The sequence below is a fragment of the Canis lupus genome, chromosome 8, assembly GCF_003254725.2.
Source record: "Canis lupus dingo isolate Sandy chromosome 8, ASM325472v2, whole genome shotgun sequence".
Classification (NCBI taxonomy): domain Eukaryota; kingdom Metazoa; phylum Chordata; class Mammalia; order Carnivora; family Canidae; genus Canis; species Canis lupus.
In genome coordinates, this window is record NC_064250.1 from 17,236,655 (window position 1) to 17,525,012 (window position 288,358).

At 36.6% G+C, this 288,358-nt stretch overlaps 5 protein-coding genes and 3 long non-coding RNA genes across 39 annotated transcripts; 4 read left to right on the forward strand and 4 right to left on the reverse strand.

Annotated features, from left to right (window-relative positions):
• Nucleotides 1-2,753: 2,753 nt before the first annotated feature.
• SEC23A (SEC23 homolog A, COPII coat complex component) lies at nucleotides 2,754-87,952 on the reverse strand. Of its 7 annotated transcripts, XR_004818291.2 has the most exons (21): nucleotides 87,762-87,952; nucleotides 80,926-81,167; nucleotides 78,922-78,979; nucleotides 78,635-78,721; nucleotides 77,486-77,722; nucleotides 74,000-74,079; nucleotides 72,930-73,074; nucleotides 70,580-70,738; nucleotides 69,176-69,291; nucleotides 64,806-64,929; nucleotides 62,505-62,585; nucleotides 61,110-61,199; nucleotides 59,841-59,947; nucleotides 58,483-58,636; nucleotides 49,866-49,943; nucleotides 47,459-47,620; nucleotides 45,436-45,522; nucleotides 43,273-43,397; nucleotides 41,298-41,363; nucleotides 10,048-10,191; nucleotides 3,664-3,780 (listed from the first exon to the last, which is right to left on the reverse strand). XR_004818291.2 is itself a non-coding variant. In XM_035720175.2 (20 exons), the coding sequence occupies exons 2-20, from the start codon at nucleotides 81,144-81,146 to the stop codon at nucleotides 3,720-3,722; spliced, it is 2,238 nt and encodes a 745-aa protein (XP_035576068.1). In that variant the 5' UTR covers nucleotides 81,147-81,167; nucleotides 87,762-87,952; the 3' UTR covers nucleotides 2,754-3,719. The 7 variants fall into 7 exon arrangements, 6 of the variants coding, with proteins under 6 accessions (XP_035576068.1, XP_035576064.1, XP_035576065.1 ...); XM_035720175.2 differs by lacking the exon at nucleotides 10,048-10,191 and having other exon boundaries at nucleotides 2,754-3,780; XM_035720171.2 differs by lacking the exon at nucleotides 10,048-10,191 and having other exon boundaries at nucleotides 2,754-3,780; nucleotides 43,242-43,397.
• Nucleotides 87,953-88,247: 295 nt separating this feature from the next.
• LOC118355572 (uncharacterized) lies at nucleotides 88,248-101,823 on the reverse strand. The gene is made up of 3 exons (XR_004818295.2): nucleotides 101,633-101,823; nucleotides 100,661-100,776; nucleotides 88,248-88,504 (listed from the first exon to the last, which is right to left on the reverse strand). It is a non-coding gene; the product is annotated as an uncharacterized LOC118355572 (long non-coding RNA).
• Nucleotides 88,271-92,153, forward strand: LOC118355571 (uncharacterized). The gene is made up of 3 exons (XR_004818294.2): nucleotides 88,271-88,440; nucleotides 89,003-89,053; nucleotides 92,032-92,153. It is a non-coding gene; the product is annotated as an uncharacterized LOC118355571 (long non-coding RNA).
• On the forward strand, nucleotides 101,807-124,603 carry GEMIN2 (gem nuclear organelle associated protein 2). Of its 10 annotated transcripts, none has more exons than XM_035720177.2 (11): nucleotides 101,825-102,016; nucleotides 102,411-102,495; nucleotides 104,054-104,143; nucleotides 105,186-105,245; nucleotides 108,296-108,409; nucleotides 110,287-110,331; nucleotides 111,660-111,728; nucleotides 115,686-115,796; nucleotides 118,036-118,094; nucleotides 122,633-122,861; nucleotides 124,189-124,603. In XM_035720177.2, the coding sequence occupies exons 1-10, from the start codon at nucleotides 101,880-101,882 to the stop codon at nucleotides 122,841-122,843; spliced, it is 981 nt and encodes a 326-aa protein (XP_035576070.1). In that variant the 5' UTR covers nucleotides 101,825-101,879; the 3' UTR covers nucleotides 122,844-122,861; nucleotides 124,189-124,603. The 10 variants fall into 10 exon arrangements, 9 of the variants coding, with proteins under 9 accessions (XP_025298716.1, XP_035576073.1, XP_035576071.1 ...); XR_003134871.3 differs by lacking the exon at nucleotides 122,633-122,861 and adding an exon at nucleotides 119,742-119,847 and having other exon boundaries at nucleotides 101,827-102,016; XM_049113074.1 differs by lacking the exon at nucleotides 122,633-122,861 and adding an exon at nucleotides 123,586-123,668 and having other exon boundaries at nucleotides 101,827-102,016.
• Nucleotides 124,604-130,980: 6,377 nt separating this feature from the next.
• On the reverse strand, nucleotides 130,981-146,057 carry TRAPPC6B (trafficking protein particle complex subunit 6B). 2 transcript variants are annotated; one of them, XM_025442531.3, is made up of 6 exons: nucleotides 145,587-146,057; nucleotides 137,022-137,089; nucleotides 136,156-136,273; nucleotides 134,899-134,982; nucleotides 133,274-133,367; nucleotides 130,981-132,153 (listed from the first exon to the last, which is right to left on the reverse strand). In XM_025442531.3, exons 1-6 carry the CDS (start codon nucleotides 145,665-145,667, stop codon nucleotides 132,122-132,124), a joined length of 477 nt encoding a protein of 158 aa, XP_025298316.1. In that variant the 5' UTR covers nucleotides 145,668-146,057; the 3' UTR covers nucleotides 130,981-132,121. The 2 variants fall into 2 exon arrangements, with proteins under 2 accessions (XP_025298316.1, XP_025298317.1); XM_025442532.3 differs by lacking the exon at nucleotides 145,587-146,057 and adding an exon at nucleotides 139,592-141,711.
• A 3,449-nt stretch (nucleotides 146,058-149,506) lies between these two features.
• PNN (pinin, desmosome associated protein) lies at nucleotides 149,507-157,390 on the forward strand. Its single transcript, XM_025442530.3, has 9 exons — nucleotides 149,507-150,045; nucleotides 150,732-150,803; nucleotides 151,198-151,266; nucleotides 151,759-151,831; nucleotides 151,949-152,043; nucleotides 152,269-152,344; nucleotides 153,708-153,863; nucleotides 153,946-154,084; nucleotides 154,779-157,390. Exons 1-9 carry the CDS (start codon nucleotides 149,933-149,935, stop codon nucleotides 156,293-156,295), a joined length of 2,310 nt encoding a protein of 769 aa, XP_025298315.1. The 5' UTR covers nucleotides 149,507-149,932; the 3' UTR covers nucleotides 156,296-157,390.
• A 29,356-nt stretch (nucleotides 157,391-186,746) lies between these two features.
• MIA2 (MIA SH3 domain ER export factor 2) lies at nucleotides 186,747-278,265 on the forward strand. 15 transcript variants are annotated; one of them, XM_025442611.2, is made up of 30 exons: nucleotides 186,747-187,054; nucleotides 189,693-189,826; nucleotides 192,242-192,328; nucleotides 195,137-196,325; nucleotides 205,254-205,472; nucleotides 205,570-205,670; nucleotides 218,428-218,559; nucleotides 220,521-220,542; nucleotides 220,638-220,726; nucleotides 229,255-229,326; nucleotides 230,889-230,915; nucleotides 232,370-232,480; nucleotides 233,252-233,323; nucleotides 233,856-233,960; nucleotides 237,052-237,174; nucleotides 238,413-238,518; nucleotides 240,713-240,759; nucleotides 241,510-241,600; nucleotides 243,863-244,001; nucleotides 248,692-248,793; nucleotides 249,737-249,797; nucleotides 250,535-250,570; nucleotides 254,644-254,711; nucleotides 256,224-256,306; nucleotides 257,911-258,039; nucleotides 261,737-261,895; nucleotides 272,459-272,581; nucleotides 275,676-275,734; nucleotides 276,392-276,626; nucleotides 277,698-278,265. In XM_025442611.2, the coding sequence occupies exons 1-30, from the start codon at nucleotides 186,940-186,942 to the stop codon at nucleotides 277,862-277,864; spliced, it is 4,203 nt and encodes a 1,400-aa protein (XP_025298396.1). In that variant the 5' UTR covers nucleotides 186,747-186,939; the 3' UTR covers nucleotides 277,865-278,265. The 15 variants fall into 15 exon arrangements, with proteins under 15 accessions (XP_025298396.1, XP_048969045.1, XP_048969034.1 ...); XM_049113088.1 differs by lacking the exon at nucleotides 230,889-230,915; XM_049113077.1 differs by lacking the exons at nucleotides 186,747-187,054; nucleotides 257,911-258,039.
• Nucleotides 188,831-194,705, reverse strand: LOC112656973 (uncharacterized). Of its 2 annotated transcripts, none has more exons than XR_003134769.3 (4): nucleotides 194,640-194,705; nucleotides 191,657-191,844; nucleotides 190,669-190,735; nucleotides 188,831-189,067 (listed from the first exon to the last, which is right to left on the reverse strand). It is a non-coding gene; the product is annotated as an uncharacterized LOC112656973 (long non-coding RNA). The 2 variants fall into 2 exon arrangements; XR_003134768.3 differs by lacking the exon at nucleotides 194,640-194,705 and adding an exon at nucleotides 193,829-194,092.
• Nucleotides 278,266-288,358: the final 10,093 nt, after the last annotated feature.

The following is a 288,358-nucleotide window of genomic DNA, read 5'->3' on the forward strand; positions in this document are numbered from 1 at the left end:
CCAAACCTGCCCTGGCACCTCACTGTCTGTGACAGTCTCATTCCTCTGTGATCTTGGCTCACGGAAACTGTGACTTAATTGAGAAAGCCTGGAGCCTCGATGCAACTCACACATGTATAAAACACCACCGTGAAAGAGCAGAAGGAAAGCTACAACAGCATGCCTATCTTTCTCAAAGTAAGGAAGCCCTTATCGCCAAAATCTTGTCTGCTTCCCCTGCTTCAGAACATACAAAACATGCAAAGGCTGAACCAAAGATGATGTCTGTGAGTTCAGCGTCTTAATTCTGTGAATTAATTTGGTTTTCACATATGGGTTGTTTTTCTAGAATACAGGATTACTACATTATGAAATGCTAATTGTTTTTGCTATCCTGCATGACCTGCCTGGAAGATGAGATGCAAATTAAGACATAATGTAATTATGGCTGCTCTCACCCTATTCAAATGTATTCTTCTTCTCCAACAGGTTCAGGTATGTGACTTTTTTTGTTTAGCTTCCAGCCTCCTACTCTATCTCCTACCTTTTGTCACCCATGGACTCTACCCTGTTGAAATGCCTAACATCATCATAAGATAGGAAGGCATTTGGATTTAAACAAACATTCAGAACTTCTGCATCCAAATAAAGTCTTGTCTTTCTAAAGAAGCACCTTGGAAGGCTAAATAGTCCACACAGCAGCATTTTGATACCAGTGAACTCTCATTAAAATATTATATAAGAAAAACCACTATATCAAACACTGTATCAAAAATACTATATGGGAGAGACGCCTAGGTAGTTCAGTGGTGGAGCCACATGATCCTGGAGTCCCGGGATTGAGTCCCACATCAGGCTTCCCCAGGGAGCCTGTTTCTCCCTCTGCCTGTGTCTCTGCCTCTCTCTGTGTGTCTCTCATGAATAAATAAATAAAATCTAAAAACAAAAAACAAAACAAAGCAAAACAAAATACTATATGGAAGGCATGTGCTGACAGGGCTGAATGGTGCCTTATTGCTCATGGAAAGTTTACAGAGGCAGAAACCTCTCTTCTCTTCCACCAGCTGTTAAAGCTTTCTCTTAGACTCTTTGCCAGCTGCCCACTCTGATTTCAGCCCATTATCTTACCAGGACAGAACTAAATACCTCACTGATGGAAACTTTCCCCTCTCCCACCACCCCAATCAAAAAGAAAGAAAGACACAGAGTGGGGGAGGGAAGAAAATGAAAGAAAAGAAATCTAAGAATGATAAACGTCTTCAGCAAAGTATCTGAAAATCTCTCAATAAGGCATGAGGCAGGGAAAAATGTTACAGAGTGTGAGTCATTTACGATAGCAAATACTTGAAGTTGGTGAAGTGTTCAACCACAGGGGATTGGTTAAATATTTTATAGACTATCCACACAATGAAATAGTTTGCTGTGACTTAAACCTATGGTATATAGACCTGTTTTCACTGACATGGAAACTTGTTAGGTAAGAAGAAAAGCAGGTTACAGAACTAGAAGTATAATGTGATCTCATTTTTAAAATATTATATCTGCATGTATCTTTGAATATGTGTGTATGTGTACACAGAGAAAAAGACAAAGAGGAGAAAGGAAAGATTTGATTAAACACCAAGATGTAAATGGATATTTTTGAGAGATAACAATTATGGATGATTTATTTCTTTTTGCTTATTTCTATTTTCTGATGTTTCTACAAGAACTATGACTTACATGGATAAAAAGTAAAGAGAACTGCCAAGAAGAAAACTGAATAGCTGTGGCTGAAGATCATTTAAGTAGTGACCCAGCATTTACCTTTTTTTTTTTTTTTTTTTTTACTTCATCACTTATTAAAAGCAGGTGATAGGGGCACTTTGGTGGCTCAATCAAAAATCTGCCTTCTGTTCAGGTCATGATCCCAGGAGCTTGGGACCCAGCCCAAGTCAAGCTCCCTGCTCCATCCTCCCTCTCTTTCTCTCTATTTCTCTCTCTCTCTGTGTCTCCCTCAAATAAATTTTTTTAAAAATCTTTAAAACAATAAATAGGTAAAAAATATAAGCAGGCAATAATATTATTATGCTATAAATAAACACAGTAATAAGATTTAGATACAATTCTCCAGAGTCCACATCTAGTGCTCTTTTAAAGTCATCAGTCTTTCCATCTCCAACATGTATTAAATGAAAAAGCAAAATCAAGAGGCAGAAGATGTAGAGTATGCAACCAATTGTTCACAAAAGAACAGCAAATAAAGAAGATACATTTGATTAGCGCATGTGTGCCTTCAAGTTATCTGAAGGGTAAATAGGAGAGCTGTGACAGTGTCACCTGTGAAGAATCCAACTGAGCTGAGGGAGCACAGAGATAAACCTCCTCATATTTTTTGTTTGAAACCTGTGAGTGGATTACCCTAGTCCAAAATGAAATTTTTAGTTAGTCTTTTATAGTTCTCTTTTTCTTTCTCTTTTTTTTTTGGGTGACTTATCTTTTTCATAGTGTATTCTCAGAATTATACCTAAGTGATTTGTTTGAGGGCTTAGTCTTGATTTAATATCAATTCTATTCAAACCTCCATCTGCATGATTTTTTTTTTTTTTTTTTTTTTGCCATATCTACTTGGTCTCTTTTCAAATGTGAAAAGGAAAATGACCTGGGTAGAAGGAGACAGCCATATATTTCACATACTTTCACCCCATCCTCCTTAATGATAGGTTTACCAAGGTCAAATAGAAAATAAACCACAGTTGAGAGTTTGAAGCTAACAGGCATGTACGAGGCACATGTTCTCATTCATCGCTTTATTTTGGATTCAATATTAACTTCTCTTGGATGACAATGCTGCCTCCATTATTTCCCCATTAACACGGTGCACCCAAGGGGAACATCTGCCCAACACTAATGAGCTATTCACAGGAGCAACAAGAACAGAGTACGCTGGAGCCAAGGTAAAACAATTAGAGGGAAAGGAAGACTGTTGGCTCCTGACCTAAATTGAATTGCTTTTAAGAGACAGAAGCAGATTTTTAATTATGTAATCCCTTTGTTTCTCATTTCCTTTCAAACTTAAAGGTCAAATTCCCCTTTCAAATGCTCAGGGCCAGATCTGATATTATTGTGTCTGAGACGGGCTGCACTGAAGCCACAAGAGGTGCCCTGTTTAACCCAGATGGAGGCAAAGTGCTTTTGTTTTCTCTTTGCTATCGTCTGAACTACTCTTTGGAAGAATTAGTAACTGCTGTCTTTCTCCCTTTGCATTTCATTTTTCTCTCCAAAGAGTATTCTAAGAGAAATCGAACCTACCTTTACCAAGAAAAAGAACCGAAGACATGAAGATCTAGGATTAAGAGGAAGTCTAGTTAACTTCCACTTTTGCAAGACTTGACTTGACTTTGAAATTGCTTTAATCTATGCCTCCGTTGCTCACATCTGATTGTTTGCATTTCAAAAATGGAAGAGACTTTTCTTCTCTCACTCTTTCCCTGGGCCCTTCTTACTCTCCCTTCGCCAGGGCCTCTCCTCCTCCATCCTCCTAAGCCCAGGTAGGTCCATCACATCCACATCTTCCAGTTGCATCAACTATCTCTAATCTTGCTGTTCTCCAACTTCCTGCATCTTACTGTCTGTCCACCACCCTGGCCTACATCAGCTTGTCTTTCACTGGCAAGAAATCTAATAAGTGGGTAGCACTGGTTCCTGTGAAAGGAAAAAGAAGGAATTGAGGGCCAGCTGTGTCCAGAGGTTCAGTGTCATCAGGATCTCTGCATCTCTCCATCTCTTGGGCTCTGCTGTCCCTCTGTGCAGTTTCTTTCCCTGGCAAAAAAAAAAAAAAAAAAAAAAAAATTGTTTAAAGATAAAAAGGAAATTTGGCGATTTTAACATTTTCACTTGAAGATTGACTTTTTAAGAGGTATAACCAGTTGAGGTTACAATGTTATGGTACTTGAGTGTACTAAAGTCTTTCAAATCTGTTCTCTCTGGGGTGCCTGGGTGGCTCATTGGGTTAAGCATCTGACTCTTGGTGTCAGCTCAGGTCATGATCTCAGGGTTGTGGGATCAAGCCCCACCTTGGGCTCTGCACTCAGTGCAGAGTCTGCTTCAGATTCTCTCTCCCTCTGTGTCCCACTCATTCTCTTTGTCTCCCTCCCTTTCTTTATTTATTTATAAATAAATAAAATCTTTTTTTAAAAATCTGTTCTCTCAATTTGAGGGCTTACAAAAACCGTTTAACGATGTTTACTGGAGCTTTCTATAATTGTAGCCATGGAGGCTCCATACCAGCAAACAACCTTCTACAGATTTAAAAGCCATGTCTCTAAGCATACTGTCAAGTTACTAATGAACATATGGTTAATTTAGCTAACAGTCACATTACCATGTATTCAGCCTCAAATTGATAAATATGCAGTTAACCCAGGGGGGCTTTTCTAAATCATGTATTAATTCAGTCAACGTTTGAGTATTTACTATGTTCAACTTTGGATAACAATAACAATGAATATTTTACTTATTCCACAAAGGAATTAAAGTAGCTTAAAAAAATTATATGATATTCTAAAATGCTTATTTTGTTTTAAGAATGGTCATTTTTGTGTCATTAGGTCATTTAATTCTCCCAACTTGGTGAGTTAGTTAGGAAAATTTTTATTATTGTGGAAACTTCACTACAAGGAAACAGAGAGGTTTGAAGAATCAGAACTTAAATCTAAATCCTTTGGCTCTAATTGCTTGTTTTCTTTCCAGGACACTTACTCAAAGTCAGAGTACCAGATATCTAATGATATGCCTGACATTTTTAAACACACACGAAGACAATTATAGAATAGTGAGACTATCGATAGCTTGGCAAGAACAGAATTTTAACCTGAAAATCCTATCTGGTGAGGATTTTAAGAAGAGAAGATGACCTTAGTTGCTATGCCTTTGGCAAACACCAATAACAGAAATGCAGGCATCAGCCCTGCAGAAGATACAAATGCATGTACCCTAAAGGCAGACCAGTCCTAAGGTAACACATTGTCTTATCTCTGCTCTGTTTGCCTAGCTTTGTCCTCTTTGCTCTTGCTGTACATGTCCATGTTTCTTTTCCTCCTGAGCCTAACAAACCATAAAGTATCTGAGGAATGGTGGTATCCTAGAAAGATTCTAAAGTGAAGTACTCATTCAGAAAGGACATCAAATATCCTAGGTGTGGAGTATGAGCCATCACAGAGTTTAATGACTGTTGAAACACACAGCCCACCATGTTGCTTCTAGGGAAACTTTTACCCATCTCTCAAGAATCCACCTCATTCACCATGCATCCATAACTTTGCCTCAGCACTCTATCCCCACATAGAATTCTCTTAGCACAGATTTAACAATTATATAAGGACCTAATATCTGTAATTCAGTGTTATTTATCAGTAATTGTATATTAACCCTATCTCCAACTAGAATGTAACCACCTTTTTTAAGATTTATTATTGAGGGAAGGAGGGATAAAGGGAGAGAGTCTTCAAGCTCACTCCCCATTGAGTGCAGACTCCTATGCCAGGCTTCATTTCATGACCCATGAGATCATGACCTGAGCTGAAACCAACAGTAAGATGCTTAACCAAGTGAGCCACCTGGGTGTCCTAGAATGTAACATTTTGACATCATTTTGCTTCCTTGAAACCTGGCCCCTTTGTCAATATCTACCACAGCAATAGTCATAGTGACAGTCTATTACATCAGTGGTTTACAGTGAACCACAACATCCAATATTCAGACATTTGTGTGCTTCCCTCCCCACTTAGTTAGGGTATACTATGTGACTGATTTTAATCATAGAATCAGAAGACTGTCAATCCGCAGTCTAAGCCTTGACAAGATCTGAAACTTCTGCTTTTGAACCTGTGGGAGTTCTAAGTTACTGTATAAGAAGTTGGGGGATCCCTGGGTGGCGCAGTGGTTTGGCGCCTGCCTTTGGCCCGGGGCGCGATCCTGAAGACCCGGGATCGAATCCCACGTCAGGCTCCCTGCATGGAGCCTGCTTCTCCCTCTGCCTGTGTCTCTGCCTCTCTGTCTCTCTCTCTGTGTGACTATCATGAATAAATAAATAAAATCTTAAAAAAAAAAAAAAAAAGAAGTTGGGCTGCTCTGCTGAAGGGAAGAAGGCCCTGTCATTCCAGTGTCCCAATTTAGTTCAGCTCCCAGCTGCTCCAAAGGTTGAATGAGCCACAGGAGTGACTATCAGCAAAATCAACAGAACTTTACAGCTGAGCCCACAACACAGAACTATAAGAAAATTAAGGTGATTTTTTTAAGCCACTATGTTTTGGGATTTATTATGCTATAATGGATAACTAACACAGGAATTTGTAAAATATTTGTTGAATGAATGAATTGAACTCATTATTTTTTATTGCTTTTGCTAAAAAGCTGCCATAGCAACAAATGTGACATTAAAAACTCATAAAGAAACAAAATAAATGAAAAAAAAAAAAAACTCATGGATACAGAGAACAGATTGGTGGTTGCCAGAGAGGAGGGGGGGTTAAGGGTAAAATGGGTGAAGAAGGTCAAGAGGCACATACATTTGTTACAAAATAAAGAAGTCACAGTGATGTAATGTACACCATTGTGACTATAGTTAACAATATTGTATTTCATATTTGAAAGTTGCCAAGAGAGTAAATCTTAGAAATTCTCATCACAACAAAAACATTTAAATTTAAATTTTATAAATTTTACGGGGACTGATGGTAACAAATTATTGTGGTGATCATTTCACAGCATGTACAAATACTGAGTCATTATGTTGTGCACTTGAAACTAATGTTATATGTCAATTATACCTCAATTAAAAATTTTTTTAAATACTATTCAGTCCATCTGAAAAAAGTTTTAAAAACAATAATGAGTGGATTGAAAAGAAGAATGCATGGAGAAAGAGAAAAAAACAACATTTCTTAAGAACATTCTATGTCCCAGGCCCTGTACCAAGGCATTTTCACATTCACATGTCATTTTCTCAACAACAAACCAATGAGGTAGATACTATTTTCCTGTGTTTTCTACTGATGAGAAAACTGAAGCTTTGACAAGTAGATCAACTTGGTCAAACACTTATAAAGTATAAAAACTTGGATTCAAATACTAAACTTTGTGCTGACAATGACCTTGTTGTTCCCACTCCATCATACTGCCCTCTTAGACACTGGTAGCCAGGGAGGTGTAATCATCAGCCCCAGTTTCAACAGCAGTTTTCCACGGCATCTTGAGCTGCTTTCATGACCCCATACACTCAAATTTCAGCTCCCTATGCATGATACCCTGAACTGACACTGCCTCCTCTTTCCTAAAATCCATCCCAACTCCCAGAATCATTACAAAGTTTCAACAACTCCTTAAAAGACAGCTGATTTCCCTTCAGGACACTCTGGATCACACTTGGGACCAGGAGACCAGACCCAATGATCTCTCTGGGCCAGATGTAGCTGTAAGGACAATATCTCCAAATCTTAGAAAAACAAGAAGAGAAACTATATGCCCCAGTTCAATGCATTAAAATGTATATCATTTCCTGGCACACCCATGGATACACAGGCTCGGTTAAGTCTGGGTGTGACAGTGAATAAGCATGCATTTTTTACAAGCTCTCCAAATAACTTTGGTACACAATCATATTTGAAAATCACTGTCCTGATCCATTTAAAAATATAACTAATTCAGGAAAAACTGGTAGTTTTTACTCTTCAAGACACATGTCATATAATAGTATGTGATAAATGATACATTTTTAATTATGTGGACTGTCTATCTTGACATCTTTAATTCACTAGATGTCATCAACTATCTTCTTTAATGTTGAGGCATAAAACCAGTTTAATATCCCAAAAGGTGAGTTTTAATAATCTCAGTAGTCATCCTAAAAATGGTACTGTTACCCCATAAAATGACAAGGTAGGTTTAGATTTGATTCTTTGAACACGTATTATTGCATCCTCACTATGTTTCCAGCTGATACAGTTAAGTAGGTTTAAGAATTTACATCTTGCCCTCATATTTCTCTAGTTTGCTAATTAAATGTAATGTTATGGCTTCCAGGTCAAAGTGGAATCTAGTTAACATTTTCCCATAAAGCTGCTCCTATGTTTGCACTGAAATAGCCATGAAAATATAAGACAAAACCTACCACACATATAACTTAGTGATCAATAACCTCATGGCTGGATCTTAGTGGGATCAAACAAAGCCCAAGGCATGTGAAAATGCACAAATAGAAAAATCTATTTGTTGTTCATCACGCCACATACTCTTTGCATCATAAGAAAGAAGCTGCTTGAGGAGAAAAACAATACAGATTTTTTACTGAAACAAACAAGACTTTTTATTGACTTATAATATAATACAAAAAATCTCATGTATCATAAGTGATACATCGGATTTTCACAAACTAAACTCATCTGTGTAACTAGCAGCCAGATCAACAGATTACTGGATGCCCAAAGGGTCCCTCAGGCTCTTTCCCATTACTACCCCAAACCCCCAACACCAGCATTTGAGCTTCACCTAAAAATCAAAAAAGATATTTCTATTCCCACCACCTTCAGTTCACTGACTCAGAGTCCACAAGAATGTAATAACCACTTTCCCATCTTCCCTTCTTGCTCTTGCTGTGAGTGTCTCCCCTGGAAGTGCCGGCTGCTTCCTTCCCTATGCCCACCACCATCCTTCCACTCCCCCCCCCATCTCCCCTCCCCCCACCCCTGTAGCCACGCCTTGCAAAATTGAAGAAATCAAGGACTCTCTGCTCACAGCCAGGCAAAAGGATGCCGAATACATCAAGATCAAGAAAAATAGGGATAATGTGAAGTTTAAAGTTCAATGCAGCAGATACCTTTATACCATAGTCATCATATACAAGGAGAAGGCAGAGAAACTGAAACAGTCCTTGTCCCCAAGTGAAGGAGCTGAAATGAACCTGGCACAATAATTTGAACTGTATTAAAAATTTTTTAATTCTTTTTTTAAAAAATGTAACAACCAGAGAAAAATGCAGCTGCCCTTTATGCTCCCTTGGGAACTTCTCTATGTGCCAAACACATTATCACACAAGACTCCCCTTCCAGTCCCCCAAAGCTCTGTACCCAGGCAGAGACTACAAATGCCCGAAAGAGGTGGGTGATAAGTATGTGTACAGAGCTGCAAGAAGATGCAGTGAGGAACTGGTGACAGCTGGTGGCTTCTGCTGTAGAACCTTGACTGCTGGGGACTGTAGTTTTTTGTATTATGATGCTTCATACATCACAGAATCAAGCATTAGAGATAGATGGAGTGTCAGTTAAACAAAAGCCTACTTAGAAATGGGAAGTTAGGTTGAAGGCTCAGTGCATTAACCCACCCTTCTCTGAAAAGAGACCATAAAAAACATTAATCGCCTCTGAAAAGAGACCATATCAAAACACCTTTGGACCATATCAATACATCAGTACATTTTTGTGGAACATGTGCATGAGACAGAAATAACAAAAGGCTTCCTCACCTTTCCTCATGACAAATACATAGTCTGGATTCATCTCCCCTTGTTCAAGGAAAAGAAGGAAAACCAACATGAGTCTATGGGAAGAAAGTAGGATAAGGAAGAGAACAGTCTGGGAGAAACCAGGAACAAAAGACCTAACCTCTGAAAATAAACATTTTTATACTCCAGAAGAAAATTTCCAAACTCTAGCCTTTTAAGGACAATATAAAAAGACACAGGATTTAACAAAGAAAAGTGGGACAAGGAAGGAGCAGGTTGAAATGAGATGGCAAATGGTGAAATGATTTCAAGGTGATTGAAAGAAAGCACTCTAGCACACAGAGGTGTTTTGGCGAACAGTTTAATAATATCTACTAGGCTGATTACATGCATGCCCTATTACCCAACAAACCATCTCACTGATATAATATTTACCCAGGGAAATGTCACAGAGGTTCCAGGATACACATTTCAAGTTAATAGTACTGTATTGAATACTGGACAATTGCTAAGAGAGTAGATTTTAGCTGCTATAATCATATATAAAAAATGGTAAGTCTGTGAGAAGAAGATATATTAATTATGGGTACCTGGGTGGCTCAGTCAGTTGGGCATCCAACTCAGATTAGGATCGTGGGGTCATGGATCAAGCTCATGGGGGCTCTGTGCTCAGCGGGGAGTCTGCTGCTTTCTCCTCCCTTGGTCCCTCTTCCCAGTCATTCTCTCTCTCTCTCCTTCAAATAAGTAAATAAATCTTTTTTAAAAAAAGATATGTTAATTAGCTTGACTATAGTAATCGTTTCACTACGTATATGTATAGCCAATCACCATGTTGTACAACTTAAATATATACAGCTTTATTTTTAAAAAGCTTTCAAAGAATGTTTATAGCAGCATTGCTTGTAGTAGCAAAACCAGACAACCCAACTGTCCAACTGTAGATAGGATAACATGGTAGTATTCACAAACAATAGAATACTCTTCAGAAATAAAAATGAGTAACCTAAAATTATTCACAACATACATGTATGTCACAAATATCATGCCTTGTGGAAGAAGTCAGACAAAACATTCATATTGATTGATTTCATATAAAGTTCAAAAGCTAAACTACAATATTTAGGAATGCATACATAGGTAGTCAACTATTTTTAAAAAATGAAAAAAAAAGAAAATAAAAGAAAATGAAGAAGTAAGGCAGTGTTTACCATCAAAGTCAGAAATGCATGACCTCTGAGAGGAGCACAGCTTTCATGCTTGGAATGAGGCATGTGAGGAGCCCCTGGCATGCTGCAGTGTACCTGAGCTGGTACACAGTTTGTTTTCTTTTATAATTTCTCAAGCTGTACATTCAGAATCTAGACACTTTTCTGTATGTGCCTCATATTCCACAACTTTAACAAGTATTAGAAACATATTAGCAGAGTTAAATCTAGTTGAGGAAAAAGGTAGGCTTGATAAAAGAAAGAAATGAAGACACACTTGTATACTTATAAAATACAGAGGTAGAGACCAAAGATGAAGGCAATGAGAGGGGAGATGATGACCATGGAGATAAAAGAAAGGGGAGGTTGAAGTTTAGACAACTGATATCCCTAGGGAAAAAAGTCCAAAATAAAACAGAAGGGGAAATCCAATAAATGATAACTGAGTAACACAACAGGTACTAGGCCAAGTACTTTATGAGTTAACCCACTGAATCCTTTTAATAATTCTAGCAGGTAAAATATCAACATCAGTTTCCTTCTTTACTCTGGTGAGAAAACCAAGACCTAAATTACCCAAAATTTTATGATTGTTAGGCAATAGGAAGGTAAGTAGTATGTAGAAGCCTAGAATCCCCATCTGTGAGGTACTAGTCAGTCTTCTGAACCATTACACCATGCTACCACTTATTTTTCCCTGCTCTGGATTAAAACACAATGTACAGTAACATTCAAGGCCCAAGTTCTGTGGAGAAAATCTTCTAAAGATTTAAGGAGAAACTTGTCTTGATCCAAGAATTTTATTTACTTTTTAAGAAAGAGCATGTGCATGTTTGTACAAGTAGGGGAAGGGATGGGGGGACAGAGGAAGAGAATCTCAAACAGACTCTTTGCTGAGCACGGAGCCCATGGGGCTTCCTCTGAGGATGGGAGATCATGACTTGAGTCAAAATCAAGAGTCACATTCTTAACAGACTGAGCCACCCAGGTGGCTCAAGAATTTTATATGCAACCAGGTTCTCTCACACTTGTGAAAGTAATAAGACAAAATTAGATATTTCAGAAAATACTCCCACTCATATATAATTCTTTTTAAAAAATATATGTTTGAAGACAAATTTCAATTGACAAGAGAAGAGGCCTAGAAGGAGGTAAAAATGAGGGAATCATAAAACAGAAGACTTTTTCCAGAGATCTAAAAATAACTGAAACAAATTTAAGCTTCGCAGAAATAGATTTAAAAAGAAAAACTAATGTCACACATATTTTGGGGGCACCTGAGTGGCTCAGTCGGCCTCTGCCTTCAGCTTTGCAGAGGTGATCAAGCCCTGTTTTGGACTCCCTGCTCAGCAGGCAGTCTGCTTCTCCCTCTCCTTCTGCTACTCCTCTTGCATGTGCTCTTGCACTCAGTATCTCTCCCTGTCAAATACACAAATAAAATCTTTTTAAAAAAAAAAACATATTTTTAAAATGTTTACAATAATCTATATTTAAAAACCCAGATTCCATTAACAAAGACTGTGTGGGTGAGGGACAATAAGCAATGATAAGGTGGAAAGTACGTGAATCTGCCCTGCCATGATCAAAGCTGTGGTCTTACTCTCTTATGGTAGAGAAATGTAAGTTAAAGAACGCTTTTGAAAGACTTGGAAAACTAAGTACCACGAGCAGAATTTAAATATGTAGTGTATCTCCAAAGGAAGATAAAAGTAAAGAAAATGAGATCCATGGTTCAAAACAATGAAAATAAAGGGGGAAAAAGGGAAAATAAAACACGAAACAAGATGAAAAGTAAAACCAAATGTCTTATAGTCAATTGGGTTGCAGATTGTGTTTAAGAGCCCCATCTAATATAAAGTGACATAAAGGGATAAAAGTTAGAGGGAAGGAAAATGTATGAAAGACAAAGGCAAGTATAAAAGAAGGAGCAATGAAAATACTAATATCAAGTTAAGAGAGGAAGTTAAGACCAAAAGCCTTACATAGGGTTTAATAGGATTATTTTGTATCAATAAGTGATATGGTCCTTAGTACCCTCATAGCAGTCAAATGTTTATATGCTGCCTAGGATTGTATTGAAACACATACAGAAAATGTGTTCAGAAATAGAAGACATTTTCAGCAACTCAATAGTAGCAGGAGACTTTGATACAATCTCCAGCTTGACAAATCAAGTAGGTAAAAAATAAACAAGGATGATATTTCATGAAATACATAATTAGATCAAGTGAAGGGATACGTCTATCAAATTACATATCCCACAAACCAAACACCACCTCCTAAAAATCCAGAAAAAAAATTGGCAGTATAATTAGAATCAACTTTTAGATAACCAAAATGAGAACAGTACATATAAAAGGATATGATATCACCAATGAGACACTCAGATGAAAATATTAATAAACACTTTAAATAGTAAGCAATAAAAAAATTAAAAAATAAATAAATAAATAAATAGTAAGCAAGAAAGCATTAAAATAAATGAGCTGCACACTTATAAGAAAGCAATAAAGCAAGTCAAGGATAAACACAAAGAAGTAATTAATAGAAGAAAGTAATGAATAAGAAAATGGAATTGATAAATAACCCCAAAGATGGTTCCTTTTTTTTTTTTTTAAGATGTATTTACTTATTTGAGAGGGAAAGGGTGTGAGTGGGAGAAGGGCAGAGGAAGAGAGTCTTGAGCAGACTCCCCACTGAGCAAGGAGTCCTATGCAGGGCTTGATCTCACACCCCTGAGATCAGGACCTGAACCAAAACAAAGAGTCAGACCTTTAACCTACTGAGCCACCCAGGTATCCCCCAAAGACAGTTCTTTGAAAAAAAGAAATGGACATAAAATGAAAAAAATAAATGTCCATAAAATGGACAAAATTCTGTTGACTCTAATCAGCAAGCAAAGACAGAAAGTAGTTACAAAGGATCAGGAATTGAGATACGAGAACGTCTTTAAAATACAAGGTTAAAAGTTTTGAAAATCTGAATCAAACAATAAAACACAGTTTCATACTAGTTAGTTTGGCTAAAATCATAAAAATCAAGGTGCCTGGGTGGCTCAGTCAGTTAAGCATCTGCCTTGGGCTCAATGATCTCAGGGTCCTGGGATGGAGCCCCACAGGGGGCTCTCTGGTCAGCGGGGAGCCTGCTTCTCCCTCTGCCTATGTCTCTGCCTTTGTCTCTGTGTCTCTCACGGATAAATAAAATCTTAAAAAAAATAAATAAATAAAAGTCTAATAGCCAATGCTGCTCATGTGATGTGTGGTGGATGCACCAGGCTGGACTACTGACAGCTGCTTTCATTTTGAGGTTAAACAAAACTGAAGACTTCAGGTAGTTTAAGTTACTTTTCTTTTGGTCTAGTCCTGTCAGGGCAAAAGCATACAGGGTATCTATCTAAGATACAGGTGGCTAGATGCAGCTCCACATTACATCCCTTGCTTCTCATGGTGGCACACTAGAATTTTAGCTACCAGGTCAGAGAAGCATAGAATGGAAGGCTCCCTGATTTGTTAATATCCCAGATACATTAAAATCCAGAAACAGCTTTTGCTACTCAGGAAGCCAAGTTGCCTGTCCCTAATGGTTAGGTTCCATTCCTTGGCATTCTTGTTGTGCCAGCTCTAGAGCAAACCCTGTCTGCACTGCAGGATCCAGGGGTTTTTCATTTATGTGTTTCGGGGAATTTGTGTGCCAAGTGTAGGCCATAGTCTTTTACAATGTAATACCTACTACCCTGACAAATCTATTCATTTGTTCATGCATTCATTCAACAAATATTTGATAACCATGTTTGAGCCAAGCAATCTAATAAGCTCTGGGAATACAGAAACTGGGCAAAAATAACTGCTTTCAATAGGGACAGTGTGTTCTAGTGGGAAAGACAGAGTAAAAAAAAAAAAAAAGTATAGTATCAACGGTGTACTGGTACAAGCCATGGGAAGTCAGGGAAGACTTCACTGGGAAAGTATCTTTAAGTATAAGTATGCAGGAGCGTCCGGGTGGCTCAGTGGTTGAGCATCTGCCTTTGGCTCAGGGTGTGATTCCAGAGTCCTGAGATCAAGTCCCATGTTGGGCTCCCTACAGGGAGCCTGCTTCTCCCTCTGTTTATGTCTCTGCCTCTCTCTCTGTATCTTTCATGAATAAATAAAATATTTTTAAAAAAAAGAATAAGTATGCAGTATCTGTCTTTCTGGCTCTAGCTTATTTCACTTAAAGAAATATCTTCTAGGTTCATCTATGTTGTTGAAAATGGCAGGATTTCCTTGTTTTTTAAGGCTGAATAATAGTTCATTTTGTGTGTGTGTGTGCATATAATATATATAACATTGAACTATTATTCATCCTTAAAAAAGAAGGAAATTGCAACAATACTGCATTGCATACATGAAATTCACCAAGATGGTAGATCTCAATTTAAATCTTTTACCACACGGGGATCCCTGGGTGGCTCAGTGGTTTGGCACCTGCCTTTGGCCCAGGGCGCGATCCTGGAGTCCCAGGATTGAGTCCCGCATCGGGCTCCCTGCATGGAGCCTGCTTCTCCCTCTGCCTGTGTCTCTGCCTCTCTCTCTCTCTCTCTCTCTCTCTCTGTCTATCATAAATAAATAAATAAATCTTTTAAAAAATAATAAATCTTTTACCACACACGCAGATACAAAATGGTAACTATCTAGAGACGGTGGATAAATTACTTAGCTAGATGGTGATGATCTTTTCACAATGTATACAGATATCAAAACATCATGTTGCACACCTTAAAAACATTCAATTTTTATATATCAAACACACTCAATAAAGTTCTTAAAAAATAAAGAATGTGAATTTCCTAACTACAGTAAGATACCTCTGAGCACAGGCCACTTGTCTCCTGTCCCTTCCACAAGCAATCTCCAGGTAGTCCCACCACTTCCACTACCCTCCTCCAAGCATCAGTCATCTTTCCTGAATGAGCACAAGTCCTTCCCATCTATCCTTCCCCATTGATTACATCCAGCCTTACCACCCTTCAGACTTTTCTGCTCAGATCAAACCGTGCCCTTCAAAATCTGACTCCCATCCATCTTACTAGCTTTATCTACTGTATTTTCCCAGTGTATTAATTGGAAGAAGAAATTACCCAATTGAAATGACCCCCCCCCCCCCCTACACTCTTGCCAGAGAATTTCTCATAAGAGTTTCTTGCAGGTCCCAATGTTCTCTTTGCTACACATGTCTGACATAGTACCAGAGCCTGGGAATGTGATGTACACTCTCAGTGGTCATGACAGTGCTGATGGCAACAATAGTGGGGGAAATGGACTATATCTCCATTAAAAAATAAGGAAATCAGGAGCCTGGGAAGAGAGGAGAGTAGGGGATGGGTAGTAGTAAAAGAGGGAGATTTAGGACATGAGTGTGAGGCCTTGTGTCTCAACCCAGCATCATCAAAGTGCTTAGTGAGGGGATAAGTCATAGAGATCCAAGTAAGTGTAAATGCCCAGCCAAAAGAGGCTTGTTTGGGGGCGCCTGGGTGGCTCAGTCAGTTAAGCATCTGACTCAGCTCAGGTCATGATCTCAGGGTCCTGGGATTGAGCCCTATGTCTGGCTCTGTACTCAGCAGGGAATCCACTCATCTCTCTCCCTCTGTCTCCCTCACCCATTCTCTTTCTCTCTCTCAAATAAAAACTTTTTTTAAACCCTCAAAAAAATAAAATAAATAAAAAACAAAAGAGGCTTGATGGAGTCTTTGTTCCTGCCTGGAGTTCTGTTCTACAGATGACTACAGTAAAGTAGATAGTGGTGTGGAGAAGGCCTGAGAGAACAGAGCCTCACCCCAGCTCAGGTGTACCTGGATACAGGGAGGGAGCTGGAAAGAGTCACAAGAGGTTTCAAACTCCTTAAAGGTGCAGAAGGTACTTGAAAATTGGCACACTGAGCAAGAGGTCATCTCAGTTTAGAGAGGCCATGGCCCAAAGCCAGTGGTCAATGGGGACAAGCTGACTTTGGGAAGGTCAGGAGGACCAGGGTGAGCACATGTGGGAGCCTGATCAGCAAGGGATCATAGCTGGGCTCTCCCGGAGCATCACCAAGAGAAACAGCCCAGAAGTTACAGAAGCGATGCACAGTGAGGAGAGACCAAGTGGGATTGCCTTCCAGCCAGAAGTCAGTGATGACCAAATGACCCTTTGCGGATTTTTTTTGTATATTTTTTTATTGGAGTTCAATTTGCCAACATATAGCATAACACCCGGTGCTCATCCCATCCAGTGCCCCCCTCAGTGCCCATCACCCAGTCACCCCAACCCCCCACCCACCTCCCTTTCCACCACCCCTTGTTTGTTTCCCAGAGTTAGGAGTCTCTCATGTTCTGTCTCCCTCACTGATATTTCCCATTCATTTTCCTCCTTTCCCCTTTAATCCCTTTCACTATTTTTTACATTCCCCGAATGAATGAAACCATATAATGTTTGTCCTTCTCCGATTGACTTAAAACTAGTAGTAGTAGTTTGATACTAGTAGTATCAAACTCAACACCCAAGAAACAAAAAATCCAATCATGAAATGGGCAGAAGACATGAACAGAAATCTCACCAAAGAAGACATACACATGGCCAACAAGCACATGAGAAAATGCTCCGCATCACTTGCCATCAGGGAAATACAAATCAAAACCACAAAGAGATACCACCTCACACCAGTGAGAATGGGGAAAATTAACAAGGCAGGAAACAAATGTGGAGAAAGGGGAACCCTCTCAAGCTGTTGATGGGAATGCGAACTGGTACAGCCACCCTGGAAAACAGTGTGGAGGTTCCTCAAGAAGTTAATTGAGCTACCTGATGACCCAGGAATTGCACTGCTAGGGATTTACCCCAAAGACACAGATGCAGTGAAACACCGGGACTCCTACACCCCGATGTTCATAGCAGCAATGTCCACAATAGCCAAACTGTGGAAGGAACCATGATGTCCTTCGACAGATGAATGGGTAAAGATGTGGTCTATGTATACAATGGAATATTACTCAGCCATCAGAAAGGATGAATACCCACCATTTGCTTCAAAGTGGATGGAACTAGAGGGTATTATGCTGAGTGAAGTAAGTCAATTGGAGAAGGACAAGGATCATATGGTTTCACTCATATGGGGAGTATAAGAAATAATGAGAGGAATTACAAGGGAAAGGAGGGGAACTGAGTGGGAAAAATTAGGGAAGGAAATAAACCATGAGAGACTCCTAACTCTGGGAAACAAACAAAGGGTAGCGGAAGGGGAGGTGGGCAGGGGGATGGGGTGACTGGGTGATGGGTACTGAGGGGGGCACTTGATGGGATGAGCACTGGGTGTTACACTATATGCTAGCAAATTGAACTTTAAGACAAATGTAAAAAATAAAAGTTTCTGCACGCCCTTAACTGGGTTCAGTTAGCACCTACTGCCACTGTGTTACAGAAACAGGTCCTCAAGAGGAAATGATGGGTGAAATCTACATAGAAAGACAAGGAGGGGTGAGGAGCCTCCAACTGCTTGGGGCCCTCTCACCGGTCAACTGGAGGTCACGTCCTCTCAGTGACCTCCACCAGCTCACTTCCCTGATCTGGACCACTAAAAGCTCCACAGGAATTTTAATCACCCTCAGGGAAAGGAGCACAAAGAAAGCAGGGATTCTGGAAGCAAACCACCTGGACTTAACATCTCGTCTAGCACTAAGTAGCTGTGTGATCTTGAGTAGGTTGTTTAACCACCCTGTGCCTTAGTTTCCTCATTGGCAAACTGGGAATGATAATAGTGCCTCTCTTAGAGGTTATTCTTAGCACTTAGAGCGCTGCCTGGGGGGCTTAGTCAGTTAAGTGCTGGACTTCCTTTGGGTCTGGTCATGATCTCAGGGTCCTGGGATGGAGACCCAGAGAGCTCTGAGCTTAGTGGGAAGTCTGTTTCTTCCTCTGCTTTTGTCCCTCCCCAGGCTCATGTTATCACACATGCAGTTTCTCTCTCTTTCTCTCTCTCTCTCTCTCTCATAAATAAATAAATAAATAAATAAATAAATAAATAAATAAATAAAATCTTTAAAAAAAAAAATGCCTGGCACTTATTAAATGTCCTGCAAGTGTTGGCTGTCATGCTTGTCATGGAAGGCCTGACCCTGCATATTAGAAGCACTCAATCATTTCATACCCATATAACCCTAGAGGTGGTTATTATGATTGTTTCCATCTTACAATTAAGGAAGCAGGCCCAGAGAGGTTGAACAATGTGCCCAAAGTGTTTCAGCTAGAGAATGACAAAACTGGGACTTAAACCCATGCAGTGTCCGTGCCCCCTAAATACCTTACTCTGACACCCTTGCTGTCTACATTTGTGCTTAAAGTCAACATCAGTGGGGGGAAAAAAATGTCATCAGTGGATTTTTTTCCTTAAAAGATATGAATTACATCTGTTTTCTTCTCCTTGCTAGATGAAAATCTATTTGACTACTATTTCTAAAAAATAATACAAGAAAAAAATCTCTGAATCTAAATTCTCTGGGATTACCCCACCTGGATATAATAGCAAATACTCAAACCTAGATACTTTAAAATAGCTGAACCACCCACTATTTGTAACATTTACCAAAGCTGTTTCTCCTCATGAAAGATGATCACCACTCACATGATGAGTAATTCATAATTCACTCAAGTGCAGAAATGAACAAGAGTGAGAGAGTTCTTAACTTTTTAGGATCTTCTACTAAATTTAACTTTCTGTTACCAATTCCCCTGATTATGGTTGCTGTGCTTTTGCTGAAGAAAAGGTATCATAATACTTAAATCTATATTCAGGTTGTGACCAAGATGGAAATACAGACAAAATATTAAGTATTCTACAAGAAATTATAGATAAAAAATGTGGTCATATCTAGGAGTACCTGGGTGGCATAGTTGGTTAAGTGCCCAACTCTTGGTTTCAGCTTAGGTCATGATCTTAGGATTGTGAGACTGAGTCCTGCACTGGGCTCTGCACTCAGTATGGAGTCTGCTTAAGACTCTCTCTTCCTCTCCCTCTGCCCCTCCCCAGGCTCCCCTCTGAGTGTTTTCTCTCTCTAAAATAAATCTTTTCCAAAAAACGTGGTCACATCTGGAGATGCTAGGATGATATGTGACCTCAAAATCCCAACCCACCTCTCTTATTGTGCCACAATTGCTGCTTTTAAAAGAATTGATTTACAGAACAAATAAAAATTTTCATGTATTTATAATTTTCTTCTGGGAATTCAGATTTTGAAAGCTTGTCATGCATGATGTGGAACTAAACTCATACTCTCCAATTTTGTACCCTTTCAACAACTACTTTTTACTTTTGGGGTCCAATTATTTCAGATAGGTATAGGGATTAGTTTTCAAAAAACAAACACTAAAATATGAGTTTTGATAGAAAAAAAATCACATAAAAAATTAGAGAAGTTCAGAATTTAAATTGGAGGAGAAAGATCTTAAAACATCATTTGAGTTTTCAGTTTTGTAGTAGCTACTGCCCCCCTGAGGTGAAAAAGTGCTAGGGCCTTCGGGCTGTAGTCCCCTGGATTGAAATTTATCCTACACATTTTCTAATCTGTTTCTCTGAAATGCTCTCCTTGCAATTTTTATTATATTATTTATTTCTTCCTTTAGTGATTCTCTCCTTCGTTCACTGAAGGCTTAGCATAAAAACTCAGAGTGAATTCAAATGTTCACTCAATTCAAGAGCTAGTTCAGCAATTCCATAAATAAGTAGAAAGTGAAAATAATAGTGAAATGTAACGACACATTCCTCAACAGAAAAAAAAAAAGAGGGGATACCTGGGTGGCTCAGTGGTTGAGCATCTGCCTTCAGCTCAGGTTGTGATCCCAGGGGGTCCTGGGATCGAGTCCCACATCAGGCTCTGCCCGGGAACCTGCTTATCCCTCTGCCTATGTCTCTGCCTCTCTCTGTCTCTCATGAATAAACAAATAAAATCTTTAAAAAAGATTATAGGATAATTGTCTCTTGACAAGTTTTTTTAAAGAATTTATTTATTTATTTATTTATTTATTTATTTATTTATTTATTTATTATAGAGAGAGATGGAGAAAGAGATAGTACAAACAGGGGGAGGAGCAGAGGGAGAGAGAGACTCTCACAAGTAGACTTCCCACTGAGGGCAGAGCCCAACACAGGGCTCGATCTGAGAACCCCAAGATCATGACCTGAGCCAAAACCAAGAGGTGGACACTAAACCAACTGAGCCACCCAGGTGGCCCATCTCGTCACAAGTTTTGTTTCACATCCTTCTAAAATGTAATAATAAAGAATTGGATAGAAATAGAAGTTTATTAATTTTGTGAAATCATAAGATTCAGAAATAATGAGAAATACACGCAGCTGTGTGAGTCATCTAACACACAGCAAATCTTTCAGATAGGATAAATGATTAAATATGCCTCCTTCCCTGCAGATATGTGACTGGTAGGTGAGTTCTATTTCTAACTTTTTAGAATCATCAGCAACCGATATTTTTAGCACAAAGCACTGCTCTATAAATCATTTTTATCTCTAGTCTCTGAACACTTAGGTAACCTACATACTATTGCATAAAAGTGATTGAATAGTAATATCGCTGAGCTATTTTTTTAGCTACAACTACAAAGAAACACTTACTGGTACTACACAAGGTGTCATCGAGTTGTGAAAAGGAGTGTCCATGTTTAGCCCTGACTCCAGGCAGGAAAGGTTTCTCATCACCAAACACACTTCCCATGCCTATAGCCCACAGAGAATGCCCACCGAGCAGAACTGACCCAGCAGCAGAGAAGAACATAACCACACAACGTTCTGCAGAAAGCTGCTGCATCGTGTCACCACCATTCTCATTAATAAGAAAAGCAGACAAATGGCCTTGTCCAGTGTTTTAGAGGCAAGCATAGCTTTTTATTAGAATTGATTGATGAAGATTCAGTTCTTAAGGTTTACTTCAAACAGTTTACAAGCAAATCTTGTAAACAAGGAATAAAGGTCCTACAATATGAACTATACATCACAAACAGACTGTGGAGAAGGATTTGAGTGGGTGGGACCCCAGAGAAAGTCTGAGCAAAGAAAAAGAACAGCACTTTTCCCAAGATATGCTGATTAAGAAGTATCTGTGAGAGAACTGGAGACTAACAATGGGATTGTCTGTGTGTATACCATTCATACTCTTCCTATGGATAAGTGTGCAACAAGTGGCTTGGACTAAGATGTCAAGATAACATAGATAGCAGGTTCCAAAGTGAGCTCTAAGCTAGGCCATCAGGCAGAAATATAAATGAGGTGGTGCATATTTCCCACCTAGCACAGTGGGGCTATGTCCGTGATTTGGAGTGATCTTCAAATCGATTTGGTTAAGAGTCACCCAAAAATGATCAGCCTGCTACCGTCTCCATCAAGTGGCTGAGGGGTGGGAAAGTACACACATGGAACAAGTTTCAAGGGACAGAGACAAAATACAATAGCTTTCATAATTATGGCTCACAATCCTACTCATTCAATATATGATTTACAAAGATGTGGAGTGAATCATAAGTAACTGCCATTAAGACTTTTGTTGTCTTCAGAAAGCTGTAAGTTAGTAATCCTGATGGATACTGTTAGAAAGACACCTAAACCAGATGGACAGATAAAATACTGCATCTTCTGGGACTAGGTCCCAATGTGCCATGCTTTTGCTTCATCTGATTAGTTTTGTGAGTACTGAATCCCTATTCTTTGCAATATCAGGTCAAAAGGTAAATCATCATGGTCACTGTGATCTTTGTTTCACCAATAAGTTTAATTCTTCTTGAGAGGTGTTGTAAGGGCACATTTGGGAATCAGAGTGAAAGGATTCCAGAAATAGCTGTTTTACAAAATTCAAGGCAATATGGGAACCATTTCCCTGCCAGAGTTCATGAATCTTCGCCCTAATGTTCCACCAATAGGCCTCTTCCACTTCTTGTTTCTTCTTTGTCATTTTTCGACTGTTTACAGAATGGCTGCTGCTCTCTGGATTATCCTATTCAACTTTTAAAGGACGAGAGGATAATTGGTCTTGTTAGTTACCATTATCCTTACAAGGGTAAGTTTTTCATGCCAACTTATTTTGTAGCTCACCAGCCAGTCTGTGGATTAGGTGCCTTTAGAAAATGTGACCCCAATCTCTTTGCTTAGGAAAGAGACTGGGCTGGCTGCTTAGCTCAGCAGAGGGTGGCGAGCAGGAGGAATGTAGCAGGTGCAATGATTGACAGGTCTCATATACTACGGTAAGAATTTGGTTTTCTTCCTCTGTAGTGGTAATGTTAGGTTTTATTTATAAATGAGTTTTACCTATGACAAAAACAGAGCCTTATATGACACATATCACAGCTACATCATTGTTAAACACATTTTGTGATTATATCCGTAATAAAAGTATTCTTTGGGCATGTTTAAATGTATCTGTTGGAAAATCATAGCTTCATAATCTACTTAATCATAAGAAATCCCCACATCATTCCACAGAACTATTATTTTGTGGCAGGTCCTGCAGAAAGGTGGAGATTTTTTTCAACCCAGTTAGTCCTCCTTCTTTAGATACAGCCAGATTCTTCAGTTTTACAGACAGCTAATGATAGCGACTTCAAACTGCAAGGTGCAGATGGAGAAGCAGATGTAGCTGTCACAGGTATAGGCTGAGTAAGCACAGTGGGCGCCATGAATGTTCCTGCCAGAGAATCTGCAATAATAAAACATTAGTTCCCTGAAAACATGCTGGACTTTAGACTCCAAATGGAAGGTAATCATTAGAGTCATTTATAACATGCCATGTCAAAAGTGTATATGAAACTCAATAAGTAAACAATTGAAAAGTTTCACTGTAAATATATGAGCAGATGAGAAGGCACAACACACACAAATCAGAAGTCTGTTGGTCTAAAGTCTGCTCAGACTGTCAAATTTATTTTTCTAACCCCAGGAAGATCCATGTGTACCCCAGTCCATAATGCTTACCTAAGCAGCTAATAAACATACCTAATTAAGAACATTTAACAACATGCCTTGGCAGGCAGCCCCGATAGGCCAGCGGTTTGATGCCACCTTCAGCCCAGAGTGTGATCCTGGAGACCAGGGATCAAGTCCCACATCAGGCTCCCTGCATGGAGCCTGCTTCTCCCTCTGCTTGTGTCTCTGCCTCCTCTCTCTCTCTCTCTTTCTCTCTCTCTCTCTCCTTTCATGAATAAATAAAATCTTTAAAAAAAAAACATGCCTTGGAAACATATTTCATGGTCTTAAGAAAATGGGACATGTCTTCTTAAAATAATTAAAGGCAGTTGTTAATTAAGCCATTTCATAGTTTATTAGTTAGGATCTTATTTTTTTAAAACCCCTATTAAAATACAAAACCTAATTCTGAGTATTATGAAAACCCAAGATTCAATGAAAACATTCTCTTTTGTCACATGATATTGTACTACTATTAATATTTCAATAACTTGATAGCCTTTTTAATAGAAATACTTCCTTGCTGAAAAAGATATATTTGATAAATCAGTTGGCTTAACGTTCTCATTAAAAATAGAAGTTTAGAATTAAACACAAGAAACCATACATGATGGCCTAATCTGTGCTCAACAGAGGAAGACCGTCTGTGCTTCCTACATGTCTTGTTAGCACTTAGTAAATAATTAATAAAAGCAACTTCATCTAATCTCATAGATTTAGCTATCAATTCTAGGCTTATTGTTCCCAAACCTGAGACTCCTGATTCCAGATTGCACATTTCCAACTGGCTGTTGGACTTCTTTGTGTGGAAGTCCCAACACATAGTGAAAATGTTGCTTTTAGCAGAATTTGCTATTAAAATTGTGGTCCAGAAAGCAGCACTGGTATCACCTGGGGAACTTGTTAGAAATGCAAAATATCAGACTCAGTTTCAGACCTACTTCAACATCTGCATTTAATGATTATCTGTAGGTGATTCCTATGCATGTTCAAGTTTGAGAAGTACTGCTCTATGATTCATCTCTGTTGAATTTTACTTCTTCACCAGTGTTTTCAAACATGCAAAATATTTGACCTATCAGCATCTCACAAGGATTTTATGAAGATTAATTTTTAAACCTTTGCAGATTAAGTTATTTTTAAATTGCCTTGAAGACAGGAACTATCTGCTCTAACACATTAGATAAAGTGAGATGTGATCCTTCAGTTTTGGAGGCTCTTTAATCAGTATACTTATCACTTCAAAATGATATCCTTACTGTAACTCTAAAGTAATCTCCAGATTTGTTTCTCTTAGAGAAATCTCTAACCCCTACAAAAATTGTTGATTTTATGGATCTCCCTACTTTGCCAAAACAAATAGTGCAGTCCCCAGAACAGGTTAAACACATACCTACAGATCATTCTGTGGCTGCTTCACCCTGTTAGAGCAGCTGAGCAAGATCTTGACACAGATCAGAAAACAGCATTTTCTCCAGCAGAGCAAGCCACATTTCTCATAGGAAATAGATTCACACCACTTGGCTCTGCGATGCACTTTACTCTACATAAATACTCTGGTTATTGCAGTTGGAAAATACACAGTGCTCTGTTAGAAAAGTGGGTGCATGATGTCCTGCTTAGAAACGTTTTTCTAAATTGGCAAACACCTGCATTATGGGCTGCCCTGCTCTCTTTTAATGACAATATCCGAGTGCCAGATGGCTTTGTAGGGCAATGATTATCGTCCCTCAGAAAGTGTTGTGTAAAACAGATTTAAATTTTCTCCATCAAATTCTGGTCAAGACTTATTTTGATATGTGGCATTGTAATTCCTTCCCAATTCACTATCTTTTCTCTAGAAGTGTCGTCATCTGTCGCATTCAGTAATTTACAGTTATCTTGTCACTGAAAGTGCTCTGTATACAGAAGTCAGATGACCAACATCTGAGATACTGACAAGGAATTCCTGAATTGGACAGATAGGGCTTGACCTCAATGGACTCTTTGAACTTCAAAACTACACAAATTCTGAAGTTTGAAACTACTTCTACACTCTTCAGTGGTAAATGTATAACATCTAATCTTCTCTGAAATTCATTGGAGGAAAAATTTTAGATGGTTGATCATTAAACAATTATGCTTCTTAATTGACCTGAACAAAAATTTTAAATTACTCATTTAAGACTTCCATTTGAAAAAACACCATTTTACTATTCAGAAGATGAGCTGATACTCAATTTCCTTCTTAGCTTTAAAAATGGCTTTAAGACTTTCAAGTTCTTTTTTGTTTTATGGAACATCTCCATTGATTCTTATTTTGTTTTCTCATTAAAAATCTGATTTTAGGGATGCCTGCATGGGTCAGTGGTTGGGCGTCTGCCTTTGGCTCAGGGCATGATCCCAGGGTCCCAGGATTATGTCCCAGGGTCCCAGGATCATGTCTCACAACATGCTCCCTGCATGGAGCCTGCTTCTCCCTCTGCCTGTGTCTCTGCCTCTCTCTGTGTGTCTCTCATGAATAAATAAAATCTTTTTTCAAAAATCTGATTTTATTATTATTATTTCCTTTCTTTAGATTTTTTTTTTCTTGACTTGAATGCAAAGTTTATTTCTAATCCTTTTTCTCCGGCTGCATTTAAAATAACACATATCCCTCTAGTAACCCTTTTTCCCATACCACAACTTTTGATACATAGCACTTTCTCTGTTCAGTACTAAATATTTTATAATCTTCACTGAAATTTATTTAATTCATGAGTAAATCAAACCTTACAGTTTAGTTTCCAAACAATGGTGTAACAAAGAGCAGTTTTATCACTCTATGCCAGCAATTACAAATAATGTCAGTGACAAAATACTTCAAACTGAAAAACAAGACTTTCATTGGTCTAACCCCTAAAAACATGAAAGAAAAAAAAATAATAATCTATACAATAGCTATGGCTACTAAGTTTTAATATGTTTAGTACATTTTTATTACTTATCCTTTAATAAACATTCCATTCTGTATAGAACTTAATTCAGAGAACTCCCAGTTAGAGTCCAGTCCCAACATACAGAGACACCTTTCAATTTGGAGGGTAAGTTAGTAACACATTTTGAATCATTTCAGCTCCCTTGGTGGAGTGGGGAGAGCTTGTTTCTTCAATATCCCTGGTACTAAATATCCTGCTCTTTAAACAGTAGGTTCAAGTAAATCACACTAGGCTAGTAATCACAAAGATGAAGAAACAATTCTCTCAATCTAAACTTGGGAGTTTTTGTTGGTGGATAATGTTAAAACAGCAAAACAGAGTGTGAACTTTTAAGTGTAATTTTCCCAAGTGCACATTTTAGTGCCTAAATGGAACCTTTCACTGAATTTGAATATCTTTATGAATAAAATTTGTCTTTAACTGCTGTTTGTTTTAAAACTAAAAGACTCACCAAGAAAATAAATCATTACATCAGTGGCAAAATTTCAGGGGGTTTTTTTGGTGTAAAGTTTTAGACGAGGTTAATCAAAACTCAAAGTAGCTGTAGTCTAAATCAGGCTTGAACAATGTACATTATTAAGACAGTAAGCTTTAGATCAGCACACAGAAACTGCAGAGAAGGCAATTAAATATGCAATAACAAAATCTAAGAAAATAGAATTTACACTGAAGAATCAAATTTCAAAGAACACCCATAATGTAACAGATGTTCTACTTACATGGCCAGAAAAAATTAAAACACCAATATCCAAACACCTTGATCTGTAACTGGACATTTGTTTGAAACCAATGGATCAAATAATGTCAGTGTGCACCATCATTCAGCCATTTGTGCTCATTTTTGCAAAAGAACTTTTTTTTTTTTTTTTTTTTTTTTTTTTTAAGATTTTATTTATTTATTCATGAGACATACACACACACACACAGACACAGGCAGAGGGAGAAGCAGGATCCATGCAAGGAGCCTGATGTGGGACTCGATCCCAGGTCTCCAGGATCACACCCTGAGCTGCAGGCAGCACTAAACCGCTGCGCCACCTGGGCTGCCCCTGCAAAAGAACTTTGGAGGGTTTTAGCAAATGTAATAGGAATTTATCTTGAATTTTCTAGTTTATGTATTACAGTGGAAATCTTTATACCAAGAAGCTTTTTGAAAGCCGTTAGCATCAATCCTGAAGAAACAGTTTTAAGAATTTAGGAATTTATGAAATTTGTAAAATGGATTTTTTTATTAATCTCTATCAAACTTACCTTTGAGTTTTCCTATTTGTGTCTCTTTTGCTTCAAATAAAAAAAACACTTTTGAAATTAATGTCTCTTCACAATCAACTATGAAAAAGATTGATGAGTCTGACTATACTCAGTAAAGCATGGATACATGAAAAGATTTTTATGAAGTCTTAAGACAAATTTACAGAAGGTTCAAAATACTACATATGATTTTGTTCATTACAACAGAAGCCCATTAAGTATTTTTAATTTTCATAAAATACATGAAAAAGTACTGATCGTTATTTTTTCTTTTGTCTCTTATTTACCATACTTTCCCCCTTTGCTGCCTTTTTCATCTTTGTTGCCTTCCCTTTCATCAGATTGCTTTTATTGCTTCTTTTCCTCCACTGGTTTGGAAGTTACATATTCTGGTTTGAAATTTTTATATCCTGGTTTGAACTTTGTTATCCTTAACTTTTAAAAATACATAGCGAAGTCTATGTTTATTTAACAAACCCTAAAATTAGCATTTCTATCTGCCAAATGTTTAGACATTTTACTGTTTTGGGTTTTTTTAAATGTTTCTTTAGGGGGAAAAATCCCCAATTTCCCAGTTATCACATCCTCAACCCAAATAATTGGGCTTTATGTCAGTACAATCCATAGATGGGGAAGAAAAAAAAATCTGAATTTATTTAGTAATGCAACTTCATTATTCCATATCTAGTATTGCATACAATACTAGATTATTATTATTACATTGACCAGATAATAATACACTAAACCTAGACCAGTATTTGTTTCTCTATTTTTTTTCAAGATTTTATTTATTTATTTGAGAGAGAGGGAGAAAGCACCCAAACGGGGAGGGGGAGGAGCAGACTACCAGCTGAGCAGGGAGCCCAACACTGGGCTCAATCCCAGAACCCTGGGCAGATGCTTAACCGACTGAGCCACCCAGGCACCTGTTTCTCTATTAAAGAAAGGAAGAATGAACATAAGGAAAATGTTTTAATTTCATAAGGTAAACTATTAAAAAGCAAACAAGAGGGGATCCCTGGGTGGCACAGCGGTTTAGCGCCTGCCTTTGGCCCAGGGCTCGACCCTGGAGACCCGGGATCGAATCCCACGTCGGGCTTCCAGTGCATGGAGTCTGCCTCTCGCTCTCTTTCTGTGTGTCTATCATAAATAAATAAAAATTAAAAAAGAAAAAAAATAAAATAAAAAAATAAAAAGCAAACAAGAGAAACATCTGATACTTGACAAAATGCTCAAGATGAATATAAATCAAACACATAAAAGCACAAAAAGTATGCATGCATGGATATTGGAAAAATGGAAAATGAAAAAAATGTAAATTATAGGCATTAGAAAGCAAATAATCCTAATTTGTTGGTAGTGTTTGGAAAATAACTGATTATTTTCATTTGAAATAAAACCAAATGCAGTAAGCCACTTACTTTGTAACAGCCAGTGAAGAATGCATCTGCTTTGTCACTATTTAAGTCCCAAATAGCACACCTAAGACTGATGCTTAGGTAGAACTAGGGACCTCTCTCCAATAGTACACCTTTCCAACTGTGTTCTTTGTGCTATTTTTCAAAGGAGATCTAAGATCTGATTGTTGTGCAATATCCAATGTTACCAGGTCAAAGTGTTTGGATTATATTATGAGGGCAAAGAGAATGACATAATCAGATTTGTATTTCAGTGAATTGAAGAATGGAGGAGACTGGGGAAAGCAGACAGGTTAGGAGGCTGCTGCACCAACCACATGAGACATGATGAAGGCAGAACAACAGTAAAATGGAAAACAGTAAAGAGACTAGGGAGATATTAGAAAGGCAGAAATGGTAGAAATGGTTACTAAAGATGTTGTGGAGAGTAAGAATCAAAAAATGCTGCTTCACTGGTTTCTGGCCTGGATTGGACAACAAGCACATTCAACACATGCAGGCCACGGGCTAGGAAATATAGAGGTAAGTTTATCAAGTGGGGAACTGGATGGAGAAAATGTCAGCTCACTTTTCGAATCAGCCCATAAAAGAATAAATGTATCTTCTTACAACAAAATAAAAATGCACAGAAATGAGGTCTAAAGCTGTTTTTAGAGATAAAGGCACTAGGGGTAGTGGATTCTACAGTAAATTTCAAATAGTTCTGGACATATCAAAGCTTCTCAATGCTGCTAACAATTTAGCAGATACACTATCTGCTCTGAATTTTATTAAAAGGGTTAAACATTTCTTTCTTCAACAATCTATTTAAATATCTAGCAATTGAGTAACAGCTAAATTAGACACAAACAGATCCCAGGTGCTTTCTTTCAAATGGTAAGTTAAAAAAGTATGATGATATATTTGTTCCTCCGTATGCCTTACTTTAGCACCTTCAGCTGTAATTGATTTAGAAAAGTAAAGGACAGTTGGGGGTAAGTACTGACTTACCACTCAAGAACAACAATGCACTCTTAAAGAGTGTAAGTTAAGGGCCCATGCAAATTAAATATGTATCATCACAGGGGCTTAACTCAATTCAAAATATGTTAATCCAAAACTCAATTTCCTTATGGCAAAAACGACTACTTTGGGGAGGATGTAAGTGCTCTAAAATTGATTGTGGTGATGATTACACAACTCTGAATATTCTAAAAACCACTGAGCTGTACACTTTAAATGGGTGAACTGTGTGGTATGTGAATTATATCCAATAAAGCTGCCATTTAAAAAAATGAACACTTTTTAATCTACTCATAGCAGATTTTATAATTGCTCAAATTTTATATGAGGCTTCTCAGGCTTTATCAGACTTCGAAACAAGCAGGAAAACACAGAAAAAGTATATTTTATTGGTATTTAGGCCTAGCACAGTTCAATTCAAATAAAATGGAACAGAGCAATTTATTTAATTGAATATAACATATAAACAATTTTTTTAAGTTTGTTTTATCATATGATTGTGTTCATGCAAGTACAATCATCAAACTGTCCTTCTAAGCATTTATCATAGCACCACCTTTTTATTTGCAGTACTCGATATAAATTTCATTGTCAAACATCTGGCTTTAGCAATGTAAACATTTGCTACAAGTAAACTTTAAAAGGTGAATGATACTAATGAATAAATCAAAATAAAACTGAGCATCACCACATGATATCATTCAACAAAATATTATATAATACTGTTTGAATAAGAACTTAATACATTTCATAAAATGGAAGCAAAAATAAAAAGCAATATGTAAACTCCCAAAATAGTGTTAAAATACTGAAGGACATAAAGTAAAATTTACCTCTGAAAAATAAGGGGAAAAAACATAACCATGCAGTAAAAAACAATTTTGGTTTAGTAGTGATGACAGTTACTTTACTGCAGACTTCCTAAAATGCACTATAACAAAATGGCTTATTTTCTATCACTCTTTTAAAAAAAAAATTATCCTGTTTAATCATGTAAGTTGGGTACTTTATGGGAATTTCACATTTTTTTGTCAGTTGTGGAACTGTTACCCCAAAAACTTTTCATCTCTAAACTATTTTTCCAAATGACCAAAACCATTAAGTTATCTTTGTGAAAATTACCTTATATAAAGCCAACTAATTCCTAAACAAATCATCATAAAAATAAATCTTCCTTAACAGAATAAGTACAGAAAAAGTATATGCATAAGTGCTTGAAAATCACAGATATATTTTAATGAACAGGCAAAAATGTTCACATTTATCATTACTGTTGATGATTTTGTTTACTTTCTGGCTAAAATCAAGTTTTCAAAAAGTCAGCAAGGACATATTCAGTGCCACTTTAGATTTTGCTACAATATACAAATGAGTTATATCTCTGTAGTACAAGGCCAACTCTATTTTTTACTCTTTAACATAATTAAGTTATAAAGGCCTCAGGTTTCTAAAACCAGTCATAATACTGTGGGAAGCAAAATAAATTTGTTCTTATTGCTCTCATATTCCAGCTTAATCTACAAATGTGAACATTTTTCGACATGTTATCTCAAACCATACTAATACAAAGCCTAGAGAGATACTTCTGTTGATTTCCACAGATAAAATGAAAAAAATGAAATTGAAATATTATTTCCTCTTAAGTGTCCTTAATATGTTTAGCTCTTCAAGCAGCACTTGACACAGCAAGTTTCTTCAAGTGATCCATAAACACTTGTAAACTAACATCATCTGTGAGAATAGGTGCTCCAGACTCCTAGAAGAAAGATGTTTGCTATGATTAAAACAGAGTAATACCTTAAAATGTATAAGCAAATGTTTAAAACAGACAAGGAATCATTGTAAGCAGAATAACACCGATATTCCTGTTGTAGAATAAAGAATCTGACTGGCCCTTGTCCCAGGTTCCTCAGAGGGAGACTCTATACCCTTGAAATTTCCTAATAGTAATGTCTTTGTTATTCATAAGCCCCTCCACTTACAACTGAATTCATGAGCTCAACTGAGATGAGATGACTCAGGATGGGGGCCAGTCATCAGAAAGATCAACATGTGATTAGAGGGCTGGATATTTCAGACAACCTGACCTCTAGGGAAGGGAAGTGAGGAAAAGGGAGGGAAAAAGGGGAGCTGGAGATTCAATAAATCAGGCCTGGTAGTAAAGAAACAAATCTTGATACCAAAGCTCAGTGGAGCTTCCTGTCTAAAAAATTTATCAATATGCTAGGAGGTAACACATCCTGATTCTATGGGGAAAGAGCACAGAAGCTCTGTATCTGGAACCCTCCCAAACCTCACTCTGAGGGGGTCTCTTCGCTGGTCCTTATTTGTATTCTTTATAATAAAACTGTAATCATAAATATAGTGCTTTTCTGAGTTGTGTGTGTTCTTCTAGAGTAATCAAACTGAGAGGGGGAAGCACCACCACCACCAACTCCCCTACCCTCTCACCCCTACAGATTGGAAGTACAGGAATCCCACTAGCAGCTGGCACCTGAAGTTGGGGGCAGGCCTGCTGTGAACTACGTCATTTAACTTGCCGAGTCTGCACTGCCCCCAAGTGGTCGGCATCAGATTTGCACTGCAGAATCCGGGCAACTACATACCCAACCTAATCTCTACAGTAGTAAAGTGTTCATTTGTCTTTTATGTATTGGTGCTTTATCACTACCAATCACAGTGATAGCATCAAGAGTACTGATCACAGTAAAGCATCAAGAGAACTAATTAATATACCCTGCTAATAATTAGTCATATTCAACTGAATTCTCATTATTTTTAGTTCTCAGTTTAGCCCTTAGAGAGAAGTTATATGTACCTATCCATATCTCCCTCTATGGATAGACATATATAACTTATGAAGAGATAAGTTACATTTATCTCCGTATCTCCACATAGATGTAGAGATAGATGTGGAGGAGGGCTAAGAATCTAGCCCTGAATCTATTGTACATTCAGTTAACAGGAATAAATCTGCCTTGGTAATATTACTGCTGCCTGTCTACTAAATAAAATTGAAATTGCACATATTTTGGGGCACCTGGGTGGCTTAGTTGATTGAGCATTTGACTCCTGGTTTCTACTCAGGTCATGGTCTTGGGGTCCTGGCATTAAGCCCCATGTTGGGGTCTGTGTTCAGTGAGAAATCTGCTTTAGAGATTCTTTCTCCCCCTCTCCCCCAATGCACCTCCTACTGCTCGTGCTCTCCTCTCTCTCAAATAAACACATAAAATCTGGGGGGTGGGGGGGAAGAATGAAAGAAATTGTACATATTTTAACAGACACGCCAGCTGGAAGGAGGTATATTTACAATTTTTTTAAAGATTTTATTTATTTATTTATTCATGAGAAACATAGAGAGAGAGGCAGAGACATAGGCAGAGGGAGAAGCAGGCTCCCCACGGAGAGCCTGATATGGGACTGGATGCAAGGACCCCAGGTTCACAACCTGAGCCAAAGGCAAACACTCAATCACTGAGCCACCCAGGTGTCCCTACAATATTTTTAAAATAAACCATGCTTATCATTTTCATTCAAGTCATTTTAATTGATCTCTGTGGGTCCTAAGTAATTATCAAGAGTTAAGGAAAATCCCTAACTTCAATTTTAATAAAAACTGTGTTGACAGAATGACTTTGGTAATCCAAACCACTAACAGTGAAATTCTATTGTAGCAAGAAAAAGGTTTCCTGAAAGATTTTATATCTTAATTTTTACATTTTTCACCTGATACTCAAGTTCTCATTTATAAGTAAATATAAAAAATCTAAACCAAGTAATTTTCAGAGATCAGCAAGTGAATAACAAATAGGAGATGGGCATTTTTAGCTCTTGCAAATTCCAGTCTGGCATAGCCACAGACATGCCATGACCTCTCCTCAATAAAGGACAATCAATTTTACTATGTGTTTTCATACATTAATCATAAAAACTTGATAATGGAGACAATAGCACTGAGAATAAGAGTTTGGAGTCTGAAGCCAGACAGCATGGACTCGATTCCTCCTCAGCCACTTGCCTGCATGACTTTGAGGAAGAGAAATTACTTAACCTCTCTGTGTCTTAGTTTCCTCATCTGTAAAATAAAGGTAACAAAAGGACCTATTTCATATGGTTGTTATGATTAAATGAGTTCAACTGTGTAAAGAAACAGAACAATACCTGACACACACAGCAGGAATACAACATGTCTGAGCTATTATTAGCTCTTTTGAAAAATCTACTCTTATAACACCAAAAATATTTTTCCTTATTGTACATTCAGTTAACAGAGAAGCAAAGGTCTCAAAACTATGACTTAGACTAATAATAATCTGGTAGCTCTTGCTTTTTTTGTTTTCTGTGAATATTCCTGATTTACACATTTTCCACTTCAATTCACCCAATCCCAGATGTATTTCACCCGGTCAAGACAAAAATATACATCAATTTTCTAATTTATATATGTAAAGATTTTATTTGAAATTATAAATACTAATGCTCAATGCAAACATCAAAAATTTGCAGCTGATTGACCTTAATTTTTCAACTGTGCCTGTTTTCTCCTTAAAATATATCCAGGATTAGACAGAAAGATCCAAGCTATTACTTAGTATATGAAACTACAGCAGTGGGGAAGCAGTGTTGCAGTGGTGCCCTCTTCAGGCCATCTGTGGATAAAACTTATCACTGGTACTTGATTTCTGACAAAAAGAAAACTAAATTGTAAGATTGTATAATTTTTAGTAAAGTACTTGGCTACCAAGTTAACTCTCTAAACTGCAATCATTGATTTAGCTTAATGATTAAACATTTGGATTCTCCAGTCAGAGTAGCACAGGGTCAAATCCAGACCCTAACACAAGTTAGCTATGTGATCTTAGATAGGTTACTTAAGCTATTTAAGCCTAATTTCCTCTTCTGCAAAATAGAGTTAATAGTAAGTACCTCATAAGAATGTTTTAATAATTAAGTATTAGTGCATAAGAAGCTTAGCACAGGAACTAAAACAGTATAGATTCAGCTTATTAGTTATTATTATGATTATTATCTATAAAAATATTAACAATTTTTCTTACAAAAAAGCACAGGTCAAGAAAGACCTTAGGGCTCTCGTTTATGCCTCTACTTCCAGGTCATAATAAACTTCAAAGTTTATTTATTTATAAGATTTTATCTATTTATTCATGAGAGACACAAAGACAAAGACAGAGACATAGGCAGAGGGAAAAGCAGGCTTCCTCTGGGAAGCCTGATGCAGGACTCGATCTCAGGACCCCAGGATCACACCCTGAGTCAAAAGCAGATGCTCAACCACTGAGCCACCCAGGCATCCCTAAACTTCAAAGTTTAAAACAGATTTTCTTTCCTATTTAAAGTATCTTTGGGGCACGTGGGTGGCTCAGTCAGTTAGGCATCTGACTTTTGATTTCAGCTCAGGTTGTGACCTCAGTGGTCATGGAATCAAGCCCTGTATCAGGCTCCACACTCAGTGGGGAGTCTGCTTGAGATTCATTTTCCTTCTACCCCTCCCCCTGCTCAGGAACAGGCATGCTCTTTCTCTCTCTCTCAAATAAATAAATAAATCTTTAAAAATAAAATAAAATAGGGGAACCTGGGTAGCTCAGCCAGTTAAGCATTTGCCTTCAGCTCAGGTCATCATCCCAGGGTCGTAAGATCAAGCACTGTAGTGGGCACCCTGCTCAGTGAGGAGTCTGTTTCTCCTTCTCCCCCCTGCCCCTCTACCAGCTTATACACTCTCTCTCAAATAAATAAAATCTTTTATAAATAAATAAATAAATCATTAACGAGACTTATTATTTCCCCACTGAGAACAAGGAAGACTAATGACTAATATTTACTGAGTCTTACTGTGCATATCAAGTACATATTCTTAAACTTTGTTAACAAAGTCAAAGATAAGTAACACAGTTTTCAACTACCAGCCCAGAATGATGCCTTTCCATGCTTAACAGCTCAACACGTTCTTTATAAGCCTACTACTAACTACATCTCCATGTTGTAACTTATTATTTTTTTTAAGTAGATTTCACGCACAATGTGGGGCTTGAATTCACAACCCTGAGATCAAGAGTCTCATGCTCTACTGACTGAGCCAACCAGGTGCCCCCATATTGTAATTTAAATCCAGAAAAGCAAGAAGCAAGTTATTATTTCCATGAACTAAACCATACTTTTTTTTTTTAAGGTTTTTTATTTATTCATGAGACACAGAGAGAGAGAGAGAGAGAGAGAGAGAGTGAACATGAGCAGAGACATAGGCAGAGGGAGAAGCAGGCTCCATGCAGGGAACTTGATGTGGGACTCGATCCCGGGACTCCAGGATCATGCCCAGGGCCGAAGGCAGGGGGCTAAACCACTGAGCCACCCAGGGACCCCCAACCATACTTTTTAATGTGGAAATTCAGCCACGAAGATTTATTTTATTTAGTCTGCATTAATGTAGGCTCACAACATTTTGTTAAATAAATTATATAAATGGCAACAATCAGCTAGAGGGGAAGAACAGCTACCCTCTTTAGAAAAGGACTTCTGTATTCTTCCCACAAACCCTAGTTCACCAGAGCCCCTTGCCCACAGGTATTGCCCCTTCACTCAGAGAGTATCAGATTTTCTCGTAAGAGCTTCATTCATTTGTTACTTACCTGCCCCTAAGGGCATTTGCTAGGGGACCCCTGACAAATACTATTTTAAGGTATCCATTAACCTCTCCTTCTCCATGAGTAATCACCATTTCCATGAACTTTATTAATTGGTACTACTTTCTTATCCTCTTGCAATTTTCTTAAGTTTCTCTGAAGTTGTGAGATCCAGACTAGATCCAATACTCAGATGACTCAAGCATAATGGAAAGGCTGATTTATGGTACATTCTGTATTCCAAACTTCCACGTCATAGTAGTATACTTAGCTTTTTGTTCCACAGCAAGTGAAATGGTGAGGGTGATATTGATAATCATATGTATATGCATTATACAGGCATAAATTTTTTTCTTTCATGTGCTATATACCCCTTCCACACTTTCCAAGAGTAAGCTCCTTTCCTTGCTCTAAAAAATCTTACCTTTCAGAACTTTTAGACCATGGATTCAATTTATTTATCTATATCATAAAGTCTCTAACTCTTAAATACCTCCACAAAGCTCTCATACTCTAATCTCTGTTCTTCTGCCCAAATCTATTATACTCAATACATGCTATGTTTAAGGTACTGTGGACAGTCAAAAATTAAAATAACATAGTTATTATTCTCAAGTAATTTATAACCTAACACGAGAGATAAGAGCCATCAGAAATGGATGAAAAAAAGGAATGAAGGGGGAAAAACATATTAAACAAGTCATGCAATCATAGAAAAATTTTCATGGATACCATAAACTTCGAACTCAGCCTTGAGGGATGGCTTCATGTGTACAAGTGGTAATAGGGACAAGTTACAAAGATGGTAACATGCTTAATGTAGTCAAAGTAGAATAAGAAATCCAGTTGGCTAAAAAAACAGTAGCTGAAAGTGGGAAAACTTTGGATTATGCAATAAAGGACCCTCAAAAGCAATATAAAGAGTTTATTTATAATTCTATAGGGCATTATTAAAGATTTTTTTAAAAACTTATTTATTTGAGAGAGAGAGCATGTGGGCTAGGGGAGGGAAGAGGAAGAGAGCAAATCTCCAGCAGACTTTGCACAGAGCCCAATGCAGGGCTTAATCTCATGACCTGAGCCGAAACCAAGAGTCCCTTAACTGACTGAGCCACCCAGGTACCCCAAAGATTAAAGATTTCTAGCAGTGCTCTTAACTTAAAACTGCTTCAGGGAGACCACTCTGGCCACTGTCAAAATGGAAGAAAAAGGTCTGAAGCACTGACACTCTATATGAATAGTAACAAGGGCCTGACCTCAGTTAGTGACATGGAAAGGAGGGAATGGATAGGGGAAAGTGATCAAACCATTTATGAATAATTAGGGGCAGAACGGAAAAATAAAATGCAAATGACTAAAGTTCCAAGCCTTGGGAACTGAGAAAATGGTGGGGTCCTCTGTAAAAATAGGAGAGTCAAACAGAACAAGATAGTAAAAAAGAGGTAATTTCAAGTTGGGACATGTTGCTTATGCAATGTCTACAGGAAGCTCCTCCAGTGACGTATATATAACAGGCAGTTATGGAAATTCCAGTCTACAGCTCAATGTGAAGTCAAACTAAAGGTAGAGACTTGCCAGTTAGCCTCAGATGAAAGCTGAAGCCTTATGGGTGTATGCAATCACCCGTATGCAAAAAATAAACAGTGTATGCCGGGAAATCAGGGAAAAATTTTGAGGTACCTCTAAATTTAAAGAGAAGAGGCTTTAATCCTAATACTACTTCTTCTACCCAGCCTGGACCTCACATAGAAATTACTGTACTCCCTTTAATGTGTCCATCTTTCTTATTTCCAGTGCTAATATCACCCCCAAAATCTGTCATCTTTGATGTAATGCCTGAACTACAAAGCATGGTTAAAAAACATAATGGAAGCAAGCTCTAGAAATTGTTAGTAAATAAAATGAGCGTTCCAATATGAGCGTTCTGTCCTCAACATCTTTCTCTCTCATTATCCTTCCTACCAATTTGCTTTTGCAGAAGGAAATGTCCTGCCTCCTTAGCAATGCATCAGCTGCATATCGTGCTTGTGATCACACTTTCTGCTTTTGAGGATCTTAAACATCTGTAAGCTTTTTTCAGCATCTTACAGTTGATCTACAAATAAGTTCTATGCCCTTACCCTAATAAGTATCATCCTTTTATCCTACTATTCAAAATCAGATTAAATTTGCAGAAAAACCATTTATACTTAACAATCTCCACTTCTTTACCACCCTAGTACTAACTCCTTACAATCTATCTTGTATTCAATCAATATTTAAAACTGCTTACCAAGGCCACAAATGACCTACCTCCTAGTCTTCAAATTCCACCTTTTTGTAGTCTTTACCCCCCTTCAAATGTCTACAGCATCTCATATTTTGAGATGCTCAGAACCCCCTTCCTTCTTTCTATAAAGCCCTCCTTCACCTATTATAACATGGTACAATATTCTTTTCATTTTCCTCTCACCTCTCTATTTGTAAACTACTCCTACCAATTGTACTTCCTCAAGAGTTTATCTCATCCTTCTTTTGCTTCTCTACTCTCTCCTTGGACAAGTATCCACTGTGATGACTTTAAATATCACTTGTCCATGATCAACTTTCACATCATTGCCCTGATCATCAACCCAAATTTCTAAAAGCCTGCTAGATGTTATCTGGCCATCTAGATGTTATCTCAAATTCAGTGTGCCTAAAATCAAACGTTTTCTCTCTGCCTCCCACTTGCTGGTACATGTTCTCCTAGTTATACTAGCTGAAAACCCTCCTTACCTTGTTTTCCCTCAGCTATTTATTTTTTAAAAACTCAAACCTATAGAAAAGTTGAGAAAAAAGTACAATGAACACCCACATACTCTATACGTAAATTCATTAACATTTTGCCACATTTGCTTTATGTTTCTTTATGTTTCCTTTTTTCCTTTTCTTTCTTTTGTGAATCACTTCTGTAAATTGAAGATATCATGATGTTTTACCCCCAAATGCTTTAGGACGTATCTCCCAGGGTCACGGACAATATCCTATATAACCACAACAGTAGTATCACCATCAAGAAATTTAGTAATATTATACTAGTAGCTGATAAATAGTACATATTCAAATTTCGCAAATATCCGAATTATGTTCTTTATACTTCTTTCCTCTGTAAAATCCAGAGTTCAATCAGAATTCAGATTTTGCATTTAGCTGTCTTGCCCTAGAATAACTTTTACTTTTCTGGAACATCTAATCAAATCTCATGGGTTCCACTTTTAAAATATCACTAAAATCTATTCCTTTTCACCATCTTGCCTTCATTCTCCCTCACTTGGATTACTTCAAAACATAGTTTCAACCTGCAGAATGTTCTCAATTTTAAGATTCAACTTTACTTTCTAAGACCCAAATTTACCCTGTTCAAAAACCTTCAGTAACATTTTATTACTTACTAAATAAAGACTCAGCTCCTCAGAACTCAACCTGGCATTTAAGATCCTCCACAATTTAGTCACACAATACACTTCCAATTTTTTGTTCTATTCATCCTATGTGTGCTCTGTACCTTACTTAGTCCATACTGTCCTCTACTTGGAAGTCCTTTCCGCATACAATTTCTACTTCTTAAAAACTGTGACCATTCTAAAAGGAAATGTTCCCTTTTGTGAGCTCTTTTCTATTCACACAGTCTCCTACTGCTATCATGTGCTGTTTCCCCCCTTCCTCTTCTAACCCCTATAATATTTTATACTTTTCTAAAAGAACATATCTCATACTGACTTATATTTTAATTAGATATGTATTGTATCTCCAGTACTAGATTACAAGCTCTTTAAAAGCAGGGACGATCAAAGTGATGAATCACTAAATCCTATTCCTGAAAATATTATACTATATGTTAACAAACTAGAATTTAAATAAAAACTTGAAACATTAAAAAAAAAAAGCAAGGATGATCACTATGTATCCTAAAGTGCCAATACAAAGTCCTATACATTGGATACTTGATAAATGTTGTACCAATAGGTAGGACTTCTTACAAATCAAAATATATTAACAATGATTTCCAGGCTCCTGCCTATCTTGTTCAACTACAATCCCTGATCTCTTTCAACTTATTATGTGTGGCCTTTTGTAGTTCATGTCCTAGCATTAAGCTTAAATCATCACTTCCTATCTTATATTATACACTATATTGCTTTTTTGTCTCAAGGGTGTAGTATTAACCTTGGAATATGAAGGAATTCTACCTATTTGATACGATCACTTTTTATTTTCTATGGTGCCACCAAATGCGAATTCTATTTTCTACTCATTTTTTCATTAATTTTACAACAGAAATCACTAGCAAATACACAGGAAAAAATGTAGTTCTCACTAAAATAACAAACTATAAATACACTAAAGAAATAATTCCAAGTTCCACTATTTACACTTACCTGTCCCCAGGCATACATATTGTTATGAGTCTGGGAAGGGTTGACTTTTGAAAGCAGGAAACGAGCCTTACAAGGGGAGAAGAAATAACATTATCCATTAAAAACAGATTTAGTCAATATGAGCTGAACAAACACAGTATGTAACTTAAAATCAACTTTATTTAATATGTTTTAATAAAACTAATTTTATTAAAAAGCAACTTTTAAAAAATAAACTAATTTTGGAAATATGTGGGCCACAGCATGTTACAAATAAATGTACCCTCTTCTCTCCAAGCTAAACACTCATAACAAATAATAAACTGCTGAATCCAAAATTCAGCATATAAAATTTATGTGTGCAACAAGTATAAGAGTTGTGTGAAATTTACTAAACACTTGGTCTGAAACATCAGAGATTAGAAGTACCAAAAAGTGACCTATATATTCTTTTACTTTAAACAATGACTCTCAGGGATCCCTGGGTGGCGCAGCGATTTGGCGCCTGCCTTTGGCCCAGGGCGCGATCCTGAAGACCTGGGATCGAATCCCACATGGTGCTCCCGGTGCATGGAGCCTGCTTCTACCTCTGCCTATGTCTCTGCCTCTCTCTCTCTCTCTCTCTCTCTCTGTGACTATCATAAATAAATAAAAATTTAAAAAAATAAAATAAAAATAAACAATGACTCTCAAAAAAAAATAAATAAATAAATAAAAAATAAACGATGACTCTCAAACTTTCTTAAACTGTAGGTTTTTCCATAAGACAATTTACTCAACACTTTAACCATCTATCCACTAAATCTAATCAACAGAAAAACCAGAATAAAAGGAAAATAGCACTACACATGACAACACATCAATGAGAAAACTAGGCATAAATTATCATGTCATATAGGCAGTCAATCTTTTGAAATTTAGTACCACACAAAATCTTTTTCTACTCTATGAGTAAGCATTTTAATACAAGAGCACTGGCTCTAGAGTCAGAACACCCAGATCTGAATCTCAGTTTCTCCCCTACTGTGTTTCCTTGGCCACAATAACCTAAGTTTCACTTTTATTATCTGTAAAATGGAGATAACAATATGACTGTTTTGAGGATCAAATGAGATAAGGTGTGTAAAGTACTATCAGCTTTACAAATTCTCCATACATGGTAGCTCTTATTACAAATATAATAAAACCCGAAAAATAACCGCTATCATTTCTGAGTAACAGTTGCTGATATTTATCACATAATTTATAACACTGTGCTAGGCACTAGAGATATAATAATGAATGAAGCAAGGTCCCTGCCTTTAGCAAGTGAAACAAACTTGTAATAACCTATAGTTAATTTATTATAACTCTAACAAAATTACAAGGGAGAAGTAAGAAGTATTTTAAGAGTATATGTTAAGGGATCTTAAACCAAGCTTTCTGAAAGGTCCTGAAGAGCCATGTATATTTGTAACGTAGTTAATCCTTGTAATTCTAAAAACCACAAAGCCTTTTGTAATACAATGCTTTGTAATACATGACATTTTCTAAAAACTGAACTGACAGAATGAGGAAAACAGAAAAAATTATGTTACCACAAACTTCATATTCATTGACTTTTTCATTAAATAAGCAGATTTAAAACAATTATGCCAAAAAAGGTACACTAAATTATTTTCCAAATTGTTCTTCTTGCTCAACTAAAGCTGACATAGCACCATAACATCATTCTGGCTCTGTTACTAAATCTGGGCTGGTGGCAGAAGGTGGGAGAAACTGCTAGCTTTAGGCAACTGGCCCATAATAACTACTTTGCTCTCAATGCTGAGGCAAAAACAAGCATATTTTCCCTTGTAAACTTTCTTTCTACCTATCTCCTTTCTCTTTTACTTGCCTTATGAAGTAGTCTTTTCATATTAAAGTCAGAAGCAAGTGAGAACAACTCATTACAAGACTAACAACAAACAAATTAACTGTACTTACCTGGCTACCTCCATGTTCAGTGTCAATGTACCTTGGCATTGGAAATCTGGAATGAAGAATCTCTTGTGCATCATCCACTGGGGCTTGTAGAAGATGGCGGAAATTTTCATATTCTGGCATGTCCTGGTATCCTGACTTGCGCCACTGTGCGATGGTCTAATTTTAAAACAATGAAAGGAATTATTACTTTCAATTTCTTGCCTTTCCAAAAACTTTAAGAGGTTTTTTTTTTTTTTCAAAAGAATTGATCCTCAGAAAATAAGAAAATTATAAATTATTATTTCATTTATCAGTTTTTAAATCAAGACATTTGGGATGCCTGGGTGGCTCAGCAGTTGAGGATCTGCCTTTGGCTCAGGGCATGATCCCAGAGTCCCAGGATGAGGCCCACATTGGGCTCCTTGCATGGAACCTGTTTCTCCTGTCTATGCCTCTCTCTCTGTGTCTCTCATGAATAAATAAATAAAATCTTTAAAAAAAAAATAAAAATAAATCAAGACATTGATTTTGGTATTCTTGTGTACATAGATGCAAAAGTAGAATATTTCTTCTCCTTTAAAAGTAAAAAGAAATAATAAACCAGAAATAATTTTAAACACTATGTTTATATTATTAGCTGAAAGCTATCTACTTAAGTTTATGATAAACAAGGGGGATTTTTGTCAACAGAAGATTTCCCAGAGACTTGAAAATTAACTGCCTACTATATAAAATCTTTATCAATGGAGTAACATTCTGGCAAGATATATAAACATATAAACTTGAGGAATGATAGCAGTAACATTATAAAGATAATATATGTGTAGAAGAGCATCTGAATCAATTCTTTTATTAAAGGAAATGGCTCCAAAAGCCATGTAATTAAATCATCCAAAAATTTAAACTTGGCTTGGTTTCTAACTTAATTGCATCAGTCAAAATATATACTCTATATAGCTTTATATTCTGTATTTAACAGAGAAACAGTCATGTGCATTTCCAATTTCTCTGTTAAGTACATTAACAAGCTATTTTTTTTAATTACAAAAAAAAGCAGCAAACTACCTTACTGTCATTAGGATAGAATAGACATTATTCTTAAAAATTAAAGGACATTAGTATTGGTAGCAATTAAAAATAATAATCAATATATCTTTTAAAAGGCCTAGATAATGTTACTTAAAAGGATATTTTGAGTAACACCTCTACTATTATAGTGCAAATCTTTTTTTTTATAGTGCAAATCTAAAATCATTTACAATTAAAACAATTTGAAAAATAAATCTGCATGTTACTAGACTAACTAGAATATAAATTTGAGTGTGGGTCTGTGAAAAAAGAAACTCAGTATTTCTCAAGGCATCCAGAATATAATGCTTTCTTATACAGAGGAAGCATTTAATTATTGGCTAAATGAATAAATGCAGGAATGGAGAAAGTTCTGCTAAATACCTGGATTAAAGCTTAATGGCGGGGCACCTGGGTGGCTCAGTGGTTGAGCGTCTGCCTTTGGCTCAGGTCATGATCCCAGAGTTTGGGGATCGAATCCCATATCAGGATCCCCATAAGGAGCCTGCTTCTCCCTCTGCCTATATCTCTGCCACTGTCTCCGTGTTTCTCATGAATAAATAAAAATCTTTAAGTAAGTAAGTAAATAAATAAATAAATAAATAAATAAATCTTAATAGCTACTCAAATATTCTGCTCTTTTCAAGTATGTACCATTCCAATCAAATAAAGGTATAAGTTTTAACTCACTTATGCTTTAAATAAGTTTTCAGCTCATGTGGAATATTTTTTTAAATACTTTAAATACATTAAATGGAATACTTTTTAAATGACTAACATGAAACAATGAGAGAACCTGCCTACTAACAAAGGCTTTTCTCTTCTCAATATCTCAGGTAAAACCCCAAAGTATGGTACACCTATGTATACATCAATGCTCTTACTTTCACAACACTATGCTTTATGTAAAATGCATTTATCCAATAGTACGTGGACAAATGGACAAAATAATCACAGGTAGATCAACTCCAAGTGCCATCTAAAAACCTGTGGTAGAAAGAATTGTATTTTATACCTATTTTATAAAAATAGAAATAAAAGTTTATCCTGAAGGAAGCACTAGCTATATAGTAAGGAGGGGAAAGCTTCCATGAATAAAAACTTTATGACACATATATGCATAGCTTTAAATGCTATGGAATCTTACCTCACCATGATAGATCAAAATCTGGAAGAACGTGTCCATGAGAAGAATGCGATCTGCAAGAATGCTGCTGCTATCAAGAAGAACCGGCTAACAGCAGAAAACAGAGAGAGAAGAAGAAGATGGAAAAATAAATTACTTAAAGTTACAAAATCGATCTTTCCAGAATATTTTAAAAATTTTAAGTTTATATCTTATAACTTAAAAACATCTTGCTATCATGAATTCTTGCAGTATATTTTTTCTGAGAAATCACAAAAAATGGAGGTAACAATGGAAAAAGTAGAGCCAAGAGGAAATCAGTGTTAACTCCTAAGGCTGATGATGGCTCCATTTAGTGAGAGTGGAAAGGCTTGGGAAAGAGCAAATTTGGAGACGGAATAGTTCTGAATAGGAAATGTAATGAGCTAATATACATTAATAGGAAATATAATGAAGCCCGAGCTAATGACATAAATTTGGGTATCACACACATTAAGATGGTATATGCATCACAGTATATGTCTACACTACAGAGAGAGAGGACAGAGCAAAAGCCAGAGATGGAGCCCTGGAACCTGCCAACACTTAGGAGATCTGAAAGGGAGAAGTCAGCAAAAGGAGACTGAAAAGGAACAAGTGGTGATTAGGTGGAAAACCAGTAGGTACTGCGGGTGTAAGAGAAATTAAAAAAAAAAAAAAAAAGGTTTTCAAGGAGAATCCTCATTAGGTAAATGCTACTGAGAGTTCTGGCAAGATGTAGGACATTGGTGGCCTGGTAAGAGTTGTTTCAATGTAATGTCAAGGACAAGAATCTGAATAATGTTGGTTGAGGAGAAAATGTGAGGTGAGATCATCATACAGACAAGTAACTTTCTGAGTTTAGCTACAACTGAGACCAGAGAAATGGGTGCTAATTAGAGAAAATGTGAAGTCAAGGGTGGTTTTGTCTGTTGGTTTTTAATGTAAATATTACTCAGGTTTCTGTGTTAATGAAAATGATCCAGAAGAAGAATAAGTCATGATTGAGGAAAGAGGACTCCAAAAGCAAATTAAGTAAATGAAGCTAATGGGATTCATGAATGAAATGGAAAGACTGGAATTTAAAAGAGGCAGACAGGAGGGATTGTGGGATTCCAAACTTCTTCTAAACACTAATCTACATTTTCCAGACACCTACAATTTACATGTATTACTCTGAAATCAGAAAAATCTCTAAAACTTTCTTTCCTGATTCAAAGAAAGAAAGACCAAAACTATACGACCAAAATACATAGCTAGATCATCACATTAACAATATATATTTTCTAGAAAAGCAGACACTATGACAAACTACTAAAAACAATTATAGTAACAAAATGTTTTATACACTATTTTTTACAAAACAATAAATAAAGGCATCATGAGAGATCATTCATCAAGAGATATTATATTCTCTTTATGCTGACCATCCTTAAATATTATTTTCAAATATAGTCACTAATACTTTTAAGTGGCCAGACAATTTGAAGCACAAAATAGAAAAACTGTTTGACAACTGGTTAAAGTGGGACAGTTTGCTAAGAAATCTAAATGGATGACATTAGATTTCTAACCTTTCTAACTATACATCTTTATAATCAACTGTATCCTATGTTCAAAAGGGTTATAAGAGAATGAGATTATATTTAAGCAAGAAGCTTTGTTTAGACAGAATGTCCTAATTATCAGACAATATACTCTGAATAAGTTACAGGTTCTAGATTCATCATTACATCTGGACCCTGTTAAAGACATAATAATTACAAGCCCTAGAGGATTTGATCAACCAAATAACTAGATGATTTGATCTTAAGTCTCTTCCACCTCACTTTTTATGTTTTTTAAATGATTTTCTAGTGCAACCTGGCATATAGTAAGCACTCATAAATTTTTTAAGTGAATATATAACAACTTCTTGAACTAAATTCTTATATTTAGTAACCATCTTCCAAGAAAAATTTGTTTTCACTTTTTAATGACACACATCACAGCAACAAAACAAATTGTTGTCTTCTGTCTCTCTTACCTCTGGGGGTCCACTAAAAGAATATGCATACAGAATGGGCTGAATCATGATTAAGGACTGGGTCAAATCTTGACGCATAAAATGGTGACGATAATATGAACTCTCATCGGGACTATTGTTAAAAACTTGTAAGAAAGGAGATCTTCTTAAATGAAACATAAACTACAAGAAAAAAATGTGAGATAGCTTTTACTTATTTTATTGCAAAAAAAGTTTACTATTATAAAAGCATTTGATTAGAACTATTAAGATAATAAAAACAAGTTATAAGGACATTCTAAATTGTATTCTTAAGAATCTCATTAATGGTCTTTATCAGTTACTTAAAAATATAATTCAACAACAATTACAAAAATGAAAGTAAAAGAGATGACTCAAAAGGAAAACAAGACTAGGAACAAAAAACTCCTTGCTTGGAACTAAGTTATTCAGATGCTGATGCTACATGGTACATTATCAGCATTCTTTGTTTTTATTCCTCATCTCTCTGGCCACTATCTCTGAATCTTTTTTATTACTATTCCTTACCACCATCAAAAGAGTCTAAAAGAACGTAAAAATAGATTAATAGATTTTCTATTTTATGAGAGTTCCCAAAAAATGCATGGGGAAGGGTCTGCATTGATTTAAAAAAAAGAAAAAAAAAGCACCTACATACATTCACTTGTTTCTCAATATTTAAGTTCTTTCTCATTCCTAAGAAACATTCTTTAGACTTTGTTTCATTACTTCTTTCTCTTTTCAATTTCCTTCTATCCACTCCTCAATATGAAAGAGATCAAAAAGGGGAAGAGTTTGGCCTAAACAAAGGACAGCTACATTGTGCTTTGATACAATCAAAGGGTCTCAGATACAATCAATAGAATCAGCTTTCCAAAGAACTCTCATTTGTCTTTCAGTTACTTTTCTACACTTCCCTCAGCACTCAGGGCTCAAGTGCTTACATGATGCTCCTGTCTGGGACTCATCCACAGGTCTCTCCCAGCACATGTCACTCAATGACATTATCATTCCTTTTCTTTCTTCTGTGATCAGAATTCATGGAGAGGCTGTCTCATCCCTTACCACTTTAGCTATTCCTGTTTATTCACAGCAATATGTAATTGGTAAATTTGGGGGTAAATATTTTAGAAATAAAAACCTTCCTTAAATTTAGTCTATGTTACCTTTTATAAGAGTGTTTAGAAACCACAAAGAAAAAAAATTTTTGTGGGTCCTCTGCTATTTCCAATAGAGGGGGAAAGATGAAAAGCCCCAATCTCTTGGGAGATCTATTAACTATTAAAAGCCTAAAAAGAAGGCATAGAGTTGGAAGAGAAAAGAAAGAAAGGAAAGTGTTCAGCATTCAGTCAAATACTAAGGCTAATGCCCTCAATCTCTTTCCTTTAAGTTTCTGCTACTAATATGAGTCCTAAGAAACGTTTTTGCTTGACTTAAGGCAAATAGACTTTGCTCTTTCCTACTTCTCCAAAATTGTAACCAGAGATTTAGGGACATCTCCCTGTATAAACATGAAGTTTCTACAATACAGATCACTGAAAGATTTTCAAAAAAAATAATAGTAGTCCTGAAAAGAGAGTTAAAGCCTTAAGCAAAGTGTTCACGGGCAAAAATTTGAATTTCCATGTCTCAATATAATCCTCCTTCCAGACTAAGCTAAAATGCCCTCTTCTAAAAAGATGTATCACACCACTTACTTGGAAGGATTCCTGTAAGTTTCCCTTAAATTTTGTGTATATTTTACAGCATTTCTCCCCTTCTGTTCTGTTAGGTATATTTCAGTTCTCACCCTTCAGACTGAAAGCTCCTTGAAAATGAGATCCGTGCCAGTCATCTTTATTCTCTTAAAGTTCCCTGCATATAGACCTCAGCTGAATAAATGTTCTGTTAGTCATCACATAAATAACCTAAGCTTTTAAAAATATCAACCAAAATAAGACAGGTAGATTCCACTGCCCAAGAGGCAAAAGTTCTCTAAGATAAATCAAATTAGCTTCTTTTCTATTTATTTGGTATATCCCCATAAAATTGTTCTCAGGTAATGGTACCATGCTGTAAAAATAGCTGGTTGGTCAAGTTACTTCCTTTCAGTACTACTGTAATTAGATTCCTTATATCAAATGGAAAGCTAATCGGCCTCACACCTACTTCTACCCCAGAGTAGGGTTCCAATGTAAATTTCTTTCACCAGAAATAAATGATTCTTTTGAAGGCAATCATAAAAATACTATACACCTTTCAATGACTACTCAAGCACAGTATCAATTTCTTAGCTATCCCAAAACTTAAAACATTACCAAAAAAATAACCTAATATAACAGGTCCTATATTCTTATACAACAGGAAAAGTGAGACTCAATACTATTGTCAACACTAAGAAAAGAACATGGACCTTTTACCTACTCACCTGTGGATAAAGGGAGAAAGTTTCTGAAAATCTGAAGGAACTTGGATCATCTTTGTGATACTCTCCAAATTTCTGACACTAAATAAAATAAAATGTGTTAGTAATATATTCCCTGGCATACTACTAACCCTCCTACCTATACATATTCTATTTTTTAAAAGTTATTATTCTTGGGGCGCCTGGGTGGCTCAGATGGTTAAAGCATCTGCCTTCAGCTCTGCTCATGATCCCAGAGTCCTGGGATTCTCCCTCTCCCTCTGCCCCCTTCACATTCATGCACATGTGCTCCCTCTCTGTCTCTCTCTCTCTCAAATAAATTTTTTAAAAATTTTTTAAGATTTTATTTATTTATTAATGAGAGACACACAGAGAGACTCAGAGAGAGAAGCAGGCTCCATGCAGGGAGCCTGACGCGGGACTCGGTCCCGGGTCTCCAGGATCATGCCCTTGGCTGAAGGCGGCACTAAACCGCTGGGCCACTGGGGCTGCCCATCTCAAATAAATAAAAAATATTTTTTAAAAAAGTTATTACTCTTTAGAAAGTAGATACTTGATATGGGATAAAACTGGAATTTATTTATATACTTATCGAGAAGAATTACACCCAACAAAATACACTTGAATTTAGAAACAAACAATACATTGGCTCCAATGCAGTAATAACTCATTTTCAAATATTTGGATTTTTTAAAACTGTCTCTGATAGCAAACAGAGTTCTTAGATAATGGCCAGAGAGTTCAACATGTGCCCTTTAAGACTCTGCCTGAAAAGGACAACAGCCTACTAACTGGAAGATGCAACTATCAAACTACCATAGTGGTTACAAAAGCAAGCTGATGGTATAAAACTCTACAACAGAAACAATGCAAAGAAAAAAAAAAAAAAAAAGCTGAGGAAAAGAAAGTATGAGACCAACAGTAAACTGGTAAACAAAGAATAAACACCACGGCAGAAATTAGAAGGATATTAAGGTAAATGGAGGCACATACACTGGTGAACGAGAAATAAGCCCTCCACAATAATGTGACAAAATGCAACTAAATAACTGAGATAAAACTTAGGAGAAAGTGCTTAGCACAATGACTAACAGTAAGCATTCAACAAACATTAGCTTTCTCACCTTGTTCTTGAGCAGAGTCTCGAATATGAAAAAATTTTTATAGTACTTATGCAATTGGTCTATATCCTGGCAATGTTCAGCTTAGTACTCACATATGGTCAAGGGTACAAAAAACAAGTTAAAAATAGCAAAGGATTCACTGCTATACTTAGTGCAGTTGCATTTGCTTCCTAAAATGTTTAACTATATGATTTATGTAATTATCTGTGCTGTATAGAGCACATAAAAAGGCATAATTGGCTTGATCACGTTTTTGGCTTCCAAGAAAAATCGTATCAGAACCACTGTCATGCAAAGAATAGCAAAGCTATTGTTGTAGAGCTAATCCTCAGAAAACAGATCTTGGTATTTGGAAATAAGAGTATTGTTGTCCTTAATGCCCTCTAATAATACTTCACTGATGAACTTTGATTAAGAGAGTAATCTTGGGCAGCCTGGGTGGCTCCGCGGTTTAGCACCGCCTTCAGTCCAGGGAGTGACCCGGAGACCCAGGATCAGGTCCCACATCCGGCTCCCTGCATGGAGCCTGCTTCTTCCTCTGCCTGTGTCTCTGCCTCTCTCTCTCTCCCTCTGTCTCTCATGAGTAAATAAATAAAATCTTTAAAAAAAAAATAAGAGAGTAATCTTCATTGGACAATATAACCACTAGCTTTATGTGGCAATTTAAATAAATTGAAATTAAATAGAAATCCAGTTCCTCAATTGCACTAGCCGTATTTCAAGTGCTCAACAGCTATATATGAGTAGTAAGTACTTCCATAACAGTGCAGATTATACAACATTTCCATCATTGCAGAAAATTCTCCTGAATTGTTGATCTGAATAGCAAATACACCTGAAATCTAAAATGTCAAATACACTGAAAAGACTCTGTGAGCAAAACCAGTAGTCATACATTATTCAGAACTATTGATCACATAACATTAAATATACACATTTTAAATTGTGCCTGGAATTCTGTTAAAATAAAGCATTAGGAAAATCTTACGTTATGGTTAATGAGGGTAATGAAAACATTGTTCACTTTTATGCTTGGCTAACCAGGGATGTCCAAAAGGCTAATAATTTTTAGAGTGAGATGTATTCAAACTTATGTCCAAAACTTTTGCTTGTATAATGAACATTTATTTTCATATCACTATCTAATCCCTCATTATTAGCATTTATCCTGTTATAACCTTAGATTAAATTCTTAGAGAGAGAATTTCTAGGTAAAAGGCAGTTTTTAAGCTTCTGATATATATCATCAACTGCCTTCTCAATATAAGGTAATATAGATGTTTATAGAACTTGTACAGTTCATACTCCAAACCTTCAAGCTATGAAGCTGTCCATTTCCCTGAATACTAACCAACTCTTAAGCATTATTATGTTTTTCTAATTCTTACCCATTTGATAAATAAAAATTATCTTGCTCTATTTTCTAACTTTGATTATAAATAAGATTGTTAATTTTTTCATATGTTTACTGGTTTCTTGGATTCCTTCTTTGGCTAATACCTTGTTCAAGACATTTGCTCATTTTTCCCCAAATCTTACTCATTTGTGAAAGCACATATATATAAAAATTTCCATATTCCATTATATGTATAAAAATATACATATATAAGTCATACATACAAGTTGACATTAAATTTTTGTAATGGTACTTTTGCCAAATAGATCTTTTTCATTTTAATGTAATAAAATCTTTCTAAGTTTTTAAAGATTTATTTTAGAGACAGAAAGAGAGAGAGAGAGCAGAGGTAGAGGGAAAAGTAAAGAATCTGAAGCAGACTCCCCACCAAGTGCAGAACCCAACATGTGACTAGATTTCACAACCCCGAGATCATAACCTGAGCCAAAATCAAGAGTCAGATGCTTAACTAACTGAGCCACCTGGCTGCCCCCATAATAAAATCGTTGAATATTTTTATTTAATGGCTCCTGCTTTTTATTTCGTGTTAAAAATCCTTCTGTATCCAGGGGTGCCTGGGTGGCTCAGTCAGTTAGGCATCAGCTCAGGTCATGATCTCAGGGTTGTGAGATCGAGCCCTGTATCAGGCTCCACACGGGGTGTGGAGCTTAAGATTTTCTCTCTCCCTCTGCGCCTCCCACCATCCCTCCTAAAAAATAATAATAATCAATTAAAAAAAAAAACATTCTTTTATATCCAGAAGTTAAATGTGTATAACTTGTTTTTTGAAAATACAGCCAAACTTTACCACAGTTAACAATACAAAATTTGCATAATATGTACATACATATATTTCTAATCTTTGAATTACTTAAAAATTTTGAACACTTATCAAGTGCCCTAGCACTGATTACTGGAATCTTGAGAAATAGTCCTTATTTACAATCTAACCAAAACACTAATACAGATGGGAAGAAAAAGTCTGAAGTATAAAGGAGGTGTCTCAAAGATCCATGGTTGGAGTTATTCAGAAGGAGTAAGATTGGGCAGATAAAGCAACAATAATACAATTTTCTTGGTGAAAATATCAACACAAAAAATCTAGTCCTGTCTTTAATTCAGTAACTATATACACATAAAGGCAGATACATATATGAGTCCTAAAGGTCAAAGCACAATCTCTATAAGAAAATGGTAATGGCAAATATGATCATCGTTATAAACAGTACAACAGGAGAGCCTGGTTGGCTCAGTCAGGATCTCAGGGTTGTAAGATCTAGCCCCCCATCAGGCTCTGTCCTAGGCATGGAGCCAGCTTAAGATTCTCTCTCTGTTCCCCTACTCCCACGCTCTCTCTCTCTTTCTCTAAGAAAACACAGAAAACAAGAAACAGCACAACTTAAGTGCCTGGTTTCACTGGTATAATAAGGAAAAACCTAGCTGGGGTAGGATTTGCTGGAAAGTTCCAAAGGTTTTAAACAAAAGAGATTTCCTGGACCAGATAAACTGTTTATCCACTGTAGCTAGCAGTACAGCTAAAAGGAAAACACAATTTGTGGTTAGTGGGTAAACCAAAGGTCAAAGATGAAAAAACAAAATCCAATATCAAGTTTAAGTTGTGAAAAAGGTGTCATTCAATAGAAAAAGTCAAGAGTCAAAAAAGTAAAGAACAAAAATGAAAAAAGGTAAGGAATAGGTCCATGAAGATGAAGGTGGGCACAAGATGGACCCAAACAAGAGACTCTGGATGAGGGGACAAAGCATATGTTGAAACCAATAGCTTAAATGATTATGACCAAGGGGAGCGAGGGCTTACATTAAAAGTGTCAGAAGCAAATGTGGCACAGCACCAATCTGGCCGTACATTGCCCATTACCTACAAAAGAGTTTTTAAAAAGATGTTTGGATTTTTTTTAAAAGATGTCGTTATTTTAGAGAGAGACAGAGACAGAGCATGAATGGGAAGGGCAGAGGAAGAGGGAGAGAGAATCTTAAGTAGACTCCACGCTGAGCACAGAGGCCAATGCAGGTGACTCCGAGGGTGATTTCTACTCACTTCTTACCACCATGACCTTGGACAGAACCTTTTAACCTCTAGACGCCCTGGTCTCCCTCTGGACTGTTGGGGTGCGTAAGATCTCCTTTACAGAGCTTTTAAATGACAGGCACACCTACAAAACCATTAATGCCATATCTGGCTGCAAAGTAAAAAAATAAAGTGTAGCTCTTGATATTACTTGTGTAGACATATTTCATTGCCTTTATTTGCCTATCTTCAGAAGAGCACAACATGTCACAATGCGGGCTTGCTGATCACTGGAATCAAACAATGGTTCATTTGGTGACCCAAAGGTCCTTTAGGAGGAAACAAAACGACCCACAGGTGCTGTACTGAGGATCTGTGATCCATGCAACACCGTGTTAGGTTTCGGCTGGAGGATGCAATGGGAATATAAAAACAGCCTACAAGTGTGACTGAGCTTTTGTGTATGCAAGCTTTATTCCTGATAATAAAAAAACATTAAATATATATATATATATTTAAAAAAAAAAAAACGAGTCCCACATCGTTGGGACTTTCATGATTCTGAAATCATGATCTGAGCTGAAACCATGGTCAGACACTTAACTGACTGCACCACCCAGGTGCCCCAAAAAGAGGTTTATTTTTAATGAAAATAAGCCTGAGTCATCAAGAAAAAAGAAAATAATTACATTCACTATACCAAATTGAGGAAAGAAGTTTGTTAGTATAATTTCATAGATTTTTTTCCATTGGGAAAAAACTATAAATAGTACCTACAAGGTACTATTAATCCCTTCTCTATTTGTGTTATCACTGTTACAGCTGAAATTTTAGCAGTGCACAATCAGTACAAAAAATGAGTCTTAGAACAGCTTTTATAACTAAGGTTCATTGGTCATCACCTAGAGTTTCACTTCAACTGTATGTTAATGTGATTCCATCAATTAGAAAAATGTAAAGATTACATTCTCACCACTTTTACTATATATGAGGGTTTCTTAGTCACTAGGAGTTCTTTAAAATCTATAAAAATGTGTTTTTTGAACTTTGCATACCATATGATGTCAGCCACAGTGATAGATGGTTTCCAAGTTACCTGTTAGCAATTTCTTTTATTTTTATTTATTTTTTAATTTTTTAAAAGATTTTATTTCTTTATTCATGAGAAACACACAGAGAGAGGCAGAAACATAGCAGAGGGAGAAGTAGGCTCCCTATGGGGAGCCCAATGTGGGACCGGATCCTAGGACTCCAGGATCAAAGATGCTCAACCACCAAGCCACCCACGTGCCCCAGCAATTTCTTTTGGCCATTTTTCATTCCCATGTGGCAGTATGCAGTAGTACTATGCTCATTTGGAAAACTCCAATCTCAGTTTTTGACATATGACAAGGGAAGCCACCAATAACTGGTGTAAACAAACTATTTTGCACAGAAAGCAGAACAATAGTCTGACGATATCAGCCCCTCCCTCAAATTACCTCCACCAACTTCCTCTTACCCACATTTGCCAAGTGACTTATAGGAACAGACAAACTATATTGGTGTGGCAGAAAATAATAGTAAAATTTTCATCGTGCTATGACTCTTCTATTCTCTATTCGCAAAACCCTTGCACTGCTGTTTAATACTACAAAATTGCAGAATGTGTAGAAGTGAATTATAGTGTATGTTTTTGTAATTTTGTACTTTTTGTAACTCATTTAGTTCTTTACAAGGCCATTCTGTTTTATACGTTAATAGTGTTTGTGTTTTACAAGCATGTCAAACAATATGGCAAATTTTGAAGTTCAAGTGTGAGACAGAATATTCTAGACATTACCCCACAGAGAATTCTGAAGAATTACAATCTTCTGAGTCATTTCACCACATTTAAGCAACAAGGGACACAGAAAAGATCAATCTTTACAATGAAAGCTACTAATCAGTGGGGTTTTTTTTTTAAGATTTTATTTATTTATTCATGAGAGACAAAGAGAGAGAGAGAGAGAGAGAGAGAGAGAGGCAGAGACACAGACAAAGGGAGAAGCAGGCTCCATGCAGGGAGACCGACGCGGGACTCAGTCCTGGGACTCCAGAATCACGCCCTGGGCCAAAGTCAGGCACTTAACCACTGAGCCACCCAGGGATCCCCATCAGTGGGTTTTTATGTGAGCTGATAACCCAAGTTGTACTTTGTTTTGTGTCACATGAGATAACCTACAAATGTAGTAGTAGTTCTCACAAAATGGCAAAAGCACTCTACTACAAATCACAGTCATTTGGCAAATAAAGGTGCTGATCACTTCAAACACTTTCTTCTCGAAAGAACAAGGCATTTAGTAAAACAAAGTCACATCCATTGAAAAGGCTCAGGAAGCAAACTATGTCAGATTACTAACTTATTACCCTGAAAGGAAAAGTCAGGGCACCTGAGTGGCTCAGTTCATTCAGCAACTTTGGCTCAGGTAATGATTCTGGGGTCCTAGGATGGAGCCCTATGTGGGACTCCTTGCTCAGCTTCTTCCTCTCCCTCTGCCTCTGCCCTTCTCCCAACTCGTTCACACGCTCTCTCAAAATAAATAAAATCTTAAAAAAAAAGAGAGAAAAAGTCACAGAACTATAATAGAACCTAATAATACCAACATGTAAAATTAAAGTAAGTAAAATGCTAGGATAAGATGCAGTCTGAGGGGTGTCTGGGTGGCTCAGTTGGTTAAACTTCTGACTCTTGGTTTTGGCTCAGGTCATGATCTCATGGCTTGTGAGATGGAGCTCCATGTCAGGCTCCACGCTTAGTGGGGAGTCTGCTTAAGATTCTCTCTCTCTGCCCCTCCCCCAACTCATGTACTGGCATACTCTCTATAAAATAAATACTTAAAAAAAAAGATGCAGTCTGATAAACTGAAAATGTTCCATTTTAAAGTAATACAATAAATGAATGCATTGATAACATATCATATGATGCTGAAGAAGTTTATGCAATCAGCTAAAAAATAACAGCTTCTCTATTTAGGTTGACGAGCCAACAGATTTCACTAATGTCATGTCAAACTGCTAAATGATAGTGCAATTCAAGAATATATTTCCACAGTCCTAAACTAGCAAAGTCAAAATATATTTAATACTTTATATTCCTATCTAGAAACAATGGTTCATCTTGGAAGAACTGGGTTGGCATTTGTACTTATGGTGTTCAAGCAGTGGTTGATTTGATGAGAAGTTTTATGACTCTTCTTGTAAAAAGACATGCTGATGTTAAAACACTCCTTTCACCACAGACAGGTGTTAGTATAAAAACACCCGTGAAAGTAAAGTAAAAGAAAAAAGTCCTGGATGATGCTACAAAAATGAGTAATTTTATTAAACAAAGATTAGTTCATTGAAGAATACTTTTAAAACTACATGAAAATCTAAACAAAGAATGCAAATCTTCCTGCTACAAACAGAAATCTGATAGATTAGCAGAGAGTTCTTAACAGTTCTCTTTAGCCTATTTGACTAAAATAATAGGCAAGAGTTTGCTGAGTAAAAAATGGAACATTAAGAATAGAACTTAATTAAGCATTCTAGGTTAAAACGTTAAGTAGTGGGTTCCTGCCATACTAAAAACCCAAGTAAATCAGCATTATCAATAATTTTACTAACACACATTTTGCTAATAGAGATCCAGATAATCAAGGCCCACCTATATTTTTGTATGTTAACGTGCATAATTTTTAAATCACAGTTAACTTCTCAATAAAATTAGAAAACTAAAACAATAGCAATGAAGAAAAATATGCAAAAAAAAAAGCAATAAAAAAATTTACAATAATTTAGGATTAAATTTGAAACTAATGTGGTAACAGCCCCAAAACAAGAAAGAAAGAAAAAAAGTTACTTAAGTGTCACTCTTTTAAGGAAAAAAGGTATTTTAGTTTACTGGAAGAGAGAAATGTACCATTCATTACTATGCCTTTCTCAGCAACTTGAATCAAAATTCCTCATACAGTCTTTCAGTTAAACTGCTAAGTATGTTGAAAGAAATCATAAGCAACAAATATGACAAACGAAAGTATATATATTGAGAAAAGTACATTGTTTACTTCTTACCAGTCGAATGAGCTGTCTGTCTAGCCATCTAAGTACATCTGGTCCTTCCTCTGTTTCTGCTCTATAGATTGCCAGCCGGGCCATAAGAATGGCAGCTGCTTCCTGGTCAAAAGACGCAGCAATGTTTTGGATTTGAGTTTGGGCATCTGCCCAGCTAAAGGCAAGAAGAAAGCAGAGAGATGCTGCTGAATTATTAAAGTCACAATACCACAGTTGGCTACTACACAGACGTAAATTAAAATGATGCAGAAAATTATTTCATATTTGAAAATTCCAACATTATCTAAAAAGTCAGCATTATTTAAAATCACTAATAGTTTCAGTATAGCATTATTTTTCAGAAAAATATATCCAAACCTAATAAAGTCTTCTAAAGTAATTGCAAAGATAGATCTCCAAACACATTCCTTAAGACATTAAGATTTTTACAAGTATAAAAAGAGCACACATATATGTATAGGTTTACATGTGCACAGAAATACACAAGTCTATGTCAGACTTTTCAATCTTATTGCTCCAATTTTCTAAAGGCAGAAACATGGAAATACAACAAAATAAGAGTTTTCCTCCAGCCTAAATAATTCTCATTTACTAAGCTGGAAAATGAACAAAATTATCAAAAAATGTTTTCTCATTTTGTCTTTAATTCAATTATTAATGATAAAATGATATAATTAAAGTTTCTATATATTCTTTTTCCCTCCATGCCCATCACCAATTTTAGCCCATTACCCATCCACCTCTCTTCCAGTAACCCTGTTTGTACTCTTTAGTTAAGAGTCTGTTTTAGGACTAAGAACTTTTTCATTGAAAAGTAATGCTATTAATTATTGTGCTATATTATGATGTATGTATATATATGTACATATTGTTAATGCCTATGAAAGGATAATGTTTATTAGTTTTGCTCCTCCTCTCAGAAGAATATGGTAAATAAAAGAATATTTCAAAGAATGTGTCTTAGGAGTCATTTTTTAAATGGCTATACATTTCCTAACAATGAACATCCAATAAGCTGGATTAAAAAGAAATAAAATGCAGAACGCCTGGGTGGCTCAGTGGTTGAGCGTCTGCCTTTGGCTCAGGGCGTGATCCTGGAATCCCGGGATCAAGTCCCACATCGGGCTCTCTGCATGGAGCCTACTTCTCCTCCCTCTGCCTATGTCTCTGCCTCTCTCTGTGTGTCTCTCATGAATAAATAAATAAATCTTAAAAAAAAAAAAAAAAGAAATAAAATACTATTATTATAAATGTTCATTTCCTAGTTACAGATGTTTCTCAAAACAGAAACCCAGTTTGGAAACATGACTCAGAATACTTTTGATATGATAATTTAATCTCTAATTAATACAACCTACTTCCTAGCGATGGTGGTCACTCGGATGCGTCTCTGCCCACTTGAATGCTGATACTGAGTCACAAACTGGATTGCACCACGCCCTCCTTGAGGAATTGGAGCATTATGCTATGTAAAAATAAAAGTAAAAAATAAGCAAAATCTATTACAGTGTTTTTATAGTTACCCTATTTAATGAAATTCATTCTAAAATCAATAGAAGGATGATTGTTTCCAGTGCAGACCAAAGAGTTGTGTTTTGCCACATAAAAGAGAAATGGATCTGGGAAAGGGGAAAAATGATGAAGCATAAGAGAAGTGAGTCCAGCTAGAATATCAATTTCAAGTAATAGATAATTCAGAAGGATGTGAAAGGACGAAATAAAGGGAGAAGTATAAAGAAATTAACAGATACACAAATGCATAAGTAAGGCAATTTTGCAAAATAGTAGCTGGATAAAGAGAAATTGAACCAAGTCCTTCACCTTTCAGTATACGAGATGAAAACAGAACTTTTAGGAAGATAAATCATATGATGAACAGATGACCAATAGAAAACTATTAATGAGAAGACCCCAATAGTAACATATAATAATGATCCTCAGAAATAGCAAGTGGTCAATAAGAGAAACTTTCCTTATGATCTTTGACAAGAAGCATTCTTGATTTACTTATTTTTTTGGTCAATAAAAGCTACTACTTTTCACAAATTTGGATGGTTAAACAAAAAAATTCCTGTACCTATCTTATGAAGGTTGATCATCAATACTTTGTGATTCATTTTATGCCTCATAACTATTGGTATGAAAGTCAGTAAGTTATACATTATATCGTCTTTAATATAACTTCCTCTTATACCAGAAAAAAAACTTTTCAAATATAGGAATCTTTACCTTACAATCTTTTTCTATGAATTTTGATATATTAAACATTCTTGTAGGGGTTTCATATATCATTATAATACACCTTGTGACAACTAGGAGGAGCCTGATGCCTAATTACAAAAATGCATATCTAGAACAGAATTTTTATTTATGCTTCAATTTTATATTAAAATAGAAAAAAAGGAAAACTGAGAATAAAAGTTGGGTTGCCCAATATTGTGCATTTGCAGGTTTCCTTAACATCTGTTTCGGTTACAGTTTATCCTCTCACCAAGTAGTTTAGCTTGAGAAAAAGAATATGACAAACAAAAATTCCAAACATAATAAGCTTCGGGTCTAATTACTATTGGAAAAAAATATGAAATATCTATGGCCTAAATTGAGTATTTCAAATATAAAAGTCATACCTGATTGACAACCTCAAAATATATAGCTAAGGTTGTAGTGGGGCTGAGCCCACATATCTTCCATTGACATGTGCCACCCGTTCCTATCTCCTGTAAAAATAAAATATAGTATGTTTGAAAAATAGAGAATACAATTTTTTTTAAAGATTTTACTTTCAGTAACCTCTACAACCAATGTGGGGCTCAAACTCACAACCCCAAGATCAACAGTCGCATGCTCCACCAATTAAGCCAGTTAGACACCCCCAATTTATTACTATAATATATATTAAGGTAAAAAGGGAAGGAAAAAACTGCAATAAGAAAATTGCTTCACATTTCTAACTAATTTAATGACTGTTAAAAGCTTAAGATTTTTAAGTCATAGAAATATGTCATGAAATAATATTAAGCAATTCTTACAAAATAAAATTATAAGATAATTCAAATTCTTGCTAAGTATTTTTTTTAAGATTTTATTCATTTATTCATGAGAGACATAGAGAGAGAGGCAGAGACAGAGGCAGAGGGAGAAACAGGCCCCCCACAGAGAACCCAATGTGGGACTCAATCCCAGGACCCCGGGGATCACAATCTGAGCCGAAAGCAGATGCACAACCACTGAGCCACACAGGTGCCCCCAAATTCTTGCTAAATATTGATACAAGTTCTTCAATATTAAAGATTTTAAAAGTATATACCATTTAATGAAGTAATTACAATTAACGCTATCTTTCTATCCAACTATTTGACCTGTGTAAAGAGGTACCGATTTAACACATAATATGGGCACATATGATAAAGGTTCTCAGAACAGAATTCCATAATTTAAGCAGTCTGATTCCCCAAAACACTATTCTTAGATATTAATTTTTACCATGCAATCTGCTTAAAATTAATTTTTAAACACTGTAATTTTAGAGATGATTACCATCACCCTCTCTATAGCTACACAATTCTACCACTTTAAAGTACATTATTTGACCACTAGATGGGATAACAAAAAAAAGAAAGGAATTAAAATGAAAATCTGGCTCATTTGCTTACTTTGTTGGAAATCCTAACAGACAAAAAAATTCAGATTTCACTTTTAGAAGTCTCCAAATTTCCAAATCACAATTGTTGGGGTTTTTTAGGCATACTGGGGCAAGTAATAACTTAGGCATAAAAAATACAGAAGACTGGTAACAATACAAAGGTTTAAATTTGCGGGTAGATGGTAAAAAGGACATGCAAAAAAAAAAAAAAAAAGAAACCACAAATAGATTATACCAGTGAAAACTGAACCACATTCTACTGAAAACTTAGCCCACACAAACAATTTTGAAAGAAATGCTATAGGCTGCCACTCCAAGTCTCTTGTTGGCCTGCCCTTTAAATTAACTGTATTTTCTTTTTAGACTAAAGGTCTCTTACATTTTCAGATACACAAGGTCCTTTAGAATTGAGAGACACACACGGTCCAATAGCTCCTGAAATCTTTATTTCCCTTGAGGTCTGCAATGTAAGAATACAGAGAAAACTTCAGTATACCCAAAGATAAGCTCAAACATATACTCAAGTATATAAAAATAAAGACATTTTTCCATATTTAAAACTCAAGTCAATGAAAACATACTAATTTAGAAATAATGAATCATTGGGCACTTCTAGATTGATAACTCCCAAATATAAAATCTAGCCCTGACCTAACTTTAATACTCTATTTCTACCTGCTCATAAGAAATCTCCATTTTGAAACCTCACTCTGAATTCAAAATAATATCATATCCCAAAATCATTATCTTCTATTTTTCTTTTTTTTTTTTTAAGATTTCATTTATTTATTCATGATAGTCACAGAGAGAGAGAGAGAGAGAGAGACAGAGAGAGAAGCAGAGCGAGAAGCAGGCTCCATGCACCGGGAGCCCGACGTGGGATTCGATCCCGGGTCTCCAGGATCGCGCCCTGGGCCAAAGGCAGGCGCCAAACCGCTGCGCCACCCAGGGATCCCTATTTTTCTTCCCTTAGAAAATGTGTCACCAAGACTGGTTTCTTTCCAATCTCTACTGACACCAAAATTTAAGCTATTGTTTCTATCAAAAGATTTTAAAAGCCTAATTCACTTTTCCTGATATTCTTTTTCCTGACAAAGTGATTAACATTGTCAGATGAATTTTACCCGAAACATTGTTCATTAATTTACAATGGCTTCTTCTGCCTGGACATGCATCGCCAAACTACATCCAACCACACAATTAAAACTATTTCCCTTACATTGCAATAAAAGCCATCCACTCTCACTGGGAAGTTTCCCCAAATATATCATGCTGGTTCTCACTTTTTTACCTCTCCTCATATGGGATCCTAACTAAAATGTGTTGTCCTCAACCAATTTAAATTCGTCCCTCTTTCAAAACCACTGTAAGACACTAAAAAACCATTTATTGTCAAGAATAAATTGTGTCCTGCAAACATTCAGGTTTCTTCCCTAAACCTTTCTATGACTTCTATAATCTACTGTTATTTCACTCTATCACAAGTGTTAATCTTATCTTTCTATCAAAACTAAGTTTCAGGGCACCAGGATGGCTCAGTAGTTTTTGTTTTTTAAGTAGGCTTCACGCCCAAGGTGGGGCTTGAATTCATGACCCTGAGATCAAGAGTCACACACTCTACTGAGTCAACGTGGTGCCCCAAGTTTCTTTTTAAGGCAATCTGTGCCTTGTATATCCCTTGAGATCTCTATAATTTCCTTGGTTAATGCTGGAGATAGAGCAAGCATTCAATAAAATAAAAAGATTAACAAGATTTTATTTAATGGAAATTCAAAATCAATGTGTTTATAATATACTAGTAGCTAACACTAATCCTTTGGGTTTTCTTTTTTGTTTAAAGATTCATTTATGTTTTTTTTTTTTTTTAAGATTTTACTTATATATTCATGAGAGACCCAGAGAGAGAGGCAGAGACACAGGCAGAGGGAGAAGCAGGCTCCCTGTGGTGAGCCCGATGCAAGACTCGAGCCTAGGACCCCAGGATCACAACCTAAACCAGAGGTAGATGCTCAACCACTGAGCCACCCATGTGCCCCTATTTATCTATTTTAGAGAGAGAGTGTGGAGAGGGGAGGGACAGTGGGAGAGAAAAATCTCAAGTAGACTCCCCTCTGAGTACTGAGGCCAACACAGGGCTCAATCCCACGACCTAAGCTGAAACCAAGCGTCAGATGCCCAATTGACTGCACCACCAAGGTGCCCCAAGCCTTTGGATTTTCTAAATCCAAATTTGAAATGAATGACAGAAGTGAGTAATATCAATAACCTACCAACCATTAAACAATTACTAATTATCCAAATGGAATAGAACGGGTTTCTCTTAAATTAGATACTAATTCCTACAATTAAAAAAAAATCTAGTACTAACGTAAGCAAATTAAAAAGATAAAGCACACTTTAAAAGTTTAACCCTATATAAAGGGAAAAAAGTAGTTAAATGAAATTTTACCTATCCAGTATCTTCTTCTCTAACAATCACTTGGAAATGCTCAAGTAAACATTTCAGGTACATTTAACAATAATACATTTTCTGGTAAAATCTCTAATTCTGGTTTTCAATATAAAACCACCACAACTTTTAAAGCACATATTGAATTTGATTAATGATATTTTAAAATTGTGGTGAAGCCTACAAACTTCTCTTGATAACATACCATACATGTCAAGTTTTGGCTCTTACCTTTATTTCTAATGTGCCACCAAAGCCCATTTTAAACTGTCCATGCATATCTTTGGTAAAGACTCTTTGAAAAGTCTGCTTGAATAAGGAAGTGTTGAAAGAGTCACCCATTACCATGTATCCTCTGCATGTAAAGAACAAAAAATAATGTATGTGACACAAGTATTGGGTCCATGTGTTAAAACCAGAAAAGTATTTTACTTCTCAATACTACGAACAGATTTTATTTTATTATTTTTTTGTTAAAGATTCTATCTATTCATTCATGAGAGACACAGAGAGAGAAAGGCAAAGAGAGAAGCAGGCTCCATGGAGGGAGCCCAACATGGGACTCAATCCCAGAACTCCAGCATCACACACTGAGCCAAAGGCAGACGCTTAACCACTGAGCCACCCAGGCATCCCACTACCAACAGATTTTAGAGATACTTTCCAAAATGTGCTAGATTACCATTATTTTTAAAAACTCAAATATATGAAAATATCTTCATTCCACACTCCACAAATAATCTCAATCCTGAGGGTATCTGAGTTCTCCTAACACTTTCATTTATCATCAGTAGTTCTTTTACAGATAGATAATACATCCACACAATACAAAATTCAAAAGGTACAAAGTGGTACACAATAGCAAGTATGCCTCTTCCTTCCCAGCCACCCAGTTCTCCTGGTGAAGATGTGTGACAATTACAGCACATGTTCTCATTCTTAAAAACAAATACATACTTGTGTATGTATATATTTGCATATACTGTCTATGTATCATATCAAACTTAACAGGATCAAAACCAGTGAATGAAAATAAGAGGAGCCTGAGGAATCATTTTCATTTTAAGCACTTATGTACTGCTTGATTCTTTCCAGTAAGCATATACCTATTTTAATTTTTTTTTAAGTTTTAAAAAAATTAACTATCAAATAAAAACAATTCTGAGATACCATTTTGCTCTAATAGATCAGCAAAAATCACAATTTGACAACATACTCTGTTGATGAGACTGTGGAAACTCAGATGGGAATGCAAAATGATGCAACCTGAATGCACAGGAATTTGACAATATCTATCAAAATTATCCATGTGTTTTCTCTTTAATCTAGTCAAGCCACTATTGGGAATCTGTCCCAAAAATATTCTGGAAAACAAAAACAAAAAGCAGAATATATGCACAGGGGTATTCACCACTGCTAGTAATAAAATAGAATGGAAATAATCCAGATGATCATCTGTTAGAGACTAGTTGAATAAAATATGGTATATACACAAAATGAGGTAATATACTGCTAAAGACCACTTTCCAGGGTATGAGTGAAAATGCAAAGTAGAGAAAGGTATGTATAATTTTCTGCTGCTCATAACCCATATACTCACATGCATACAAATATTTACATATATTTGCTCAGATTTTTAAAATACTTTTAGTAGATTCTAAACAATAAAATACAATAAAAAATTAAAATAGGGGGGATCCCTGGGTGGCTCAGCAGTTTGGCGCCTGCCTTTGGCCCAGGGCGCGATCCTGGAGTCCCGGGATGAGTCCCACGTCGGGCTCCTGGTATGGAGCCTGCTTCTCCCTCCTCCTGTGTCTCTGCCTCGCTCTCTCTCTGTGTTCTATCATGAATAATAAATAAATCTTTTAAAAAAAATTAAAATAGGCAAAAGAATAAAATTTATATGGCATAATTAATTAATGGTAATTTTATTTTTGATATTGTGAAACTCCTGAGTTTATCTTGGATGTTATTATTTTTTTTATTTTGTTTTCTCTATGTTTGTCACCAGTATACAAAAATACAGTTGAATTCTGTATGCTGACCTTGATCTAGAAGTCTTGACAACTTAACATACTAATTCCGACAGTAGTATATAAAATCTTTCAGACTTTCTACTTTTACAAACATGTCATCCATGATGATCTGTCATCACTAAACCTGACAATGTATCCTACTTCAAGACAATTTACACCACCCTAATTACCTGTTCCCTTTTTACAGCAAACCTCTTTGTAAGAGCTGTCTATACCCTTACTACTCAGTGGTCCAGCAACATTAGCAACACCAAGGATCCTGTTTGAAAAACAGAATTCCAAGTCCCATCCTATGCACAGTAAATCCAGAATCTGTACTTTAACAAGATACCCAGCTGATCTGCATATGGGAAAGTTTGAAAAGTTGTAATCTTTACCAGCTGTTTCCAATCCCCTCTTCCTATTCTTCTTCTAGTTCACTCTAAGTCAACTTTCACTGCTCTCAGGAAGGTCCTGGCAGTGTTCAACTGCAAAATCTTACAATCTCATCCATTTTTATTGCTATTTAAAAAAACGTCAATGTTCTTTCAGCTCCCACATTTTTTTTTTCAGCTCCCACATTTTTATCTCCAGCCCGGACCTATCTCTGCTCTATGTTGTAATACCCAACTGCCTACTCCAAACCTCCTCATGAATGTCAAATGGCATCTTAAACCAAACGTTCAGAACTGAACTCCCAATTTCTCCACTAATACTCTTCTTTCCACAGTCTTACCCATTTCAATAAAGGGCAGGCTTCCAGTAGATGCCCTTTCGTTTTCCCAAACCCCAGTTCCAAACTATCAGCAAATCTTCCACCTTGTAAATATACCCCAAATCTAAACATTTCTCAGCCACCACTTGGAATTCCTGTATCCTTATATAGACTACTGTAGACAATAAAGTCAGATGGTCTCTTTAAAACATTACAACAGATCATATCACTCCTTTACTGAAAACTCTCCTCCAATGACTTTCCATTTCACTCAAAGTAAACTTATCTGAAACCCTTACTATAGTCAAAAGACTGTCACAATCTGTTCCTCTCACTTACCTCCACTCCAGCTACTTTGGCCTTGTTGCAACTTCTCAAACACCCCAGGTATGTTCTCAACTTTCCAGTCACTTTTCTCTCTGCTTGAAACACTCTTCCTTCATATATATAGATGTCTCACTCCCTCTCTTTCTTAGGTCTTTGTTAAACCTCATCTTCAATGAGGCTTTCCCTTCTTGCCCTATTTAGTACTGCAAACCCCTGTCCTCATTTCCTGAATTATTCTCCCTAACATTTACTATCTTCTGACATGCTATTTACTTTACTTGTCTCATCTCTCACTAGAACTGTGCATCCAACATGTGGCTATTTAAATTTAAATGGAACTCAATTTAAAATTACAATTTTAAATTTTAAATGTGAGTCACACTCATATTTCAGTGGGACAACACCAAACATTTTCAATAGAAAATTACACTGAACATTCCTGCACTAAAAGAAGCCCCATGAGGGCAGATTTTTATATTTGGTTCACTGCCTTATATCCAGTACCTTGAACAGTTTGATATACAGTAGGTGCTCATTAATAGCCATTAGATGAATAAAATAAAATAAACTTGAGAAAAGAGTTGACCTACTTGAGTTTATTAAAGCCTAATTAAATTATCCCCAAAATAATTAGACTGCCAATGAAAGAGGAACACTTTGCAATTCATTCTGAGTCCAGTATTATCCTGATATCAATTCCAAAGATATCACAAGGAGAAAAAAAAAAAAACTACAAAGTCCCTTATGACGATGGATGCAAAAATTCTCAACAAAATATTAACAAATCAAATCCAGCAATATCTAAAAAGGATCATTCACAAATGATATTCATCCCAGGAATGCAAGGGTGGTTTAATACACAAAAATCACTATAACACACCACATTAATAATGAATAAAAATCATGTGATCATCTCGGTAGATGTAAAAAATACATTTGACCAAATCCAATACCCTTTAATGAAAAAATCTTCACTAAGGAGAGAAAATTCTTCAACCTGATAAAGGCATCTACAAAAACCCATACCTAACATCATACTTAATGATGAAAGATGAAATGGTTTCCCCCTAAGATCAAGAACAGGCAAATCTATAGACAGAAAGGAGATTAGTGATCTACACTGAAAGAGCGGGAGAGGGAGAAGAAGGAAGCAGGTAAGGGGAATGACTGCTTTCTGGGGTAATGTAAATGTTCTAAAACTAAATTTGGTGATGGTTGCTCCACCTGTGAATATACCAAAAACAAACCATTAATTGTGGTAAGCTTTAAAAGGGAAATTTTATGGTGGGAATTATATATCAAAAGCTACTACAATAATAAAACAACAACTGCAAAATATCAAGACAGGCTTTTCAAACAGAACTTGTGCCTTTGTAACTCAATTTTAGAAAAAAACTTAAAGTAAACTTTACTGAAAGGAGTATCAAAAACTGTTAACAGTTGTCCTGGATGATAAGATGATGACCATTTTTCCTAAGTTATTATTATTGGTTTATATAAACTGTAATTATCAGTCTATAATTGCAAAAACTATAAATACATACCCAGTAAGGTTGGGACAGCACTTCATCTCCAAGAGACCTGTCTGATCTAATGCACATGCATAGATATCAATAACATGACCAGTCGTAGCAGCTCGATTAGCCAATGCTTCAAAATGCTACAAAAGATTTTTTAAAATCAAATCAAACTAATGCACAAACTTAACCATCCTATAAATCATTTTTCCCATAGAGATCAAAATAACCTAAAAAATACTAAAAGAATAATGCATAATAATTTAAATGCGATATGTTCTAATTTAATTTTCTATAATAAAAAATTTCTCATAAGGTGATACAATAACTTCTATAAGCCTGACACTTTCACATATTTAAGATGTTCTTTCTAAATTAACTCCTAAATTAAGCTAGCTTGGAGGAAAGGCATATCATACGTTTTGCTCTTCATACATGAACATAGTGGAGGAATAAGAACTGTTTTTCCTAGCTAAATCCACATCCAAGTAACAAAAATATCAAATATAAAAAGACAGTAATAAAAGCTATTCTATTAACAAACCAAAAAATATTTTTTGAAGCTCTAACTAGAAAAATTCCAAGCTCAAAAGGGAAATTAGGTAGCAGGAAAAAAAGCATCCAGTAATAGTAACAAAAACTGTTATTAATTACACTTTTAAAAATACTATAAATAATGACTACCAAAAAAAAAAAAATAGAGCTAATACAACAACACAACTAAACTAAAATTGTGAACTCCAGAGAATATATTTAAAAAAGAGAGAGAGAGAGAGAGACAATAACAGCAAAACCAACTCAAGGGAGTCAATAGTCAAAAGTGAAAATGTACTGGTACAAACCCAAATAAAATTGAAGTTACATGAACAGAAAACAACTCACCAGAAAATGATGGGCTATTCATACTATGAAAAATATACCTATCTAAAGGCAGCCTCTTGGAAATGAAAAATTAGAAAATGCAAGAAATTTCTCCTGAGGCAGGAAAGATACTTTTTCTTTTTTACTTATTTGAGAGTAAACAAGAAAGCATGGGCAGAGGAAGAGCAGAGGGAGAAGTAGGCTCTCCATGGAGCAGGGAGTCAGATGTGAAGCTCAATCCCAGAACCCTGAGATCATGACCTGAGCCAAAGACGGATGCTTAACCAGACTGAGCTACCAATGTGCCCCGAAAAAAAGACATTCTTTAAAATGATTATCTAAAAAGCCACACAGAGTTTCTCTCAGGAATTATCTTTTAAAGAGATACATATTAGTGCTATTATACTTTTAAATATTTAAAACCAGAAAAATTACCAAGAAAAAAAAGACTATTTCTCCAATTCTGAATAGCAGTTACAACATCAGATTCTTACCATAAAGTACTTGTATTCCCTCTGTCATCAAGTGAATTTTTCTACTAAAACAACAAGGCTTAAAAGCCAAAATTACCTTAGTTCCCTTTTTAACATATTTAGCGTTGTCTTTTTCAATGTCGTGCCATGATCTTATAGGCGTCTTCAGTTCATCTCCAACCACCATTCCAGGTCCCTGAGTTGCTGGACCGCCAATGAACATCATGATACGAGCACCAGTGTTGGGAAAAGTACACTATAAGAAAAAAGTAACTTGTCAAAAGAGTTTAAAGGAAAATACAAGTTATACATTTCTAGAAGTGAATTTTGATATACATTTTCCAGAAAACACAAAAGTATACATTTCCCAAGAAATAATCAAATGTTTAAAATGAATTTAAAGACAAGGTATTTGTTTAAATACCTTTCTTTTGAAATCCTATTAATAGTGCCCTCCTAACTTTAAAATACTCTATAAACTTGATTCCTATAAACAAGGATGCTTCTCCTGCTTAACTAATCCTAGACTGGAAGGAGTAAAGAAAGAGTGAAAAGAGTGCATCTTCTGTTTTGTTGTTGTTTTATTTTTGTTTTTTATGTTTAAAACAAGCATAGCTTATATTTCAAATTCAAGATGATAGACTGAGTGCTCCAATCTACCTCTCCTTCCTCCTAAGGTACCAGTGACTTGAGAAAAAATGGTATTATTTTGAAAATAAATAAGTAAATAAATAAAAAATAAGAGTGCTATAAGTAGAACAGAAATTTTGAGGAATCCAAATACACTGGATTACAAAAGTTATACCATCTATTCTTTTCTGAAGCTATAACATAACATAAAAAAAGTGCTATGTTTTTTGTCCAGTAACTAAGAAAATTGCAAATAAAAGCATTTCTTCTTTTTTTTTTAAAGATTTTATTTATTTATTCATGAAAGACACAGAGAAACAGAGGCATAGGCAGAGAGAGAAGCAGACTCCCCCAAAAAGCATTTCTAATATGATTATATAAATTTTTCTAATTATGGGGATGCCTGGGTGGCTCAGTGGTTGAGCGTCTGCCTTCGGCTCAGGGTGTGATTCCGGAGTCCCAGGATCGAGTTCCACATCGGGCTCCCTAGAGGGAGCCTGCTTCTCCCTCTGCCTACGTCTGTCTCTCTTTCTGTGTCTCTCATGAATAAATAAATAAAATCTTAAAAAAAAAAAGTTTCTAATTATGGAACAAAGTAGAGTAACTATACACATAGAAAAGATGTAAACTCTATAATGATATTAATAAATAAATTTAAATTTTGATGAGGAAGGGGATATTTGTATGATTTCAAAGACCCTCACCATCTAATGCTTTTCAATTACAAAAGGAGGGAAAATAAAAGTATGTTTACAGTGGAGAAATCTACAGATACAATCTTAAGAAGTGATCACGGTGGGATGCCTGGGTGGCTCAGCAGTTGAGCATCTTCCTTTGGCTCAGGGCATGATCCCGGTTCTGGGATCGAGTCCCACATCAGGCTCCATGCAGGAGCCTGCCTCTCCCTCCCTCTGTGTCTCTGCCTCTCTCTGTCTCTCATGAATAAATAAATAAAATCTTAAAAAAAAAAAAAAAAAAAAAGAAGTGATCATGGTGACTGTATCATCTTGAATGGCAAATGAAAATCACAGGCCATGTGATAGGGTGTAATGAGAACACAGAATTATTTCTACAATATTCTTACCAATGATGTAAGACCTGAATCTAACTGTGTGGATACATCAAAACAAACCTACTTTGAGAGAGCCTATAAAATAACTGGCCTGAATCTTCCAAGCATCAGGTTCATGAAAGCAGAAGTTGAGGAACTGTACCTGACTGCAGGAAACTAAAAAAAACATGCTGCTAAATACATGTCTCTGAATTAAATCTTTTTAGTAAAAGAAATTGAAATAACCAGCAAAAGTTGAATGAGTTCTGAAAATTAGGTGGTAGTAACATGTCAGTGTTAATACTCTGATTGTAATAATTGTATTGTGGTTTTATAGAAAATATCCTGATTTATAGGAAATACAACTCAAGTTTTCAAGGGGTTGGAAAGGTGTCAACAATGTAAATAGTTCAAAGGGAAAAAAGTTCTTTACAACTTCTCTGTAAATTTGATAGCATCTCACATTTTTAAAAAGCATTTTTTTAAACTCTCTTTTCTAATTATAAAGCTTAAGATCTGTGTAGTGTAAAATTTTCAAACTCTACTTAAAAGCAAAATTCCCCTTATCCTACCACTGCTAACAGCTGGACGAACACCCTTCCAGGTGCCTCTCTATACACAAAAGGATATACCATAGGTCAAACTTTAAATGTAATTAGATACTTGTCTTAATGACCTGGTTTTCTCACTCAACAACATTACCTTGTACATATCATTGATACACACATACACATTTACATTTCCAAAACAAAGCTATCGTCACTACCTCAAGTAGTCCTACAGCTATGGAAAGTGCCACTCCAGAGGAACGCAAAGGTCTCTTCCCCTGTGGTACAGGCCAAGGGTCTCGCTGCAGTTCTCCCAGAAGATCTGTGAGATTCATGTCTATTTTCTGTACTGGCTGCAAGAATCTGCAAAGCAAAGTTAAATAAAAAGTCATTTATAAATGTTTGTAAGAGTTCAAGAAACAAACTGTTCACTTTTTTAGAAAGAAAGAAAAGTATGGGACACTTGGGTGGCTCAGTAGGTTAAGCATCTCCCTTAAGTTCATCATGATCCCAGGGTCCTGGGATTGAGCCTCCCTCTCCCTCATGTGCTCACTCACTCTAATAAATAAAATCCTAAAAAAAAAAAATTAAAAATAGAGAAAAGTAACTTCAATACATGGCAGACCAATGGCTCTCTAACTTTTGTGTACATCAGAACTAGTAGAAGAACTTATTTTAACAGATTGCTGATTGCAGAGTTTCGTTTCAGTAGGTCTGGGGTAGGGCCCAAGAACTGCATTTCAAACAAGTTCCCAGGTGATGTTATCTACTGGTCCAGAACCAGTCTTAGCACAACAACTATAAGTAAAACACTCACACCAAGTATTACTTCAGGACTGCGCCTTTTATTTACCGGCCTGGTAAGTTTTAAGGCTACTGAAGTAATTATGAGAAGATACATCAACTCAATTTTAGTAATACCACCTCTAATTAGTAAGTTTAGGAGGAAAAAACTACCTGTAAGGCTAAGAAGGCAAAATGAAAAGCTTTTGCAGAACCTAGTTTTGTTTGGCTGCCTTCAACCACAAAAGTTTTTATGAACTTAAAAATAGATCAGGAACATATCAAAACTAAAGTAACTCAACATTGTAATGATGAGAAACCAACCATTTTGGTGATATGATTCTGCCTCAAATCTTTAGAAGGTATACTAATGCAATATATTCACATTCTTAAAAATATTTAACAACATAGTATCACTGAATGTCTATGTTCAAGTTAAGGGTACAGGATGCTTAAAAGAGCTTCACAAATTGTAAAAATTATCTTTGCCATATTTCATTATTACCTATTGGAAGGAGGTGGCTGCTGTACCTGAGGACCACGTGTTGCTTGAGTAACAGGTACTTTAGAGAGTCCCAGCATTTCCTGTAAAGAGATTTTTTCTGTGATATCCGTTCAATTACTCCAAAGATGTATCAACTACTTACCATGCGCCAGATACTGTGCTAGGTATTAGGAACCCAAAAATAAAGAGCATAAAGTCTTTTTCTCAGAAAGCAAAAAGTTCAGTTGTGGAGACAGTCAGATAAACAGTAACAAGACAATGAAATAATCACCATGAGAGAGCAAAATACAAGGTACTATAGAAGCAAAGAGGAATATTAGCTCAAAAATACTTTATTTCTAATTAATAGTCAAGTTACTACATAACTTGAATGTATTTCTTAAATTATATTCATCCATCCCTTTGAGCAACTTCACTTGAGAAGTACCTGCTATGTGTCAGGCATCTAATGGTAAATATATATATATATATATATATATATATAGTCCTTGACCTTATGAAATTAAAATCTGATGAAACAAATAGCAGTTAATAAAATTGTTAGCTAAAAAAGTATAAAATTGCAATTGTAATAAATGTTATAAAGGAGAGGTACATGGAATCATATAAGAGTTATAATGTACACACACCTTTATGCCTATACTTCTTAATTTTTTAGTTACTACCTAACCAAATCACCAGTTTTGTTTTGAATTTTAAATGTGTAAAAAATTCCTCTCTAAACACATCACTATTTTACTAAATAGTTTTACTAAATATTATATTTACTAAAGTTTTCTTGAATTTAGAAATTTTTTACTAAAGTTTTACTTTAGTAAATATTATTTTACTAAATATTATTTTACTAAAGTTTTCTTGAATTTAGAAATTCTACTTAGTCGTGTAGTAATCAACTAAAAGTATATAACAGAAAATCAGAAAATCTAAAAATTTGCAAAGAAAAAAATACCGAGCTAATCCTATAGTATTTTCTATACTCCCAGCAGGAAAAGAAAGTTTTTACTAAGACTTACTATATGTTAGATTCTGTGCTACACTCTTTATATATACTATTTTTTTTTAAGATTTTATTTATTTATTCATGAGAAACACAGAGAGGAGAGAGAGAAAGGCAGAGACACAGGCAGAGGGAGAAGCAGGCTCCATACAGGGAGCCTGACGCGGGACTCAATCCCAGGTCTCCAGGATCACGCCCTGGACTGAAGGTGGCGCTAAACCGCTGAGCCACCGGGGCTGCCCATATATGCTATTTCTTCACAAAACAAAATGAAATAAATTTCTTAATCCCTACTTTATAAATGAAAACTGACACTCAGAAAGTCTACGTTAACTTGCCAAAGGTTATACAACTAGTAAGTGGCAAAGTAAGATATTAACCCAGGTTTTGCCACAAAGCCTTGTAAGAGATTCCACTGTCCCAAGAGTATTCTCACATTATTTCAGGCAGTACTAATAATAGTCTTATAAAATAGGTAATATCCCTTTCTACGGAGGCTAAAACAACAAGCAAAGAGATCAACCCAAGATGGCACAACTGGAAGAATTTAAGAATTAATAATTCAGGACTATTTGGGGAGCAAATATCAAGTTCTTTTTGACCAGAGACAGAAAGTAAAAACATTTTAATGGAGAAAAAAATTTAGTCCATAGCCATTTATTGCCTGCTACCAAAAAAAAAAAAAAAAAAGTATTTTATGTGATACATATCTATTACATAATATAAATAAAATGTATTCCACCATCAGAGGTAACATTAAACAAATTTTTAGTTTAAAAATAACAACTGCAAACACTTAACAGGCACAATCCATTTAATGTTCATGACAACACTGTAAGGTAAATATTATTATTACTTCTCTTCTACAAATGAAAAAAACTAAGGCACAGAAAGACTAAAATGTGCCTAATTTCTCTCCTGTCTCATAGAAACAGATGCTCTTCTTCTCCAAGGCACTCTGGCTTCCTGTGCCCCTGAAAGAATCCCTATCATGTCTTCTGAAACCTCACCTCACTCCTGATTTCATTCACCCTCTTTAGTTTCTCTCTCTTTCCTGTGTATAAACACATTCAAGTGTCCTTCCTAAAGTAAACCTGTTAACTCAGTTCTCTCTCTCAAATTCCCACACTATTGCCTTCCATACCTTCAACAAACCTCTTGTAAGAATGCTGACTCTAATTTTCCTCACTTCCTCAAATCTAATGATCTTATTCATTGTTCATTATCCTCCCCACCCAAATCTGCAAACTCCTCCACTATTTTCTGTCTCAATTAACTGTAGCACCACTATCTCAGTCTGCCAGCCTCAAATTAGAATCATTTAAAACCATTCTCAAAATCTTTTCTTTTTCATTTTGGGCTACCTGGATGCTCCGAAGTCTGACTTCATGTCTGTCTACTTTAACAAGGCTTACCTATCCTCTTCTAGGGTAACTATTCTTAGCTCGGGGTCGTGTCAGATCACAAAGTTTTTCACAATTCTTACATGAACAATCTTACCCTCTCAACAACCTTCCAATACAAGCACATGTTCACTCACTCTCTCATGGTCTAGCGAAATCGCTAAGTAAAAAAAAAAAATATATATATATATATTGAAAAAATATCCCCAGATGAACCTAATAAGCCACAAATAACTCCCTGTCTTGGAAGATAAAGCTTCAATTTTGCCCCAAAATAAAAATTTGGTCCTGATGTATGAAAAAATATATTCTCGTGGTTCATACATGAATAACTCTCAAGCCTTAAAACACCTCCCTTGCCAAACATAATAAAAGTGTTTCAATCCAAATGAGGTATCAAGAAACAAGAGCTACTATTCTGTGGTTGCTTTCCCTCAGTCTTCAGTATGACTTCTATAAGCTCTTCAAATCTCTAGCAAAATACCTTCAGTTTTACCATTCAAAGTGAGGGGTCTTTGGGACGTCTGGGTGGCTCAGTGGTTGAGCATCTGCCTTTGACTCAGGTCATGATCCCGAGGTCTTGGGATCGAGTCCCACATCAGGCTCCCCACAGGGAAGCCTGCTTCTCCCTCTGCCTATGTATTCTGCCTCTCTCTGTGTCTCTCTCTCATGAATAAATTTTTTTTTTTTTTTTAAAGTGAGAGGTTTTGGGCAGCCCCAGTGGCCCAGCAGTTTAGCGCTGCCTTTGACCCGGGGTGTGATCCTAGAGACCCGGGATCGAGTCCCGCACTGGGCTCCCTGCGTGGAGCCTGCTTCTCCCTCTGCCTGTATCTCTGCCTCTCTCTCTCTCTCTGTGTCTCTCATTAATAAATAAATAAATAAAATATTTTTTTAAGTCTTCATTCTGTATAATAACAATTTAAGGCAAATGCAAAAAATTGGTATCAACCCTAAATTTAAAGCCTTTATTATAATTAGCCATTCATCATAAAAATATTTTCTATAAACTTATATCCAGAATGCATTTATAGATAAATTTTGGAGTATGCTCGCAGATAAAATTGAAACCACCACTCTTGTTGTTACCTGCAGTTGTTTAGCAGACAGATCTTTTGTTCCTCTGAACACGTAGCTTTTTGAAATGCCCTCACATCCAAGTTCATGAACCTGTACCATTCTCCCAAAAGTAATAAGTCCAACCAAAGCTGTCGGTGGTAAAAGACTTAATGACATCTGCATAGATTCTTTCAGGGCTTGTAAATCTTCATCTTCCATGCAAGTATCAACCACATAGAGGAATATCAAAGGCATCTGAGGACCACGCTTTTAAAATTAAAAATGAGGGAATAATAAGAAAATGTTAATGTATTAACACTCAGCACAATACAAGGATAATTAGTAGAGAACTAATTAAATAATTTATAGTACATTCATACAATGAAATCTTAAATCATTTCATAATATTAAACATATTATGCATAGAAAGAGATATCTAAGGCATTTTAAGATAAAAATTAAATTTAAAACCATTATTTATAGTTTCAAAAGCTTTTGATTTTGTTTAGCTGCATAAGGCTTCATTTCCTGTAACAAGCATTTATTTCTCTTAAAACAAGAAAACACTAGCTGTAACGCTTTAAAACAAAATAAGATCATTTTTATAAAATAATTATGTAAACCTGAATCAGACTGCAAGAGAACTAAAAACTAGGTAGGCTGGACATATTACTTACTGGCTCAAGTTAACCATATTCTGCTTTCTTTACAACATTCATAAAGGATATTATTACCTTAACACTTAAATATGTAAACAATTATGTAAAGCCATTCAAAAAGGGAAGAAAAATTACTTTCTTAACAGGACTATTGCAAGAGTAACTTTATTAATTAGACTTGGGGATATACCATCAGGTTCTAGCATCATATTGATTTAAGTATTTCTGAACTGACCTTCCAACTACACAACAATATTGACACTATACTGCTCATTGACCTACTTAGTATGGCAAATCAAGACACCACCCAATATCCTGGCCACTCATTAAATAACTACAACAGAAAAATTACCTTGTTCAAACTGACCAGGACAGTTCTTACCTCTTAAATGCTCCATCAATTCAATGCGAGAATCAAGAATGATGCTCTTTAAGTTATCTCAAATTAACAATTATTTTGGTATAAAGTAAATTACTGGATAGTTAAAACTTTCTTCAGGATTTACTCTTATGTTCTTACCAGAACTACATATTCAATGCTAGAAAACTGAGGTAAAAGTTCAGCAGGTTGATTCAGTTCAGATATACCAGCATAAGTAGGTGGAAACTATGGAGAAAAAAAAAAATTTTTAACAAATTATTTTCCAGAAAGAGTAATGAAATTCTAAACTGCAAATAATTTTATCATTTAGTTACTAAAAAGTATTTATTGTATGAAAAATTATTTCACCTTTATTTTAATGTGCATTTTTTTATATATTTACACTAGTATCAAAGCATTAACATATGCATTAGGGGTTTTCTTACCTGATTCCTTTGATAACAAAAGTTGCAAGCCCAGAGTTTTGCTCGATAATCCACCTGACTGTTTTAAGAAAAGATACAAAAGAGCTCATGTTTCAGTTCAAGTGTACAATGATCCTAATTTCAATAAAATTAATTTCTTTATGAAATATGAACACATTCAAACTAATACTTAAAGTGACCTTTAAAAGCCATTACCTTTAGATGTTGTCAACATCTAATTCATGCTTTTAACATAACAAGTTACTTAAATGAACACGACTTCTAATATATAGTAAATACTAATAAAATTAAGACAATACTTTTTTCTTCAAATGATTTAGTAATTCTACACTCAAATCTAGAAAACATTTAATTCTAGAGATCCCTGGGTGGCTCAGCGGTTGAGCGCCTGCCTTCATGCCCAGGGCATGATCCTGGAGTCCTGGGATCAAGTCCCACATCAGGCTCTTGCATGGAGCCTGCTTCTCCCTCTGCCTGTGTCTCTGCCTCTGTGTGTGTGTGTGTGTGTGTGTGTGTGTGTGTGTGTGTCAAGAATGAATAAATAAAACGTTTAAGAAAAAGAAAACATTTAATTCAAAAAACATATTTACTGAATGCTTAGTATGTACAAGCCATTATTCCAGGTACTGGTGATACAGCAATAAACAAGAAATCAAAGATCCCTGTTACTATGAAGTTTATATTATAGAACAGAAAGACATACAATACGAAAGTAGATGCACAAACACAGAAAATACTTTCAGATAGTGATACTAAGAGATTAAAGATAACAAAGCAGGGTGTGAGAATGTGTTTGGGAGGGCTACTTTAAAAGAAAGCCTTCTTAAATAAACAACTGAAATGTGATCTAAATTAAAAGGAACTAGTCAATCCAGGCAGAGTAATCCAGGCAGAATATATAGCTATTGCACAAGTTTCAATGTAGGAATAAATTTGGTATGTTCAAGGATCAGAAAGAGGGTAAGATATAATGTAGTTATTAACAATAAAGAAAATGGGTAATTTAAGATGAAAGCAGAAACATTACAAAGGCTGAGTGAAGTAAGTCAGTCGGAGAAGGACAAACATTATATGTTCTCATTCATTTGGGGAATATAAATAATAGTGAAAGGGAATATAAGGGAAGGGAGAAGAAATGTGTGGGAAATATCAGAAAGGGAGACAGAACGTAAAGACTGCTAACTCTGGGAAACGAACTAGGGTGGTAGAAGGGGAGGAGGGCGGGGGGTGGGAGTGAATGGGTGATGGGCACTGGGGGTTATTCTGTATGTTAGTAAATTGAACACCAATAAAAAATAAATTAAAAAAAAAAGAAACATTACAAAGGCTAGATGATGTATGGTTTAGGAGTCTTGACAAGAAGTTTGGATTTTTCATTCCAAGTATAATAAAACACTGTTGAAATGTTTTAATAATCTGATATCCATTTGTAACACTCTAGCTTCTGGATAAACTGCTGAAAGACAAGAATGGAAACAGGGTGACCATATAAGAGGATAATTAAATTGTCCAGAAAAAAATATGGTATATCTTAAAGTAGAGTGTACTAGTAGAGAAGAGACTAAATATAAGAGAATCAGTAACATTCTAGAGGCAGAATCAGAGTTGTTAGTGGATTGGTTGGGGAGAAAGTGTAGAAAGAGGAATAAAAGAGGATTCTTGAAATTCTGGTTTATGCATTAAGAAATCATAACATTCTCAAACACCATACCACTCAATTATGACTTTTCTAAGGACACAACATGGGTCTAATGACACACAGCCAGCACCAGTATCTAGAGATATTAGTGATAGGATTAACAGTTAATAAAGTGACAACTTTACCTTTGGTCTCTTATCAACTCACTACAAATAGAATATCCTTCAATTTTACAGCTTTTTGGATTTGACTATATCCTACTTTGAAAAAATAACTATAACAAAAACAAAGAAATTTTTATATAAATAAGAAACTATATTTTTAAATCATATTGCCACGTTACTTTTTAAATGTATTTTAATTACCATAAAGGATTCAAAACTGCACGGCAAGTGGTCCTACTACACAGAACAGGTTCATATTGAATAGGTGGTAAATCAGGTCTCTCCTTCAGTGGTGTAAATAGGGCTGCTACTGGAACAACCATTCTTGTAGCTTCCAGTCGACTTGATGGCCAAACATTCCAACTAAATCGGACTCCATCTCGTTCTTCATTTTGTTGAATGAATTCCAAATAGGTCGTCATTGTAGAGTCTGATGATTATTTCTGCAACAAAATTAAAGATGTTTAAAAATCCTCTTAAGGAAAACTAAACTAAGCATGTTTTTCCCACTTTCAGCAATATTAATCCATGAAAAATCATAACCAAAAAAAAGTATTTATCTCAGAAAAAAAATTAGCAAGCAACAATAACCTGACTCACAACAAAATAATGACTCTACTGAACCCAGTGCTCATTATGCCTTATAAGAGGTATTTTATCCTTTTTTTATTAAAAACTCTTGAAAAAAAGACTACAGGAAAAAAAAAGGCAAAATAAGTGTCCTATTTATGTAAGGGTGCATAGGAAAGAAACTCAAAGATGGGGGAAAATTTAGATCCTGTGTTTTCCCTACCAGCCCTGTAAATTACATTATTCTAATAAACAGATTACCAAAAACAAATTCTAAAGCTCATTTGGTTTTCTATCCAGAAGATGACAAATTTCCACTAACCTTGCTAGAAGAGAATACTTAATAGTGCATAACAAAAACATTTTTCTGAAACCAGGTACTTCTATTTTAGACAGGTAATTTTTTTATTGTGCAAATATAAGACCATTTGTGGCATCCATAAATAAAATGCCTGACAAGTGGTAATCCCTATGCCATTTGACTTTTGCAGAAACTTAATTCAGAATATTTTTATCATTCCAACTTAGGAGAGCATTTTAAACTCTAATTTGAAACATATGATTTCAATATAATCATTTAAATTTATTAGGGGGAGGAGGATGCAGCTCTGGTTAGGGCCCAATATCAACAGACATCTCCATCTTGTTTCTCTCCTACTGCCTTTCTAGAATGCCAGCTCTCCTGCCTAGGCAACAGTTCTATCCAACATTCTCAAACTAAAACTACAACAGTGATTAGTGAAGAAAAGAAATTGTAAAATTTAATGTTTTGAGGGGATCCCTGGGTGGCGCAGTGGTTTGGCGCCTGCCTTTGGCCCAGGGCGCGATCCTGGAGACCCGGGATCGAATCCCACGTCGGGCTCCCGGTGCATGGGGCCTGCTTCTCCCTCTGCCTGTGTCTCTGCCTCTCTCTCTCTCTCTCTGTGACTATCATAAATAAATAAAAATTTAAAAAAAACAAATAAACAAATAAAATTTAATGTTTTGAGAGGATAGAATTTGAAGTACTTTTGTGGCTGGCCAAAAGATTTGTAGGAGAAATAAAAGATATCAAGAACTAAAGAATTACAGGGCAGCCCAGGTGGCTCAGCAGTTTAGCGCCACCTTCAGCCCAGGGCCTGATCCTGGAGACCTGGGATCGAGTCCCGCGTCAGGCTCCCTGTGTTGAGCCTGCTTCTCCTTCTGCCTGTGTCCTTGTCCCCCCACCCTCCATGTCTCTCATGAATAAATAAAAATCTTAAAAAAAAAAAAAAAAAGAAAAAAAGAACTGAAGAATTATGAAGGTAGGGTGCCAAAAGAGCCAACATAGACCCTGAAGTAACGAAGAATGACAATAGGATTAAATAAATAAAATCTTTTAAAAGAGGGGGAGGGGCGCCCCCCTCAGTTGGTTAAGTGCAACTGCCTTCAGCTCAGGTCATGATCTCAGGGTCCTGTGATCAAGCCCCACTACAGGCTCTCTGCTCAGTGGGGAGCCTGTCTCTCCCTCTCCTCTGCTGCCACTCCCCCTTTTGTGTGCACACTCTCTCTCTGTCAAATAAATAAAATCTTAAAAAAAAAAAAAAAGAATGAATGACAATATAGGATGAGGAACTGATTCTAAAATGTAACTGAAGAGGCCAGCCCCGGTGGCCCAGTGGTTTGGCACCACCTTCAGCCCAGGGCGTGATCCTGGAGACCTGGGATGGAGTCCCATGTCGGGCTCCCTGCGTGGAGCCTGCTTCTCCCTCTGCCTGTGTCTCTGCCTCTCCCTATCTCTCTCTCTCTCTCTCTCTGTGCCTCTCATGAATAAATAAATAAAATCTTTAAAAAAAAAAAGTAACTGAAGAAAGGGTATTATTTGAAAAAAAAAAGCATTTGAATATAATCATTTTAATTTTAGAAACATTTTCAAGGGATCCCTGGGTGGCGCAGCGGTTTAGTGCCTGCCTTTGGCCCAGGGCACGATCCTGGAGACCCAGGATCGAGTCCCACGTCGGGCTCCCGGTGCATGGAGCCTGCTTCTCCCTCTGCCTGTGTCTCTGCCTCTCTCTCTCTCTCTCTCTCTGTTTGACTATCATAAAAAAAAAAAATTTTTTTCAAATAGACTTTGATAATAAAAATTACAGAAAGCGAAGCTTAACATATCTATGTATTTCTCTTCTTTAGCAGCTAAGAATTTTCTTTTCTTTAAAAGAAGTAAGAATGTTGGGACGCCTGGGTGGCTCAGCAGTTGAGCTGCTGCCTTCGGCTCAAGGGGCTCAAAGTGTGATCTCGGGGTGTTAGGATCGAGTTCCCACATTGGACTCCCCATGGTGAACCTGCTTCTCCTTCTTCCTATGTCTCTGCCTCCCTCTTTGTGTCTCTCGTGAATAAATAAATAAAATCTTTAAGAAAAAGAGAAAGAAAAATTAAGTATATCTGTTAAAAATAATAAAAGAAAAATTAAACACTGTATTTCCTATCAGAATCTCAGAGACAACAAGAGAATTGTATGCTAATCAAAAGCGAACACATATTTTTCAAAGGTTGATGAGAGAAAAAAGAGGAACCCTAAGATAACTAAACTTGTTTAGAAAAGATGATCTTCAGGATGCCTGGGTGGCTCAGTGGTTGAGAGTCTGCCTTCGGCTCAGGGCATGATCCTGGTCCCAGGATCCAGTCCCGCCATCAGGCTCCCCTCAAGGAGCCTGCTTCTCCCTGTCTGTGTCTCTGCCTCTTTCTCTCTGTCTCTCATGAATAAATAAATAAAATCTTTAAAAAAAAAAAAGAACAGATGATCTTCAAGACAAATTATAGAAGCCAGATTTGAAAAGGATAGTACGAGTTTTCAAAAAAAAAGTGTGTGCTGAAACATAATGATAAAACAAAGGTCTGGAATAGTCAGAGGGCAGTTAGATGCCAACCTCAGTTTTAAAGGAGAAACAACCTTTCTGGGAGAAAAATCCAGTTTTTAGCCAACAGCTTCCATGCTACAGATGTGAATACAAACTCCAGGACTATGCAATCCCTCCTATTATTTCTACAGAACAAAAAAACAGGGGCAGCCCGGGTGGCTCAGCGGTTTAGCGCCACCTTCAGCCCAGGGCCTGATCCTAGAGACCCTGGATCCAGTCCCAGGTCAGGCTCCCTGCATGGAGCCTACTTCTCCTTCTGTTGTGTCTCTATCTCTGCCTCTCTCTCTCTCTCTCCGTCTTTCATGAATAAATAAAATCTTTTTTAAAAAATGAAGTTTTCCCATTTTTGCATGTATAATCTAACCTATATAACCTAAAATGCATCACCAAAAAAAAAACTTTTTGAAAGATTTTATTTATTTATTCATGAGACATACAGAGGCAGACACACAGGCAGAGGGAGAAGCAGGCTCCTCGCGACGAGCCTGCGACGAGCTCGATGTGGGACTCAATCCCAGGACCCCAGGATCACGACCGAGCCAAAGGCAGATGTTCAACCACTGAGCCACCCAGGTGCCCCCCCAAAAAAATTTTTAATTAAAAGTTTAAAAAATATGCATCACCAAAAAGCATTAAAATATTAGACCAATCAAGGTTTTTCATCTAAACCACAAAAACACAAAAAATGTTTTGACTCTTTTCTCAATTCTTCAAAAATGGTACATAACTAGTACTTAAGTATGTGGCATACATTTCCTCTGTAATCAATGAAGTGAACCTGTTACCTGGAAAATAACTGACAGTAGTTAACAACAAAGATAAAATCCCAGCTTCCAAGAAAATATCAAAATTTTTGAAAACCTGTATCCATGACTATGAGCTTCACACCTTGCTAATATTTAAAGATTTTTCTGGTAAGATCGGTGGTGATATTAATGTGAGTTTTCTACTGTATAATGAAACATGTCAACATTTGGAAAATATACTTTGTTCAGAGAAGCAAAGTTTCCCAAATGATCAATTCATGATGTTACCAAATCATGCATGGATAAAGATCCACTCACAGTGCAAGACAGAAAAATGGGAATTTTAATGCAACAGAGTACAAAAAGTTCATTCCTAAGATTTCAGATTTCACATAGCTATTAACCCTTGGCTTCTGAATCAACTAACAGGTTGTAATGTAATATGAAAGAAGAATATGCACAATTATCTGAAAAAGCGATTAGAATATTCCTCCTTTTTCCAACTACATATCTATATGAGGCCAGATTTCTTTCATACAATTCAAGCAGAATAATGTATCACAAAACACTGAATGCAGAAGTAAATATGAAAATCCATCTGTCCTTTGAGCATCTGCCTTTGGCTCAGGTCGTGGCCCAGGGTCCTAGGATCAAGTCCCACATCAGGCTCTCCATAGGGAGCCTGCTTCTCTTTCTACCTAAGTCTCTGTCTCTCTCTGTGTCTCTTATGAATAAATAAGATTAGAAAAGAAAAGAAAAGAAAAGAAAAGAAAAGAAAAGAAAAGAAAAGAAAAGAAAAGAAAGGAAAGGAAAGGAAAGGAAAGGAAAGGAAAGGAAAGGAAAGGAAAGGAAAGGAAAGAAAGAAAAGAAAAGAAAAAAAGAAGAAAAGAAAAGAAAAGAAAAGAAAAGAAAGAAAAGAAAAGAAAAGAAAAGAAAAGAAAAGAAAAGAAAATCCACCGGTCTTCTATTAAGGCAGGCATGGGATTTGGGGAGGAGGAGGGGGAGTTTGGAGCGGATCCTCAATAATATTTAAGAGTCTAAAAGGATTCTAAGAACCAAGGTCATAGAACAGTAGGTCTTAATTCAGAAAGCCTAGTAAAGAAAGGCTCTATGAGACAAAGCATAAAGACATCTACACACAATAGCCAGGTTTCAGTTTCTACAAGTAACAAGGCTGGGTTGTAACATCCTTACTTTTTATAGTACAAAACACAAAATATATCATGACATATTAAATATAACCTGTGTATTTTGAACACAATTACCATCCTTTTCCACTTTCTTTTCAACCTCTCTGCTCTAAGATTGTATTTGTTCACTAAATCACATCTATTTTATTTTGCATATTCTCACTTTCCAGGAGTATTTTGAAAAAGTCCCACCTATTTAATTTTAAATAGTCCAATTACATGTCCATCCACAATACCTCCCCCACCTCTCCAAGGTAGGAATTGCTCAATTTCAAAATTACTAATTCTAGTATGAAACTTTCCATGTAGGGCCCCATATCCAATAATGGTATATCTGAAATAAATTCCTTTTACAAATAGCTTTTTATAAAATGTCATTATTTGATCAGCAGTCTGTCCTCTAATCTTATGTTAAAACCGAATAAATATGATTCAGACACTATAGGATGGAGACTTAAAATACTAGTCGTAATATATTTTTTAAGTGGTACAAAACACAAAAGACTATACTAAAGAAATCTTATTTCCCCACAGTTTATAACCAGTGAGACTTACTTTAAATAATTTCTCATGGTAGAACTAAAAGCAAAGAAGCAAAGTATTATGTCTCTTTAATCTAGCATATCAAATACATGCCCACAGTATTTTTAAAGCTTTTCCTAATCAATAATAATTGTAAGTTTTCCATATTTCAATTTTAGCACTTTTATAGATCCTAAGTGAAAAATATCCTAAATTACAAGTAGAATTTGAGTTTCTTCCAAATCAGATGTATTTAACAATTAACTGTGCCTCTCTACTTTTCAGTTGTAAAGACTTCCGAAACGATGTTAATTAGACTACTGGAAAAGAGAGAGAAGACTTAACATTTGTATTTAAATCCATATTTAAATCTAAAACCTTTTAAACCAAATTAATTTGGCTAGTTATACACGGCTTTGCGGGGTGGAGGTTGAGGAAATTCACGTGAATTCAACATACACTAAAGATGACACGTACGTAGGTCGACTAATGCTTTTCCTTTCCCACCAAAACGGGAAAACGGTACAACAGAAAAGACTGGTCCCATCTGAAAACTGCACCCTGCTAGTAATCGAGGCCTAAGGCGTTAGCTTTACCTAGCACTTAATTCTCCTTATCCCCTTTGACTCCCAAGGCCGAACTACCGGTGACGAAGTCACCTGGGTTCAAAGTCTAGGGCACTTCAGATCAGGCAAGGTAAGAACCAAGAAGCCCGAGTGTCCAGGAGCGGTGAGGCTGGGGCGAGGAAGGCGGATCGCCCCGCAGGCGAGGGTGGGTGCTGGGCGGGATACTGAACTGCCGTTTTCCACTCGACTCCTGTCTTTCCTACCTTATTCAGGGTAGCGTGGGGAGGGCTCGAGGGCTCGAGGGCTCCCGGGCCCCCAGGCCCCAGGCCCCGAAACAACGAAGCACGGAGGTGAGTAAGAGGTGGAAGGGGTCAGGATTCATAGGTCGCTGCCGCCGGCGCGCCCGCCTGCTCCGGAGCACCAAGGGGGCAGAGCGGGCACGACCCCAGGGCCCCCGGCCCACCCCCGCCCGCCCGCGGCCGCACAGCTTCCCCTCCCCCGCTTTCCGCTGAAGGCCCGCGGCCCCTCCAGGGAGCTGGGGGGAGGCAGCCCGAAGTCAGTCCTTACCAACTGCCCCCGACGAGACCCGCGCCAGCCGCGGCCACCGACTTGCAAAATCGGTCCTTTCTGCCGACCTGGAGCAGCCGTGTTACTGCAATCAGGGCCGGCGCCGCCCCGCCCCCGACCGCCGCGCAGAACTCCGCTGGGCCAACATGGCTGGGGCCGCCTCTGCCACGTCAAGGGGAAGGGGGGCGGGGCGACCGCGCCAGGGAACTGAAGGAGAGCCCGCGGGACCCGCCGGGGCGGAGCCGGGAGAGGGCCCCGGGACGGGGGAGGGCGGGGAGGGGGCGGGGACAGGGCTGGGGGCGGGGCTACCGGATGAGGGGACTAAAGGGAAGGGTGGGCAGCGGGGCGGAGCCGAGGGAGTGGGGACGAGGAGGGAGGGGGCGGGGACAGAGCTGGGGGCGGGGCTACCGGATGAGGGGACTAAAGGGAAGGGTGGGCAGCGGGGCAGGCCGAGGGAGAGGAGACGAGGAGGGAGGGAGGGGCGGGGAAGGGGCGTGCACCGACCTGGGGCGGGGCTAACCTAGGTGGGGACCGCTCGGAGGGAAAAGGACCCCTGGGGAATTGGAGCGCCTTAACCGGTTCCCCGGAGCCACGTCAGATCCCAATCCCTAAGGGCTGCAGGCCAGGGTGGGAACTTCTGTTCCCTTTCAGACTCAACTCTCAGAGAGAAGCGCGTCGGGTAAGAGGACGTTCTCTCCTGTAGGGCCCCAATTGACTCCTAGAACCACAAAATCACATCTCCCCTAAAAAAAAAAAAAAAAAAAAAAAAAGTTAAAAGTTCGTTTTTTCACATAGTACAACAACTATTTACAGAACACGCCCATGTGCCAGGTACAGTAGCAATGCTGGTGATATGACATAGGCAGAGCCGGCCAAAATCCCTGGCCTGTACGTTGGATTTTTGTATTCCTAGACAGTCCACCTCTTTTCTCCTACACTGCATGTGCCATCCCTCCTCCTCACCACTACAATCTCTCGCTGATTAATCTTTTTTTTTTTTAATTTTGGGTTCAAGTTTTAGTTTTCAAATTTTTATTTATTTATGATAGTCACAGAGAAAGAGGAGGCAGAGACACAGGCAGAGGGAGAAGCAGGCTCCATGCACCGGGAACCCAACATGGGATTCGATCCCGGGTATCCGGGATCGCGCCCTGGGCCAAAGGCAGGCGCCAAACCGCTGCGCCACCCAGGGATCCCTCTCGCTGATTAATCTTAACGCCTTTTCTGCTTCTCTTGCAAAGAAAACAGCTGAGCAAACTGGGAGAACTAGAAACAGGTTGGAGCTGAGTGAAGTAAGTCAGTCGGAGAAGGACAAACATTATATGTTCTCATTCATTTGGGGAATATAAATAATAGTGAAAGGGAAAATAAGGGAAGGGAGAAGAAATGTGTGGGAAATATCAGAAAGGGAGACAGAACGTAAAGACTGCTAACTCTGGGAAACGAACTAGGGGTGGTAGAAGGGGAGGAGGGCGTGGGGTGGGAGTGAATGGGTGACGGGCACTGGGGGTTATTCTGTATGTTAGTAAATTGAACACCAATAATAAATTTAAAAAAATAATACATGATTAATAAACATGAAATTAATGCCCAGCCTAATAATCAGAATTGCCAAATAAAGTAATTATGAGAGAAAAATCCTACATAATTAAACAGTTTTGTTTTTTTTTAAATATAACATCTAGCACTAATTACAGTGTAGTAGAGAGTACATATCCCTACAGGTGGGAGTGTGAATCTGTATAATGTTTAGTAGAGCAATTTGGCAATTTAAATTTCAAAATTCAGAAGGACTCGACACCTTAGAGATGGTGATTTCTTTGGGAATCTGGAAATAAACATTTTTAAAAATTTGAAAAAAAAAATAGAAACAGGTTGGAAAGACATTAGAGCTTGGCGGTCTCAGGCACCCCATCCTTAAGTGAGGGGTTGCTCATGGAATTAACTCCAGATATGACAACACCAAAACTCTTGTCAAGTTTAGCTTTATAAGCATTTTAAGGAGTAGGAAAAAAGATCAAATCCTTGTTCTCCATTATAGTTGAGAAATAAGATGTGCACAAAATATATATTCTCTACCTATAATATGTATGCTAAGGCTGTTTGTAAGGTAGAAGAGGATGCTTTCTGCTTGTCAAATTTGAATACAATCCTGAAGAGGAAATGGGAATCAAACATCAAAATTCAGTGTAGGCCTGCAAATAAAGTGAGTTCAGGATGCTACCTTAATGAGGATTCTTGACTGAAAGCGCAGCAAGTAAACAGCTGTGGGCAATGGTAAAAAGGTAAAATAAGGACATTCACAAAAAGAAGCAAGATCCAAGAATGAGTAGGGTCAATAGACATAGGTGAGAGGACCCACACGGTACCTGGAATTCAGTAAAGAATAAACCAAAGTATAGCACCTTTGATAATTGCATTCATTTTATGGTCCCCCCAGAAATGCATCTTTGCCTTGCAGCTCAATGAAGCCTAAGAAGTCCTAAATCCCTTGTTCCTAACTGAAGAAAGCCTTCCTTCCCTATAACAATGAAATAGATGTTAGGATGGGCAATATATTTATTTATGTCTGTCTATGAACTTTAAGATGAACGAGTTTGAGATTAACCCTCAGATATAGCATCAAGATCTATTGGACCCAACTTTAGTTTTCTAGAGTTTTCTCTTTTTGGAGTTCTATATGTAAGAATCCATATTTCATGACCATGACTTTTATTCTTTCTTAGAGTTCTTCCAAAGAATAGAGAAATCATTTTTTAAAATAGAATGAAACTTATTTTTTTTGCAATTGCCTTATGGGTCCATTGGACTCTTGTAATTTTAGAATATATGATGGGACCTTAGTAATATTATTTTTCTCTATCTTGAAACATTCTGGGACACCTGGGTGGCTCAGTGGTTGAGCATCTGCCTTTGGCTCAGGGCGTGATCCTAGTTGGGGGATCAAATCCTACATGGGGCTCCCTATGGGGGGCCTGCTTCTCCCTCTCCCTCTGCCTATGTCTCTGCCTCTCTCTCTCTCTCTCTCTCTCTCTGTCTCTCATGAATAAATAAACAAAATCTTAAAAAAAACATTCTGCTAATTCTTCATCCATGGAATTTTTTACTCATAAATTACTCAAGCTCTTCTTTAAAAAAACTAAAATAACAAGAAAATTGAAGAACAATAGAATTATCAAAGAGGACTCAATAGTGAAATAGGTCATTACTATTGCATTTTCTTCTTGCAATGCCCAAAATACTACAGCATCTTTCAAGTTCTCTGTACTATGTTTTTAGTTTTCAATAAATATAGGTAAGAATTCAGAATTTGGAAGATGAATGCAGAGATACAGAGAACAGCAGTCTAGACCCTGATAATGATAGTGAAATCTTAAACTGTGAATCTTTAGATTACTATGTCCTAGAAGAATTTCTCAAACTCAAGTATCAATGAGTTAATATTATTTCTTTTTTGATAGTTTTTTTAGATTTTTTATTTAAATTTTAGTTAATTAAAAAAATAAAAATAAAAATAAAAAAATAAATTTTAGTTAATTAACATAGAGTGCAGTAAATTCACTGATTTTATGTGAAAATATGAATAAAATTCAGTGATTTATCACTTATATACAATACCCAGTGCTTTTCACAGTGCCCTCTTTAATACCCATCACCCATGTAGCCCACCCCCACCCACCTCCCTCTGTCAACATTCTGTTCTGTATTGTTAAAAGTCTCTTATGGGGGCAGCCCTGGTGGCTCAGCGGTTTAGCGCCGCCTTCAGCCCAGGCTGTGATCCCTGGAGACCTGGAATCAAGTCCCACATTGGGCTCCCTGCATGGGGCCTGCTTCTCCCTCTGCCTGTGTCTCTGCCTCTTTCTCTCTCTGTCTCTGTCATGAACAAATAAAATAAAATCTTAAAAACAAAAGTCTCTTATGGTTTGTATCCCTCCTTTTTTTAAAAGCTAATATTATTTCTAAGGACACAAAAGAAACATGTTATTGTCATCCAGTTATTCATTCAAAAGGAACAACTTGATTACACAATATTTTGCAAAAATAATCTGGATAATCTCATTTTCTTATGAGCACATATAACAGTATTCTTTTATCTTTTATGATGTTTATATGGATAAATTGATATGACACCTATGTGGACAAATTCTAATAATGGCAGTCATGTATACAAAGATGATAGGAAGAATATAGATAACCTAGAAATTAAAAATTCTTTGGGTTGGGGTGCCTGGGTGGCTCAGTCGATTGAGTATGTGACTTTTTATTTCAGCTCAGGTTGTGACTGCAGGGTCATGGGATCAAGCCCTGTCAGGATCTGCACTCAGTGGGGCATCTACATGAGGATTCTCTCGCTCCCTCTATCCCTCCCATTTTGCATGCTCTCTCCCTCTCTCTAAAATAAATAAATAAAATATTTCTTAAAATGTTTTTTTTAAATTCTTTGGGTTGCTTGCTTATTTATAAAACTAAAAATACAAAAGTTATGCATTTAGGGAGCAAAGAAGATGGTTATCCTCTCTTCAACAAAATTATGAGCCTTTAAAGTTCTCAAAAAACTCTTCAAGTTCTGTGTTTTGATGATACAAATGCATGAAGAACCAGAAATAACAATTAGCTAGGATATAGTAGTGATGTATTTGAAATCTGCAATCATTATTCGTAAGATAGGTATGTTCCAGACTCATGCATCACAGTTGCATTCAGAGGACATCACCCATTTTGGGTATGTCTTCAAAACCAGGAAATGTGGAATAAAAATTGGGATTTGATATATTTAGATACTTATTTAAATTTCTAATAAAATTGTTTTCCATTATGTCTTTACTCATTTCATAACAGCTTTATTGAATATCCCTTTAATCTGTATAAATCACTCATGAAATTATATAAAGTTATAAAAATTTAAGAGGCCATTGGACTCAAATTATAAATGGTGAAGACTATTTTTCTTGGGATACTGGAAATTAGGAGGTTTTGATTTGAGGAAGAGAAGAGACAGAATGGAAAACATCTTGAATGCCTGGGAAAGGAGAGTTAGACTAGGAATTGGAGAAAGGGAAGATTCTCCTAAAGCAAACTTCTCTGGCTTTCTAACTTAATTTATACACATCCTTGGCCCAAGGCATTTGATATTAGTATGTGAATCTTAAGGCTATTTATTAAACATTTACCAACATGCAACTGATTATAATTGTTTGCTTTAATTACTCCACCTTGAATAGATCCTGACATAAAATAATTGTTCCTTAAATGTTCTTGAATGAGCATGAAAACCTAAACAATCATTTATTATTATTATTATTATTATTATTATTATTATCATTATTATTATTAGGAGCACCTGGGTGGCACAGTCGGTTAAGCATCTGACTTGATTTCAGCTCAGGTTATGATCTCAGGATGGTGAGATCAAGCCCCACATTATTGTTGGGCTATGCACTCAGCAGCAGAGTCTGCTTGAGACTCTTCCTCCCTCTCCTTCTGCCCCTTCCACGATTCTCAAATAAACAAATAAATCTTTTTAAAAAACTATTATCATTACCCCATACAGCCAGAGGAATGTTGAAAAAGAAAACCAAAGCTGGTGGCATCACAATGCCAGGCTTAAACTATATTACAAAGCTATAATCATCCAGACAGTATGGTATTATCACACAAAACAGACACATAAATCAAAGGAACAAAATAGAGAACTCAGAAATGGATTCTCATACAGTCAACTGTATGGTCAACTAATCTTCAACAAAGCAGGAAAGAATATCCAATGGAAAAGGAACAATGCCTTCAATAAATGGTGCTGGAAAATCGGACAGCGACATGTAGAATGAAACTGAACCATTTTCTTATACCATACACAAAGATAAACTCAAAATGGATGAAAAGACCTAAATGTGAGACAGGAATCCATAGAAATCTTAGAGGAAAACATGGTCAGCTACCTCTTCGACCTTCGACCTTGGTCACAGCAACTTCTTGCTAGACACATTCCCAAAGGAAAGGGAAACAAGCAAAAAGGAATTTTGGGGACTTTATCAAGATAAAAAGCTTCTGCATAGCAAAGGGAGCAGTCAATACAACTTAAAGGCAACCTACGAACTGGAGAAGATATTTGCAAATGACATATCAGATAAACGGCTAGTATTCAAGATCTATAAAGAACTTCTCAAACTCAACACCAAAAAAACAAACAATCCAGTCAAGAAATGGACAGAAGTCATGAACATATCACCAAAGAAGACATACAAATGGCCGACAGACACATGAAAAAATGCTCCACATCACTTGGCGTCAGGAAAATACAAATCAAAACCACAATGAGATACCACCTTACATCAATCAGAATGGTTAAAATTAACAAGTTAGGAAACAACAAATGTTGGCGAGAATGTGGAGAAAGAGGAACCCTCTTACACTGCTGGTGGGAAAGCAAGCTGGCGCAGCCACTCTAGAAAACAGTTTTTTCTTTAACAGTTCCTCAAGTTAAAGAAGTTAAAAATAGAGCTTTCTAGGACCCAGCAACTATACTACTAGGAATTTACCCCCAAAGACACAAATATAGTGATCCAAAGGCACACCTGCACCCCAATGTTTACAGCAGCAATGTCCACAATAGCCAAACTGTGGAAAGAGCCGAGATGTCCATTGACAGATGAATGGATAAAGATGATGTGGTAATTTATACAATGGAATATTTTTCAGCCATCAGAAAGGATAAATACTTACCATTTACATTGCCAAGGATAGATGGTATTACACGGAGCAATATAAGTCAATCAGAGAAAAACAATTATCATATAGTTTTATTTGCCTGGAATATAAGAAACCATGTGAAGGATTATAGAGGAAGGGAGGGAAACTAAATGCGAAGTCATCAGAGAGGGAGAAAAACCATGAAAGACTCTTAATTATAGGAAACAAACTGAGGGTTGCTGAAGGGGTGGTGGGTGGGAAGATGGGGTAACTGGGTGATGGGCATTAAGGAGGGCACGTGATGTGATGAACACTGGGTATTATACACAACTGACAAATTCTTCAACACTACATTTGAAACTAATGATCTATATGTTGGCTAATTGATTTAAATAAGTAATAAATAAATATTTGATCATTTTTCTGTTTTGACATTAACTATAAAAATATAAAATCTGACATAAGTTCCCCCCCAAAATTCTTTATAATTCTAATTATTTAAAAATTTTTTAATTCAAGTATAGTTAACATACAGGATCATATTAGTTTCAGGTGTACAATTTAGTGATTCAACAATTCCATACGATACTTGGTGCTCATCAGAATAAGTGTACTCTTAATACCTTTTACCATTTTACCCATCCCCTCAACTACTACCCTTCTGATAACCCTGTTTGTTTTCTTTAGTTAAGAGTCTAGTTTTTGGTTTGTCTCTTTTTTTCTTTGTTTTGTTTCTTGATTTCATATGAATATGAGTAAAATCATATGAGTGAAATATGAATAAAATGAGTGAAATAGTATGGTATTTGTTTTTCTCTGACTTATTTCACTTAACATTATACTCTCTAGATCCATCCATTTTGTTTCAAATGGCAAGATTTTGTTCCTTTTTATGGCCATGTAATATTCCATTGTATATACATACACACACACACACACACACATATGTCATCTTCTTTACCCATTCATCTATCAATGGACACTTGGGCTTCTTTCACAATTTGGCTATTGCAGATAATGCTATAATAAACAAAATTCTTTTTTAAAAAGCCAATACTCTAAGGTCATTACTTTCTCAAATTGGCATTTCTCAAAATGCCAGAGAATATTAAATAGAGAGACAGGCAGACAGCCTCTTCTCTGCTGTCCTACCCACCGCTCCTTGCAGTGTATTAAATAAACTTCTATCTCCTTTTAAAAAAAAGAGGGGAATGGGGTGGGGTGCCTGGATGGCACAGTTGGTTAAGCATTCAACTCTTGATTTTAGCTCAGGTCTTGACCTCAGGGTCATAAGATCCAGTCCTGCATTCGGTTCCACAATCAGTGGGGAGTCTGCTTGAGATTCTCTCTCCCTCTCTCATTGTCTCTCCTTACCCCCACAAAATAAATAAATGAATCTTTAAAAAGAGAGACAGCAAGAGAGAAGGAAAGGTTCTATAATCAAAGTCTGGAAATACCAGTTAAATTGTATAAAATAGGTCTCTTGACTTGTCAGAGGTTTTAATGTGCTAATCTTCACTGTGGATCTTTAAGTGCAGGATTTAAATACATTTCCCAAAGATATTTGACCTTGGAACTTTTTTCCGGGGATTATCTGGGATCAAGTATTCTAAATACCCTATGACTTTGTTTCCAGTCATTAATTACCTTAAATACTAGTTAATGTGTAACAACCAATATTTTCCTGCCTGCTTCTGAACCCACAAATGTTTCTAAACTGAAGATTCCAGAACTTTGAAGATAGTCAAGGAAAATATAGTAATGTAAATTTCTTGGAATTTTATACAGCCACCACCAGATGGAGCTTTCCCCAGTACTTTTTCTTTTTGGTTTAACCTATTTTCTAGTATAAATAAAGTGCTTGTAGGTTTTTTTCTAACATGGATTCTCTTTCATTTGTTCAGATGGTGACATTGTATGTCACCACCTGTCTTTGTAGTACTCACTAGAAAAAGCAATAATCCAGATTGTTCTAACTTTAAATTTTCAACATCAGTAGTGTGTCAAGTCCATTTATATAGGATATTATGTGTCAGATGCTGTAGTCTGCACACACAATTACTATAATCTCATTAGACAGAGTAATAACAAATAAGACTAACTTATAAATTACACATGAGAGTTACAGAATCCAAATTTAAACAGACCTTAGTGATAATTGGTCTAATCCTTGTATATGACAATGAATGTAAAGATAAGAGAGGTTAAATAGTATATCCAAGGACAAAGCGCTGATGCCCATTTAAAACCTACAACACTGAGTTTCCATTTCATGCTTGTCTTTTCCCCTTTAAATGCTGAGAAGACTTGCCTTTAAACTTTCTAACTCTTGTTCAAACAGCAAGCATTTCTATTCCATAGAGCACCCCATCAGTATTATTCTCCAACATCACTTCATCCTGCCACTCTGCCCAATGCCAGAATGATTGCTAAGAGTTTATTTAATCAAACTAAACAAATGAAATATTTTGATCTACTCTTAAACCATTTATAGTGACCCAAAGAAACAAATCATAGTTATCTACCGACAGATTTTTTTCCTTTTTATACACACAGGGTTTTTATTTTATTTTTTAAGTAGGTTCCATGCTCAACATGGGGTTCGAACTCACAACCCTGAGATCAAGAGTCACATGCTCTATCAACTGAAACAGAGAGGTGCCCCTTCTTTTTAATTAATATTTCATTTGATTTGTAAAGAACATAAGAATTATTAAAACTCATGTAGGAGAGAAGGGAACTTCTACCTTAAAAGGAAGGAACTAGGCAGCAGGGTGGCTCAGCGGTTTAGCGCTGCCTTCAGCCTGGAGCCTGATCCTGGAGACCCGGGATCGGGATTGAGTCCCACGTCGGGCTCCCTGTGTGGAGCCTGCTTCTCCCTCTGCCTGTCTCTTACGCCTGCTCTCTCTCTCTCTCTCTCTCTGTCTCTCTGCCTCTCATTAATAGATAAATGAAGTCTTAAAAAAGGAAAGAAGTATAAAAACATTAAAAAATAAAAAATAAAAATAAAATAAAAAAAGAAAGAAGTAATCAAAAGGAGGAACTAGATTTGTGTTTTTGCTTTAAAAGAGGGATAAAGTTTTAGTTTTGTTTCGTGTCCTATAATTAAACTAGCCCTCATCTTGATTTACTGGTATCAAGTCAGCTTTGTAGTCTTCTTTGTGGATCTGGACCCCAAAGTTGGAGGAAAGCAGTCTCAGATAAAGAGATGGAGACATAGAGACACAGAGATTAAAGAGACTGCTCCTGCCCACAGGGTGTGTACTAAGACTAGAATCTCTGGGCACCTGGGTGGCTCAGTCAGTTAAGCATCTGCCTTCAGCTCATGTCATAATCTTAGGATCCTGGGATTAAGCCCTGCACAGGGTTCCCTGCTCAGAGGGAGTCTGCTTCTCCCTCTCCCTCTACCACTCTCTGCCCCATGTGCTCTCTTTCTTAAATAAATAAATAAAATCTTAAAAAAAAAGACTACATTCTCCTTGTATCTATCTTTTTATTGCCTCTCTCTACCCTGTGACCAATAGGTCTTAAAGGCTCTATTTAGCTACTTATTTTTATTGAGCTGTACCTTGTGACACAGTGATTTACAACAATGGCTCATTAAGTCTGACCACCCAGGACAGAATCTCAACTCCATCCACTTCCTAGTTGTGTGAGCTAGGCATGTCCCGTTACATTTTCTGAGCCACAGTTTTGTCATCTGAAAGTGAAGATATTGTAAGCCTACCACTTAGGGTAACAATACATTGTAAGGATTAAATGAAATAATCTAGATAAAATGTTTAGCCCTGAGAAAGAAAAGCAGATTCTAAGAGCCTGAAATGGGCCTCACTCTATCAACTGTGCCTAGCTGTTGTCAGGAGCTGTATGGCTGGCATTTACAGCAAGGCCCGCCATTCTCCTATTGAATATAAACCATTTCACAGCACACCAACATCATACAAGGCCACTTAGTGTCCCTGAAGGATCAAGATGAAAACAAGACAACTCTGTATTAGTGTCTGAACTCAGACAAATCAAGAAAATTGTCCAAGACACAAAATGACCAAATATCTTCCTGACCTATTTTGAGTACTGCTTCTTCTTTACCAATTATACCATTAGTTTCCCTTTTACCTCCTATATAAGAAGTATTAAGATATATAATCACAGAATTTGTATGCTCAAATGAGCTAGAGAAATAATTGAGCAGCTAAATGTCAAAGTAGGCAATTAAAGCAACAATGAGCCAAAACAGAATTAACAGTGAAGCTTCTAATCACTCCCACTGTTTGAGGGTCAGGTGGATCAGTGCAAACTTGGGGATCATCTCACTTTTGAGGAAGTCCCTAACCAGTGTTTTCTGCAGATTTATGGAACTAAGGCTGTTGTGATGGGTTGGGAGGAAAGGGTGGTAATAGTAGTAAAGTATTGGGTACTGGGAGAGTGGGTAAATTTCCCAATAAGGAGATCTCCAAATGAAGACATCTGGCTAGGAATGCAACTATGCATAAGAGCATGGCCAGCCAGGAGGGACTGAATCTAATTGCAACTCCCTTCAGAGACTGCAATGCACGGGGTGTGCACCAAGTCTGTATGAGGAGGGCAGTTTCCCCCTGTGAAGCCTTCCCAGGGAAAGCCTTTTTAACTGCTATGGTCAAGCATGAAAAATCACCCATAGGTTTTTAACCAGCAGTCAGACTCAGAATTATACCCAATTCCTGACAGTAAAGCTCCACCATCCGCAAATCACCAAGGCCCAAATCCTATGATAAGTTATAGTATCCTTCTTCTGAGACATACCCTAGTGTCAATAATCATGTGACTCTAGGAGTGTTCTGGTAGTCTTTGGTTGGAGGGCATTGACAGCCCCCAGCACACAGTAAGAAGGTTCTCTAGACATAACTATATACAGCTACATTTCTCACAACCCTGTCCAGCACCATTCATTCCTTATACTTTTTATGCATCAGCCATATTGACCTCCTTCCAATTTTTCCAGCATGACCTATTTCTTCTAGTAATAACTCCCTGAACAAACTCTTTCCTCTACCTGCTGAGATTGAATATACAAATGGACAATGGCATATATATATGGCATATATATATATAGTCATATATATGTATGTGTATGTATGTATATATATATGACCTAAAATAAAATCTTTTTTAAAAAAGAAAGAAAGACTAAAGAAAATTTGCATGCTTTTCTCCTATTAAGGAGTCTTATGTCAGTTTAATTATTAGGCCTAGCCAGAGACCCTAAGAGTGTGGAGGAGAAATTATGCCTCTCCTACAATATCTAACCTACAGCTTTCCCATGCCACAGCCTCCAAATAGGGCATATCTGAAGCCTTCCCTTTTTGTCTCCCAGTACAAAGCTTTCTTACTCCACTACACTAGCAGAAAGCAACCCTTAACAAAAAAAAAATTTAGGATTTTATTTATTTATTCATGAGAGAATAGAAAGGCAGAGACACAGGCAGAGGGAGAAGCAGGATCTATGCAGGGAGCCCGATGCGGGACTTAATCCCAGGACCCCAGGATCGCAACATGAGCCAAAGGCAAATGTTCAACCACTGAGCCACCTAAGTGCCCCAACCCTTGCAAATTTTTAACTTACTTTCCTCTTTCCTGAATGAATTTGTTCCTGTGTATTCAAAATTTTAGAACCATTTCAAATCATTCATGTACTTTATTACTCTCCTCTTCTTTTGGAAAATAATTATTTCCAAGGACAACCTTTGTTCCATCCCACTGTTCTTCTCCTTTTTTTTCTTCATCTATGTGTAATTCTGCCACCTACTTATACACGAAATCCAGTATTAAGCATTGTTCCTTTGGTAGGTAGTCTTCTAGGTCTTTTATCCAAAAAATAGGTGGAAATTGCTAACAAATTAGTTTCCCCTCCTCCACAAAAATTGTAAGAAAATCCAGAAATGAAGTCATCACTTACGTTTTCTAATCTTTTCTTTATTATTACCAAAATGTTTGGGGGCAAGAGTTTCCATATTTCTCTTTAACTTTGTTTCTTCCAAAATCAGTTAAACACACACACACACACACACACACATACACACAAACTTTTAATGCTCACCTCCATAAGTGTAGTTTCCACCTCTGTCACCATACAAAGTTATTACTAAATCAGTAACATTTTTAACCAAATAACCTTCTAGTTTGACTGCAGTCAAGTAGTGTGTTTCTGAATCTCCCAATTGTTTACTTACAGTTCATAAGCACAAATTCCTTTAGGTCTTAACCCAGGAACTGTCCTCACTTTATCTTCAAATGAGAAAGTTACATTCTGGTTTTGAAATCAATTACTTGCAAGCTAAAGGCAGTGCTTTAAAAAAAAAAAAAAGCTTTAAAAATAAGCATAATCTTAGGAAATAAAAGTCAATTATATTTACTCAGAGCTTCTTTAGAAAGAATCAGATATAACCTTCATTGTTCCTTGGAATGTCGCTCAGCACAAGTTACTTAATCCATTTCTGACATGTTTCCTCACCTGTAAAATGGAGATAATAGTACCTACCTCACAAGATTGGCCCTAAGATTAATCATGGTAACTTTTGGGTATTGGCATTAGCTTTATCCTTTCACTACTCATTTAAACAAAGAGATCTCTCAAGAAAAAGGAGGAGGAGGAGGAAGAAGAGGAAGAAGAGGAAGAAGAAGAAGAAGAAGAAGAAGAAGAAGAAGAAGAAGAAGAAGAAGAAGAAGAAGAAGAAGAAAGCGATGTCTACTCAACGACTAATATTCATTTCCAGCAAATACAAAGGGATCTTTCAAGTAGCCAAGCGCAAGAAATTTCTCTGGAAAATTAATATTTCATTCATTTGGCATCAGATAAATCTGGGTTGGAAATGGCTCTTCTACCCTCTGTCTCACTGTGGGAGTGAAAGTCACAGTTGTAGTACTTAACCCTTCTTTATATCGATTTGCTCCCCTACAGAACCAGGATAATACCACTTACTTCAAAGAGTTGGTGTAAAAACTAAACGAGGAAACATACGTGACATGTCTACCAGGGGTTTAAGAGCTCAACTAAATGAAGTGGATTTCTTGTAGACAATTAAAAATATATAGAGAGAGCTCAATAAATGGTAATTACAATAACACTGTTCATTAATTCAAAAGATATCCAAGGATCCCTTACTACTGCAGATGCATAAAGCTTAATAATCCTCAGTGTTTACCCTGGCCTTAGGAGAGAGAACAGAGGGAAACACGCAGAAACACTTCAGGACCACTTCTGCAAGGAACTAAACTTCACCGTCTCCTTACACCACCCGAGCCTTAAGTCTGGGACAACCGGCCGGCTTCCTCAAGCGCAATTACACTGCCTAAGCTCCGCCCCCTTAGACTCGGCACTTAAGGTCTGCGCCTGCGCCGTGACCTGCACTTGGCGCATGCGCCAAAGGGGGACTGGCGGGATTAAAAACCATGGCGTGGATGCCAGCAGAATCCGCAGTGGAAGAGTTGATGCCCAGGCTGTTGCCAGTGGAACCGTGCGACTTGACAGAGAGTTTTGATCCCTCCGTCCCACCGAGGACGCCTCAGGAATACCTGAGGCGGGTCCAGTGAGTGATTTGGCCCCGTGCGGGTGGGCTGGTCGTCCGCTCTGCCCCCGGGCACAGCTCGACCCCTACCTACGTGTGATAAAGCCCCGCCTCAGTGGCCGTTCCCTCTTTCACGCGAGGTAGGGTCGAATCAAGATCACTTGATGACATCTTTACCTGGGCGAGTTTTTATGAATGTAATTCTGTTTACCTGTGTCAAGATGTGTGCTTTTGGATTTCCTTGCTTTCCAGTTAGTTTCGGAAATAACCTTGTGTAGTACGTGCATTGCGCTTCCTTTTTTTTTTTTTTTTTTTTCTGATTTCGTGAAGAACTGTAGAATGGATCGCTCGTTTTACTGCACAGGAACAAAGCACAGCCGTAATCACATTTCTTGCATTTATTACTTATTTGTAGGATCGAAGCAGCTCAATGTCCAGATGTTGTGGTAGCTCAGATTGACCCAAAGAAGTTGAAAAGGAAGCAAAGTGTGAATGTTTCTGTGAGTTTTATTACCCAGCAGGGGATTCTCCCCTTCCTCCCCCTCTCCCCTCGACCAAATGGAAAGCTCAGTGGCCTTCCTGTGGTATCCTGTAGTATCTTTATGATTTATGTAAGATTGGACTACTTCCTGAGACATTGAACATTAGCTTGGACTTTTAACCCTCAAAAGGACAGTTGGCATTTACTGCCCCCAGAGCAGTTTCCAGTAACCCTGGCATTCGTGGAGACTCCTCATACTTCAGGGCTGTGATCCAATTCTAAAGAACTCTAAATAGGTTACTTACGTTATTCTTTATTTTTAAGGAACCTTTTTCCAGTCTTGTTCATAATTATTCTTGGATTGGTGTTTAATGCTATTTAGTGCAATATTGCATGTTCTGAATTTGGGCTTTGTTTTTTTAAGAATAGAAACTCAGGTGTCTTACATTTTTCTAGTTACTTGCACACACACCTTGAATATTTTTGTGAAGTGACTAGGTTGTGCCAGGCCCTGGGATTACAATAGAAAATGAGGCACAAAAATCCCTACCCTGGCAGAGTTTACATTCTCCTGAGGAATACAGAGTAAACAAGCAAACAAAGTAATTATATATTATGACTTTTTTTTTTTTGAGATTTTCTTCATTTATTCATGAGAGACACAGAGAAGAGAGGTAGAGACGCAGGCAGAGGGAGAAGCTGGCTCCTTACAGGGAGCCAGATGTAGGACTTGATCCCAGGACCCCAGGATCAAGACCTGAATGAAAGGCAGACACTCAACCACTGAGCCACCTAAGCACACCTATATTGACTTGATATGAAGAAAATTAACCTGTATATGACCAATAAGTAACAAGGTTACTTGTTTACAATTGTACTGTTGACAATTAAAATTGTCACAGAAAGTCTCTCTAAGGACATATTATTTAACCTAGGGTCAAAGGAGAGCAGCAGTTTTTAAATTGTGATAGGTCCTTTTCCTCTTATGAAATTTTAATTCAGATGCTATAATGTTTCACATATTTTCAGAAATTTTTAGTTGATGGATGAGAATATCTTATCTACCTAGCTTTTAAAAAACACACTATTATTTCAAGGCAATATGTATTTCAAGGCAGTATTTTGACCTATTGTGCTGTCTTAGGAAGCTGAAGTAGCCTTTGTAAAGTCAAATGTCTTAGATTATTTGAGTACATTCTGCCAATACCAAATTCTTTATGTGGGTTATGTCTCCTCATTTCAAATAATTGTCTTCTTATAGAAAGGTAGGACTAAATTATGTCTTCAGGGCTCATATAATTTAGATTTCTTAGTTTAGAAACTCCAAATATGAACCATTCCAGATTGCTCTTATTGAAGTGACCCCACAAGGATCTTTTCCTAATGTTCAAACTTGGACATAAATAGTAAAGTGAAAGGCCTACTTTTTGGCATCTGCAGAGTACAGTATCTTTCTTAGATAGCCTTAATCATTTACTTTATTACTCTTCATCTTGGTTGTGCTTTTACTTTGCAGAGGAATGACGTTCTAGTTATAACACTAACATCGATTCTAATATTTATGAACTGATCTCTAGCTTTCAGGATGCCAACCTGCTCCTGAAGGATATTCTCCCACACTTCAGTGGCAACAACAACAAGTGGCACAGTTTTCATCTGTTCGACAGGTGAGCGTACTTTAATCATTTTATCAAATTAAACCCCTTCCATTAGAAAGACAGTTCTAATTTTACTCATATGGAATATAAGAAACAGTGCAGAGGATCATAGGGGAAGGGAGGGAAAACTGATTGGGAAGTAATCAGAAAGGGAAACAAGCCATGAGAGATTCTTAACTATAGGAAACAAACGGAGGGTTGCTGAAGGGGAGGGGGAGGATGAGGTAATAGGGTGGTGGGCTTTAAACAGGGCCTATGATGTGATGAGCACTGGGTATTGTATGCAGCTAATGAATTCCTGAACTCTACATCTGAAACTAATGATGTAATATATGTTGACTAATTGAATTTTAAATAAAAATTAAACCCCTCTCTCCCTCAAGAATTATTTCTGTTCTTAGACTGTAGTTGGAAAAATAAGATTCATTATACTTTTTTTTAGATTTATTTATTTGAGAGAGCGAAAGTGCATGCAAGCAGGCAGGCATATGAGTGGGGGGAGGTACAGAGGGAGAGAATCCTTAGGCAGATTTCCTGCTGAGTGCTGAGCTGCAGTCTGGAGGAGCCCCGCCTTGGGACTCAGGGCTCCATCCCATGACCCAAGAGATCATGACCTGAGTCAAAACCTAAAATCAGTCGCTTAACCAACTGAGCCACCTAGGCTCCCTAAGATTCCTTATTCTGAAGGATAAAGTTAAAATATCTATGAATCAGTTAACCAAATTATAATCATGAGACATAATATAGTTGGAAACATGTTTTCCAAGGTTTTTTTTTTTTTTTTTTTTTAAGATTTTATTTATTTATTCATGAAAGATACAGAGAGAGAGGCAGAGACACAGGCAGAGGGAGAAGCAGGCTCCATGCAGGGAGCCTGACATGGGACTCGATCCCTGGTCTCCAGGATCAGGCCCTGGGCGGAAGGTGGCGCTAAAACGCTGAGCCACCCGGGCTGCCCCCCAAGTTTCAAGATTACTAGGATATTGCACAATTTATTTCTTTTCAGTTATCCATTCTCTGAAGATCACTTGCCTAACTTTTCTTCCTTTAGAGTGTGATCAGACATAGAAGTCACTGGAAATCACAACAGTTAGACAGTAACGTGACCATGGTATGTAAGTTTCTTTGTTTAAGTTGTACAGAGTGTACCCATTTGAAATAGTCCATATTTACTACCAGTCTTTAAAGATTCACTTAGTCTATGTTGTTTTTGTTCTTTTTCATTGACCTAAATTAATAAAAACAATTCCATCATGTAAACCTTTAAAGTATAGAATCAATAATGCAAGTTTTTTTTTTTTTAAAGATTTTATTTATTTATTCATGAGAGAGAGAGAAGCAGAGATACAGGCAGAGAGAGAAGCAGGCTCCATGCAGGGAGCCTGACGTGGGACTCCATCCTGGGTCTCCAGGATCACACCCTGGACTGAAGGCGGCGCTAAACCGCTGAGCCACCAGGGCTGCCCTGCAAGTTATTTTTATGGCAGTTTTAATTCATAGCATCTTGAGAGACTTTGGATAGGTAATTGTTACATCTCTATAAACTTTTAAGGGTTCTAGACATTGCTTTTTTTATAAAATAAATGCATTTTCAGTACTTACAAAAAGCTCAAATAAAGGCTTATTGGGTTTTCCTCGTGAGGTAATGGTGCCAAAACCAGTGACATCCTAGTAAAGTTTGTCATGCATACTTAAAAGTAGTATTTTCTGTGCCTTATCAGCTTAAATATATTTTCAACTTAAGGAAATATGTTATATCTGGACTACTGAATTAAAAAAGGGAGTTGGAGAGGAGATGTATACATTTTTCCAGAACAATACTTTTAACTTTTTGGGGAGTCTCATAATCTTCCTGAAAATCAAATAAAAGCTATTTATCTTCAAAGGAAAAAATTGTGTGCAACAGGGCACACAGTTTTGTTCATACTTTCAGGTAGTTCATAGATTTCAGATTTTAGAAGCTTCCTCTAAAAAAAAAAAAAATAGAAGCTTCCTCTAGGCAGTGCTTCCTAATATCTTTTACATGGTGACACATTAGGATAAATGGAGGAGGCTGCTTGCATAGCCCTAGACTACAAGTTGAAAGCTGTGAGATTCAGTATATGGACTCTACTTGCTTCTCCATACCATTTGAAAACTCTGCTCTAGGGAGAGTGTGAAACGAACTAACATCACTTGCCCAGGATCATTTAACTCATATAAGGTATAGTTAAGATTCAAACCAAAGTTTGGTTGTAAAGCTTTTCATTGTGCTGTGAGGCCTCCTGGGAAAAGGGGGCAGAGGGAAGGAGGGTAGGTAAGTAGATACATTTTTTTCTTGCTCAGTATAAGGACTTTTGGGGAAATGCTTACTAATTCAAAAAGAAGCTGGATCAATAACATTATAACAATATAATTTTGTCAAAAATGTAAATGACCTAATGATTGAATAAATTATGATCCATCAAAACAGTGGAGTATTAAAAGCAATAGCATGTTCATCATGGCAAAAGTTAACATTATGTAAATAATAAAATGAAAAAAAATGTTTTTAAAGATTTTTATTTATTCATGAGAGACACACAGAGAGAGAGAGGCATAGGCAGAGAGAAGCAGGCTCCCTGTGGGGAGCCCGATGAGGGACTCAATCCCAAGACCCTGGGATCACGACCTGAGCCAAAGGCAGACGCTCAACCACTGAGCCACCCAGGCATCCCTAAAATGAAAAATTTTTAAAGTACTCTGACATTTTATTTAAAGCAACCATGTAAATATAAACACTTATTTATTCAATCAATTTATTATGAATAAATCATTAAGCACCTGCTATATTTAATAATCAGGGTATTCAGTGTTACCTAAAATAGAAATAGTCTCTGACCTAATAGAGTAAAGGAAAAGGGCATATACAGTGCTCTAGTACATAGGTTTTACACTTTCAGAGGTCTCATGTTTGTCCTGAGAATCTAATGAAAGCTATTTTTCCTCAGAGGGAAAAACTACATCTATACAAAGTAATGTGCGAGGTGTTGTGTACAAATAAAAATTGTTTTGTTAATGCTTCTCCCCACTGGTCCTGAATTTAGAAGTATAGAATAAATCTTTTCTTTCTTTGACTGGACTGCCTTTCCAAGTATGTGAAGGATGTAATCCCATCTCCTTCCCTGGTATAAACGTCCTTCATTTTTGTAAGCATTTTTAGTGCATTTTTTTCCCTACCAGTTTCCATCTTTATCACCCTCTTGAACAAACCCTTGTTTGTCAGTGTCCATTAAAGGGTGATCCAAACTAAACACGTCCCACAAAATGTGTAACACTTGAGCACTGTATCAGTTTGCTAGGGCTGCCAGAACAAAACAGACTGGGTGTTTTAGCAAAGAGTAATTTATTTTCTCTCAGTTCTATAGGCTAGGAGTCTAAGATCAAGGTATTAGTTGGTTTGTAGGTTTGGTTCCTCTTGAGGCCTCTTTGACTTGCAGGTAGCCATCTTCTTGCTGTGTCCTCACATGGTCTTTCATCTATGTGCACAAGCATCTCTACTGCCTCTTGTTATATCTAAATTTCCTCTTTAAAAAAAAAAATTATTTATTTTAGAGAGAGACAGTGTGCCCATGCTAAGGGGTGGGGCGGGGAGGGGCAGAAGCCCAACTTGGGGCCTGAAGTCACCACCACCGGAGCCTAAACCAAAGAGTCAGACGTTTAACTGACCACCCTGGTGCCCCTAAGTTTCCTTTTCTCATAATGACATCGGTCAGATTGGAAGAAAACCCACCCTAAAAGCCTGATTTTAACATCTATTATAAAGGCCCTATTCAAATATAGTCACATTCTAAGATACTGGAGGTTAGGACTTTAACATAAGAGTTTTGAGGGGACAAAATTCAGCCCATAGCAGGTACTATATTTCTGTTGAAGTGGTGGGAATATGGAGGACTTTACTTCTTTTTCATGATTCAATAAAGTGTAAAAAAAGAAAGGACACGCATGGGTGGCTCAGCGGTTTGGCACCTTTGGCCCAGGGCGTGATCCTGGGGTCCCTGGATCAAGTCTCACATTGGGCTCCCAGTGTGGCTGCTTCTCCCTCTGCCTGTGTCTCCAACTCTCTCTCTCTGTCTCTCATGAATAAATAAATAAAATATTTTAAAAAGAAAGAAGTAAATTCTTTTTTTTTTTTTCTTTTAGCCAAAATCCGAAGATGAAGAAGGCTGGAAAAAATTTTGTTTGGGTGAAAGGTTATGCGCTGAAGGGGCTGTTGGACCAGCTACAAGTGAAGGTCCTGGAATCGATTATGTGCAGGTATATGATAATATGGATAAACAAAACAAAAAGGGTTCTACTTTTAGTGTATGATTTAATACAAAGATTCTGCAAACTACAGCCTAGGCCAAATCTAGACTGCAGCCTATTTTTGTATAGAGCTAAGAGTGTTTTTTAAAACAATACTAGGTGAGTAAGGCAATGTATGGCCTGCAGAGCCAAAAATACTGTCTGGTTCTTTACAGAAAATGTTTGCCAACCTATGACCTAGCTAATTGGCTCTTTAACTTAAAAATTTGCAGCCTGGTTTCTGAAACAATGCACTGTGACTTCTTAGGTGGGCTTCATATCTTTTAGATTTTAGTTATGTGATAATTTTTTGAGTTAGATAGAATTCAGGGTTTTGTTTTATGGTTTTTTTTTTTTTTTAATGATTAAGCATGGGTTATGACTTTTGAGTAGTCAGGAAAACATGACAATTAGATGCTTAAAAATGCTTAGTAGAATTCGTATTCTGGGGATGAAGTGTTGAAGATATATATTTAAATTTCCCATGGCTTTATTCTAATCATAAATTATGTGGCCAGCGGCTTTTTATCCTCACCATGTGTGTTTTTCTCATTTAAAAGTAATTCATCCAAAAAATGTAAAAGCTCTAAAAATCAGGACACGTAGGTGGCTCAGTAGGTTGAACATCCAGCTCTTGTTTTTGGCTCAGGTCTTGATCTCAGGGTCATGAGTTCAAGCCACACATTGGGCATGGACCCTACTTAAAAAAACAAAAAACGATTCCAAAAGTCACTAAAAGACCAAGAACCTAATTAAAACAGAAAAGGCAAAGAATGTAAATAGCTCACAGAAAGAAAAATATGAATTCTTGTTATATCAGAAGATGCCCAAGTTAAGTCATAACTCCATTGAGCTGTTACATTTCAGATAACATTGGCAAAAGAGATTTGATACACTTTGTTAACAAGGTCTGGGAAAATAGGCGCTCTTACACATGGTGGTGTGGTATAAATAGATTCAGATCTATAAGTGAACTAATTTGGCCCCATTTCTTTTAAAATCTGTTGTTTTTTTGGGTAATACCCTTAATGGATGTTACATTTCAAAATGTGTTTTAATTTGACAAAGAATCAAAACTTATTTAGCTTGTTATTACAAAATATATAGACGTCAAATACATCATGTGGAAGAACAATTTAAGGAGGCAGAGTTAATGCATGTCCTCTTAATTTTCTCTGCGTCAGTGCTATTTTCATAATGAGTGCTCCCAGCACTGAACTTTAAAGTACTTTTTTAATTGAATCAGATTAGGCTTGAAAAAAAAAATCACTGTTAAGTACCCTTAATTCCTGAAAATACTAGCTTTAGCTGAAGATTTTGAAAAAGTGTATACAACATGTTAATGTCATAATATCAATGGTATCATAGTGTCAGTTTAAGAAATTTCATACTTTAACATTTTTATTACTAAAGTCTTTTTTTTAAAGATTTTATTTATTTATTTGACAGAGAGCACAAGCAGGGGGAGCAGCAGGCAGAGGGAAAGGGAGAAGCAGGCTCCTTGCAGAGCAGGGAGCCCAACGCGGAGCTGTATCCCAGGACCCTGGGATCATTACTTGAGCCGAAGGCAGACGCTTAACCATCTGAGTCACCCAGGCACCCCCCGTCATTATTTTTAAATTTATATATTCAAATTGCAAAATACTTTTTGATATAACATATTTTTGATATAATAATCAACATAATAGTTGATGGAATGTTTTTATTATAATGGGTAATGAAGGAATTTCCTATTATTCATTTTTTTGTTTTTAAATAACGGTGTGGTAAGAAATTCACCGGTTTGAAAACAATGAAGCACCCTTTATAATACCATTTAGTAAATTTCAGTCTCATTTTTCTTTCAGATTGGTTTTCCTCCCTTGCTTAGTATCGTTAGCAGAATGAATCAGGTAAAATCCATCTAATAATAAGGGTCTATGTATACTTTTGTTTTCAATGTGCATGAGAGTTTATGAATACATTTATTGAATACTTCAGTATGTAAGACCCTGTCCTAACCTCTTTAACAGTTATTATTTAATACCCAGTACCACCGTATATGGAGAATTATTATTAACATCCAATTTTTATAGATTAGGAAACAAAATTGAAGGTTAAGTGACTTACAGGTGGTTTTTCAGCAAGTTCTAACAGCAACACTGGGCTTTAATCCCAATTTGATGTAATTCCAGAGCTCATACTAAATTATGTTGCTAAACTATTCAGTTGTATACATTTCAGTTTTAAGTCTTACATTCTGGAGTTTGAAGTAAAACTAAAGTTAGATTGCTATTTCTAGTGCCAGATGTCCTATACATCCCATTAAGAATTTCTTGGATCAAAAGCTTCTTTACTCCTTTAGGATGAAGAATTGTGTTATCCATTTATTATTATTTTTTAAAGATTTTATTTATTTATTCATGAGAAACACGGAGAGGAGAGAGGCAGAGACACAGGCAGAGGGAGAAGCAGGCTCCTTGCAGGGAGCCTGATGTGGGACTGGATCCCGGGTCTCCAGGATCACGCCTGGGCTGAAGGTAGCACTAAACTGCTGAGCCACCCGGGCTGCCCTTCTGTTACCCATTTAAAGAGCAAATGAAAAATTTGATTGTTTTGCCTTCACATAGCATTGGGTGCTCTTGGAAGATAAATTTTTTAAGGGTCATACTCTGTTGTAAATCATATATTGGCTAATAGTTTCACTTACTTGATTATTTGCATTAAAAATACTATAGTAGGCATACTAAATTCAGTGAGTGATTTTTCTAAGTGTCCAACTATACTTGAAGAAGTGAGAGAATATTTTTAACAGTTTAATAAATTCTATCTATATAGTTTTAAAACGGATCTTTCTCCAGCTAACTTGCTTTTTAGAGTTTTTACCTTGACTCAATGAAAATAATTTAAAGGTATTTATGCAAAGACATTTTTAAGAGCATGTGGAATTTTTCAGGCATTTATAAACTAAATTAGTAGTACAGACTAAATCCTTGGATTTAAACCAGTATATTGATACTTGAAAGTACATAAAAATATTTGTCCTAAAAGCCTTTTCTCACTGAGTGAGCCACCTAACCAAATTACTAAATACAGTCACAGTTTTCTCTGGAAGTCTAAAGAATGGGACCATCTTAAATATTAGAGTTGCTTTCTAACTAAACAATGAAACCTATGTTGAACTTGTCTTTGTTTTATTATTAATACATTTCTTCCACCTCCCTTTCCCCTTTTTCTTTAGGCAACAGTAACTAGTGTCTTGGAATATTTGAGTAATTGGTTTGGAGAAAGAGACTTTACTCCAGAATTGGTAGTATTGCATCTTTTTATTTTCATAATGTAAACAAAATTATATGTACTTATTTTATATATGAAGTATACCTCTAAGGTAATTATATATGTATATTATATCTGTTATATCTGTATGCATAACTATGTGTACAATGCAAACTATGCTTGTTTGCAGTGAAATAAAGAATTGACAGTAGAATGCATATCAACTTACTACTTCCTTCATTGAGAAAGATTTTCCTTGGAAAAAAGTCAACTAAAGATTTATATTCTGGCAGATGCAACTTATCTCATTGTAGTCCACTAACAAATAGGTCACCAACTGATATCTGGTCTGGAGATCCCATTTTGAGTAGTACTGGCTTAAAGAAATTTGAAATGCATTTTCTGTGTGTGTGTGTGTGTTGTGTTTGTTTGTTTTTTAAGTAGGCTCCATGCCCAGCATGGAGCCCAACATGTGGCTTGAACTCCTGACCCTGAGATCAGTCAAGGCCTGAGCTAAATCAAGAGTTGTATGCTCAACCTACTGAACCACCCAGGTGCCCCAGAAACAGTGATTTTAAACATTCATTTTTTCCACTTAAATATATATGTTATATAGTAGAGATTTAAAAGAATAAAATATAAAACCAAGAAATGAAAATTTAGTGATAATATGAACATTATACTTATGAAGAGACTTTTCTAAGCCTCTTGGCTGAGTGGCAGGCAGGCTTAAAAACTTGTGCATTATATTGCAGTGTTGGTGTATTTATTTTTCCCAGCAGACTCTTAAGTTTCTGGAGGGCAAAGATTATATCTTAGGCTTTCACAGGGAGCTTTGGAGAATCAGGTACACTCTTGGAAATATCCTTAACTGTAAAAAATACATGTTTCTAAAAATTAAATCTAACTTCAAAGAATAATAAAATTTCTTACTAGGGGACTAAGCAGATACTTCATTTATGTAATGCCCACCAAACTGACCCATTGTTGAAGGAGAAAAATGAGCTGTGAATATAAAACTATAGAGGGGCAGTATAGCTGGATTGCTGGGGTGAAAATCTCAGTTCCACCAGTTAGGATTATGTGTCCCCCTTCAGCAAGTACTGAATCTTTATGTGCTCCAGTTTCCTTATCTGTAAAATGCAAATAACAGCTCGTAGGTTATTGGAGGATTCAAAGAGTTACTATATACAAAATCCTTAGAGTAATGCCTGGCACACAGTGCTTGCTGTTACTGGTATTTGATAATCTTTTGTGAATTGGATTTCAAAGCCATGGTTAAGCATCCAGCCATTGAGCTCAGCTCAGTTCTTGATCTCAGGGTTGTAAGTTCAAGCTCTGAATGATGGCTTAAATTCACAAGTTGGGTGTGGAGCCTACCTAAAAAGTAAATAAATAAAAATAAATAAATAGGTAGATAAAGTCAGTGTTTCTGATTCAGTTGATCAAACATGTCTTTAAATAGTATAACTCATTCTGGGTTTTTTTAGCTCACATTTCATATATATATATATATATTTCTATATGATAATGTAATTCATTCACATAATTTCCATTGTCTTAATGTCTCATAGTTTACTTAATTATTTTCTCAGGATATTATTAGAATAGAATTACTGGATCAAGATTTTGTAAACTTTTATTACATTCTGCTAGATTGCTTTCCAAAAGGAATGAACCAGTTAATAATGCCATTGGCAAAGGATTTTTACTTTTCCCTGCAACTCCACTTTAAGTTAAACCATGTGCATTTGCCATTTTTGTAGGTTAAAAACATTTGATCATCAGTCTTCCATATGGTTCAATCTAACATTTATAATTTCTGTTTGTTTTCAGATTTAGTGATTTTATAGTAGTACTCCAAAGTAAACGTACTTTGTATTTCCTTGAATATCAGTAAAACTGAATATTTTTCCCACTGTTGGTATATTCGTGATACCTCCAATAGATAACTTTGTTCATATTCATATTACTTATTCATTGGCATCTGGATATTGAACTTTAAATTCTATATTCGTTCTTTCTCTCTGATAATGATCTTTTAGCAATATTACCTAACCTGTTCTACTTCTCTTCCTTTAATTTTTATCTTTTTAGCTCTTTGTGTTATAAGATTTTTTTGAATTTATTTTTTTAATCATCTGAGGATTACCCATTGAAGACGGTGATGATTGGGCTTTCCTGTTAATTAGAGAGAGTTTATTACCAAAAAGTGTCTATATTTGCCAGAGGAACCATTGAAGTGTTTCTGAACCAATGACAACTGATTCACTAAATTTTAACCTAGTTAATTTTTTGAGTCTAACATTGAATCAACAGTGTTCATTTCCTCTATCCAATTAACCATACTACCAGAACTCTACTATTGAGAATATCAGTGTATAAAGTAAAAACCTGTATCACAAAGTTTGCCTGTCATAAACTGGCAAAAGGAAAATGGATCTCTTTTTTTAAATGTCTTTACTTGGGATTACTTAATTTTTGTTTTTGAGAAATAAAAGCATATTTTTCATCCAGATGTGAAGGTATTAAGTAATACCTTCAGCTATTTTGAGTTTTTTTTACATATTAGTATTGCCTCATTGTGCTCACTGACTTTGAGAAAAGGAGCCTCTCAGTATAAATACATCTTAGTCAGTAGAGGTTTAAGCACCATTTGAATACCTGTATGCCAGCTATATATAGTAAATGTAGCCTCAAAAATTTGAGCCAAGTTTAAATGTAAAATAGCTTTTTTGATGTAGAAGAGAATTCCACTTACTATTTATAAAAGAAACCTAGATGTGAATCTTTTGTTTAAGGAAAAGTCTTACTGATTTGAGGTAGCTTGAGGAGCTAATTTAGTTTGTTGCGTGAATTGCTATGTAAACATTGTTTTAATATTCTTTAGGTTTCTCCAAAGTGATGTGTTGCTCAGAATAAACTCAGTCATCTACACTGCTGGTGGAAATACAATTTGATACAACTTTTCTGGGGTACAATTTACTGATTATATCTCAGAAATATTATGTGTGCATATACATACATACCTTTTGATACCACCATTTTATTTCTAAGAATTTAGCCCAAGAAATCAGAGATGCTCTAAAACTTACATTCAAGGATATTTATCATACTACTTTTTATATAACAGCAATAAATTAAACATAAGTGCTCAACAATAGGAAATTGGTTAAATAAATTATGGTGCATCGAAAATGGAACATTCATTCCACAAATATTTTAATTAAGCTCCTATTGAGTTCCAACTCTAGACTGGGTCCTGGGGGTTTATCTATAATTATACTCTCACAGAGTTTCAGGAAAGAAAGAATAAACCAGCAGTGACAGGGTCGTGAGTTCAAGCTCTGCATTGGGCTCTACATTGGGCATGGAGCCTACTAAAAAAAAAAAAAAAGAGGATAGGGTTAGATTTAGTTTGCCATGGTACTTACAGAAGTATCAAAACATGTTTTCATAATTTTTTAAAGATTTTTTTTTAACGTAATCTCTCCACCCAGCATGGGGCTTGAACTCACAACCCTGAGATCAAGAGTCCCATGCTCCACTGACTGGGCCATCCAAGTGCCCCTCAGAACATTATTTCATCTAGAGTATAGTTCCTTTGTATAAACACAGGGACAAAGTATAGCATTATAAAATTACTTGTGTATTGCCTAAAGGACAAAGGAAAAAAATGTATCTTAATTTTTGTAAGGATTTATTCACATCCTAATGTAGTTTTCTACCTATGAGTTAGGACTTCAGTTATGGTAAGAATCTCTGAAATGAACTCTTTGGGACTAAAGGTATTGTGAAGTGTCCAATGATCTGTGTCTGTAGTAAAAAGAAAACACATCAGCTGGCTATCTAAATGATCCAAACATAATACAGTTAATGTTACATGAATTTGTTTATAGCAAATAAGCAGAGCAACTTTGGACATTTTAAAAAATAAGTTAAACTTATGGTACAGTATTTGCTACTTACTACTTTTTAAAATCCTATTTAGGGAAGGTGGCTTTATGCTTTATTGGCTTGTCTTGAAAAACCTTTATTACCTGAGGCTCATTCACTGATTCGGCAGCTTGCAAGAAGGTGCTCTGAAGTAAGGCTCCTAGTGGTAAGTTACAACTTACTATTTCACATTGAAAGCGCTCATCAATTTATGTGGTGATAAAAAAGGATTCCATTGAAATAGGAAAATGTGGAATATTTTATTAGTCAAGATTAGATTTGATTTGGCCACATAATTTCAAAAAATTTTTTAAAAAATTTTAAAAGCCCAAAATAACAGTAGCTTAAATAAAACGGAAATGTTTTTCTTAGATAAAGGAAGTCTGTAGGTGGACAGAACAAACCAAGATGGCAGTAACCCAGGCCTTTGAGTTCTGTCTTACGTGGCTTCTGTTGTCAAGCTCATGTCATGGTCCATGGGGGCTGCTGGAGTTTCAGCCATTATATTTGAGAACTAGAAAGAAGAGAAAGTTATCCTCTAACAGAGCTTCCCAGAGTTTCTGCAAGCACATCTGGCTATATCTATAGCTCATTTAGCCAGAATTTAGTCACAGGGCCATAAGGAACTATGAGAAATGTTTGCTTTTAGCTGGGTGGCAGTGTGCCTAGGTAAAAGTGAGCTTCCTTTGCTAAAGAGTAAGGGAAAACAAGAAGCTAGACTGGTCAACTAAGTCTCTGGCATGATGACTGTTTTGAATTTCTCCAGACGCTTCACTAACTCATGCTTGCAGCATCACAATACAAATTTTATGCCAGATTAAGTCCACTTGGGATTCTTTTTTTCTTTCATCACTCCTATCCCATCCACAGAATGTATACTCGTTCTCAATTGACTACTCAAAAATGTCTTTGTTAAACAGCCCTGATATAGACCAAACTAGCTTCTAAGGCCTGCACTCCAAGCAAAATGTACTTGCTACTCAGTAAATATTTCCCATGTTCTGTTCCTAGACTTTATTTCGTCTATAGAAGTGCCTCTTCATTCTGCCACTCTGCATCTAAATACCATTTACTTTTCATAATCTGGCTCATATCCCATCACTTTCTATGATATCCCCCAATCCTGACAATTAACAAGAATTTCTGCATCCTCTGTTTTTCTTTGTTTATGAGCACTTAAAACATTTTCCGGGATCCCTGGGTGGCGCAGCGGTTTGGCGCCTGCCTTTGGCCCAGGGCGCGATCCTGGAGACCCGGGATCGAATCCCACATCGGGCTCCCGGTGCATGGAGCCTGCTTCTCCCTCTGCCTGTGTCTCTGCCTCTCTCTCTCTCTCTGTGACTATCATAAAATAAAAAATAAATTAAAAAAAAAAAAAACATTTTCCCTTTCATTAAAGTTAATACAGATATTTCATCTTCTCTGCTATTAGCAGGTAATATGTTTTATTCAGCTTTGCTCCATATAGTGTTTGACACAGAGTTGAGTACACTAATGTCATAGAAGTGTGTCCCAGGTTTGAATTAATATGTGACATCTGTGTCATAACATTACTCAGTAGTTTATTGTGGCTATACCTTGAGATGTATAAAAATAAATTTCAAAACATAAAAAACAAAAAATAAATTTCATACTCTGTAAGACCATTTATAAAATGTATAGTTCAGCCACTACCTCCATCATAATTGAGAACCCTGATCTGCTGGAGTATTTTCTGATATGTCTTATGCTAGAAGCCAGGATTTTACTCATCAATTGTTAAGTTCTTTAAAATATTTTTATAGGGCAGCCCCCATGGCTCAGTGGTTTGGCGCTGCCGCCTTCAGTCCAGGGCCTGGAGACCTGGGAAACTATAAATAAATGAAATCTTAAAATAAAATAAAAAATATTTTTATATAGTTTTCATTACTATGCAGTTAGGACATAGGGATTTTTTCTTGCTCCCTGCTTGGAGCCAGGAAAAACCTCTCCCCCACGTTATTCTCTTTGAACCTTCAACTCTTTCTTTCTTTTCCTTGTTGAGGACCTTTCTTTAAAAGATCATGTCAGATGTTTCTCAAGTGTTGTTAATTTTATAGTTTTCTACTTTTTCTTAAGGTTTTCTACTTCCATGTGATTATTATTATCTAATAAAATTTTCGTGGTTTTTTTTTTTTTTTAAAGATTTTATTTATTTATTCATGAGAGACACAGAGAGAGGCAGAGACACAGGCAGAGGGAGAAGCAGACTCCCTGCAGGGAGCCTGATGTGGGACTCATTCCGGAATCCCGGGATCACGCCCTGAGCTGAAGGCAGACACTCAACCACGTCCCAAATTTTCATGTTTTACATCTTAAAAGGAAATTTGTTTCAAAAATATTAAGGAGGACACTGTACATTTTTCTTTTCTTTTTTTTTCCTTTAGGACAGCAAAGATGATGAGCGTGTTCCTGCTTTGAATTTATTAATTTGCTTGGTTAGCAGGTAAGTAGTCCTTGGCTCCTTGCTTTATAATAGTGTTATTAATGGAAAGTACTGTTTTTATTTTCAAGCAGAGGAAATTGAGTTGTAAGAAAACAATATTATATGTGTTACAATTCCATATATTTCTAGTTTTTCTCTATAAGTAATGCTGCAGTATAGATTCTTATAAATTACAGCTCTATTATTTCCTAGGGCAAACTCCTAGAAATAAGTTGAAGGGCATGCATGTACATTTATTTATTTATTTATTTATTTATTTATTTATTTATTAAAATTTCATTTATTTATTCATGAGAGATACAGAGAGAGAGAGAGGCAGAGACACAGACAGAGGGAGAAGCAGGCTCCATGCAGGGAACCCAACGTGGGACTCAATCTCGGGTCTCTAGGACCACGACCTGGGCCAAAGCCGGCGCTAAACCGGCTAAGCCACTCGGGCTGCCCCATGCATGTACTTTTATTTTTTTTTTTATTTTTTTCATGCATGTACTTTTAAAACTGAAATATTTATTAACAGTTTGCCTTCCAGAAATACCTACTTTTCTGTATTCATGAAAGTGTCAGTGAGACAGCCCACCTCCCATTCAACACTGGGTATTTTCAGTTGATATAAATATTTCCAATCTAATAATAAAAATTACAAATTATTTTTATTTGCATTTGTTTAATTACCCATGAGGGTAGAGAACATTTCATTTTGTTTAAATTTTTTTTTTAATTGTCTGTGTTCTTTACTCATTTTCAGTTAGGACATTATTTTCATTTAGTATGTATTTGATTTCCTTTGATTTCATTTCTTACATTGAAATTCCACCTGAACTTATCTGAAAATGTTCTCATATTCTGAATTCATATGTATGTATTATACTTACACATATACATGCACATATGTTTATTTTAGGTCTCTTTCTGGACTTGATATTTTTTGTACAGTGTTTTTATTCTAATGCCAATATCTTTCTAAAGCTTTATAATATATTTAAATATTGAGAAGGTAAATAATCTATGTCCATTGTCCTTCCTCAAACAAGATACTTTTTCAGGGGCAGCCCCAGTGGCGCAGCAGTTTAGCACTGCCTGCAGCCCAGGGCGTGATCCTGGAGACCAGGGATCGAGTCCCACGTCAGGCTCCTTGCATGGAGCCTGCTTCCCACTGCCTGTGTCTTTGCCTCTCTCTCTCTAGCTGTGTCTTTATGAATAAATAAATAAAATCTTTAAAAAAAAAAAAAAAAAAAAACAAGATACTTTTTCAGAGTACACACGTGTTCAACATACAGTTTCTCAATCTACAATAATTATGCTACTGGTGATAATTAATGCCTTAACTAGGCATTTTGTGTCAATCATTTTTCTTAGTGCTTCATAATAGAAACTCATTTAATTCTTAGGAGATAGGTACTATTATCAATTACAGATGAGGAAACTATGACAGGAAGAGATAAAATAATTTTCCTGCCATCACAAAGCTAGTAAATTGTAGGGTTAGGTTCCAAAACCAGGCAGCATTGCTCCAGAGCTGAGCTATGGACTATGCTGATACCAAACTATCAGATCTCTTGGTAATAAGGATTAAATGAGAACCCTAAGTGCTATGTTTACTGGGTCTTTATCCTTGCAACTCCCAAGTTTTTTCTTTTACTTTCACAGATGAAAACACAGGTTCAGAAACATGAAGTAATTAAGGTTCAGTAAACTAGTACTGAGTGGAACCAGAGACTTTTATCATCTGACTGATATTTTATAATGTGCAATGGTGAGAAAAAAATATCTAAATGTATTGGTCATGGTTCTTTTTTTTCCTCAAAACATTACATAAAAATGGAAGAAAAGTTCTAGGCTAGAAAATTTTCTTAGACTATAGACTTCACTTAAGAAAATTTGCAGAAGAGGGGCACCTGAGTGGCTCAGTTGGTTAAGCATGTGACTCTTGATTTTGGCTCAGGTCATGATCCCAGGGCCATGAGATGGAGCCCTGGGTCAGGCTCCACACCAGGCATGGAGCCTGCTTAAGATTCTCTCTCCCTCTCCCTCTTCCACCCCCCACTGCCCCTGCTCATGCAGCATGCACTCTCATAAAGAAAGAGAGAGAGAGAGAGAGAGAGAGAGAGAAAGAGAAAGAAAGGAAGGAAGGAAGGAAGGAAAGAAAAAAGAAAGAAGAAAGAAAAAGAAAGAAAAGACTTGCAGAAGATTCCAGCAAGTTTGAAAAAAGATAACATAGGCTTTGACTCTTTGCAGTAGTCATTTTTTTTTTTTTTTTTTTTTTTTTTATTTATGATAGTCACACAGAGAGAGAGAGGCAGAGACACAGGCAGAGGGAGAAGCAGGCTCCATGCACCAGGAGCCCGATGTGGGATTCGATCCCGGGTCTCCAGGATTGCACCCTGGGCCAAAGGCAGGCGCCAAACCGCTGCGCCACCCAGGGATCCCCTGCAGTAGTCATTTTAATATAAGTATCAGATATTATTATAAGTCTCTTGTATTTTTGGTTATTGGTATTGTTTTGATAGCTTAAAAGCAAAAACTACTAATTGATAGAAATACCTACTCAAATGATTAGAATTCCATGCAATGGGATCTAATAGCCATTATCTATCTAATAGCTTAATTATTTTACCAATGAAAAATGTTTTAAGCTTCTTATGGAGATTTTCAAGTACTTATGAATGTAGTAGAATAACATTTCCCCCTCTCCTGCCCCAAGCAATCCATTACCCAAGTTTGACATTTATTAACTTTACCAGAATGTTTCATTTGTCTCATCTTTTTTATGTATTTTAAACAAATCTCAGACATGTCATTTCTCCTGTTTGAGTATATCTAAATGACAAGGACCTTTTAAAAACGTGACTCTGATAGTGGTATCACACCTAATAAATTTAATAACAACTCCACAATATTATCTGATACCCAGTTCATGTTTCATATTCCTCTATTGTCCCCAACATGTCTTTTTACATTTAAATTGTTCAAATTGGGGTCCAACCCTTTCCCTTTCCACACTACCCAAGGAAGGGGTCCATCCATATGCTGTGGTTCTGCATTTCCATAGTAACTTAGAGAAACTTTCACAATGTCCAGAGCCCTTGATGTCCTGCAAATGGAGGAGGAGGATGTCCTCAAATTCCTTACAGCAGGAACCCACTAAGGTGTCACCAACTGTGACCTCCAAATGGAACAGTACATCTACAAAGAGAAAAGTGATAGGATCTACATCATAAACCAGAAGCAGGGCACCTAGGTAGCTTAGTCGGTTAAGTGTCCAACTCTTGATCTCAGCTTAGCTCTTGGTCTCAGGGTCGGAAGTTCACACCCCATGTTGGGCTCCACACTGGGTATGGAGCCTACTTTAAAAAAAAAAAAATTGGAAGAGAAGCTGGGAGAAGCTTCGGCTGGCAGCTCATGTCATTGTTGCCAGTGAAAACTCAGCTGATGTCAGTGTCAAATCAGACAGAAATACTAGCAAGTGAGTTGTGCTGAAGTTTGCTGCTGCTACTGGAGCCACTCCTTACTGCTGGCCCTTTCACCCCTGGAACCTTCACTGACCAGATCCAGACAGCCTTCCTGGAGCCAAGACTTCTGGTGGTTACTGATCCTAGGGCTGACCACAGCCTCTCACAGAACTGTCTTATGTTAACCTCTGTGTAACACACTCACCTCTGCACTAATATGGACAGTGCCATCCCTTGCAACAGCAAGGGAGCTCACTCACTTGGTCTGATGTGGCGGATACTGGCCTGGGTAGTTCTGTGCATGTGTGGCACCATTTCCCGGGAACACCCATGCGAAGTCATGCCTGATCTCTACTTCTACAGAGAACCTGAAACATTGAAAAGGAATAGCAGGCTACTGCTAAAAAGGCTGTGACCAAGAAGAACTTGCAGGGTGAATGGACTGCTCCAGCTCCTGAGTTCGGGGCTACTCAACCTGAAGTCACAGACTGGTCACAGGACAGTGCTCAGCCTGTCCCTGAAGACTGGTCTGCGGCTCCCACTGCTCAGGCCACTGAATGCATAAGAACAACCACTGAGCATTCTTAAGCTGCTCTTTCACAAAGGCAAAGTGGAAGTAAAGTTGACGGAAAATAAAGTTGCTGAAAAAAAAAACAAAAACCAAAAAAAACCCAAAAACAAAACAAAAAAAATGAAATTGAGATCCAAATAAAATACATTCATTACTTTAGTTTGATATGTCTCCTGAATGTCCCCTTCAATTTCCTGGGTTTATCTCTTTGCCATTTATTTGTTGAAACAGTCCTTTGACTTGTGAAATTTCCCACATTTTGGTTTTGACAGCTATATCTTATCTTCATGCTGGTGTTTGATATGTTCATCTATCCCCCATATTTTCTGTAAGCTGGTAGGTTGGTCTGAAGGCTTGATTATTATATATAGTGTCTTTTTGTTTGACAAGACTATGGGTGCTGTTACGCACATCAGGAGGCACGTAATGCTAGGTGTCCCACTTTTATTGTGATGTTGATCACTGCATTCATTTAAAAGGATATTGCAGTCATTATTCCTTTTTTTTTTTTTTTTAAGATTTTATTTATTCATGATAGTCACAGAGAGAGAGAGAGAGGCAGAGACACAGGCAGAGGGAGAAGCAGGCTCCATGCACCGGGAGCCCGACATGGGATTCGATCCCGGGTCTCCAGGATCGCGCCCTGGGCCAAAGGCAGGCGCCAAACCGCTGCGCCACCCAGGGATCCCAGTCATTATTCCTTTTGATGCTCAGATTGTTCATCTTTGACTAGTAGGAACCCATCAGGTTAGTTCCTATGCTTTTTGTTTTATATAACCCTGGTGGTCTTTTATAGCTTTCTTACTTTCAGATATGTTGGGATCGTAGACATTTCTGGCCCCAGATCTGGAATCAGTCTTTTTTCCAGGAGTGCTGATTCCTCTTTTAAAGTAGGAAATGGGGATCCCTGGGTGGCGCAGCGGTTTAGCGCCTGTCTTTGGCCCAGGGCGTGATCCTGGAGACCCAGGATCGAATCCCACATCGGGCTCCCAGTGCATGGAGCCTGTTTCTCCCTCTGCCTGTGTCTCTGCCTCTCTCTCTCTCTTTCTCTCTCTCTGTGTGACTATCATAAATAAATAAAAATTAAAAAAAAAAATAAAGTAGGAAATGGTATTTAGAGCCCACAGTTTGGACATTGAGGAAGCTAGCTATTATTAAGTTGGTTATTGCCTTTAGGCCTTTTCAATAATCAGAGCTAGGAAGTATGTATTTTTTTTAGAATGAGAAAAATGAAATCATGAGTTCAAATCGATATTTCAGTCCTAATTTAAGATTACACCATTTTTCTTTAATGTTATGTTTCTTTCCTCCTCTGCTGAAAATTTTGGTTTCTAACATTAACAATTACTGGCTTTATCCTACAGTATGTACATAATTATTTCAGAATAAATACACTAACACTATTTCTTATAGTAAAACATCAGTTTAAGAATTCTTTGCAGTTCTTTTTGTCTCTCGTATATCTCACTAGGAACATATACCAGAACATCACATTTAAGATCACTTAAATGGTTATGCCAGCAACTTGACATATGAGAAGATTCATTTGGTCAGGTTTGGTGATTTTCTTTTTTTTTTTAATCTTCTTTTGTAATTATGTAAAATACATTGTTCCAAAGTTAAAATTTTAATTCAGGGTACATTTAAAATATTTTAGAACCTATCTTTATCCTCTCTAGCCTTTTTCCCTTCTGTAGTTTTCCATTTTATTATTAATTTTTGGTTTATCCTTCTAGTCACTGTTTCTTTCTAAAAGGATAAGCAAGTATATATAAATATATCTGCATTTCCACACATCTTTACAAAAGGTAGCATACTAAAATACGGTTCTGTACCTTTTTTTTTTTCACTTAATAAATCCAGAAGTCACACTATAGCAGTGTATTTTCCTCATTCCTTTTTATTAAAAAAATGCTTTTATAAAAAGCTTCAGTCTTCCACTGGATAGATGTACCATAGTTTATTCAACCAGTGTTCTTATTGATGGGTGTTTGGGTTATTTGTGGTGTTTTGCTATGATAAGTAGAATTGCTATTAATATTTTTAAGCATATACTAAATTCTTTTTTTGCTAGGTATTTTGACCAACGTGATTTAGCCGATGAACCATCTTGAAGTAGCTGGTCTCTCAGGGGTAGAAGATACTTGTGATGAAGTATCAGCCAGAGTCTGAAGATGCACAGTGACAACAAAGTGAGAATTGCATCACATCTTCAACTTATTTGAAGGTTCTTCATCTTAACCTGTGCATCTCAAGTTGACATTCAGAAGATAAATTGTAATGATTTGAGTATCTGAAGTATCTTTGGAAAATCCCAACCAGCCAGTTTTTAATGAAGAGTTTAAACCGTTTTCTGTAATCACATGCTTTTAAGACAAATTGAGTGCCATTTATTGGTGAAACATCCTGTACAGAAACTGTATGATGAAATTTTACTTAGATCCTTGGTGCTGTTTCATTGTTAATAATAAACTCTTATTGAGAATGTGTTTTGGTTATTAAAATCTTGTTTGACTCTTGAACAAAACAAAAGACAGTGCATAAATGTCCTTAGTATTTAGACAATAATCTTGATTAAACAACAAATGTTTTCATAGCAACAAAATTAATCCAGTGGTTTTTTTTTTAAGATTTATTTATTTATTCACGAGAGACACAGGTTGAGAGAGAGGCAGAGACATAGGCAGGGGGAGAAGCAGGCTCCTCACAGGGAGCCTGATGCGGGACTCGATCCTGGATCCCAGGATCCCATCCGAAGGCAGGCGCGCAACTGCTGAGCCACCCAGGCATCCAATCCAGTGTTTTCCACTTAAGCTCAGTACGTTTCTTTTTAAATGCTTTATTACACAAAACTTTTTCTTAAATCATTTTCTTTTTTTTTTTAAGATTTTATTTATTTATTTGAGAGAGAGAACATGAGTGGGGTAAGGGGCAGAGGGAGAAGCAGACTCCCCACTGAGCAGGAAGCCCTATGTGGAACTCTATCCCTAGACTCTGGAATCATGAGCCAAGCCAAAGGCAGATGTTAAACCAACTGAGCCACCCCAGCACCCCCTAACTGAAGTTTTAAAAATTAGGGATTTATTTTTGTTTCTCATAAAAATTGTGATTTAAGTAGTTCAGGACTTGGTGCAGCAGCTCTACAATATCTTAAATGCCCTGGGCTACATCCAGATTTTCAATTTTAGTATGTAGCTTTCATCTTTTTAGTCATGATATGGTTGTTCTATCTCTTGCCTCATTCCAGAAGGGATAACTCCTTTTTGTTGTCTATATCAGGGGAGCAAAATATTACAAGAAATCCCCAATGTATATATCATTTGCCAGTGTTATATAACACTAATTGTAAAGAGAGCTAGAAAGTATAATTTTTTTAGCTGAGTACCTTGCCACTGCTGCCAAAAATGGGGTTCTGTTAGAAAAGGGGAAAGTGGATATTGACTAAGCAGCCAGCATTGTCTTAGATTTCCAGCCTGTACCCCAACTAGCTGTGTCAAAACCTCACATTTTTTGCTGATTTGATGCTTGGGGGTTAAGAAGTTGGGGGCTGATTTAATAAAGTTGAAATGTCATTTATTGTTTTAATTTACATTTCTTTTGTAACCAGTGGCTGAACATGTAGTTACACACACTACTCACACAAGAAAAGAATTCCTATGGACGAAATAACATAAAAAAAAAGAAGGCAATTTTGCATGTGCAGAAGACAAGTGGTATAAATTACTATAAGATAGTTACTCCTCTTTTCCAGCAAGCCATAGGATCTCTAATAGTTAATTGAGAAATTCATGTTTATAATGACTCATCTGGCATAGGCTATTTTTCAGGATTGTAGAGACAAATGAAAGACATTTTAAGCCACTGAGGATATAGTATGCAGACTACCAATATTTAGGGTTTATCAAGCCTTTCACAAAAGTATCTTCTGATTTTAATGAGCAACTGAAGGGAAAATTTCTCCAATTCTTAACAGGTAGAAAGCCTTAAGTTCATTGAGAAATTACATATTTTGCTTTAAAGATTTTATTGATTCATGAGAGCTACACAAAGAGGTAGAGACACAGGCAGAGAGAGAAGCAGGCTCCCTGCAGGGAGACCAATGTGGGAATAGATCCCAGGACCCTAGGATCAGGCCCTGAGCCAACTCAACCACTGAGCCACCCAGCTGCCCCAAGAAACTACACATTGTATTCTTTTTTTTAAAAGATTTTATTTATTCATGAGAGACACAGAGAGAGAGAGAGGCAGAGACACAGGCAGAGGGAGAAGCAGGCTCCATGCAGGGAGCCCGATGTGGGACTCGATCCTAGGTCTCCAGGATCACACCCCAGGCTGCAGGCGGCGCTAAACCGCTGCGCCACCAGGGCTGCCCAAAACTACACATTTTAAATGTAAAATTTGGAGGTAGTTATTTTTGTTCTTTTTAAGATTTTATTTTTTATTTATTCATGAGAGATACAGAGAGAGAGAGACATGGGCAGAGGGAGAAGCAGGCTCCATCCTGGGACTCCGGGATCATGCCCTGAGCCAAAGGCAGATGCTCACCTGCTGAGCCACCCAGGCGTCCCTGGAGGTAATTATTTTGAAAATAACTGCTACCAAATGGTAGTGTAATCATGTCAGTGGGAGCAGTGAGAAAATAGATGTGCACCTGTATTTTTTTCAACATAAAAAATCAATTCTTTTGTTTAGGGGGACATTATATATTTACAAAGTTGGGATGTTTTTAAGTTTATATTTCTATGAATTTTTAAAAATAAGATTATTTCATCAGGTATCTTAGCAAAATAAGCCTAGTTACAGGCTGAATTAGATTAAAAGTGGTTCAGTTTATCAGTTCTAGCATCTGAGAACAAAGAGAAAAAATGTTTTAGAAATTATGGAGAAAGTTCAAGTTGACCTGTGTTTATGCCAAGATTATTTTTTGCTATACATATTACCAAATTTCAAAAAAAAAAAAAAAAAAGTTTCCCAGAGGTACCCTAGATTATTGATTATGTGTGCTGTATTTCTGGGGAAAAAAGAATCTTGTGATCAAATTCTAGGTTAAGGGCAGCCCAGGTGGCTCAGCACACCCAGGATAGAGTCCCATGTCAGGCTCCCTGAGTGGAGCCTGCTTCTCCCTCTGCCTGTGTCTCTGCCCCTGCCCCCCCGTATGTGTCTCATTAATAAATAAATCTTTAAAAAAATACTAGGTTAAACAAAATTAGGCTGATCTGATCGTTGTTTTTTTTTTTTTTTTTTCAGAACCTGTAACATGCCCTTAATGTGCATTAAAAATCTATAAAAGTGGGGGACCTGTGTGGCTCAGTCAGGTTAAGTGTCTGCCTTTGGCTCAGGTCATGATCTTAGGGTCCTAAGATCAAGCCCTTCTCTTTCCCCTTCTCACTTGTGCATGCACTCTTTCTTTTCTCCCTCTAAAATAAATCTTTAAAAACAAATCTACAAAAAAGGATGGATTTCCAAAATATATTTGATCACAATATTCATTTTTCAAAGAGTACTTTGAAGGGCACCTGGGTGGCTCAGTTGGTTAAGCATCCGACTCTTGGTTGTAGCTCGGATCATGATCTCTGGGACCTGAGATCGAGCCCCGAGTTGGGCTCCACACTGAGCCTTGGATCCTACTTAAGATTCTCTCTCTCTCTCTCTGTCCCCCTCTCCCTCATGCCACCCCCCACCCAACGCAGGTGTGCCTGAGCATGCTCACTCTCTCTTCCCTCTGATTAGAAAAGCTTTTATAGATTCTGCTTGGTTTCTTTAACTCTGATGACCCCCAAAATTGTGCCAATCCCAGTTTCTGCAATTAGTTTGAGGGCCTGAGTGAACTCCCATTCTACAGCCATATTCTTGTGGGACTTTGAAACAATTCACCAGGGAAACTTGGATCTAGCATTTTGTTTCCTTTCATCATTGCAGTTGGATCCTGCTGTGGACTATTTATGTCCCCACAGAATGCATATATTCAAGTCATAACCCCCAAGGTGATAGTATTAGGAGGCAGGGTCTTTGGGAAATGATTATTAGATCATAAGAGCTCGGTCCTCATGAATTAGTGCCCTTATAAAGGAGACCCCAGTTAGCTAGTCCCCTTCTGCCAAGTGAGGACACAATCAAAAACTGAACCAGAAAGCAAGCACTCACCAGACTGAATCTTCTCATAGTTTGTCATTCATATAGGTTTTTGGGGGTTATTTTTTTTGGGGGGGTGCAGGGCAGAGGAAGAGAGAGAATCTTAAGCAGGTTCCACACCCAGCATGGCTCACTCTCACAACTCTGAAATCACGACCTGAACCGAAATCAAGTCGGACGCCTAACCGACTGAGCTACTCAGGCACCCCTATATGGTAGTTCTCTACTTTTGAAACATATATATGCTTTTAAAACAGGTATGCAGGGCACCTGGGTTGAGTGCCTGTGGTGCAGGTCGTGATTCTGGGGTCCTGGGATAGAGTCCCACAAGGGGCTCCTGGCCAGAGCCTGCCTCTCTCTCTGTCTCATGAATAAATAAAATCTTTTGAAATAATAAGTAAATAAATAAAACAGGTGTGCTATTCAGTAAGGGCCCTTTATGACTATAATTAATGAAATAATGCAAAAGGATACTGAACTCTAAACTACCTTCCAATTGCAAAAGGGTTATAAGCCAGAATATCCTATGTGGTATTTTTCTCCTTTATTTCCATATATACACACAACAGACACTGTGTTTATAGATTATCTCAATATTTACATCAATTTTATAATTTTATCCCTTTTAATAGGTTTTTAACCTGGAGTCCATGAACTTGTTTGGGAAAAAAAATTACATCTCTATTTTTACTATCTTCTGTTACTTAGCATTTCCTTCAGTTATAAATATAGGCAACAGGGGCACCTGGGTGGCCCAGTGGTTGAGCATCTGCCTTTGGCTCAGGTCGTGATCCCGGAGTTCCAGGATCAAGTCCTGCATGAGGCTCCCTGCAGGGAGCCTGCTTCTCCCTCTGCCTGTGTCTCCACCTGTCTCTGTGTGTCTCTCATGAATTGAAAAATAAAATCTGGACAGCCCGGGCACATTGTGCGGAGTTCATAACATCAATACACTGCCAATAGTAGTCCATGGCCCCCAAAAGATTAAAACAAACACACAAACCCTATACCATGAGGAAATGAGCCTTCATCACTGTCCTGTTGCATCCCAGGTATGAGTCCTGAGCATTTTCTCCAACATTCCTCCCAAGAACTCCTGCTTCAAAGAAGGGGTTATTATCCAAAGGGTGTAGTTCGGTGAGGCTCGATACAACTTTGTGTGATAAGGGAGAAGCATTCCTTCTGCTAGGAGATCTATAGCTGATGACCCACAGATTTCCCCTTTTGGACGAAAAAACAATGGCTCACACGGTTCCTCAGCACAAGTGGCTTAAATACTTGATGATCTGCATCACTGGCTTGTCTTTCACATATTAAACAATCTCTTCTCTGTGCACTGCGCATCTTGATGTACACTAAATCCTCTCTCCAGATGGCACTCTCTATAATGCCTTTCTTCCTAACCCAAGGCCTCTGCTAGGTGACCCTCCTAACTTCTGCTAGCTTTAGGCCTATGCCCTGCCCCGACCCAACTCTCAGTCAAGGTCACTCTGTGAACCCTAGGACTCAAAAAAAAAAAACAAAAAACAAAAAACAAAAGCTTAAAAATCACTGGTTTATCATGATTTCTCACCTCAAATAGAAAAAGAAATATCCTTATTGTGGGGATGATTATTTAAAAACCCAAATGATATAAAGCTAAAAGTAAAAAATGTCCATCTACTACTGTACAATTTACTTGCAACTTTTCAGTCTTGAGATTCACAATCATGTATATTTATACACTGTATGTGCAGTAAGTATCCTATAACAAATTTTTTCTCTTAACACCAATTAATATCATTCCATGTACATAAAAACATGGAAAAACATGTAGATTTCATCCTTTTCACCAGCTGTACAGTATTTCCTTATGCCAGTACCATAATTTAATCAAGCACTATCAATGAACACTTAACTAGTGAAAATCCTTATACATACAAGTTTGTATACTCATTTTTCCCAGTTTGAGATATACTTGATATATAACACAGTTTTCTAAGGTGTACACCATGATGAACTGATACACATTTCTATTGTTAAAATGATTACAGCAGTGAATGCATCCATCACCTCAGTTATATTTTGTGTGCTGAGAACTTTTAAGATCCACTCTCTTAGCAACTTTCAAATATACAATACTGTCAACTATAAGTCACTATGTTGTACATTACATGCCTGGAACTTACTCATCTTATAAGAAGGTTGTACCCTTTGACCACCTTCATCCTCATTTATTTTCTTAGGTTAAATTTATAGAAATGGAGTTGCTGAATTAAAGGATATGTGTGCTTCAAATTGATAAGTGCTCTTTTAAAGTGCAGATATTCACTTATGGAGAATATGGTATGCATTACAAATATTTTTCTCTATTTTAACATTTTCATAGTATTCTCTACCATGCAAATGGTTTTAAAATTTTTTGTCAAGTTTTGTGTATATATGGCAAAAAAAAAAACATGTAACATGAAATCTACTTTCTTACATTTGTATACAGTATTGTTAACTATATGTACATTGTCATACTATCATAAGATCATAAAACTTATCTATATTCTTTAGTACTCTATAGTTTTATCATTTCACATGCAAACCTTTAAGTTCTTCTCTTCCCTCCTCTTCCTCCTCCTGAGAAAAAAAGTTCAATTCTCCCATACTATTTCTTATATAACCTAACTCTCCCCTTGTCTCAACTACAAGAGATTTCTTTTTGGCTATAAGTAACAAAATACAGAACCAAAAGTATATTGAACAAGAAAATTTATTTTCTCATGTAACAAAAAGTCCAAAGGAAAAGCAGTTCCAGGATTGGTTAATTCGGAATCACAATTAAGGTGCTTTCTATCTGTGCACCCTGCTATCCTCAGTATGATGGCTTTCATCTTTATGCTTGTTCTCTCTCAGTTATCATCAGATGGAAGAGGAGATGACAAATGTACTATATGAGCACTGACCCTAACCCACTGAGAAGATATGGTCTAATGAAAGTTGGTGTGCCTAATCCAATTACCCACCCCTCTGCTCTAGGGAAATAGTAATTAGGGAAAAAAGATAAGGAACCTTCAACCAGCTCTTCTACACATGGGGAGAGAAGCTGAAAGTCAAGACTGTAACAGAAGTATAAAATTCCTTCCTCAAATACCTAATATTCTTTGGCCTTGGAGTCACTGAATTCACATTTAAATTAATCTATATTTCACTTTTATTACATCGATGGAGCTCTCAAGGACTGAATTCTAATAAAATTAAGGACTAAGTTCTGTTAAAGTAAAATGAACTTTTTAAGCAATTTAGGCAGATAGGATGTATATATCACACACACATAATATACAATGTATATAATAAAATCCTTATAGGCATAAAAATTCTTAATAGAAATAAATTATAATAAAATAAAAATTGTTTTAGTGTATTGTTTGCTTTTCTTAAATAACTAAAATTCATAAAGCAAAACCAAAATTTGTTCATTCTTACAAATGAATCATACAAAAATGATTCTGATTGGTGCATACTTTTCTTAATGCTAATTTATCAAACCCTGAGTTTTGCTTCTCTGTCTGTGGTTATATACACACCACTATAAGCAAATAAGAATGTTTAAAATAAGGGTCCTACATCTTAGGGTTTAGATATTTGAAATCAGGTTTTTCATTCTGAATAGTTTCAGTAAAATCTGTTATTTAGACTGTGTATCTGCTTTAAGTAGGTTTGTGTTAAATTAATAAAATACAACCTTACTCCTGCTTAAGAGTGCATCTTTCATTACATAAGTTAGCAAATAGCTTATATCAATACAAATGTCCAATATTGTAATTAAATCATTGCTACTTGATATACTTTATACATGAATAATTTATCTCTTTACACTGTTGAAGCTTTGCCTTGCATTTCAGTATGTTTTATAGCTTCTGGATCATCACCTGAAATTTACCTAAAAAAAGAAAAATGAAAATCATTCCTTGATTTTAGGTGCAAGGAAAACAAGCCTAAACATCAATTTTTCTGTCCTATTAGAAAGTGATTTCAATGAAGAAACTTGCTGTGTCAAACAACTTTTCACACTTTTCACAATGCTCAACAAAGTCCATTTCATTTTTGAGATGATTATCTGTTTTGTGAATAGGTGTCTTTGCTTCTCTTTGTGATTCCTACCTGTGTAGTTAACCGCTGACTATCAGTGTAAACAGAAAGGTAATATAGCGATGCTCAAGTCAATTTTATTTTTGGTTGGTAGCTTTGGTAAAAAGATCTTTGGAAAGGACTTTAGCGATAAAAGATTAGTTGGTTTTATCTAGCTTTATTCTAGAAAATTGTTTTTAAAAAGACATTTCAATGGTATAGGAAAATTTGCTATCTTAAAGAGTAATGCAGAAATATTTCCTTTAAAAGTTAAGAATCACCAGGGTGCCTGGGTGGGGCAGTCAGTTGAGTATCTGAGTCTTGGTTTTGGTTCAGGTCGTGATCTCAGGGTTGTGGGATGAGCCCTATTTTGGGCTCTGCACTGAGCACCACTGAGCACAGAGTCAACCTGGGACTCTCTCTCTCTCTCTCTCTGCCCTTCCCCCACCTCTTAGAAATAAATCTTTAAAACTAAATACCTACATAAAAGAATCACTAAATTGTCTTATACATTTGGATTATGTTAGCACACTTTCTTAAATCATTGTCCATTATGAATTTAAAAGTCTGAATATGAATATAAGCATACTACATATTATATTAAATGTTAAAATTGATAAAAGTTAAAACAAAATGGCTTTAGCTTTCTAAATTTTTTCTATGTTAATAAAAACAAACACCAGACTTGAAAAATAATCACTAAAAACATTTTTTTTTTTAAGATTTTACCCATTTATTCATGAGAGACACAGAGAGAAAGAGAGGCAGAGGCACAGATAGAGGGAGAAGCAGGCTCCATGCAAGGAGTCTGATGTGGGACTCGATCCCGGAACTCTAGGATCACACCCTGGGCTTAAGGCAGGCACTAAACTGCTGAGCCACCCAGGGATCCCCCGTTAAAAACATTTTTAAGAAATGTGAATTCAACTTACAAGCAGGCATTGAAGATACTTCAGCTGTGACAATACTTTTTATTCCCAAGTTTGATAAGCCACCTCTGATTAAGCCACATGTAAATGCTAAATACTGAAAGGAACAAAAATGTAAAGAATATTAAGGATCTACTAAGATAGCAATGCTATTGAAAAATATGACATTTAGTTAAACCTTGGTATTAATAAGTCATTGCTGCTTAAAAAGGGACTGTGGAAGAATTTCTCAAAGTACTGAAAATTCTGATTGTTAAAACAATTTCCCAGCTTAATGACAACTAAAACATGGACACATGACTTAAGGTGCTCCAGCCCTGGACTCTGAATCTAGAAAGAGTGAAAAAACAAACTAGAAACAGATTAGAATTAGTTGTAGAGGCAGCAAAGGTGGCTGTCATCAGTGCTATGCAAAGAATTCTAACCCTCCCTCCCTAAGGGTCTACTTCTATAGTTCTTGCCTGCTTTCTGAGGCTTCCCATCAATTCTGTAAGTTTATCTCCCTAAACAGAGTTGGTTTCTGTTTTCTACAATCAAGAATAATGATTTCTTCAGACTTATAGCCAATCTGCTACAACAAAGAATCATCCAGTTCAGAATATCAACAGTGCAAGTGTTGAGAAACCCTATCAAATGGAAACCAGGAAAGAGAATGGGACTAAACTATAGCAGAGAAAGCCAGCCAAGAACAGGAATCAAAAATTAAGTAATCCAAGGAATTTTTGATTATGTACATTTTTGTATTAGATGATATTCAATATGATAAATCTATGAAAAACAAATTATCCGTTTATAATTAATTTACATAAATGAGTACTGATCAGTAAGTAGATCTGGAGTCATGAAATTTTGACCTGGAAGAGACTTTAGTGATTACTTATAATATAGGTGCTATGATAACCAATCTTATTAAGGTCTAGAGGGGATTATGTAACTTATCCAATGTCAAACAAACCTGTAAATTGTGTAGTTTAAAATATAGATTTATTTGGTTTGAAGCCCATGCTCTTCCCACTATACTTATAATGCTTTTGTTAGATAATTTAGGTATGGATAAATTTTTACAGATAACTAATAGGTTATACTGACCCAGATATTTTAATCACCTCAAAGAAACCCTTGCATTAAAACCTCAGCTTTCTTTAATACATCTGATCTACTTATGGATTCCTACCTGAAAATAAAAACAAAAACCACACAATATCCAGAAGCACAAAACATGTGTTATACTTAAAACATGTATTAGAAAAAAAATGTTGATGATATTAAAAAATTGTTTTTTAATTAACTAAAGGAGATTGTAAATATACTGTGAGGTGAATATTTTCACACAACGCCAGTTTTGTAAGCTTAACTATCTTTTCTGATATATCTATGCTGTATATTCAAGAATCTAACATTAATTTACATTTCAGTGGCATTTGGTTGTAATATCATAAACCTACTCAGCTATAGGTTAATACAGTTTATTTTAATATGATGAACACATGAACACCCGTCTCCTATTTCATAAAAAAGTACTTAAACAAAAGAGAACAACTTTAAAACCTATTCCAAATTCAAAAGTCTGTTGTTGTTGGCATTGTACTTTCCCTAAGAAAACTCCAATCTTCTATTCCATTAAATACCTTAGATGCATGTTCTAAATACTGTTTTCCTGCAGACATCTGAGTAAGCAGACGAAATTTGTTGTCCTGAAGTACATAGATGCCCTATTTGAAAAATAGAAAACATATCCAAAGTCAGTGTAGTCTGTAGTCTTTAAAAATGATCTCTTCCCTTCAAAACAATTCAATTTTTTTTTAAGTTATTAAAACTCTCTGATGGTCAAATTTCTTTAAATGAAGGAATTTCACAATTTTCAAGCTGAAAAATTGTTCAGAACTTTATAACACTAATATTTATTGAATGCTTCAAGATACTAAAGATATAAAGATGCCTAAGATAGTTCCTACCCTTAGAGAACCCACAGACTAGTGGCAAAGGAATCAGAAATACACGTCCAGGTGGAATTAGCAGTTATATATTATTAGCTCATATCTACAAAGCTAATAATCAGTCACTTCCATTAGCATTTCAATACTTACAAAGACTGATATTGTTATGTTAAAAGATGAAACTACTGGTAGCTACTAATACATCTTTTTCATTTTCTAATACTTAATCAAAATGCCAAATCCATTCTAAATATTTCCTTGAGTTTTATAAAACAAATTAAATTTATTTAAATGCACAATTTTCCATGTAATCTATTAAATCTTGTATCAACAAATTATTTTAAGAGAAAAATGACAGCAACTAAATAATGCAAAAGTTGCTTAAAAGTTAAATATACTTTATAAACTTTAGAAATTACTCTAAAAACAAATGTGACATACTTGTATTTCTGCGAAAAGAACCATTAATAACTAAGGAACCAAATCCTAGACGTTTATCATTCTACATTTGCTACTTTTTTTTTTAAGATTTTATTTCTTTATTCATGAGACACACCCAGAGAGAGACAGAGAGAGGCAGAGACACAGGCAGAGAGAGAAGCAGGCTCTATGCAGGGAGCCTGACGTGGGACTCAATCCCAGATCTCCAGGATCATGCCCTGGGCTGATGGCAGCGCTAAACCACTGAGCCACCCAGGCTACCCAACTTTTTAAAACTTAAGATAGTTATTTAATTGGGAGAAAGAAACAGCTATCATTACTGATAAATGTCTCTTAGTTCTTATTCACTATATCCTATTACAGAAAAAAGGTAATGATGTATTAACACATAAAAGAAACATTTCAAAGGTGACTAAAAATTTTTAGTTAAATATAATAAATGACTAAAATAGAACATTTATATTAAGTTAAAGGACCTAAAAACTAAGCCTTAATTTGTTTAAGTACCTGATGATTTGTCCTTAGATTGTCGATCTGTTTCTTGAATACTGTAGTCCAAAAATCTTTGCAAATGAACTTCATGATATCTAACTCATCCTTGAACCTTGCAGTATCTTTTGTAAACCTACAAAGACCAACTAAAAGTAATCAGTATTCTTCCTCCAAAGAAAGCAGGAGGGTCACATTATTCACTAATTTTGAAATGCCATTACAGCACTGAACATTAACTGATAGTCATAAAGTAATCAGAACAAAGCAAAAAGATCCCATTTCAATTCACATTGTTATGTAATTATGGTGCTAAAATTAATCTAACAATAAGCTGCAATTTTAGGTACCATACAAGTCATTCTAGCATGTCAAAAAAAAAAAAAAAAAAAGGCTGAGCATAATCATGGTATTGTTATATAAAACATAACCAGATTCAGCTATTCAAATAATGAGAAATGAATACTTTATGAATTCGTCTATAAATTAGAAGATTACTACATGCATAAATCTAGACTCTAAAGCATTTCCATTCCTTGCATTTAAACAAAAATCCATTTAGGTTAAAGAACCTACTAGACCTCAAATAGAAAATGTAACTAAATTTTAGATGTTGCCTCAGTACACCAAAGTTTTTAGGAAAAAAGTCTAAAATATAAAATATACATATACATTTTCTTCAAATATTAAAACATGAAAGTTAGGTAACTGAGTTAAAATAGCATCAGACCTAAAAAGAAATTTTAATGTGAATTAAAGAATAGAGAATAAATAAAATTTAGGAATTAAAATTAAAGTATTTCAAATTTTATATAATCTTTTGAAATGGATCACCTTTGTTTATAACCTACCTGGAAGAAAATTTTCAAATCCATACTGCTCACCTTTCTATCAATCCTTGTCCCACTCGAAACCCCATGTTTTCCAGCTTAGTAATACAGCGTCCATTTTCCTATTTTAAAAAATAATAGTTTTGAATATTTTTAGAATGCCAGACAATATTTAAAAATTGTTTTAAGATGCTGACTAAAAATATTAATGTAAGTGGTTGCACTTTTTTCACTAAAATATTCTTTTTTATTTTCTTTTTTTAATTTTACTTATTTGAGAGAGAGAGAGCAGGAGCAGAGGGAGGGGCAGAGGGAGAGGCAGAAGTGGACTCCCCTGCCGAGCAAGAAGCCTAATGGAGGGCTAGACCCCAGAAACCTGGGATAATGATGTGACCCGAAGGCATAAACTTAACAGACTGAGCCACCCAGGCACCCTCACTAAAACATTCTAAGAAATAGTGAATTACAAGTTATATTTGAGTTTTCTTAGTACTAATCATTTCATAAAGCACTTTTCTTCTCAGTTATAAAAAACGATGTCAACGTTTCACCTTTCCATCAGTCATTCCCTTTGGGAGGTTATTAAACTCTGTTGTTGCTTGCTTCAGAGTCATGTAAGCTTTCCAGTTCTGTGTCTTAGTTGATGACCCTATCTTCCTATGCCAGGAATTATGCAGTTGGTTTGCTCTTTCTTTGACAATCTCATCCAGTCTTTAGACTTTAAATACTACCCATATGATGAAGACTCTCAAACTCCTCTGGATCAGGGATCCCTGGGTGGCGCAGCGGTTTGGTGCCTGCCTTTGGCCCAGGGCGCGATCCTGGAGACCCGGGATCGAATCCCCACATCGGGCTCCCGGTGCATGGAGCCTGCTTCTCCCTCTGCCTGTGTCTCTGCCTCTCTCTCTCTCTCTCTGTGACTATCATAAAAAAAAAAAAAAAAAAAAAAAAACTCCTCTGGATCAAGCTATATAAAATTTTCAGAGTTCTTCTCTCAGGCCTCAATCTCCTACTGTTCTTCACTCACATCGGCTCTAGCAACACTGGTCTTGCTGTCGTTAAACATGCCAGGCATGTTCCAATCTCAGGGCTCCTGTACAGGCAGCTCTTCCTCCAGATATCCACATGACTCAACTCCCTCACTTCAAGTCTTCACTCACATGTCACTATCTCAGTGAAGCCCATCTTTTTTCTTTCTTTTTTTTTTTTTTCAGGTGTACAATAAAATCATTCAACAATTCTATAGATTATTCAGTGCTCATCATAGTAAGTATATTCTTAATCACCTTAATCTATTTCACCCATCACCCCACCCCCCCATATCAGTGGGTCTCATTTTAACTATCATCTTTAAAACTGCAACATTATTCCCCTTCAGAAATTCTCTATTCTGGTCATTTTCAAAGTGTGCTCCAAGACCAGTAACATTAGCATCACCAATTCCGAAACCCAATTTACTGAATCAGAACTGTAGGTGTGGGTCAGTAATCTATGTTTTAGAAGCTCTCTAAAAATAGCAGGTCTGGCTGGCTCAGTGGGTAGAGCATGCAACTCAATCTCTGGGTTCTAGGCTAAAACCCCATGTTGAGTATAGAGATTACTTAAAAATAAAGTTAAAAAAAAAAAAAGCCCCCTAACAGTCATTCTGATGCCCCATCCCATTTCCCTGCTTAATTAGTCTCCAAAGAATTTCTTTCACCATTTAGCATACTATATACATTTTACTAATTTCACATGATCCATGTCTCTCCATCCTGACCCTCTGCTAGACTACAGCTCCAAGATAGGAAAGATATTTATATATTCTAAAGTTTGTTAGTCTCCACTAAATACACCATAGGCCTCATTATTTGCTGAACTTTCTTCTAAGGAACCATGTATTCTAATGAGGTTGTGACTACTAAATCTGTGCTTTTATAGTAGAAACTTTATTGGACATAGCTATAAAGAGGTCCCATTGCCCCCTCAAATTAGGCATAATCAAAATGATATTCGGGGTACCTGGCTGGCTCAGTCAGTAGAGCATGCAACTCGATTTCAGGGTTGTAAATCCAAGCCCCACACTGGGTATAGAGATTACTTAACAATAGAATCTTTTAGAGGCACCTGGGTGGCTCAGTGGTTGAGCATCTGCCTTTGGCTCAGATCGTGATCCTGGGGTCCTGGGATCGAGTTCCACATCAGGTTCCCCACAGGGAGCCCGCTTCTCCCTCTGTCTCCCTGTGTCTCTCATGAATAAAATTTTTAAAATATTAAAATCTTTAAAAAAAAATTAGATGAGAACCTGAATGGCTTAGTCAATTAAGCGACCAACTCTTAGTTTCAGCTCAGATTGTGGTCTTAGGGTTGTGGGATCAATCCTTGCATTGGGCTCACTGCTTAGCAGGGAGTCTACTTGAGATTCTCTCCCTCTACCCTCCCCCCACTTCCACAATCTCTCTCTCTCTCAAATAAATAAATTAATAAATGAAATCTTTTTAAAAAATGATATTATCTTAATTTCCTTCACTTGTGAGGCCTCTAAAATTCCCTAACTTTAATGGCAATCCCAACCAGAAAACTTCCATTTTCTTTCCCCCTTTCTTCCCAACCTTCCACACACACTGCAGTCCTGTGGAGCCTACCATCTATATGCTTTCAAAATCTGTCTTCTCTCTTCATCCCTTCTCATCTCTCTCCTGGTTTTCAGTTAGAGCCTTCCAAATGATCTCCTTGTCTCTAGTTTCTTCTTCCCTTGATTTCTATCTTCTGTATTTCTGGTAGAGACTTTCTAAAAACCAAATCATGTTATTTCTCTACTGAACCTTTCAGCATCCTCTCCCCTTTCTTCAAAATAAAGTTCAAACCCCTTAGTATGGCATGTGCCTTTCCTTAAATGATCCTGGCTAGTTAACCAGAATCACTAATGGCCACATATCCATAAACATCTCTCCTTCTACCACTCTGAAATTTCTGCAAAAACTCTAGAGTTCCATGCTTTCTACAGCCCCTATGCCTTAGCACATGCTGTTCCATAGGCCATATATCCCCTTTTTTAAAAAAAAAAAAGATTTTTTTTTATTTATTTGAGAGAGAGAGAGAGAGAGAGAGTGAACAAGCAGGGGGAGGGACAGAGGGAGAAGCAGACTCCCCACTGAGCAGGAAGTCTGATGCAGGGTGTGATTCCAGGATCATGACCTGACCCACCCAGGTGCCACTTTATACATTTTTTAAAAAGATTTATTTGAGAAAGAGAGCAGCAGGGAAAGGGAGAGGAACAGAAAGAATCTCAAGCTGACTCCCCACTAAGCTGGGAGCCTGACGTGGGACTCTATCTCAGGACCCTGAGATCCTGACCTGAGCTGAAACTAACAGTAGGATACCCAACCAATGGTGCCATCCAGGCGCCCCATAGACCGTACATCCTTTAAATTCAGCAAAAAGTATCATATCCCCCCAAAAGCCTTCCTTGACACTCCTTTGGGCCCTATGCTGTCATAACACTCTGCACATAGATCTATTATTGTACTTATCACAATAATTCATTTTTCTGTTATTCTCCAGCTCACTTCAAAACATACTTAGGAAAAAAAAAAAAAACATACTTAGGTGGGGAAAAAAATGCTCAGGTGGAATAAGTAACCTGTCAGCCTTTGTGGAACAATCCGGTCTTTGTACAATCACCCAGGAGTATGTTGACCAGCAGGAAATATGATTATATATAAACATTCTGATATCCTAACTATTGATCACACCAGCCCAATGTTGCTACTTGTTCATTCACTTTAGTATCTGTGAATACTCACTAGTGGCTACCATTTTTTTAAGAAAAATTAAACTTGAGAATATTTTATCTTTTCACCTTTTTAAGGAATCTATTCTCCATAAATTGGTAAATGCCCAGTTATTCAGTTTTTAAAGATTTAATTCCTCTTCAAGCATAGTTTAAAAATCATTGATTTGCAGAGTGAGAATACTGGTTCTTTACTTCACTTTAAAACTCATGACTTCAAGGACACCTGGGTGGCTCAGAGATTGGGCTTCTGCCTTCAGCTCAGGGCGTGATCCCAGGGTGGCAGGATCGAGTCCCACATTGGGCTCCCTGCATGGAGCCTGCTTCTCCCTTGGCCTCTCTCCCTCTGTGTCTCTCATGAATAAATAAATAAAACCTTTAAATAAATAAATAAATAAATAAATAAATAAATAAATAAATAAATAAATAATAAAACTTAGGACTTCATCTCTGGAAAGAAATATAAAAACCATATAAAAACCACTGCTTGGGCAGCCTGGGTGGCTCAGCGGTTTAGCACCGCCTTCAGCCCAGGGCCTGATCCTGGAGACCTGGGATCGAATCCCACGTCAGGCTCCCTGCATGGAGCCAGCCCTCTCCGTCTGCCGCTCTTGCTCTCTCTCTGTACCTCTCATTAATAGATAAATAAAATCTTAAAAAAATAAAATAAAAACCATTGCTTAATTTCAGGATTATGTCTTTCTTTTACATCTTTTTATTACAAAAAACCTGAAGTACACCTAAGTAGAGACATTAATACAATGAACTCTTGTACACCTAGATTCCAAAATGGATTCTAATCAACACTCCCATATTAATTTTTTTAAAGATTTTATTTATTTATTTGACAGAGAGAGAGAGAAAGTAAGTGCACAAGCAGGGGGGAGAGAGGGAGAAGCAGGTTCCCCGCTGATCAGGGAGCCAGATGTGGGGCTTGATCCCAGGACCCTGGGATCATGACCTGAGCCAAAGGCAGATGCTTAACCAGTTGAGCTACCCAGGTGCCCCCATATTAACCTTTTAAAATCCTTTTTGCTTATATACACTTTCAATTCCCCATTGTAAACAAAGTACAATAGGAAAAACTATATTTTTAGTTTATTTAAATAGTTTTAAAGATTTATTTTTAAATGCCACCCAGTGTGGAGCTCAAACTTAAACCCCAAGATCAAGAGTGGCATGCTCAGTCGGGGCGCTTGGGCGGTGCAGTGAGTTAAGTGTCTGACTCTTGGTTTCAGCTCATGTCATGATCTTAGGGTTGTGGGATCACGCTCAGCATGGAATCTGCTTGAGTGTCTCTCTCCTTCTCCCTTTGCATCCCTCCTACCCCCACTCTTATGCATGCTCTTATAGTCTTTACATAAATCTTTAAAGAAATTTAAAAAAGAGAGTTGCACACTCTACCAACTGAGCCAGCCAGGCTTCCCAAAAGTTATATTTAGATAAAATGATTCAAAACTTACAGATTTCCTTTTCCTTAATATGACTAGCACATCTCTTAATATTGTCAGTTATGATTATGATAGGTATTTTGGTTAATCCACTGGAAAAGAGAAGGATTAAAAAAAAAGATTTTCCAGGCTAAAAGTTGAAAGAGGCAAAGTAGAGAGACGGGAACAAAGAGGACTGATTGTACACATCATAGTGGGGGAGCAGGGGTTTAATGATAAAAGAGTAAAAGAGGTGTGTTGGTCATTATTCTCTGGGGAAAGAGTAAAAGGCAGGCTAACTTTGCATGAAGAGCAAATGCCTGCTACTCATCACTTAGCATAGATACTAAACACTAAAAACTATTGGTTATTGATGATAATGAAGTCAAAAGTGTGGAACTTGGAAAAAATCTCTATTACAGATGAATAAGAATATATTTGCTTCATTTCCAATACTCTTCCTAGTATCTTTCTAATATCTCCAAATGCATTATGCCTTTCTGCCATACTGAATGTGCCCACTCAACTCAAAAATTATTTTGAAATCCTAACCCCCAATGTGATAGTATTATGAAATAGGGACCTTGGTAGGTGTTTCTGTCATGATGATGGAGCCCTTAAGAAAAAGATTAATGAAGGGGGACTGCTGGGTGGCTCAGTAGTTGAGTGTCTGCCTTTGGCTCAGGGCATGATTCTGGAGTCCTGGGATCAAGTCCTGCATTGGGCTTCCTGCATGGAGCCTGCTTCTCCCTCTGCCTATGTCTCTGCCTCTCTCTTTGTCTCTCATAAAAAAAATAAAATCTTTATTTAAAAAAAAAAAAGAGTAAGATTAATGGGGGCACTTGGGTGGCTCAGTTGGTTAAGCACCTGCCTTTGGCTCAGGTCATGATCCCAGGATTCTGGGATCAAGCTCCACATCAGTCTCCCTGCTCAGCAGAGAGCCTGCCTCTCCCTTCTGCCTCTGCCCCTGCTCATGTTCTCTCTCTCACTCACTCTTTCAAATAAATAAAATCTTTATTTAAAAAAAAAGGATTAGGGATCCCTGGGTGGCGCAGCGGTTTGGCGCCTGCCTTTGGCCCAGGGCGCGATCCTGGAGACCCGGGATCGGATCCCACGTTGGGCTCCCGGTGCATGGAGCCTGCTTCTCCCTCTGCCTGTGTCTCTGCCTCTCTCTCTCTCTCTCTCTCTCTCTCTCTCTGTGACTATCATGAATAAATAAATAAAATCTTTAAAAAAAAAAAAAAGGATTAAAAATAATAATAATAAAATAAAAAAAGGATTAATGCCACTATAAAAGAGACCCCAGAGAGCTAGCTAGCCCCCTTCCACTATGTGAACACACAGCCAAAAGACATCCATCTATGAGCCAGAAGTAGGCCCTCATTAGACATGGAATTTTCTGGTGCCTTGATCTTGGACTCTTCACCCTTCGCAATTGTTAGAAATAAATTTCTATTATTTATTAGTTACCCACTTTATGATGTTTGGTTATAGGAGCCTGCATAGGCTAATACACTCTCTTTCTTGTGGTTTACACCATTCCCAGATTCCTACAGACACCTCAAAAATTCAACATGTTCAAAATAAATTCATGCTTTATCTTTTTCTCCCCCTTTTTCCTCTCCGTCCAACACAACTGCTCAAGGTAAACACCTGAGAATTTTCAACTCTCACAACTATACCTGGGTCCCAGAGTTTCCACCTAACTTTAAAAAAATTCTCTACTTTTCTGTCACAATTCAGGTCTTCATCATCTTCTGCCGACTTCTGAAATAATGAATCTTCTCACTACAAGGGTCTTCTCTCTCTAACCTAAATACTGGATTATCTTTCTAAAATGCAAATGGACCACATCATTCTCCTCTTTAAAAATTATCCACGGGGGTGCCTGGGTGGCTCAGATGATTAAGAGTAAGTTCGGGTCAAGATCTCAGGGTCGGGGATCCCTGGGTGGCTCAGGGGTTGAGCGCCTGCCTTCGGCCCAGGACGTGGTCCTGGAGTCCCGGGAACGAGTCCCACGTCCGGCTGCCTGCATGGAGCCTGCTTCTCTCTCCGCCTCTGTCTCTGCCATTGTCTCTCTCTGTGTGTTTCTCATGAATAAAAAAAAAAAAAAAAGATCTCAGGGTCGTGAGATTGAGCCGCCCCTAGGGCTCTGCGCTGAGTCTGGAGCCCGCTTAGATTCTCTCTCTTCCTGGGACACCTGGGTGGCCCAGCGGTTGAGCATCTGCCTTCAGCCTGGGGCGTGATCCCGGAAACCGGTATCGAGTCCCACATCGGGCTCCCTGCATGGAGCCTGCTTCTCCCTCTGCCGGTGTCTCTGCCTCTCTCTCTGTGTGCCTCTCACAAATAAAATCCTTAAAAAAAAAAAATTCTCTCTCTCTCCGTCTGCCCTTCTCTCTCCAGCTCTCGCTCTCTCTCTCTAAAACAAAACAAAAAACTCCACTGCGAATGTCAAATTCTTTAATCATACAGCATACAGGGCTCTTTCCAGCTTCAGTTCCCAACACCTCTCACTCTCCGCCCATTCAATCGAGTGACAGTGAAACGCTTAAGCCTATTTAAATGCATTACACTCTTTCATACCCCTATGCCTTTACCTTTGCCTAAGATGCTTTCCCTACCCCCACTTTCCACCCCTCTTTCTCAACAGCATTTAAAAGAGCTTCTGACCTGAGCATGACTTTGGAATACCTCGTTTATAATATTCGTTACGCCTCCGTAATTCTGTGCCAAATTACTACCCAATACATTATTCGCCGAACCCCTATTCCCCAATGACTGGTGAAGTGGGGGGTTGACTTATGTCAGGCTCACGACACACAATTAATACATATTTTCTGAATGAATCAACGAATGAGTGAAAATTCCCACGTATTAGAAGTAACTCCCGGGAGAATGGAGTCACTGTTTCATTACTATCCCCCCAGCAACACAAAACTACCTCCGTCATAGGCACTAAATAGCTATTTTTTGAATTAGATTGGTTTCCTAATTACTATAACGCCTACGATCTTTCTTCCCTTTAAGCCCACACCGCAAGAGCCTTCTATACTCAGGCGCGTGCAGTAATCCTGAGGGTTACGGTGGGGGAGGGGGGGACTCGCAGGCCTGTCCGGCGGATGGCTCCCAGCGCTGGAAGTGACAGGATTAAGTAGGGGCGCCAAAATCAGCTGTGCAGCTAACACCGCCATAAATCATGGGAGCGACAACGCTTAAACAAAGTATCAGACAGAAGATGCGAAAGAGAAAAGGCTGACTGACTGCAGACAGCTGCAGGCTCTAGGCTCGGGATGCTTGGACGTGGACCAGTTTGTCTACACTTCACAAGGGCTTGGGTGGCGACACAGGAGTTGAAGCAAAGAGCGGAGGAAACAGTGTCACCGCAAAAGGACCTTAAGGGCTAGTGGCAGCACTCACCACCTCCCCCTGCTCCGCGGACTTGTACACTCCAGACACCATCTCGTTATGGAGAAGCAAAAACAACGCCTCGTCCGCCATTTCCTGCTTATTCTTCCAAACGCCGGGTTTCGGCTCCCGTTTGGGCCGGGCTCAAAGGTTCCGGCTGGCGCTTGCTTGAGCGATTCTTAGACAGCAGCGCCGCGACTCCTTCAGTCCACAGCCCGTTCCTGGTTGCTAGGAGACCCGGGAATTCGCTTCGCTTTCCCCAAAGCTGGGAAAAGACGGAGCCCGGTACCGGGGCGAGCCCACCCCAGGGCTACCAAGCCCTCAGGCCACACGACACAGTCTTGACAGCAGCCGGAACCAAACAGAGCCAGCGGAGATCCTATCCGGACCCTGGGCGTGGGGGGCGAAGAAAACAACTTCCGCTTCCGTCTACTCCGGCATTCCGCCAGCTCCAGGATCACAGAGTTACTTCCCGCTAGGGGTGAACCGCTCCCGCCCAGATCGGGAGAAGCGTCCTCTTACGAGTGACGTCACAGGCGGGGCGGGGCGGGGCGGGGCGGGGGGCGGGAAGCGTGAGCCGGGTAAAATAAGACAAAGGAGCGCCCGCTGCCCTCTGGGTGTTAACTACCTGTGTTAGGACTGGCGAGGTTAGCTTCGTCAAAAGCTTGCATTTCTGCCATATGTTCTTCAATATGAAGAGTAAAGACAGTGAATAAATCATTTTTTTCAGGCTATAAAGTTTAGATATGTTGAGAAATCATCCCAATGCATCGTGGATTAAACCTGGGTATGCAAAAAGATTTAATTATTTTGGCCACCAAGAAGTTTGCAGTGAGTGGGGACATAAGGGTTAAGGGGGATGAAGTAAGCAAAGAACAAGGTACACTTGAAACAAAATACAGAACCAGATGATCAGGTCCGTGAAAAAGTGCCAAAGATCAGAAAAGCAGCTTCACCGTGGTAAGTAGCTCATAGGAATGTATGGCAGGTTGGGATTTAACTCCTACAAGGATGCAAACACATATGTATGTACCTCTTAAATTTGGCAAATTCTAGCTTAAACATGTTGCTTAGCCTGTGATTAATTCTTTTCTTAGTAATTTATAAGGAAGGTTTTTTTCCCAATTAATTTGATGCTTCCCCCAAGTTAACATATTGATTTTTTCTCTTTTGTTCACAATAACCTTTCAACTCTCCATATTCTTTCACAGAAATTTAAAATCATCTTCCACAATTAGAATTATGGCAGCTTTTTTTCTTTTCTCTTTTACATGTCCCTTCTGATGTTTACATCAGTGTTTTGGATCATCACACAGATGTTCCACCTAAGCCTTTGAAAACGCTGTTAAAAAAGAAAACCACAAGCCAAAAGTGGAGTCATTTTTGCTAGGCCATGTCACCGAACTGGAGCCTGATACTTTTTTTTTTTTTTTTTTTTTTTTTATGATAGTCACAGAGAGAAAGAGAGGCAGAGACACAGGCAGAGGGAGAAGCAGGCTCCATGCACCGGGAGCCTGACGTGGGATTCGATCCCGGGTCTCCAGGATCATGCCCTGGGCCAAAGGCAGGCACCAAACCGCTGCGCCACCCAGGGATCCCTGGAGCTTAATACTTAATCGCAGTTCCAACCTCCACTAGAAATGTAGTCTTAGCTGATAAGTCACAAATTTTTCTGATCAGTACAAATAAGGTAATCTGTCCCAGAGGCCTTCTCCAACCCCTAAAGGTAGATGAGGTAGTAATACACTTAATAAGATCCTTTTATCCCCAAAGGAAAGTGACCTCACCTGAAATAATCCTTTTTTTTTTTTAAGATTTTATTTATTTTTTTCATGAGAAACACACAGAGAGAGGCAGAGACATAGGCAGAGGGACAAGCAGGCTCCTCTCAGGAAGCCCAATGTGGTACTTGATCCCTGGACCTGGCATCACAACCTGAGCCAAAGGCAGATGCTCAATCACTGAACCACCCAGGTGTCCTAAAATAATTTCTTTTTCTATTTATGACTTCCTCGTCCTACCTATGAAAATCTTTCCATTTCTGTAGCCTTTTGGAGCTCCCCTCTGCTTGCTAGATGAGATGCTGCCTAATTCATGAATCAATTAATAAAGCTAATTATATCTTTAAATTTTACTGTTGAATTTGTTTTATTTTTTTTTGAATTTTTGTTATTTAACAACACTAGTGTAACTTCAAAGATTATTTTGTAACTATAATCTTAATTTTTCAAGCACCCAAAATTTCCCATCTGTGAAATCATGTCCCTTTTGTCCTGACTGCATTTTCCCTTCATCATCACCATCAAGGAAAAGGAGTCCAAGCCTGCCATTGAGGTTAAAGAATAACCAAATGACCAACTTACTGAGGTTGATTTCTCAAACAATAACATGGCGTCCTTAGAATATTTTGGGATTTATGGGAAAATAATATTTATTGAGCATCTACAAAATGTTGAACACAACAGCCCACACTAATCATCCCTCATAAAGCTATGTTAAATTGCCTAGGATCCTAGTAATAGGTTCAATGGAAGTAGAAAAAGATCCTCTATTTTTGGTTGCCTCTAAAAGCATTTTTCCTTGGAAACTGTTATACATTTGGTGGTTAGGATCTACTATTACCACATTCTCACGCATCTGTTGAGTCTATTACATAGTGTTATACTAAAGATCAGTGAGACTAGGAATGCTTATAATCAGTAATAATTTATTATTTATCAACCCTTATTCCTTTTACACAGTTTTACTTTTTTCCCCCCATAGCACTTCTCCATTTCTAACATGCCCTGTAATTTACTTTTATTTATCATCTGTCTCCATACTTTTCCTGCCCCCAAACTCCTTGAAGGCAGAGATCTTTATTGCACACTGACCATCCAAGTACCTAGAAAAGTGCCTGGCACGTAGTAAGCGCTCAGCAAATACTACTGAGTGAGTGAGTGAATGAGTACATGAATGATTTTTGCTCCCCAGGAGCCTACAAACCCCACAAAAGCAGGAACCACAGCGCTCTTGTTCTAGTTTTTATCCTCAGAGCCTAGATTACTGCGGATAAACAAAGGAACTTTTAAAGATAGAGAAATTGGGATCCCTGGGTGGCGCAGCGGTTTGGCGCCTGCCTTTGTCCCAGGGCGCGAACCTGGAGACCCGGGATCGAATCCCACGTCGGGCTCCCGGTGCATGGAGCCTGCTTGTGTCTCTGCCTCTCTCTCTCTCTGTGACTATCATAAATAAATAAAAATTAAAAAATAAAATAAAATAAAGATAGAGAAATTAAGATGGTAAGTCGGGTTAGATACCGTTGTCCCACGAATGCTTGATACAAGGTTGACCCCCAGCTAACAGATGATAACCAAGATTATTCCTAACATCGTTTTCTGTGGGGAAATGCTTTGTGAGCTGTAATCTGCTAATGTATTTCCGGAACAAAACTGTTCACATGTTGGCTGTGTACACAGAGCAGAGTAACAAGCTAGAGGACACTCTCTTATACACACAAGTCACAATAGGGCCGCTACTCTAGATCCCCCCCTTAAACTAACCAGCTGTATAGGCCAGTGTAGACGAAAATGCCTGTCTCACTGGTCTCGTCGTCGCTTTTTTCACCTAGTACACACTTGCACAGCGTCAGATCAGTGATTCTCAGCTCGGGTGACCTAGGGAGTCACAGTTTATCTCCAGATTCAATTTCCTTACCAGTAATAAGTATTCTATTCAAGCTTTGACTTGAGAGACAAGGCATATAAAACGTTTCATACAGAACCGAAAAAAAATAAGTGTTGGCTATTACGACTAATGCCTTTTCACGTTGTTCATTTTTTAAGTCCCTCTGTTCATTATGGTTTAACCCAATGGAGGGACGCCTGCGCCCCCCCACCCCCTCTCTGGGCATGCGCACCAACAGCACGGCCGCACCCTTTGCTAATCTAATCATTTCCCGGGGAGTGATCGGGTAAATGATCCCACTCTGATGGGATTAGGTGGTTAAAAAGACACAAGGCACGTCACACCCCAAGTTAAAAGGGCTGGAAAGCTGCGCGCTCCGCGCCACGAGGGCAGGCCCGGGAGCCGGCGCCGGAGCACCAGCGACTCGCAAAGGCGCCGAGGCTCTGCGCTAGAAGCGGAGCCCGGGCACCGCAGCTGGCTGGGGGAGGGAGGCAACCGCCCAGAAGACTTTCCATTGGCCCAGAGTCACAGGGGCCGCCGCTTCTCCCCCTTCCGGACGCCGAGTGGTTGAGGCCGCCAAACAACGCCTACTGCCATTGGCTGGGCCCTGCTGTCAGTCTTCTCGCGTCTCGCGGCGCGACGGAGCCAGGCGCGGCCTGTAGAGCAGTCTCGAAGCCTGCTGCAGAGAGAAGATGGCGGTCGCGGTGAGAACTTTGCAGGAGCAGCTAGAAAAGGCCAAAGAGAGCCTAAAGAACGTGGATGAGAATATTCGCAAGCTCACCGGACGGGATCCGAATGACGTAAGGTGAGAGAGAGGCGGGTGAGAAAGGCCGGCTCCCAGAGACAGCTCTGATGCCGGGGTGGATTGGGGGCGGGAAGGGCGGCAAGCCCTGCGAAGGCTAGAACATCGGGGCCTGCGCCCCGGGCGGCGGTAGAACCCCGTCCTGGATGAGGTGGGGAGGCTCCCACGCCCTCGGCGTAGGTCTCGCAGCTCAGGCGCGCGAGGGAGGAGCGTGGCTCCTGGCGGTGCCGGAGTGTCCTCCTGGCCTGCGGGAAGGCCCGGGCTGCACGTTCCCGCCCTCGGCCCTGCAGGCCCGGAGCCGCAGCACAAAGCCCCCTTCCCCATCCGCCCGGTACCCGGCCCGGTGCTGGCCCAGAGACCCTCCCGGGACGCGGTCCGCCGCCTCTCCCCCAGGCTTCGGCCCCCTTGCCCACGTGCAGCTTCCTCGGAGTGGGCGAAATGAGAGCCTGGTCCGAGCCTGCTAGTGTGTAGTGGCAACGAAGTAAACGTGATTTCAGTGATCTTGGTCTTGAAAAAACGAGGAAGTCAAAATAGTACTTCCTGTCGTGTTTCAAGCACGTGGATTTGGATTCGTATTTTTAGAACTTTTCTGGTTATTTTTTCTCTCTGTGATGTACCGCATCCGTGAAAGTATTTGGGGACATTGAGTCCACACATGATTTTCATACTGATTTGTAAATATCTTTTAGGCCCATCCAAGCCAGATTGCTGGCCCTTTCTGGTCCTGGTGGAGGTAGAGGACGTGGTAGTTTATTGCTGAGGTAAGATTTTCTTAGAACGTAATTTATATGCTAAGATCCTAGAAATTTTTACAAAGTAAGTATTGTTTTAAACAAAATTTGCAGTAGAGTCCATGTGTTTGTGTTTGTTTTGTTTAAAACTGAACAACCATAGTTTTCTGTATAGTTATCTCGGAACTTCATTTATATGCAGAACTAGAGACTGAAGAATGTATTAAGTACTTGTTTGGTCTACTCTTTATTTTTGTAGTTTTTAAATAAGTGCTAAAAAAAAAAGCATCTTGGAGTGGATGCCCATTTAAGGTTGTTATAATTAGAAGGGTTTTCTAAAAATTCAGGTAAATTATCTTGTTAAAGGTAAATGTCATTTATTTTTTAAATGCCAGTTGCTTTATATTGCACATTTTAATTGCAGGCGTGGATTCTCAGATAGTGGAGGAGGACCCCCAGCCAAACAGAGAGACCTTGAAGGGGCAGTCAGTAGGTATGTTGGAGGAAAAGCTTCTGAAGATAGACTTCTAAGCTCTGTTTTCTAAGGTAGCCACAAATACAAGTATTAAATAAATATTGTTGAGTTCAGAATTGAACTGAGTTAGAATTGAGTAGTATACTACTTCACTTGTCTATTTCCTTGGTACTTGACTGAAATAAGCCTGTAATCCTTCAGAACTCAGTTCTTCACGAACAGTAACAAATTTTACTAAAATATCATGAGAAGAATAAGATTGAAACAATAGTTTGTACTACTTCTCTGTGTTGTACGGTAGAAACTTAACCTCTTGAGGAAAATAGGAGATCGGGATTTGTTCATTGGTGACAGATTTTATCCTTTTCCTACCAGAGGAAAGAGAAATATGGGATAGAGAGTGATAAAGTGAGACTTCTGGAAATAAGTCCTAGTAAGAGTAAACATTTGTCCTTGGTAGGCACTTAAGTCAGATTTTACGTGGTCTTTTAAATTCTTTTTCTGTGTCAGGCTGGGCGGGGAGCGTCGGACAAGGAGAGAATCACGCCAAGAAAGCGACCCAGAGGATGATGATGTTAAAAAGGTAATTGAGATGAAAATAACTACTTACAGGATGAATCCAGTATTTCCATCTTCCTACATTTAGGAGTGCTACCTTTCATATGCCTGTTAAATTACTAAGATCTGTTTTCTCTTGCAGCCAGCTTTGCAGTCTTCAGTTGTAGCTACCTCCAAAGAGCGCACACGTAGAGACCTTATCCAGGATCAAAATATGGATGAAAAGGGAAAGCAAAGGTATCTTTAGTTTTTTATTGGGGGAAAAAATTTTCTGTCAAATAATGCAATTTTAGGAAAATTTATATGTAAGACTTGTCCAAGTGCCATTAGTATGTTCCTTTTTTTATTTTTTATTTTTTATTTTTTTTCATTTTTTAAATTTTGTAGTATGTTTCTTTTAGGAAGTGGTGAGCTTAGAGGAAGTGGAACCTACTCCAGTAATTTTCTCTTTCTGTTCTTTAGGAACCGACGAATATTTGGCTTATTGATGGGCACTCTTCAGAAATTTAAACAAGAATCCACTGTTGCTACTGAAAGGGTATTTTATAGTTTCCTTTGCTTCCTTTAAGTATTCAAAGTAGTTTATTACATGTCTTTGAAAAGAATTGAAAAGCTCTCAAGGGCACCCCTGGTGGCGCAGCAGGTTTAGCGCCGCCTGCAGCCTGGGGTCTGATTCAGGAGACCCAGGATCAAGTTCTGCGTCGGGCTCCGCTTCTCCCTCTGCCTGTGTCTCTGCCTCTCAGTCTCTCTCTCTCTCTCTCTGAATAAATAAATTAAAAAAAAAATACTTATTAAAAAAAAAAAAAGAAAAGCTCTCAAAACTGAGTTGTGGGATGCCTGGCTGGCTCAGTGGTTAAGTGTCTGCCTTCAGCTCAGGTCATGATCCCGGGGTCAAGTCCCACATCAGGCTCTCCACAGGGAGCCTGCTTCTCCCTCTGCCTGTGTCTCTCTCAAATAAATAAATTAAAAATCTTAAAAAACAGAAACAAAACTGAGTAGCAGGCCTAAATAATGAAGCCAAGAAAAAAGAAAATTTCCTGAACTTGTTCAATTTTTAGCTGGTGTGTTTTTGAGGTCCTGTGAAGTAACTGGATGAACTTCTCTTTCAGTGCAAAAAGCCTGGTCAGGGGACCCTGGGTTCCTATTTGAGCTCTACAACAATCTAATTTTGTGGTTTTGGGCAAGACTCTTCATTTCTTTAGGCTTTAGAGTGCTTTCTTTCAAACAAAGGAGTTGAACTCAGAATTGTAACTAGTTCAGTGATTATACCTTTTAAGATATTTATACACGCAGACAATAACTGTCACTCTGGAAGCAAAAATCTAAACATTTCCCTGCTTTCCACAGTTTATTTAACTGCAATCTTTCTAAAGGTTTTTTATTAAAGCCACAAAATTGTGTCCTTTGTGTTGAACATCAAGTTACTGCTTCTCAAAGGAGAACTGTGGTGGAAAGAGAATTATAGATTAATAAAGTTTTATTACATCTTTTATGTTAACTTTCCTAGGGAATGTAAAAGGCTTCAAAGCATAGTGTTTGAAGATTAGATGTTAATTGTCAGAATCTTTGATTTAAAAGAAACAATAACTGTGAAGATAACAAAGACAGTGCTCTTCTTTTTTTAGGTTTTATGAAAGAAACTTGCCTAAAACTTATATTAATATGGGTAATGTCCTTGCTATTTAGATTTTTACATGGAAAAGTGTTTTCCCTGTTTCTTAAAAGAAAAGTTGCAATTAGCCTCAAATGCTAAGTACTAAGTTTGAATTAGTACTTAGTTTGAATTAGCTGGTATCCTGAATTGCAAATATGCAATCTATAAAGGTAACATAGTAAAATTGTAATGTTTCACATGCAATCAGGATTATAATAAGTTTTTAAAGATAATTGTTTATCTTCAGCAAAAGAGGCGCCAGGAAATTGAACAAAAACTTGAAGTGCAGGCGGAAGAAGAAAGAAAGCAGGTTGAAAATGAGAGGAGAGAACTGTTTGAAGAGAGGCGTGCTAAACAGACAGAACTGCGGCTTTTAGAACAGAAGGTTGAGCTTGCGCAGCTGGTGAGTAGTAGTTTGGAATTGGAATTCTAAGATTGGTAATCCTTCATGTTTACAAAATCCTGACCTTTTATCTCTTCTTTAGCAAGAAGAATGGAATGAACATAATGCCAAGATAATTAAATACATAAGAACTAAGACAAAGCCCCATTTGTTCTATATTCCCGGAAGAATGTGTCCAGCTACCCAAAAATTAATAGAAGAGTCACAGAGAAAAATGAATGGTAAGTGGACATGAAGAGATCCAGTGAAATTGGGTAAGGTAAAATACACATACGTGTTTGTTTACTGTAATTGTGTTTCAGCAGTTGATTTTTTAAAAAGACATTCTAAGGTGCTAATGAGTTAGGAGTATAAGGGCATTTGGTTGATGGTAGAATTTAACTTGAAATTTAACCATGATGTAGTTAGTGCTTAATGCATATGTATTTCCTGTTTAAATAAGATGACTTCTTTTTAGCCAGACATAAATGCTAATGAAGCAAAAAAAAGTGAACATTGATATAAATCGATAGAATGAGTACACTTGAAAGAGTAGACACTGCTGAGATGGTGATTAGATGATTAGTCTTAGATCAGAAAAATTAATGCATGGCATGATAACATAAGAATGATTTTATTTCAAAAGTTTTATTCTTTCTCATCCAGTATGAAGTAAAATGGCAAAAAAAAGTCCTGTTTTTCCATCAGTTAATGTGGTACAGTTGCCTGCTACTAATATCTTAGAATATAGGTTTGGGGGGGGGGGGGCGGATCTTTGTTTCTGTCATTTTATTTCAATTTGTAATTATTTGCCATAATCAGTATTGTGTCATCATCTGTTTACAAAAATACACTTAGATAAAGTTTGATGACAATTTGTGACTGTCAAATCCTGAGTTTAAGTGTTACTTACGTATGTAACTTTTTATCCTTTAGCTTTATTTGAAGGTAGACGCATCGAATTTGCAGAACAAATAAATAAAATGGAGGCTAGGCCTAGAAGACAATCAATGAAGGAAAAAGAGCATCAGGTGGTGCGTAATGAAGAACAGAAGGCGGAACAAGAAGAGGGTAAGGTGGCTCAGCGAGAGGAAGAGTTGGAGGAGACAGGTAATCAGCACAATGATGTAGAAATAGAGGAAGCAGGAGAGGAAGAGGAAAAGGAAATAGGTATAGTTCATAGTGATGCAGAGAAAGAGCAGGAGGAGGAGGAACAAAAACAGGAAATGGAGGTCAAGATGGAGGAGGAAACTGAGGTAAGGGAAAGTGAGAAGCAGCAGGATAGTCAACCGGAAGAAGTTATGGATGTGCTAGAGATGGTTGAGAGTGTCAAAAATGTAATTGCTGAGCAGGAGGTAATGGAAACCAATCAAGTTGAAAGTGTAGAACCTTCAGAAAATGAAACTAGCAAAGAACTGGAGCCAGAAATGGAATTTGAAGTTGAGCCAGATAAAGAATGTAAATCTCTTTCTCCTGTGAGAGAGAATGCCAGTGCTCTAGAAATGGAAAATGAGCCTGAGGAAAAAGAAGAGAGAGAATCTGAGCCCCAGCCTGAGCCTGTGGCTCACCTCCAGCCCTTGCCTCAGCCTGAGCCTGAGCCTGAGCTACAGCCTGAGCCACAGCCTCAGCTACAACCTGAGCCACAGTTACAGCCCCAGCTCCAGCTCCAGCCCCAGCCCCAATCCCAGTCCCAGCCACAACCTCAGCTTCAGCTTCCGCTTCCTCTTCCGCTTCAGCCCCAGCCCCAGGTGCAGGCCCAGTCCCAGCCCCAAGCAGTACTCCAACCCCAGCCTGTCTCTCAACCTGAGACTTTGCCATTAGCTGTTCTACAGGCACCAGTTCAGGTTATTCAAGAGCAAGGGCATTTACTACCTGAGAGGAAGGAATTTCCTGTGGAATCTGTAAAACTCACTGAGGTGACAGTAGAGCCAGTCTTGATAGTACATTCAGATAGCAAAACCAAAACCAAAACCAGGAGCAGAAGTAGAGGTCGAGCTAGAAATAAAACCAGCAAGAGTAGAAGTCGCAGCAGTAGCAGTAGTAGTTCTAGTAGCAGCTCAACCAGTAGCAGCAGTGGAAGCAGTTCCAGCAGTGGCAGCAGTAGTAGTCGAAGTAGTTCCAGTAGCAGCTCCAGCACAAGTGGCAGCAGCAGCAGAGATAGTAGCAGCAGCACTACTAGTAGCAGCGAGAGTAGAAGTCGGAGTAGGGGCCGGGGACATAACAGAGATAGAAAGCACAGAAGGAGCGTGGATCGGAAACGAAGGGATACATCAGGATTAGAAAGAAGTCACAAATCTTCAAAAGGTGGTAGTAGTAGAGATACAAAAGGATCAAAGGATAAGAATTCCCGGTCCGACAGAAAGAGGTCTATATCAGAGAGTAGTCGATCAGGCAAAAGATCTTCAAGAAGTGAAAGAGACCGAAAATCAGACAGGAAAGACAAAAGGCGTTAATGGAAGAAGCCAGGCTTTCTTAGCCTATTCTTTGCAGCAGAAGATTTCTTGATGAGTAAAAGGATTACCTTTCCTTGTAAGGAGGATGCTGCCTTAAGAATTGCATGTTGTAAAAAATCTTTTTTGGAAAATACAGACTGTTTGTTTACCAGACATTCTTGTACTTTTTGCATAATTTTGTAAGAGTTATTTATCAAAATTATGTGAGGTTCCAAAATATGTAAAAATTATAATAATAAAAAAAGATTAACATCCCTTGTCATCTTTTTTAAATATCCTATACACTTCAGTAAGAATCTGTATATTTTAATAGGTAAATCTTTAAGTCTGTTCCCTTCAAATTCTGTATCATACATTGCTTTTGTAGAAATAAATGTGCATTTCTTTCATTAGTTTTGGAATGTCCTCGTTGACACTTGTATAATAAATTACCCTCTTGATATCATTTTCAGCTTTTATCACTAGATACTGAACGTGATTAGAATGTCTTTGAAGGTTTCCTCACTTTTATTTGCCTTAGGCAATTATTTGGAGTTGTCATAGTCAGATCTTTGCAGCTTTTGGGGAACATAGTTTGTTCTCAGAATCATTTACTATTTTTTTCTAATCTCCCTTGTTTTAATCTAAGCATTTCCCCCTGTTTCTCATATATAAGTCATATTTGGTAGATAAAACAGTATGATTTGGTTGGCATTTTCTTCATGATTATAGGAGCATCATTCATTTGTCTCCAGGGCTACTTGTGTGATATAGCATATACATCTATTGAAGAAAATAATCACTCTCTAGGGGAGGGAGGTAGAAAAGTATATTCTAAACTTGGGTTTTTGAGTTTGTGGTCTTGTCTTAACTTTTGTGTTGGCTCTAACTGAAACATGCCAATATGTGTTCTCAAGAGTTTTTGTTAAGTATTGTATGAAAGTTTACAGAATGAAGGAAGTTCATCTACACTTGAATCTGTAAGCAAGATAACACACAAGTGTACCAAGTGATTATTAACTTTGTTGTTTTATAAATTTGTATGAATTTGGAGTATCTGTTGCCATTACTATATATGTGCAAATAAATGTGGCTTAGACTTGTGTGACTGCTTAAGACTAGTACTTGTATTAACTTTCTGATGCTTTTATACGAGAGCACTTTAATTGCAAATGGCCTTTGAGTTCATAACTTGACATTGACTAGCTTTAGGCTTGACTGAATGTTTACTGTTTCCTCCCTTGACAAATAACATGGTGATGGTGAAAGCGTCAGTAAGCATTTCCAGCACTGTAGAAATATAAGAGAACATGTTAAAGTACTCTTTTAACAGTAAATGAGTAGAACTTTTCAAACTACAGAGCTAGCTACCTGCACTTCTGGTCCCATTTCCACCAAGAGTCACTTCTTTCAGGGGTTTAATAATCTCCAACATGTAATATAAATTTTATACTGTGTAACATGGAAAAATTGGTAAAAACTTAAAAGGGATGACCATAAGTGTAACCTGGTTCCTAGAATCTTTATTAAATCTAAAATAATTATATTAAGATCCTTTGGACAAATTAAGTTCACTCATTTTTACCTGAAAAAGTTGAAAGATTGGCCTGGTACATATGGAAAAGGAATTAATTTGGCTTTCAGCTCAGTTGTTAAGAGTGGTAATGATGGGGCTATAAAAGCATGGGAGGAAAAAAGGTGTTTGGAATATGAAGAGGAATTTTAAATTCTATATAGAGTTCTATTTCAAATTTTCTAACTAGTATGCACTTTCTCAGGAAGGCTTCATCTTTAAAGCAAGGTTGGCTTGTTTTTTTTTGTTTCCAACTAGTGCTTTGTCCTCAGATGTGAAATTATATGGAATTTGTTTTCAGAGAACCATGTATTGGTTCCTTATAAAGATACAAGCAATGTTACAATGTAGAAGTAATGACAGTTTCCTGGGGGGGGGGAGGTACAGGGTTTTCCTATTAGGTGTTACAGGTAGTGTTTATGGAAAATGTAGAAGCTGAAGATGGATAGGGCTAGAGACTGAAATTAATTCGGAGACAGCTAAGGAGCTATTTAGGAAACCTTGCTTTTTCTAAAATCTCAAGGTTGGCACAACCACAGAAGTTGGAAGTTAGTTTGATCTTCAGTGAGCTGTACCTCCAATCTAGGGCTTATTTGTGCACCGTCTAGAACTCGTGACTGTACACATGTATACTCTAGTAATTAGGCTAAGCAAAACGCACCAAAGTAATAAATTTGAGTTTAATATGAGCCGATGCTGTCCGAACAAGTCATTAAATGTTTCAGGGTTCAATTATTTAACACATTAACAACAAAACTTGAAATTCTTGAGTAAAATTTTCACCCAGTTTCCCTTCTTGAGGTAATGCCATTAAAGCACTTAGCCCAGAAAACATGTTCGCTATTTACATGGTTGGATCTTCCTGCTACTAAGTCAATTGGGAAGATTGCAATGTGATAAAAATTAGCCTGAGAAATCTGAAAATTTCTTATACTTTTATGTCCCTTAGCATGATCTTTTCCCAAAAGTGAGACTCAAATGCCTACAACTGCTTCCTATGGTCATTTGAGTACTGTATTTGATTTTGTAATAACCACCACTTGCCCTCACTGTCCACTTTATTTTCATGACATACATGATACTGTATAGTTACTATACTTTGACTTACTACTTTGCTCTTGAATGCAAGCTCCTTGAGAGCAAGATTTTTAAGATTATTTTTAACCCATTGCTTTATTTCAAATACCTAGGATAGGGCCTTATGCATTATAAGCAGTGTTATGAGTAAACGATGACAGGTTCTTAGCATGGCTTTTGTGATATTAACAGAATTACTCTGGCTACTGTGCTGAGAAAAATGGGGCCAACAGCAGGAGCATAAATGAGAAGCTATCTGCAATAAGGCAAAGTACAGTGACTTAAAGCCAAGATGGTTAAGTAGTAGAAGTGGTGATCAGGTTTTGGATATAGTTTGAAGATGGCTCCCAGGGGAAATGCTAATGGATTCTGTGGTGTGAGAAGTCAGAATGAGTAAAGATTTCACCTGAACAACTAGAAATGAATTGCCATTAGCTGAGATGAAAAGGAACAGATTTGTGGATAGTGGAGGAGTGACCCCATACTATGAACATGAATATCTCCATTTTTCAAATTTAATGCCTTTCCTATAAAATCTTATACTTAAGTGGATTCCTAGGTAACTGACTCATACATGGATAGATTGCTCATTCATTGTGAATAACACACAAGTACACAAAACACCATATACAACTCCATGAACTGGCAATTTGCTAATACCTAATGTAATCATCCAGGTGAAGAACTAGAACATTGCCAGGATCCAAGAACCCCTTCCAATCATTTCTTCATCTCTTTTCTGCCCTCAGAGGTAAGGTAACTATTTTTAAATAAAACAAGGAAGGTCTAATTGGTGGCAGCCTACTTGAGCAAACCAAAACCGTTTAGGAAGTTGAAAAACCCGTGGACAACCAATCATACACTGCCAACTTGGCTTTCACAGATAAAGCAATTGCTTCACCTATAGCCAAGCAAAATAATTTCCTTGCTTTGCTTCCTGTCTGCTCTGTAAGAGCCTTTCCCCTAGCTCCTGTCAGGAGTTTAGTGCTGCCCAGATCCAAATCAATATTTGCTCAAATTTCAAAATTTTAGTATATTTATCTTTTAAACAACACTATCCTGACTTTATGGTAGTCACTTACTTGATTCCCTTCATGGTTTTGAAACTGATTCATGCATCCTAAATGCCATGGTTTATTTTTTCATCTCCTATTTTTAACTCTTTACATAAGTGAAATGTATTTTATGAGTTCCTACACGTTTACACGTTTCTATAACCTGTTTTTGTATGTCACTGTAGATACCTATCACCAGTATATGGGTATTGAGATTGTTTTCAATTTTAGGGTCATACAAATAATTCTGTTATAGAACATTCATGTCTTTTGGTGAGCATATGCATGGATATACAGTATATTTAAGAGTAATCAGTAGGTCATGAGATATATTTTTGTATGTGCATTTTCTAGATGACTAATGGGGTTATGTTTTCCATTAAAAAAAAACTTTAGATGTCCTCGAGACTGTCTCTTCTGGATTTTAAGTGTTCTGTATTCTGGAAATGAGTCTGTTGAATATATGCACTGTGAATATCTTTTACTTTATAGTTTGGTTTCTCACTTTTTAAACGGTATTTTTTGATTAAGAAGATTTCTTGGTTATAATGTTCAGTTTATACATATTTTATGGTTAAGACATTATGCATTTTATTTAAAATGCCTCTCTCCATTTCAAAGTCAAGAGGGTAGCCTCCTATTTTATCTTTGAGATTTATTATTTTACTTTTCACAAGGAACTTGATTATTTTCCTAGAATTGGCTCTTGTGTTATAGTGTGATTTGGGGGTTCAGTCTCATTTTTTTTTTCTAAGTGAATGTCAGAGTGCCCAACTTCAATTATTGACAAGTTTGTGCCTTCCACATTTTTCTGCAGTACCAGCTTTCTCTTATATCTAGTATCCATATATTCGTGGTTCTCTTTCTAGGCTCTCCATTCTGTTCCACTGGTCTGTCCTAATCTTAAGTTGATACCACTGCCTTAATACCTTGGCTTCATATTAAGTCTTAATATGGAGTAGAACAGATTCTCCCACCTTGCTTTACTTGATTCTCCTGGCTATTCTTACCTAACTTCATTTTTTCATATAAATTTCAAAGTCAGCCTTTGAATATCCACAAAAAAAATTGTTGATATTTTTATTTGAATTGCTTTGAATCTACAGATTAATTTGGGAATTGACCCCACTGAGTCTTCCAATCTATGAATATGGCATTTTGTTAGCAATCAGGATAATTGTTACTGCCCATTTTGTGTTTTATATAAATGAGTTATTTTTTTTTTAATGAGTTCTTTTATATTTGTTCAATATTGGGTTTGTGAGGGTTAATTTCGCGGTTTGTAACTACTTTTTTTGCTATGTATTACTCCCACGTGTGCATATTCCACAATCTATGTATACATTCTGTTGTTGATGGACATTTGTGTGGTTTCCACGCAGTTGGAAGCCCATATGAACAGAGCTACTATCAATATACTTGTTCACATGTTTTGATGAACATATCTATACATTTCTTGCGGTATATATAATCTACCTGATTTTAAGTTAAAATGTAAAGTGCTGTACCTGGGCTTCTTCCTCTTCTGATCCAACAATTCACACTCTCAACTTTATCATGCACAAAATGCTTACTTCTCCTGTGGGATTATTTTCTGGATCTCATTTATTCTTCTTTTGTTCATTTCTCAGATATATCTGAGTTCTTTAGTATTTGTCCCTGGAAAAATTACTTCATCTCCTGCCTCTCATTTGACAATAGTTTCCTTGTGCTCTCATAAATACTTTAAATATTTTCTTTTTACATTTCACTCAGGCATATTTTGAATGTTTTCAGTGGGATGGTTAGCCTAGGTGACTATCTTTCTATATTACTGGCAATAAAAACCAATATAATTCAACAAATATTTAATAACCATTTACTATGTACCAGGCTATCTCCTAGGTTTAGAGATGCAATATTTAAAAAAAAGGAAATCTCTGCCCTGATGGAGTTACATTCTCTACCAATATCTCTTAAAATACATTTATCTGATTCTGTCTTTTCTCCTTGTTTTCAGCTTAAACATATGTCAGATATATCAATCTTTCCTCAGTATCTTTGAATCTAACTTTTGTATCTCAATTCTGGATAATTTCTTCAGATAAATATAATATTTTATTAACTCATGTCATGGAATCATGTCCTCCTCCTCAGTGAAACAACTTAGTGTTGCAGGTCTTCAAGGCAGGTGTTGAAATTACTGTTATTTTATTTTGTGTATATACATATACAGACGCATATATATGGGTACACATGTGCAAACACACATAATCTGTCATTTAAAAATCCAATTAGAGGCACCTGGGTTGCTCAGTCTGAGTGCCCGAGCTTGGTTTTGGCTCAGATTATGATCTTAAGGTCATAGGATTGAGCCCATGTTGGGCTCCTCGTTGAGCAGGAAGTCTACTAAAGATTCTTCCTCTCCCTCTGCCCCTCCCCTGTTCATGTGCAAGTGCACACTCTCAAATCTCAAAAATACTTTTGTAAAAACTAAAAAGTTAAGTCCAAATAAAAATACTTAAATAATATATGTGTATACTTATGGTGAGAGGTATTCCTGGAGAATTTCATACAAGCTGGATATACTTGTGTAACAAAATGCACAACACCCTCATTTATAGCTACTACTGAAATTTTGATTGTAGTAGGTTTGGCTACAACTATACATTTTTTTCTGTTTGACCTCGAAGTCACAAACATTTCATATGTATTGTAAAAATGTCTTCAATTTAAAAATAATGTGTCTTCTCATATTATCTATATAAACATGGCAAATGAATAAGTGATTGAATAAATCAGTACAGTGTGTAATTTTATCCAAACAATTCACTTAATCACTGTCTCTCATCCAGTTAAAATATTTTTTACTTTATAATGATGTTGCTGATATTTAAAAAAATAGCCAAAGGGCATCTGGCTGGCTTAGATACAACTCTTGACCTTGAGGTCATGAGATGGAGCCCGATGTTGGGGATAGAGTTTACCTTAAAAAATAAATAATTTTGGGGGCAGCCTGGGTGGCTTAGCAGTTTAGTGCTGTCTTCAGCCCAGGGCGTGATCCTGGAGACCCAGGATTGAGTCCCCCGGCAGGCTCCCTGCGAGGAGCTTGCTTCTCCCTCTGCCTGTGTCTCTGCTTCTCTCTGTCTTTCGTGAATAAATAAATAAAATCTTTAAAATATATATATATATATAAACCTTTTTAAATATTTTTTTAAAAATAGGCAAAATTGGGATCCCTAGGTGGCGCAGCGGTTTGGCGCCTGCCTTCGGCCTAGGGCGCGATCCTGGAGACCTGGGATCGAGTCCCACATCGGGCTCCCAGTGCGTGGAGCCTGCTTCTCCCTCTGCCTGTGTCTCTGCCTCTCTCTCTCTCTCTGTGGCTATCATAAATAAATAAAAATTAAAAAAAAATATATATATATATAAAAAAAATAGGCAAAATTGGGGATCCCTGCGTGGCGTAGCGGTTTAGCGCCTGCCTTTGGCCCAGGGCGCGATCCTGGAGACCCGGGATCGAATCCCACGTTGGGCTCCCGGTGCATGGAGCCTGCTCTCCCTCTGCCTATGTCTCTGCCTCTCTCTGTGTGTGACTATCATAAATAAATAAAAATTTTAAATAAATAAATAAAAAATAAAAATAGGCAAAATTATAGCAAATGCCTGTGACCTTATCACACAATTTAAGAAATAAAATGTAGGGATCCCTGGGTGGCTCAGCGGTTTGGCGCCTGCCTTTGGTCCAGGGTGTGATCAGGATCGAGTCCCACATCGGGCTCCTATCATGGAGCCTGCTTCTCCGTCTGCCTGTGTCTCTGCTTCTCTCTCTCTCTCTCTCTCTGTCATGAATAAATAAATAAAATATTAAAAAAAAAGAAATAAAATGTGAAAAATACAATGAAAGCCCTGTATGTTCCTCATTCCCTTTCCCTCTACATCAACTTTTAAGTTTTCTCGTGTCTTTGAAGCATAAGTTCCATCATTTTATAATATCTTTTAACAAGGATAATTTTCTCAGCTTGCCTATCATTTTTGATAAAAATTCATCTTAAAGCTTAACCAAATTTTCTCCAAAGTTAATGTGAGCTTCACGTTTATTCTGAGGCACTTTTGAAACTGTTCTTAATTAATTTCATTTACATAAAATTGATGGGTCAATGAGACATTTGAAGCATCTTGGAAAATTATACAACTTTACACTTCTACCAACTATAGTTAAGATTGCTTTTCTCTCCACATCCTTACCAACGCTGAGTTTTGTGGATTGCATTTTTTTATCTTAAACTAAAATTTTGAAATATATTTCTTTAATAAAGAAACATACATTCTAGTATTCATAATTCAGAGCATTTTTTTACATTCATTTTATCTTGAGTTAAAAGAGGTAGGAATCAACTTTTTTTTTAAAGAGTCTATTAAAAATGAATTATTGTGACTTCACCAAGTCACAAAAGCTTTTTATCTTCACCAAGATAAAAAGCTTTTGCATAGCAAAGGAAACAGCAAAGCTAAAAGGCACCCTATGGAATGGAAGAAACTTGTAAATGACATATCAGATAAAGGGCTAGTATCCAAAACCTATAAAGAGCTTATCAAATTCAACTCTCACGAAAAAAATCCAGGCAAGAGATGGGTGGGCAGAAGACATGAACAGACATTTCTCCAAAGAAGATGTACAAATGGCCAACAGACGAAAAAATGTTCAACATCACTTGGCATCAGGAAAATACAGATCAAGACCACAATGAGATACCACCTCACACCAGTCAGTATGGCTAAATTAACAACACAGGAAACAACAGATGCTGGTGAGAATATGGAAAAAAGGGAACCCTCTTACACTGGGAATGCAAGCTTGGTGCAGCCACTCTGGAAAACCGGGACGTTCCTCAAAAAGTTAAAAATATAGCTACCCTCTGATCCAGCAATTGCACTACTAGGTATTTATCCAAAGGACACAGTGATTCAAAGAGGCATATGCACCCCAATGTTTATAGCAGCAATGTCCACAACAGCCAAAATAATGGAAAAAGTCCAGGTGTCTCCATCGATAGATGAATGGATAAAGAAGAGGTGGTATATATACACAATGGAATATTACTCAGCTATCAAAAAAGAATGAAATCTTGCCATTTGCAACAATGTGGTTGGAACTAGAGGATATTATGCTAGATGAGATAAGTCAGAGAAAGATAAACATATAATTTCACTCATAAGTGGAATTTAAGAAACAGATGAATAGAAGGGAAGGGAAGGGAAGGAAAATAAGATGAAAATAGGGAGGCAAACCATAAGAGATGCTGAGCTCTAGGAAACAAACAGGGTTGCTGGAGAAAAGGTGGATGGGAGGAGGGAAAATTGGGTGAAGGACATTAAGGAGGGCACTTGATGTAATGAGCATTGGGTGTTACATGCAACTGATGAATCACTAAATTGTACCCCTGAAACTTAAAAAATAAAATAAAAAGTTGCTAGTAGTAATTGCAATATAATTATTGAATAACTTTTGTTTTTCTCTATTTAAATGTAATCATATAGAAAATTGACATATTTTCTTGGGTCTATTTATGGACTCTTCAATTGAGTGCTGTATTGTATTAGTTAAGGTTGTGTTATAGTAGGATTTTCTTTTTCGAATTTTTCTTTAACTTCTAGTTAACACATAACATACCGTGCATGCAATACTGGCTTCAGGAGTAGAATTCAGTGGGAATTCATTCCCACCAATGATGTAAGAGGGCTCTCCTTTCCCCTGCATCCTTGCCAACATCTGCCGTATCCTATGTTAATTTTGGCCATTCTGACAGGTGTGAGGTGGTATCTCGTGGTTTCAGTGTGTATTTCCCTGATGATGAATGATGTTGAACTATAGTAGGTTTTAATATGTAGTGTGCTAAATGCTCCCTCAACTATGCGGTCTTATTTTTTAACGAGGCAAACATTAGTTAACAAAGGCTTCATTAGCCTTTGTTTAAAAATTCATTCCCAGGCTTCTTCAGCTTAGTTAGCTGCAAAGAATAAATTGTATATAAGCAAAAACTGAAAAGAGCTGCAGTGTCCAGGAGACTTGGGCTTAATATCAGATGTAGATTTTAACAGATCCATGAGCAAAAGTTTAAAAAACCTTTATAAAAAAAAAAACCTTTATAATATAAAATAGCAACTCTCAATAACTTCTTCAACTTTTGTCCTCTTCAAAAGCTTATTCAGTTCACTTTGTTGCATTCTTGGAAGCTCCTGAAAATTATCCAAAAGATCTGGAACTTCATCATTAACAGTCTCTTCAGTAGCAAGTGGTGCTTTTCCACCCACAGATAGTTGAGGCAGAACTTCTGCAGTCTTAAACTAGTCAGACTGGGGACACCTGGGTGGTTCAGCGGTTGAGTGTCTGCCTTTGGCTCAGGTCATGATCCTGGGGTCCTGGGATCAAGTCCCACATCCAGCTCCCTGCATGAGGCCTGCTTCTCCCTCTGCCTCTGCCTCTCTCCCTCTGTGTCTCTCATGAATAAATAAATAAGATCTTAAAAAAAAAAAAAAAAGTCAGTCGGACTGTCTGCACCAAGCTAGGTTAAGATGCCAGGTAGCCTTTCTGTCAAGCAGTTTTGTCTCAGCATGCCCTGTAATGGTCAAAGTATTGACTGCCAGAGATGCCTGAACTTTAGAGTTGTGAAATTCCACCACTGTTCCTTGGTTTGTAAACATAGTCACCTCTTCAATATGATACATTACCCCTTACATTCCTTAAGGAGAATTAAAGTTTCTTTTTTTTTAAGATTTTATTTATTTATTCATGAGAGACACAGAGGGGCAGACACATAGGCAGAGGGAGAAGTAGGCTCCCTGTGAGGAGCCTGTTGCAGAACTCCGATCCCAGGATCCCGGGATCACAACCTGAGCCAAAGGCAGATGCTCAACCACTGAGCCACCCAAGTGCCCTAAAGTCTGTTTTCTGTCATCTGCTGTAGCTGTTCTGTTAACCACCTTCTTTCTGCAAGCAATTCCCTTTCTACCAGTGCACACTTGTGCCTGCAGTATGGCAAGTTTCTCCTGGCCTATGACAGTTCCTGTCTTCTTGGGGTACAAATGGGGTTGTCTAGAGAGCTAGGGCTGTTGCTAACGGGGTCTTAGGCAGACCAGCTGGAATTACGGGCACATGTATAGGGAGGCCTCCAATTATACTTTTCCAGATTTCCCAAAATAACACGTATTTATTTTAATTAGAAATTTTAATGAAGAATCATTTTTCAAGTTACCAAAAAATTAATTTCAATTGTGATTAAATTGACTTTATAATTTAGGAGCAATCAGCATCTTTAGAATATTGACTCTAAGCAGAAACTAGTGTGTCTCCATTTATTCTATCATGTATGTTAGTAAAATTCTATAATTTTCTTCATACAGGTTCTGCACATTTTTATTAAGTTTAGGCACAGGGTCTGTGTGGATAAGTGATTTCCTATTTTGAATAGGATTTTTTTTTCTAGCTTTATATTTTCAATTAGTAGTTTATATATAGGGAATTTGGAGATGTTTTTGCAGAAGATGTTTCTGCAGTTTTGCAGAAAACTCCTTTGTTTTCCTCATGTTTATAGTGGAGACTTCTGAAAACAAGCAAATTTCTTTTTCTTTTATTTTTTAATTTTTATTTATTATTTTTATTTTCTTTTAAAAGTTTTATTTATTTAAATAATCTCTACACTCAACATGAGGCTCTAACTCATGACCCTGAGATCAAGAATCTCTTGCTCTAAAAAAAAAAAAAAAAAAAAAAAGAATCTCTTGCTCTGACTGAGCCAGCCTGGTTCCCCAAGAAAATTTCTTTTTATTATATATTGGACCTATAACATGTTTAACTGATTTGAATAATAAGTCTTAATTCATTAATATCTAATTCTTCCCCCATGCCTGTTACCAACAATGCTCTGTTGAACTTCCCTCTGGTATCAGGCTTTCCTAACAATTTGGTCCAATTCTGTACCCTTAAAAAAAGCCTTTGTTGTGAAACTGAGGTACAAAAAAGGGTTGAAAAGACTTCTCTGCATTTGTTTTATAGTTTTTTTTAAATATTTTATTTATTCATTCATAGAGACATAGAGAGAGAATGAGAGGCAGAGACACAGGCAGAGGGAGAAGCAGGCTCCATGCAGAGAGCCTGATGTGGGACTCAATCCAGGGTCTCCAGGATCATGCCCCGGGCTGCAGGCGGCACTAAACTGCTGCGCCACCAGGGCTGCCCTGTTTTATAGTTTTGACTTTGGAACCACGTGAATGATTTATATAATAAAAAATTTAAGTCAAAAAGGAAAAAAATCCCTAAAAATCTGAAACAAATAGATACAAATGAATCTTGAAGTATATATCACACTGATGGTATAACTGCAGAAAAAATATTTCAAATGACTTTAAAACTTAATCAGTTGATGTACCTTCCTGGTGGCACATAGCCTAAGAAGTACAATGAAATATTCAGTTGTAATTGGTAGTTCTAATTGTTGGTAGTAATATTAGTATTGTTGCTTTGAAACTATTTTATGCAATATATATGTTTATATACTTGCATAAACAAGTAATAGTGTTAACACCATTAAAGATTTTCAGTGTAATAAAGAAATACAAAAATGTAAAATATAAATAAAAATATAAAATCAAAGATTTTTAAAATAAAGAATTTAAGGGAAAACTGTAATATTTCATTTGAATTGGAAAAAAACATATGAATTCATGATTTAGTTTTATTTCTAAAAGTCACATATTTCCTAGCTTTGTCTACTGAGAGGGCACAAAAATAATTACAGTCCAATAGTGGTGAGCATCCCGGTGCTAATTGCAGTCTCTGAATGCTATTTTCCAACAAAAAGAAGCAGGGCTCCTAGAAGAAATGGCTGATTCCAGGTCTGGGGCAGGAAATGTACAAGATGAGTTTGAGACACCATGTCAAAACAGAAAGCAGGGATGCTAAGAGGCACTTCTGAGAATTGATGGATTAAGGAAAAGAATTATTTATCCTGCCTTTTCTAGAGAGGAGGAGGGAGAGGGAACTATTATACACTCAAAAGGACTTAAGAGATAAATAAATATCAACTGAATGTGTGGATCTTTTTGAATCTTGTTAAACCAACTGTAAAAGGATTTTTTTCAACAACTGGGAAAAGCGTTAAATTTGTTAAATGTGATGATACTATTGTAGTTACATTTTTATCTGTTACTGTTACTGGAGTTATTTATAGGTGAGATTACATGACATTTGGGTTTTCTTTACTTTTTTATTTCTATTTTTTTAAAATTTATTTGTGAGAGATACAGAGAGAAAGAGGCAGAGACATAGGCAGAGGGAGAAAGGCAGGTTCCCTCTGGGGAGCCTGATACAGGACTGGATCCAGAACCCTGGGATCAGGCCCTGAGCCAAAGGCAGACGCTCAACCGCTGAGCCACCCAGGTGTCCCCCTAGGATTTACTTTAACATCTATGTCTAGCCCTCCCAAAAACCGGTGTGAGTCGGGGAAAGAGGTAATACAAGATTGCAAAAGCTGGTCATGGTTGAAGCTAAACGATGAATACATGAAGCTATTATACAATTCTATCCATGAGTTCACATACTTTTGTGTATCACATTTTTTCATAATAAATTTTTTAAAAATTTTAAAAATTTTTAAAAAATAAAAAAGAAATCCTTGCTCAGCCAGATGATTGTCTTTCTGGACTGCCTTTTTTTTTTTTTTTTGAGTATTTAAGGTGAGCAGATGCCAATAGGGGTGCTAAGAGGAGTCTCAGGGGACTTGATTCTCTTCATAAGTTCTCTAGGCATCCTAATAAACATATGATCTCAATAAAAAGTGTGCTTCCTCTACAAACATAATTTCAAGACAAATCTCCCATCTTCTTCCAACCAGAGTGCTGTTTCCTACATAAAATTTCTAGAGCTGCCCTTGTCAAAAATGTTCTGAAAGAATTTCTTGCCCTTCCTGTAGTCTGCTTATGCCTTCAGCACACATCCTTTCCAGCTGGAGGGATATTAATACAGTCTTTCTGAATTTCTTTCACTTGTTTTTTTTTTTTTTTAAGATTTTATTTATTTATTCCTGAGAGACAGAGAGAAAGAGAGAGAGAGGCAGAGACACAGGCAGAGGGAGAATCAGGCTCCACGCAGGGAGCCCTATGCGGGACTCGGTCCCAGGACCCCAGGATCATACCCTGGGCCAAAGGCAGGTGCTAAACCACTGAGCCACCCGGGGATCCCCTCTTTCACTTGTTATCTGAAATAGTTAACTGTGCCAATAAAATAGGGATCCACTGTTAACTCCTGACAGTCTTTTAAAAATTTGATGTAAAACATTTTTTATGGGTCTAATATTATCTAGAGCTTGTAATATGAGATATCTTTTTTTTTTTAAAGATTTTATTTATTTATTCATGAGAGACACAGAGAGAGAGGCAGAGACACAGGCAGAGGGAGAAGCAGGCTCCATGCAGGGAGCCCGATGTGGGACTCGATCCCCGGTCTCCAGGATCACACCCTGGACTGAAGGCGGCGCTAAACCACCAGGCCACCGGGGGCTGCCCAATATGAGATATCTTTAAAAAAATATCAAAATAGATAACATTTTCCTTTACTCATTTGAATGTGTTATCAAGAAAGAAGAATGCTTTACAAGAGTTCATTTATATGCTCTTTTTCCTCTGAAAATTTGTTTTTAAGTGATGCAGCACAAATGGTTTTATAGGCTTTTTACTTATATTTGTCAAAGTTTTTGTTTTTTGTGGGGTTTTTGGATGACAAAAAACAGGGGTGATGAATGAAATTATTTTCATTTGCATAATAATAAAAATCTGGATATTAAATAAGTCAAGTTCATCCTCTGCTCTTTGGATTATGTGATGGTTAATTTTATGTGTCAACGTGAGTGAGCTACAAGTGCCCAAATACTTGGTCAAACACTGTTCTGGGTGTGTCTGTGAGGGTGTTTTTGGATTACATTCACATTTGAATTGGTGGACTGAGTAGAGCAGATTGCCCTCCCTAGGGTTGAGTGGCTCTCATCCAATCAGCTGATGGCCTGAATAGAACAGAAAGGCTGTCCTTTCTGCCTGAGGGTATAAAATAGGACATAGGATTTTTTTTTTTTTTTTTTTTTTTCAGCCTTTGGACTTCAACTGAGTCATTGTTTCTAGTCTGGGGACTGAAACTTACCCTATTGTTTCTCCTTGATCTCAGACCTACAAACTTGGACTGGAACTATACAATTGGCTCTCTTGGATCTACAGCCTGCTGGCTGCCTATCTTGGGACTTCTCATCCAATTCTTTATCATCTGTGTGTGTGTGTGTGTGTGTGTGTGTGTGTGTATCTCCATCCATCCAACTGGTTCTATTCCTCTGGAAAACCCTGACTAATGACAATTCACTACTCTGTTTGACCTCCCTTTGCTTGCTGGGCCAGGGAGCTTAAGGGAACACCACTATATCCATCACAAATTTCTTTATGATTTCAGGTTTTTTTCCTAAGTACTTTTCTTATTTCTGCAAATTTGAGTTTTAACTTCTGAGGGATATTTTCAATTGAAAATAAAAATTAAAAATTAGTACACATTTAACAAACAGCCAAATGAGAGTGGAGGCCAGGACAGTAAGAAATGCTCTCCTGAGAAGCATTTGGCTGTCTCAGTTGGGAGAGCATGTGACTCTTGGTGTTGGGATCGTGAGTTCGAGCCCCATAAACTTAAAAATAAAATCTTAAAAAAAAAAATGTTCCCTTGAGAATGGTAAAGAAAACTTCATGAACCTGACATCTGTAAGAATGTCACTCAGAGGTCCATGTCCCTGTTGGGGAACTTTGGTGTGTGAAAAGCTCCTTCTTTATGTCAGAGGTGATACTGTATAATCATTATTCCTGGGCATACAAGAAGATAACCGCCCCTCTCCTCTCAGTTGCAGTTAGGTGGAGCCATGTACTTCATTCTGGACAACAGAATGTAGGCAGGAGTAATATAAACCACTTTACATGTCGTATTTCAGATGGTGTAGCTATGGGCCAGCTGTGTCAAGGATAGGAAACAGTTATCAAAACTAAAAGGCAACCTACAGAATGGGAGAGGATACGTGCAAATGACCTATCAGGTAAATGGCTAGTATCCAAGATCTATAAATAACTTATCAAAGTCAACACCCAAAAACAAACAATTCAAGAAATGGGCAGATGACAATAGACATTTCTTCAAAGAGGACCTGCCAAAAAGCACATGAAAAAATGCTCCACATCACTTGCCATCAGGGAAATACAAATCAAAACCATAATGAGATACCACTTTATACTGGTGAGAATGGCTAAAATTAGCAGGACAGGAAACAACAAATGTTGACAAGGATGTGGAGGAAGGGGAACCTTCTTGCACTGTTGGTGGAAATGCAAACTGGTACAGCCACTCTGGAAAACAGTATGGAGGTTCCTCAAGAAGTTAAAAATAGAGCTACCCTATGACCCAGCAATTGCACTACTGGTATTTACTGCAAAGACACAGATGTAGTGTAACAAAGGGGCACCTGCACCGCAATGTTCATAGCAGAAAAGGTCTGAGGCTGGCTGGTGGGCAGTTCACTTCCACTATTTTGATTCCAAGGCAGACAGCACGTTTCAGGCTCAGCGGTGAGAATATCCACAATAGCCAAACTGTGGAAGGAGCCATGCTGTCCTTCAACAGATGAATGGATAAGGAAGATTATACACCACACACACACACACACACACACACACACACACACACACACTAGAATATTACTCAGCCATGAAAAAGGATGAATACCTATTATTTGCATTGCCATGGATGGAACTGAAGGGTATTATCCTGAAATGACTTATGAAATAAGTCAGAGAAAGACAATTATATGGTTTCAGACATATGTGGAATATAAGAAATACTGAAAGGGACCATAAGGAAAAGGGGAAACTGAGTGGTGAAAAATTAGAAAGACAAACCATGAGAGACTCCTAACTCTGGGAAACCAACAAAGGGTTGCAGAAGGGGAGGTGGGTAGGGGGATGGGGTAACTGGGAGATGGGGATTAAGGAGGGCACATGATGAAATGAGCACTGGGTGTTTTACTATAAGTTGGCAAATTGAATTTAAATAAAATTTTAAAAAATTAAAAAAAGAATTACACTGTGATAAGTACACACTGTGGGGACAATGTTGTATGAACTCTCTTTATATAGACTCCATAAGTATCTATATTATTTGCCAATAAATGTGTTTTATATCCTATAACTCTCGGTGGAATTCCATAGATCACATCACCATCCCTCAGTGTTAGCTATTTAGTAAACAAAATATACAGCATGCTTACCACTAGTAGTTTATCAGATTTGTGGGGAACAGTGATTTCTTTTGTAATCAAAAGTAAAAAACCTTGGTTCATCAGGTGGCTAACTCCCTTTTCAAAAATCTCTGTGTGGACAACTGTGGAACTTATCTACTATAGTGCATCATCATTAGCAATGTGACATTTGGATAATGTGCGCACTCCGCTGTACTGCATTCTCCTCACTTTTATTTGAATGGAGCACTAACACCATTGGGTTTGCTCATATTACAAAAGTATCAACTTTTCCAAGTCATCATTGCAGATATAGTTTTTCTGCTCTTTGACATTTTAATATTCTATAGCATGGGATAGGAGGATTATGCTTATTTTGCTTATGAATAGTGGAATGAAAAATCCCCAAATTATAGAGTCAAATTTGAGAACAAGAGTTCTTAAAATAGAAAGGAAAATGTGACTATAGAAAAAAGACACAGAGGCAACACTAATTGGCTCTGAAGATAGAAGAAGGGGCCTCTAAAAAGGTGGAAAACACAAGGAAACTGATTCCATCCTCAAGCCTCCAGGAGAGAATAGAGTCCTGCCAAAACCTTGACTTTTGCCCAGTGAGGCCTGTATTGGATTTCTGACCTATAGAAAAATAGGTGTATTAATGAATTACGAAATAAATAAATTTATTTTTAAAGCTGTTGTCTAGTAATCTGATACAACAGCAAATAGGAAATTAATACAGTTATATAATTAAATAATGACATTACAGATATATTAGCCTAAATAAAAGATATTCAAATTTCACCTGGTTCTATCTATCTATCTATCTATCTATCTATCTATCTATCTATCTATCTATCAGAGACACTGAGAGGCAGAGCCATAGGCAGAGGGAGAAATGAGCTCCTTGCAGGAGCCCGATGTGGGACTTGATCCCTAGACCAAGGATCAGGACCTGAGCCTTAGGCAGGCACTCAACCACTAAGCCACCCAGGCATCCCTCACCTGGTTCATTTTAATGTTGCCACTAGAACATTACATATGTGGCTCACTATTTCTATAGGACAATGCTGGTCTAGAACATTATGGCTGGATCATTCATTCTGCGTGTTAGACAAATGCAAAATTAATTTTTGAGAAGTCTTGGACTGTCCTCCAGCCCTCTTTTGGATCATTTTCAAAGTGGGGCGGGGCTGCAGGTGACTTTCTATTTAGTCATTAGACCTCTCGAGCCTTGATAAAATAATATCATCTCATCTTCACTCTGCTGAGTTAAAAGCAAATGATTCAGCATTAATAGACTACATAGAATAGTCACATTCTACATACTGTCAGGGAACATGACCTCATCCTCACGGTTGTTCAGTACTTACCTATTTAACAAGATCATGTGCCTAGTTCAGGATTAACAGTAAATGTTTGCATAAAGCCAGAGGACAGAGATTTTTATGGTAGAAACTGGCTAGTTAGATACTATCTAGACATCAAGTATTTCTTCCCCCTGGGTGTACATATCTTAGCTTTCCTTGGAGTTACCTTGTAACCATGTGATTAGGTACTATCTAGTGGTAGTGGGCAAGGAAGATATTTTTCCAGGCCTGGCAATAAAAGCCCATGCATTATCATTCACACATTCTCTATCCTTTCTGTATTAACCTCAGAGACCACATGTTCAAGATGGCAAAATCATAAAATGGAAGGATTCTGGCACTACCTGGAAGAAAGCCACCAAATGAAGTTGCATGTCTGACTTTGTAAAAAAGAAGGCATTGTTTTTTGAAGTGAAAGAGACCTGTGGTTTGTTACCACAGCATACCTTACATAAAAACCAACTTTACTCCTGAAGTTTTTGAAGTTTATATAGTATTTATACTTGTAATAAACCAATGAGACTGTTCTTTTAAAAATCCTTTATAATCACACAAAACCTTTTTTTTTAAGATATATTTATTTGAAAGAGAGAGCACATATGCACAGGTGGGGAGGGGGTAGAAGGAGAGAATCTTCAAGAGGACTCCCAGTTGAGCTGGAAGACAGACCTGGAGCTCTATTCTAGGAATGATGAGATCATGACCTGAGCCAAAACCAAGAGTGGGATACTTAACTGACTGAGTCACCCAGGTGCCCCACAAAAACCCTTTTCTTTGTTTTTATCACCCAATTACAGGGGGAAATGACATTTGATTTAGAATCCTAGGTTGTGTCAAGGATAGCAGCACTTGACAAAGCCAAAATTATACTTTTTTGAAAGGGGAAATGGGAGGTTAAGAGGAGGAAGAAGAGGCCATGAAGAATGATCAACAGAAGACATTTGTAGAGTGATTACTTTTCCAAGAGTTCAAAGGGATATCTCTGTACTTTGTCCTATCCAGCTGAGTCATAGAATCATATACCTCATAGCTATACTAGTGACAATGTCATGGTATCCCATAGTGGTGTTTCAATAATGCACATGCTTTAAAGTTCAAGAGGACTAGTCACAGGGATGTTAATGCTGAAAGATGCAAAATTTCTGCAGTGAAGCCTTTGGGAATGAGATATTTAAGATGGCATAGGTATGAGATCTTGATTGCCTTCTATGAAGCTATGATGGGCTCAAGTCATAGTTACTCCTGAGTTTGGATATATTTAGTAGTACAATTAGAGTGGATTTAGTGGATTAATTCTGGCTCGTGGGCAAAGCCTTGGAAAACATCTTCTCAAATGATTTCTTAATGTCTTCATCATTAACAGTGCATTGTTAATAGTTTGCTGAATTAAAATGGTACCATATGCTTATTCCTGAGGTTAGTCAGACTGTACACTTTTGTTGTTTTTTAAACTAAATACTGGGGTTGAGTGTGGTGTGTCATTGAGTGTTATCCTGTAGATACAAGCTTAGGAGAATATATATGTGCTTGAACTAGGACAAGACTGCTGGATCCATTCTATCTCTAATCCCTTCTACTCTGTGAGGCTACCTATGGAGGAGAAACCAGTATTCATAGTCCAGAGCACCTCCCTCACATCATTCAGCCCTTATTAAGGCTGCAGAGACTGAGGTCTCTGATTTTTTCCCTTCCTAACCTTCCAATTACTTCTCTCTTTCCTCACTGCCATCTTCTGCCACTACTTCATTAGGACTCAAGCTTATTTGGAGGACAGTTATGTAAAAGCAGACAAAATTGCCTGGCAGTGTATGGGGACCAGAATGGGTCATAGAAGTTATTATTTGAGAAACAACATTTTGAAAACTAGTTATTATGTTTCTGAATGTTTTTAAATTAAATTCGATGAGTGTTATAATTGTTTTTTTTATTTTGTATTTCTTTTTGCACAGTGTCATATTTGTGTGATTTACTTAATCCTTGTGATTTATCTAATGAATAAAGTCACAGAAGATACGTTTGTTTAAGTACCTTCAACTTTGAATTGGTAGAAAGGCTCAAAGGTAATCTTTATTGGAATTTTGTCTTCCAACAATCAAAAGATAATTTATTTTGCTTTCAGTAATCTTATATATTAAGTATCTTTCTATTCTGCTAAAGAATAAACCTTCTGAAAAGAATTGGCAAAATTAAAAATTCTCCACATAATTCAGATAAAATAAGTTTTCGGTCTAAATGTTAACTTTATTTTTTTTTAATTTTTATTTATTTATGATAGTTACAGAGAGAAAGAGAGGGAGGCAGAGACACAGGCAGAGGGAGAAGCAGGCTCCATGCACCAGGAGCCTGATGTGGGATTCGATCTCGGGTCTCCGAGATCACGCCCTGGGCCAAAGGCAGGCGCCAAACCGCTGCACCACCCAGGGATCCCTAAATGTTAACTTTAAAAAGACTTTGAACTGTTCTGCTACAGTGGTAGTGAATACATGACTATGCATTTGCCAAAACCCATAGATCTCTATGCTACAAAGAGATAATTTTACTGTATGCAAAATTTAAAAAATCAACTTGAGGGCACCTGGGTGGCTCAGTCAGTTAAGCGCCTGCCTTCTGCTCAGCTCATGATCCCATGTGCCTAGGATTGAGTCCCACATTGGTCTCCCAGCTCAGTGGGGAGTGTGCTTCTCCGTCTGTCTCTGCCCCTCCCCCCTATTTGTTCTCCCTCACTCTCTCTCCCTCTCAAATAAATAAAATATTTTTGAGAGAGAGAGAGAGAGAAAGACAGAGAGAGAGTGAGCACAAGCTAGGTGAGGAGCAGGGAACCTAATGTGGGGCTCAATCCCGAAACTCCAGGATCATGACCTGAGCCGACATCTTAACGGACTGAGCTACAAAGATGCCCTTAAATAAATAAATTTTTTAAAAAATCAACTTGAATGGCAGAGGAACCCAAGATGGAATGTAGGCGATGGCAAATAAATCTAGCTGTATTACAAATGTATGAAATAACCACATTGAAGGGGATGGGGAGGAAAGGAGCTAATCTAAATAACTTTGTAAAAAAGTGTTTTGATTAGCTACTGTAAGGGCTGTAAGGTTAAAGGCAAAAAGAGTTATACATAAACATCTAAGTCTGATTGGTAAACTTGTTTATCACAGGGTATGGGTTATCATTTTAAAACTCTTTTACATGTGTGCTAGGCTTGAACAAATAAGTAAATACAGATAATGAGCCAGTTTTCTTACTGTTGGACAACTTACTGTTGAATTCTTTGATATTCCCTCCAGGAGATAGAGTTAGATTCTCTTCTCTAGAATGTGGACTGTACTTAGTATCTGCCAGCCAATGAACAGACTATGGCAGAGGAAAAACAATTACTTTACATTGGAGACACCTGGCTAATCTTAACTAAGTAACCAAGATTAATAGTACCAGTAATTAGACATATTGATATCATGTAGACCTGCTGATAGGCTGTGATGAGAAGGGTACACCACTCTGATATTCTTCCCACAAACTCCACATCTTCAGTCTAATTATGAGAAAGCATCAGATAAATTCAAATTGAGGAACATTCAAAAGTGTCAGTGTATGAAAAGCAAGGAAAGAATGAGACTGTCATAGAAGATTGTCCTAGAAGATTGAGGGGAAATAACAACTAAATGCAATGTAGTATCTTGGATTTAATCTTTGAATGGAAAAAGGACATTATTAGTTGGAGAACTAGGGAAATCATAATAATCATAGTTTAGTTAATGTATTGTACTGATATTAATTTATTATGTTTGATCATTGTACATGCTTATAACCTTATATAAAGTTATATGAGGTATTAACATTGGGGGATGCTAGGTAAAGGGTGTACAGGAACTCTATAAATACAACCTTTCTGAACATCTAAAATTATTTCCAAAAATAAAAAATAAATAAATAAAAATAAATAAAAATAAAATTATTTCAAGGGCAGCCCCGGTGGCTCAGCGGTTTAGCACCGCCTTCAGTCCAGGGCGTGATCCTGGAGACCCGGAATCGAGTCCCACGTCAGGCTCCCCAAATGAAGCCTGCTTCTCCCTCTGCCTGTGTCTCTGCCTCTCTCTCTCTGTTTCTCTCATGAATATATAAATAAAATCATTAAAAAAAAATTATTTCAAAATAAATAAGCCTTTTGAAAATAGGCTTATATGAATAATTTTTCAAAAACCATCAAATTTTAATTTTCTCAGGAAATAACTTGCATTGCTTTACTTAACATATCCTTTCTTTTTCTTTGAATTTTTATTTATGATAGTCACAGAGAGAGAGGCAGAGAGAGAGAGGCAGAGAGAGAAGCAGGCTCCATGCACCAGTAGCCTGACGTGGGATTCAATCTCAGGTCTCCAGGATCACGCCCTGCGCCAAAGGCAGGCGCTAAACCGCTGCGCCACCCAGGGATCCCTACTTAACATAGCCTTTTTTTTTTTTTTTTTTTTTTTTTTTTAATTTTATTTATTTATGATAGTCACCGAGAGAGAGAGGCGCAGAGACAGGCAGAGGGAGAAGCAGGCTCCATGCACCGGGAGCCCGATGTGGGATTCGATCCTGGGTCTCCAGGATCGCGCCCTGGGCCAAAGGCAGGCGCCAAACCGCTGCGCCACCCAGGGATCCCCCTACTTAACATATCCTAAAACAAACTCGCGACCTTCTCTGCCTCTCTTCCAAACCTGCTCCTTTCTTGTGCTCCCGTTTCAGTAAATGGCTCCACCACATTCTCTTTCAATTGCCCAAGTAGGAAATAGTTATCCTTGACGTTTCCTTCTCCCTTGCTTCACAAATTAACCACCAATCCTTAATCATAGTCCTGAAAATCTCCTTCATATTCTGTTGTTTAATAGCTGTTTTTAAAAAAGATTTTATTTATTCATTCGCGAGAGAAAGAGCATGCAACAGCAAGTGTGAGTGGGTAGAGGAGCAGAGGAGAGGGAAGGAAAGAATCCCAAAAGCGAACTCTGTGCTGAGCGCAGAGCCCTATCCGGGACTTGATTCCAGAATACTGAGACCATGACCTGAGCTGAAACCAAGAGTCAGATGCTTAACCGACTGAGCCACACAGGCTCCCCCCTCTCCTTTATATTCTAGAATTGAGTTGTCTTGTTTGTCTTCTCCTATAGATTATAATCTCCATGGGGGCAAAGACATTGTCTTATTTCCCCATGTGTTTCACATGCCTCACACACAATCCGGTACAAGCAGGCACTCAAAAGCTACTGAGAATGCACATTTTATTGTATGTTACTATTTAATGATATTTGTTTAAAATATTTTATTTATTTGACCGAAAGAGAGAGACCACAAGCCGGGGAGCATCAGGCAGAGGGAGAGAGAAAACCAGGCTTCCTGCTGAGCAGAGCCAGATGTGAGACTCCATTCCAGGACTCTGGGATCATGACCACAGCCAAAGGCAGACTGAGGCACCCAGGTACCCCTACTTAATGGTGTTTTGACACCCCAGTCTCTTCTATCCAACACAGTGAGATGCATCCATATACCTCCTTCCTTCCTTCCTTCCTTCCTTCCTTCCTTCCTTCCTTCCTTCCTTCTTCCTTCCTTCCTTCATTTATTATCTGTGGTAATCAAGTTTTAGAAATCAAGTGTGGTCTCATTAACAGAAGTTTCACTAAGTCCAATTTGATGTTCTGATTGCAGTAGTCAGTGATATTTTAGAGAACCATTTAATATCTGAGCTGGAAGGACTTGTGGAGGAGCTCCTTTAGCACAAGTCTCTCATTCTAGGAGCAAAGACTTTGAAGTTCCTAGAGGTTAGCATTTGCCAGATCCTAGCACAAGTCCATTGACAGAGGGGCATTTTTTTCTATATCCCAAAGAACCTGGAAGGAAGAGGAGAGAAAAAAAAAAAAAAAAACCCCAAGGACAATTATAGTAATAGATCCATTATCCTATACATCTTTTTGAAAGAAGTGAATAAAATAAACAATCAAAAAGAACTTATTAATTTCCATGCAGAAATTTTGTTCTGTAAACTCTTTTTAAAATTTAGTTATTTTGGGGAGGTATAAATGTTAAGTTACTGATATTTTTGTGAGTTAATTTTTTTCTTAAAGAAGGTTGGGGGCATGAGGTATTTAAGGACATGGACACCAAAAGAGGCAAGAAGGAAAGGTATATAAATGGGGACAAGATGGCAGCAGAGATTGAGGAGGATGATCTCTACAGGGATGACTTCCTTGACTATTTTATCTAAGTAGGCACTTTTCTCCATAATAACTCATCAGTACCTATAGTTATCTTGTTCATTTATTTGTTCGCTTGTTCTTGTCTGTCTTCCGTCTTCCTTCATTAGCTGCAAGGTCCATGAGAGCAAGGACTTTGTTCTGTTCCTTCCTCTATCTCCAATTCCCTAGAAGAGTGTCTGACACATTATGGAAGGGATGGCATAAGTGTATATAAAATTGACTCATTTTGGTTCGTAAAAGACATTAAGCTATTGATGACTAGAAATTAATAGGAATACTAAATATATCTGTTCTATTGCTTACTAACCTATTCATATAGCAGCCAGTCAAGCTTTACCTACAGTGTTTGGGAATCCAAAGGTTTTCCAAAACTTCTCTTGCTGGGTATTTCACTTTTACTGCTGCTACTATTATCAATGTAATAACAGAGATATATATGAGATCCAATTCTTTTTGTCAAGTTTTTAAAAGAAAATTTAATCAAAAAGATTACCTGACTTTGTTTTTGAAATGGGAGAAAGAACAATTGAGCAGCAGAGCTGAAGGTAGAATTTCATTTAGTCATGAGGCATAAAGAATCTTGCTCTTAAAAGGAAATCAATTTATTTATTTATTCATGCATGTATTCTTTCGTTCATTCAACAAAATTTATTGAGTTACCTATTAGTGATTTAACCTAAGATACTAGAAGAATAAGTAGAAGTTAGCAAAGCAAAAAAGTGAAGTTATATGATAAAATTACAAGTCATGTTATTCTCTTCCTTAAAACTTTCTGTGGCTTCCCATTGTACTTAGAATAAAACACTTATTTCCACAGCCAAAAGTCCCTGCATGACTGCACCTCTATGTCTCCTACCTCATGTTCTACCACTCTCCATTTGCCTTTTTTTTTTTAAAGATTTATTTATTTATTCATGAGAGAGAGAGAGAGAGAGAGGCAGAGACATAGGCAGAGGGAGAACAGGCTCCCTGTGGGGAGCCCTGAAGTGTCCCAGGACCCTAGGATCACGACCTGAGCTGAAGGCAGACGCTGAACCCTTGTGCCACCCACTTGCCTTTCTGTTTCTTGATTGCATATGCCAACTTATTTTCTACTTTAAAGCCTTGTTTCTTACATACTGGAAAGCATCCAATATGGCTCCTTCATTTTTTTCTTTAAACCTTTGGTAATCAAGGTTCAGATAATGAAGTATGACCTCCTCCTTAATTCTTCCCTCTGTACAGAATGTTCTGCTTTCCTATTCCCCTAAGTCAAATGTCACTCTCCAGAGATGGCTTTCCTGACAGCTTTATCTAAGTAGACACTTTTCTCCATAATAACTTATCACTACCTGCAGTTATCTTATTCATTATTTGTTCACTTGCTCTTGTCTGTCTTCCTTCATTAGCATGCAAGGTCCATGAAAGCAAGGACTTTGTCCTGTTCACTCCTATATCTCCAATCCCTAGAAGAATGTCTGACACATTATGGGCATTCAGTAAATAATATCTACCTTGAAGGATGAGATTTGTACATGAAATATTAAGCTCACTAGTACAAAGTTGGTGCTCAAGAAACATTAAATTCCTTTCCTATCCATAGATGAGACTAATCAATTCAATCCTTTGATCAGCAAATATTTTACATGTATCATCTTTTGTCGAGGATGTTGTATACTATTATATAAAAACACGTAGTAAAGGAATAATGACCATGTGTGTGGGATATTCTCTTTTTGCTCCTCCCAATACACTCTTCACTCTTGGCCACTGTGCTCTGTGTCCCTGGAACACAGACCTTTAAGACTGCTTCAAAGGGTTCTCTTATTCTCTGGCATTTGGCTGGGTTTGATCGATGGAAGTTACCATTGGGAGTTCAGGAGGTAGAAGAATGAGGTTTTCCTGACCGATTTCCTTTACTGAAGGCTTCAAGTTCCTGTTGGGCAGGTCGCTCTTATTGTTCTCTCCAGGTGGTGGTCATTGTTCCTTCATGCCCGGGGATGTTACATCCCTTGTTGGTTTCTTTGAACCCTGGCCACACTGTTGTAAATGGTCCTTCCTGAAACTTTCCTCAGTCATAGAGTAGTGCCATCCCTCAAGATGGAACACTCATCTGTTTCCGGTTAGAACACTAATATAGGCAGAATATGAAAAAGTGGACAGAATTAAAACATGGCTTTCAGCAACACAAAAGCAACAAAGGTAAAAGGAGCCATGGAGTGACAAGCAGAAATCGTGGCCCTGTTTTGTGTGTCTGGATCACTGAGTCTTCTAGAAGAAGATGAAGAGTTTGGGGTTCAAGGGATCATCACTTATGAAAGGAAGTGGGGGAAAGCAGGATTAGGCAAAGGGTAAAGTCTAACAACAGTGCAGGCTCTACAAAGCTTGGGGAGCTCTGGAGTGAGGAATGCCTGTCAATGCCCCACATTAGGCTGAAATGATCCCATCTTTGTACTCCTGTCATTTATCCACTTGATTTACTAGATCACGCAGCAAGGGGTATCTGCCAGAGGCTGCCTGCTACGTGTACTCCCTGCAGCTGAACAGAGGGTCCTTACCTTGTACTTCCTGCAGCTGAACAGAGGGTCCTTACCTTGTACTCCCTGCAGCTGAACAGAAGGTCCTTACCTTGAAGAGGGAATATGGGGGGCCATCTCTGTCTCCACAACAATCTGAATCTTAATCTTTCTTGGGCCTTATCTCTCATTGTCTACCATGGGAACTGTTTTCAAGGCTTTGTTCTAGTACCCTTTCCTAGTAAAAACCACTCCAGTTTAATTAGTTCAGCGTATCCCATGTACTTCTAATCAAATGTCTCTATCTTATAAATTTCCAGAGTAACAGGCAGCTGTTGAAAGAGATATATTCCCACTTTAGGAAATCTGATGCACCAAGAGACAAGATCAATGCTGTCTAGTACTAGAAATAACACCATTAAGCAGTAGAAGTGTAGCATTCATGATTATGTCTTCATATTGTCACGGAAAGGATTGCTCTATGATATTATCTCTAAGATACTGGACATGTGTGGCTTTGACAATTCATTTTTTAAAAAGATTTTACTTATTTATTTGAGAGAGAGTGAGCAAGAGCACAAGTTGGGTGAGGGGCAGAGGGAAAGACTCCCTGCTGAGCATGGAGCCTGATGCTGGGCTCAATCCCGGGACTCCAGGATCATGACCTGAGCTGAAGGCAGGCACTTAACCGACTGAGCCACCCAGGTTCCCTTGATGATTCATTCTTTAGCTTTACGCAATTAGTATTCTTATTTCCTGAATGGTTTCTGAAGAATGCCATAGTTCTTCTAAATCTGTATTCCTGACTGAATGTTACCATGAAATCTTCCTCAGCAGCAGCATATTTTAATATTGACACAACACTTGACCTGCAAGATGCATCAGCAATTAGATAATATCTAGCTAGCTTAATAGGACTTTCTTTATAGTGAAAATTGATGCTTTGGTTTCCTTAAACCAAGTGCTCTTATCCCTTTCATGTGCCACCTCTTCACCTGGGTCTATTAAAGACAGTTAATATTATGCTACCACTTAAAGTATATTTAAGTGACGATCTGAAAATAAAGTGAAATAATCTGAGTGCATTAAGTAACAAGAATTTGGGAACATTTCTAGGAGAAAATCTCCAGGCTGGTATCCTAGGCAAAAATTTTCCTACTGTTTTTGACTCAAATTTCCTTAAGGCCAGTCCATAGACAAATTTAAATTTAGCTGTGTTCTTAACTTAAAATAAAATTGGGGCACCTGTCTGGCTTAGTTGATAGAGCATTCAAGTCTTGATCTTGTTGTGAGTTCAAGCCCCACATTGGGTATAGAGATTGCTTAAAAAAAATCTTAAAAAGGGGCATCCTGGGTGGCTCAGCGATTTAGTGCCACCTTCGGCCCTGGGCCTGATCCTGGAGACCTGGGATCAAGTCCCGCATCCAGCTCCCTGCATGGAGCCTGCTTCTCCCTCTGCCTGTGTCTCTGCCTTTCTCTCTCTCTCTCTATGTCTATCACGAATAAATAGATAAAATCTTTAAAAAAAATTAAAATAATTAGTTCAGAATTTAACTCTAATGTCTTTAATATCGAATACAAAAAGGAAAAAGAATATTATTATTCCTGATTTGATATTATAAATTATGCAAATAAAAAATAAATTATGCAAATAATTGTGTTCCAAATTTTGAAGATGAGGAATTAAATGTCTTTGACAACATAGTTTATAGACTTGTAAAAGTATTCAAGAAACTAACCTCAAGTGGTCATGTGTACAACTATACAGTGTTCTGATTGCAAGCCAAACGATCTTCAAATTCATGCTGTCAGATTATTTCTAAAGATGTAAAAATCTTTGATCTGAGAGAGGGAACTTCTTACTGACTATTGTTTTTGGAAAATAAACAAACAAACAAAAACCCAGTGTGTTTTGTTTTGGATCCTGAAAGCAAAAGTCCTTCATTTAGCTTGCTGGGGTGCTAGATATTTGTTTAGTTTATATCAGGCACTAGAGGGGAGTGTGGTGTCATACAACTGCTGTATTATGCAAACCAGGCACACTGGCATGGCCAAATACAGAGAAAAGATACAGCAAAGGAGTTAGAAAAATACTTTCTCAAGGTTGAAATAGGACAACTGTGGTTTCCCCAGATCTACTGAGATCTAGTGTCCCAATATAGGGCTTTGTTCCCTTTTAAGCAGCAATAACCTTTAAATAAAGTGACTTTGATAGCTTTATTGTTATTTTACAACAAGGTAGGCCCCAATTTTATTTTCTTGCTAATTTCTTTTTAATATGTCCCTGATTTTTTTTTAATATTTGCTTCTTTTTTTTTAATTTATTTATGATAGTCACACAGAGAGAGAGAGAGAGAGAGAGAGAGAGGCAGAGACACAAGCAGAGGGAGAAGCAGGCTCCATGCACCGGGAGCCCGACGTGGGATTCGATCCCGGGTCTCCAGGATCGCGCCCTGGGCCAAAGGCAGGCGCCAAACCACTGCGCCACCCAGGGATCCCTGTCCCTGATTTTTTAAAAAAGGGAAATAATATCAAAAAGTATAAAGAAGAAAGGGAACACACTTGGAAGAATACTATACACTCTCACAGTATGGGGAAGGATTCTTTCGATCTCTGTCTCTACTGACAAGAAAATGCATACACTTTTAAATACATGGAATAATGCTATACTTGCTATTTCTGGAATAGTTTTGTTGCAGATGGAGATAGACATCATTCTGTGGCAGATGACTTGATTCTCGGTGGTAAAGCATAGTGGTTATGAGTATGGGGAGTCACAGTGCCTAGGTTTAAATTTCTTCTCTACTCACTATGTGACTTTGGACATTTAATCCATTTAATCCATCTCTATGTACCTCAGTGTCCTCATATGCAAAATGGATGATAATATCACCTACTTTAGACAGCTGATGTGAGATCACATACTTAAATGTTTAAAACAACACCCAGAACATAAGAAATGCTTACCACATTTTTAACCAAGTACAGGTTTAAATTTCATAGTATCACTGAAGATTTTTAAAATATGAAAGTGGTATTAAAAGAAAACTTTCAAAAAAAAATAAAAGAAAACTTTCATCATATTTCAAAGCCATGCTTTTAATATGTTATTACTCCTACACATAACTATATACTTTCTCCATTGATATTGGTATTTGCATGCAGCAAATACTCAGTTTGTATTGATTGACTGATCTATCTAAAGACTTTAACATAAAGAGATGAACTACTTTTTTTGTGGAGGCCTAAGAACTGTCCTGTTGAATGCAAGTTTCCTTTAAGTGAGATGGTTTTCCATGGGTCACCTTTATAAGCCATGAGTCCAACTAAAAACCTCTGTTAATTATTAAACCCTTATGTATTATCTGGATACCTGACACTGCAGATTCTGAACAGAAAGCATTTGCCCCTCAAGTTAAGCCTAAACACCAATCGAAAAACGTAATTATCAAGGGATTTAAAAAAAACCAAAACTTTTTCTCTTGAATTTAGTAGAGAGCGCGGGGTAACTCTTGTTTTGGCTGGCGTATCTATGGCCTCAACAATTGGTTTAAACCTTGTTTGGGATTCCTGCTTGTTTTAGCATGGCGGAGCTTGGAGTTCACAGAACCCTCCTTTTGGTAATTTTTCTGACAAAATGTCTGGAGGGCACAAAACTGCTGGCAGACTTAAAAAAATGTGGTGACTTGGAATGTGAAAGTAAGTTTGCTTTTCTTTTTTTCCTTCTTTTCCTCTTAAGCTAAGGTTCTGAAATGACATGTTATTGTGGACCTGTGTGATAGAGATGAGCACTAATATCATTTAGAAATATTTGCAATTATAAAATATACTTCACTATAAAAAGAAAATGCTAGAAGGAAAGCATTTTATAATAGTTTTTTTTTATAATAGTTTTTAATGTAAGTGTATCAAGGGGCAAAGATCGGCCTGATACATAAATATATCAGAAATTATAAAGATATTAATTCAGGCTTTAAAAGCAAATCCGTGCTCTTACAATTTTTTAAGATAGCTAGAATTGATTTGTATTGATTTGTATTAAAAAGGTTTTAAGCCATTTGATAATTCTTCATTTATGAAGTGCTTATATTTTTTAGTTTCTATTTTGCAATGAGAGCTTTCTGATTCTTATGAGTTTTCTAAAAATGTTTTTACCTTGTATCACCATGATTTATTGTATACACTTTATCAAATATTAATCATTTCTGCGTTCATTTATTATGTAAAAATACTGAAATCAGTGTTAGAAGTAAATAATTTTATTTATATCCTTGAATATTAAATTTCTCTTTTACAAAGAAAACTTAATTTTCATTTTATTGTGTAAGAAGTTATTTTTCTGGGCCAGCCCAGGTGGCTCAGTGGTTTAGTGCTGCCTTCAGCCCAGGGCCTGATCCTGGAGACCTGGGATTGAGTCCCACGTCGGGCTCCCTGCTTCTCCCTCTGACTCTGTCTGCCTGCTTCTCCCTCTGTCTGTGTTTGCCTCTCTCTCTCTCTCTCTCTCTCTGTGTCTCTCATGAATAAATAAATAAAATCTTAAAAAAAAAGAAGTTATTTTCTGTTATTAGCATTATGGCGCAAGATGAATAGTATCATAATTGTTTTAAATATGTTCTAGCTCTTCGGTATGTGAGAATTGTTTCTGATTTGCAACATGTAAATTAAAATGCAAAATATTATTAGTAGAAATGTAAATAATTTATAAGTAGATTTTTTATAGTAAACATTTTTCTTAATCATTTGGATATATAACTTGATATATAAAGAAGATTTACTAGATGATGTTTTGTAATAGTAATAATCTTTCTCCCCCTTTTTTACAACTTCATTTTAGTTTCCTTAGGGCCGGACATGAAACATGGAAAGAGAACCTTCAAATTTATAGTAATTTATAATGCTATGTTAACTGTAATTGTATGGCTTAAACAAAAGCATAACATATGTCAATATAATTATAATAGGTAATATGGTATGTATATTGCTTTATGTATTGAAGGGCTAAGCCTAGTATATGTGGTTATGATCATAATTATTGAGGGCTTATTATGTGCTGGGTCTGGAAGGGTAGGATTATGTATCTAAGAGGAATAAAATGAAATGTCAGATAAGTTTCTTGACCTCCAGGAATTTTCATTCTAGTGAGTGGTGACAAGACATGTCAGCATGAAAGATAAATAGTGATACAATATAAGGATAATAGGTAATATTGAAGTTCAGAGAAGGGGCAGAATAGATTGGACCAACTTGAGATGTCTCATAGAAGAAGTAGGATTTGAGTTGACTACGGAGAGAGATTGAAGGGCTTCTAGACTTAGAAAAGAACAGAAAGAAAAAGCACAGAATATGGAAGGCAGATATTGCAGTGAAAATAATTTCAGTACAAATCTGACTCTACCATTTATCAGGTGTGTGACCTACTTTCTGACTTGGTTATAGGCTCATTTGTCAGACTGATAAAAGATTATTGACCTTAAATCTGTTTTGGGGATTTAATAAAATAAAGGTATGAAACAGCTATCATAATGCCTGGAATATACAGTAGTCCCCTTTATCCATGGGTCACTTTCCATGGTTCTAGTTAGCTGCCGTCAACCATGGTCTGGAAGCAGATGATTCTTCTGATGTACAGTAGTAGCACAACTATATGTCACAGTGCTTACTTCATGTTTCTCACTTCATCTCATTAGGTAGGCATTTTATCATCTCACATCACTGCAAGAAGAGTAAATACATTATAAAATACTTTGAGAAAAGGAGATTGGTCGCATAACTTTTATAACAGTATATTGTTATAATTATCCAATTTTACTATTAGTTATTGTTGTTAATCTCTTACTGTGCCAAATTTATAAATTAAATTTTATTACATGTGTGTATATGTAGAAAAAAACATAGCATATATAAGGCTCAGTACTATCTGTGGTTTCAGACACCCACTTGGAACTAGGAGCCTTGGAACACATCCCCCACAGATAAGGGGGTTACTCTGGTAGGTGCCAGGAAGAAAATGAATTATCTTTACCTTTTCTTTTCTGAGAAGAATGATAATGACATATTCCAGGAACAACGGATAGATGAACTTGACAGTAAAGAAGTAAGAGGAAGTCATTTTAAATAAAGAAGAGGATCAGGTTATGTATAGCCTTGGATACCAAGCTAAAGAACTTAGAGTTGATTCTAGGTGCAGTGGGAAGTCTATGTAGGTTTTTGAGGTGTTATATGATATGAAGAAATTAGCATTTGGAAATACATAGGATAGTCTGGAGGAGGGCAAGATGCGAGGGGGAGAAATAACATTTTAATTTAAATTGTGTGTTTTCCTCATATGTTAACATAGCTTTAATAAGCAGAGTCTTAGCCATGAGAGATTACAGAGGACCTGACTGCCGATACCTGAATTTCACTAAAGGAGAAGAGATATCCGTTTATGTTAAACTTGCAGGAGACAGGGAAGATCTATGGGCAGGAAGTGTAAGTATCTAGTCTTAAAAATTAAATGTAGAATAAATGACTAGCTTGTACAGAATACCTGTTTTTCATCTCTAAAGGAACTTTAATAATTTTAAAGCACTTTACATATGTAGTATATATGTGATATATATTAAAAACCATTAACATATTTTTAAAATACTTATTTATTTGAGAGAGAGAAAGAGAGTGAGAGAGTGCATGCATCAGTTGGGGGAGGGACAGAGGGAAAGAACATCAAGCAGACTCCCCACTGAGTGCAGAGTGCCACGTGTGGGCTTAATCTCATGACGCTGAGATCATGTTCTGAGCCGAAATCAGGAGTCAGATGCTTAACTGACTGAGCCACCTAGGCACTCTATCCTTAACACATTTAAACAAACAAAAAATGGTCATATTCAGTCTTAGTTCCAGAATTTCTTTAAATGTAGTATTTGGGGAAGGCATCCTGGTTGAGACAGAGAACTAGGATTGTCTTGAATTTACTTTTACATAGCATGCATAGTTTTTGAAGTTAAGTTTTATATTTACTTGGAGAATAAAATTACTTTAGAGGAGCTGGTGGAGATTATGGGAGGTCTAGGCAACATCAGTGATACCATGGTGCTGCCAATGGCTAAGTTTAAGAGAGACTTAGAAGTTTCAGTTAATTTAAAGAAAAACATGTCTTTCTGAGCAAATAAAGGACAGCTTTTTTTAAAGATTATATTTATTTGAGAGAGAGCACACACAAGCAGGGGGCGGAGTGCAGAAACAGACTCTCTGTGGAGCAGGAAGCCCAATGTGGGGCTCAATCCCAAGACCCTGAGATCATGACTTGAGCTGAAAGCAGACAGACACTTAACTGAGTAAGCCACCCAGGCACCCCAAGGATGGAGTTCTTATTGAAGAGATCTCGGAGAGATGCGTAGCCTAGAGAAGCAAGGTATATGAATTTTTCATGAAAAACAACAATAACAACAACAACTGGGAGAATCTTTTATTTGACCCCCAAATCCTATTATACTGAAATTCCTAGAAGCCTGAATAATCTCTCTAGGAAAATTAATGATAAATGTTTTTAGTTGGCAACACACTTGTATCTTTGATTCTATCATTATGCTTTATAATGAAAAGATGCTATAAGCAATTTTACTCCCAAACTGAACGAGTATGACCAATCTGATGCATACATCATTTCCATATTGAACGCACAAAAGATTTTTCTGTTGGGTAACCTCCATGATCCCTATTTGAAGGAGCAGATTCTGTTTGGACATATCCTGCTCTTTAGCATCAGGGTCTGTACAACTGAACCCCTGACTGTCAATGGCCAGAAATATTTGGCTTCTGTAGTTCCCAAGATTCTTTACTGCTTATGGTCTCTTAAATATGCTGGTGTATATCTTTGAACACATTAGAGGCAAACAATGCAGCTTTAAGAAAAATGACATGGTAGGAAAAGAAAGCATTCTTTTTTGTTTACCAAGTGTGAAAATGATAGTTCCATACAGAAGCAGCATATAATGTGTGGAACCAGCGTGACGTTTCAAGCATATTTAGTTTTGTACACTAGGTGTTTAGTCCAGGCAAGCAGCTGTTTAAGAAACCACACTGTAGAATTTACCCACAGACTATGAATTTCCAAATAGCTGCAGCAACTATAGAGCTAGAAGAATCATAGTTAAGGTGTAATGGCCCTGGATCAAAGGACTTTGCCAGGGATAGAAAATGGACTGAAATTTTCACTCTCAGGGACACCCTATTTGTACTTAAACTGGATTGAGAAGATCCCTATTACTGAGGTAGCCCCAGAAAAGTTGAATGGAGACAGATTCTCCCAGGAGGACTTACAGATCTTTGCTGTTTTGATGAAGCCATCTTGGCTCTTCAGAGTTTAAACCTCTTACTTGATTTTGATATCCTGAAAATGCTGAATATGTCACAGCTCTGTCTAGCTTGGCTACAGTCACCATTCCTTTGCCTTTTGCTATCCTAGGTTTACAGTGTAAATCTGTGGTCCACCTGGATAAGGAAGGTCCCTGGCAAACATAGAAAGGAAGAAAATCAGTATTGATATGGCTTTCCCTCAGAAGTTTGAAAAAGTGGCATTTTACAACTTGGCTCTTTGTTCCCTCAAAATAATGCTATTCTTTGGAATAAGGGGTACCTGGCCAGCTCAGTCTGTAGAGCGTAAGACTCTGGGTCTTTGGGGTTGTAAGTTTGAGCCCCATGTTGGGTGTAGAGATTTTTAAAAATAAAATCTTTTCTTTTTTTCAAAAAAAGAATGTGATTTCACTCACTTTCCTTTAGATGGCAAGTGAAAGCTAATTATATTTGTGATTTGTGATAGATGAAAGCCAAGGATATAGGGCAAAATTAGTGTTATTATGGCTTTGATCACTCTTCCTTGCTAATCTTTATTCTTCATATTGGTAGAAAGGAAAGGACTTTGGATACTTTCCCAGAGATGCAGTCCAGATTGAAGAGGTATTCATATCTGAGGAAGTTCAGATATCAACTAAAGTGAGTATTAATAACATTTCAGTTGTTAATTAAACTTAAATTTTCTTGGCTAAAATAGTTTTCTGTAGTATTATAAATGTCCATTGGTTAAGTATCTTGTATAGTGAAGACATAAATAATTGGTCTGAAAAAAAAATTGGTCTGAGAACTCACTCTAGGAGTAGTTTGAGTATGTGAATAAAATTAGGTAAGACAAGGTTGATGACAGGCATATTGCTTTCTGAAAAATTTACAAAGTAGTAGAGTGTAGTGGTTATGAGCATCATGGATTCTGGACTGAGCTCAAAGTCTGACTGTGACCTTGTGTGCCTTAATTTTCTAATCTGTAAAATGAGGATGATGATTATAATACAGTGCTACTTCATAAATTTATTGGGAAAAGATGAACATATGTAAAGTATATAGAATAGCACTTAGTAGGTGCTATAGAAGTATTAGATATTATTACTAAGGTTATTATCCTACTGGGACAAAATTTATTTCCCATCACTCTTTTCAGGTCTCATATCTGTACAACTTCTTTTTCTGTTGAATTTTAAGTAAGCTTGATAATATTGGGTTTGATAATGTTGGGCTTGATAATGAGAAAAGGAATCAGAAGATGACTTTTCAATATGTAAGTTTGATTAGCCCATTTAATTCAAATTCCAGGTCAAGGCAACTTACCTTAAAAAAAGGTCAATAAAAAGTGAATCAGCCTAGTCAAACAAACTATTATCTGGCTCTTTTCCAGCATAAATTCTGAGATTAACAGTTAATTTAATGTATAATTATTGATCCTGTAAGTTTATCTCCAAAATATAACTGGAATATATTGTCTTCACTCTCCCCATAGCCCAACCTCATAATCTTTTGATTAGAATACTGCAATACTGGTCTCCTGGCCCCTAGTTTTGTCCTCTTCCAATTTATTCTCCAAACAGCAATGGATCTCATAGGAACAAAACTAAAACAAACAAACAATTCAGTTGTCATTCCTTTGGCTTAAAGCCTGTTAATGGATTTCCAATGAACCTAGAATCAAGCCCTGATTCCTTACCCTGGCTCTACACGATCTGCGCTCCTGTCCCCAACCTCCATCTCAATGACCCTCTCTTATACTGCTCTCCCCTCACTCACTATGCTCCTGGCCAACACTCGCCTACTGACTGTTCTTAGAACATGCAAAACATTTTCCCAGCCCAGAAACCCAAACAGGCTTTGCCCTGTGGTTCAAATGCTTTCTCCACGTTCTTCACTTAGCTAGTCCCTTCTTATCCTTTACATCGCTCTTATCTTTTACATCGCCCATAAACATTGGTGCCACACAGAGGCCTTCCATGATGATTCTTGTGGAATTACTGCATCTTTTGATTAAGATGCAGTAATTAACAGATTAACAGATTCCTGTTTATTTCCTCCATTGCACTTATCACAATTCATCATTACCTTTTTCTTTTTGTTTACTATAGAATTTCAGCACCTAGCACAGTGCACAGCACATAGTAAGCACATACTTACCATGTAAAATGTAAGCCCTACATTTTTAGGTCAAGTTCCCTGGGAAACAGACTCTGAGGTGGACCTTTGCACCCAAGAGGTTTACTGGGGAGTACTCATAGGAATAACACCTGTGAGGGAGCAAAAGAAGAAGCAAAATTGGGCAGAGAAGTTGAACTGTGATGCAGTTGCAACAAAAGTCTCAGTTGATTCCATAAGGAACTCTGAATCTGGGATGGCCTTTCAGAGTTGCCTTGAATAGAGGCAAGGCATTAGTGGCTTACCTGGGGTAGTGTAACTTGGGGTAGGTTAGGCTAGTGGTAACAGAGAGTTACTATTAGTTACTAATAGTAACAGAGTTACTATTCTAAGCACATCATTCATTTAATCTTCACAACACAACACCCCTATAAGGTGGGTACTGTCATTATCCTTATTTTACAGATGAGACTGAGGCATAGAAAGGACATATAATTCAACCAAGTTCATAGAGCTAGTAAGTGGCAGGGTCAGGACTTAAACTTAGACAATTGGCTCCAGAGTCTGTTCTCAATTACCTACTATACTGCAGACCCCAAAACATTGTAAAATTTCAATTTTGAAGTTTACTTTTTAAAAATTCTGAACTTTATTCTCATTTCATAATGATCATATCCAAAAAACAGCACAGATCACTGTTTCATACCTTCAGATTAAAAAATAACAACCTTGGGGCACCTGCCGGGCTCAGTTTGTAGAACATGCAACTCTTGATCTCCAGGACATAAGTTCAAGCCCCACATTGGGTATGAAGCCTACTTAAAATGAAATTTAAAAAAAATATTAACTTCACCATTTTTCTTCTTGAAGATCTGGTTGTTCTGAGATGAACAAGAGGATTCCCCACCACAGTTGACTCTATACAATAAAAGAAGTTTAAATGTTGTAGTGCAAATTTTAATAAGGCCTTCATGATTTAGAGTCTCTGGGCTGTCTGAGCTGTCTCCATGTGCTGTGAAATGCCCCTCTCTCAATTCACCAAACAGCTGCATGTGTCTGTTCAATGCACTCTTAAAAAAAGCAAGATTTTGTGGACATGTATGCCTTTTCATCAAGAGTTTATTTTCAGGATATACTCAAAGCTTGAATTTTCACTTAGATTAATATCATTGACCCTGAGTTAGTTGTGATATAAATATTGGAGATTAGGAGATCTGGTTTTAGTTTTTGTTGTGCTGTTAAGCTAGTTGTATGGTCTTGGGAAAATCAGTCATCTGTTTTAAATGATTTAGGGAGAAACAAGGAATTTTAGTATATTTAGTATATTTAGAATCAATTTTTTTCTTATAGGAATCTGATTTTCTTTGTCTTCTTGGAGTAAGTTATTCATTTGAAAATGAAGACAGTGAATTAAGCAATGATGATGGCAAAAATATACATCCATATGAAGAAGATAAGGACCAAAAATCTAGTGTATATGACAGTGATTTTCAGACAGAATCTGGATTTTATTCACCTTCTGAAAGTACTTGGTTTGAAGATCAATTTCCAGCATCAGAGGCTCCTGAAGATATCAGAAGTACTACTGAATCAAAAGAGTGGGAAGGAGTAGAAGCTGGAAGTATGGAAGAGGATTCTGTTCCAGAAGTGGATCATATCCTGCCATCCTCAACTGTGTCTGAAGTGAAAGGATGGTTTGGATTCGGAAGGGAACAAGCTGAAGGAAAGACTTTTGAATCAGTTATTGAACCTCTAGAAGAAAGTTCATTTCAAAGTAGAAAAATGGCAGGAGAAGATGGGAATGACCTGGAGGAATTAAATAATGATAAACACCAAACAGAACAAAAGCAAGAACCTGAACTGGAATTCTATTCATTGCCAAAGAAACAATCTGAAGTAGATTCTGAATCAGAGAACATTATCAGTCCTCAAGCCACTGGCTGGTTTGGGGGTAGTTTTAAAAGTTATTTAGGTTTTGGAGATGAGAATAGAGGGCTTGAATTATTGCCTAAAGAAAGCAATCCACCACTACAAGATGTTCTTGATTCTATATCATCTGAGGAAGAACCCACAGTTCCATGCACAGAAATATCAACAGAAAAAGAAGACATAATTGCCAATGATACCTCAATTCTCAGGCCAAGTTGGTTTGATTTTGGTTTTGGTATGCTAGGCTTTGTATACACCAATGAACATAAAATTGTATCAGATGATGGAAAAAGTGAAGAAGGAGGTGGAGGAGATAAACACGAACATCCTCCAACAAGTAAATTTGACCCTGATACGGAACAAGAAATAAAAACAATAAAAAGTATGGAAACTGAAGATCAAGTAGACACAGAAAGAGTCTTAGAGAACACGGATGATTTTGATACCTTACCATATTTTAAAAAGTTCCTATATAATTTTGACAACCCCTGGAACTTCCAGGACATTTCAAAGGAGACAGAATTGCCATTTTCTAAACAGATACAGGATGAAGAAAATGTAATTGAAAATGATGAAACAGAAGAATTTTCAGCTGAAAATTATCACACAGGTAATATGAAACTTATAATGTTGAAAGGCAGATACAGTCAGGTTGGTATAAAATATTTATAATATAATTTGTTTTTAAAATATAATTAATTCTTATAAGTACAAATTGGATGAAAAAGTCCAGAAATCCATGTTTCTCAAAATATTCAATAATCAACAACATTATCAATTATCCTTTTAATATTTTCTGGTTTACTGTGGGACTTAGATCTTAATATAATGAAATACCAAGGGAGAAAGAATGATTGGAGATACATATATGTTCCAAGAAGATCTTAAGGTATTTTACAATAAATTCTTATTTTTTTCCAAAATAGTATAGTAAATAGGTTTAAAAATATAAATAGTACTAAGGCTTTTTTTTTTTCCTTTTTAAACAAAAGTAGTTTCTGTTCCCTCTGTCCATTTCTACTCTCACCTCTGTCCTAGGGACAGTAATTTCTTTCTTTTTTTTTTTAAGTAAATTTCTTTAGTATTTATGTCTATTTTCTAAATAAAACCTTTATATTGTCCTGCTTTGATTAATCTATATTAGATGATGTCCATTGACTTTCTTTTTTGGTAAATGAGGATTTCTTTCTGCTCATTTACATTAACTTTTTAGCTCATTAACACCTTCCCAATATAACTATATTTGAATAGTTTTCTCTCAATACTGGGAGCTTAACAGTAGGCAATGAAGAGGGCAGAGTATCAGAAGATATTACTAGATCTAGATGTCTAGGTGTCTAGCAATTCCTACGATTAAAAACAAGTGGATTTTATTTTATTTTTAAAAATATTTTATTTATTTATTCATGAAAGACAGAGAGAGAGAGAGAGGCAGAGACATAGGCAGAGAGAAGCAGGCTCCATGCAGGGAGCCTGACGTGGGACTCGATCCCAGGTCTGCAGGATCACACCCGGAGCCAAAGGCAGGCGCCCAACTGCTGAGCCACCCGGGGAATCCCCATGTGGATTTTATTTTAAGTAAAGAATTATATAACATGATTTTCCCACATCTCTATTCTGATGTCTCTCTGATGGACAGATTAGAAACTCTGCAAATACTGGCCAATAATACAGGAACAATTGAACCCTAGAATGACAGAGAGCCTTTTATTAGAAGAGATCAACAATGTTGCAAACTCAGATGCAACCACATTTATTTCCATCAAAAAAGGCTGATTTGCTTGAATTTCCAGAAGAACTATATACCATTTCTTAAGTCTCCAAAATGTGAGCTCTTTACTTAATTAATATCCTTAACCAGAATGTAGACTTAGATTCTCACCCTTTTCTAAAGGAGGAAGGTGTAGGTGTGATGCTTTTGAATGACTAAAAATATTAAAGTCCTAGATTATCAAAGGCTAAAGAGGAAATTATTTTGTCCTACATGTGTTAGATCTTAAAGGGATATTTGCAAAAAAGCAGATAAAAGGAGTAAATAACTGAGACTAAAATAAAGCAGAACAATAACAGATCCAGAAATAGAGAAGACTCAAAATATAGATATATGAAAATATTTTAGAGCATATGTATAGAAACTCAAGGGCATCCTGAATATCACTTGATATTTATTATTAGTAGAATTTATTTAGTAGAATTTATTATTTCATAGAGTGATGCTAAGAGAATTTCTAAATATGAAAACTTGGAGAGGGGCCCCCTAAGTGGCTCAGTTAGTTGGGTGTCTGCCTTCAGTTCAGGTCATGATTTCAGGGTCCTGGGATAGAGTCCCACATCACATCCATCTCCCTGCTCAGTGGGGAGCCTGCTTCTCCTTCTCCCTCTGACAACCCCCTGTGTGTGTTCTCTGACTCTCTCTCTCTCTGTCAAATAAATAAATAAAATCTTTAAAAAAAAGAAAACTTGGAGAACAATCAAATGAGAATAAGGCATTTATGGAATTATAACTAGTTTTGAGGGACTTTCATGAAAACATTTGGAAATTCCTATAAGTTTCTAAAAAAAGATAATGCCATTCTATATACACAAAGTAGATTATTCCAAAATATTATGATATTAATTAAATGGAAAATAACCTGGGGTCATGTAAAATTTGTTTTTAAAAAGGAATACTAAGGAATTCATATAAAGCCACAGGCCCTATTTTTTGGTTATTGGAGAAATAGGTACAACAGCCAAAATTTTCAGATAATTTCAACAACTCTTTTAGGAAATACCAAATGAAAATTTGCCTTAATCAGAAAGAATGCATAAAAAAAGAATTACTGATCTTAAATCAATACTTATGAAAGGCTGAGACCTGAAATAACCAGATTTAAAGAAACAATAATATACTGACATAGGTCTTTACAAAACAGATAAATTAGGGAACAATTATTTATATTATAAATAATTTTTTTAAAATTTTTATTTATTTATGATAGTCACAGAGAGAGAGAGAGAGGCAGAGACACAGGCAGAGGGAGAAGCAGGCTCCATGCACTGGGAGCCCGATGTGGGATTCGATTCCGTGTCTCCAGGATGGAGCCCTGGGCCAAAGGCAAGCGCCAAACCGCTGCACCACCCAAGGATCCCTATTTATATTATAATATTAGTAACTATTTTACAAAATACTCCAATTGAACTTATTTAAATAATGAGTTTCCCAAGTACAGTTAAATATGAAAAGTTCTTCATTATTTTATTTGACTTAAAATTCTGTTTATTATAAACAATTATAAGAAAGGCATATCTGTATCTCACGTAAATCTTAAAGCTCAGGTTTAAGTCATGTGAAAATAATACCCTGAAATTAATTTAATTAGTTACTTAATTATAGAAATGCTATAGGAAGTATCTATTTTTCTTAACAAATGTATTTATTTTATTATTTATTTATTTAAAAAGAGTTTATTTATTTATTCATGAGAGACAGAGAGAGAGAGGTAGCGACATAGGCAGAGGGAGAAGCAGGCTCCATGCAGGAAGCCTGATGTGGGACTCAGTCCTGGGACTCTGGGATCATGCTTTTAGCCAAAGGCAGATAGATGCTCAACTGCTGAGCAACCCAGCATCCCCAGATGTATTTATTTTAAATGCAGTTAAAACACTATTTTATTTTATGTTTTGAAAGATTTTATTTATTTATTTGATACTGAGAGAGAGACAGAGCATGAGATGGGGGGATAGGACAAAGGGAGAGAAGGAGAAGCAGCACCCCTGCTGAGTGTGAAGCCTGACATGGGCTCTTTCCCAGGACCCTGGGATCATGACCTGAGCTGAACAGATGGTTAACTGACTGATCCACCCAGGAACCCCCAGTTAAAACAATATTTTAAAAAGAGTTCAGCTACATAAATGTTTAAGTGTAATTAATAATATAATTAAATTTTTTCCCTAATGCCATTAAACAATGTTGTAGATCACTATTTGAGTCCTGTGTTTACAATAGTCTCATTGTATTTAGACTCCTGAGTTGATTGCTCCTTTTTTTTTTTAAGATTTTGTTTTTGAGATTTTATTTATTTATTTTAGAGAGAGAGAGAAAGAGAGCACGCATGAGTAGAGCGGGGACCAGAGAATGAGAGAGAAGGAGATAATCTCCAGCAGACTGCACTGGGCACAGGGTCCACCTCCAGACTTGATCCCACAACTCTGAGATGAAGACCTGAGCTGAAACCAAGAATCAGATCCTTAGCCAACTGAGCCACCCAGGGACCCCTCATTTGCTCATTTTTAACTTTTATGTCCACAGGTGGCATTATTAAATTGCTGATATGTGTTTGCTTACTTGAGACTTTTACCTTTTGAACAATGCTAAATAAGTGACAGTATCAAAATGCTATGTTAAATTCATAATTGAAAGCGCAAAATTAGACACTAAATAATTCTCTTACTAATCTTTAATACTGCTTTTCAGAACTGCACTGATATTTTCCTATCATTGTCTTAAAAAGTAACTGAGAAGTAAATTCCACAGTTTACCTGAATTCTATACTTCAGGTGAGGACTGGTTAGAACCTTTTTTCTCCTTTAACTCTAATTAGTTAGTTCAATCAAATGATCAGTTTAAACTGTGTTTGAAAATTGAATTATCTGGGATGCCTGGGTGGCTCAGCGGTTGAGCATCTGCCTTCGGCTCAGGGCCTGATCCCAGGATCTGGAATTGAGTCCCACATTGGGCTCCCTGCGAGTAGCCTGCTTCTCCCTCTGCCTGTGTCTCTGTGCCTCTCTTTCTGTGTCCCTCATGAATAAGTAAATCATAAAAAAAAGAAAAAAAAGAAAATTGAATTATCTTAAAATAAATGGCTATTTGATATGGTATGCACATGGATATATGTTCCAACAATATAAATGTGGGAAATTTTGACTTAGGTTTCAAGTTATAATTTTTTTCAATTAATTTTGGGGAAGGATAATCCTTTTAATTTAATTTAATTTTTTAGGATTTTATTTATTTGAGAGAGAGAGAGAACACAAGCAGGGGATAGGGGCAGAGGAAGAGGGAGGAGCAGACTCCACTCAGCAGGGAACCCAACTAAAGGATGGATCCTAGGATCCCAAGGTCATGACCTGAGCCAAAGTCAGATGCTTAATGGACTAAGCCCCCCAGGCATCCCAGATAATCCTTTCTAAATGAAGATTCTCAAAAGATATGCATATATATTTTCATTCTAATTTGAACTCAGGTATATTATCATTTAAAGGTATAAATCATTAAAAAATTTAATATGTAGCAAAAAATCAGAAAAATCAGGAATATTTTATTTAAATCTCTATCAGCCTTGTTACACTGAAATGCAAAATAAAACTTATATTTTCCCTAATGATCATATGATCAGTTGGATAATATAAGATTTTTCTCTGCCCGTACAGATTTATGACTTCTGTAAAAAAAAGCAGTGATAAGATTTATAATTTCTTGAGTTCCTTCTCAGAAATTTATGGCACTTATTGAAGCAATATGTGAATCCATGAGATCACCAAATTAAAGGAAACGTGTAATTTTGCCTTTGCCAGACATCATAGCATAAGAATAAAATCCAAAATACAATTTTATTATTGATTTTAATCTGACTTCTCAGCACAACCTTATGTTGTTATTGGGTCTGAATGAGAAAATAAGCATATACTTGTGCATACTTATGGAGGCACATTTTTTACTAACAGTTGAATGAGGATATCTTGAAATTTTTTACTTTCATATTCTACTTAAAATATCTTTTCTATTGAGCCAACATAAACACAAAATGTTATTTTAATACTGTCAATCTTCACTTAATTGCTAAAATAACTTAAATATGTAAAGAATATAGTTTGAACTTATATTATCTATATTTGTTTTATACAACACACTCTAGTAAATTAGTAAAGAACACACTTAAAAATATAAAACATCCTATAATTACTAGCCAATGAGGATTCTTCTCAATCATTCAACATTTTTGCTTGATATAAAAGAGGTATCCGATTTTAGGATTTAAAAAGCTTCTACTTATTCATCATTTCTTCTAATTTATCCACTGGATAATATGATATATATAATAATACACTGGAGATGGGATGAAGGGGGAAACAATGATTGACTTTGAAATGAACAAAACTGCAAGAGGGTAGGAAAAGTACAATACCTCACATTTGATTGCTATCCTGTCATTTTCAAATTTGTTTCAAATATACTAAGACCATGGGTATCTTTCTTTGTGAATGGTTAATATAATTTCTTTGGTAGTGGATAGTTCTTCCTTTTTGGAGCAATCTCATTTCAAGTTTGAGAGAGAGGGCACCTGGGTGCCTAGGTCAGTTAAGCATCTGACCTCAGCTTGGGTCATGATCTAAGGGTCCTGGGATTGAGCCCCATGTCAGGCTTCACACTCAGCGAGGAATCTGCTTCTTTCTCCTCCCTCTCCCACTCCCCACTCCCATGTGTATGTGCTCTTTCTAATATAAATAGATAAAATATCTTTTAAAAAGTCTGAGTGATAATGAGTTTTATACTTAATAGTACATACTGGCAAATATGTGTTGTAGATATGCATGATCCAGTGGCCTACACTGCATAACGTGCAAATTAACTGCTGTAAGTTTTAATATCATCTTTCTTTTTTTTTAATAGTTTTTTCTTTATTTATTTATGATAGTCACACAGAGAGACAGAGAGAGAGAGGCAGAGACACAGGCAGAGGGAGAAGCAGGCTCCACGCACAGGGAGCCCGACGTGGGATTCGATCCCGGATCTCCAGGATCGCGCCCTGGGCCAAAGGCAGGCGCCAAACCGCTGCGCCACCCAGGGATCCCTCATCTTTCTTTTTTTAAAAATATTTTATTTATTTATTTTTTTTTTTTTAATTTTTTTTAATTTTTATTTATTTATGATAGTCACACAGAGAGAGAGAGAGAGATTGGCAGAGACATAGGCAGAGGGAGAAGCAGGCTCCATGCACCAGGAGCCCGACGTGGGATTCGATCCCGGGTCTCCAGGATCGCGCCCTGGGCCAAAGGCAGGCGCCAAACCGCTGCGCCACCCAGGGATCCCTATTTATTTATTATTAAGAGACAGAGAGAAAGAGAGAGAGAGAGAGAGAGGCAGAGACACAGCAGAGGGAGGAGCAGGCTCCCGGCATGAAGCCCGACATGGGACTCGATCCCGGGTCTCCAGGATCAGGCCCCGGATTGAAGGCAGGCGCTGAACCGCTGAGCCACCTGGGCTGCCCTAATATTGTCTTTCTTTGTGTAACTGGCACAGTTTGTTCTATTTATTAAATAGAATAGGTGGTTGTCATGATTACAGCAATCAGCAGAGTGGTTATGGAAAAGTATCCAGGCAAGGTGATCATTGAAATAGCTACTGACCATATTAAATTATTCCAATTGCAACTTATCCCCAATAGGTGGTAAAACAGTATTTTCTAATCTGAAGCTTCATTTGCAGGTAGCTTTTGCCACCTGCTCATGGCAGTTCAAACTAAATTTTTTGTATCAAGTCCCCAGATGGAAGTATCATGTTGAGTCTTTCTGAAGCTTGATTCTGAGTTCTTACTAAAATAAATTTGATTTCATTGCTTTATTTTGTTATTTATTTATTTATTTATTTATTTATTTATTTATTTATTTATGATAGTCACAGAGAGAGAGAGAGAGGCAGAGACACAGGCAGAGGGAGAAGCAGGCTCCATGCACCGGGAGCCCTATGTGGGATTCGATCCTGGGTATCCAGGATCGTGCCCTGGGCCAAAGGCAGGCGCCAAACAGCTGCGCCACCCAGGGATCCCTCATTGCTTTATTTTGTTAATTGCTATGCTTATGAATCAATTTGTGTTTTATGCCCCTCTAGAGCAAGTCTTGTGTTAAAAGCCCAGTGTGACAGTATCATGATGTAGTACTGTCTTACTGTTTTTTTTTAAATAAATCCTTCTGTACAGAAAAGGATTCATACTAAGATACTTTAAATAATATTGGTCATTTTGACTTTTCTGGTTCTCTAACAGATAAAGTAAGAAAAATCTATCTTACCAATTTTCTTGAATGGCAGGGATATATATTTTTGCAATTGCAGTTAAATATTATACTTTCTTAGGTAATAAATATATCTAAGAGGAATCCTATGGAGAACTATTTAATGTCTTACCCTTAGTTATAAGCTTATAACAACAACAAAAGAGACAACAATGGAGTTGTCTACGTTATATATTTTTTTTAAGTAGGGTTTTTTTTTTTAAGATTTTATTTATTTATTCATGAGAGACAGAGAGAGAGAGAGAGGCAGAGACACAGGCAGAGAGAGAGGCAGGCTCCATGCAGGGAGCCTGACATAGGACTCGATCCCGGGTCTCTAGGATCACACCCTGGGCTGAAGGTGGCGCTAAACCGCTGAGCCACCAGGGCCGCCCCTAAAAAATAGTTTTTAGGACAAAAAAGCAATCTAGTTTTAAAAACTTTTCCTTGGTAAAAGAATAAAGAAAAGAGGGATCCCTGGGTGGCGCAGCGGTTTGGCGCCTGCCTTTGGCCCAGGGCGCGATCCTGGAGACCCGGGATCGAATCCCACATCGGGCTCCCGGTGCATGGAGCCTGCTTCTCCCTCTGCCTGTGTCTCTGCCTCTCTCTCTCTCTCTCTGTGTGACTGTCATAAAAAAAAAAAAAAAAAAAAAGAATAAAGAAAAGACATTGTGGTAGGCTGAATAATGACCATTCAAAGATGTTCATGTCTTAATTCCCAGACTCTGTGACTATGTTACTTGACATGACAAAAATGACCTGGCATATGTGATTAAATTAATCATCCTGAGATGTAGAGATTGTCCTAGTGGGACCAATATTATCACAAGGTTTGTTAAAAGTGGAAGAAAGAGGGTCAGAGCAAGGGATAGGTTAGAAGATGCTGTAGTGCTATCTTTGAAAATGAAAGAAGGGGCCATGAGTTAAGGGATGCAGGTAGCCTCTGGAAGGTAGAAAAGGCAAGGAAATAGATTCTCCTCTAGAGCCTAAGGAAGAAACACAACCTTGTCAACACCTTGGTTTTAGGACTTTTGATCTCCAGAGCACTAAGAGAATATGTTTATATTGTTTAAGTCACTAAGTGTGTGGGAATTTATTATGTTAACAGTAGGAATGAATGCAGGTTGCAATTTATGTTTTAGTGAATTCTTTCCATAAAGAAGTGTCACAATGACCACAAAAATTCAAAGAATGGCCTGCCTAGAAAACAAAAGGGAAGCCCAGAACAAAGCCAGTATTAAAAGAACTCCAGGCACCTAGAAGGTTCGGTTGAGTGTCCAACTCTTGATTTTGGCTCAGGTCATGATCTAATGGGCTGTGGGACTGAGCCCTGCATGGAGCCCCATGTGGAGCCCCATGTGGGGGATTCCCACTCAGTGAGGAATTTGCTTGAAGATTCTCTCCCTCTGCTCCTTCCCTAATGTGCATGCATGTTCTTTTTCTTTATCTCTTTAAAGTAAATAGAGAAATCTTAAAAACCCCCAAACATTTCTAATTTTATTTGCAGATATGGCTTCTAAAATAGAGTCACCCATGAGAATTCATAAAGAAGTACATTTCAAAACTCTATCTTCTAAAAATAATGGTGAAAAATCAAAAATATCACTGGATACTAAAGGATCTACTGAGGCAGAAATAGACAGATCTGTGGAAAATACCCTGCCAAATAGTCCAATGGTTTCACCCGATTACGTTTTGCCTTCTCAAAATTACATTGCTCAAAAAGGTAAGAAAAAATTATTTGTTCTCTAATGCAGCAATTAAGAAAGAAATTAGATTCAAAACTTATATCACATCAAATGTTAACTTATTTTTATTGACAGAAGATGCTTCTGAGTGGCAGATTCTGAAATATTTATTTCAAATTGACATTTTTGATTTCATGAATTCTGCATTTTCATCAATTATAATCCTTACAAAAGGGGTAAGTTGAACTTTTAAATCTTTTGCAATAATTTTACCTATTTTTCTAAATATGTAGTTGAAAATGATGTTTGAGTGAATCCTCCCTATGCAAACATTACATAATATTTCTCTTTCCATAAAATCTTAACTGTAAGATTTCTCTTACATGAACATTTTGTTGCAAGGATATTGTTAAGGATTTTTTTTTTAGCCTTTAAGTTTTGTTGATCTTCAGCATTGTTTTATTTTTTCTATTTTATTCCCTTTTTTTTTCAAATCAGGGAAAAATTATGCTAAATGGATTAACTTAGAAATAATATGAGCTAAATGGGTCTTAAGCAAATTATTAGTATCTGAATAATAGCTGTGATCTCATAGTAGTGTATTGAGAATCTTACAAAAGCAACTAATATCTCAAAATTTGACCAAGCTGTAGCCAAAATTCCAAAATCTGTCTACCTTTATTGTAAATCCTATTAAATCCTATCTCATTTATTGCAGATGAGATATTGCAAAGGACTTAGCTATAGTACTTTATGTAGAAGGCCTTTTACAATTTTTTTCCTTTTCTCATCTACTGTTAACATATAAATAATTGAAGAGGCACTTTTATCTTCTTATATTTTAAGATGAAATTTAACAGTAGCTGCTTTAAAGAGATTACTCTAGTTGAAGGACATAGGTAAAAAAAAAAAACAAAAAAAAACCAAAACAGTAATTAAACTACAGTGCTGTAGTAGCCATAGGATGCTATTAACAGACTGATCAGCCTACTGATGCCCTAGTAGACCAACTGGACGTGGTAGCTAGAGATGGTGGGGAAGTAGGGCCTGGGAAAGTGTCTCAGAGGAGATCATATTTGAGCTTACCTTGAAGGAGGAGGACTTAGACAAAGGAAGGGTCGGCATTCTAGGTTGAGGAGAGAACATTTTTAAAGGTAAAGAAGTAGGAGAGATCAAGGCATTTTTGGAGAACTATAAGCAATTCAGTCTGATTGAATATAGGATAATGAAGATTATACAGGGATTAAATCAAGAATAGCTTTGAATGTTATACTATCTTGTAGATAATGGGGCACTATTGAAGACTTTTAAGCAGGGAATAAAATGAAAAAGTTTCATTTATAAAGTGTATCTGCCAACATTATCAAATGAAGATTGAACAGGTAAAGACCAAAGGCAGGTTTGGTCAAGAAGTTAATTGCATTAGTTTAGGAAATAAATGGTGAAGGTCTAAATCAGGGTATATAAACTCAAATGAAATGAATGAAACATAGGTAAAGTTGAGAACTGTAACCAATGGAGTGTGTATGCTTTCTCCAAAGGATGTTAGCTACTATTTACCTTTAGCCTGGTTTTGCCAGATCTTTTGATATTTCAAGATAAGTTGGAAATCTGGATATTTTGTGTGAAATCTCTTAATTTTGAATGGTGGCAAACATTCAGGTTAAAAAGAAAGACAAAATGTTCTGTGGATCAAGTTTGGCCCACTAGCCACCTTATTTATTTATTTATTTATTTATTTATTTATTTATTTATTTATTTAAATTTTTAAAAAGATTTTATTTATTTATTCATGAGAGACACACACAGAGAGAGAGGCAGAGACAGGCAGAGCGAGAAGCAGGCTCCATGCAGCCTGATGTGGTCAGGCTCCAGGCTCAATTCCGGGTCTCCAGGATCACACACCCTGGGCTGAGGGCGGCGCTAAACCACTGAGCCATCCAGGCTACCCCTAGCCACCTAGCTGCCCCTTTATAACCTTGGTCTAATATCTGATGGTGGTTGTTAATGTATTTGGAAGGACAAACTAGATGGGTCTTTTGTAGATAGAATTCATTGGATTTAATGATTGAATGTAGCATGGAGAGGAAAATAGAAAAGTGAGGATAATTTACCAGATTTCTAGCTTGGGTGACCAGGTAGATGGTGGTGACTGTGACAAGAGTCTGTGAAAACTGGGCTTAATAACATATATCAGTTTGCTTTCAGAGGCTTCCTCTTCACTTTATTTCTTTTCAAAGGTTTCAGAGAGTTAGATATTACCTGGTAAATAAGCCCAGAGAAGTGATTAATTTACCCCGTATGATTTGGTCTTAAAGACGCTGATTAAAAACTTTACTTAGAAATCTGCTCCATCACAGGAGAAAAGAAACACTAGTAATAATTATAGAAAGTCATAATAAAACTTTCAACTACCCATGGAATTAGTTCTATACTGGTATGTCCTACTGACACATACCTCCCCTGTCAACCCTTCCCCTACAAATTGTACTTATGGAGTTACTAAATTAAAAAAATAATAATTTATTAATCAGTATGCCACATTCACCTCTCATATAAAGTGCTTATTTAATAAAGGCTATGAAGTATGTTTATTTTTGTGGACTCAGTAAATACAAACACATTTTACTTTAACCATTTTTTTTCTTTTTAAGATTTTACTTATTTATTCATGAGAGACACACAGAAAGAGAGGCAGAGATAGGCAGGCAGAGGGAGAAGCAGGCTCCATGTAGGGAGCCTGATGTGGGACTCGATCCTGGGACTCAGGGATCATGCCCTGAGCAGAAGGCAGATGCTCAACCCAAAGGCTGAGCCTCCCAGGTCCCTACTTTAACCATTTTGATTGAAACCTTTTAGACATGGGAATATTGAATTTAAATTTATGGAAATTACCTTGTGACCCTGGAAAGTCACTTATTCTGTAGGGCAGTCTCAGGTTTAAAACTCTGCTATAAGAGGTTGAGATTAGATGACATGCTGCTGGTCAAAGCTGACTTGTACATTGTTTAAAAAATTAAGAACCAGTTACTAACATTTTAAAAAGTGAGTTCATACAAAAACCTGAATTTCTGGTTTTTTTTGAAAAAGTAGAAGGCTGTAATATGTCGTCTCCCATTTCATACGGCAACAAGAAGCGCAAGGAATAGTGCTTGCATTGGATAGAAATGATTTCATCATTTCCCTACATTTATTTTACCTGCTTGGCCTTTATAGGGCTTTAAGTTCATAATGTTTGGACTAAATGTTCTGAAGAATTCCTGCCAGACCTAGAATTCTAATAATCTTAGTGTATCTACTAAGCTCCCATAATATAGGTTTGAATAGCTGCAGTAAATGGAAAATTTGAGCAATTTTCCTGTTAAATTTAGGTGAAAAATTTTCCTTTTCTTCTGCTTAAATGTTTCAGGTGATTGTTTCTATTTGCTAGTGATTTCAGCTAGATTTTGTACACAGCATAATTTTTAAAAATTATTTAAGTAATAGGAATTAATGCTACTTTCTATCTACTTTATAATTGAGGAAGCTCTTTGAGTTCTAACATTTATCTACTCTTAATTAGAATGCTTCATTTATATGTGGAACAAACAGAGGAAATTACCCAGCTCTTGTTCAACAGGTAATGCCTGATTCAGTTTGTTCTGAGAACAACTCTTACATCATTACTAGTACAGAGATGAAAGTGTGGCTCAGTATGTTTGGTTTTCTTCTAAAGGACTAGATCCTATGACCCATAACATTGCCTGTTTAATTAAATGGGTGTAACTAGTACTTACAGCTTTGCAACAGGGCCTTTCACAAGGGAAATCAGTATCTAAGTTGTGGACAAGGTTTACTGGTTAAAATGTTTCCAGTGTTCTTGGATGCTTCCTAGTAGCTGTCACTAACACACAGCATTTATTCTCCAGTTCCCTTAAAGCATGTCTACATAAGACCGCAAAATCCCATGCCTACTTGAGAACAATCTTTGGATATCTTTTTCATGGTAAAAGTCATGTATTCTATATGAATAGACTATAGAATAAAACATTCAATTTAATTTTTATCAGTTATCAAATTCAGGATATCTCTTTTCAATTGTAGATTTTTAAGAGGGTAGTAACGTGTATGATATTTTAGAAAAAAAAAAAAAAGCATTTAATCAGGAGTGACGGCCATGAAATTGGATCCTGTGTTGGTAGTCACAACTCCACCTTCAGCACCCCTTTACCACACAAGTGTCAAAACAGGATCACAGTCTATGTGGACCCGAAGAGTGCAGATGTATTAGAATCTGAAATCTTTCTCGAGGATATGAGGTGATTAGTAGAACTTTATTTACAAGTTAAGATATTTTAACATGAACTTTTTAAAAAATGGAATTGAAAGATCTAGAGGAAGAGGTAAGTTTCTATATGACTATTAAGTGTACAGAAGAGAAATTAGGTTTGACTTTGACACGGAGTTTAAGTGTTACCGTGTTTTTGCTACAGGGAAATCTTTTAGATTTTTAAACAATTTCATTTATTCTTTTGTCCCTAATTTATGTTTTTAGTATTTGGAATGGTGATTATTGAAAAATTGGAAAATGGCACAGACTGCCTTAGGGTGGGCAAAAGGATTTAAAAAATGTTTTAGGTTATAAATAAGTTCTGAGAGCTGAAAATGTTTCTAGAGTTTTCTGGAAATGTTCAGACATTAAGAATTTTTTTTTTTTACCAATGCTCTAATTGATACGTACATTGTTCTAAGATTCTCTGAAATTTTAAACATAAAATTTTGGTTATGCTTCTGTTTTGACTTTGATAGGCTATTCACATAATTTAATTTCAAAACACTATCCAACGTATCAGAAGGTTGTGTAATACCTTAAAAATGGAGAATTATTAAGCAATTTCTGCTGCGTTCTGATACTGATAGTTCCTGAAACTCCTCAGGCTGATGTGGCAAATGAGAGCACTTTGAATTCCAAACAACTAGGCCCCATTTTGGTCCTGAAAATCACTTGCTGTGAACTTGGGCCTTTTTTTTTTTTTTTTTTTTAAATTCTTTTTGGCCCAATTGTTCTGTTGCTGCCAGCTTACATCAGAGAAATTTCCTATGGACTTAAGATTTTGTTCAACTATTAAGTTCTTGGGTGATTTGTTTAGGAAGAAGCATCTGCTGCTTCTTTTCGTGTCGCTCTGCTAAGGGCTTGTAGGAGGCCGAGTTGGTGGAGGATTATTATTGCTGGCAAGGCCGACTTAGGGGTTAACCTTTACACCCCTGTCAGCTGAAGGTCTCCCACGCACAAATCCAGCCCTCCGTACTCTATTCAACAGACCTAAAAATAGGGTCCTAAGTTTAGACCGCAGGATGCTACTTTTAGCTCCCCTTCGCAGAGGAGAGCACCAGTCGCTCAGCCAGAATCCGGAGGGGCTTGCTCCATCGTTTGGGTAACTAGGAGCTCCTGGAATTAAGCCAGTGGTGCCTAGCAAGCGCCCAGGTAGTTCAGGTGTGAGTGAAGCCCTCGAAGCCCAGGGGACCGGATCGGTGTTCTCCTGCGTGGGAGAGGTTAACCATTGCCCAGACCACAGCGACCCGAGACGCCTTCCTGTCCAAAGTCCAAAGTCCGGACGCGGTTGGCAGGGCGCACGGGCACCGGCCCTGCAGGCCTTCTTTGGACGGGAATGAAGGCGGCGGCCAGTTTCCGCGGGCCGACAGCGTCCCCAGGGGTACGAGACGCAGATGCAGTCAGGGCCTGTGGGGGTGCAGACGGGGGCTCGGACAGGCTGCGAGACCGGAGCGCGGGGGGTGGGCGCTCGGCCCGGCGCCCGCCCTTGGGTCGAGAGGCCGCGCCAGGCTCCCCCGCGGGGCGGCTCGCCTGGCGGCCTCCAAGATAAGCCACGCCGCTACCTCGGCCACGGTCCGGTGCCAGGGCCCTTCTCCCCCGGGCTGTGTGGCCCACCCCGCAGCGCCCAGCGCCCAGCGCCCAGCGCCCAGCGCCCAGCGCGAGGCACCATTCCAGCGTCTCGGGCTCAAGCCCCTCTACTTCCAAAGTGGTTGGCTTCGCCCAGGAGAGCGCCGGCCCCTTTAAGAACGCGAGGCAAGGACACGTCGCGCGCAGAGGGAGGGGAGACTTACCGCGTCCCCGCGTCCCCGCCTCCCCGCCGCGGCCCGGCCGCAACCAAATTGAGGGGTGACGGGCGGTGAGGAGAGGGCCGGTCGCGGGCTCGCGAGGGGCGGGACTGGGCCTTCGGATCTTCAGGACCTCGAGCATAGCGAGGGGAGGCTCCCTGGGGGGGCAGCACTGGCCCCTTGAGGGCTGTCGGCGCCGACCCTCCCGCGGCCCCCCCGCAGCCGGCTCCGCAGTGGTCTGCTCCGGTTGCCGGGTGCAGGTTTGGGTTCCGGACCGAACGCGGTGTGTTCCCTGCGGGTCGCTGGGGCTCCGCCAGGCCCCGGCCGCGGCCGCTTCGGTTGGGGCAGCCTTGGCGCCATGGAGGGGCCCAGGACTGCCCCTCAGTCGTACGTGGGGCTGGTGTTGGAGGAGCTACGCAGGGTGAGTTCAGGCGCGGTCAGGGTTCCTTGGCCCCGGGGTCGCAGGCGCCTCCTGGTGGGGCGGGGGGGGGGGGGCGGGGGGAGCCGCCGACTTGGGCTTCGCGGTGCGAGCTGTCGGGGGCACAGGTGCTGAAGCGAGTCCTCACCTGCCCGGGGGCTCCGGCCCGTGTCCCAGGCAGGAGCCAGGTTCCTGGGCTGCGTGGATGGTTTTTGGTGTGTGTGGTACAGGGGACCTGGAGATCCGGAAGGTGAAGAGAGAATTTGCCCCAGCGGGATTTTGCAAGGGTGTGTTCAGCGTTTTCGGACTCCTCCAGCGAGTTAGCCCTACGGTCCCGTGACCCAGTCGGCTACGGGGGTCGGTGGCACGTGGCTCTCCCAACTGTGGGAAACTTGAAAAGACTGATCCTCTGAAATGAATCCCTTTGAATGATGGAACTTCTCGTTTCGTCTAAGCGTGCACGGGGAGTTGGGATTGTAATTCTGCATTTTCTTCTACTCAAGAGTGCTCTTTTGAGATACTTTACCATAAGTGAGATTGTTCTTTGCTTCTTTCTCTAGGTGCAGGTAAAAGGTCGTGCTGATGTAAAATCTGGAGATACTGAGCTCCCAGTGCTCAAAGTGTTTTTAGTTGTTTTGTTTTTTTTTTTAAGGTCAGTTTATAACAGGTTGCATGGATTTTTCTCTCCTGAGTGTTTTTGGTGTCTTCGTTGACACGTGTAGGGTCATTTATATCTTGTGTTTTAGACTATTTGCATTAAAAATCTAAAAAGTCTTTTAAAATATTGGGGCAGTTATGATTTTTTTTTTTTTGTTGTTGTTGTTACCTAAATTAAAAAGGACTGTTGTCATGGTATTCAGTTGCTCAACCAAGTGTGTCTAGTGATGGTGTGTGTGTGTGTGTGCGTGTGTATGACAATTCTCTGGAGAATCTAAATGAACTGAGTTTGGGCTCCTAGTATCATGCTGTCTGGTAAGGGAGAGAAGACAAAAAAAAAAAAACCAGTACAAAGTAGAAACTGATTAATTGCTTACCAGAGTATACGCAAAAAGTGCTGGGGAGATTGAGGAGTGGGAGAGATTACATTTTCTTGAGTATTTAGGAAAACAGAATAGCTTAAGCAGAGGGGACATAAAGAGCATTGTGTGTGCATGGAACTCGGAACTGTTTTTCTAGAATACAAAGTGGGCTCAGTGGGCTCTGCAAATGATGTGCAGAGATGCTTGCTGGAGACGTAAGTAGATTCCAGTTGATGTAGGTGCTGGAGAGCATTCGAAGAATTTCAGTGTTACTAGATTTTTGGTTTAACTAACTAGCTTCCTGATAGTAGCGTGTAGGTTAGATGTAAGGAAAACAGAACTAGAAATGGTGTAGGGGAGAGATGACAGAGTAGTCAAGTAGCGGTAAAGAAGAGGGTACTGAATGAGAAAAAAATATTTAGTGGTTAAGAGCAAAAATGGGTAGGATTTTGCTGATTGGATGTGAAGGATGAGAGAGGGAAGGAATCTAGAATGACTTCCAGGTTTCTGGCTATGGCAACTTATTCACTGAGATAAGGTGGAACAAGGGATGATTTCAGACTGTAACATATTTCCTGTTCATCACTAAAAGCAATAATCAAAACTTAGTTTTTTTTTTTAAATTTTATTTATTTATGATAGAGAGAGAGAGAGAGAGAGAGGCAGAGACACAGGCAGAGGGAGAAGCAGGCTCCATGCACCAGGATCCCGATGTGGGATTCGATCCCGGGTCTCCAGGATCGCGCCCTGGGCCAAAGGCAGGCGCCAAACCGCTGCACCACCCAGGGATCCCCCTCAAAACTTAGTTTTTATATGACTGTGAATGGAGAGACACATGGAGAGGGGTGGCCTAGCCAGATTTTGCAGAATTTTTTCTGTAAATGGATCTTCATATGGATGGTTTCTTTGCTAAAAAACACTTGTGTTTACCACAGGGGCCTGGGGCCTAGAATGGCACAACACTGTTCTGCTTTAAATGTTTAAAAAAAAGTCTTTTTTTTTTAAAGATTATTTATTTATTCATTAGAGACACACAGAGGGAGAGACCTAGGCAGAGGGAGAAGCAGGTTGCCTGTGGGGAGCCCAATGTGGGACTCGAGTCCAGGACCCCAGGATCATGACCTGAGCCAAAGGCAAACACTCAACCACTGACCTACCCGTGCATTCCAAGATTAATTTTTTTTTATTAAACTATAATTCACATAACATGAGATTCATCCTTTTTTAGTGTCCAATTCGGTGATTTTTCTTTGGATAATCACCCTATAGTTTAGCCATCACAATTCCAGAACATTTCCATCACCCCAGAAAGAAACCCTGTACTTATTAGCAGTTATTCCCAATTTTCCCCTCTCCATCCCTTGACAATTACTAATTTACTTTCTGTCTCCATGAATTTGTCAGTTCTGTATATTTCATGTAAATGGAATCATGTAATATGTAGCTATTTGTCTATGGCTTCTTTTACTTAGCATGCTTTCAAGATTCATCTCAAGTAATAGTACTTCATTCCTTTTTATGACTGAAAAATATTCCATGGTATGGATATACCACATACCACATTTTGAGTATCCATTCATAGTTCATGGACATTTGCATTGTTTTCACTTTTTTGCCTATTACGATTAATACTGCCAAGGACATACATGTATAAATTTTTTGTGAATGTTTTCAGTTCGCTTGGGTATATTCCTAGGAGTAGAATTACTGGTTCATATTTATCATATGTTTAACTTTTTGAGGAGCTGCCAAATTGTTTTTCACAGAGGCTGCAGCATTTTACATTCCCACTGGCAATTTTAAGAAGGTTCTTATTTTTCAAATCCTCTCCAACACTTTTTTTTTTTTTAAAGATTTTATGTATTTATTTGATGGAGAAAGCATAAGACAGAGGGTGAGGTAGAAGTAGGCTCCCTGCTGAGCAAGGAGCCTGATGTGCAGCTTGATCTCTTTGAAGTATGAAGATCTTAAATTTTGATGAAAACTAATTTTTTTTTTTTGGTTGTTTGTGCTTTTGGTGTCATATCTAAGAAACCATTGCTTAAAATAAGGCCATAAAGTTTTCGTACAGCTGTGATTCCTTTTAAGAGTTTAGCTCTTACATTAGAGTCTGTGATTCATTTTGAGTTAATTTTAATTTTTTTAAAGATTTTATTTATTCATGAGAGAGACAGAGAGAGAGGCTAAGACATAGGCAGAAGGAGAAGCAGGCTCTCTGCGGGGAGCCTGATGTGGTACTTGAACCCAGGACCCTGGGATCATGCCCTGAGCTGAAGGCAGACACTGAACCACTGAGCCACTTAGGTGCCCCTTTAATTAATTTTTATATATGATATGAGTATGGCTCCAGATTCATTCATTCCTTTGCATGTAGATATCTGCTTGTCCCAGTAACATTTGTTGAAAAAACTGTTCTTTGTTCATTTGTTTTGGTATTGCTGTTCAAAATCAATTGACCATAAATTTATTTCTAGATAATTATTTTTATTCTATTGATATGCCTATCCTTAAGCCATTACTAAACTATCTTAATTGTGATAGCTTTGTAGTAAACTTTGAGATTGGGAAGTATGAGTGGTCCGTCCAACCAACATCCCTTCCCCTTCCCCTCCCCTTCCCCTTCCCCTTCCCCTCTTCATGGCCATACAACTATAGAGAAGAAAATGCTATACCTTGCATTTTTCCATGAATTTTAGGAGCTGCCTGTCCATTTTTGTAAAAGAGACAGTTGGAATATTGATAGGGATTGCATTGATTCTGTAGATCACTTTGGGGGAATATTGCCATCTTGACAATATTAAGTCTTACAATCTATCAACCTATCAACTTGGGACATCTTTCCATTTGTTTAGAACTTAAATTTCTTTCAACAGTGTTTTGTAGTTTTCAGAGTGTACGGTTTGCAAACTTACTTTGTTAAACTTATTCCTAAGTCTTTTATTATTTTTATGCTATTGTAAATGGAATTCTTTCTTTCTTTCTTTCTTTCTTTCTTTCTTTCTTTCTTTCTTTCTTTCTTTCTTTCTTTCTTCTTTCTTTCTTTCTTTCTTTCTTTCTTCAGAGAGAACGCAAGTTGGATTGGCAGAGGGAGAGAGAGAATCTTAAGCAGGTGCCATGCCCAGTGTGGAGCCTGATGTGGGGCTCGATCTCATGACCCTGAGATCAAGACCCTGAGATAAAGACCTGAGCCCAGATCAAGAGTCAGGTGCTTAACTGACTGAGCCATCCAGGCACCTCAGTGGAAATGTTTTTTTAATTTCATTTTCATATTAGTCATTGCTATTGTATAGAAATAGGACTCATTTTTTTCTGCATCGATTATATTCTGCAACTTTGCTGAGCTTGTTTATTAGTTCTAATAGTTTCTTATTTAGAATTCTTATTTTAGAATTTTAGGCTTACTTAAGCTTTTCTCTTTATAAGATTTTGTCACCTTCAAATGGAGATAGTTTTGTTTTTTCCTTTCCAATTTAGGTGCCTTTTATTTTTTTCTTACCTAATTGCCCTGGCCAGAACCTCAAGTACAAGTTGAATGAATATGGAGAGAATGGATATCCTTATCTTGTTCCTGATTTTAAGGTGAAAGCTTTCAGTCTTTCATCAATAAGTAAAATGTTAACTATTGGTTTTTCAGAGATGCCCCTTATCAGGTTGAGAAAGTTTCCTTCTGTCTTAGTTTATTGAATGTTTATCATAAAGGATGTTTGGTTTTGTTAAGTATAATTCTTTTTATATGCTGCTAGATTTGGTTTGCCGGTATTTGGTTGAGGATTTTTGCATTTATATCATATATTGATGTTTGGTTTTCTTTTCTTGTAATATTTGTTTGGCTGTCATATCAGGGTAATACTGGCCTCATAGAATGAATTAGGAAGAGTTCCCTCTTCTTTTATTTTTTTTTGGCAGTTTGAGAATGATTGGCATTAATTCTTCTGTAAACCTTCAGTAGAATTTACTGTGAATCCATCTGGTCCTGGGCTTTTCGGTGTTGAAAGTTTTTTTAAAATACAGATTTCTTATGAATTGGTAACTGGGGTAATGTAGGGAGAGGCAGAAATCAGAATAGAGGGGTATTTTTTTTAAGAAGAGGTATAATAAAAGAGGTATAATCAGGTTTATTTAATACAGGTTAATGATCTACAGATAGCAATTTGGAAGGTGTACTTATATGGATCATTGTTATAAAACAGACTTTGGAGAGGAGAATAGACATTAAAGGGTGTTTTTCTAGGTAGAAAGGGCCTAAAAAGAGATTTGTCATACGGGTTTTGGGTTGAACCCTAGAAAGAATCAAACCTGATTAGACTTCAGATTTTTCTTAAAAGTGCATTTTTCTTTTTTTCCCCTACCGTTCTCCTGTGACTGAGTAATCTTGGACCAGGTAACAAAAGAATAACCCCATTGAGTGAGGATGAATAATAAACTGACCCAGGGAAAGATGAAATATAGGAGCAACTATAAAAGCCTTAAGCGTTTTTGTGCCAAAGACTTGCTAGGGAGAGAAGTAGTATAGAAGGGCCATGGTTACAGGATCATGGCTTTTAAAGGAGGATTAATAGAAATAGTTACCTTTACTGAGTACCTGCCCTGCATCTTCAAACAGCATTATTCCCAAGACAGATAAGAAAAGGGAACCATAGAAGTAGGAGAGAGGTATTCAGATTCCAAAATGCTTCATCAGTGGTTTTCAGACTCTTTTTTTTTTTTTTTTTAACGCTTCTACGCTGCAGATCTCCCCCACTGTGGAGAAATCTTAAATGGAACCCATATACTCTACACACAAAACCTAAACTGGTTGATATCAGTCTTAGAGCACCTGAACTCAGATTCTTTCTTTGGCCTTCTCTCCTCTTACTGTCAGAAGTTGAGGCATATTTGTAGAACTATAGTTTGGAAATCACTGCATTTTATCATAGTGCTATTTTTCATCACTTGGTAAATGAAAATGGCCAGAAAAATAGACTGTAACACCTTCTGTTTGGTAGCTGGCAGCCCATTTCATGAAAGGGTGTTAATAGTGTTTACATAATAACCTTGTACTTATGCTTGTGTCTTAGTTTGTGGGGGCTGCTATAATACAAACATTACAGACTGGGTGTCTTAAATAAGTAACATTGTTCTCAGTTCTGGAGCCTGAGGCCAAGATGGAGGCACTGCAGATCCTGTGTCTGGTGAGGACCCCTTCCTGGTTCATTCATCTCACTATAACCTCACATGGTGGAAAGGTCCAGGGAACTTTGTGTGGCCTCTTTTAAAAGGGCGCTTATCCCATTCATGAAGGCTCTACCCTCATGATCACCTCCCTAAAGTCCCACTTCCAGATACCATCACACTGGGTATTAGGTTGCAACATGTGTATAGCAGTTTGTAATCAATACTTTCTATCAAACATACATTTTTGAGAAGTTAATTTTCTATCAAACATACATTTTTGAGAAGTTAATTTTCTTTGTCTTGAAGGTTGTTGCAGTGTTGCCTGAAGATATGAGACCAGATACCAGTCCCTATGGTTTCCCATGGGAACTGGTGATATGTGCAGGTGTTGTTGGATTTTTTGCTGTTCTCTTGTTTTTGTGGAGAAGTTTTCAGTCGGTAAGTAACTAAGAATATTCATCTGTCTACAAGGTGTACCTTTTAAGCTATTCATGTTGATTACATGTATTGCCATATCCCAGTGTAAAACATCTCTTCATCTTCCTTAAGATGTTTTCTGATGAACAGAAATTCTTGGAAAATTTTGCTTTCAATATTTTAGTTCTTGATCCATCTTGAATACATTTTTTTTTTTTCTGGCATGGAGTAAGGATTCAGTGTAATTTTAACCCCAAGATATAACTGTTTTCCTACGCATCTGCCATGCATATTAGAGTTCCATATTAGAGTTCCACATGTATGTAGATATTTTCTTTATTCTGTTCCATTGTTTATTGTTGAAAGCAGATACATGTATATCATTCTGTATCCATTAATTAGGTCAGGTTTGCTAATGACTGATTTTTGTTCATGTATTCTATTGTTGCCCCCCTTTTTTGTTTTTTCATCTATTCAGGAGGATTTGCCTGAATTTCACTCTCATGATAAATTTATCAGTTTCTTTTTGTAGTTCTGTCAATTCTTGCTTTACATATTTTGAGCTTATTAGGTAGATACCTGTTTAGAATTGCTACTCTTCTTGGTGGATTGAACCTTGTATCAATATCTGGTAACCCTCTTTAAGTTTGTGATGCTTTTGACTTATAGTTTCTTTTCTCTCTTGTTATAGCCATATCAACTTTCTTTTGGGTGGTATTTGATAGGTCTTTTTCCATCTTCTATTTTTTAGCCTTTCTATGGTCTTCTACTTAATGTGTATCCTATGGAAATTTCTTTAATATTTAATCTGAAAATCTCTTTTTTTTCACTACTGAGTAGTTTGTAGTTGTCTACATATATTATGATTATTGATGTATTTGGACCAATTTCTTTCAGCTTAGTTTATCTTTTTATTTTTATTTAAAGATTTTATTTATTTATTTATTTATTTATTTATTTATTTATTTATTTATTTACAAGAGACCCATAAGAGAGGCGGAGACATAGGCAAAGAGAGAAACAGGCTTAATGCAGGGAGCCTAATATGGCACTCAATCCCAGGACCCTGGATCACGCCCTGAGCCGAAGGCAAACACTCAACCGCTCAACCACCCAGGCATCCCTAATTTGATATTCTTGTATAATATGTCTAGGTTTGAACATTTTTTTCTTCTTTTTTAGAATTATCTGGAATCTTTTAATGAGGTGTTTTATATTTTTTTTATTTCTAGGAGATATCTTCTGCATTTTCTGTTTTTTCTTTTTCTTTTTGGGACTATGTTTTTAGATGCTATCCCTTCTACTTCTGCCTTCCATATCTCTTAACTTGTTTTTCAGTTTTTTTGGTTTCCTGTTACCTTTTGAGCTAGTTCCTCAATGTGATGATTCAATTCACTTAATCCTCCTCAATACTGATTCTACTATACCTTGACTTTAAAACTTTTTAAAAACTATAAAAATATTTATCCCTGTTCATCTTCTATAGATGATATAAGTCCCCATTTTAGTCTCCTAAGCCTACTCTCCTTTACAAATGGAATTTTTCCTTAATTTTTTGAGAGAGAGAGAGATGAAAGAAGAAAAAAAGATTTTGTGGTCAGTTTAGATCCATGGACCAGTGGTAACATTTCTCAAACTTAATTTTGGATGTTATCGCTGGGAGAGATGATAATAAGGACTTCTTGAAATTGTTTTAGGGTCAAATATATTTGGAGTACAATGGGATAAGCGAAATAGATGTCTTTAAGAGTTATTTCAGGGTCTTTAATGTGATAATATAACACATAGTGTGGCTCCTCAATAGAGAGACTTCACTATGTAGCATTTTTCCCATTGTACAAACAACACTTTCAGTTAATGTATATTCATACTAAGGCAATAAGAAACCAGTTATTTTTCACTTGGTAGTAGAAGTTAAATACATTAGATTTACTTGAATATATATTTGTTTTAATGTAAATTTTGTTAAAAATTTGTTTCAGGTTAGAAGCCGGCTTTATGTAGGTAAGCTCTTTTTTCTATTCTAGATCTCATCATTATTGTTTATAATTTTGAAGCCTAAAGCTATTTATACATGATAATGTGAACTTTCTTTTCAGGAAGAGAGAACAAGCTTGCTGTAGAACTTTCTAGACAAATTGATGAAAAATGTAAACTACTTGAAAAATTTAGCCTTGTTCAAAAAGAGGTAAGATATTTTTAAAAATATTAGTATTCATGTTAAGAGTCAGAGGACTTTATACTTTTCAATGCCAATATTTCAGTGTAAGTTTATTAATGCTTTGTTTGCAAAGTGTGAGAGTTCAGTTGCTGTTCATATTACTAACCTTATTAATTTTAACCATTATGGTAGGTGTATAATGGTATCTCATTGTGGTTTCATTCTGTATTTCCCTGATTAATGAGGTTAAACACTCTTTTATGTATTTATTGGTCATTTGGATATCATTTTTGTGAAGCTGCCTGCTCGAGGTTTTTTTTTTTAATATTTGAAAAGGTGTGGTTTTTTTCCTTTTTGATAGTAGAATATTTTCTATATTTGAACATGAGCCCTTTGTCAGCAATATGTAGTGCAAATATTTTCCCCCACTGTGTGATTTGCCTTTTTATTTCAGATGGTAAGCCGAAGTTCTTAATTTTAACTTAGTTTAATTCATCAGTCTTATCTTTATGACTGCTTTTTGTTTCTTAAGAATTTTTGTCTACTCAAGGATATGAAGATATTCTTCTGTGCTACTTTGAGAAACTTTGTTTTACCTTTCTCATTTAGTCTTTGTAAAAAGTTTTCTAGGACTGCCATAACAAAATACCACAGACCAGCTGGCTTACCCAACAGAAATTAGTTTTTTCACAGTTCTGGAGGCTAGAAGTCTAAGATCAAAGTGTTGGCAAGTTTGGTTTCTTATGAGGCTCCTCTCCTTAGCCTGCATGTGGCTGCCTTCTTGCTGTTACATGGTGTTACCTCTGTGCAGGTGTCTTTCTCTGTGTCTATCTTTTCCTTTCATATAGGGACACCAGTCAGATTAGATTAGGGGTATCTTAAAGATCTCATTTTAACTTAATCACCTCTTTAAAGGGCCTGTCTCCAGATACAGTCACATTGTGAGGTATTGGGGCTTCAACATATATATTTTGGGGAATACAGATTAACGCAAATGTAATTTCTTTCATTCGTCTGGAATTGAATCTCTGGTGGTGTGATTTGGAAGTCAAGATTCAATGTTTTTTCATACAGATATTGAATTAGCCTGTACAGTTTATTAAAAGACCATGTTTTCCTTTGTTTTGTAGTCCTCTTATATCAAGTGGCCATATATATCTTAGTCTGATTCTATAATCTGTTCTAGTGCTCTTTTTTTTTTTTTTTTTTTATTCTTGTGCCAGTATCATGCTGTTTTAGTCTACTGTATTTTTATAACATTTCTTGATAGCTGCAGCATAAACCTCCATGTTTGTTCTTAAAGATTGTCTTGGTGATCTTGGCACTTTGCTATTCCATATATATTTTAAATCAATCATCAGTTTACACATGTAGCATGTTAGAGATTTGATTCGGATTGCATTGCATATATAGGTCAATTTGGAGAGAACTTACAGTTTTACAATGTTGTGTTTTTATCCATGGACTCTAGTATATCCCTCAATTTATGTCTTTATAAAATTCTCTCACTATTGTATACATTTTTCTGTTGAGGTCTTTAACATCTTTTCTTAGATTTATTCTCTGGTATCTGATGGTTATTGAAACTATTCTAAATAGTAAGGTTCATCCATGTTATGTATAGATTTGCCTATTCTGGACATTTCACTTACGTGGAATCATATAATATGTGGTTGTGACTGGCTTTTTTCACTTACATTATGTTTTCAAGGTTTATCCATGTTGTAGCATGTATCAGTACTTTGTTTTTTGCCAAATAATGTTCTGTGCCACAATTTAAATATCTCTTTGTCAGTTTGGTTATCCTCTTTTTTGGGTGCTATCAATGATGCTGCTATGGACATTCAAGTACAAGTTTTGTGTGAGTGTATGTTTTTAATTTTGGGGGGTATATATCTATAAATGCAGTTGCTGGATCTATATTTAACTTTTTGAGGAACTGCCAAATTGTTTTCCATAGTGGCTATACCCATGGACATTCCTACCAGATGTTTGTGAATGTTCTAGTTTCTCCACATCCTTGCTGTCCTCATGAGTGTGAAGAGGTATCTCACTGTAGTTTTAATTTGCATTTCTCTGATGGTTAATTGTGTTGAGCATTTATCTTTTCATGTGCCCATTGGGCATTTATTTATCTTCTCTTGAGAAATGTCTTCTCCGTTCCTTTGCCTATTTTTAAATTGGGTTATTCATCTTTTTATTGAGTTGTAACTTTATATATTATAGATATAGATATGAGCTTCTTATCACATGTGTGAATTGTAAGTATTTTCTCTCATTTCTGTGCATTGTCTCCTTACTTTCTTGGTAGTGTCTTTGAAGCATAAAAGTTTTTAATTTTAAAAAATATTTTATATATTTATTTGAGAGAGAGCTTGAGTAGTGTGGACGGGCAGAGGGAGAGAGAGAAGCAGATTGCCTGCTTAGCCGGGAGGCTGATATGGGCCTTGATATGGGGCTTGATCCCAGGGCCCTGAGATCATGACTTGAGCCGAAGGCAGACACTTAGCTGCTGAACCACCCAGGCGCCCCTAAAAGTTAATTTTGAAAATGCTTGGTTTATTTATCTACTTTTTCTTTTGTTGGTTATACTTTTGGTTTCATATCCAAGAAACCATTGCTTAAAACAAGCTCACAAAGGTTTACACCTGTATTTCTTTCTAAAAGTTTTATGGGATTAGATCTTATGATTAGGTCTTTGATCTGTTTTGAATTAGTTTTTTGTGAATTGTGTGAGGTAGGAATGGGTCCAACCTCATTCTCTGGGATGTAGATATCCAGTTTTTGCTAGCACCATTTGCTGAAAGGACTTTTCCTTCCCCATTGAGCTGTCATGGCACTGTTGTCAAAAATCAGTTGACTGTAATTGTGAAGGTTCATTTGTGGATTCTCAACTCTGTTTCATTGATCTGTTATGTCTGTCTTTATGCCAGTTCCAAACTGTCTTGATCACTGTAGCTTTGTAATAAGGTTTGAAATTATAAATCTGTGAATAGATGAGCTGGAATTTTTTTTAAGAGATTGTATTTTTTGGGCTCCTATGTGATATAGCTGGTTGAGTGTCTGATTCCATTTTGGCTCAGGTTGTGATCTCAGGGCCGTAGGATCAAGCCCTGCATTGGGTTCCATGTTGAGCTTGGAGTCTGCTCGGACTCTCTCTCCCTCCGCCCCCAAAATAAAGAAGCAAATCTTTAAAAAAAGATATTTAAGTAATCTCTACATCCAACATGGGGTTTGAACCAATACCACGAAATCAAGAGTCCTATGCCCCACTGACTAAGCCTGCCAGGCACCCCAGATTAGCTGCAATTTTGATAGGGTTTATGTTGAATCTGTAGATCAATTTAGGGAGTAGTGCTATCTTAACATTAAGTCTCTGATCTGTGAACATGAGATGTCTTTCCATTTACTTGGGTCTTCTCTATTTCAATAATGTTTTGTAGTTTTCAGAGAATAAGGTTTGGGGCACTTGGCTTGGTCATTTGGTAATGCGTGCTAGCTACCCTTGATGTCAGAGTTGTAAGTTCGAGCCCCAGGCTGAATGTAGACATTACGTAGAAATAAAACTTAAACAAAAGAAACAGAATATAATGCTTGCACTTTTTCTGTGTTAACTTTACTCCTACATATTTTATTCTTTTTGTTGCTATTGCAAATGAATTTCATTTTTTATTTGCTCATTGCTGAACTAGTGTTTATTCTCTTGTATTTTTCTAAACATTGTGGAACCTTTAGTGAGGTATCTATCCTTTTATTCCTGATACTGGTTGGTTGTCCATTTCTCTTTATCCTTTATCAGCCTTGGCAGTGGTTTATCAATTTTTTTAATGCCTTCAAAGAACAATCTTTTGGCTTGGTTGATTCTTTTTACTTTGTTTTCTATTTACTTTATTCTTTTTTTTTCCACTTTTTTTAACTTTTTTTTGGTCACTTTCTGGGGTAGGTACTCAAATCATTAAACTTTAACCCTTCTTTTGTAATTTGTGCATTTCAAGCTATAATTTGCTCTGGCTTTCATTAAAACATCTACCCACTATGGTTATGTCATGCTTTCCTGATCATTCAGTATAAAATATTTAAAAATTTTTATTGTGATGTCTTATTTTTATTTTATTTTATTTTTTAAAAAAGATTTTATTTATTTATTCATGACAGACAGAGAGAAAGAGATAGAGAGGCAGAGACACAGGCAGAGGGAGAAGCAGGCTCCCTGTAGGGAGCCTGATGTGGGACTCCATTCCGGGTCTCCAGGATCACACCCTGGGCTGAAGGCAGCACTAAACTGCTGGGCCACCCGGGCTGCCTGATGTCTTCTTTAAACACTAGTTATTTGGTAGGGTACTTACTCATTTCCTAATAAATAGAGATTTCCTAATAATTTATTTTTATTTATTTTTAGTTTAATTTGGCCTAATTCTGTTTATTTATTTATATATTTTTAAAGATTTTTATTTATTAATTCATTAAAATTTATTAATTTATTTATTAATTCACACAAAGAGAAAGAGGCAGAGACACAGGCAGAGGGAGAAGCAGGCTCCATGCAGGGAGCCCGATGCGGGACTCAATCCCCGGTCTCCAGGATCACACCCTGGGCCAAAAGCGGTGCTAAACTGCTGAGCCCCTTGGGCTGCCCATAATTCTGTTTAATTCACAGTATGCTCTCTGTGATTTCAGTCCCTTGTTGTTTGTTGAGACTTAATTTATGGCTTGGCATAGGATTGGTATTGGTAACTGTTTCATGTTTGACAGAAATACATACATTCTTTACCCTTATGTCAGTATAATGCTATTTTACTTACTCTAGTTTTTTGGTATATAAATATAAAAATTAAGTCATTTCTTACTTTTTAAATTCATGGTATCTATTGGTTGTTGAGAGAAGTATGTTTCCCATTTTGATTGTGCATTTGCTTTTCTCTTAATTTTGCCAATTTTATGTATACTGAGGCTATGTTAGATGAATACACATTTAGAATTGTTTTATCTTCCTGGTTAGGTGGAGCTTTTTATCATTATGAAATACCCCTGTTTATCTTTAGGAATTTTTGATTTTCATTTGTTAAGCATTTGCATGATAGATCTTTTCCCATTATTTTACTTTTGTTTATATAGTTTTGTGTTGTCTCTTTTAAAAATAGTATAGAGTTTTGCTTTTTTAAATCAGTCTAAAAAAATCTTTGTATTTAATGGACTATTATTTCATTTGGAGTCAATGTAATTTCTCATTTTTAGGGCTTAAATCTACCATCTGTGTTCTTTTTTCTCTTCCCTCTTGTTTTCCTTTTTATTAAAATAGTTTATTTTTCCTTATTCAGTATTTTCTATATCAGTGGGTTTGTTACTTAGGGATTATTTTATATTCTTTCAATGGTTACCTTAGAGATTCCAATATATATCCTTAATTTATTAATATCTAATATAAGTTAGTGCTGTTACTACTTATTGGATGATATAAAGACCTTAGAATACTTTAATTCCACTTGCCCCTTTTTTGTCCATGTCCTATGATACATATTTGGATTTTTTATATTTCTTTAAACCTCCAAATCATTTTATTACTATTTGAAATAGTGACCATTTATTTGGATTTGTCCACATGTTTATTATTTCCGTTGCTGTTTATTCTTTCCTTCATTTCAGCTGCCATTTGGGATGATTTTTCTTACTTCTGAATACCCTAATCTTTTTCCTTTTTAAAAAAATATTTTATTTTATTTAAAAGTATTTATTTGAGAGAGAGAGAGAGCATGCACAAGCAGGGGCAGAGAGAGAGGGAGAAGCAGACTCCCTGCCAAGCAGGTACCCGACACAGGGCTTGATCCCAGACCTGGGGATCATGACCTGAGCTGAGGGAGGACACTTAACCCACTGAGCCACCCAGGTGCCCTACCCTAATCTTTCCTTTTGTGAAGTACACTGGTGATAAATCCTCCCAGTTTTTATTTGTCTGATAGTGTATAATATACATTTTGTATAATTCTGTTTCTAGAATTCTAAGTTGGCAATTATTTTCTTTGAACACTTTGAACATTTCATTCTACTTCTTTTTTTCCTGCTATATTGTTTGTCAGAGTCAGCTATAAGTTTTATTTAATTTTGGTATCAATTGATGGTATTATATGTTTTAGGTTTTTTTTTCTCTTCCATTTTAAAAATTGAGGTGTAATTTTTGTATAGTTAAATGGACATTTTAAGTGTATTTTGGCAAATGTATTCATATTCACCCGTGTATTTACCATTCCCATTAAGATGGACCATTCCCATCAACATTTTTATCATGCCTTTTTTTTTTTTAAGATTTTAGTTACTTATTCATGAGAGACAGAGAGAGGCAGAGACATGGGCAGAGGGAGAAGCAGGCTTCCTGTGGGAACCCAACGTAGGAGTTGATCCCAGGACCCCAGGATGATGACCGAGCCGAAGGCAGATGCTCAACCACTGAGCCACCCAGGTGTCCCTCGTGCTCATTTTCAGTCAGTCTCCTACCCTTATTAACAATCACTGTTTTTATTCTAGCACCATAAATTAGTTTTTTCTGTTGCAGAGTTTGTATAAATGAAATCATAGTCCTTTGTGTTTCCTTTATCCAAATAATATTATATTTGAAATTAACTATGTTGTTGGATATATTAGTAGTTCTTTTTTTAAAGCTAAGTTAATTTGTATTGTATCAATATATCACAATATGTTTATCCATGGTCCTTTTAATATGTTATTTCCAGCTTTTAGCTTTTGTGAATAAAGTTGTTATCTTTCTACCAGGTGTGTGTGTGTATGTGTATGTATTTGTGGGCATGTGTTTTTATTTCTCTTTAGTAAATACCTAGAATTGGTGGGTTATAGGGTAGGTACAGTTTAGTTTTATAAGAAAACTTTACTCTCTAGCTACTTTATGATTTTTCTCCTTGTCTTTGCTATTCAGCAGTATTATTAGTTGTCTAGGTACAATTTCTTCTGTTTATTGTTCACGGAATTCATGATACTTCTAAAAATGTGGTTTAATAACTTTCATTTGTTTTGGAACACTCTTGACTATTACTTTGTTTCAATTATATTTTGCCTCTTTTTTTCTTCTTCTGGGACTCTAAATACTTGTATTTCAACTTTTTACTATATCTTATGTATCTCTTATGTGTTTTTTTTTATTATTTTGCTCACACTTCATGTGGATATTTTCTTCTGAGGTAGTTTTCATTTTACTAATTGTCTTCATCTGTGTGTAATGTTTTACACTATCTATTGAGATATTAATTTCATTTATTACCTTTTTCAGTTCTATGGTTTCATTGCGGCCCTTTTCATAGTTGTTTTTCTCTGGCTTAATAGTTCACCTTTTAGTTCCTTTTACATATTGACCTTATTTTAATGTCTGAAAATTCTTTTTTTTTTAAGATTTATTTATTTGAGGAGGAGAAAGAGACACAGTGGGGAGGGGCAGAGGCAAAAGAAGAGAGAGAATCTTGAGCAGACTCAGTGCTGAGTGCAGAGCCCTGTGCGGGGCTCAGTCTTAGGACTTTGAGATCCGGACCTGAGCTGAATCCAAGAGTCGGGCTTAATGGGCTGTGCCACCCAGGTGCCTCCTAACAGGAAACTTTGTTGTTTGCATCCTTCAAGAGTCTGTTTCTTTTGCTCAGTTTTTCTTCTGGTGGTGCTTAGTCAATTCTTGTTTTCATCAATGCCAGGTTGTATAAGAGAAAAATTTGAAGTTGTGGATGATGTTAGCTTTCTTTAGTGAGGACTTACTGTTAATTCTCATAGTCAGCTAGTCTGAGACATCAGAAATCATAGATTACTTTAATTAAAAGTTAAAATATTTGGAAATTTGACCTTATTTCAAGGGATTGGTCTGTTTCTGGTTTAGACTTTCTTATAAGGTAGCGAGTGTAGATTGGTATTAGTTTCTCAGTTTCTTGGCCTATCCTTCTCTGCTTTTGGACGGGGAGAAGGAAACGTCAAACGCTGAACTTGCTTCTCTGAGGGTTCCTTCTTCTATCACAGATTCTCACTATATGGATAGCTCTCTGAATCCTTCACACATACCTATTTTTTGAAGTGTTTTTGTCCATCTCTTCTTGTTCTAGTGAGAAGGATGGTCTGAATAGCTTAATCTTCCATATAATCACTTTTTTTTTTAAAAGCACTGATGAGATAAATGCAGTTTGCCAAATCTTACAGCATTGTATGTTTCATTTTCCTTATTTTGCATGTTTAAAGATCTTATATTGCCTACTTGCTTTCTTTTTTGTATGATTTGAATTACAAATGAAAATTTCTGATGGCCTGTTTGTGTTTGATTTCTCTTTAATGAATGGGCAGAGTTGAGATAGTTCTCTTAGTCTTAGGGTGAAGTGCCACCATTTTGTTGCCCATGTTAGGAGGCTGTGGTATGTAAGCTGCCCTGGCTCTATTCTAGTGCTCATATTTGAAGAACTTGAAGCTCAGCAAATTGAAGTAAATCAGACATACATGTGGAAGTGGATTTTGTCAGCTTCTTCATATAAATTTAGAATAAAATTTGTAGAGTTTTTCCTTACAGTGTTGCTTTCTTTCAGTATGAAGACTTAGAATCATCTTTAAAGGATGCCAGTTTTGAGAAGGAGTCAACAGAAGCACAGAGTTTGGAGGTAAAAACAAGTAATACATATAATTATAAAAGCTAGGGGAAAGATTCTTGCTAAATAACATAAACTTTAAGAACAGTGTTCTCCTCAAAACTATTTTACAGGAAATGTCAAAGAGCATTTCTAGATGTTAAAGGTTAAAGAAAAATTAATTATAAGAAATGGAACATTAGGTAGCATAAAATATTTAAAAAATGTGAGCTCTCCTTCCTAACTTGTTTCAAGTGAGGCATATTTAGTTGACTGGAATCTAGGGCCATATAGAAGCTCTTGATTTTTCATTCTTGGGAATGAAATATATTAAGGTAACCATTCCTTTTTTCCATTCAGTTTGCTCTAGAAAGGAAAAATAGGATTCATTTTCATAAATTTAGGAATAGATGGCAGCAATAAATTATGTAAATTGTGGCAGTACTTGCCTTTACTTCATCCCCATTGTATCAGGAGCTGACTAGAATTAGACCAAAGATTTACATTGTAAGCAGTGATGTGCTGGTAAATATTTAATAGCTGGCTCTCTAGAGAGTAGGAGTCCTTATTTGTAGCTTGCTTGGTTCTGTTGTGTAAATACTCCCAATTTTAAGTTACCAACATGATGTCACTGAGTGTAGGCTTTGGAAGAGATATATAGTCTGCTGTCCTGAGCCAGGTATGATTTAGCTAGGAGTAAGAAGGAAAATAATAAAAATTTGTCATTTAGCAAAGCTACAACAGATTAGGGTAAATGATAAGCATGCCCTGTTACTGTTTAGAGATAGAAATGTTGTCAGTAGCATACTAATATTAATGTAGAAGACAGTGGACTTTGTTCTTTTGGTGTACTGTTCAGACAATACAGCTTGATTGTTATTAGTCACTGATATCTGTAACCATCAGAAAGTCTATGTATAGAACACTGGATGATAACTACCTGGAGTTAAAATGAAAACTTAAAAAAATCTATAGATTATGTTTCAGAATTTCTTAGTAGAATCCGAAGGAAGTTATAAATTGAATTCCAAATGAAGCAAATTTCTTAAACTTTCTTCATTTGTTACCTACTAAAATCCTTAAGAACTTGGTGAAATTGTTTTATTTACTGACCTTCTGTTTTATCTCCTGTTCCAGTAGTAACTTATTAGTTTGATTAAAAAAGAAAGAATTGTGGAAGGCATTTAGTGTAATGGAAGAGTAAAAACTGGACAGTGAAGACATTTATTCAAGTTTGGTAGTATTGTGGATAAAATAAAACCAGTTTATTCTTAAGGCATTGAATTTATAGGATCTAGCAATAAAGTCTAAGTGAACATTTTGGAAATTTTTCTCTGGTTTTTATAATTAAAAAACATGTAATGTTTATTTTTGAGATTGGTAAACCTATTAACTATATATGATATAGTTAAAAAATTTGATGGTTGAATCAGTAGATAAAATCAAAACAGTAGAATAATTTTGATTCAAGTCAGGGAATTCATGTAATCAAATAGCCAAAGTTGGAGAAATACTTATAAATAAGTTTTTTTTTTTTTTTTAAATTTTGGTCTCCATTAAATTCTGTGAATCTTTTGGTTTTTTTTTTTAACAAGTTTGTTGAAGGATCACAAATATCAGAGGTATGTTTATTACAGTATTTAAAATCCATTTGGAATAATTCAGTGACTAATCATTAAAATTTAAAGAATCCCAGAAAATAATTCAATGCAGAACATTATTGTGAAGTGATCTTGGTTATTTTTTGAGTTTATTTTTCATTATATCTTTAATTATATTAAATCAGACTTATTTCTCATTTTTTACTTTATAATGCTCTAGAGCAGAGGTTGGCAAACTATAATCTGGGTTCTCTCTCTCTTTTTTAAAATTTTTAAAATTTGAGTATAGTTGACATAAATGTTACATTAGTTTCAGGTATACAACATAGTGATTCAACATCTCTATACTTTTTGCTGTGCTCACCACAAGTAGCTACCATCTGTCACTATACAATGTTATTACAGTCTCATTGACTATATTTCTTATGCTTATTCCCATGATTCATTCATTCCATGATTGGAAGCTTGATATCCCACTCTCCTGCACCCATTTTGCCCATCCCCTCACCATCTTTCATCTGGTAACTATCAGTTTATTCTCTGAATTTATAGGTCTGATTCTGCTTTTTGTCTATTTTGTCTTTTAGATTCCACATATGAGTAAAACCATTTGGCATTTGTCAGTCTGACTTATTTCACTTAGGTCCCTCTAGGTCCATCCATGTTGTCACAAATGGCAAGATCTCATCATTTCTTATGGCTATGTAATATTCCATTGTGTGTGTATATACCACATCTTTATTCATTTAGCTATTGTAAATAATGCTGCAATAAACATAGGGGTGTATTTATCTTTTTGAATTAGTGTTTTTTTTTTTGTTTTTTTTTTTAATAAATACTAAGTAGTGGAATTATTGGATCATATAGTATTTCTACTGTTTTCCACAGTGGCTGTACCAATTTACGTTCCCAGCAACAATGCCCAACGGTTCCTTTTTCTCCACATCCTTGCCAACATTTGTTATTTCTTGTCCTTTTGATTTTAGCCATTTTGACAGATGTGAGACAATACCTCATTGTGATTTTGATTTGCATTTCTCTGATGATTGATGAGTGATGTTAAAGATCTTTTCATGTGTCTGTTGGCTATCTATATGTCTTCTTTGGAAAAATGTCTGTTCAGGTCCTCTGCCCAGTTTTAATCAGATTGTTTGGTTTTCCACCTGTTTTTGTAAATAAAATTTTACTGGGACACAGCCACGCTCATTCATTTACACGTCTTTGCATTCTTACTGCATAGGCATAGCTGGGACAGGGACTACATGGCCTGTAAGCCTAAAATATTTACTTTATGGTTTTTTTATAGAAAAGTTTGCTGACCCCTGCTAGCATTACTTTTATTTAATGTTATAACAGTGAACAAATATGTAAACAAAATTTTATTGATTTACAATATATGTGTTTGATTATATTTGATTTATCATAACCAAAAAAGTCTTATGTCTATCTTATAAAGTTGGCTTCCTCTTTTTTAGGCAGTCTATGAAAAGCTGAACAAGTCTAAATCTGATCTTGAGGATGAAATACTTTTTTTGGAAAACCAGTTAAAAGAAGAGAAATCTAAGCACTCTGAACAAGATGAATTGGTAAGGTTTTTGTGTTTGAGGAGACTATAGGAAAAGGAAAGTTACTAGATTTTAAAAAATTAATATGTGGAGGTCAGGGCACCTGGGTGGCTCTGTTGGTTACATGTTTGACTCTTGATCTCAGCTCAGATCTTGATCTCAGGGTTGAGTTTAAGCCCTCTGTTGGGCTCCGTGCTGGGCATGGAGCCTACTTAAAAAAAAAAAAAAAGGATCAGTTAAAGTATTATATGCACTGTAAAAAATACAGAAGGCTGTTAAGTACAGAGTAAAATTTTCGAGATCCACTAGCTTTTTTATTTGTTAGAGGTTACCGTGTTAAGTTTCTTGCTTATCTTGTAGAGATTTTCTACATGCACTATTAAGTAGCTCACGTAAGTAGAGTTGAATAACCACATACATAGTGGTTTTTTTTATTACTTAAAAATTATTTTGAAAACATTTTAGCTTTGTCATTTATTTTAAAATCTGTAAGGAAGATATTGATGTATGGAATTATTTAGTAAGATACGATATCAGTGAACTTATCTTGAGCCTATATAATTTAAGTGTTATATTAAAGATGAGATGAATACTATTGTTGTCCAACTTTCATATAAAATCCCTTTAAGCATATGGCTGAGAGGTTTTCTTAATTTGAGTCCTCATTTTTTTTGAGTAGATACATTAGGTTAACACTGTATCTGTGTTACATTAGGTTAACACTGTGGCATCTTAGGAACTGGGAAAATTTAGTAAAGAAATACTTGTTTTTGATTGATGCTGTCTTTTCAGATGGTGGATATTTCAAAAAGGATACAGTCCCTAGAAGATGAATCAAAATCTCTTAAATCACAAGTAGCTGAAGTAAGTTGAATTAGTTTAGGTCTGTTGCGTTGGAAAATCATTTTAATTTTACTGTTTTATGATTAAAGAAGAAGGTATAATATTACAATTTGAGGTATTGGGGTCTTAAATATAGTTCTTTTGTAGAAGGTACTTCAGGAAAGTTCATTTTTTTATTGGACAGGTATTTATTGAACTCTTGGTGTATAATGGTCGCTGTTGAAGGTGCTTGGCATTGTAGACAAAATAGACTGGAAAGCTCTCATCTAATTTAAATTCTAGAGAGGCCTGATAATAAAAAGTTCACAAAATTTGCTACACAGTACATAAAAGATTAGAAGTGGTTAAATCCTTGGTCCAAGGCCACATGACAAGTTGTGGCAGATTTATGACTGGACCCTGATGCTAGACTAGCCTTTTTTCTGCTACCCCACACTGCCTTTTCTATTAATGTTGGCGTATTTTTGTCTTTAATTCCATGTTTTAGGGACTATTTGTAAAAAGCTGTTGTATTAAATTAATTCTTATAAGCTTGATATGTTGTTTTACTTAGGCCAAAATGACCTTCAAAATATTTCAAATGAATGAAGAACGACTTAAGATAGCTATAAAAGATGCTTTGAATGAAAATTCCCAACTTCAGGAAAGCCGGAAACAGGTTTGTACTCTAGAGAGAGGACTTTTATTAAATTAAATCAAATTTAATTAATTAAAAAAAGATTTTAAAAATTTATTTGAGAGAGAAAAAGTGGGCATGAGTAGGGAGGGTGGAGAGGCAGAGGGAGAGGCAGAAGCAGACTCCCTGCTGAGCAGGGAGCCTGACTTGGGACTCCATCTAGGACCCTGGGACCATAACCTGAGCTGAAGGCAGAAGCTTAATGGACTGAGCCTCCCAGGCACCCCTATAGGGACTTTTAAACTGTAAATATATAATTATAAATGTTCTAGACACACTCATGACTGACCCATGCTAGGAGCAAGATTAGATTCTTTCTGGAAAGCAGGAGAGTAGGGCAATCTGCTGTGTCTCTTTTGTATAGAGTATAAAAGTATATACTCCTGGCATCTTTTTCCTCCAGTAGTGAAAGTAATCCAGGGCAAATTTTTATTCATTTTATTTTATTCATTTTATTCATTTTATTCATTTTTATTTATTCATTCATTATTTATTTATTCATTCATTATTATTTATTTTTATTCATTCATTCATATTTATTTATTTATTTATTTATTAAATTTATTTTTTATTGGTGTTCAATTTACCAACATACAGAATAACACCCAGTGCTCATCACGTCAAGTGCCCCCCTCAGTGCCCGTCACCCATTCACCCCCACCCCCTGCCCTCCTCCCCTTCCACCAGCCCTAGTTCCCAGAGTTAGGAGTCTTTATGTTCTGTCTCCCTTTCTGATATTTCCCACACATTTCTTCTCCCTTCCCTTATTTTCCCTTTCACTATTATTTATATTCCCCAAATGAATGAGAACATACAATGTTTGTCCTTCTCCGATTGACTTACTTCACTCAGCATAATACCCTCCAGTTCCATCCACGTTGAAGTGAATGGTGGGTATTTGTCGTTTCTAATGAAAACTGAGTAATATTCCATTGTATACATTGACCACATCTTCTTTATCCATTCATCTTTCGATGGACACCGAGGCTTCTTCCACAGTTTGGCTATTGTGGACATTGCTGCTATAAACATTGGGGTGCAGGTGTCCCGGCGTTTCATTGCATCTGAATCTTTGGGGTAAATCCCCAGCAGTGCAATTGCTGGGTCGTAGGGCAGATCTATTTTTAACTCTTTGAGGAACCTCCACACAGTTTTCCAGAGTGGCTGCACCATTTCACATTCCCACCAACAGTGTAAGAGGGTTTGTGGTTTCCTGCCTTGTTAATTTTCCCCATTCTCCCTGGTGTGAGGTGGTATCTCATTGTGGTTTTGATTTGTATTTCCCTGATGGCAAGTGATGCAGACCATTTTCTCAAGTGCATGTTGGCCATGTCTATGTCTTCCTCTGAGATTTCTCTTCATGTCTTTTGCAGGGCAAATTTTAATAATCAAAGCAAGTAGCATTTAGTACCAGCTCCTTACACCCAGGCTGAAAGAGGGCAGAGAATACAGAATTATTGAAGCTCTGGGTCTGGGGCCTAAAGCTAGAACTATTTCTGGTGGTAGATCAAATGAGGATTTAGCTTTTACCCTCTTCCTTCTTCATATATATAGACACTCTCCTCACACATCTAAATATATTTCCTGGCCCACAATGCTCCCAATACAGTTAAAATTTTTCCATGGGAAAATTTTTCATTGATTACATTATTTACAGTTTTTTAGTTTTTAAATTTTTTTTTTAATTTTTAAAAAATTTTAAAAGATTTTATTTATTTATTTGACAGAGAGAGAGCGCCAAAGAGCATAAGTTGGGGGAAATGGCAGAGGCAGAGGGAGAGGGAGAAGCAGGCTCCCCGCTGAGCGGGGACTCCCCCCCCATCCCCCCATTGTGCAGCTCCATCCCATGGCCCTGAGATCATGACCTGAGCCGAAGGCAGACACTTAACCAACTGTGCCACCCGGCTATCCCTAGATTTTCTTACTCTTTGGGGTTGTTTTCATCTAACTCCTTTTGAATCACTAAGGTTTCATCTAACTCCTTTTGAATCACTAAGGTTCTTGAAATAAAATATTCTATATTCACTAATGCCATGTTCTAATACTTCTTATGACTGCATGCTGGGTATCCAATTTCTTTTTTTTTTTTTTTTCATTTTAAAGATTTTATTTATTCATGAGAGACATAGAGAGGCAGAGACATAGGCAGAGGGAGAAGCAGGCCCCCTGTGGGGAGCCCAGTGTGGGACTGGATCCCAGGATCCTGGGATCATGCCCTGAGCCAAGGCAGATGCTCAACCACTGAGCCACCCAGGCATCCCTGGGAGTGCAATTTCTTTAGTAACTCACTAATCCCCTAATCCCCAAATTCAAAATTTTTTCTTCAGTCTTCATTTGGTTTTAATCTGTTGGTGTCCTCTTAGTTCTCCTATACGTTCGTAGAAAAAATTTAGTTTTCTTGTGCTAGGAAATATGCTAATGAAGCCTTAGTTTTACAGAGAAATCCAGTAATTAGTATTTGACAGAACTGAGTTTTCAAGATTTAATAAATTTGGACTTTTCTTTCATATTTCTATGGGCCATTTCTTTGTGACTTGCTTGCTCATTCTTTTTATTTCCCCCTGTTTTTCTTATTGACTTGTAAGAGCTTTTTGCATGTTAAAGTTATTAATCTTTTGTTGTGTATAAGAGTTCCTTTCTAGTTATTTGTTTTTAGATTTTGTGTCATTTTTTGATTTGTGAAGCTTTTAAGTTATGTAGTCAAGCCTGTGTTTTTATAACAACTGTTACCTTTTGTTCATGTCCAAAAAATCTTTCCTATAAAAGTATATATAGTAAAAGATTGCTTATGTAGAATATTCCAAGGAAGTTCAGTTATCTTAACTATAAAACAGCACATGATTAAAAAATTTTTTTTAGTACAAGTAAGGTATGGCATGTTATATAGGACTTAAGGGATGGTAAGTAAGACCTTCCCTTCTTCCCTCCTTACATCCCTCCCTACTTCCTTCCCAGCAATACATTGTGTTCTATAATATCTATTAATGATACATCTAAATAGATAAATAAATTCAACTACATGTAAGTATGAAAAAGAATGATTTGCCTTTTTTTGGTGGGGTTTGAATTTTAGCTTTTACAAGAAGCTGAAGAATGGAAAGAACAAGTGAATCAACTTAATAAACAGAAAATAACATTTGAAGACTCCAAAGTATATGCAGAACAAGTTCTGTATGATAAAGAAAATCAGATCAAGGTAAGTGGCTCTGCTGATTTTAGTGACTGAGTCTGCTAGAATTTTGTACTAATTCTGATATTTGACAATTTTTTCTTTAGCAGCTTTTATTTTTATAATTTATTTGGTCAAATTTGAGCATGTGTACTTTTTTGGCATTCATTTTAATTTGTACCAGGATTGTCATTCTTGCTCCTAAATGCTCCTTAAAGATTTAAAGATTTGTCACATATATTGTATAATAATATATATTAATTATATATCATATAACTTATATTGTGTTATATTAATTATATCATATATTAATATGAATATCATTAATACTGATATTAAGACTACTAACATTTATTAATATCAGTATCAATGCTATAGAAGTAATATTAATCATATAAATATACAAGTATATATAATATATAAGTATAAATATGAATAATTAACATTAACACTAATAATGCTGATATTAATATTTATTAATATTACTAATATTAATGCTATGTATTAGTATATATATCAATATTCTATGTGTCTTTTTTCTCTTTTGCTCTGTATTTTAGCCTAGGTATTTAATGAAGAAAGAAAAAGAATAGCAGATTTTATATTTGTCTTTAGACTGCCATCTTTATCTATTGATAAATTAGCAAGAATTTTAGAAATTGGTCAAATGAATTTATATGTATCAGCTGGATATCTGTAATACCCAGATTAGCTGTTGTATGTACTTTCACGGAGATGAATACTTTTCAGAAAATAAGTCTAATTGAAACTTGACTCTGATAGGAATATAATAATTGGTATTATTGTTAGAATTTGTTCACTTTTTCTTCTCCTTGTTTGCCCCTTTCTAGCCCCTGCTCTTTTAAATCTTATCCTTTCAAGCTGCAATTTGATACTCAGGTGTAAATACCAAGTAATAAGATGTAAAACTAACATTCTGTAATTATGTAGTAAAGTGGAGGTTGCCATCTTGAAACCTATATATTTATGTTCTTTACGTTGTTACTAAATATGTTTTGAAGATTCCAGCTTTAGGAGTTGTATTTGTAATTTGAGATATTGTTTTATTTTTTTCCCCTAAACTTACTCTACTAAAGAACTTGGGATTCTTCCTAAACAGAACAAGAATGAGATGGTAATCTCAAGCTCAGTCAAAGTTGTTATCTATGTAGATTGATTTTTAAACTGTAACTACACATTCGGAAGTTGTAAATCAGCAAAAGGCATTACCTCTCTCTTTTTTCCCTTTTCTATTAAATGTCAAGTCTCTGACTGAACGCTTGATAAAGATGAAAGATTGGGCTGCTGTGCTGGGAGAAGACCTGACAAATGATGATAACTTGGAATTGGAAATGAGTGAATCAGAAAATGGTATGCAGTAGGGTATTAAGTCATGATTCATCTTCTTTTGCTAAAAATGATGAATAGCTCTTGTATTTTTTTAGTTCCTTTATGCACCATGTTCTTTTTTTATCAAGTTTTCTTTTTTAAATTTAAATGCAATTGATTAACATATAATGTATTATTATTTCAGAGGTATTAGTGATTTATCAGTCTTCTATAATAATGCCTAGTGCTCCTTATATCACATGCCTTCATTAATGTCCATCACCCAATTACCCTACCCCCTGGCCCTCCAGCAACCCTCAGTTTGTTTCCTATGATTAAGAGTCTCTTAAGATTTGTCTCTCTCTCATTTCATCCTGTTTTATTTTTCCCTCTCTTCCCCTATGATCCTCTGTTTTATTTCTTAAATTCCACATATGAGTGAGATCATATGATAATTGTCTTCCTCTAATTGACTTATTTTGCTTAGTATACTACCCTCTGTTCTATCCATGTTGTTGCAAATAGCAAGATTTCATTCTTTTTGATGGTTAACTAGTATTCCATTGTATATATACATGTCTTCTTTATCCATTCTTCTCTTGATGGAGATCTGGGCTCTTTCCATAGTTTGGCTCTTATGGACATTGTTGCTGTAAACATTGGGGTGCAGATGCCCCTTTGGATCAGTACATTTGTATCTTTGGGATAACTACCTAGTAGTGCAATTCCTAGGTCATAGAGTAGCTCTATTTTCAGCTTTTTGTGGAACCTCTGTTTTCCACAGTGGCTCCATTAGCTTGCATTCCCACCAGCAGCATAAGAGGGTTCCCCGTTCTCTGCATCCTCTTCAACATCTGTCGTTTTCTGACTTGTTAATTTTAGGCATTTTGACTGGTGTGAAGTGGTATCTTCTTGTGGTTTTGATTTGTGTTTCCCTGACGCCCAGTAATGTCGAGCTTTTTTTCGTGTGTCTGTTGGGCATTTGTAGGTCTTCTTTGGAGAAATGTCTGTTCGTGTCTTCTGCCTATTTCTTGATCGGATTATTTGTTTTTTGTGTGCACCATGTTTATACAATTTTGCTTTGGCACATTTTATCTGTCTCTAATACTCTGTCTCTCTCTCTTGCCATCCCTTATTGTTAAGCTTCAATTGTAATACTGCCTTTTCAGTAAATTTTTCTCCCTACTCCTCAGACAGACTTACAGCTTCTTTGTTCCATGTTCTTTTATATATTGTACATCTTTGTTACAGCAGTTTTCATATTGCATCATAATCATTTCAATGCATGGTTTTCCCTGTCATGTCAACTAATCAGATGGATGAGTGGGTAGTTTAAACAATGAGTGTTATATAGATGAATACCTTAGGATACTGTTTTTTGTTTGTTTTAGTTGGATGACTCAGTACTTTAGTCTTGGCCATTCCAAATTGTTATTACCACTGCTGGTTCCAGTCTGGAAACTCAAGCAAGAGTTAGGTTCACTATAGCTTCTCACTGTGTTTTCAAACCAGTTCCTGTGACTTGAAAAAATAATTTTTTGTTGACATAATTACAGATCCATTGGAAATTCCAAAAAGAGTACAGACATGTTTTGTGTATCTTTTACTAGTTTCCCACGGTGGTAACTCTTCTGACTTTTTGTCCTCTTTTTTCTCCCTCTACTCCCTGCCTAATTAACAAATTTATTAAGGAGCAGAAGGTATGATTTTTTTAAAAAATTTCTTTGATGATAGTATTAATGCATTGGAAGAAAACTGTATTCCTAAAGTGAACACATTTGTTCTGTTTGTACTTTTTCACTTTTGCTTTATCTTGCAAGAAGCAATTCCTTTTGTAATGAGAAAATACATGCTTGGTTTTTAAAAAAAATAAAAAAAAAATAAATAAAAAAATTTTTTTTCATTTTATTTTAATTTGTAGTATAATTCCACTTATATTTTGTATGCTGAAAAATCCAGTAGTTAACACTGGACTATATTTAGGTGAATACCAAATTCTTGTTACAAATTTGTTCTTGGAGTGAGTCGTGAAGAACCTAATTATGGTTCTTCCAATGCTTTATTGTTTAGCTTTTTGGGAGCATGTCCAAGCCATCCTGTCTCATATCAAATTCTTTATTGTAGCAGGAAAAGGGATAAGGCTCTAGTTGTGTGAACTACTAAAATCATTTGGATGTCTGTTGTGATGTGGCACTGTTTTCTCAATTTATTGTGTTTGTTTTTTTTTAAACTATAGATAATCAACCAAAAGGAGCTTTGAAGAAACTGGTTCATGCTGCTAAGGTTTGCATTACTATATAAATATAAAGAATATAGAGAAAGAAACAGGACTTGGATTAAACCTGTATGTCCTTAGTAATTATTTTAAAAGTCCATTTTATAGTTAACACCATAGAAGTGATCTGAATTTTCAGAAGTGATCAGAATTTATTAGTTGATTTTTTTATAATAACTTTGGAAATTCATGTTGTTAAGTTTTAAAATTTATAATAAAAAATTTAGGATAATGCACTTTTGTTTTTGGATAAGGAATATTTTAAAACTAGTGTATTTTCTTTCATATTTTTGTCTTTGAGCGTTCTTCCTCTGGTCTCAGTATTTTTCTTTTTCTATTACCCCTTATCCTAATTTGAAAAGTGAATGCTAGGTTTATTTTCTTCCTGTTTATATCTTTTCTTTTCCATTGTAGTAGTGGTATCTTGATCCTTACAGAACTATATGAAGTCTTGGTAATGTAGTTTGAAGGTTGCTTTAATTAAAACTTCTGTGTTGAAAGTAAATAGAATGAAAATAGCTACTTTTTAAGGATCAATCATTGATCTTCTCTGTCTCTGTTCTGACATTTACAACAACTGACGAATGTTAACTTTTCAAGATGGAAGCTGCATTGTTGGTTAATGCATTCTAGTTGATAATTTCATCAAAGTGATAAAAGAACTTAAAAAGGTTGGGATGGTTGAGAATTTTTTGTTTTTCCTTTTTTTTGGTATAACTGATTAATGTTGCTTTTTTTCCTTTTTCCATTCTCTGAAGTTAAATGCTTCTTTAAAAACCCTAGAAGGAGAAAGAAACCAAATTTACATTCATTTATCTGAAGTAGATAAGACAAAGGAGGAGCTTACAGGTAGGATATCTACATCTCTTTATATAGAATGGTCCTGTTAATTGAATCACGTATGTAAAGATCCAATTTGATTTTTTAACTGTTATTTTTGTTTCTGATTTGTGAAAAATTAGCACTGAGGTTTTTGTTGTTGCTGGTAAAGCGGGATTATCAGTTTCCTCCATGTTCATATGAAATAAAAATAGTGCAGTTTTAAAAAAACATGTAAAACCATACTTACCTTTTAATTTCAGTGTTACATGTCTGATACAGTTTTAGATGTTAAAAGGTAGCAAATTAAAACTGTTAACTTTTAAAAGATCATCCCTATAATTCAGTTTTGCCAGAGATGATATCCAATGTTAATGTCTTAAATGACTGTTCTTGGCAATGGCTTATTGCCTTGGTCAACAGATTACTTCTGATTTAGATTTAAAAATTTCTGTGGAAAGACAGGTATGCACATTGAAATTATTTAATGTTAGCATATTTCCTTTATTTTTTATTTATTTTTTAAAAAGATTTTATTTATTTATTCATAGGGATGCAGAGAGAGAGAGAGAGAGTAGCAGAGACACAGGCAGAGGGAGAAGCAGGCTCCATGCAGAGAGCCTGACGTGGGACTCAATCCAGGGTCTCCAGGATCATGCCCTGGGCTGCAGGTGGCGCTAAACCGCTGCGCCACCGGGGCTGCCCAGCATATTTCCTTTAAACTTTCCTTTTGATATATATGATTGATTAATTATATACCTTTAGAATAATTAGTATGCCATTACATATAATTACTTAAATTTTAATGCTTGTTAGTATGACTTTGTGAATTTGAAACTGCCTTCTTTACACAAAGTAAGTTTTGGTTTGTTATAAGATTTGTAATGTGGGCATCTGCCTGGCTTAGTCAGGTAGATCATGTGGCTCTTAATCTCAGGGTCTTGAGTGCAAACCCCACATTGGATGTGGAGATTACTTAAAAGATCTGTGGTGGGGCAGCCCCGTTGGCTCAGCGGTTTAGCACCACCTTCAGCCCAGGGCCTGATTCTGGAGACCCCGGATTGAGTCCCGCGTCGGGCTTGCTGCATGGAGCCTGCTTCTCCCTCTGCCTGTGTCTCTGCCTCCCTCTCTCTCTCTCTCTGTATCTCTCATTAATAAATAAATTAAAAAAAAAAAAAGAAAAAAAAAGATCTGTGGTGATGATTCATACCCATGTTTTGAGAGATGGCACTTCAATCTTAGAGGAGTTCAGAGGTGGAGTTATGATGTTGGAGGGGAAATGAGGTTTTTAAAAACAATTGATGCACTAATTAGTACTCATAATTACTTAGAATCGTTAATTATTATTTTATAGATAATTATTTTTGGTGTGTTAGCATTTGAAACCAGCTAAAACTGGTGTTTTTCTCTACAGTCTTGGTCTGGATTAAGCTAGGAAGATTATGTAGCATTTCTTATCAGAAGATCCAAATTTCTGGCCTGACTTATAACATTATCTAAATTTTGCTTAAAAGGAGGGCTGGCTAGGGACACCTGGGTGGCTCAGTGGTTGAGTGTCTGCCTTTGGATCAGGGCATGATCCTGGGCTTCTGGGATTGAGTTCTGCCCAATTTTCTCCCTCTGCCCAAGTCTCTGACCCTCTGTGTCTCTCATGAATAAATAAATAAAATAAAAAAAAAAAAAGGGTTGGCTAGAAGTTAAGTATTAACCGTTAATTTTTTACTAGATAAAAATAGACATTGTTCATCATGTGGAAGCAGTTTCACAGGAAATGTTAAGCTAGAATATTTCTCTTCAGAACTCTCATCTCCATAACCTTGAGAATTTTATTGTTTTTTCACTTCCTAACTGAAAATTAAATTTTTTTTTTCAATTTTTATTTATTTATGATAGTCACAGAGAGAGAGAGAGGCAGAGACACAGGCAGAGGGAGAAGCAGGCTCCATGCACCGGGAGCCCGATGTGGGATTCGATCCCGGGTCTCCAGGATCGTGCCCTGGGCCAAAGGCAGGCGCCAAACCGCTGCGCCACCCAGGGATCCCCTAACTGAAAATTAGATGCTGGAATTAGAATATTGAAGGTTTGGGAAATCTTGAGGTAATAAAAAAAATTATAACAATTTTTCTAGTTCTTTAAAATACTAAAAAGCATTTAGGTGAAAAAAATCATAAATTTTCTGTTGTCAGAAAGAATTTCATTTATTAATAATCTATTATTTTTAGTAATTTTTATCTTTAATGTGCATCTCAAAATGTTACTCCTTTAATTGTGATTTTTAAAAATTTTCTATAGAATGTATTAAAAATCTCCAGACTGAACAAGCATCTTTGCAGTCAGAAAATACACAATTTGAAAGCGAGACTCAAAAGCTTCAGCAGAAACTTAAAGTAATGACTGAATTGTATCAAGAAAATGAAATGACACTTCACAGGTAATAAAAATTATATTGTTAACTTCACTGTACGGCAAGTAAAATAGCTTAAAAATAGTGCATATTCAGCATATGTGATATGCAAAGTGCTCAACTTAGGATTGGGTAATATTTCTTCAGTTCATTTTTAAGGAAGTTATTTAATCTTGAAACACTTTTTTTTTTCTGAATCTGACCATTTTTCACTACTTCCCCTACAGTGACTCGCATCTAAACAAACAAACCATCATCAGTTTGTGTCTGGTTTATTGCAGTAGTCTCATTCATGTGTAGTCTCTTTCCATTCAACTTCCTGCACAGTTGGTTCCAGTGGTGTGATCCTTCTAAAACCTAAATTTTGGGTCTTGTCTTTGTCTTGTTTGCAAACTCAAGTGCCTTCATATAGTACTTAGAATTTAATCCAAAGCTTTTATATGACCTAAAGACTCTGTAAGATCTGACCTTCAACTGCCTTTTTTTTTTTTTCTCCCTGATTATGCTTTTAATTTTAGCTTATTTTTCTTTTTCCTTTATTATCCTCCAGTGCACTGGCATTCTTGATGAGATTTTTAGCATACTAAGCACATCTGTACCTCAGGGCCTTCTGCATTTGCTCTTTCTGCCTTGGATTTGTAGTTCCCTGTATAAGGTTAAATCCTTCATTTCATTTGAGTCTGTGTTCAGATGTTGCTTCAAAGAATCCTTCCCTGGATACCCTAACTAATATAATATATTACCTGCAATTCCCTCTTCCCTTATCTTGCTTTATTTTTCTTATAGCCCTTATAGTCTTCTGATGAATGATTGTCTTTTTTTTTTTTTTTTTAATCTTCTCAACATTTAATGTAAACTCCCTGAATTACTTTGTTCTCTTTTCTTCTATATTTCTGGTGCCTAATGCTATGTCTGGCACATGGTACTTATTCAGTAAATATTTGCAGAATCTATAAATAAATATGTTTAGTACCTTTATATAATAGAGTGAAAGATTCTGTGCGTGTGTATATTGATGCCTAAATGCACAGATACACAGAAGGCTGTTAAGATACCTATCTGGAGACTCTAGATATTAAAATACCAGTATAGGACATACTTTTCATCATAAAAGGAAATAAAATATAACTTAATTAATATAATTTCAAGCCCCTTTAATGAAAGTTATTACAATTGATATTCATCATTCATAGATTCTGTACTTACAAATTCACCTACTGGGATCCCTGGGTGGCGCAGTGGTTTGGCGCCTGCCTTTGGCCCGGGGCGCGATCCTGGAGACCCGGGATCGAATCCCACATCGGGCTCCCGGTGCATGGAGCCTGCTTCTCCCTCTGTCTGTGTCTCTGCCTCTCTCTCTCTCTCTCTCTCTCTCTCTCTCTGTGTGGCTATCATAAATAAATAAAAATTAAAAAAAAAAAAAAAAAAAAAAAACAAATTCACCTACTTCTGGAAACTTAACTTTTAACCCCAAACCAGTACTTACAGAGCTGTAGTGGTTATCTTAGGCACAGAATGGGAAAAAATGTGAATTGCCCAATGTGCGTGTTCCTGTTCTGCCTTCCTTTTTTTTTTAATATTTTATTTATTTACTTATGAGAGAGAGAGAGAGAGGGGCAGAGACCCAGGCAGAGGGAGAAGCAGGCTCCATGCAGGGAGCCCGATGTGGGACCCGATCCCAGGACCCTGGGATCACACCCTGGCCCAAAGGCAGACACTCAACCGCTGAGCCACCCAGGCGTCCCCTGGTCTGCCTTCTTATTTCATTTCTCATTTTGTAAACAAGCATCCTTTTTGCAGTATATGTGGTGCCACATTTTTGGGCTTTTTGTTGGTGATTTAGCTGTTTAAGATGGTCCCCAGCTATTGTGCTGAAATAGTGTGTAGTGTTCTTAAGTGCAAGAAGGCTGTGGAGTGTCTTATAGAGAAAGTATACGTGTCAGATAAGCTTTCTTCAGACATGAGTTATGATGCTGTTGGCTGTGAGTTCATTATTAATAAACCAACAATATATGTTAAATAAGGTGTCTTTAAACCAAAACACATAAAACAGGGTTATGTATTGATTGGTGGATGAAAATACTGTGACCAGAGCATGCAGAAACCTAACTCTATTTCCTTGAGAGCAATGGTTCAGTATTTGCTAATTAGGATTTGTGGTGACTTTTAGAACATAACTGTTGGGAATGAGATGCTGTTTTATGTATTTGGAAACTGGTAGAAAATACCAACATTACATTGCCTTCGGGATGCTGGTGGATTTGTTAAGCTCTGTCATTGCAAGCTGTATACTGCAATCATTCTTTGGAGTCTATTCAAAAATTAAAAACTTGCTGTTCATAATCAGTCTTTGGGCCACTGCTCAGGATATGAAAGAGAAGTAAACTTGATTAAATGGAAGAGCTACAGAATGGATACCTCATGGTTTTCCATCAGTAATTTTAGGAATGGATGACCCTTCATTTTAATTTAGGATGAAAGATATTGTGAGTAAAAATTGGACATGAAGAATTATTTTAGGTGAAAGGAATATTTTTGAGTGTATCTTTTTGAACTTGACTGGTTGATTATAGAATTTTGATGAGGAATGTTTAAAATTTTTTTTCTTTGTAAGATTTTATTTATTTTGACAGAGAGAGAGAAAGAGAAAGAGCACAAGCAGGATGGGCAGCAGAGGGAGAGGGAGAAGCAGGCTCTCTGCTGAGCCCCAGTGTGGGCCTGGATCCCAGGACCCTGAAATCATGACCTGGGCTGAAAATAAAATTTAGATTCAGTAATTTTGATATTTTTCAGGATTAATGTATTATATATTACTAGCACTTTTCCAGATTTAATATTGGAGAGAAGTGAAATAGCATAACATAGAAGCTTGATATATTGCTGTATTATTTAAAAAAAATTTATTTTCATTCTTTTTGGAGAGGGGGAGGGGCAGAAAGGGAAAAAGAGAATCTTTTTTTTTTTTAAGATTTTTATTTTACTTATTTTTAGAGAGAGAGTGCGAGCAAGCGTGAGTGTGTTTATGGGGGTATAAAGGGAGAGGGAGAGAATCTTAAGCAGGTTCCATGCCCAGGGTGGAGCACAGTACAGGGCTCAGTCTTACAACCCTGAGATCATGACCTGAGCCATAATTGATATGTAACTGAGTGAACCACCCAGATGCCTCAATATGTTGTTTTAAATGTGTGACGTGAGATGTGATTGTTTTTTAGTTAAATCATCAGACTACCTTTATAGTGCAATTTCCATCATTAATGAGCCTAGCCAAATTCAAGGGAAAGGTTCATAGACTTTACTTCTCAGCAGCAGAGGTGTCAAAGAATTTCTGGTCATTTTTAATCTAGATTCTGTAAAAATACACCTCCTTCCATATCCAAGCCCATTATATTTTCATGCTTTTTCTGAAGAGATGACTTATTTTCTTCTAACACCTATGAAATGATTGACCTGGCAAATCCTTTCTTAGCAATTGGTAATGTAGTTTGTGGAATATAAAACATTTAATCCTGCCCTGTAGAATTTCTTCAATAGTTTGTCATGTTCCTCCCCAAAGTTCATGAAGAAGGAGAGACTGAATCACATTTAGGACTCCAAATGTGTTTCCTTGTGGTGTTTAATAAGTATTTCTTGAAGGACCAGTGTTGTTACTGATGGTATCATGTGAAACAACATGGGTAGTACGGTATAATGGAGTCACTACTTGCTAGCTCTATGCCTAGCTTCACTTACTTAGTTTCTCTGTGCTTCCTTTCTCTTTGTGTAGAGCTGTTGTGATAATTAAATAGGGTTATAATACATGTAAAAGTCTTAAGAACAATTTCTGATTCATACTAATGGCTCGCTAAATTAGCTATTATTATTAAAAGAACTAGAAGTAGTAAGTAGGACTACTACTACTACTGCTTTTATTTACTTTGGGTTCTTTTTTTTTAAAAAAAAAGATTTTATTTATTTATTCATCACACAGAGAGAGAGAGAGATAGAGAGAGAGAGAGAGAGGCAGAGACACAGGCAGAGGGAGAAGCAGGCTCCATGCAGGAAGCCTGATGTGGGACTTGATCCCGGTTCTCCAGGATCACACCCTGGGCTGAAGGCAGGCACTAAACCACTGAGCCACCCAGGGATCCCCTACTTTGGGTTCTTTATAAGTTGTTTTTATTTTTGTTTGTTTTGTTTTTTGTTTTGTATATGTGTATGAACCGTCCTGGAAGCCTGTTTACTATGTTAATGACTTAACCAATTTAAAAATTATTGAAATACAGTTCGTTAGTTGGTGCCTTCTTGTCTAATAAGTGTAATGCTGCTTTACTTAAGAAGTCTTGATAAATAAAACATAGTAGGATAGTTTTTACTAATATTTACCTTTGGTCTTATTTTTATGATAATGTCTTACAGAAAACTCTTACGGTACTTGATGGGATGAGCACTGGGTGTTTATACTGTATGTTGGCAAATTGAATTTAAATAATTAAAAGAAAACTCTTAAAACTTTTCTAATATAGTGGTACTATATTAGACAAGGTGGTTTATAATTTCAGTTTATAATTTTAAGTTCCATACCATAAATATTTATGCATGTACTTTTTTTCTTGCATGTGATGTTTTTAGTGGTATTATGCAAATTGTTTCATGGGAACCACTAGAGATATAATTAAAAAATGTGATTGATTATCTTATGATACTGTAAAAACAACAACAACAAACTTTTTGTTTTAAGGAAATTAACAGTAGAGGAAAATTACCGATTAGAGAAAGAAGAGAAACTATCCAAAGCAGACGAGAAGATCAGTCATGCAGCTGAAGAGTTGGAGACCTATAGGTATTAAATGTATTTCTTTTTGAGGTTGGGGAGGGTATCCAAAAACCTAATACCAGAAAAAAATAATAAAGCAACCAAAAAAAAAATAAACCCAACATATTTTTTATTATTTTTCATTTGGATATCTTGCTCTTATGCAATTATACAGAAAATATAAAAAGGAAAAAATGTTTTCCTTTCAGTGTGTATGATTTTAAATCTCTCACATTAGTTGTATTTGAACATGGGAAATCCTGTTTTATGTTAATGAGAAGAAATTTTTGAATCGCCATTAATTTCAAGGTCTTTCCTCTCTGGTTCAATTGGGAAAGAATGTATATAATATTAAGGAATTCGAGAAGTAGGCCTCAAAAAGAAGAGTGAGCCACAGTCAAAGATCTGAAGAAGTGTTTATATATCTAGTTGTTTCCTTAGTTCACTTATTACTTCCATGGAAATAATAGAAAATATTGAGAAAATAAGGGGCAGGATTTAGCAATATCTCAAATAGTTGTGATATTTCATTTTATATTAGAAAGACTAAGCTTGGGTTTTATCCAAAAGAAGAAATTATCCTACTAGTCATGTAAAGGTAGTAAGTATCATTTTATTTTACACAAATGGTTAATTTCCTAGAATTCTTTTATGGTTACAGACATCTGAATAAATCTCCCAAGTTCATGCTTTTAAAAATAAAAACAAACCAATATACCATATAAATCCTTGCATGACCTTTGGTTTAGGTAAATCAGAGTAGTAGTACTCTTAAAGCACAGTTAATGTTAAATTATATCAGATAAAAGTATACTCCTTTAGAACCTCTTAAAGGTGCTTAAATGTGTGGAGTTCTAGAGTTATTTTTTACATAAAGCACTCCAGATGCTTTAATTAATATTTTCAGTAGACATAGTGTATTCTTTCATTTCTTAGTATATGTTAATCGTTGAATGATTATTCCTTATAGAAAGCGAGCCAAAGATCTTGAAGAAGAATTGGAGAGAACCATTCATTCTTATCAAGGGCAGGTATATGTGTGTGTGTGTGTGTGTGTGTGTGTGTGTTGTGTGTAAATTAAAACAATTATCGTTTGTTTGAATTGGTATCTCTATTTTTTTTTTAATTTTTATTTATTTATGATAGTCACACACACACAGAGAGAGAGAGAGAGGCAGAGACATAGGCAGAGGGAAAAGCAGGCTCCATGCACCGGGAGCCCGACATGGGATTCGATCCTGGGTCTCCAGGATCGCGCCCTGGTCCAAAGGCAGGCGCTAAACCACTGCGCCACCCAGGGATCCCCTATTTTGATGCAGGAGTATAGTTACTTGATAGTTGTACACCTCTCTTGAGTTTTTGCACATGTCTGTGGGACATTTATAGGGAGCCAAAGTTCTGAAATAAGAGACTTTGTTTAAAATTACCATGTCTCCTGCTTCTTTAGGAATGTGGATTGAATAAATAAACATACATATACCCACACTGGGGTCTCATATTCACTCAGGCTAATTATCTCTTAGTTGGTAACCCATTGTAGTTGATTATTGAATAAAACAGAAATTTACTAGACAAAAATTCATTGAATTTTTAAGAATATACTAGAGTAGATCATGTGTATATGAAAATTTGCTTTAAAAATGTTACTCACTTTTCAGAGATGCTTGAGTTATTTTTGAGTTTATGAGTTGTGTACTAAGTTATATTGGTAGATGTGAAATTTTTTACTTAAGAAAATCAGTAGTATTTTAATGAATTTCTTTTTCAGATTATTTCCCATGAGAAAAAAGCACATGATAATTGGGTAAGTATTAACTTTTCTTTGTCAGATGGTTCTTTTTCCTTATTTATTTATAAAGATTTTATTTATTGATTAGAGAGAGAGCACAAGCAAGAGGAAGCAGGAGAGGGAGAGGCAGGTCTCCTGTGGAGCAGGGAGCCCAGTGTGGGGCTCAATCCTGGAACTCTCGGATTATGACCTGAGCCAAAGACAGATACTTAACCAACTGAGCCACCCAGGTGCCCCTTTCCTAATTTAAACGAGTAGTTTAAAAGATACTAAAAACACTAAAAATTAAGGATAGTATTAAATCAGTTTCTTTTAATTTTACTGGTAGTGAAATTTTGCTCTTTATGAAGTGAATACTTTGTTACAACACAGTTATTCACAAAAATCTGATTTTCCCTCTTTGCTTTTACTTTGCAAGGAGGTTATGCTCTCTCTGGGGGAGACGATGTAAGGTTCATGGATTAATTGTTTGAGGGCCCTGGATTGCCACTAATTATTTGTGGACAAATTACTTAAAATTACTGGGCTTGTTAACTCATCTGTGAAAACAACAGATTGAACTAAGTGATATTGAAAGCCTCTTCTAGTTGTAAAAGTTATACAATTTAGGTATCTGATTCTCAGTATTGAATTACTTGGTACACATCAGGAAAAAGTTCATCATGAAAAATGGCATGTGAGTGCTCCAGAGGGGAATTATATCAGGAAATGATAAGGATGTAGATTTCACTAATTGTAGGAAATACCCATCTGACATGTAGAACTGTTATAACAGCTGGCCTTTGTAGGACTTGTCCCTAGGAGTTTTCAAGGGGAGACAGTTTGCCTACTGGGTGAACATGTGGATTCTGGAATCAGCCTAATCAGCCTGTCATGATTGGTATTCTGGTTCCATCACCTGTAATGACAACAAATATTGTTTTCTTACCTGTAAGGAAAGATGGATACATCAGTAGTACCTATTTCATAGAGTAATTATGATGAGTAAGTGAGATAACTAAAGTAAGGTTGTTAGCCAGGTACCTGACACATAGTAAGCACTCCGTACATGCTGTTATTACACTGTTACACTGAAGCTTGGGAGGTACTTCTTAGATGTGGATGTTTCTGGAGTGGAGTTCCAGCATGGGTTGAGAATTAGACATGTTGAATATCTAGGCTCTTTCCATTTCTCAGATTTTGTGTTGAGGGCTCAAGTGAAGATTCGTTACTGAATTAAGCTGGGTTTGGAGATGAATTTAGTCTTTTTCGCCACTCCTCACCACTTTCTGAATACTAAGATGCAGATTACTTTTTAAAGATGAGAAAAACTTAAAAAAAAAAAGAGAAGAACTGATGTATGTTAATCTCTTGTGTTCTAGACAGTAGACTTAAAGGCATATTACTTACTCAATCCACAGAATTACTCTGTAAAATAGATATTATAATTCAAATTTTACAGATGAGAAAACAGCCCAAGATTACATGATCAAAGAGTGAAGAGTAGAGATTGAAATTCTGACCTTTTAGATTCTAAGTCCGATCTTTTTCTGTTATTGTACATGGCATTTCTTGTTTAGCAAATAAGACACTGACTTCATGTTAAAACATACAAAAAAAAAATACCTTTTATGTCTCAAAATGACCTTTTAAAAAAGATTTTATTTGAGGGGCATCTGGGTGACTCAGTGGTTGAGTGTCTGCCTTTGGCTCGGGTTGTGATCCCAGGGTCCTGGCATTGAGTCCCGCATCAGGCTCCCCGCAGGGAGCCTTCTTCTCCCTTTCCCTATATCTCTGCCTCTCCCTGTGTGTCTTTCATGAATAAATAGATATAATTAAAAAAAAAAAAAAGAGCTTTTGAGAGAGTGTGAGTGCATATATGAGCAGGGGGAGGGACAGAGGGAGAGGGAGAAGCAGACTCCCCACTGAGCAGGGAGCCAGATGCAGGGCTCAGTTGCAGGACCCTGGTATTATGATCTGGGCCAAAGCCATTCACTTAACTGATTGAGCCACCCAGGCGCCCCTCAAAATGAAGATTTTTTGGGGGGGTTTCATAAAGTATGCTTAATGAATAAAAAGTTCAGACTACATAGAAAAGATGTACAAAGAAGTAATCAGCAATATCACTTCTATACCTAAAAGAATATATTTAGACATAAATCACATGATTTAAAAAGTGTAAACATACTATATATTATTACTGTTTTATATTCTGCTTTCTTAATATATTACAGATTTTTTTCTATGAATATTTTATAATTTATATGAACTTTTCCCATTTGATAAATGCTTCCTTTGTTTCCACTTTTTTACTGTTACAAATAATTTCATAGTTTCAGATTTTACTTTTTCCCTTGACCATTTCTTTGCTCCATACCATTAGACTTAACCTTTTCTTCTTTTGAACTCACATAATACTTTGTTTCTATGTGTTCTGTGGCAAGTACTGTGGTCATTTATAATTGTCTTTACCACACATTTAAGCTTCTTAAGATAGGGACTGTTTCTTTCCCCTTAACACCTGTACTTAATAGAATGCTTTTTTGCATATAAGTATTTAATATCTGAATACAATGTGGTCATTCATTGAAATTACAGTTTTACTTAACCTTTGAAGTATAAGCTTTTCAAAAGTCTGTAATCATTTAGCATCAGTGCATAAAAACAAATATATATCTTTCAGTATCTTTCGTATTGATACCACGAGAATCAGTGAAATTTGCTTTTGACTTACTCACTTTGCATTGTTTTGTGCCTTATAATTAAGAGTAAATATGTTATACTGTGTAGAAAACATTTAGAAGTAGTTTTGGTTCTGCATTGTTCAATGTTAAATGAATTGGTATTTTATTAACTAAAATTGTTTTGGTGTAATATTCTGTTTTGTTACTATAAAACTGATTATATGGTTATATACTAGAAAATGATTTACACTTGGAATCTTTTTAATATTGCTAAAATATGGTTAAGCTGTGTTTGTGTGTGTAAATATTTAACATACTTTATTCTTAGGCCAGATAGTCTTAATGTGTAGTTCATAATTTTAAGTGAATACATTTGATAGTTCTTTTCATTTGTAAGAAGTTGTGGTTATAGATTGAGTCATTGTGATACATTCATTTGCCCAAGTGGATTGTATTAGTTTGGCCAGGTCTGATGTTCCATAGACTACTGCTTCATAACTGGAGAGTTCACAGAATGATGGGAAACACGCAGTATTCCATACACTTTTAACTTTTGCCCACAAACTATTTAGATTGAATATTGTATGTTGTTGGCATTTATTGTAAGTTTTTTTTTTTTGTAACATACGTATCTGATTTTCTAATCTTTTTTTAAATAAAAATTTCATTAAACGCATATAAAAAAGACTATAGAAATAATGATTTTTACAGTGCTGTGCACTTAATAGACCTGCTGCATGCTTTGAGCCTTTAAAAAAATGGCCTATACGGGGATGCTGTGAAACTGTTTTAGACCTTTATGGTTTCATAGAATTATAGTGATAACTCTCCAGAGATGGCTTTCTGGTATTTTAGCCAGCGTACCCAAGCCTAATGATTCTGAGTCTCCATTCCCATCAGCCTAAACTCGGGTCCTCCTACATTGCTTTTTTGTGGTATTTGGGTATTTACAGCACCAAATAGTGCTAATCCTTGACTTCACATCTAGATAACAGCATTCATTGGCAAGCACATAATCAAACTCCAGTCTTAGACTCATGTCATCTGGTTATAGGAAACTCATTCCCTTTTAAAAAATTCCCTAAATTAAAAATCTTTTTTTTTTTTTTTTTTTAAGATTTTATTTATTCATGAGAGACAGAGAGAGAGAGAGAGAGAGGCAGAGACACAGGCCGAGGGAGAAGCAGGCTCCATGCAGGGAGCCTGATGTGGGGCTTGATCCCGGGGCTGCAGGATCACGCCCTGGGCCAAAGGCAGACGCTCAACCGTTGAGCCACCCAGGTGTCCCATTTAAAAATCTTTTACATTGAGTTTCTGAAATGGATACTTAGGTGATTGTAATGTTTATGAATACTTATCTTTTCATTTATGTTTGTGTTATTTTAAAAATGTATTTTCAAAAAAAAACGTATTATTTTCTTTAAGTTGGCAGCTCGGACTGCTGAAAGAAATCTTAATGATTTAAGGAAAGAAAATGCTCACAATAGACAAAAGTAAGTATCTTTTTGGGGATACTTTAAGACTTTGTTACTTTATTTTTAGTTTTTATTTTATTATGTACTACTTTTATAGGGATAAACAACTGGCAGTGAATCTAGTGTACCTAGTTGTGAAATATTTATTAGCTTTACTATGAGTTACTAGATTTTTCATTTGGAACTCTTGTCTTAGAGAAGTTATTTATTTATTTATTTATTTATTTTAAGACTTTATTTATTTATTGAGAGAGAGAGAGAGAGAGAGAGAGGCAGAGACATAGGCAGAGGGAGAAGCAGGCTCCATCCATGCAGCGTGGGACTCAATCCTGGGTCTCTAGGATCACACCCCCGGCTGCAGGTGGCGCTATACCACTGTGCCACCGGGGCTGCCCTTACAGAAGTTATTTGAGTAAACTGTTCACATATTCTTCTGTAAAAAGCATAGCTTAATTTTTTTTTTTTTTCCTAAACCAGAGTAGGAAGAAGCTGATTATAAGGGATGGAAAGAGAAAAGACAAATTTCTGATGTAGCAATTCTCAGAGTACTAGCATCTTTTAGTAGATAAATGGGTAGAATAAATGTTTATTATTTCTCCCATTCTCTGGTTTTCTTGTATTGGGTGACATTGCCTTACAATAATAAAATGAAAGGAAGAATCAAAGTTTATAATGTATAATTGAAGGGAAGAGTAATTTTCTAGGAGGATTGTAATGATCTTCCCAGGTGTTAGAATTTCTTGCCAGAATGTACTATTAACATTATCTTCTATTAGTCTTTTTGCTTGTTTTCTACTCTGAAATTAAAACTATATGATTAAATGTTTTGTTTCAGATCCAATGATCAAAAACTAGAAATAAGAAATTGTTTTAAAAAGTCACATTTCTCAGATAAAAGGTTTAGGAGTAAAATAGTAGTATGAGTTCACTGGATTCCTATTTTATGTTATGATTAGAATCGTGGGTAACATTATAATGGAAAGCAGACATGACTCAGCTAAGAGCCCTGTATTTTAATCCTGGCACTTTCATTTTGAATAAATTATGTAAACTTTCAGTTCAATTTCCTTGGTTGTAAAATGATAGATTTGAGCTGGTTGACCTTGGAAGGCTCTGCTGTTTCTAAAATTTGGGTTCTGTGATAATAGTATTCACTGTAGTCTAGTTTTGAAAACGGAACAAAACAAAGCGATTTCAAACCTCAACGAAACTATCACTAGGCAGAAAAAAGCGTTACTCCAGAATAAGCAGTAGGGTGATGATGTTTTGGTCAGAATATTTATTTGTTTTGATTTCTTTTTAAAATTTTAATTCCAGTGTAGTTAGCACACAGTGTTATATTAGTTTCAGGTGTTCAATATAGTTATTCAACAATTTCATATCTTATCAGAATAATTTTAAAAGATCTATTTCTTCTATGTAGATATTGAGGTAGTAAAGAGTACCTTGCACTTGGTGGTGGCTTTTTTCTTGAAATGTGGGTTCTTTTCTTGGATGAGTAACTTAGAGATGTTTGTTCTTTATTTGCAGATTAACTGAAACAGAGTTTAAATTTGAACTTTTAGAAAAAGATCCTTATGCACTTGATGTTCCAAATACAGCATTTGGCAGAGGTAGTCTTTTTTTTTTTAAACACTCATTTAAAATACATATATATGTATATATTGCACATACCTTTTATATTAGTGTAAATTAATACTATTATATATTATAAATATTTCAGATTTTGGAGCCAGGAGTCTAATCTGAGTTCTATCACAGTCTCTAAAGTTTCTGAGTTTTGTTTCCAGCAATAGTGTAAATAATTGCTGCCTCCATTTCTTAGTGGGCATTTGTAACATGATGTACATTTAGTACATTGAACTCCTTGAAAAAGCAAAGTGCCTGGCACATAGTAAGGTACTCAATAATTATTTTTGGGGAGAACAAATAAGAAGTACTTAAATGGAATAACATTGTGACTGTTAACATATCCACTATTATTGGAATTTGAATTATAAAAACAAGAATTATAACAGTTGACCTTAAATATTTAAAAGTATCAATAAAGGTGGAAAAACATTAATAATCTGAGCTTTGATTGCTTTAATTACCTCCAGGAGAGGGCTAGTTCTTTGGAAGATATATTTAATATTTTCATCCACTCATTTGCGAGTTAGCATTTTTAATGATCTCATACTGTTCCAAATAGTTTAAATTTTTCAAAATAATTTTTGGTTGAATTGGAATTAAGCATCTAAGGCAGTGAAAGTAAACCTATCTTTATATAGGTGGAATCCCATTTTAATAACCATTTGAAGATGTAAAAATCACTTTTGAGAGTGTAATTTCATAAAAATTAAGGTCAATTTTTACATTGAAAAATAGATTATTATTAATTTCAATAGTAGCAAAGTTTGGATTGGGGGGAATTAATTATACAGAAGGAATTCTCTTCTGAACCTAATGTGGAAGTTTCAGAAAGATTAAATAATGCTTAGATCTTTTGTTGTAACTGAATTTGACATTATATAAGCTATATAATAAAATTTACATATTTTATAAGTATTATTTTGGTGGTATTTAAGTTTCTTGATGTTGATTTTTGATCTTTGGAAGCATCATTACTTGGGAGTGGTGAAGTTTGTAAAATGATCGGGCTCTCGGTTATATGGTTTATCAAATGATTTGATGAATAAGTGTATGTAAACTGAATTTTCAGTGTCATTGAATCAAAAGTAATTTCTGATGCTTCAGAGGATTTTGCATTTTTGCTTTTCAAAATCTGAGCTTTACTCAAATAATTCATAGCCCAACACAGTCTATCTGGTCCTAATTTAAGCTGAGCCCTTTGTATTACAACCGTCACCAGCTGAAATATCTGGAAGCATACTGCCATTAAAAGCAAAACCAAACAAACTTTATGGCCCCCAAATCCTCTTACACTGCTAAAATATCACCAGTATCCTTTGCTTAATATTAAGTATATTAGTTACCAAGAGGATAATATTTTTATTGACTACAGTATCCAATTGGTAGACAGAGTTGAAAAACGCAGTGTTCCATATTTAATTCTATCCTATATTAGCAAAACCCAAGGCATAATTAGTGTTCAGTGTGTGGATTAAACTTAAATTGGCAATAGGGTGACCTGATGGAAATTGTTGAAATGGGATTCTAATCTATAGTGTAGCTAATTGAAACTATGAATTTAAATATGCTGTTTTAATTATTCCAGAGCATTCCCCATATGGTCCCTCACCATTGGGTCGACCTTCATCTGAAACGAGAGCTTTTCTCTCCCCTCCAACTTTGTTGGAGGGTCCACTCAGACTCTCACCTTTGCTTCCAGGGGGAGGAGGAAGAGGTATATTGTTTAAACATCTTTTTTACTCTAGATTTCTTCCTTATTTATATTTTCATCTCAACTTATCTTTAAAATGATCTTTAAAATAAATCTTTGGAAAATACAGGCATTCCTTGCACTTATTGTGGAGTACTTTTGTTTGGAAAAGGAGCTCTCTGATACCTAATTTTAATATATTTTTCTCTTAGAAACAGGGTTATAATAGGTTACATTTTGGTCAAACACTAGATGCATATATCTTTAAATCATTTTGGCTTTTTAAGGACTGTATTTTATACTACATAATATAGCACTTTATAAAGAACACATAAAATATAATAATATAACCTAGCATAAGATTGTATTTTAAAGACATATCATTAAAATATAGAATTTCTACAATCTGTTTTTACTTCATTATCATGATATTTTTATTGTAGAAAATCAGAAAGTCAAAGAAAGAACCTTCCTTTTAGAGTAGAGTAATTCAGAAGTGCTCTCTTGTAGGCAGAGTTTTGATGAGAGCCATAAAGGAGACCTAAATGACTCAATACTTTGAGAAACTGGCCCAAGATTATTTGCTTTCTTACCCTGTGTGGAATTTGGAGAATTTCAGCAGCTACTCAAGCCTATGCAGTAGCTCTTGGTCTTTTTTCATTTACTTCATCAGCACTCACCCTGGAGTCGTTTTCCTCTTTCAATCTTTTACCATACTTTGTTCACTTTGTCAAGTTGCTTTAAAGTTTTCCTTTGAATTATGGCAAAATGCAAAGATACAGAGCACTGTTTATTCCCAAATCAAAAGTCTTAGATTTTTAGCCTCAAGTATTTGTTGTATAAGAGCTGATAGCATTCTTCATCAGTGTTGTAACCGTACACCCCCCCCAACCATCAGTGATTTTAGCATATTGAATGTGGTAGGAAGAGAAAGTAATGAGACTAAATAAAAACACCAAACTAAACCTAACTTATCAAAGTTCATATATTGAAATAGATACTGCTTATCAAAATAGTCTCTCATGGAGGGTGTACTTCACCGTTGAAGCTGCCATTATTTTAAATATTTTTGGAGCTCTTTCATTGAGATTGCCTTCAAAGAATGAGAAAATGAATTTGCTACTTTATAGTTATGGGATATTCTCTCTTTGCCCATTTTCTATTTACATCTTCTTTCCTTATCTTCGGTTTGGTACACTTAGCACTGGTCCCTCCCACCTCCCAATCCCACTGCTGTTTGGGCCCACAGCCTGGAGACATTTCAGAGAGAACCTTTGCTTGTGTTGGCTTTGAACTGAAAACTCCTAGGGAAAGAGTGAGTTGCAGGCTGACACTTGGAGCTCTGGTAGAACTTTGCTTTGAACACTTTAGGAAGGGGACTAATTTTGAAATTCTCATATGTGCTATAAGTGCCCTGAAATTCGTTTTCCCCCTGATTTTTTACCTTGATCTAAACAATAAGAAATATATTTTATATCATGTGCTATTGTACACCAACATAAATATGATAGGAACCATTTACATGAAGTAGTACTGCCTTTACTATTTTTGAAACTTTCTGGTATTTTCTTCTCATTTCTATTTCATTTCATCAAAAAAAATTGCTAATTAAGAGTAGGTTAATTTCATGCACTACAATGGTTACAGCCAGCATCTGAAAAACTGCTATAAAAATAAGGGTATAATTGGCTCAACTGAAAATGTGAATCACTGGAAGTTGAATGATATAAGTCAAGGATTGCTTGTAGTCAATTGAATATTTGGAATAACAGTAAAAATTACCTTTGATTTCTCCTCTCCTATTTAAATTACTTTCCTCTCCTTTTTAATTACTTTCAAGAAATGATGTGTTTAGATTATTTGCAAGGGTTTTTTGCTGTTTGTTAGAAAAGCTACGGAAGTTTTAGGTAAGTTATCAGTAGGTCTTAAAAAGATGCTTTGAAGTAAAAGTTTTGTGACCCACCAAAGAAGGATAACTAGTGTACTTTTTCTTCCTTTTGCTTTTTAAATTTGAAAATTTGGATGAGATATATGTTTGAATAAGGTAGGATATAAGGAAAATAATTTCTTTTTTGAGTAAATTTCATGGAACTTTTGGTCTGAATGAAAAATTTAACATTAAAGCATTCTCAAATTCGTATTTTGCCTGGTAGTCCTGGTTGGCTGTACTTTGGTCCTCCGAAAGGAAGCAGTCAGGAGAAGATCTTTGTCTCCTTTAAAGATCTGTGTTTCACGCTAGATGAATTCAGCCTAACTGACTCTTGCACATTTTTTGCCAATTTAATTTTCTGCTTTCCCAGCCTTTTTCCTCTAATGAACTTATTAGAAGGATGAACAAGCTAGAAGGAAAGATTTGGGGAAATCAGTGGAATATACAACTATAAGGAAAAGAGTTGAACTTCTGAATATAAAAGTCAGTTTACCTCCTGACTACAAAAAAAAAAAAGAGTAGATAGAAAAAATTTTAAAAGATTATATATGTATAATCATATATATATATATATATATATATATATAAATCATATGGTATATGAAGGATTCTTATACTGATTTGTACAAGTTACCAAGAAAACATCAAATTGGCCTTAGTCTGTTCTCTTAAAGTAGTGTACTGAAATGTGGGAAAAATTTTAGGAAGATTTCTAGTAAAAAATGTTTTTGTTTCTTTGTTTTGTTTTATTTTTTATTATTATTTTTTATTTATTTATTTTTCTTTGTTTTGTTTTGAATAAAAGCTAGTCCTTGAAAGGAAAAAGCTTTTATTTTTTGGGCAATATAATTTTGAGAACATCTCCTTCCCCCCTCAGGGACAGATAAATTAAATAGTAACATATTTTGTTATTTAATGTTTAAAAAATTTGTATTTGTTTTTTTCCATTTTAATTAAACATTTTATTACTCTTCTTTTTGTGGTCCTAAGAAGGGAACTTTGTAATGATGATCTTTTATAAATGTAAGCATGCCGATTTCCTTATCCAAATGAGTGTTACCTTGTTCAAAGTATTTATTCGAAGAGTGCTGTTGTTTTTGAAACTCTTGTTTTAGACTTGCCTTCAGAGTTGTGAGTTCTTTTTGAAGGTGAATTTGATATTCAGAAATTGCTAAAAGCCCTTTAAAGCCAAATTTATCTGGTGGGTATAAAGTTCATTAAAATAATTTTTGGACAGAAGAGTCCTGTTTTAACATTGAGATACTGTTTCTTGAATGGCTCCTATGTTAATCCGAGTACATTTCTAAAAGAGTTTTTCTAAAAAAATACTGTGAGTAGTTGTATAATTATTGAAATAGCTATATAGTGTCTAAGATGACTGTTTTAAAAGAATCCTTTTGACTATTAGAATATTAGTGTAAGCAACAAAAACCTTATTTTATAATTATTTTATTCTACCTGGCATAGAAATCTTTACTTTGAAATTTACTTTATACTCTTGTTTTTCAGAGTAGTATTTGTAATTTACAACTTAGCCACAGGTTTTATATATAAATAATGATGGTGATAACATTTATAAATGACTCTTATAGGCAATTGTTTGTTTATACACATGGCAAAATTATTTTTCCCTCTTATCCTACACTTTGTCCTAGGCTTTGGAAGGATAGAATTATAGTCTTATGGTATTAGGAAAATTTTGTTCGAATCTGAGCTACCTGGATTTCATTTTGATTGTAGGTCTTATATTTTTTTAGATAAAACAGAATTTTATATTTTTTCTTCAATTAGGCTCAAGAGGCCCAGGGAATCCTCTGGACCATCAGAATACCAATGAACGAGGAGAATCAAGCTGTGATAGGTTACCTGATGCTCATAGGGCACCTTCTGATACTGGGTCCCTTTCTCCTCCATGGGAGCAGGATCGTAGAATGATGATCCCTCCATCAGGTATGGAAAGAGTAATTATTTATCTTTGGAAGGCAACCAATATGTGCAACATAGAGGAATGGAAGAAAAAAGAAGTGCATGTATGTCCTGTCTTAAGAAAAACCATGATATATGTTAGAAAACAACAATAACATAAATTTCCAAACATAATAAAAATAATTTCCAAACAAATCGGTTTTGCTCCCCTCTAGCCCTCCCATGGAATATCTTTATTGCTTTTGTTGTTCATAGAAGTAATACGTGTTTATTTTAGAAAATCCAGACAATTGTGGAGCACCTGGGTGGTGCAGTCAGTTAATTAAGCATCTTGGTTTGGGCTCAGGTCATGATCTCAGGGTTGTGGGACTGAGCCCTGAGTCCGGCTCTGTGCTCAGCTTAAGGTTCTCTCTCTCCCCCGAGCTTGTCCTGTTCACACTCTCGCTCATATAAATAAATCTCTAAAACAAAACAAAACAAAACAAAAACTAAACAATTGAGACATGTACAAGTAGGAAAGTGAAAAAATCTCTTATCATCTTAGCCTGCCTTTCCAAGAATTTTTTTTAATTATTTTTATTTTTTTATTTTTTTTTATCCATGAATTTAGTTTTATCTCTTTTAGAGAATGTTGTTTTCTTGTTTTTTTGGTATATGTTCATAAACATAAATATAAAAATTCCTTGATTACTTCTCTGCAATTATACTATTTACCTTCTCGTGATTGTCTTTTCTTATTGAACAAAATATCTTAGAGTAACTGCTAAAATAAGTATATTTATCAGAAGAGTCACAGCAGAGTATCTTGAAGGAAGGCAGTAACTGCACTTCTCCTAATAGCTGTTACTTTCCAAAGGAATGCATTTAACTTGGTTTGCTAAACTTTTATTTATGCTTAGTGTTTCAGGACATTGAAGTGAGCTATACCTGCTTTGTATAAATTAGTTACACTTAAGAAACATATCTGATTCCTTCCTGAGGAGTTGGAGAGGGTAAGAATATTATAGTAAAAGAACTTTACTTTCAAGAATCAGTCATTGTGCAGGAGTGTTTTGGTTCTAAGAAATGGTGGCTCCTTATACTATGGCTTTACTTTGTTTGGTATCACTAAATATCAGCTTTGTGAAGACAGAGATTTATGTCACTTTGTTCATTGCTGTAGCCCCAGCATCTAGCACAATGCTAGACACGTAATATTTGCTCAACAAATATTTGTTGAATAAATGAATACCCAAATAATTCTTAGAAAGCTTTTTTTTTAATATTTGGAAATTATTTGCTGTGACATACATACCTAAGAATCTTTTAGGGGGGTGGCATAGAACATTTTCTTTTTTTTTTTTTTTTTTTTTTGAACATTTTCTTTCAAAGATTTTGCCTTTAACATTCATTAAGAAGTTTTGCTGTGATAAAAATAAAGATAATAAGCTACAACCCCGGGATCCCTGGATGGCGCAGCGGTTTGGCGCCTGCCTTTGGCCCAGGGCGCGATCCTGGAGACCCGGGATCAAATCCCACATCGGGCTCCCGGTGCATGGAGCCTGCTTCTCCCTCTGCCTGTGTCTCTGCCTCTCTCTCTCTCTGTGACTATCATAAATAAATAAATAAATACCTTAAAAAAAATTAAAAAAAAAAAGCTACAACACCTTTCTCAAAGGACTTTTTGCAAGATTTTGGTGGATATTGTATCTCTACATCTGTATAGAGGACTTTCCTTTTGGTAATTACAAGTGTTAGTACCAAGAGTCCCTGTCACAGGCACTGCATAACTAGCTCTTCAAGTAAAATCTAATAGCTCAAAGCTGGCTGATCTTCAGAAATAACCTAGGAAACTTCAAGGAAAATGCAGATACATCTGGGTCCCACCTCAGATCAGGCGTTCTGTGAATTTTGGAGGTAGTTTTTATTTCTAAAAAAACTACTGTGGAGGTTTTGAGGAGCAGCTACATTTAAAATCCACTAATCTAAAAAAAAACCCACCCCTCAAAACCCTACTAATTTAGTTATTGCCTTTATTATATGGGAGGAACACTGAGACCTCAAAGTTACTAGCTGACAGTCTTATGTTAAAACAGGTAGGCAAATCGTAGAGACTAGAACTCAGATAGTAATGGCTTCATTATTGTTCATTCATAAAATTAGCAGATATTTTCCATGTCCTTTAAAAATTGCCTGGAGTTTATAATTTTAGACCTTTTCAATATTATTTCATAGATCCCTGAGTCTTTTTATTTTGTTTAAAATTTTTTTTTCATTCTTTTGGTTGAATAATTTCTACTGATCTGTCGTCAAGCTTACTGACTCTTCCTCTTTCATCTCCATTCTGCTATTAATATTAAGCCCATTCAGTGAAAGTTTTATTTTTGATACTGTATTTTTCAGTTCTAGAATTTTCATTTTTTTATACTTTTGATTTCTCTGCTGAGTTTTGTTTTATTCATTATAAGCATTTCATTGAGTCTGTTTTTTTTTTAAGATTTATCTGTTTTTAGAGAGTGAGAGAGAGCATGCATGAGTTGAGGAGGAGCAGAGGGAGAAGGAGAGAGAGAGAATCCCGAACAGACCTCACACTGGGTGGAGAGCCTGACTCAGGTCTTGATCCAAGGACCCTGAGATCATGGCTTAAGCTGAAACCAAGAGTCTGATGCCTAACTGACTGAGCCACCCATGTACCCCTGAGTATAGTTTTTTAATAGCTGCTTTAAAGACCTTTTATGATCATTTTTTAAAAAAGATTTATTTATTTATTTGAGAGAAAGAGAGCTTAAAAGCCCAGAGTGGGGTGAGGAACAGAGAAAGAGAGAAAGAGACAGAGAGAGAGAATCCCAAGCAGGCTCCCTACTGAGTGCAGGGCCCGACAGGGGGGCTCAACCTTGCAACCCTGAGATCATGACCTGAACCGAAATCGAGAGTCAGATGCTTAACTAACATCAGAGTAATCTTGAGGATCACCTCTAATGATTGTCTTTTCCCTTAAAATTGGGCCGCATTTTCCTGTTTTCTTGTTATACAGAGTAATGGGATTATATTCTAGACATTATGCAGATTCTGGATTTTACTGTATTTCTCTAAAGAGTGTCATTGGTTTTGTTTTATAAAATGTTAAATTGATCAAACTTAAAGTTAGGTTTTCCCTGTCTCGACAAAAGCTCTCCAGACAGCAGCTCTTGTAACAGTTCAGTTTTTAGTCTTAGCTGAAAATGCCTTAAGCTTGCTTGGTTCAGGGGTCAGCCATTGACTTAGGCAAAAATCTCAGAATAATAGGCTTACTTCTTTGGCACTCCTGGGCTCTGTCCTTTGATTTTTCAAGCCACAATTTCTATGAGCTTTGACTGCTCTGTGCTACAGCATGATTATGATCTGCCTTCAGGCTAAACTATAAAAAAATCGAAAACTCTTAGGGCACCTGGGTGGCTCAGTTGGTTAAGTGTCTGCCTTCAACTCAGGTCATGATCTCAGGGTCCTGGGATTGAGCCCTGTGTCAGGCTGTCTGCTCAGCAGGGATTCTGCTTCTCACTCTCCTCCCCGCTCCCTTCCCAGCTTGTGCTCTCTCTCAAAAAAAAAAAAGAAAAGAAAAGAAAAAGAAACGGCAAACTCACCCTGTAATGGTACCTTCTTCCAAGTTCCCACCCTTTAACCAAATCTGCCTATTTTTGTTCATGCTTCAAAGCCTTCACGTAGTTATTTTATTTTATTATTTTTAAATTTCTGATGTTTTTACAGTTTCATTGAGCTATAAATGATAAACATCATTGTATAAGTTTAAGGTGTTGCTTTATATATTGTGAAATGATTACCACAGTAAATTCAGTTAACATCCATTATCTCATATAGGTACCAAAAAATAAATCTATATTTTCCTTGGAATGAGAATTCTTAGGCTCTCTCTTAACAACTCTGCTGTGTGTCATAGAGCAGTGTTAGTTATAGTCATACATATATCCTTAGCACTTATTTATCTTATAACTGGAAATTTGTATCTTTTGATGATCTTCATTAAGTTCTCCTTACCCCTACCTCTGGTAACCATAAATCTGGTCTCCTTTTCTAAGAGTTTGTTTTTTGTTTCTGTAGATTCCATATATAAGTGAGATAATACAGTATTTGTCTTTCTCTGCCTAACTTATTTCACTTAGCATAATGTCATAAGGTCCATCCATGTTCTCACAAATGGCAGGATTTCCTCCTTTTTTAATGCCTGAATAACACTCCATAGCATGTAGTTAGCACATTTGCTTTACTTATTCATCCATTGATGGCTCTTAGGTTGTTTCCATATCTTGACTATTATAAATAACATTGTAGTTTACATAGAGGTGCAAACTCTTTGTGTTGTTTCCTTTGGCTAAATACCCATAAGTGGAATTGCTCCATCATATGATAGTTCTACTTTTAATTTTTTAGGAATCTCCATACTTTTTTCTATTGTAGCTATACTTCAGGTATTTTTTGGGGGGTAAATTGTTAGGAGTTGTATATGTGGGAGAATCAGTCTGTTAGAAGCTCACTCTGCCATACTGGAAATGGAACCTGGTATCTTTTATTTTCTAAGTCTAACTAAAAATTCAAAATTGTGAGCTATGGGCGCCTGGGTGGCTCAGTCAGTTATACGTCTGCCTTTGGCTCAGGTCATAATCCCAGGGTCCTGGGATTGAGCCTCATGTTGGGCTCCCTGCTTAGCAGGGAGCCTCCTTCTCCCTCTCTCCTCTACTCATGCTCTATTTCTCTCTCTCTTTCAAATAAATAGATAAAATCTTTAAAAAAATTACGAAATTGTGAGCTTCTAAATTAATGTCTTCATAGGTGAGATATGTATCCATTCTCTAGAAAGTATCTCCAAATAACATACCTAATCTATTTAGGATAATACAGGGGTTGCCTGTGTGAACTCTAACATTCTTTTATATACTTACAGCTTAGGTTACATACTGTAAATCAAGAATGATTTAGGTAAAAAAAGCATTTAGACTGGCAGTGAAGAAATCTGGTTTCTTTCTTTAAAAAAAAAAAAGGGGAGAGCACCTTGCTAGCTCAGTTGGTAGAGTGTGTGACTCTTAATCTCGGGGTCATGAGTTTGAGCTCCATGCTGGATGTAGAGATTACTTAAAAACAAAATCTTAGGAAAAAAAAAAGAAATCTGGTTTCCAGTCTTTACTTTTTAAAATCTTTTCGTGTTATTTTTGAAACTTATTATCTCTTTGGACATCTGTCCTTTTATACACTGAGAAGGACAAACTGAGTGATTTGTGTGATTTAAAATTTAGCTGAGTGATATAAAATTGTCGCCAGGTATTAATGTTTGAGATTTGCTCAATAATTTTCAGTCTTGTTGGTAGACCAAATAACGTATTACTATATGTAATGTTAGTAAAACAAAAGATATTTATAGCAATGTTTTCTATTTTTTTTTAAAGATTTAATTTATTTATTCATGAGAGACACAAGAGAGAGGCAGAGACACAGGCAGAGAGAGAAGCGGGCTCCATGCAGGGGCCTGATGTGGGACTCAATCCTGGGACTCTAGGATTATGCCCTGAGCCAAAGGCAGGTGCTTAGCCGCTAAGCCACCCAGGCGTCCTCCTATAGCAGTGTTTTCTGAACTTAATTGATGAACATACCTTTTTCAGTTTTTAAAAATCTGCTGGCGGGGCACCTGGGTCTCAGTCAGTTAAGCATCTGCCTTTAGCTCAGGTTATAATCCCAGGGTCTTGGGACGGAGCCCTGCATGAGGGTCCCTGCTCAGTGGGGAGTCTGCTTCTCCCTCTCCCTCTGACCCTTCTCTCTATTTGTGTTCTCTGTGTTTCAAATAAATAAATAAAATCTTAAAAATAAAAAAGAAAGGTAAATTGTTTAAAAAAAAACAACTTCTTACTGGGAGATGTCCTGTTCCAGGTCAACTACAATTTACTTGAATTGGTGAATCTTGGCAACAGTAAACTGTGATAAATTATGTAATACTTAGAGCAACTGCCAAAAAATCTGTTTAAAGAGATATATTAAAAAACACTATAGATCAGATAAAATGGAATTCTGAAAACTGTCCAAGTAACCCATAAGAAAGCAGGAAAAAGAAAAAAGGAAAATAAACGCAGGAAGCAAATAGAAAACAAAAAAATGGCAGATATAAGCCCTAACATATTAATAATTACATTAAATATAAATTATCTAACATTAATAGTTAAAAACTGGTTTGGCAGAATGGATTACAGAACAAATCATGACTCAACTATTTGTAAAGAAGTCATTGACATATAATACTATAGTTAGATAGGTTGAAAGTAAAAGGATGGAAAAAATACACTATGTAAACATTGATCAAAAGAAAACAGGAATGTCTATTATTAATATCAGATACAGTAAACTTAAGAGAAAAGAAAATTACTAGATACAGAAAACATAACATAATGATAAAAAAGGATTAAGAAGACTTAGCAAACCTAAATGTGTGTACAGCAAGCGACAGAGCTACAAAATATATGAAGCAAAAAGTGATAGAACTGGAAGGAGTAACTTAAGCGCAGTTACAGTTGAAGACTTCAGCACCTCTCTGAACAATTGAAGAACAGCAGAGAGCTAGATAAATTTGAATGAGACCAGTCAATATTATATTTTAATATAGTTTATAAACATGAAAAGTTTAATTTATCTTATAGTTACTTTGGGGTGCCTAACATTGTGCCAGTTATTATGTTAAGTGCTTTTTATTAGTCATTCTAACACTTAGTGTTATTCCTGTTTTACAGAAAAAGAAACAACAAAGATAATATAGTAGAATCTTGTTTATTACAACTCAGAATTTACATGTTAATATTTACTTCAGGGGTGTGTGTGTGTGTGTGTGTGAGAGAGAGAGAGAGAGAGAGAGAAAGAGAGAGAGAATGTGTAAATAAAACATAAAAAGAAAAAATAGCACACTATATAAATTAGTTGAAGTTTATTCTGTTTCCTTTCTTGGGACCATTACCGTGCTTCTTCCCTAGAAGTGACTACTCATGAGTCCAGTGTGTATAAACTTAGATCCATATATTATTAAAAAATAAGTTATTTTTCTGTTTTATCAAGTTTTTTTATTTTTTAATTTATTTTTATTTTTTAAAAAGATTTTATTTATTCATGAGAAGCAGAGAGAGAGAGAGAGAGAGAGAGAGGGAGAGAGGTAGAGACACAGGTAGAGGGAGAAGCAGGCTCCATGCAGGGAGCCCAATGTGGGACTCGATTCCAGGTCTCCAGGTCTCCAGGATCAGGCCCTGGGCCTAAGGCAGCGCTAAACCACTGAGCCACCCAGGCTGCCCTATCGAGTTTTTTTAAAATCAGCATTATGTTCTTGAGTTCTTTCCATTTTAATATAAAGTTTACTACCTTGCTATTCAGTATTTCTGTATATAAATATACCACAATGTATTTATCCAGTGTCTGTTGATGAGCAGTTAGTGTCCAGTGTTTCACTATTAGTAACAGTGTTGTAGTTAACACCCCTTGCAAATGTCTTCTTTAAAGATGAATCCAAGAAATGAAATTGCTGAGTAATAGGATAAGCATATTTTTAGTTTAATAGATATTGCCTCATTGTCCTCAAGATTGGCTGTGCATGAAGTATCTGAGAGTAGTTATTTCTCTAGTACTTGATGTAAAACTTTTTTGACTGTTTCTAGCAATATGAATTAAAATTTTTATCTCATTTATATATTTAGTTCTTTAATTAGTGAGCTTAAGTATCTTTTCATGTTTGTCATTTGTATTATCTGTATTTATTTGCTCTAAGTTGCCTGACCCATTTTGTTTCTTCCTTAATAGAAATTCTTTTTAAGATTTTATTTATTTATTTATTTATTTATTTATGAGAGAGAGAGAGAGAGAGAGAGAGAGAGAGAGAATGTGGCATAGGAGGCAGAGGGTGAGGGAGAGGGACAAGCAGACTCCTCATGGAGCATGGAGCCCAGTAAGGGGCTCTGAGATCACGACCTGAGCCAAAACCAAGAGTTAAATGCTCAACCGACTGTGCCACCCAGTGCCCCAAAGGGAGTTCTTAATATATTTTGTATACTAATCTTCTGTCTTTTGCAAATATTTTCTTGATTTGTTATTATACATGTTATTGTTATTTATGTTTCAAATTTTGTTATAGGTAAGTTAATCTATATGTTTTTTAAATATTATATTTGTCTTAAGACTTTTTCCTAGATCAAAATGATATTCTCTATTTTCTTCTAAAAACTTAAAAGTTTTAAGTTTTTGACCTGGATTTTATTTCAATTTTAGTGTTTAGTGTGAATAGTTTTTTTTGTCCCATTGAATAGACAGTTATTTTGATATTGTTTATTGGTTCTTCAGTTTGAAATACCACTTTATCTTGTCTATATTTGCATACATGTTTCTTAGACATTCTTCCTATACCATTGGTCTCTTTATTCCAGACTCATAACCTGTCTGTATCAATGCTGCTATCATTTACTTTCTGGAATTTTGCTTTTCATTCCATTTAAATTGCTTAATTATTAGAATAAATTATTTCATCATGTTGTGAATTAAGATTTTTATTAGACCTGAGAAAAATTCTAATTTTTTAACCATCTTTATAATTCTCTTTTGTTTCTGTTATTGGATAGAACCCAAAATTATTAAAATAGGTACTCAGGGAACTATTAACAGTCTAAGATTTGTTATGGAATGAAAAGAAATAAGCAACATTTTTGTTTAACCCAAACGTATTGAGTTTTATTTTTAGTTTATGAAACTGCCTCTTATTGCTGTGTACACATATTCACAGCCTTTATTCATTTTTCCCCTGATCCTTTACCTTCTCCTATTCTTTCTTTTTAATCATCTCTTCTAAGTAGAAAATAAAGGTATGAAATAAGCAAGCAAGGAACTGTCTTCATTTTCTGTATTTCAGTATCATTAGTCATATGTCTTCCACATAGCTTTATCTTACTACATTGTGTGTGTGTGTGTGTGTGTGTGTATGTATGTATGTATGTATTTGAGTTTGGTCAGAATACCCTCGTTTGCTTGTTCAGCCTTCCTTTTCTCTCAGGGCAAGCTTTATGTCCTCTGTAACACCACCATTTGTGATTTGTCCAATCAGAATTCAGTAGGCCACCACTCATGCCACTCATAGAATTTGTATACCTCTTTATTAAGGCATTGGTCACATTGTATTTATTACTGTCATCATTAGACTTTAAAAGCATGCACTGTGTCAAAACCAACTTTGTATCACTAGTGCTATGTATATAATAGGCCCTGGTAGATTTAAGGAATAATTATTTTGGCCAGTGGAGGGCACCATGGGTATATGTATTTTAGAAGCAAAATTATGATATGGTATCTTGAGACTTGATTAAAAAGAGTTGGGAAGTTTTCAGGTTTCTCCATTTTATCCTCTTGTCCAACTCTGCCATTTAATTAATCCCATGTTTGAAATAGAAAGGGATAACTCAGTTTAGATCTCAGTGGTTCGTATTGGCCTTTCCTTTTATTGGGCTAATTCAGACCCACTGAGAGAATCTTTCAGAATCTGTTTGCTTAGATTCTGAAAGAGGGAGGAAATGAGCCCGACTATCCATTCAGATCTTTCTCTCCCGATTCACATTTTTTGGCTCTTGGGAACTCATTAAATATAATTATCTCCATCAACTCTGGTTGATGCTGAGTGGTTTCCTTGCCTTTGTGTGGGAGAGGTGTGTCAAATGAGGTCCCATGTGGCTGAGTCAGATGAGGAATGGCATATCCAATGTTGTGTGGAGTTCACGTTATGAACCACTGCTTAGGGCAGTCATGGAAGGCAATTTGCAGCTGTTTTTCCATATCTATATATGGATAAGAAGGGGTCACATAAATCCGTCCCCTCTGACTTTCCTCTTATTTCGAGTTGGGCGTATTCATACCTAATCTATCAAAATCTGCCATTACCTGGCAGATCTCATAAAAGATGAGATCGACTACCTGTATTTTTTCAAGAATGATGAGTTCTACAAGAACCCAGGAATGACACTTTTGTGACCCCTGGGGACAATGGAGGGTGACTGTGGGAGCACCTGAATCAGAGTCTGTGCCTAGATTTGTGTCTGTCCAGGTGTCTTCAATCTGAGCATTGTGAACCTTCTGTTCGTCTGTTGAGTGAGGGATCTTTCCCTTTAGTTTTGGAGGGGTGCTAAATTCCAAAGTATAGAAGTTACTCAAATTTGATCATTGATAACCTCTGAATATTATCTGCTTTGGTGACTCTTTTATCATTGTCTTTTCTGCCACATTTCTTGATATGCTTCCAACATATTTCTTTTTTTCTTTCTTTGCTAAGTGGCTGTCTTCTCAATATTGTTTTTGTTATGTTGATATATTTATTTCCTTCATTGAATTGAAACTTTGAAAATCCAGAGTATCATATCATACTTATGTGTACTACAAAGATAAAATTATTGCCTTTAGTAAATAAATAGTTTTCCTAAAATTATTTACTATTGTCTACCAAGAATATGGGTCAGTTTTTTAGGAAGCAAGAGAAATGTCTGTGTCCAATATATTAAACTTAAGGAAAATTGATTTATTTTTATACTAATGAAAATATTTTAAAAACTTGTTTTCTAGGCCAACCATATCCTGATCCAGCTCTTCCTCTTCAAAGGCAAGACAGATTTTATTCTAATTCTGGTAGACTATCTGGGCCAGCAGAACTCAGAAGTTTTAATATGCCATCTTTGGATAAAGTGGGTAAGAAATACTTTGAGTATGTATATGTATTTTTAATAATGGTGGCACACTAAAGAACTGGCAGCTGAAAAAAGGACTAATAACTGTTATCTCTGGTAGCTCTTAAGGCCAGACAGAGTCTTTCCTGAAAACTTTCTAGTTTTATGTTTCTTGTTACATTGTATGTATCTGTGGCATCTGCAGATGTGTTAATGGTTGATTTGGGCACTGTTGTAATGGGTTTACTACACTTATTTATGATGGCAGATTTTACTCTGTTCCATGACTAACTTTTTAATTTTTCCAGTCCACTTATATACATCCTATTTAGTAATTAGGGAAGTTAAGCTAGTGTGAATGGATATGTGAAAATCCACCAGAAAAATAATTTAGGTGCATGTTTTGTTGCTGGTTTAATCAAGTACTTTATTTAAACATTTCATATTCAGATAGATTTGACTAACATTTACTGAGCAACCTACTATTAGTCAAGCACTCTTTTCCTTAAAGTGCCTCACAGCAAAACTCACTGAAATTGGGAAATATATGTATCCAGTGTATCAGTGAGAAGTGTGTGACATTAAAAAAATTAAAAGAAAGTAGAAAATTAAAATAAATTTATTAGTAAAAGGTTTCCTCAGGACAAGGTATATATTATTTGCAAGGGGATGAGCATTATCATCTGGTTGAAATATTTATTATTTTAGAAAATCTTTTTTGAATAATAAGTGAAGAAGGAGATCTATGGCTTGGATTTCTGTTATTAGTTATAATTAAATTCTTTCTAACCTTTGGATTTTGAAATTGTTTTCTCCCATTAATTCACGCTTAATGGAATGAAACTATGTTATTGAATATCTATTTTTAAACTAATGCTATTTAAAACTTTTTACATGTCCTTTTTTGTTATTATTGAACAATATCCAATTATTTAGATAATTTTTAAGTGCTTACTGTTTAGAAGGTGCCCTACATGACATGGCAGAGAATATAATTATAATAGGGTATAGTTTCTGCCTGTCAGAAGATAATAATTAAATGTGGAGAAAGAAATATATATCTTTAATTAATAATGACCAGAGTAGTTGAGTTCCATTAGAAAATATACTCTGTTCACAGAGAGAACAATAACAACAACAACAACAACAACAACAAAACAGGAAAGAGAGAACTGTTATCTAGTTGAAGGATCAGGGAAAACTCCATGAAGGAGGCAGCATTTGAGCTGCTTTTGAGGGAATTTGAAAAATTGGTTGGTTGAGTGGTGGGGGTCTGTGCCAGTAATGATGAACAACATAAGTAAAAAGAAGAAAAGAAACAGCACAAATCATTGATGAATAATGGCTATAAAGCCAAGATGTTAACCATTTGACAAAGTCTTATGAAGGTTACATGAATTAATGTGTGTTGAAGTATTTTGTAAAAAGAAAAGTTCTGTATAAGTCTAAATGTAATACATTATTGGTTTGTCAGTATGCTACATGGAGGAGAATCATCAGAGATCTGATTGAAACACATTGACTAGCACTAGTGTTTGTAAATGTTTATTGAATGAAAGTGAATTATTAATCTTCACAGTCAACTTATGAAATGGACATTATTATCCTCATTTTATAGATGAAGAAATCAAGGCTTAAAAAGGTACTCAGTGTCTCAGGTAGCAAGTGTAGAGGCAGGACTTGAATCCATGTTTGTCTGATTCCAGAGCTGTGGTCTTGATCCCTATACATTATTAAAATGAGGTGGTAGAGGATCCATCCATTGATACACTAAATGTCTATAGAAAGCTTACCATATGACAGGCATTATGGTAGTTGCCGTAATTCAGTGGTGAATAGGAGCTCAGCATCCTTATAACTTGGAAGACATATGTGCAATTGCACTATATAGTGATAAAAGTGAGTATAAAATGTAATGGAACCATATGGGGCACTCATTAAGATGAGGTATTGGGGTTTTGAGTGTGGGATAGTCAGATTTTTTCCTGGAGCGTGTATAAGCTGAGAATTTAAAGATCTAGAATTAGTTGAACCAAAATGATGGCAGTAATGTTCTAGGGGAAGAGAATAGCATTTTTAATAGGAGGAAGGATCATAGGAATGTAAGTTTATTTATTTGTTTACAATTGTTTTACAATTGATTACAAAAAGTTAAAGTTCTTAAGTGACTGGTGTAGTAGGTTTGAAGAGAATGGAGATTTAAAATTGCTGAGGAGAAATGTGGTTTGGAAGATGCAGAAAGAAGGCTGGTCACTGTGCAACTGCAAGTAAGGCTGGAAGTCTGTCAGCTTGGAATGGTCCCGTCTACCCAAATCTGTGGTTTATTTTACCCGCAGACGTGCTAAGTGGCTCAGATATAGGTAGAGTGGAAATGGAGAGTTGGATTAATACAGGGCTAGGATGTGTTGTCAGGCACATGTGGAAATATGGCCAATTAGGTAAGGACATTGATGATTGGATGCAGTGATGGACTCTGAAGTCCAGTTTTAGGGAAGGAAATGAAGGGAGGAGGAAACTGAAGAAAATGAAGAGAGACCAGAGGACTGGAAGCTTCAGTGACAAGAACAGGTGTAGGGAGAATAACTAAATGAGAAGGCTAGGTGAAGGTAGGTAGTTGTGGTCAGAGAGAGGGTTGTTTGAATTTTTCTTCTCATGGAGTGAGCACTTGATGATAACAAAGCTCAGGAACATTTATTTTGAACAACAGCTAAATTCATATGCTATTCTGTGTTACCTGATGGAGGAATTAGGAAGGTGGGATGAAAAGAGGAAAAGAAGGGAAGAAGGGAGAGAGGGAGAAAAGAAAGGAAGGAAAGAAAGAAAAGGGAGAGGGATGCTACCTTCCAGAAGTCTCTTATGATACTCTTGCAGCAGGGTTGCCTAGGAACAAGCAACAGAAATCACTGCCACATGGCCTTTGCAGCACTTTGAATGTGCCAACATTTCAAGTGAATTAAAGCTGTTCTTATGGCCGTCATGCAGGATCCTGGTTATCAGGCTGGTTTATGTGCCAACAGGGGGAATGGGGAAATATCAGCAATCCTTTGTGATCTGGAGATATTCTAACAATGGAGTGACTAGTCATGTATTTTTTATGGTTTAACTTTCATGTTTAGATGGGCCAATGTCTTCAGAAGTGGAAACCAGTAGAAATGATAGCAAAGACGACCTTGGTGTAAGTATTGAAAGTGGAATTTTATCAACATATTCAGGAGCTTTCTAGTCTCTTGCTTTACTAGAATAGAAATTTCACTAGCAATCTAGTTTTTGATATAAAGCTGCTTCTCTCATTTTGACCAGTATATGTACTTCTTGCATAGTATTATAGCTGTTTCTTTTCTGGATTGTACACTCTGGTGATAAAGTACAATTTATAGACTAGAGGCTTGAGTTAGTTTATTAAAGTTAAACAATTTGGGTTTTCCCTCTCGAATTTTTATTTGAATGTTTTAAAGGATATTTTTGTTACTATGTTTACAATTTTTGCTTTTGGTCACTTTATTTTGCATTGAAAATATAAACATAAACATCTTTTTTTTTCAGTGTATATTTGAGAAAAGAATGTATATTTTGGTACTCTTGGATTATTTTTGTGTTTTATCTTTAGCCAGAATATTACTTTGTTTTGGTTAAAGCTGTTTTCTTTTGGGTTAATATTTGTGATGAAAAAAAATCCATCTGACATAGAAAACAGAATCTTTCTCAGGAGACTATGAAGACTGTCACAGACTGCTTTCTGCCTAGGTGCTTTCTTCTAGACCTAAGATTTTCAGGAAGATTATTGCAAATTTTGCTGTTGTTTTAGTGACTACCATATGTCAATTTGTTATAGAATTTAAATGTGCCTGATTCATCTCTCCCTGCTGAAAGTGAAGCAACTGGCCCTGGCTTTGTTCCTCCATCTCTCGCTCCAATCAGGGGTCCATTGTTTCCGATGGATACAAGGGGCCCATTCATGAGAAGAGGTCCTCCTTTTCCTCCGCCTCCTCCAGGAAGCATGTATGGAGCTCCCCGAGATTATTTTCCACCAAGGGATTTCCCTGGCCCACCACATCCTCCATTTGCAAGTATGTTTTTCTTTTAAACTTAATATATGTTTTATAGAGTAAGTCAAAGATAGAATTCTATTTCTTATTCATATTGTACGTTTTTCTAGCTGTGAATATACCATTACTGTTACAAATTGGAAGGCAGCCAGCCATTGGTAGACCATAATATGGCTTCCACATTATTGATTCTAATGATATGGAATTACTTCTGTATTTCAGTAATCGGGAAAATCATTGGCTTTTTGCAGTAGTCTTCCATTAGGACCAAAATTATTTGTATCTTATTTGATTGGAAACTGGTTACTGTATCAGTTAATAAAAATAATTACAGCTTATATTTTAGCATTAAAACTACTGGCTGACGTATTTTTAAAATACTTTTTCATAAGTAGTTCCTATGTAATCCTACTTTTTTACAACCTGAACTATGTTTATCATGTTTGGACTAATTGTTGAATTTATTGAAATTCTTTCATAGCCTCACATAAGAAAAAAAGAATGATTTTTTTGTTTTCTAGCTATATTTTGCCATTTAGAACTAGATGTTTCTGTAGAATAAATACATGGTTACCAAACACTAGGCAGAAGGCTATTATATGCCTGATGTGGTGTCTCTTCCTTCATTTCTCCTCTATTTTAAAGTTTAAGGTGAATTAAAATGAATTTGGGGGAATTTCAAGGTAGTCTTTGATAAACCTGTAAATGTCTTAGGATAATACCAAATTAGAATTGGGAATTACTGATCTGAATTTTAAGTCTGGTGAAAATTATACTACATGAAAAATTTAAAAAGTAAACCTCATATATTTTGGAATAATTCTCCTTTTTAAAAAGTGTTAAGATGTTAGGTTTTCATAGGATGAAAATTGTGTCTAAAATTAATGATATTCCCTTTAATCATAAGCAGTTAAAGAGAGTATGCTTTTTTTCTATGCTGTAAAAATTCATTTGTTTGATCAAGTAATTATACTGATGTCAGTTTTGGAATATAAAGATAGGTGTACTCTAAGTTATAAACGAATCGTTTGTTAGAACTGCAGTACAGGTACTTAAAGTTAAAAAATGTTTTTTACCAATCTCTTTGAACAGTGAGAAATGTCTATCCACCGAGAGGTTTTCCTCATTATCTTCCCCCAAGAGCTGGATTTTTTCCCCCACCCCCACATCCTGAAAGTAGAAGTGAGTTCCCATCAGGGTTGATACCACCTTCAAATGAACCTACTACTGAACATCCAGAACCACAACAAGAAACTTGACAATATTTTTGATCTCTCTTCAAAAGTAATTTTGACTTCTCTCTCATTTTCAGTTTAAGTAACTGCTGTTACTTAAGTAATTCTACTTTCGCTCAAATTGAAGCTTAATGGAATTATAATTCTCAGGATAGTATTTTGTAAATAAAGATGATTTAAATATGAATCTTACGAGTAAATTATTTCCATTTTATTTTATTGTAGATAGTATAATTATTTTAATTTGATTAACAAATCCACTATCACATAAATAACAATGGGAGTTTTATATATGTAATCTTGCAGTTGGGGATGTTTTAAACTCCGAAGGCTGTGTCTTTTTGCCAAGAGCTGTATCTACTATGGTTGTAGACAAATGTGAAAGTAACTTTATGCATAATTAAATAAATTTTAATTGACTTAAAGACTTGTTTGGTATTGATGATAATAATAAATCAGCTAGTTTTCTGTAAATATGTCTCCATTAGTTAGTTTTTTACTTTTCCCAATAGTTTTGAGGCTCAAAACTAAAGCTTTATCTGGGCTTTTCCCATTCGATTATCTTTCTAAGAGTGTGCCCTCTTTCTTGCAAGTGGAGATGAATGATCAAAAGCAACATTGATTTTATTTATTTATTTATTTATTTATTTATTTATTTATTTATTTGCAACATTGATTTTAAAGAAAACCAGGATATTGTTTAAATGGTAATTTTTCAGTTTCGATCTTTTTTAGTTCATTCGCTAGCTTTTTTTTTCTGGCTTGCTTTTCTCTTAATTTGCAAGACATTTACTGTTTTTAGTGGGGACTGTTGAAATTTACTACAGGAATACTGGATTTGGCCTCAATATCTTTAGAATGTTTTCTTCACCCTAAGCTGTTTCCTCAAGTTTGTATTCTATTATCATTAGTCTTCTTGCACATTAATATGATTATGAAAGGAAAGATAATTAAGTATAGCTAGTAAGTATTACAGTGCTTCTGTTGAGAAGTTGGTTGTTTTTAGCTGTTTACTTGGAATTTCTCTTCAGTGCCAACAGACAGAAGATTAAATATTCTTGAACAAAGCAATCATGCACTTGTAATTGGAACACTTCATGCCAGCATTTCATTTCCCCAGATGTTCTCTGGAACACTTCTTGGAGGTATTTCTGCTCCCTCTCCATTCTTACCTCTGCCTGAGGAAAAAATGCTATAAACAGAAAGGCTTCATGAAGTGAATTGCTTGGAGAGAGGATTATGTAGATTGAGGACTGTAAAATCATCATTACCAAAAGCCAGGTTTTAGGTGAAATAGCTTTTTTTAAAGTTGGAAATTTGGAATGTGAAAGGAAGAAAACAGAATAGTGATGCAGAACATTCCAGTCAAGTGAAACTTCAGTTTGCTCCAGGATGCAGGAGACCTGTTTTGACTCAAGACAGAAAAAAGAAGAAGGGAGAGGGCAAATCAAACATGACCGAGTGGTAATAAAGTAAGGAAGCAAAATCATAGGAAACAACAGTCCATGAGAGCACAGTGAAGGACAGAAAGACTTGATATAGGCTGAATAGTTTGAAATATTTTGGGATTCCAGAATAAATGAACATTTTTAGCTTTAAACTTTTTGCTTTTATAAAGAACTACACCAAATGGAAATAAATAATCATATTTTCTCTATTTCTTATTCCCGATTATATTTTCTAGTCAGTGTCTCTTCTCTTTTTCCCTATTAAATTCCAGAATTTTAGAATTTTAGAAGGTATACCTCTAATCCTTGATTTATCAACTTGATTTATTACATTTATCAATTTGTGTATTGACTCCTTGAGATGAAAAATTAGGACTTAACACATACTATTGCTATCCTCATTTTCCTTTCCTCTTGTGATTGATACGTATCCAGCTTAAAGTTTGCTATTGTTACCTTTGTAATTTTTACATATTTAAACCTTTGTTATCACTTTTTTCCTTTATTCCTCTCCCCACTTGCCCTACTCTGGCCAAAATCCTGTTTTCTTTTAGCTATACGTTATATTTTCAAGGTTGCTAATAATATTATGCCTACAAGCATAACTATCTTCTATACTTGGTCCATAGTTGAACTAAAATTCAAAATCAGTAGCATTTATATCATTATTATTATTTAAATATTGTTCACTATTTGGCCAAATTATATACTAAATTTACATTTCTGTCTCTATGAATCCCAGTATCATAATTTCTGGGTCACTCTCAAGAGAATATTCTTAAATACCAAGGTCACTGAGTGATTTTTTTCTTACTCTACTCTCTTTCCCTGTTTTCTAGTAATGACACATTTTATACTTCTGTCAGGTGTACAGTCCTCCCTCCCACTTATTTAATGTGACTTCTTTTTTTTCTCCCTCATATTATTTGCCATTATTGTGTCTTAATTAAAAGAGAATTTCTTCATGTTTTTTCTGTTGGACGTATTATTATTTATTTTTTTCTCTGAAACACTTTAGTCTTAGGGTCCTTTGTCCTCCTGTTGCAAACTGACTACTGGCTGGTTTGTTTAAAGTAGGCTCATGCCCAGCATGGAGCCCAACATGGGGCTTGAACTTGCAACCCTGAGATCAAGACCTGAGCTGAGATCCAAGAGTTGGATGCTTAGCCAACTGAGCCACCCAGGCCTCCCTACTCCCTTTTTGGTATTAGTTTATATGGATACAGAATTCTAGGTCAGAATTTTGAATATATATTGTTCTTTTAACATCAATAGCAATTAATGTCAATACATTTTTATTTTTACATCGATTGTTTCTAGAGAAATCTGAAGGGGATTCGATTCTGTTCTCTTTGTTGGACACCTAATTTTTTCCTATAAAAAGTTTTAAAGTTTTTTTTTCTTTATCTTTTGTATTCTAAAAATCATGTGAGTTTTCATTCCTTTCTGGTTAGTCCAGGTCCTCTGAAAAGCAAAACCCAAGGTGGAAGTAGATGTTGAAGAGATTTATTGAGGGAGAACACCTATGAAAGATGAAGGGGAGAGAGTTCAGAATTAGGTAGAGAGAATCTTCAGATTGTGATTCAGATTGACATCTGTGGAAAGGAGAGAGGGAAGGAAGGAAGAATGGGTAGGCAGAGCAGATTTACGGTACAGTACAGTCCCGGAAGAGCCTGCACTGCAGCCACGGCAGTTCCCAGGACAAGGATTGTCTGTTAGAGGAGTCCCTCACTGGGTAGGAATAGCTCTGCTCTAGTACCCTTACATGTTCTGTCCTTGGCTGGGAGCACCCCCAGGGAGAACCTGGTCTTGGCGTGAATGCAGAAGGTGCAGCAGCAAGAGACTGGGAGCTGGCTGTACTCAGCAGTTTCTCTCTTGAAGGTGGGATAGGATGGGGTACTCCTGGCTCCCACATTGTGGTAGGCACTTAAACTATGAAGATGTATGTCCTAAAACTGGGAAATTTTTTTCTTTGGTAAATTCCTTTTCTCCTTTTTCTCTCGTGATTTTCACCTTGCCGCCCCCCCCCCCCGCCCCTTTTTCCGTGGAAAATTTTGTCAACTATATTTTGTTCACGTAAAGTTTTTTTTTTTTTAGCAATCATTAATCTTTGAGAGCACTTTTTATTATATTTTATTCTATTTTCATAGATCTTGTTCTTTTTTGTATAGTGCTGATAATCTTGAATTTCTCCATAGTAAATTGGAGGTTTCTAATAGTGTTTCTCTGAATGATCTGCTTTCTCTAGGTTTAATAATTCTGTTTGCTTCACTTGGGCTTATTCTTCTTACATGCTTGGTCAGCCTTGAGTTCATGTTTAATGAAGATGAACTGGTTAGCTGATTCTAGCTTATATCTTTTTCTATGTAACAAGGATAGTTTTCTTGTTTGATTTCTTCCTGGGAAATCTTTGTGTTTGGGAGGGGGTAGGTGGTGGGAGATGGAGGGTGGGGTGGAGACAGAATCTGTGACTTGCAGGCTTTGGTGTGATGACTCTTAGGGAGCTGGCTGATTGAGTGTAGGCCCTTCAGATACCAGAATGAGAAGGCTTTCATCTAGGATATCACCATTCACACTAGAAGTTTTGTGTGTTCCAAACACTTGAAGGTCTTTAGGGAATTATCTCTCTAGTCTTTTAGCTGGAGGCAAATCCCACTCACTGCCTTGTGCTTGGGGTTGTGGCAGGGGAATGGTGGCACCAACATTTAGTTCTGCTAGCAGACCTTCAATCCATCTCCCTATTTTCACACTCATCCCTCAGTTCTATACATTGTATAGTAACTGGCTCTGAGCCCAGCTTCAGACTATCAGGCCTACTGACTTCCAGTTCCTGAAACAGATTCTAGGCCATAGCTTTCTTGACCTACTTTATCCTCCAATCTAATCCAGTCTGTTCCTCTGTCCTTCAAAAAATTTTGAAACTTCATTTCTTGGTGTCCTTTTCTGCTCTTTTTAGCATTACGGTGTTTATGTCTCTTGGCTCTTATGTCTATCACAGTGGGGCTTTGCGGGGCAGGTAAGTGCAAGTGCTTAGTCTGCCACTTATAAAGCTGAAGTTCTCTGTTGTTGCTGTTGTCACCATCTGGAAGGGTAATTAAAGGAGTAGGGCAAGGTTCAAGATCATGAACTGAGTATTATTTTGGACTGACAGGCAATAGGCTTGGACCTTTCAGGGAAGAATACTTCTTGGTCCTGGTTGGATAATTTTCCCTCCACTTTGATCTTCTGTTATTTTATTTTATTTTTATTTATTTTTAATATTGTGTTTATTTATTCATGATAGAGAGAGAGGCAGAGACATAAGCAGAGGGAGAAGCAGGCTCCCTGTGAGGAGCCCAATGTGAGACTCAGTCCCAGGACTCCGGGATCACGCCCTGAGCCAAAAGCAGATGCTCAACCACTGAGCCACCCAGGCGTCCCTCTCTTCTAATCTCTCAGCTCCACTTTTCTCTGTCAGTTTCATTCCCATATACATTACCTGTCCATGTAGTTGCAGAATCTCTAGATTAACATGGATGGTATATTTAGTGTTCAAAATCTCAGGAAGGAAGAAAGCCCTTATTTTGCAATTTCAAGCAAAATTCCTGGAGACAGCTTTTACTTTTCTGACTTGGAGTAAAGTCCCATTTACAAACCAGTCCCTGGTGTCTGGGGCATGGGATCAGGAGCCCTCACCTGTGGTTGGACAGGATAAATCCCATCTGAATTACATGGAATACATTTTCTACTAGGAGAAGGGTTCTGTATGGATGGCTGAGCAGGCATAAATATTAGGGTCTGTCTTACCCAGAGGAACAGTCTTACCCCTCTTTTCTTAGAAAGCTAGGTTTTGTTTTTTTAAGGTTTCCAACTTACGTTGTGTGAAAAATGTAAAAAAATGTGAAGCATTTTTAGATGTCAGAGATTGTTTTGGCCTTAGTTCCTGTGACCATTCTACTTTGTTTCTGTTTTCCACTTATTTCACTTAGCATGATGCCCTCCAGGTTCATCTAAGTTGTGGCAAATGGGAAGATTTCCTTCTTTTTTAGGGCTGCAAAATATTCCATTGTATTCGTTTCCATATTACAGTGTCTTGTAAATAATGTTGCAATGAACATTGGAGTGCAAGTATCTTTTTAAGCTACTGATTTTATCTCCTTTGTATATATACTTTGAAGTGGAGTTGCTGGATCATATACTAGTTCTGCTTTTAATTTTTGGAGAACTTTCATGTTATTTTTCCATAGCAGCTGTACTAGTTTACATTCCCATCAACAGTGTACAACTTTCCTATTATCTTTATCCTCACCAGCATTTGTTATCTTTTGAGGTAGATTAACAGGTGTGAGGTGGTATCTCATTGTGGTTTTGATTTGCATTTCCTTGATGATTAGTGATGTTGAACTAATCTGTTAGCCACTTGTATGTCTTTGGAGAAATGTCTCTTCAGATCCTCTGCCCATTTTTTAATTGGGTTTTTTGTTGTTGTTGTTGTTGTTGTTTTTGCTGTTGAGTTGTGTGAGTTCCTTGTATATTTTGTATATTAACCCCTTCTAGGGTAGGTGGTTTGCAAATATTTTCTCTCATCCTGTAAGTTGCCCTTTTATTTTGTTGATGGTTTCCTTTGCTGTGCATAAGCTTTTTAGTTTGATGTAGTTTTACTTATTTTTACTTTTGTTGCCTTTGCTTTGGTGTCAAATCTAAAATACTACAGGACCAGTATCAAGGAGCTTATCTCTACTGTGTTTTCTTCTAGAAGTTTTATGATTTCAGGTTTATGTACAAGTCTTTAGTCCATTTTAAGTTGATTTTTATGCATGGTAAAAGATAGAGGTCTAGTTTTACTCGTTTGCATGTGAATATCCAGTTTTCCCATCACCATTTATTGAAGAGAAGGTCCTTTCTCCACTATATATTCTTGGTGCCTTTGTGGAAAATTAATTAATTAATTGACTATATATGGATGTGTTTATTTATGGGTTTGCTACTCTATTCTATTGGAATATGTGTTATTTGTATGCCAGTGCCATACTCATTTGGTTATTATAGCTTGGTAATACAGTTTGATGTCAGAAAGTGTGATGCTTCCAGCTTTGTTCTTTCTCAGGATTCCTTTGGCCATTTGGAATCTTTTGTGGTTCCATAGAAGTTTTAGGATTTTTCCCTCCTATTTATATGGAAAATGCCATTGGAATTTTGAATAGGAATTGCATTGAATCTGTAGATCACTCTGGAAGTATGGAGATTTTAACAACATTAATCTGAAAAAAATTAGTCTGAAGATTTTAGATCTGTTAATTTGATGATCCTTGGATTGCAAGATGTCAAATATAATCTGTTGATTTTACTAATTTAGTAGAAAACATGATGGAATCAGTCAAGTAATAATGTATTAACAGAAAACTTGATCAACCAGCCTTTAAAAATTTTCCTACATTTTTTGGGTCCACAACCATGGCTGAGATAATGTTTGTAAGGGGCCAAAATTATATATATATATATAATTAACCTAGTCTTAATTTATATATATAAATTCCCAGGTAAGGAGACTTCTTAGTTTCCAGAAATGATTACAATTACAAGGTATAGTGACTGCTTTTATAGTTATCCTGCCTGTCTCTTGCTAGTAGGTAGGCTAACCGTATACCAACTCCACAATTTTTCTTATTAAAAATAAGAGTGAAATAAAATTATACACATAGATTATATAGTGCATTTACATTTTCAGTGTCTTCTCTCTCTCTTTCTCATACACACACGCACACACACTTTATATGTGCTAGACATAAATTCATATACCTCCTGCATGAATTATTCTGTTGCTTTGTGATTCAGTAGAATTGGTGATACACACACACACACTTGCTGAAATATACCAAGGGCAGTTAACACAATTCAAGAAATTCAGCAAGAATACTGGTACACGGGAGTATGGAACCTTAAAACTTAATATCTATATATTTGAAAAACTAAGTTGAAAAACTGTTGTATCCACCAAATAATATTTATTATAGTTGTAGTACTGAAGAGTGATGGAATTAAAGTCATATAATATAGGGATCCTGTCACCTGGGTTCAAATATTCCTCTACCACTGACAAATTTTATGACCTTGGACAAGATTCTTAACCTTTCTGTGCCTCCATTTGTTCATACGTGAAATGGGAGTGAAAGGTATTACAGGGTTGCCATGGGATTAAATAGAGTACTTTCTAAGAGAAGTGGTTAATCATTAAGTACATGTCATAATATTTCCTAGCTAATTTATTTAGTGTTTTCTCAGATAATTTCAGTAAAGTAAGTATTTTTTATTAAAGCCTATTCTTATTTTGTTTTATTTGAGAGAGAGAAAACATTCAGTGGGGAAGGGTAGAGGGACAGGGAGAGCGTGTTTCAAGGAGACTATGCTGAGATTGGAGCCCAAAGCAGGGCTCAGTTTCATGACCCTGAGATCATGACCTGAGCTGAAGCCAAGATTTGGATGCTCAACTGACTGTGCCACCCAGGCGCCCCTAAAGTCCATTCTTTTAAACAGACTTTTAACTATCTTGTGTGAAAACCTTTCTAAAATGTATTAAATGTTCCATTAACTAATACAGATGTTCTGAAGATAACATTTTCCTATTGATTCAGGGTCATGACAAATATTTATCACTGCCACGTATTTCAAGCTTGTTTTAGGGCTATTCGACTGTTTCAAGTTCTCCACAAATGGCTTAATTTAATTATGTTCTTTTCAGATGTGTAAACTTCTATTTTTTCACAGTCACTCATTTCCTCCATGTCTAATCTATTGTGTTGAGAAACCAGATGAACAGGCTTATTAGAATTATGCTGAAAGTAAGAATAAGTGAGCTGAAAGGAAGCAGAAGTGGCTTTTCTGATGTGATGCCGTTAAGCATCAGTGCAGGGAATAAACTGTCCCCATAAGGGTTTTATACTTCTTTCTGGATCCTTGGCTACACTCCAAGTAGCTGAAGTGTTTTATACAATGCCTGTATTAGATAAGAATTACTCTGATGACAGTAGTACTTTAAATTGAAATATGATAGCGAAGATATTAAATAACTATTTAGAACTTTCCTACCTACAATTAACCTAGTCTTAAACTCTCAGTAGATATTTGAGCCTCTTTCTGCTTACTGTGATACAATCATCCATGAATGAATGACAGGCAATATTCTATCCTCCTCCCTCAGTCACATTTTAGACTCAAGCCAGGATCATGAAACAAGTCAGTCTGTAAACATGCATTTATTAGTAACTTGGATCATACTGACATTTTAAACTATATTTTTAAAATACAGGAAAGGATAATAGAATACTCTTACTTACTACCTAGATAGAGCAAACTTAACATTGACTATATTTTTTTTTTCTGAGAAATAAAAAGATGTCACAGATGCATTTGCCCTCGTGTCCGTACCAGTTCTTGCCCTCATGCCCCAAAGTGAGCACTCTTGTGAAGAGGATGTGAACATTTTGTTTTCCCAGTTAAACGTATTTATGTACAATGTGATGGTTTATTTTTCCCGCCTTTAAAAAATGTACATCAATAGGATCATTACATACATCCTTTAGCTGTTGGCTTTTTTCACTCAGCATTATTTTGAGATCATCCATATTAATAAATGTAAGTCTAGTTCTTTTTGACTGCTGTGTACTATCCCACTATGTGGATATGAGCACTAAATGCATTCTGTTACTAATGGAACTTAGGTTGCTGCTGATTTTTCATTGTAAATAATGTGGAAATAAGCATCTTAGTATTTATTTCTTCGTCACATAAGCACTAGTTCTCTAGAGCTGTGGTTTTCAAAGTGGGGTACATCTCCCAGAGTATGTGAAGAATTTCCAAATGGTATGCTTTGGGAAACTTCCCAGAATTTTACCTTTGGTGTGTATTCTCTTCCAGAACCATTCTTCTTAAAGGTGAACTTATGAAGAAGATGCAGATTCTCTTTCCTACCCTCACTTTTGCAATTACTTCTCCCATGTTACAAAAGGAACACATACCTTTATTGTGGTCCTAATCTTACTATGATGCATCATACTAGGGTATATAAACCTCTGGAACTCCAAAGAGACTATTTGAAATATTGGTCTCAGTGCTGAGAAAGTAAATAACTCTAATGATTTCTTTTAACTGAATGACTTATATATATATATATTTTAAATAAAAACATTTTTTAGGTTTCTTTTTTTTTTAAGTGAGCTCTAATCCAACATGGGTCTTGAACTCATGACCCTGAGATCAAGAGTCACATGCTCTATAGACGGAGCCAGCCACTCGCCCCTAAAATAATTTTTTTTTTTTAAATTTATTTATGATAGGCACACAGTGAGAGAGAGAGAGGCAGAGACACAGGCAGAGGGAGAAGCAGGCTCCATGCACCGGGAGCCCGATGTGGGATTCGATCCCGGGTCTCCAGGATCGCGCCCTGGGCCAAAGGCAGGCGCCAAACCGCTGCGCCACCCAGGGATCCCCGCCCCTAAAATAATTTTTGATGATACTCCACTGTGTTTTTTTGATCTTAGGAGTTCAAAGATTGAGTGCCATTGCTGTAGCAAAAATCTTTGTCTTCCCATCTACTTATGGGAAAATGATGTTTCAGCTTTGTGTTTATAAGAATGAAAAATAGGTAATAGAATTGATGTTGGACCTGACTCATTTCAGGAGCAAGTAATACCCATCCATGGAATATGCAATAACTGGGGCAAAAAGAGAAAAGACCCAGCTACATTCATTTCACTTAGAGATGCAGTTCTGGGGTGCCTGGCTGACTTAGTTGGCAGGACATACAATTCTTGATCTTTGGGTTGTGAGTTCAAGACCCACATTGGGCCTAGAGCTTACTTAAGAAAAAAAAAAAAAGGAATACATTTTATAATAAGTTTCTACTAATTTTAAGTTATATATTTTTGATCAATTATCACATTAAAGACTAAATGTAGGAGAAAAAATTTTAACACAGCTTTCTAAAATAAAAAAATTATATATTTTCAATTGTCTATATGTTTGTTGCAGAAAATAATCAGTGAAAGACTTATTAACAAAGATATTTGTATAAAAAGCTCTGGGATAGTTGGAA

Excerpts from the sequence above, each read along its gene's own strand:
- SEC23A (XM_035720171.2), bottom strand. The coding sequence starts at position 81,146 with ATGACGACCTATTTGGAATTCATTCAACAAAATGAAGAACGAGATGGA. Across the intron at positions 73,075-73,999 it reads CAGCCACCTCCTTCCAATAG|ATTCTTGCAGCCAGTACAGA; the intron begins GTAATAATGAAA and ends TTTGCTTTGCAG. Across the intron at positions 3,781-41,297 it reads ATATGTATGCCTGGGGACAG|GGAAAGAAACTGCACAGAGG; the intron begins GTAAGTGTAAAT and ends TTTTTTTGCCAG.
- GEMIN2 (XM_035720177.2), top strand. The coding sequence starts at position 101,880 with ATGGCGTGGATGCCAGCAGAATCCGCAGTGGAAGAGTTGATGCCCAGG. Across the intron at positions 105,246-108,295 it reads TAGACAGTAACGTGACCATG|CCAAAATCCGAAGATGAAGA; the intron begins GTATGTAAGTTT and ends TTTTTCTTTTAG. Across the intron at positions 115,797-118,035 it reads CTGAAGTAAGGCTCCTAGTG|GACAGCAAAGATGATGAGCG; the intron begins GTAAGTTACAAC and ends TTTTTCCTTTAG.
- TRAPPC6B (XM_025442531.3), bottom strand. The coding sequence starts at position 145,667 with ATGGCGGACGAGGCGTTGTTTTTGCTTCTCCATAACGAGATGGTGTCT. Across the intron at positions 133,368-134,898 it reads ATTTAGAACATGCATCTAAG|TATTTAGCATTTACATGTGG; the intron begins GTATTTAATGGA and ends TGTTCCTTTCAG. Across the intron at positions 132,154-133,273 it reads AGTATCTTCAATGCCTGCTT|GTAAATTTCAGGTGATGATC; the intron begins GTAAGTTGAATT and ends TTCTTTTTTTAG.
- PNN (XM_025442530.3), top strand. The coding sequence starts at position 149,933 with ATGGCGGTCGCGGTGAGAACTTTGCAGGAGCAGCTAGAAAAGGCCAAA. Across the intron at positions 150,804-151,197 it reads CGTGGTAGTTTATTGCTGAG|GCGTGGATTCTCAGATAGTG; the intron begins GTAAGATTTTCT and ends TTTTAATTGCAG. Across the intron at positions 151,832-151,948 it reads AGGATGATGATGTTAAAAAG|CCAGCTTTGCAGTCTTCAGT; the intron begins GTAATTGAGATG and ends TTTCTCTTGCAG.
- MIA2 (XM_025442611.2), top strand. The coding sequence starts at position 186,940 with ATGGCGGAGCTTGGAGTTCACAGAACCCTCCTTTTGGTAATTTTTCTG. Across the intron at positions 196,326-205,253 it reads AGCTGAAAATTATCACACAG|ATATGGCTTCTAAAATAGAG; the intron begins GTAATATGAAAC and ends TTTTATTTGCAG. Across the intron at positions 233,324-233,855 it reads TTAAATCACAAGTAGCTGAA|GCCAAAATGACCTTCAAAAT; the intron begins GTAAGTTGAATT and ends TGTTTTACTTAG.